The sequence below is a fragment of the Coregonus clupeaformis genome, chromosome 38 (assembly GCF_020615455.1).
Source record: "Coregonus clupeaformis isolate EN_2021a chromosome 38, ASM2061545v1, whole genome shotgun sequence".
NCBI classification, from domain to species: Eukaryota; Metazoa; Chordata; class Actinopteri; order Salmoniformes; family Salmonidae; genus Coregonus; species Coregonus clupeaformis.
The window spans coordinates 2,804,844-3,093,201 of record NC_059229.1 but is presented as its reverse complement, the minus strand read 5'-3'; the positions used below and the strand labels follow the sequence as shown (position 1 = coordinate 3,093,201).

The window sequence follows — 288,358 nt, the reverse complement described above, 5'->3', positions numbered from 1 at the left end:
AAATGTTCAGCCTAAAGAGAGGGGATTTTTGTGTGTGTGTGTGTGTGTGTTTAACAGTGATGATGTGTGTGTGTGTGTGTGTTTAACAGTGATGATGTGTGTGTGTGTGTGTTATCAGTGATGATGTGTGTGTGTGTGTGTGTGTGTGTCCTCAGAGCAAGAACTCGTGAGTTGGAAGAACTGAGAGACCTATGGCGTGGGTGTTGTCCTTGGCCACCTGCTGACAAGGCTGACAAGATAGGACTCTTTTGTCCATTGTTATAGGATAGGAACAGCATTGATTGAAAACAAACGCCCAACACAAAATGGGTCATGCACAAGATTTTAGTCAGACCAAGCTATAACATTATATATTTACTACGACAGTACATTCAACCAAAAGCTAATATAACAAAGGCATCAGAGATTATTTATAATCTGTCACAGAAACTGGAATCCATCTCCCCAGATCAGTCAATAAATGCTTCTGGTATTGACTTATATGCTGCCCCTGTCTTCATGTTGTTGCTGGACATATCTTTTTTAAAATGTGTGTAGGTCACCTAAATCATCAGAAAAATTGCCCCTCCTGAGAATTTTTTCAGGAGCCGCCACTGAGTACAAGTCAGTAAGAGAAGAAGTTGATGCTCACCCAATGCTTTCAGGTTGATAAAATCTCTACGTGTACCATAGATTACATAGCCTACCTTTCAACATAACTTTATTCATACCTTTGACAATGTTGTTTACATTTACATCTCAGTAACTTAGGAACAAGTTAAAGTAAAACCTACATGGATCCCATCCCTCCTGCGGTGGTGGCTGCTGTTTATTATTAATATCCTCCCTTGCTTCGTCCCAATGTTGGGGGTGAAAGTGATTTTAAAAAATACCGGCCCAATTTGTTATCACAGAGAAAGAGAAGTTCAGTCCACCAGGAATAGTTGTAAAATGCATCAGCTGGGTTTCTCTCCATCTCAGGAGGCATAGTTACCAGAGTTGACTGTATATGAGATGAGAGTATGGATACGTCCCATATACAGTTGAAGTCGGAAGTTTACATACACTTAAGTTGGAGTCATTAAAACTCGTTTTTCAACCACTCCACAAATTTCTTGTTAACAAACTATAGTTTTGGCAAGTTGGTTAGGACATCTACTTTGTGCATGACACAAGTCATTTTTTAAAACAATTGTTTACAGACAGATTATTTCACTTATAATTCACTGTATCACAATTCCAGTAGGTCAAAAGTTTACATACACTAAGTTGACTGTGCCTTTAAACAGCTTAGAAAATTCCATCAAATGATGTCATGGCTTTAGAAGCTTCTGATAGGCTAATTGGCATCATTTGAGTCAATTGGAGGTGTACTTGTGGATGTATTTCAAGGCCTACCTTCAAACCCAGTGCCTCTTTGCTTGACATCATGGAAAAATCAAAAGAAATCAGCCAAGACCTCAGAAGAAAACAATTGTAGACCTCCACAAGTCTGGTTCATTCTTGAGAGCAATTTCCAAACGCCTGAAGGTACCACGTTCATCTGTACAAACAATAGTACGCAAGTATAAACACCATGGCACCACGCAGCCGTCATACAGCTCAGGAAGGAGACGCGTTCTGTCTCCTAGAGATGAACGTACTTTAGTGCGAAAAGTGCAAATCAATCCCAGAATTACAGCAAAGGACCTTGTGAAGATGCTGGAGGAAACAGGTACAAAAGTATCTATATCCACAGTAAAACGAGTCCTATATCGACATAACCTGAAAGGCCGCTCAGCAAGGAAGAAGCCACTGCTCCAAAACCGCCATAAAAAAGCCAGACTACGGTTTGCAACTGCACATGGGGACAAAGATCATACTTTTTGGAGAAATGTCCTGTGGTCTGATGGAAGAAAAATAGAACTGTTTGCCCATAATGACCATCGTTATGTTTGGAGGAAAAGGGGAGGGGGGGGGGCAGCATCATGCTGTGGGGGTGCTTTGCTGCAGAAGGGACTGGTGCACTTCACAAAATAGATGGCATCATTAGGAAGGAAAATTACGTGGATATTTTGAAGCAACATCTCAAGACATGAGCCAGGAAGTTAAAGCTTGGTCGCAAATGGGTCTTCCAAATGGACAATGACCCCAAGCATACTTCCAAAGTTGTGGCAAAATGGCTTAAGGACAACAAAGTCATGGTATTGGAGTGGCCATCACAAAGCCCTGACCTCAATCCTATAGAAAATGTGTGGGCAGAACTGAAAAAGTGTGTGCGAGCCAGGAGGCCTAGAAACCTGACTCAGTTACACCAGCTCTGTCAGGAGCAATGGGCCAAATACTAATTGAGTGTATGTAAACTTCTGACCCACTGGGAATGTGATGAAAGAAATAAAAGCTGAAATAAATCATTCTCTCTACTATTATTCTGACATTTCACATTCTTCACATTCTTCAAATGAAGTGGTGATCCTAACTGACCCAAGACAGGGAATTTTTACTAGGATTAAATGTCAGGAATTGTGAAAAACTGAGTTTAAATGTATTTGGCTAAGGTGTATGTAAACTTTCGACTTCAACTGTATACAATTCCCTTTATTGTGCACTTCCTTCGATGAAAGTAGATGAATTCAATTCGGGGGAATATGGTGACACACACTTTATCTGCTTTATTAGGAGTGCTGAGCTATGCCCTTATAGACCTTATAAAAGCTTAGTGATGGAGGAGGTGTGTATCAGAAGAGTCCAGTATTGCTGGCTCTGCTTTCCCTCCAGTATCTGCCTGACAGGTCCTGTTCACTGTATAAGCTTGGCTGTGTCTCAAATGGCACTTTATCCCCTATATAGTGTATCATTGCGAAATACTTGGCATGTTCCATTTGCCTCTAATCTTACATCGATTTCAGATAAGTCTCTCTCAACCATTGACAAACAAGATCCAGAGACACAGGAAGTCTGATCTTGGTAGAGTAGGTTCCAAAATGCACGTGTTTCAGCCTAGCTCAGTGCTTTCTGTGGTGGTGGGGCAGCCAGTGTTCTGTCACTCATGGGGACACTACGTCACTGCAAAATCTACGGGTAGAGCTCGAAAATTCAAGCCCCTTGGGTGCTGCCATAGAGTTACATTAGAAGTGCCCATCCAATAAGGTTTGTTGTGGAAATTCATCACTATACTTTATTAACAATTAAAGTTCTTACAGAGTTTTTGTTGAATCAGTTTACTTTATTGAATTTCAATAAAAGGAAGCTGGTCTGCAGAGTAGCCTCTCCCGCCCTCTCTCCATCTTATATAGTGCCCTCCACACACAACTAGCTGTTAAAATCCCTCCCTCTTCAGTTTCCCGCTCTTTTATTGCTCCGCCCTCTCCGTTTGTCTATGGTGGTGGCTAAATTCGACTTTCATTCAGTTCAGAATCAATAGTAATACCATCAATCAATCCCTTATCTTGCAAAACCCTTATGTTTAGTTTAAACTCTGTTCAACCCCAGCTCTCCCGGGCTTGACCTGAAGACCGATTGTTGGACATGACAGGTCCCTAAATCCTTGAAACATACACAAACCCCCACACACACAGTGAAATTATCCAATTAAGTTCCTGGCCCAATAACAAAGAACTCTATGTTCGTGATTAACCCAGTTTTATCTCATTGTCCACTAGTCAAGGTCATTGGCCACAGATAATATGACGTCAAATCACGTTATATCTACCATAGCTTTGATTGGACTGATCATGTCAACACTAACAGCCAGTGTAACATAGAACATGGCGTATTGAATAGACAGCGGTACAAATCACCTCAAGATAAAAACATAATATTCAAAATCAGTTAGTTAGACTAAATATTAGCATTTCATATATTCGCAGTTAATAAAATTCAATCTGGATAATAACACAAAACAAATCATAAAGCTAGAGAAATATATCGACAGATATTACAACAACACGCAACAACCCAAACATGTCGGAAGATAAACGAGGAGAACCAATCTCCAAGAGGAAACGCGACTCGTCGACTGATACAGATGATTTGTGCTTTTCACCACTGGGTCTGGTAAGTGTGGAAAGCGACCTGTTGAAGTCGATAAATGACAAACTGGGCATACTAGAGTTGGTCAGTAAGGATGTAAAGGAGTTGAAAGCTAGTCTTGAAATGAGTGACGAAAACGCTGCGATAATGGAGAAAGAAACCAAAAAATTAAAAGTGACAGTCACTAAAATAGAAACGGATGTTAGGGAACTTAAAAAGGAGAACAACCTTCTAGACATCCATTACTAGACATCCAAACTAGATCGATGAGAGAAAATCTGGTACTTACAGGTATTCAGGAAAAAGAGGGAGAAGTAACTGAGAATATTGTGAAGGACTTCTTTCTTACAGCGCTGCAGATTCCACTCGAGGCTGTCAATAAAATCCAACTCGAATGTGTACACCGTTTCGGACAAAGAGGACAGAAATACGAGTGTCCAATCATTGCCAAATGTGCTTTTTTTTAAAGGATAAAGCAATGGTTAAAAGCCTAGGTAAAAGACTTGCTGGCACGAAAATAGGCATGAATGATCAGTTCCCGAGGGAGATTGCAGAAAGGCGCAAACTTCTGTATCCAATCTTCAAGGAAAATAGATTAAAAGGGAAACGTGTTGCACTCGTTGTCGATAAACTGTATATTGACAACCAAATGTTCCGAGACACAAAGATTACTCCATGGCTATTCTGAAAGTTCTAATAGAGGTGTCCAATAATGGAACATCCAATACTAGCCATGATAGGGATTGTAATATTAAAGAACATGTATAGTATTTTATAAAAGGATAAGACGATATAACAAGAAAAGACAACAAGCACAATAATACATCTTCAAATACAACTAATTAGAACATTGCATTTTTGGCAGGCACTTGTTGTTTTGGCGGATGGATGTTGTGGTTGGTCCTGTGTTCTCCCTGGCGTCCTTTCCCCCTTGCGGCAGGTGTGGGATTCAGGCGCACGCTCAACCCCTATCCTCCGTAATCAGCCATGTGGTGTGCATATTTGTGTTTGGAAAAGTCTGGCGTTAAGTGAGTGAGAGGGGAAAGGGTTGCATATCCCAGAACCAACGGGTGTCTATGAGCAGGGGTTGTGAGAGGAAGCTTTCAATTTTGTGTAGATGAGGGCTATACATTTTTAAATATAGTATACATCTAATCAATTTTTTTATTGTCCTATCATGATGGAACGATCCCCAAGCCTATATCCTGGACACCCACCTGAGCGACCCATACACTAAAGAGACGTTCCCATCTGTTTTATGGACCTGCTGTGAATTGCCTATGTGCAGCCTAAACAGAGAAATAAAAAAAAATTCTAGCAAAATGTATAGCGCATAGAATTAAAAAGGTATTGTCGGACATTATTCATTCTAATCAGACAGTTTTTTTTTACATGGGCGATACATTGGAGATAATATAAGGCAAGTACTGGAAACAATTTGAAAAATCTGGGAAACCAGGCTTGCTATTCATAGCAGACTTCGAAAAGGCATTTGATAAAGTACGACTGGGGTTTATATATAAATGCCTGGAGCTTTTCAATTTTGGACAATCTCTTATAAATTGGGTTAAAATCATGTACAGTAACCCTAGGTGTAAAATAGTAAATAATGGCTATTTCTCTGAAAGTTTCAAGCTGTCAAGAGGAGTGAAAGAAGGTTGTCCAATATCGGCATATCTATTTATTATGGCCATCGAGATTTTAGCTATTAAAATCAGATCCAACAATAATATCAAGGGATTAGAAATCCAGGGCTTAAAAACAAAGGTGTCATTGTACACTGATGATTAATGTTTTCTTTTAAATCCACAACTTTAATCCCTCCACAGCCACATTTTCTAAACTCTCTGGATTACAACCTAATTATGATAAATGTTACGTATTGAATCACAAAAAAATAAAAATTTTACATTACCATGTAGTTTACCAATAAAATGGTCTGATGGTGATGTGGATATACTCGGAATACATATCCCAAATGAAATAAATGATCTCACTCCAATACATTTTTATAGAAAGTTAGCAAAAATAGATAAGATCTTGCTACAATGGAAAGGTAAATACAGTGGGGAGAACAAGTATTTGATACACTGCCGATTTTGCAGGTTTTCCTACTTACAAAGCATGTAGAGGTCTGTAATTTTTAACATAGGTACACTTCAACTGTGAGAGATGGAATCTAAAACAAAAATCCAGAAAATCACATTGTATGATTTTAAAGTAATTAATTTGCATTTTATTGCATGACATAAGTATTTGATACATCAGAAAAGCAGAACTTAATATTTGGTACAGAAACCTTTGTTTGCAATTACAGAGATCATACGTTTCCTGTAGGCCTTGACCAGGTTTGCACACACTGCAGCAGGGATTTTGGCCCACTCCTCCATACAGACCTTCTCCAGATCCTTCAGGTTTCGGGGCTGTCGCTGGGCAATACGGACTTTCAGCTCCCTCCAAAGATGTTCTATTGGATTCAGGTCTGGAGACTGGCTAGGCCACTCCAGGACCTTGAGATGCTTCTTACGGAGCCACTCCTTAGTTGCCCTGGCTGTGTGTTTCGGGTCGTTGTCATGCTGGAAGACCCAGCCACGACCCATCTTCAATGCTCTTACTGAGGGAAGGAGGTTGTTGGCCAAGATCTCGTGATACATGGCCCCATCCATCCTCCCCTAAATACGGTGCAGTCGTCCTGTCCCCTTTGCAGAAAAGCATCACCAAATAATTATGTTTCCACCTCTATGCTTCACGGTTGGGATGGTGTTCTTGGGGTTGTACTCATCCTTCTTCTTCCTCCAAACACGGCGAGTGGAGTTTAGACCAAAAAGCTCTATTTTGGTCTTATCAGACCACATGACCTTCTCCCATTCCTCCTCTGGATCATCCAGATGGTCATTGGCAAACTTCAGACGGGCCTGGACATGCGCTGGCTTGAGCAGGGGGACCTTGCGTGCGCTGCAGGATTTTAATCCATGACGGCGTAGTGTGTTACTAATGGTTTTCTTTGAGACTGTGGTCCCAGCTCTCTTCAGGTCATTGACCAGGTCCTGCCGTGTAGTTCTGGGCTGATCGCTCACCTTCCTCATGATCATTGATGCCCCACAAGGTGAGATCTTGCGTGGAGCCCCAGACCGAGGGTGATTGACCGTCATCTTGAACTTCTTCCATTTTCTAATAATTGCGCCAACAGTTGTGCCTTCTCACCAAGCTGCTTGCCTATTGTCCTGTAGCCCACCCCAGCCTTGTGCAGGTCTACAATTTTATCCCCGATGTCCTCACACAGCTCTCTGGTCTTGGCCATTGTGGAGAGGTTGGAGTCTGTTTGATTGAGTGTGTGGACAGGTGTCTTTTATACAGGTAACGAGTTCAAATAGGTGCAGTTAATACAGGTAATGAGTGGAGAACAGGAGGGCTTCTTAAAGAAAAACTAACAGGTCTGTGAGAGACGGAATTCTTACTGGTTGGTAGGTGATCAAATACTTATGTCATGCAATAAAATGTAAATTAATTACTTAAAAATCAAACAATGTGATTTTCTGGATTACAGACCTCTACTTGCTTTGTAAGTAGGAAAACCTGCAAAATCGGCAGTGTATCAAATACTTGTTCTCCCCACTGTACCTGTCAATTTGTGGAAAAATAACGCTGATTAACTCGTTAGTATTATCCCAGTTTACCTATTTGCTTATGGTCTTGCCTACGCCTAGCGAACAGTTTTTTAAATGATATGAGAAAAAAAGATTCCATTTTATTTGGAATGGCAAGCCAGACAAAATTAAACGGGCTATTTACAGTGGGGAAAAAAAGTATTTAGTCAACCACCAATTGTGCAAGTTCTCCCACTTAAAAAGATGAGAGAGGCCTGTAATTTTCATCATAGGTACATGTCAACTATGACAGACCAAATGAGAATTTTTTTCTCCAGAAAATCACATTGTAGGATTTTTAATGAATTTATTTGCAAATTATGGTGGAAAATAGGTATTTGGTCGCCTACAAACAAGCAAGGTTTCTGGCTCTCACAGACCTGTAACTTCTTCTTTAAGAGGCTCCTCTGTCCTCCACTCGTTACCTGTATTAGTGGCACCGGTTTGAACTTGTTATCAGTATAAAAGACACCTGTCCACAACCTCAAACAGTCACACTCCAAACTCCACTATGGCCAAGACCAAAGAGCTGTCAAAGGACACCAGAAACAAAATTGTAGACCTGCACCAGGCTGGGAAGACTGAATCTACAATAGGTAAGCAGCTTGGTTTGAAGAAATCAACTGTGGGAGCAATTATTAGGAAATGGAAGACATACAAGACCACTGATAATCTCCCTCGATCTGGGGCTCCACGCAAGATCTCACCCCGTGGGGTCAAAATGATCACAAGAACGGTGAGCAAAAATCCCAGAACCACACGGGGGGACCTAGTGAATGACCTGCAGAGAGCTGGGACCAAAGTAACAAAGCCTACCATCAGTAACACTCTACGCAGCCAGGGACTCAAATCCTGCAGTGCCAGACGTGTCCCCCTGCTTAAGCTAGTACATGTCCAGGCCCGTCTGAAGTTTGCTAGAGTGCATTTGGATGATCCAGAAGAGGATTGGGAGAATGTCATATGGTCAGATGAAACCAAAATAGAACTTTTTGGTAAAAACTCAACTCATCGTGTTTGGAGGACAAAGAATGCTGAGTTGCATCCAAAGAACACCATACCTACTGTGAAGCATGGGGGTGGAAACATCATGCTTTGGGGCTGTTTTTCTGCAAAGGGACCAGGACGACTGATCCGTGTAAAGGAAAGAATGAATGGGGCCATGTATCGTGAGATTTTGATGAGATTTTGAGTGAAAACCTCCTTCCATCAGCAAGGGCATTGAAGATGAAACATGGCTGGGTCTTTCAGCATGACAATGATCCCAAACACATCGCCCGGGCAACAAAGGAGTGGCTTCGTAAGAAGCATTTCAAGGTCCTGGAGTGGCCTAGCCAGTCTCCAGATCTCAACCCCATAGAAAGTCTTTGGAGGGAGTTGAAAGTCCGTGTTGCCCAGCGACAGCCCCATAACATCACTGCTCTAGAGGAGATCTGCATGGAGGAATGAGCCAAAATACCAGCAACAGTGTGTGAAAACCTTGTGAAGACTTACAGAAAACGTTTGACCTGTGTCATTGCCAACAAAGGGTATATAACAAAGTATTGAGAAACTTTTGTTGTTGACCAAATACTTATTTTCCACCATAATTTGCAAATAAATTCATAAAAAATCCTACAATGTGACTTTCTGGATTTTTTTCTTCTCATTTTGTCTGTCATAGTTGACGTGTACCTATGATGAAAATTACAGGCCTCTCTCATCTTTTTAAGTGGGAGAACTTGCACAATTGGTGGTTCTCCAACTTGCACAATTGGTGGTAACCAGAACAGCGCCGGAAGAAGATGGCTGCCGTTTTACAGCCCTCTAACCAATTGTACTATTATGTGTGTTTTTCCGCGTTATTTGTAATTTATTTTGTACATAATGTTTCTGCCATCGTCTCTTATAACCAAAGAGAGCTTCTGGAGATCAGGACAGCGATTACTCACCTCGCGTTGGACGAAGACTTTTTCTTCAACGAGGCGTTCGCGAAGGATATTCTACAGACACCCAACAAGGCCCAGATCCCCGTCATTCGCGTGAGGAAGAGACAGAGATATCGTGGACGCAGATCCGGGTGCCTTGTAAGGATCCGACGGCGAACGAGTAAACTGCCTCTCCCATCAATCCTATTAGCCAACGTTCAAGCTTTTGAGAATAAAATGGACGATTTAAGATTACGGTTATCCTACCAACGGGACATTAAAAACTGTAATATCTTATGTTTCACGGAGTCGTGGCTGAACGACAACAATGATAACATTCAGCTAGCAGGCTATACGCTACATCGACAGGACAGAACGGCAGACTCTGGTAAGACAAGGGGCGGCGGTCTGTGTATATTTGTAAACAACAGCTGGTGCACAAAATCAAATACTAAGGAAGTCTCGAGGTTTTGCTCGCCTGAGGTAGAGTATCTTATGATAAGCTGTAGACCACACTATTTACCAAGAGAGTTTTCATCTATATTTTTCATAGCTGTCTATTTACCACCACAAACCAATGCTGGCATTAAGATTGCACTGAATGAGTTGTACAAGGCCATTAATCAACAGGAAAACGCTCATCCAGATGCAGCGCTCCTAGTAGCCGGGGACTTTAATGCAGGGAAACTTAAATCCGTTCTACCTCATTTCTACCAGCATGTTAAATGTGCAACCAGAGGGGAAAAAACTCTAGACCACCTTTACTCCACACACAGAGACGCATACAAAGCTCTCCCTCGCCCTCCATTTGGCAAATCTGACCATAACTCTATCCTCCTGATTCCTGCTTATAAGCAAAAACTGAAGCAGGAAGCACCAGTGATTCGGCTAATAAAAAAGTGGTCAGATGACGCAGATGCTAAGCTACAGGACTGTTTTGCTAGCACATACTGGAACATGTTCCGGGATTCTTCAGACAGCATTGAGGAGTACACCACATCAGTCACTGGCTTCATCAATAAGTGCATCGATGATGTCGTCCCCACAGTGACCGTACGTACATACCCCAACCAGAAGCCATGGATTACAGGAAACATCCGCACTGAGCTAAAGGGTAGAGCTGCCGCTTTCAAGGACGGGTCTCTAACCCGGACGCTTATAAGAAATCCCGCTATGACCTCCGACGAACCATCAAACAGGCAAAGAGTCAATACAGGTCTAAGATTGAATCATACTACACTGGCTCTGACGCTCGTCGGATGTGGCAGGGCTTGAAAACTATTACAGACTACAAAGGGAAGCACAGCCGCGAGCTGCCCAGTGACACAAGCCTACCAGACGAGCTAAACCACTTCTATGCTCGCTTCGAGGCAAGCAACACTGAAGCATGCATGAGAGCACCAGCTGTTCCGGACGACTATGTGATCACGCTCTCCGTAGCCGATGTGAGTAAGACTTTTAAGCAGGTCAACATTCACAAGGCCGCAGGGCCAGACGGATTACCAGGACGTGTACTCCGAGCATGTGCTGACCAACTGGCAAGTGTCTTCACTGACATTTTCAACATGTCCCTGACTGAGTCTGTAATACCAACATGTTTCAAGCAGACCACCATAGTCCCCGTGCCCAAGAACTCTAAGATAACCTGCCTAAATGACTACCGACCCGTAGCACTGACGTCTGTAGCCATGAAGTGCTTTGAAAGACTGGTCATGGCTCACATCAACAGCATAATCCCAGAAACACTAGACCCACTCCAATTTGCATACCGCCCCAACAGATCCACAGATGATGCAATCTCTATCGCACTCCACACTGCCCTTTCCCACCTGGACAAGAGGAACACCTACGTGAGAATGCTATTCATTGACTACAGCTCAGCATTCAACACCATAGTGCCCTCTAAGCTCATCACTAAGCTAAGGATCCTGGGACTAAACACCTCCCTCTGCAACTGGATCCTGGACTTCCTGACGGGCCGCCCCCCAGGTGGTAAGGGTAGGTAACAACACATCTGCCACACTGATCCTCAACACGGGGGCCCCCTCAGGGGTGCGTGCTCAGTCCCCCTCCTGTACTCTCTGTTCACCCATGACTGCATGGCCAGGCACGACTCCAACACCATCATTAAGTTTGCCGACGACACAACAGTGGTAGGCCTGATCACTGACAACGATGAGAAAGCCTATAGGGAGGAGTTCAGAGATCTGGCCGTGTGGTGCCAGGACAACAACCTCTCCCTCAACGTGACCAAGACAAAGGAGATGATTGTGGACTACAGGGAAAAAAAGAGGACTGAGCACGCCCCCATTCTCATCGACGGGGCTGTAGTGGAACAGGTTGAGAGCTTCAAGTTCCTTGGTGTCCACATCACCAACGAACTATCATGGTCCAAACACACCAAGACAGTCGTGAAGAGGGCACGACAAAGCCTATTCCCCCTCAGGAGACTAAAAAGATTTGGCATGGGTCCTCAGATCCTCAAAAAATTCTACAGCTGCACCATCGAGAGCATCCTGACTGGTTGCATCACCGCCTGGTATGGCAACTGCTTGGCCTCTGACCGCAAGGCACTACAGAGGGTAGTGCGTACGGCCCAGTACATCACTGGGGCAAAGCTCCCTGCCATCCAGGACCTCTATACCAGGCGGTGTCAGAGGAAGGCCCTCAAAATTGTCAAAGACTCCAGCCACCCTAGTCATAGACTGTTCTCTCTGCTACCGCACGGCAAGCGGTACCGGAGTGCCAAGTCTAGGTCCAAAAGACTTCTTAACAGCTTCTACCCCCAAGCCATAAGACTCCTGAACAGCTAATCATGGCTACCCGGACTATTTGCACTGCCCCCCCACCCCATCCTTTTTACGCTGCTGCTACTCTGTTAAGTATTTATGCATAGTCACTTTAACTCTACCCACATGTACATATTACCTCAACTACCTCAACTAGCCGGTGCCCCCGCACATTGACTATGCAACGGTACCCCCCTGTATATATAGCCTCCCTACTGTCACTTTATTTTACTGTATATATAGCCTCCCTACTGTCACTTTATTTTACTTCTGCTCTTTTTTTCTCAACACTTTTTTGTTGTTGTTTTATTCTTACTTTTTTGTTTAAAATAAATGCACTGTTGGTTAAGGGCTGTAAGTAAGCATTTCACTGTAATGTCTGCACCTGTTGTATTCGGCGCATGTGACCAATAAAATTTGATTTGATTTGATTTGATTTGACTAAATACATTTTTCCCCCACTGTATATAATTAATATGAATTCGGAGGACATATATTATCGGTAGGACTGGTGGAGTTATATCGCACATGCAGCTAATAAAAACATACAGAAATGTCTGCTCTACCGAAAATTACAACCAAATAATTGCAGCATTACCACAAAAAAAAAAAAGTATGTATTTGTCTGGCGGCCTTGCATTAAAGAACATAATTGGTTAAAGAAAATTGTGGTAAATAAAAAAGTATAACAGTTTCATTTAAGGACCAAAGTATTGACAGCCGTCCCATATTGATTGCAAAATAGTTGGGAAGAGATTTTTGACGTACCGATTCCATGGCATAGTGTTTATGAACTGATACGCAAAACGACGCAGGATTCAAAACTTCATTTTTTTTAAATTTAAATTATTATACAAAATTCTTGCTACCAATACAATGTTATTTATATGGGGGATACAATCTTCCCAGCTCTGCAGATTTTGCTGCGAAGAGACAGAATCATTAGATCATTTGTTTTGGTACTGTCCATTTGTAGCTTGTTTTTGGACACAGGTCCAGGAATGGCTAAAGGATTGCAATATTTACCTGGAGCTAATCCTGCTGATAGCACTACTGGGTGATCTGAAAAGTCATAGTCAATCGATCAATAATACTTTTAGCAAAAATATTTATTTTCAATTTACAATCTGTAGAAACAATGAGAATAGAAAGGTTCAGAACTTTTGTAAAACATCACAGTACAGTTGAAAAATATATGGCAAATAGAAATCCAATATGGATGGTGTTAAGCGATAGATGGGAGGTGTTGAATGGAGCTGAAGGATGGGACTAATAACAACAACTAATAACTCATGTAAAGCATACTGTGTCCATAATAAGTATATAGGTTATAGGTTGAGAGCTTTTGTGAAAGAGCACAGTTAGAAAAATATGGCATATAGAAGCAAGTGTAGTTGCAATGATAATGAGAACGGTGAGGAATCAGCCCAGAACTACATGGGAGGATCTTGTCAATGATCTCAAGGCAGCTGGGACCATAGTCACCAACAAAACAATTGGTAACACACTACGCCGTGAAGGACTGAAATCCTGCAGCGCCCGCAAGGTCCCCCTGCTCAAGAAAGCACATATACAGGGCAGTCTGAAGTTTGCCAATGAACATCTTGAATGATTCAGAGGAGAACTGGGTGAAAGTGTTGTGGTCAGATGAGACCAAAATCGAGCTCTTTGGCATCAACTCAACTCGCCGTGTTTGGAGGAGGAGGAATGCTGCCTATAACCCCAAGAACACCATCCCCACCGTCAAACATGGAAGTGGAAACATTATGCTTTGGGGGTGTTTTTCTGCTAAGGGGACAGGACAACTTCACCGCATCAAAGGGACGATGGACGGGACCATGTACTGTCAAATCTTGGATGAGAACCTCCTTCCCTCAGCCAGGGCATTGAAAATGGGTCGTGGATGGGTATTCCAGCATGACAATGACCCAAACGATGCTGAATGGGTGTAGAGAAAGAAGAGCTCTCCAGTTGGTACCAAAACATTCAAAGGCCATTTTCTCAAAAATGAGGTTACAAGTTTATCAACTTTCAAAGCAGAATTACTTTCCCATTGTTTCTCAAATGAAGTGTATGATATACAATTTTGTAGCTCTGTCTCTTCTTTTAACCATTGTAAAAAAACACAGACTCGGTACCAGCACTTCTTGTATATAGCCTCGTTATTGTTATTTTATTGTGTTACTATTTCCTTTTTTAATTTTGCAAATTTTTCTTACTGTTTCACTCTGCATTGTTGGGAAAGGGCTCGTAAGTAAGCGTTTCATGGTAAAGTCTACACCTGTTGTATTCGGCGCATGTGACAAATACAATTTGATTTGATATTTGATTTGTGAATAGATTATTTTACTTTATTGCATTCACAAAATATGACATACCCCTAGCTGCACAATGTTCTTCTTGGTTAGAGATAATGACATTTTATTGTCCAAAATACCATTTGCTTGGTTCTAATTTGGGCTCTGTGGTATGAACACACACTAATAAGTGCTGCGTCATCCTACAGTACTGTAGCTCCCAGCCCCTCTGCTGCACTGGCATTAAATATAGGCTAGTCTTGAGTGACTGCACACGTTTCTATGAGAGAATGTAGCGGTAAGGGAGGGACAGGGTGAAAAGAGACTGCACACTGCAATCTATGCTCCCATGTGATTTATTGGTGACAATGTTTTGACCACTCAGGTCTTCATCAGACCTCCATTGACAAAGAACAAACCGATATATAGGCTACATGTATATAGGCCTATATACACTAGGCCAAAAGTATATGGACACCCCTTCAAATTAGCGGATTTGGCTACTTCAGCCACACCCGTTGCTGACAGGTGTATAAAATCAATACAATGGTAAAACAAGCTCACAGAACGGGACCGCCGAGTGCTGAAGCGAATAGCATGTAAAAATGGTCTGGCCTTGGTTGCAACACTCACTACCGTGTTCCAAACTGCCTCTGGAAGCAACGTCAGCACAAGCACTGTTCGTTTGGAGCTTCATGAAATGGGTCCATACAAAAATGGTTTGTCGAGATTGGTGTGGAAGAACTTGACTGGCCTGCACAGCCCTGACCTCAACCCCATCGAACACCTTTGGGATGAATTGGAACACCAAATGCGAGCCAGGCCTAATCACCCAACACCAGTGCCCAACCTCACTAATGCTCTTCTGGCTGAATGGAAGTCCCCGCAGCAATGTTCCAACATCTAGTGGAAAGCCTTCCCAGAAGAGTGGAGGCCATTATAGCAAACAAGGGGAGACCAACTCCATATTAATGCCCGTGATTTTGGAATGAGATGTTCGACAAGCAAGTGTCCACATACTTTTGGCCATGTAGTGTATAGCAAATTCATCAGTCCCTTGTCTGTCACTCAGAAGACACTTTTTATTTTACAGTATCTACATTGACTAACTGGGGCCAACTCGCACATCAATGAGATGTGATGGCTGAGTTGAGCTGTGATTGGCTAAGGGGGATGGGATGGGGTAGCATAGGGGATGGGATGGGGTAGAGGGGGAAGAGGAGGGGAGGAGGGAGGTGTTTTCTTTCAGTTTCCCTGCTGACAGGAATTTAGAGAGAGAGGGAAAGAGCGAGCGAGAGAAAGAGAGAGAGGGAGGGAGAGCAATAGAGTGAAGTGGAGAGAGAATCAAAATACAGCAGCTAAGTAGCCCAGCCAGCTAGCAGCAGCAGCTCCACAGACTGAGAGAAACTGGTACTATAAAGAACAATCCTCCACCTCCTCCTCCAGCAGAGTGCTGTGCCACATTGGGCTGACCTTGCAGTTCACAGCCTCCCATACGGAACAGGAGCACTCTCTAAGGGGCAGGGAGCCTCAGAGCTTCACTAGGACTGGGACAGAAGGAGCAGTGGGAGGGAGAGCATGGACACTGCAAGGTCTATCCAGCATGAGATCACCTCTCTCAAAGGTACTCTTGTCTCTGTCTCCCTCTTTGTCAAGTGTGCTTTCAAGACCGCCTCATTTTCCCAACAATCCCTTGCAGAGGAGTACCTCATCTTGTGATTCTGTAGAGAAAGTTTGATCAAAGGAAATGTGCAGTCTAAATTGAGGAATTCTGTCTCTCTCTGCAATTGTTGAGAATCAAGGGAGAGAATGGCTTTTGTGTTCAAGCGTGACCGTCCACAGTTGGTGGTGGGGATAGTATTGGTGAGGCTGTAGTGGAGCTGCCCTCATGTTATGTGTTCGTGTGTGCATATGTGTGACGGCGTGAATGCACCGGAGCGGTGAGTGGCGGGAGCGTACCGCTGCTGCATGCGGCAGGCTGAGTGCATCTGCGCTACGCTGGGGTCTGCAGAGTGCTGCTGCATCGCCGCGGTAATGCCACGATCCGACCAACCGCGACCCTGCCCTTTGGCTGGAGATATCCCTGCCTGCAGTGGGAGAGGGTCCAGAGCAACACTGGACAGGAAACATAAAATCAGACACCATTAAATTGTAGAAAATGTGTGTTTCTTTTTATGTAGGGAAACAGGGTTCTTTTTAGCTTCTTCAGCTCAGTTGATTATGATTGAATCTACTATAGTGTGTCATGGAGCAGCTCATCCTATAGGTGTCAGCCACTGTTCCCCCCTCCCACCCGACTGCTACTTTATGATTATCTCACTGTCCCTGATCATCAACCACTTGCACTCTGGGATAGAAATAAGACTGTTACAAGACATGTTAAGAAATGCAAGACATGCCTTTTTGTAACACAGTGCTTTGTTTACCTGTGAAATATTATGTTTGCAATTAGTAGTGATTGAGTAATGATGGCATAATTATGGGATACTGACTGAATAAAATTTTTAATCTCATAATCTAAAAAGGCTGATAATGATAGTGTTTTCACTCGGCTCTCGACAGGCTCTCTAAAGACTCTATTAGGTTTGAATCAATCCAGCCCTGGTGTAACCTTGTGTGATTTGTTGCTAGACTAGGACAGCAATCGATTGGCTGTGCAATGCAAGAGCAAAAAAGGATCATGTTGAACATTCGGTGGGGGTTCCAGTAATACTAACTGAACAAGTTCAGAACACAGGGCTAATGCTATCACCTGGACCTGTTAGCTAGGCACAAGAAAGAAGTCTGGATTTAGACCTAATTATGCATTCACTCGGTTTAGGCTATAGTTTCAATGAAAATGCTGAGTGCAATTTGTAAATGGTATCCACCCCAGTCTTAAGGGTGCATTAGGGAGTTTGTGTCCCGGATTGAACCTTGCAGTGCCTCTTAATTTATTCAAAGACTTCTCCTCCCCTTACTACTCTAGACAGAACGTTGTGCCTATTGCCTACAGGCTCTTTGGCTGGTGATTATGTGTATTAGTGTCATGCTCGGTGTAATGCTACTACTCAGCCCATATCTCCACTCTCCATCTCTCCCTTAAAGGGGCAATCTGGGATTGGTATATCCATTTTTGGACTTTTAAATGAATGATTATATAGTCATTGATTCTTGAAGAATATAACGTAATATAAATGTTTCATAGGCTTAGTTCAACTGTCGTACCCCAGAATCCAAAGTATAAGCTGGTTTACTCCATTGTTTGTAAACAATGTAATTGTAAACAAACACTGTATAGCTTCAAGTCATTGTTTTGAAAACGATAATTTAATCTCATGGATGGTCCTTGCAATCATAGCTCTGTCTAAAGTGGGGGAAAAAAGTATTTAGTCAGCCACCAATTGTGCAAGTTCTCCCACTTAAAAAGATGAGAGAGGCCTGTAATTTTCATCATAGGTACACGTCAACTATGACAGACAAAATGAGAAAAAAAATATCCAGAAAATCACATTGTAGGATTTTTAATGTATTTATTTGCAAATTATGGTGGAAAATAAGTATTTGGTCAATAACAAAAGTTTCTCAATACTTTGTTATATACCCATTGTTGGCAATGACACAGGTCAAACGTTTTCTGTAAGTCTTCACAAGGTTTTCACACACTGTTGCTGGTATTTTGGCCCATTCCTCCATGCAGATCTCCTCTAGAGCAGTGATGTTTTGGGGCTGTCGCTGGGCAACACGGACTTTCAACTCCCTCCAAAGATTTTCTATGGGGTTGAGATCTGGAGACTGGCTAGGCTACTCCAGGACCTTGAAATGCTTCTTACGAAGCCACTCCTTCGTTGCCCGGGCGGTGTGTTTGGGATCATTGTCATGCTGAAAGACCCAGCCACGTTTCATCTTCAATGCCCTTGCTGATGGAAGGAGGTTTTCACTCAAAATCTCACGATACATGGCCCCATTAATTCTTTCCTTTACACGGATCAGTCGTCCTGGTCCCTTTGCAGAAAAACAGCCCCAAAGCATGATGTTTCCACCCCCATGCTTCACAGTAGGTATGGTGTTCTTTGGATGCAACAGCATTCTTTGTCCTCCAAACACGACGAGTTGCGTTTTTACCAAAAAGTTATATTTTGGTTTCATCTGACCATATGACATTCTCCCAATCCTCTTCTGGATCATCCAAATGCACTCTAGCAAACTTCAGACGGGCCTGGACATGTACTGGCTTAAGCAGGGGGACACGTCTGGCACTGCAGGATTTGAGTCCCTGGCGGCGTAGTGTGTTACTGATGGTAGGCTTTGTTACTTTGGTCCCAGCTCTCTGCAGGTCATTCACTAGGTCCCCCTGTGTGGTTCTGGGATTTTTGCTCACCGTTCTTGTGATCATTTTGACCCCACGGGGTGAGATTTTGCGTGGAGCCCCAGATCGAGGGAAATTATCAGTGGTCTTGTATGTCTTCCATTTCCTAATAATTGCTCCCACAGTTGATTTCTTCAAACCAAGCTGCTTACCTATTGCAGATGCAGTCTTCCCAGCCTGGTGCAGGTCTACAATTTTGTTTCTGGTGTCCTTTGACAGCTCTTTGGTCTTGGCCATAGTGGAGTTTGGAGTGTGACTGTTTGAGGTTGTGGACAGGTGTCTTTTATACTGATAACAAGTTCAAACAGGTGACATTAATACAGGTAACGAGTGGAGGACAGAGGAGCCTCTTAAAGAAGAAGTTACAGGTCTGTGAGAGCCAGAAATCTTGCTTGTTTGTAGGTGACCAAATACTTATTTTCCACCATAATTAGCAAATAAATTCATTAAAAATCCTACAATGTGATTTTCTGGATTTTTTCTTCTCAATTTGTCTGTCATAGTTGACGTGTACCTATGATGAAAATTACAGGCCTCTCTCATCTTTTTAAGTGGGAGAACTTTCACAATTGGTGGCTGACTAAATACTTTTTTCCCCCCACTGTACATACATTTATTTTAAAGGCACACGTAGCCTACATATCAATACATACACACAAACTATCTAGGTCAAATAGGGGAGAGGCATTGTGCCGTGAGGTGTTGCTTTATCTGTTTTTTTAAACCAGGTTTGCTGTTTATTTGAGCAATATGAGATGGAACGGAATTCCATGCAATAATGGCTCTATATAATACTGTACGCTTTCTTGAATTTGTTCTGGATTTGGGGACTGTGAAAAGACCCCTGGTGGCATGTCTGGTGGGGTAAGTGTGTGTGTCAGAGCTGTGTGTAAGTTGACTATGTAAACAATTTGGGATTTTCAACACATTAAAGTTTCTTATAAAAAGAAGAAGTGATGCACTCAGTCTCTCCTCAACTCTTAGCCAAGAGAGACCGGCATGCATAGTATTTATATCAGCCCTCTGATTACAATGAAGAGCAAGACGTGCCGCTCTGTTTTGGACCAGCTGCAGCGTAACCAGGTATTTCCTTGCAGCACTGGACCACACGACTGGACAATAATCAAGATTCGACTAAACTAGAGCCTGCAGAACTTGCTTTTTGGAGTGTGGTGTCAAAAAAGCAGAGCATCTCTTTATTACGGACAGACCTCTCCCCATCTTTACATTTACAGTTTAGTCATTTAGCAGACGCTCTTATCCAGAGCGACTTATAGTTAGTGAGTGCATACATTTTCATACTGGCCCAACGTTGGAAACGAACCCACAACCCTGGCGTTGCAAGCGCCATGCTCTACCAACTGAGCTACACGGGGCCTACAACATTGAATCTACAGTTGAAGTCAGAAGGTTACATACACTTAGGTTGGAGTCATTAAAACCCGTTTTTCAACCACTCCACACATTTCTTGTTAACAAACTATAGTTTTGGCAAGTCGGTTAGGACATCTACTTTGTGCATGACACAAGTCATTTTTCAAACAATTGTTTACAGATAGATTATTTCACTTATAATTCACTGTATCACAATTCCAATGGGTCAGAAGTTTACATACACCAAGTTGACTGTGCCTTCAAACAGCTTGGAAGAAATTCCAGAAAATGATGTCATGGCTTTAGAAGCTTCTGATAGGCTTGACATCATTTGAGTCAATTGGAGGTGTACCTGTGGCTGTACTTCAAGGCTTACCTTCAAATTCAGTGCCTCTTTGCTTGACATCATGGGAAAATCAAAATAAATCAGCCAAGACCTCAGAAAAACAATTGTAGACCTCCACAAGTCTGGTTCATCCTTGTGAGCAATTTCCATACGCCTGAAGGTACCACGTTCATCTGTACAAACAATAGTACGCAAGTATAAACACCATGGGACCACGCAGTCGTCATACTCAGGAAGGAGACGCGTTCTGTCTCCTAGAGATGAACGTACTTTGGTGCAAAAAGAGCAAATCAATCCAAGAACAACAGCAAAGGACCTTGTGAAGATGCTGGAGGAAACAGGTACAAAAGTATCTATATCCACAGTAAAAACGAGTCCTATATCGACATAACCTGAAAGGCCGCTCAGCAAGGAAGAAGCCACTGCTCCAAAACTGCCATAAAAAAAGCCAGACTACGGTTTGCAACTGCACATGGGGACAAAGATCGTACTTGTTGGAGAAATGTCCTCTGGTCTGATGAAACAAAAATAGAACTGTTTGGCAATAATGATCATCGTTATGTTTGGAGGAAAAAGGGGGATGCTTGCAAGCCGAAGAACACCATCCCAACCGTGAAGCACGGGGGTGGCAGCATCATGCTGTGGTACCCCACACTTTACATGTTTGACATTAGAGAAGCTTCCATTAAAGAGAAGCCTTTGAGTTCTATTAGATAGATAGCTCTGAATCCACGATATGGCAGAGGTTGAAAAGCCATAACACATACGTTTTTTCAACAACAGGTTATGGTCAATAATATCAAAGGCTGCACTGAAATCTAACAGTACAGCTCACACAATCTTCTTATTATCAATTTCTTTCAACCAATCATTAGTCATTTGTGTCAGTGCAGTACATGTTGAATGCCCTTCCCTATAAGCATGCTGAAAGTATGTTGTTACATTTGCTTGCAGAGAAATAGCATTTTATTTGGTCAATTTTTCCAACAGTTTGCTAAGAGCTGGCAGCAAGCTTATAGGTCTGCTGTTAGAACCAGTAAAGGCCGCTTACTTTGGCTTCCCTCCAGGCCTGAGGACTTTTCTCTAGGCTCAGATTAAAGATATGACAGATAGGAGTGGCTATTGAATCAGCTACCATCCTCAGTAGCTTTCCGTCTAAGTTGTCAATGCCAGGAGGTTTGTCATTATTGATCGATAACAAAAAAAAATCCACCTCTCCCACACTAACTTTACACAATTCTAACTTGCAATGCTTTTCTTTCATTATTAGTTTTTTATGCATGAATACAATGGCTCACTGTTCATTGTTGGTATTTCCTGCCTAAGTTTGCCCACTTTTCCAATGAAGTAATCATTAAAATAATTGGCAACCTCAAATGGTTTTGTGATGAATAAGCCATCTGATTCGATGAAAGTTGATGTTGAATTTGACTTTCTGCCCATAATTTCATTTAAAGTTCTTCAAAGCTTTATATCATTGATCTTGGCTTCATAATACAGTTTCTTCTTCTTTTTGTTTAGTTTAGTCACATAATTTCTCAATTTGCAGTAAGTCAACCAGTCAGATATGCAGCCAGACTTATTAGCCACTCCTTTTACCCCATCTCTTTCAACCAGACAGTTTTTCAATTCCTCATCAATCCATGGAGCCTTAACAGGTCTAACAGTCAGTTTCCTAACAGGTGCATGTTTATCAATAATTGTAAGAAGCAATTTCATCAATTCATCAAGTGCATCGTCTGGATGCTCCTTATTAATCACATCAGACAAACAAATATTTTTTACATCATCCACATATGAGTCACACTAAAATATTTTGTATGATCTCTTATACACTATTTTAGGCCCAGCTGTTGGAACTTTGTCTTTCCTGGATATAGACAATATATTGTGATCACTGCATCCAATGGGTACGGATACAACCTTAGAACAAAGTTCTACAGTATTAGTAAAAATGTGATCGATACATGTGGATGATCTTGTTTCTGTAGTGTTTGTAAACACCCTGGTAGGTTGATTAATAACCTGAACCAGATTACAGGCACTGGTTACAGTAAGAAGCTTCCTCTCGAGCGGACAGCTTGATGAAAACCAGTCAATATTCAAGTCCCCAAGAAAGTAGACCTCTCTGTTTACATCACATACACTATCAAGCATTTCACACATATTATTTAGATACTGACTGTTTGCACTTGGTGGCCTATAGCAACACCCCAAAAGAAAAGGCTTTAGATGTGGCAAGTGAACCTGCAATCACAACACTTCAATAACACTTGACATAAGATCTTCTCTATAGCATTACAAGGATATGGCTCTGAATATATACAGCAACATCTCCCCCATAAGCATTTCTGTCTCTTCTATAAATGTTATATTCTTGTATTGCTACTGCTGTATCATCAAATTAATTACAGTGGCTTGCGAAAGTATTCACCCCCCTTGGCATTTTTCCTATGTTGTTGCCTTACACATTTTTGGGGGTGTGTATCATTTGATTTACACAACATGCCTACGACTTTGAAGATGCAACATATTTTTTATTGTGAAACAAACAAGAAACAAGACAAAAAAACATAAAACTTGAGCGTGCATAACTATTCACCCCCCCAAAGTCAATACTTTGTAGAGCCACCTTTTGCAGCAATTACAGCTGCAAGTCTCTTGGGGTATGTCTCTATAAGCTTGGCACATCTAGCCACTGGGATTTTTGTCCATTCTTCAAGGCAAAACTGCTCCAGCTCCTTCAAGTTGGATGGGTTCCGCTGGTGTGTAGCAATCTTTCAATCATACCACAGATTCTCAATTGGATTGAGGTCTGGGCTTTGACTAGGCCATTCCAAGATATTTAAATGTTTCCCCTTAAACCACTCAAGTGTTGCTTTAGCAGTATGCTTAGGGTCATTATCCTGCTGGAAGGTGAACCTCCGTCCCAGTCTCAAATCTCTGGAAGACTGAAACAGTCAAGAATTTCCCTGTACTTAGCGCCATCCATCATTCCTTCAATTCTGACCAGTTTCCCAGTACCTGCCAATGAAAAACATCCCCACAGCATGATGCTGCCACCACCATGCCTCACTGTGGGGATGGTGTTCTCAGGGTGATGAGAGGTGTTGGGTTTGCGCCAGACATAGCGTTTTCCTTGATGGCCAAAAAGCTTAATTTTAGTCTCATCTGAACAGAGTACCTTCTTCCATTAGTTTGGGGAGTCTCCCACATGGCTTTTGGCAACCACCAAACGTGTTTGTTTATTTTTTTCTTTAAGCAATGGCTTTTTTCTGGCCACTTTTCCATAAAGCCCAGCTCTGTGGAGTGTACGGCTTAAAGTGGTCCTATGGACAGATACTCCAATCTCCGCTATGGAGCTTTGCAGCTCCTTCAGGGTTATCCTTGGTCTCTTTGTTGCCTCTCTGATTAATGCTCTTCTTGCCTGGTCCGTGTGTTTTGTTGGGCGGCCCTCTCTTGGCAGGTTTGTTGTGGTGCCATATTCTTTCCATTTTTAATAATGGATTTAATGGTACTCCGTCGGATGTTCAAAGTTTCTGATATTTTTTATAACCCAACCCTGATCTGTACTTCTCCACAACTTTGTCCCTGACCTGTTTGGAGAGCTCCGTGGTCTTCATGGTGCCGCTTGCTTGGTGGTGCCCCTTGCTTAGTGGTATTGCAGACTCTGGGGCCTTTCAGAACAGGTGTATATATACTGAGATCATGTGACAGATCATGTGACACTTAGATTGCACACAGGTGGGCTTTATTTAACTAATTATGTGACTTCTGAAGGTAATTGGTTGCACCAGATCTTATTCAGGGGCTTCATAGCAAATGGGGTGAATACATATGCACACACACCTTTTTTCCGTTATTTATTTTTTTGAAATATTTGAAACAAGTTATTTTTTTCGTTTCACTTCACCAATTTGGACTACTTTGTGTATGTCCATTACATGAAATCCAAATAGAAATCCATTTAAATTACAGGTTGTAATGCAACAAAACAGGAAAAATGTCAAGGGGGATGAATACTTTTGCAAGGCACTGTATCTAAGTGAATCTCAGAAATTGCTAATATATTAATGTTATCTGCATGTTACTGATTTCATGAACCTTATTTCTAAGGCTACATATATTAATATGGGCTATTTTCAGCCCTTTCCTGGGTAGCTTATCAGAGATAGACATAATACTGAAAAGAGCAAACAAAGCAAGAGAAAAATATATACATTCAGTAGTCCATTAATCAATTGGTATGTTTGTGTGTGTGCTGCGGGGTTGAAGCTACGAACCCATAGGCTTGGCTCTCTCATCCCTTCCAGGCATCTGGGAGGGAGGGTGGACAATGAACCTGTCATAGCGGATGTAAGCAATGTCCCCACGCGCTCTGGCAGCTTTCATGGCTGGGATAAGTTATTTCCTCTTCTGGCGCACAGCTTCAGGATAGTCCTCGTTGAGAAAGATGTACGTTCCTCGTCCTTGAACCTCAGAAACTTGACCACTATCGGCCTGGGCCTATCACCTTGGCCGGTGGTGGGTTTTCCAGTCCTGTGGGCGCGCTCCTCCTCAATCTTCCTGTGGTCCATCTTCAATTTCTCAGAGATAATTTCCCTCACTTTGTCCTCAGACTACATCCAGGTCTCATGTGGAGATTCTCATGTTGTTAGCCCTTGATTGTCCCTCTGATTAATCCGTCATTGTTATCATGGAGTCACACACAAAATGTATGTCCTCTCTCAATGACATACAGATTGCTGTAATCTTGCCGTTCTGCTGTTTCAACTCATCGAGCTGACCCTGGGAGAACTGCAAACTGTTCTTTAGGTACTGGACCTCTTTGGTCAGGTCGTCCATTCTTTTATTACTCGAATCCACCAGTATTTGGACAAAGCACTTTAAGCTATTTTCTTGTTGTTGTAACAACTGCTTGTAGAACTATTTTTGCTTGTTTAAAAGATCCTTCACGTGTGATAGTGAGACAGCACTGTCCTTGACAACGGTACTCCCACTGGCTTTGGTCTTTGTCATGGGAGCTAGCAATGTAGGTTACGCTGTTACTCCTCGCAGTTCCAGACAGGGCAGGTCACAGGGAAGATTGAAAACAACAAACAACAGGGATCTAGACAGCCACAAACCCGGGACAATCCACGGTCCCAGCCACAATGGCTAACCGCGTCGCGGGATGCATTCAAACCCTCAAGAAAACCCAGCTAGCTTGATATGCTGCTAGCTAGCAGCTAGGCTAGCTGCAACGCCAAATAGCTCCCCAGACCCGTCCTTGGTCAGTAGGATCACTGGACAGAGACTAGCAATCCCAGCAACTGATGCCAACTGTGTTTAAGGTCCTGTTGGTTCCATACTTGGTATAATAAACAATGAGATATGTTAGCAATAGCGATATTACTGTGCAATGTAGACATTATTTTATCCCGAGCTTGCAAAACAATTTGTATGTTGTGCCCATTGGTTATGAATGTTTCAACGTCTGTGTTGAGAAGTTTTGTTTTTACCATTTAATTGCTGGTTTCAATGAGCAGCAAAAGCAACACTACCCATGAGCCTTTTAGCGTTTTTGCAGCCACAGAAAGAGACCTAGGGTCTGTTGTAACACGTCCACCTGCAAATCCGAGGCCATGATTGTGCTTCCGTCGTGGGTGTGGTAGCGAAACAACCTTTATTTGAATGCAATTAATATATATTCATATGCATTACCATTTCTCCCGACAGTGGAAGCTGCATGAAAAAGAGGCATCATTCACCCGAAAGAGCAGCAGAGGCTGCCAAACTATCTCAAAAGTCTGATGAGGCGCACTGCATGGTTTCAGATGGCACTCTAACCCCGCTCTTCCAAAGAGAAAGTGCCATATTTCTTAGTTCGGTGTGGCAAAGGAGCAGTGTTTGAACTAGGGCTAAAGCCTGTCGCATGCTTCCCAGTCTAAACGCTTTGTGCATATATTATGATGAAATTCTGTGACGTTTTGGTAGCAGGAGTCTACGTCCTTTCGTCTGTAATTGGTCAACAGTACTACTCCTAGTAAGAGTGGGAACTATGGAAGGGATTCTTCAATTAAGTGTTTGTTGTCATTCAACGAGAGATGACTAGTTTTCATGATTATTTTTTCACTTGAGAAATACTGTGTCACGCCCTGGCTCTGGGGACACTGTTATGTTGAGCCAGGGTGTGTAGTTCTATGTTTGTATTTCTATGTTGGCCTGAGTGACTCCCAATCAGAGGCAACGAGTGTCAGCTGGTGCTGGTTGTCTCTGATTGGGAGCCATATTTAAACTGTGTCTTTCCCTTTGTGTTTGTGGGTTTTTGTTCCAGTGTGGTTTTGTGTTAGACCGTGGACATCACGTTATCGTTTATTGTTTTGTTAGTATTCACTATCGCTAAATAAAGAATATGTTTGCCTTCAACGCTGCGCCTTGGTCCTCTCCCTCCTTAGACGAACGTGACATACTGCACCAAATGTCTTAGTTAGATGTAAAATTGCATGACTAAGACCTCCTCGTCAAAAATATAAAAATGTATTACAGATTTCTTGATTTATTTTAGATTAATCCAGACTATTATGAGGAAGTGTGTACTGGCTATGTTGTTGCTACTGCGTCTCAAGAGGGACAAACAGTAATATTGCAGCTTTATTTTTGTTTTTCAAGTGAAGGTCTTTTAAGGGAGTATGCGAGGCACAGACGTTTGCGTCGCCTGGCCAAGTTCGGCTAGGAGTAAACCAAACCTAGTATGAGGGAGCCTTAAGAGGTCCACAGCACTTGAACCCGCTGAGAATGGATGTGTCCCAAATGGCCCTTTGGGTGCTGGTCAAAAGTAGTCCACTAAATAGAGAATAGGCTGCCATTTGGGACGTAGTCAATGTTTTCCCAAGAGGAGAAGAGACAAAAGTTTGCTCACCCTATTGAATGCTGCCCGTTGGAGTTACTTAATATATTTGACATTGATTGCTCAGTTGGTTCATTCAATAAGGAGAGTTCAATATATGGCTGCTGGCCTGAGGGTCAGCTTTTTAAGATGTTATGTAGCCTATGCAGTTTTTAAGATTTTAAACCTATATTACTCACCTAATATGTTTTGTATTGGGGAAGTGTTCACATTCGTCATAGTGGGGGTGGGCATCACAGAAACTGAGGGTGCGTCCCAATTGACACCCTATTTCCTATCTTGTGCACTACTTTTGACCAGAGCCCTATGGGGCCTGGTCAGAAGTAGTGCACTATATAGTAGTGCACAATATAGGGAATATGGTGCCATTTCGGACTCAATCTGGTCCGAAATGAGTGCCAATTAGAATGGCATCAGATTCCTCTCAGCTTTGCCCCTCTTGTACAGTACTCTCTCATGCCCAGCTCTGGGTCTTGACCTACATTCTCTGAGCTTAGTGCAGCTCTCTAATCAGCCTATGTAATAGGCTTTTTAAAACCAGAATTTGTATGTGGGGGCCTGCTTTGCCATATAAACTGTGGGAGGGGTACAGGAATTTAGGGTGAAGTTAACCCACTGTTCCCCGGGCGCCGATGACGTGGATGTCGATTAAGGCAGCCCCCCGCACCTCTCTGATTAAGAAGGGTTGGGTTAAATGCGGAAGACACATTTCAGTTGAATGCATTCAGTTGTACAACTGACTAGGTATCCCCCTTTCCCTTGCCCTTATTACAGGGTTGACAAATCGGTTGTTTACTAGATACATAGGCTGTCATTATGTCACTGCATGGACAGACCACAAACTATTGTGAAAGATGGTGAAATGCTGAACCAAGTGAATAAGGTCCAGATGAGGGAATGGGTACTTTAATAGGGTTTTTCCACAGCAGCAGTGGTGTCAGCACTGGTGCACCAAACACTGGTGCAAAGCCTGATCATGGAAATGCAGCATAGCATAACTGCTTATTATTTACCTATGTTTTTAAAAAGGTAACCTTTCTTCTGCCTCTATGATTGCTCTCTGAGGTGATGCCACGCTCCATTGACACTAAGCTAATCTGTTAGCCTGCAGAAATTCTTAACCTTTGACCTTTGTTGGGCCCTCCAGTGTCCAGTCTAGCCTCTAGCCCGTTTTTGAAGGGCTTTGTTTTGGGAAGAATGTTCATGCGTGTGTTTTTCAACATGTGAGTTCGTCAGGGGAGCGTCCCAAATGGCACCCTATTCCCTATAGTGCACTACTTTGGGGCCCTGGTAAAAAATAGTGCACTAGGGAGGAGTATCTAACAGAGAGATCAAAATATCTCAACAGGTGTCAGGGTCAGAGGGAGGAGAGGAAGCGGTCACGGGGTCAGGGCATTTGACCTGAAAGTTGACTCATAAAGAGTGCGTGTCAGGAAGACCACTCCCCAGTAGATTCAAGGATCACTCTCAAACTCTCAAAACGCTGACTATTATGTTTTGAAAAAAAGTGAGGCTCTCAAGCAAGTTCAGTTAATACACAGAGAGTGAGTGCTGGTTGATTTGATTCAGAAAACAGGTACATGATACTTAAACCTCAGTTTCAAGAGTTTTTCCTAGTGAGGAAAAACTCTAGGTTGTACTTAGCCTATGCATCCTCCTGAGTCGACCCTTTGTTGTTTCCCTGAGTGTAGGTGGGAGTAGTTATAATAGATAACCAGTGTAACAGTTTCCTCTCCAGAGGTCATGCCAATGGGTCACATGAGGTATGGGTCCCAAATGGCACCCTGTTCCCTTCATAGTGTACTACTTTAAACCAGAGCCCTCTAGGTCCTTATCAAAAGTAGTGCACTATGTAGGGAATAGGGTGCTATTTTGAATGCAGTTAGCTCAGAGAAAGGGAGGGCTTGTCAATGTTGATGATGAGCATTACATCATTGTTTTGAAGAGGGGTATTTGTGACATCTGTATCAGACGCTAGCTTTTACTGGAACTCAAAGAAAAAGCTGCTTTTCTGTTTCTGCAATATTTATAAATTGTTCCTTTAAAATGTAATTGTTTTACCCTGTTGTCACCGGTTTGGAACTCGATTTAGTTTGACTCTGGTATTATCAATACCGGTATGTCAATTTAAGAAGCTTTCGGACATGTAATAAGCAGTCCTACTAGTGGCTAATAAGGTTAATGTCAAGCCCTGAGAAGTATGACAATAAATCATACTTTAGCTCTTGCTTTGAGCCACAATCCTGTTGGCAACATCCAGCCAGTCATGGTCACGCTCTGCTTGAACAAGCCACTACCTCCAGTACAGCTTGCGCTCAAAAATGGCACCCTATTCCCTAGTGCACTACTTTTGACCAATGCCCATAGGGCTCTGGTCAAAAGTAGTGCACTATGTAGGGAACAGGGTACCATTTGGGATGCAGAACAGTATTTGATCAGCGGTTTCTATTTTCTACCTCACTGCACTTTTTGAATGGCAAGAGAGGCTGCTTTCCCAACATAAAAAGAGATGAGGACATGAGAGATCAATAGATTTGAGATGTCTCTGGTCTGACTGAGCCTGCATTTTCATAGACTGAATTGGATGACTCAACACTATACACGTCAGCTACTACAGCGACTGAAATGACTGCAACACTTAACAAAGAGCTGTAGTTAGTTTCAGAATGGGTGGCAAGGAATAAGTTAGTCCTAAATATTTCTAAAACTAAAAGCATGGCCAAGAGAGTGCAAAGCTGTCATCAAGGCAAAGGGTGGCTACTTTGAAGAATTAAAATAAAATATATTTTGATTTGTTTAACACTTTTTTGGTTACTACATGAGTCCATATGTGTTATTTCATAGTTTTGATGTCTTCACTATTATTCTACAATACTAGAAAATAGTAAAAATAAAGAAAAACCCTTGAATGAGTAGGTGTGTTCAAACATTTGACTGGTACTATATTTCTCTGTGCTATAATAGCTGAGGCTATGGTTGCTTCATGTTAATGAAATAATTAACTTATGCTCTTTCAGATAGGGTATAGCAATCAAAACGTCTGCCTTGCATGGACCTCTGTAGGATTACAGTGAGGGAAAAAAGTATTTGATCCCCTGCTGATTTTGTACGTTTGCCCACTGACAAAGAAATGATCAGTCTATAATTTTAATGGTAGGTTTATTTGAACAGTGAGAGACAGAATAACAGCAAAAAAATCCAGAAAAACGCATTTGTCAAAAATGTTATGAATTGATTTGCATTTTAATGAGGGAAATAAGTATTTGACCCTCTCTCAATCAGAAAGATTTCTGGCTCCCAGGTGTCTTTTATACAGGCAACGAGCTGAGATTAGGAGCACACTCTTAAAAGGAGTGCTCCTAATCTCAGTTTGTTACCTGTATAAAAGACACCTGTTCACAGAAGCAATCAATCAATCAGATTCCAAACTCTCCACCATGGCCAAGACCAAAGAGCTCTCCAAGGATGTCAGGGACAAGATTGTATACCTAAACAAGGCTGGAATGGGCTACAAGACCATCGCCAAGCAGCTTGGTGAGAAGGTGACAACAGTTGGTGCGACTATTCGCAAATGGAAGAAACACAAAAGAACTGTCAATCTCCCTCAGCCTGGGGCTCCATGCAAGATCTCACCTCGTGGAGTTGCAACGATCATGAGAACGGTGAGGAATCAGCACAGAACTACACGGGAGGATCTTGTCAATGATCTCAAGGCAGCTGGGACCATAGTCACCAAGAAAACAATTGGTAACACACTACGCCGTGAAGGACTGAAATCCTGCAGTACCCGCAAGGTCCCCCTGCTCAAGAAAGCACATATACATGCCCGTCTGAAGTTTGCCAATGAACATCTGAATGATTCAGAGGAGAACTGGGTGAAAGTGTTGTGGTCAGATGAGACCAAAATCGAGCTCTTTGGCATCAACTCAACTCGCCGTGTTTGGAGGAGGAGGAATGCTGCCTATGACCCCAAGAACACCATCCCCACCGTCAAACATGGAGGTGGAAACATTATGCTTTGGGGGTGTTTTTCTGCTAAGGGGACAGGACAACTTCACCGCATCAAAGGGATGATGGACGGGGCCATGTACCGTCAAATCTTGGGTGAGAACCTCCTTCCCTCAGCCAGGGCATTGAAAATGGGTCGTGCATGGGTATTCCAGCATGACAATGACCCAAAACACACGGCCAAGGCAACAAAGGAGTGGCTCAAGAAGAGGCACATTAAGGTCCTGGAGTGGCCTAGCCAGTCTCCAGACCTTAATCCCATAGAAAATCTGTGGAGGGAGCTGAAGGTTTGAGTTGCCAAACGTCAGCCTCGAAACCTTAATGACTTGGAGAAGATCTGCAAAGAGGAGTGGAACAAAATCCCTCCTGAGATGTGTGCAAACCTGGTGGCCAACTACAAGAAACGTCTGACCTCTGTGATTGCCAACAAGGGTCATGTTTTGCAGAGGGGTCAAATACTTATTTCCCTCATTAAAATGCAAATCAATTTATAACATTTTTGACATGCGTTTTTCTGGATTTTGTTGTTGTTATTCTGTCTCTCACTGTTCAAATAAACCTACCATTAAAATTATAGACTGATCATTTCTTTGTCAGTGGGCAAACGTACAAAATCAGCAAGGGATCAAATACATTTTTCCCTCACTGTATTTGGGAAAGTAAGCTAGCTTCATAAAGTAAGCAGGCTTCATGAAGACGCCCTCAAAGATGCCATCTGGTGGTTTCAACAAGCATTAACGCAATTAACGGCAACAATGGCTGACAGTAAAATACAATGACGTCATGCACTGTAACATGCTGTACCATACCGCAGCATCCTGCAAGCTGTTTTGCAGCATGACTCAACCTCCAAACTGTTCCCTTTCAATTGCTACCATGGTTATGCATATGCTTTTTATATTTCTTCTGTAAATAAACATTTCAATTTAGCCCTATCCATATAGGCCAATTTCCAAGAGTGTAAAGGGTTAAAAAAGTATAGTCCACAGATCTTAAGTGAATCTGTACAACTGGAACAGAATATAGTACAAATATGACCTTGGCATCCCGTAATCCGAACCATCAACTCATACATTTTAAGTTTGTTCACAGGCTGTATTTAACACCAAGGAAACATTTTACGATAAAATTGGCCCCAACTCCCAACTGTTCACTGTGTCCCCTAAATCAGGTAGGCACATTCCTTCATATGATGTGGGAGTACCCTGCAGTTAAATGCTTCTGGGACAAGTTACAAAATTCATTTAGAAGTGCATGGACGTAAATATTCAATGCTTTATATCTACTATGTTACTTAACAACAATAGCTCCTAGAATCACTCAATCAATCAGAGACAATCACTGCTGGAAGGCAGCACTGCTGTAAAAAACATGTTGGCTATTAGATGGCAATCACCTCACTCTCTCACAATTCTCCAGTGGAAACAGTTCCTATTAGAAGTTATAACATTAGAATTATCGACAGCGAGAATGAATGGTGCTAGTGGTGATTGGATGGAGACCTATTTGGGGGAATAGGATGGTGGGTTGTGGGTAGAGGGTCACTTTTAGTTTATTTTCCTTAACATAATACATGTATTATTACGTTTAACTCTGTAATATGATAAAAATGATCATTATTTAGCTACAAATAAATTGGGGCAGCCCATAGGTACATACAGTGCCTTCAGAAAGTATCCACATTTTGTTGTGTTACAGCCTGAATTTAAAATGGATTAAATAGAGATTTATTTTGTCACCATAATGTCAAAGTGGAATTATGTTTTTTGACATTTTTACAAATGAATTAAAAATAAAAAGCTGAACTGTCTTGAGTCAATAAGTATTCAACCCCTTTGTTATGGCAAGCCTAAATAAGTTCAGGAGTAAAATGTTGCTTAACAAGTCACATAATAAGTTGCATGCACTCTGTGTGCAATAATAATGTTTTTGAATAACAACCTCATCTCTGTACCCCATACAATTATCTGTAAGGTCCCTCAGTCGAGCAGTGAATTTCAAACACAGATTCAACCACAAAGACCAGGGAGGTTTTCTAATGCCTCGCAAAGAAGGGCACCTATTGGTAGATTGGTTAAAAAAAAAAAGCAGACATTGAATATCCCTTTGAGCATGGTGAAATTATTAAATTACACTGGATGGTGTCTCAATACACCCAGTCACTACAAAGATGCAGGCGTCCTTCCTAACTCAGTTGCCGGAGAGGAAGGAAACAGCTCAGGGATTTCACCATGAGGCCAATGGTGACTTTAAAACAGTTACAGCGTTTAATGGCTGTGAAAACTGAGGATGGATCAACAACATTGTAGTTACTCAACAATACTAACCTATTAGACAGAGTGAAAAGAAGGAAGCCTGTACAGAACAAAAAATATTCAAAAACATGCATCATATTTGCAACAAGGCAGTAAAGTAATACTGCTAAAAATGTGGCAAAGCAATTACATTTATTTCCTGAATACAAAGTGTAATGTTTAGGTCAAATCCAATACATCACATTACTGAGTATCATTCTCCATATTTTCACATAATGTTATGGGTTTGCTTGTAAAGGACTGCGGATTTTTCCGGAATGGAGCTAAGCACAGCTAAAATCCTAGATGAAAACCTGGTTCAGTCTGCTTTCCACTAGACACTTGGAGACTAATTCACCTTTCAGCAGGACAATAACCTAAAACACAAGGCCAAGTCTACACTGGAGATTCTTACGAAAAAGACAGTGAACGTTCCTAAGTGGCCGAGTTACAGTTTTGACTTAAATCTACTTGAAAATCTATGGCAAGACCTGAAAATGGTTGTATAGCAATGATCAACAACCAATTTGACAGAGCTTGAAGAATTTAGAAAATAATAATGTGCAAAGGTTGCACAATCCAGGTGTGAAAAGCTCTTAGATACTTACCCAGAAAGACTAACAACTGTAATCGCTGCCAAATGTGCTTCTACAAAGTATTGACTCAGGTGTGTGAATACTTATGTTAATGATATATTTCTGTATTTAATTCTCAGTAATTTAGCAAAAATGTCTAAAAGCATGTTTTTACTCTGTTATTATGGGGTATAATGTGTAGATCGGTGAGAAAAAAATCATTTTAAACCATTTTGAAATCAGGCTGTAACACAACTAAATGTGGAATAAGTCAAGGGGTATGAACACTTTCTGAAGGCACTGTGTGTGTGGACAATATTGTACTTTTACCCCCCCTCCCAATGAAAAAATAAAACTATAAAACTAAATGTAGTCACAAAAAAAGTACCTCGAAGTCTGGACAGAAGGTAAAAAGGAAGGTCTCTCCTGTTCCATAGAAGCTGTTGCTGACTTTAAAGGGTTCAGAGGCCAGGGCTCCAAACATCTGCAAAGACACAGAGAACGAAAGTCAAACTAAAATCAACCTTAAATACATTTTTCAAGTTATTGCAGATAAATAAATCATAAGGAATAAGGTTTTGAAGTCTCTGTCATATATCTAGGATATATAAGAAAGTTTAGGAAATATTTTTGGACATAGTTAACCCGTTATTTTTGTTGGCTGACCATTTATTTTTATGGATTACCTTCAGATGAGTCCCATAGAGAAAAACGGAGAACACCATCGTGTTCGTGAGAGTCTCATGTTTCCATAGAGTGGTCATATTAGTTTTTGTATGCCAAACTGTTCGGACGCTACAGACGTTTTTGTGAGAAGACCGATTTTCAGGATGTCTCATGGTCTGACAAACACCACTGTAGCTTGGCCAACATAGGCGGATGCGGTGGATTGAGACGCAGCCCATGCAAAAAAAAGAAGATATCTCCAGCTTAAACTGACAGATTTTTATGGAGATTATTTTATTATGCTACTTAGATTGACGCACAGGTGTTATTTTAAGCAGTTTGTTGAGGTGTAATTGATCATGGTGAACGGATATCAAGACCGTTGGGCAAATTCACATTCAATAATGAGACAAGCCGTTCCCACCATCAACAAGGTAATGTGGAGAATTCGCAACTGATGTCTGGCTGTTGAGGAGAAATGTATTTGTTTGTGTTTCTTCTGACTGGTGGGGGCAGGCTCTCCATGTCACGCAACTTGGGTCAAGATATTTTTCTTGCTTTGCTCTTACGAACAGGGCACATTTGAAAGGAGTGATTTCTGGGGTAGCGTTGTGTGGAGGTGGAGCAATTGAAGTTGAAAATTCCTGGTGTTTGTGACGCCCGCCGTTTGGTGTGACGCAGACCTGGTGGGGAGCGTGGTGAAACAGAAGAGTCATTGTCAGTAAGGTTTGGCTTCTTAGCCTTCGTAGCAATGGGTATCAATTGTACCGCAGAAATGGAACGAAAATCACAGAGAATAGATGTTGTGGTGGCAGTTGCAGAGAAGTTTCTGGTTAAATGAGATTTGACCTCAAAAGAGTTACAGGGTGCGTTGAGGGGTGGTGCCCCATCCTCCCAGGCCATTGGCATTATGCAGAAGTAGATAGGGTAAAAGTAGTGGAATGGGGTAGTGGGTTGTTAATGAATACAGGTGGCAGATGCAGAGAAGTACAGTACCTGGGTGTATGAGATGTTATTGCAGAAGAGTTAATGGGGTGGTGATTTTTATTGGTATGAAATAGTGATATATACTGTAGGTGTAGGGTTAGTTGGTGGTGCAATTTATTCCTTTTAGGAACAGGAATACTGAATAGAATTGTATGTAGGCAGGCCATGACTGGCCTCACACTTTAGTACAGTAGGTGGCGGTGTATGCACCTTTAAGTTGGATGCGATCTGCCAACCCAATCCCAAAGAAGAAGAACAAGGTCATGTGCACCACTTTTAATGACAGAGGCGAATGCATTTACTTCCAGTTACTCCTAGAGGAATGAGCACTGTGCGCATCAATGCATGCTAAGATGGCTTCTCAATTTTTACTTGCTTTCTTTTTCTATCACCCTGAAGAAGGCACAGTGATACCGAAACGTTGCTGGTTTCTTACCCAATAAATTACTGGGCGTTTATACATAGAGTACAACTCTCTTTATTTGTTTTTGTTGCTTACTTTCTATTAAAATGTATTGTACTGAGATCATTTCTTTTTTGGGGGATATGAATACCGAGTATGTCCACTTCACCGTCAGACCATTGTATTGGTAAACGACACGGTAATGTAAAAGTTGTATTTTTTTGTGATCCAAGATGTAATATAGTACACTTACAAAAAGTATCTAGATCCTCTATGAGGCTATGGAGGGATCCAAATTGTGGATTTAAAATAAAACATTAATCTTCAGTGTACAATGACACCTTTGTTTTTAAGCCCTGGATTTCTAGCCCCTTGATATTATTGTTGGATCTGATTTTAATAGTGAACATTTCGATGACCATAATAAATAGATGTGCCAAAAGTGGACAACCTTGGTTTTGTCCTCTTGACAGTTTAATACTTTCTGAGAAGTAGCCATAATTTACTCTTTTACACCTAGGGTTACTATACATACAGTGGGGGAAAAAAGTATTTAGTCAGCCACCAATTGTGCAAGTTCTCCCACTTAAAAAGATGAGAGAGGCCTGTAATTTTCATCATAGGTACACATCAACTATGACAGACATAATGAGAATTTTTTTCTCCAGAATATCACATTGTAGGATTTTTAATGAATTTATTTGCAAATGATGGTGGAAAATAAGTATTTGGTCAATAACAAAAGTTTCTCAATACTTTGTTATATACCCTTTGTTGGCAATGACACAGGTCAAACGTTTTCTGTAAGTCTTCACATCGTTTTCACACACTGTTGCTGGTATTTTGGCCCATTCCTCCATGCAGATGTCCTCTAGAGCAGTGATGTTTTGGGGCGGTCGCTGGGCAACACGGACCTTCAACTCTCTCCAAAGATTTTCTATGGGGTTGAGATCTGGAGACTGGCTAGGCCACTCCAGGACCTTGAAATGCTTCTTACGAAGCCACTCCTTCGTTGCCCGGGCGGTGTGTTTGGGATCATTGTCATGCTGAAAGACCCAGCCACGTTTCATCTTCAATGCCCTTGCTGATGGAAGGAGGTTTTCACTCAAAATCTCACGATACATGGCCCCATTCATTCTTTCCTTTACACGGATCAGTCGTCCTGGTCCTTTTGCAGAAAAACAGCCCCAAATCATGATGTTTCCACCCCCATGCTTCACAGTAAGTATGGTGTTATTTGGATGCAACTCAGCATTCTTTGTCCTCCAAACACGACGAGTTGAGTTTTTACCAAAAAGTTCTATTTTGGTTTCATCTGACCATATGACATTCTCCCAATCCTCTTCTGGATCATCCAAATGCACTCTAGCAAACTTCAGACGGGCCTGGACATGTACTGGCTTAAGCAGGGGAACACGTCTTTCACTGCAAGATTTGAGTCCCTGGCGGCTTGTGTGTTACTGATGGTAGGCTTTGTTACTTTGGTCCCAGCTCTCTGCAGGTCATTCACTAGGTCCCCCCATGTGGTTCTGGGGTTTTTGCTCACCGTTCTTGTGATCATTTTGACCCCACGGGGTGAGATCTTGCGTGGAGCCCCAGATCGAGGGAGATTATCAGTGGTCTTGTATGTCTTCCATTTCCTAATAATTGCTCCCACAGTTGATTTCTTCAAACCAAGCTGCTTACCTATTGCATATTCAGTCTTCCCAGCCTGGTGCAGGTCTACAATTTTGTTTCTGGTGTCCTTTGACAGCTCTTTGGTCTTGGCCATAGTGGAGTTTGGAGTGTGACTGTTTGAGGTTGTGGACAGGTGTCTTTTATACTGATAACAAGTTCAAACAGGTGCCATTAATACAGGTAACGAGTGGAGGACAGAGGAGCCTCTTAAAGAAGAAGTTACAGGTCTGTGAGAGCCAGAAATCTTGCTTGTTTGTAGGTGACCAAATACTTATTTTCCACCATAATTTGCAAATAAATTCATTAATAATCCTACAATGTGATTTTCTGGAAAAAAATGTCTCAATTTGTCTGTCATAGTTGACGTGTACCTATGATGAACATTACAGGCCTCTCTCATCTTTTTAAGTGGGAGAACTTGCACAATTGGTGGCTGACTAAATACTTCTTTTCCCCACTGTAACTTTAACCCATTGTATAAGAGATTCTCCTAAATTGAAATATTCCAGGCATTTATATATACATTCCAGTTGTACTTTATCAAAAGCCTTTTCAAAGTCAGCTATGAATACCAGGCCTGATTTCCCAGATTTGTCATAGTGCTCTATTGTTTCTAGAACTTGTGTTATATTATCTCCAATGTATCGTCCATGAAAAAATTCTGTCTGATTAGGATGAATAATATCCGACAATACCTTTTTAATTCTATGCACTCTGCATTTTGCTAGAATTTTTGCATCACAACGCTGAAGTGTAAGAGGCCTTGCTAGACTCTTAACCGTATACATGGATGAACGCTTCTCCCTCTCTGTCACGGATGCCATGGTTTCCCTTAGTTTGAAGATACAATCCGGAGAAAGGTGTTTTATACAACAGCCTTCTGTGTTCTCTTTTCGACTTCCTCCGCATATTCGCAATCAAACACCATTTCTCCATCTCCTTAGCTATCATACTCTGCTTCCACTGGGCATTCCACTGATTTTAAAACTAGCTCCACCTCTTCTGTTGATCGCCATTTCTTCACCATCACTGTCATCAAAAGACTCTACAATGTTTGGTTCAATGAAAATGTTTACCTAAATCAGGGATTTTCTCAATCGTCCTCCAGAAAGTGGAGAGCAGTAGCAACACTTTTGCAGTTCTTCATAATATATTTTTAAAAAGCCACGGTAGAAAGGATTATCTACACATACTGAGCAGCTCACATTATAGACAGAAGCATGCTACATGGCAGACCAATCCGAACTCATCTCTCTGTATGTCCAGCCCATTCATTATCTCAGCCAATCATGGCTAGGGGAAGGTTCCTGTCTTTTCCTGTGGCTAATCCAACAAGGCTCATATTTTAACAATTGTATTCATATTTACAGATGTCATACAAGTTTGATCTTAAAGCACATGAAAGTTCACATTCCAGAAGGCATTTCTGCCCCAAAACGCATTTTGATAAAAAAATTAAATAATGTTAACGTTCAAATGACTCTCCTGTGAAGTAGTGACGTGCAACATATGGCTAGTTTCCTGAAACGAGTCACAAATATCCGGGCTCGTGTCATGCACCCAGATATCAAGAAGGTCTATCTTTAACATCAAATAAAATGTTATTGGTTGCATACACAGGTTTAGCAGATGTTATTGCGGGTGTAGCTAAATGCTTGTGTTCCTAGCTCAAACAGTGCAGTAATATCTAACAATACACAACAATACACACCAATCTAAAAGTAAAAGAATGGAATTAAGAAATATAGAAATATTAGGAAGAGAAGTGTCGGAGTCCGGAGTGTACAGTGAGGGAAAAAAGTATTTGATCCCCTGCTGAGTTTGTATGTTTACCCACTGACAAAGAAATGATCAGTCTATAATTTTAATGGTAGGTTTATTTGAACAGTGAGAAACCGAATAACAACAAAAAAATCCAGAAAAACACATGTCAAAAATGTAATAAATTGATTTGCATTTTAATAAGGGAAATAAGTATTTGACCCCCTCTCAATCAGAAAGATTTCTGGCTCCCAGGTGTGTTTTATACAGGTAACGAGCTAAGATTAGGAGCACACTCTTAAAGGGAGTGCTCCTAATCTCAGCTTGTTAGCTGTATAAAAGACACCTGTCCACAGAAGCAATCAATCAATCAGATTCCAAACTCTCCACCATGGCCAAGACCAAAGAGCTCTCCAAGGATGTCAGGGACAAGATTGTAGACCTACACAAGGCTGGAATGGGCTAAAAGACCATCGCCAAGCAGCTTGGTGAGAAGGTGACAACAGCTGGTGCGATTATTTGCAAATGGAAGAAACACAAAAGAACTGTCAATCTCCCTCGGCCTGGGGCTCCATGCAAGATCTCACCTCGTGGAGTTGCAATGATCATGGGAACGGTGAGGAATCAGTCCAGAACTACACGGGAGGATCTTGTCAATGATCTCAAGGCAGCTGGGACCATAGTCACCAAGAAAACAATTGGTAACACACTACGCCGTGAAGGACTGAAATCCTGCAGCGCCCGCAAGGTCCCCCTGCTCAAGAAAGCACATATACATGTCCGTCTGAAGTTTGCCAATGAACATCTGAATGATTCAGAGGAGAACTGGGTGAAAGTGTTGTGGTCAGATGAGAACAAAATGGAGCTCTTTGGCATCAACTCAACTCGCTGTGTTTGGAGGAGGAGGAGGAATGCTGCCTATGACCCAAAGAACACCATCCCCACCACCAAATATGGAGGTGGAAACATTATGCTTTGGGGGTGTTTTTCTGCTAAGGGGACAGGACAACTTCACCGCATCAAAGGGACGATGGACGGGGCCATGTACTGTCAAATCTTGGGTGAGAACCTCCTTCCCTCAGCCAGGGCATTGAAGATGGGTCGTGGATGGTTATTCCAGAATGACAATGACCCAAAACACACAGCCAAGGCAACAAAGGAGTGGCTCAAGAAGAAGCACATTAAGGTCCTGGAGTGGCCTAGCCAGTCTCCAGACCTTAATCCCATAGAAAATCTGTGGAGGGAGCTGAAGGTTCGAGTTGCCAAACGTCAGCCTCGAAACCTTAATGACTTGGAGAAGATCTGCAAAGAGGAGCGGGACAAAATCCCTCCTGAGATGTGTGCAAACCTGGTGGCCAACTACCAGAAACGTCTGACCTCTGTGATTGTCAACAAGGGTTTTGCCACCAAGTACTAAGTCATGTTTTGCAGAGGGGCCAAATACTTATTTCCCTCATTAAAATGCAAATCAATTCATAACATTTTTGACATGCGTTTTTCTGGATTTCTTTGTTGTTATTCTGTCTCTCACTGTTCAAATAAACCTACTATTAAAATTATAGACTGATCATGTCTTTGTCATTGGGCAAACGTACAAAATCAGCAGGGGATCAAATACTTTTTTCCCTCACTGTATATATAAACTCAGCAAAAAAGAAACGTCCTCTCACTGTCAACTGCGTTTATTTTCAGCAAATCTAACGTGTAAATATTTGTATGAACATAACAAGATTCAACAACTGAGACATAAACTGAACAAGTTCCACAGACATGTGACTAACAGAAATTGAATAATGTGTCCCTGAACAAAGGGGGGGTCAAAATCAAAAGTAACAGTCATTATCTGGTGTGGCCACCAGCTGCATTAAGTACTGCAGTGCATCTCCTCCTCATGGACTACACCAGATTTGCCAGTTCTTGCTGTGAGATGTTACCCCACTCTTCCACCAAGGCACCTGCAAGTTCCAAGACATTTCTGGGGGGAATGGCCCTAGCCCTCACTCTCCGATCCAACAGGTCCCAGACGTGCTCAATGGGATTGAGATCTGTGCTCTTCGCTGGCCATGGCAGAACACTGACATTCCTGTCTTGCAGGAAATCACGCACAGTACGAGCAGTATGGCTGGTGGTATTGTCATGCTGGAGGGTCATGTCAGGATGAGCCTGCAGGAAGGGTACCACATGAGGGAGGAGGATGTCTTCCCTGTAACGCACAGCGTTGAAATTGCCTGCAATGACAACAAGCTCAGTTCGATGATGCTGTGACACACCGCCCCAGACCATGACGGACCCTCCACCTCCAAATTGATCCCACTCCAGAGTACAGGCCTCGGTGTAACGCTTACAGTGGGGAAAAAAAGTATTTAGTCAGCCACCAATTGTGCAAGTTCTCCCACTTAAAAAGATGAGAGAGGCCTGTAATTTTCATCATAGGTACACGTCAACTATGACAGACAAAATGAGAATTTTTTTTCCAGAAAATCACATTGTAGGATTTTTAATGAATTTATTTGCAAATTATGGTGGAAAATAAGTATTTGGTCAATAACAAAAGTTTCTCAATATTTTGTTATATACCCTTTGTTGGCAATGACACAGGTCAAACGTTTTCTGTAAGTCTTCACAAGGTTTTCACACACTGTTGCTGGTATTTTGGCCCATTCCTCCATGCAGATCTCCTCTAGAGCAGTGATGTTTTGGGGCTGTCGCTGGGCAACATGGACTTTCAACTCCCTCCAAAGATTTTCTATGGGGTTGAGATCTGGAGACTGGCTAGGCCACTCCAGGACCTTGAAATGCTTCTTACGAAGCCACTCCTTCGTTGCCCGGGCGGTGTGTTTGGGATCATTGTCATGCTGAAAGACCCAGCCACGTTTCATCTTCAATGCCCTTGCTGATGGAAGGAGGTTTTCACTCAAAATCTCATGATACATGGCCCCATTCATTCTTTCCTTTACACGGATCAGTCGTCCTGGTCCCTTTGCAGAAAAAACAGCCCCAAAGCATGATGTTTCCACCCCCATGCTTCACAGTAGGTATGGTGTTCTTTGGATGCAACTCAGCATTCTTTGTCCTCCAAACACGACGAGTTGAGTTTTTACCAAAAAGTTATATTTTTGTTTCATCTGACCATATGACATTCTCCCAATCCTCTTCTGGATCATCCAAATGCACTCTAGCAAACTTCAGATGGGCCTGGACATGTACTGGCTTAAGCAGGGGGACACGTCTGGCACTGCAGGATTTGAGTCCCTGGCGGCGTAGTGTGTTACTGATGGTAGGCTTTGTTCCTTTGGTCCCAGCTCTCTGCAGGTCATTCACTAGGTCCCCCCGTGTGGTTCTGGGATTTTTGCTCACCGTTCTTGTGATCATTTTGACCCCACGGGGTGAGATCTTGCGTGGAGCCCCAGATCGAGGGAGATTATCAGTGGTCTTGTATGTCTTCCATTTCCTAATAATTGCTCCCACAGTTGATTTCTTCAAACCAAGCTGCTTACCTATTGCAGATTCAGTCTTCCCAGCCTGGTGCAGGTCTACAATTTTGTTTCTGGTGTCCTTTGACAGCTCTTTGGTCTTGGCCATAGTGGAGTTTGGAGTGTGACTGTTTGAGGTTGTGGACAGGTGTCTTTTATACTGATAACAAGTTCAAACAGGTGCCATTAATACAGGTAACGAGTGGAGGACAGAGGAGCCTCTTAAAGAAAAAGTTACAGGTCTGTGAGAGCCAGAAATCTTGCTTGTTTGTAGGTGACCAAATACTTATTTTCCACCATAATTTGCAAATAAATTCATAAAAAATCCTACAATGTGATTTTCTGTATTTGTTTTTCTCAATTTGTCTGTCATAGTTGACGTGTACCTATGATGAAAATTACAGGCCTCTCTCATCTTTTTAAGTGGGAGAACTTGCACAATTGGTTGCTGACTAAATACTTTTTTCCCCCACTGTATTCCTTCAACGATAAACGCGAATCTGACCATCACCCCTGGTGAGACAAAACCGCGACTCATCAGTGAAGAGCACTTTTTGCCAGTCCTCTCTGGTCCAGCGACGGTGGGTTTGTGTCCATAGGTGACGTTGTTGCCGGTGATGTCTGGTGAGGACCTGCCTTACAACAGGCCTACAAGCCCTCAGTCCAGCCTCTCTCAGCCTATTGCGGACAGTCTGAGCACTGATGGAGAGATTGTGCGTTCCTGGTGTAACTCGGGCAGTTGTTGTTGCCATCCTGTACCTGTCCCGGAGGTGTGATGTTCGGATATACCGATCCTGTGAAGGTGTTGTTACATGTGGTCTGCCACTGCGAGGACGATCAGCTGTCCATCCTGTCTCCCTGTAGCGCTGTCTTAGGCGTCTCATAGTACAGACATTGCAATTTATTGCCCTGGCCACTTCTGCAGTCCTCATGCCTCCTTGCAGCATGCATAAGGCACATTCACGCAGATGACCAGGGACCCTGGGCATCTTTCTTTTGGTGTTTTTCAGAGTCAGTAGAAAGGCCTTTTTAGTGTCCTAAGTTTTCATAACTGTGACCTTAATTGCCTACCGTCTGTAAGCTGTTACTGTCTTAACGACCATTCCACAGGTGCATGTTCATTAATTCTTTATAGTTCATTGAACAAGCACGAGAAACAGTGTTTAAACACTTTACAATGAAGATCTGTGAAATTATTAGGATTTTTACGAATTATCTTTGTAAGACAGGGTCCTATATTCGTACTAAGCCCAAACTATATGGGATGGCGTATTGCTGTGGTAGCCATGCTGGTTAAGTGTGCCTTGAATTCTAAATAAATCACAGACAGTGTCACCAGCACAGCACCCCCACACCATAACACCTCCTCCTCCATTCTTTACGGTGGGAACTACACATGCGGAGATCATCCGTTCACCCACATCAAGTCTCACAAAGACATGACGGTTTGAACCAAAAATCTCAAATTTGGACTCCAGACCAAAGGACAAATTTCCACCGGTCTAATGTCCATTGCTCGTGTTTCTTGGTCCAAGCAGGTCTCTTCTTCTTATTGGTGTCCTTTAGTAGTGGTTTCTTTGCAGCAATTCGACCATGAAGGCCTGATTCACACAGTCGCCTCTGAACAGTTTATGTCGAGATGTGTCTGTTACTTGAACTCTGTGAATCATTTATTTGGGCTGCAATTTCTGAGGCTGGTAACTCTAATGAACTTATCCTCTGCAGCAGAGGTAACTCTGGATCTTCCTTTCCTGTGGCAGTCCTCATGAGAGCCAGTTTCATCATAACACTTGATGGTTTTTGCGACTGAACATGAAGAAACTTTCAAAGTTCTTGAAATGTTCCGTATTGACTGACCTTCATGTCGTAATATAATGATGGACTGTTGTTTCTCTTTGCTTATTTGAGCTGTTCTTGACATAATATGGACTTGGCCTTTTACCAAGTAGGGCTGTCTCTGTATACCTTGTCACAACACAACTGATTGGCTCAAACGCATTAAGGAAATACATTCCACAAATTAACTTTAAAAAAGGCACACCTGTTAATTGAAATGCATTCCAGGTGACTACCTCATGAAGCTGGTTGAGAGAATGCCAAGAGTGTTCAAAGCTTTCATCAAGGCAAAGGATGGCTATTTGAATAATCTCAAATATAAAATCTATTTTGATTTGTTTAACACTTTTTGGGTTACTACATGATTCAATATGTGTTATTTATACAGAAAAACTAACAGGTCTGTGAGAGCCGGAATTCTTACTGGTTGGTAGGTGATCAAATACTTATGTCATGCAATAAAATGCAAATTAATTACTTAAAAATCATACAATGTGATTTTCTGGATTTTTGTTTTAGATTCCGTCTCTCACAGTTGAAGTGTACCTATGATAAAAATTACAGACCTCTACATGCTTTGTAAGTAGGAAAACCTGCAAAATCGGCAGTGTATCAAATACTTGTTCTCCCCACTGTATATATATATACACTTAGTATATGCGGTATATGTGAGGGGATGTATAGACATTATGGACAGTTTGTAGATAGAATATATGGTATATCTGAAGAATATGTGGCTAGAATAGTATATGTACAGAAATAGTTTAATAGGATGGACTTGACTAGAATACGGTATACACATATGAAATGGGTAAAACAGTATGTAAACATTAAAGTGAATAATGTTCCATGTCTATGTACATAGGGCAGCAGCCCCTAAGGTGTAGGGATGAGTAACCGGGTGGTTACTCATCCCTACTCATCCCTTAGTGACAGTGACTAAGCTCAGGGCAGTGTAATGGGTGGAGGCTGGCTTGTGATGGTTATTTTATAGTCTGATGGTCTTGAGATAGAAGCTGTTTTTCAGTCTCTCGGTCCCAGCTTTGATGCACCTGTACTGACCTCGCCTTCTGGATGATAGCGGGGCGAACAGGCTGTGGCTTTGGTCACTAAGGTCCTTGATGATCTTATAGGCCTTCCTGTGACACCGGGTGCTGTAGATGTCCTGAAGGGCAGGCAGTGTGCTCCCGGTGATGCGTTGGACTGACCGCACCACCCTCTGGAGAGCCCTACGGTTGTGGACGGTGCAGTTGACGTACCAGGCGGTGATACAGCCTGACAGGACGCTCTCAATGTTGCATCTGTAAAAGTGTGTGAGGGTCTTAGGGGCCAAGCTGAATTTCTTCAGCCTCCTGAGGTTGAAGATGTCCTGTTACGCCTTCTTCACCACACTTTCTGTGTGAGTGGACCATTTCAGATTGTCATGATGTGTACGCTGAGGCACGGTCAATGTGGATGGGGGGTGCTCCCTCTGCTGTCTCCTAAAGTCCACGATCAGCTCCTTCGTTTTATTGACATTGAGGTAGATGTTATTTTCCTGGCACCACTCCGCCAGGGCCCTCACTTCCTCCCTGTAGGCTGTCTCGTCGTTGTTGGTAATCAGGCCTACCACTGTTGTGTCGTCTGCAAACTTGATGATTGAGTTGGAGGCGTGCATGGCCACGCAGTCATGGGTAAACAGGGAGTACAGTAGGGGGCTGAGCATGCACCATTGTGGGACCCCTGTGTTGAGGGTCAGCATAGTGGAGGTGTTGTTGCCTACCTTAATCACCTGGGAGCGGCCCGTCAGGAAGTCCAGGACCCAGTTACACAGGGCGGGTTTCAGACCCATGGCCCCAAGCTTAATGATGAGCTTGGAGGGTACTATGGTGTTGAAGGCTGAGCTGTAGCCAATGAACAGCATTCTTACATACAGTGCCTTGCAAAAGTATTCATCCCCCTTGGTGTTTTTCCTATTTTGTTGCATTACAACCTGTAATTTAAATTGATTTTTATTTGGATTTGATGTAATGGACATACACAAAATAGTCAAAATTGGTGAAGTGAAATGAAAAAAATTACTTGTTTAAAGAAATTCAAAACAATTAATAACGGAAAAGTGGTGTGCGTGCATATGTATTCACCCCCTTTGCTATGAAGCCCCTAAATAAGATCTGGTGCAACCAATTACCTTCAGAAGTCACATAATTAGTTAAATAAAGTCAACTTGTGTGCAATCAGTATCATATTATCTCAGTATATATATAAATATATACAGTGGGGGAAAAAAGTATTTAGTCAGCCACCAATTGTGCAAGTTCTCCCACTTAAAAAGATGAGAGAGGCCTGTAATTTTCATCATAGGTACACGTCAACTATGACAGACAAATTGAGGAAAAAAATTCCAGAAAATCCCATTGTAGGATTTTTTATGAATTTATTTGCAAATTATGGTGGAAAATAAGTATTTGGTCACCTACAAACAAGCAAGATTTCTGGCTCTCACAGACCTGTAACTTCTTCTTTCAGAGGCTCCTCTGTCCTCCACTCGTTACCTGTATTAATGGCACCTGTTTGAATGGCCAAGACCAAAGAGCTGTCAAAGGACACCAAAAACAAAATTGTAGACCTGCACCAGGCTGGGAAGACTGCATCTGCAATAGGTAAGCAGCTTGGTTTGAAGAAATCAACTGTGGGAGCAATTATTAGGAAATGGAAGACATACAAGACCACTGATAATCTCCTTCGATCTGGGGCTCCACGCAAGATCTCACCCCGTGGGGTCAAAATGATCACAAGAACGGTGAGCAAAAATCCCAGAACCACACGGGGGGACCTAGTGAATGACCTGCAGAGAGCTGGGACCAAAGTAACAAAGCCAACCATCAGTAACACACTACGCCGCCAGGGACTCAAATCCTGCAGTGCGAGACGTGTCCCCCTGCTTAAGCCAGTACATGTCCAGGCCCGTCTGAAGTGCATTTGGATGATCCAGAAGAGGATTGGGAGAATGTCATATGGTCAGATGAAACCAAAATATAACTTTTTGGTAAAAACTCAACTCGTCATGTTTGGAGGACAAAGAATGCTGAGTTGCATCCAAAGAACACCATACCTACTGTGAAGCATGGGGTTGGAAACATCATGCTTTGGGGCTGTTTTTCTGCAAAGGGACCAGGACGACTGATCCGTGTAAAGGAAAGAATGAATGGGGCCATGTATTGTGAGATTTTGAGTGAAACCCTCCTTCCATCAGCAAGGGTATTGAAGATGAAACGTGGCTGGGTCTTTCAGCATGACAATGATCCCAAACACACCGCCCGGGCAACGAAGGAGTGGCTTCGTAAGAAGCATTTCAAGGTCCTGGAGTGGCCTAGCCAGTCTCCAGATCTCAACCCCATAGAAAATCTTTGTAGGGGAGTTGAAAGTCTGTGTTGCCCAGCGACAGCCCCAAAACATCACTGCTCTAGAGGAGATCTGCATGGAGGAATGGGCCAAAATACCAGCAACAGTGTGTGAAAACCTTGTGAAGACTTACAGAAAACGTTTGACCTGTATCATTGCCAACAAAGGGTATATAACAAAGTATTGAGAAACTTTTGTTATTGACCAAATACTTATTTTCCACCATCATATGCCAATAAATTCATAAAAAATCCTACAATGTGATTTTCTGGATTTTTTTTTCTCATTTTGTCTGTCATAGTTGACGTGTACCTATGATGAAAATTACAGGCCTCTCTCATCTTTTTAAGTGTGTTATCCTCAAAGTGCGCGAAGAAGGTGTTTAGGTTGTCCGGAAGCAAGGTGTCCGTGTCTGCGACATGGCTGATTTTCCCTTTATAATCCGTGATTGTCTTGAGTCCCTGCCACATACGTTTCGTGTCTGAGCCGTTGAATTGCGACTCCACTTTGTCTCTGTACTGATGTTTTTCCTGATTGATTGCGTTACGGAGGGCATAACTGGACTGTTTGTATTCAATAATTTTCCCAGTCACCTTGCCGTGGTTAAATGTGGTGGTTCACACTTTCAGTTTTGTGCGAATGCTGCCGTCTATCCACGTTTTTGGTTTGGATAGGTTTTAATCATCACAGTGGGAACAACATCACCTATACACTTCCTGATGATCTCTGTCACCGTGTCAGTGTATACATCAATGTTATTCTCAGAGGCAACCCGGAACATGTCCCAGTTCGCGTGATCAAAACAGTCTTGAAGCATGGATTCCAATTGGTCAGACCAGCTTTGAGTTTCTGCCGAAAGGAAGGGAGGAGCAAAATGGAGTTGTGATCTGATTTGTCAAAGGGAGGTCGGGGGAGGGCCTTGTAGCCATCCCGGAAGGGAGAGTAATGTGTTAATAGAACTTTGGTAGCGTTTTCCTCAGATTTGCTTTATTAAAGTCCCCAGCTATAATACATGCAGCCTCACGATATGTAGTTTCCAGTTTGTACAAGGTCCAGTGTAGTTCCTTGAGAGCTGTCGTGGTATCGGCTTGAGGGGTAATATACACGGCTGTGACAATAACCAAATAAAATTCTCTAGGGAATTGATTGTGAGGTATTCTATGTCGGGTGAACAAAAAGACTTGAGTTCCTGTACGTTACCACAATCACACCATGAGTAGTTAATCATGAAACATACCCCGCCTTTCTTCCCGGAGAGTTCTTTATTCCTATCCGCATCATGTATTGAAACCCCATCTGGCTGTATGGACGGGGACAGTATATCTGGAGAGAGCCATGATTCCGTGAAACAGAGTATGTGACAGTCCCTGATGTCTCTCTGGAAGGAGATCCTCGCCCTGAGCTCGTCCACTTTCTTGTCCAGGGACTGAACATTAGCGAGTAATATACTCAGAAGCGGTGGATGGTGTGCACGCCTCCTGAGTCTGATTAAAAGTCCACACTGAATACCTCTACTACGCAGGCGATGTCTTGGTACGAACAAAGGCTCCAATTCAGGGAGAGATTTCTATTCCTGGTGGAAATGCTGGTGAGTTACCACCTCTCTGATATCCAAAAGTTATTGCCGGCTGTATGTAATAATGCAAAGAACATTCTGGACTATTAACTTGAGAAATTACAACAACAAAAAAAACAAATACTGCAAAGTTGCTTAGGAGCCTGAAACAAGGTGGACATGTCTATCAGCGCCATCTTGTCAAACTTTGTACGTTAATATGTAACAGCCCAAGCCCTCTACACGATTTGAAAACAGCAGAGGTATCCATATTTGTGGAATTTGAAATAATAGCACTGGACGAGCTTACCATTTTGGCTTCCCAATTGGGCTAACAGTAACAGAGCTAACTGTAGAATTCAACTTCATGGTCTTAAGATTATTACTGACAATACCCCTGGGAATATGGTTATCTGTAGCAGTATAATGATAACGCTGAAAAATAGTGGTAATGGGATGAATTACCCGAGCATGAGCGGTCCTCAATAGTTAACTTACAGTGATCCTCAACAATAGACCTGAACACACATCTTTTCTACAGAAGTGCTGTATGTACAGTGGGGAAAAAAAGTATTTAGTCGTCAACTATGACAGACAAATTGAGGAAAAAAAATCCAGAAAATCAAATTGTAGGATTTTTTATGAATTTATTTGCAAATTATGGTGGAAAATAAGTATTTGGTCACCTACAAACAAGCAAGATTTCTGGCTTTCACAGACCTGTAACTCTTCTTTAAGAGGCTCCTCTGTCCTCCACTCGTTACCTGTATTAATGGCACCTGTTTGAACTTGTTATCAGTATAAAAGACACCTGTCCACAACCTCAAACAGTCACACTCCAAACTCCACTATGGCCAAGACCAAAGAGCTGTCAAAGGACACCAGAAACAAAATTGTAGACCTGCACCAGGCTGGGAAGACTGAATATGCAATAGGTAAGCAGCTTGGTTTGAAGAAATCAACTGTGGGAGCAATTATTAGGAAATGGAAGACATACAAGACCACTGATAATCTCCCTCGATCTGGGGCTCCACGCAAGATCTCACCCCGTGGGGTCAAAATGATCACAAGAACGGTGAGCAAAAATCCCAGAATCACACTGGAGGACCTAGTGAATGACCTGCAGAGAGCTGGGACCAAAGTAACAAAGCCTACCATCAGTAACACACTACGCCGCCAGGGACTCAAATCCTGCAGTGCCAGACGTGTCCCCCTGCTTAAGCCAGTACATGTCCAGGCCCGTCTGAAGTTTGCTAGAGTGCATTTTGATGATCCAGAAGAGGATTGGGAGAATGTCATATGGTCAGATGAAACCAAAATATAACGTTTTGGTAAAAACTCAACTCGTCGTGTTTGGAGGACAAAGAATGCTGAGTTGCATCCAAAGAACACCATACCTACTGTGAAGCATGGGGGTGGAAATATCATGCTTTGGGGCTGTTTTTCTGCAAAGGGACCAGGACGACTGATCCGTGTAAAGGAAAGAATGAATGGGGCCATGTATCGTGAAATTTTGAGTGAAAACCTCCTTCCATCAGCAAGAGCATTGAAGATGAAACGTGGCTGGGTCTTTCAGCATGACAATGATCCCAAACACACCGCCCGGGCAACGAAGGAGTGGCTTCGTAAGAAGCATTTCAAGGTCCTGGAGTGGCCTAGCCAGTCTCCAGATCTCAACCTCATAGAAAATCTTTGGAGGGAGTTGAAAGTCCGTGTTGCCCAGTGACAGCCCCAAAACATCACTGCTCTAGAGGACATCTGCATGGAGGAATGGGCCAAAATACCAGCAACAGTGTGTGAAAACCTTGTGAAGACTTACAGAAAACGTTTGACCTGTGTCATTGCCAACAAAGGGTATATAACAAAGTATTGAGAAACTTTTGTTATTGACCAAATACTTATTTTCCACCATAATTTGCAAATAAATTCATTACAAATCCTACAATGTTATTTTCTGGATTTTTTTTCTCATTTTGTCTGTCATAGTTGACGTGTACCTATGTTGAAAATTACAGGCCTCTCTCATCTTTTTAAGTGGGAGAACTTGCACAATTGGTGGCTGACTAAATACTTTTTTTCCCCCCACTGTATATCTGGTTGAAATTCAAATTATTTCAAATACTAGCAACAATGTACACAAACAGCACAATGGAACCAATGAAATAGTCCTACAATTGCAAACGGCAAGTTAAATCAAGCGCAAGCTCAAGTTTATAGTATTCGACCTAGGTCTAACTGTATGTATACTGGTCTCTATCCACACCACTCACATGTCCGTCGCTGTCCTTGATCACCATGAGCACGGGTGTGTCCAGGCCCTGCATGGCCCGGTACAGGATCTTGATGCTCATGCTATATTTGTTGGTGCTGAAGGCCAGAGACCAGTGGTAGCCGATGGTCCTGGGAGGGAGGTTTTTGGCCAGCTACAAGAGAAGAAACACAGCAGAGAGAGAGAGAGCGAGAGAGATAGACTAACTTAGTAAGGAGCCAATTAAACAGAGACTAAAGCACAGATGATTCCAGAGAGACGCTGGTTAAAAGCATTGGAGGACAGGTTTAGTCCCCAGCTCTTACTGCCTGCGTGCGCTGGGTCTCTGTGGAGACATTGCTCCTGGGGCATGTTCAGTAGAACACTTAGTCTAGATCAGCCTCTTGACATACGGAACGCAGCAGATGGACGAGAATAACAAATCTCTCTACGTGTTCTATTTTAATTCACAGGATCCTGGATACAGATAAAAAAATAAATACAGGTGAATACAGATAGTACAGGTAGCTCCTCTGTGTTCTTCTGATCGAGAACAGCAATCAAGTCACCTTCTCTATCTGGTCCATCTGCAGGATATCACTGGGCTCGCTCAGGTTGGGCCTTAAGGTCTCTGGCCCCAGATCAGTCCTTATTGTTGGGCCATGCTTCGATTTGACCTCTTTGGTGGTGATCTGATAGGAGAAAAGCGGCCATCAGAGATGTGTTGTACGATAAAAGAGTCAGAAAGTGGGAAGAAAGCAGGCAGAACTAGAAGCAGGCATGGAGAAGTAATCAGGAGTGTGACTTAGAACTAATGGGACTATATGTAGCATCGTACATACAGTTGAAGTCGGAAGTTTACATACACTTAGGTTGGAGTCATTAAAACTCGTTTTTCAACCACTCCACAAATTTCTTGTTAACAAACTATAGTTTTGGAAAGTCGGTTAGGACATCTACTTTGTGCATGACACAAGTAATTATTCCAATAATTGTTTACAGACAGATTATTTCACTTATAATTCACTGTATCACAATTCCAGTGGGTCAGAAGTTTATATACACTAAGTTGACTGTGCCTTTAAACAGCTTGGAAAATTCCAGAAAATGATGTCATGGCTTTAGAAGCTTCTTTTAGGGTAATTGACATCATTTGAGTCCATTTGAGGTGTACCTGTGGATGTATTTCAAGGCCTACCTTCAAACTCAGTGCCTCTTTGCTTGACATCATGGGAAAATCAAAAGAAATCAGCCAAGACCTCAGAAAAACAATTGTAGACCTCCACAAGTCTGGTTCATCCTTGGGAGTAATTTCCAAATGCCTGAAGGTACTACGTTCATCTGTACAAACAATATTACGCAAGTATAAACACCATGGGACCACGCAGCCGTCATACCGCTCAGGAAGGAAACGCGTTCTGTCTCCTAGAGATGAACGTACTTTGGTGTGCGAAAAGTGCAAATCAATCCCAGAACAACAACAAAGGACCTTATGAAGATGCTGGAGGAAACAGGTACAAAAGTATCTATATCCACAGTATAACGAGTCCTATATCGACATAACCTGAAAGGCCGCTCAGCAAGGAAGAAGCCACTGCTCCAAAACCGCCATAAAAAAGCCAGACTACGGTTTGCAACTGCACATGGGGACAAAGATCGTACTTTTTGGAGAAATGTCATCTGGTCTGATGAAATAAAAATAGAACTGTTTGGCCATAATGACAATTGTTATGTTTGGAGGAAAAAGGGGGTTGCTTGCAAGCCGAAGAACACCATCCCAACCGTGAAGCACGGGGGTGGCAGCATCATGCTGTGGGGGTACTTTGCTGCTGGAGGGACTGGTGCACTTCACAAAATAGATGGCATCATGAGGAAGGAAAATTATGTGGATATATTGAAGCAACATCTCAAGACATCCGTCAGGAAGTTAAAGCTTGGTTGCAAATGGGTCTTCCAAATGGACAATGACCCCAAGCATACTTCCAAAGTTGTGGCAAAATGGCTTAAGGACAACAAAGTCAAGGTATTGGAGTGGCCATCACAAAGCCCTGACCTCAATCCTATAGAAAATATGTGGGCAGAACTGAAAAAGCATGTGCGAGCAAGGAGGCACAAACCTGACTCAGTTACACCAGCTCTGTCAGGAGGAATGGGCCAAAATTTACCCAATTTATTGTGGGAAGCTTTTGGAAGGCTACCCGAAACGTTTGACCCAAGTTAAACAATTTAAAGGCAATGCTACCAAATACTAATTGAGTGTATGTAAACTTCTGACCCACTGGGAATGTGATGAAATAAATAAAAGCTGAAATAAATCATTCTCTCTACTATTATTCTGACATTTCACATTCTTAAAATAAAGTGGTGATCCTAACTGACCTAAGACAGGGAGTGTGTTCTAGGATTAAATGTCAGGAATTGTGAATAACTGAGTTTAAATGTATTTGGCTAAGGTGTATGTAAACTTCCGACTTCAACTGTATCTACATCAGTAGCGTCAATTCAGAGGAGATGGACACACCAGGAGAAGCATGCCCAGTTTTAGTTTATGCAGTACTTGTTTTGGGCTTCCTCCATACATTCGTAATGTAAAGGATGGTATTATAGCTATACTGTCAGTCAGCAAACACAAGGAGAGATCAGAGGGGGAGAGAAATGTGGCACGAGAATAAAATAATATGCGGCTCTAGATCTACCTTTCACCAACACAGCACTCAAAAGTAAGAGGGCACGACAACACTTTTTCCCCTTCAGGAGACTGAAAAGATTTGGCAAAGGTCCCCAGATCCTCAAAAGGTTCTACAGCTGCATCATCGAGAGCATCCTGACTGGTTGCATCACTGCCTGGTATGGCAACTGCTCGGCATCTGACCGTAAGGCCATACAGAGGGTAGTGCTTACGGCCCAATACATCACTTCGGCCAAGCTTCCTGCCATCCAGGACCTATATACTAGGTGGGGTCAGAGGAAGGCCCAAACAATTGTCAAAGACTCCAGTCACCCAAGTCATTGACTGTTCTCTCTGCTACCGCACGGCAAGCAGTACCGGAGCGCCAAGTCTAGGTCCAAAAGGCTCCTTAACCGCTTCTAACCCCAAGCCATAAGACTGCTAAACAATTAATCAAATGGCTACCCGGACTATTTACATTAACACAGCTTCTACTCACTGTTTATTATCTATCCATAGTCGCTTTACCCCTACCTACATGTACAAATTACCTCGACTATCCTGTACACCCACACATTGACTCGGTACCGGTACCCCCTGTATATAGCCTCATTATTGTTATTTTATTGTGTTACTTTTTCTTTAATTTTTAACTTTTGTTTATTTAGTAAATATTTTCTTAACTCTATTTCTTGAACAGCATTGTTGGTTAACGCCTTGAATGTAAGCATTTAACGGGAAGGTCTACACGTTTTGTATTTGGCGCATATGAAAAACACAATTTGATTTGCTCTGATTTAGATGGCTGTAATGTACCATAACGTTGGATGCCAATCGCCGATAAACCCCACAGAAGAAGAAGAACAGGTGGGGTTGACAACGGTAGCTAGCTATAGCTAGTACACACCGGTAGAGTGTCCTTCACCCCCGCCTGTCGGGCACTGTTTAATTATGCCTAAATGTACAATAAAAAGTATTGTGCCTATAGCTTATTTAATGAAACCCTGGCTGGCTGTTGATGTTCTAGGTATGAGCTTTCCAACCCTGTTCCTGGAGAGCTGCCTTCCTGTAGGTTTTCTCAAGTACAAATATGGTTCAGCAGCTCAAATCAGCAGGATGGTGGGCATTGTTATTAGGAACTACCATGGATCGCTAAAATAATGATTATGATCACACTTCATCAATTAAAATATTATGGGGACAACTATACATTTGGCAGCCAAGCACGAGTTATCAGTGTAGCCTATTATTGTCTAGACATGACGTTGAAATATCTTCTCACCTGCAATAAAATCCTCCAGGCTTCTGTCATAAGAGTCACTTAAATTGGAATATCACTGATATATTATACTTCCTACACATCACATGCGTCCTCCGAAACATGACCCGCCAAGCCGTGCTGCTTCTTAACACACTGCTCGCTTAACCCGGAAGCCAGCCGCAACAATGTGTCGGAGGAAACACCTTGTCACTCGGGAGGCCCATCACCTTCTACATTCAAACAAAATATTACCTTTTATAGGCTAAGTTGATGAGCAAATGGGCAGCATCATGCTCATGTCAGTCCTCTAGAATGCACATTTATTCTTCCTAGTAGGACTCTGCAATAATGAGGTGGTGTGTAAGTGTGTGCGCATCCGTTTCAGCGTGTTTTGGGAGTCAAGCAAGAGTCGACTCCAACCACAGGAGTCGGAGTCGAGCAAGAGTAGACTCCTTTCGACTCCAACCTCAGGAGTCGGAGTCGACTCCAAACATCCTGGAGTTGTGCACCACTAGCAATTTGTGGCTTTCGCCTCTTACTGTCTAATATCAATATAATTATCCTAAACTCCTCATACAGGTGTTTGAGAATCTCCAGACGGTTTTGTGTCAATAGTTGTCAGTGGCAATCAGAGTAATCCTGTCAGTGAGGCTGCCTGTCACTCATATTGGTTAAAGGGTTGGTCTGGGCTCTGTCCCAGCTGTGTTAGCTGATGTGATTACTGCTTAATTGAATCAAACCCAGGTCTGCTGTAATTCAGGGGTAATTGCGTGCGTAATCCAACACATCCTCCGCAATCATCCACTCCTTCCTCTAATCCGTGACCCGATGGGATGTACAGTGCCTTCAGAAAGTATTCACACCCCTTGAATTTTTCTACATTTAGTCGTGTTACAGCCTGAATTTAAAATGGATTACATTTAGATTTTGTGTCACTGGCCTACACACAATACCCCATAATGTCAAAGTGGAATTATGTTTTTAGAATATTTTACAAATTAATAAAAAATGAAAATCTGAAATTTCTGGAGTCAATAAGCATTCAACCCCTTGGTTATGGCAAGCCTAAATAAGTTCAGGAGTAAAAATCTATGGATAGTAGACTATAATTTAGTCTGTCAAACAGGTAGGCCTACTGCTTATTTTTTGAATAGGAAGAAAAAGGCTCCAACACAAAGATCTCTTGTTGTTAGTAGCCGAAAGTCAAATTAAAAAGAAGACTGTTGAAATGAATTAGGCCTTCTCGAGTTAGTGTACTTTCAGCACCAGTGAGCTGTCTATCTCCACGGCTGCCGCTTCATAGTAGTGTACGTTATGTAAATTACTCGAATATGGCTTATTGTGAAGTCAATAAGCTTCATTATGGGCAACAAAACATATTGTTTTTATTAAAATCAATTACAGCTGTAGCAAGCTTACCTCCGGTCCTCCTTCTCATCTTCATTCTCTCCCTCTCAAACTGAGCAGGACATCAGTAGGCCTATTGCATTTTTTGGACAAATTAACTCACCTCCTGAAGTGCCACCGTACACAGCACAGTCAATGGTTAGGCAGTACAAAAGGGTTTACATCAGCAAGAGCAGGGTAGGCCGGGGCTCATGATTGGGAACGCCTATCCATTGCAGTGTGTAATGCAGTGTAGCCTAGTTTTACAGTATATACACCATCCCAGCAGTGCAAAAACTCAGGAAAGAAGTATATTTTCTTAGAAATATAACTTTGCCCTGTTCTTCTCCGAGCATGCTCTTCGTATAGCCTAGGCCTATAGCCTATAGTATAGGCTATGGATTATTTTATTGAGACCACACTAGGTGCACTTTATATTGCGCACCCAGCAGAAAATCAGGGATGAGGGGCATCATCGGGCACACATGAGATACTATAATAAGCAACTAATTCTCAAACCCTTAGTAATATGACATTTAATCGATTACAAATTACATTACCCTCCCCTGGACTAAATTTAAAAAATACTAAACCGTCCCCCTGACTGAAATTGAAAATGCATGACCCTCCCCCATTTTCCTTTGGGTAACTATTGTGTACATTTAGATCGCTCAAATTTGGCTGTGATAGGATAAAACTGAGAATCGATCAACAACATTGTAGTTACTCCACAATACTAACCTAAATGACGGAGTGAAAAGAAGGAAGCCTGTACAGAATACAAATATTACAAAACATGCATCCTGTTTGCAATAAGTAACTAAATGTGGCAAAAAATTACACTGAACAAAAATATAAACACAACATGCCAACAATTTCAAAGATTTGACTGAAATACAGTTCATATAAGGAAATCAGTCAATTGAAATAATTATTTAGGATATGAAGCTATGGATTTCACATGACTGGGAATACAGATATGCATCTGTTGGTAGAGGAGTGGATCAGAAAACCAGTCAGTATCTGCTGTGACCACAATTTGCCTCATGCAGCGCGACACATCTTCTTCGCATAGAATTGATCAGGCTGTTGATTGTGGCCTGTGGAATGTTGTCCCACTCCTCTTCAATGGCTGTGCGAAGTTGCTGGGTATTGGCGGGAACTGTAACACGCTGTCATACGCGTCGATCCAGAGCATCCCAAACATGCTCAATGGGTGACATGTCTAGTGAGTTTACAGGCCATACAAGAACTGGGACATTTTCAGCTTCCAGGAATTGTGTACAGATCCTTGCGACATGGGGCCGTGCATTATCATGCTGAAACATGAGGTGATGGTGGCGGCTGAATGGCACGACAATGGGCCTCAGGATCTCGTCACGGTATCTCTATGCATTCAAATTGCCATCGATAAAATGCAATTGTGTTTGTTGTCCGTAGCTTATGCCTGCCCATACCATAATCCCACTGCCACAATCAGGGGACTCTGTTCACAACGTTGACATCAGCCAACCACTCGCCCACATGACACCCTACACGCTGTCTGCCATCTGCCCGGTACAGTTGAAACCGGGATTCATCCGTGAAGAGCACACTTCTCCAGCAGGCCAATGGCCATCAAAGGTGAGCATTTGCCCACTGAAGTCGGTTACGACATTTACATTTACATTTACATTTACGTCATTTAGCAGACGCTCTTATCCAGAGCGACTGACAAATTGGTGCGTTCACCCTATAGCCAGTGGGATAACCACTTTACAATTTTGGGGGGTAGAAGGATTGCTTTATCCTATCCCAGGTATTCCTTAAAGAGGTGGGGTTTCAAATGTCTCCGGAAGGTGGTGAGTGACTCCGCTGTCCTGGCGTCGTGAGGGAGCTTGTTCCACCATTGGGGTGCCAGAGCAGCGAACAGTTTTGACTGGGCTGAGCGGGAACTATGCTTCCGCAGAGGAAGGGAGCCAGCAGGCCAGAGGTGGATGAACGCAATGCCCTCGTTTGGGTGTAGGGACTGATCAGAGCCCGAAGGTACAGAGGTGCCGTTCCCCTCACTGCTCCATAGGCAAGCACCATGGTCTTGTAGCGGATGCGAGCTTCAACTGGAAGCCAGTGGAGTGTGCGGAGGAGGGGGGTGACGTGAGAGAACTTGGGAAGGTTGAACACCAGACGGGCTGCGGCATTCTGGATGAGTTGTAGGGGTTTAATGGCACAGGCAGGGAGGCCAGCCAACAGCGAGTTGCAGTAGTCCAGACGGGAGATGACAAGTGCCTGGATTAGGACCTGTGCCGCTTCCTGTGTAAGGCAGGGTCGTACTCTCCGGATGTTGTAGAGCATGAACCTGCAGGAGCGGGTCACCGCCTTGATGTTGGCGGAGAACGACAGGGTGTTGTCCAGGGGCCGACGACAGGGTGTTGTACGACGCCGGCCCAACTGCAGTCAGGTCAAGACCCTGGTGAGGACGATGAGCATGCAGATGCGCTTCCCTGAGACGGTTTCTGACAGTTTGTCGAGAAATTCTTCAGTTGTGCAAACCCACAGTTTCATCAGCTTTCCGGGTGGCTGGTCTCAGACGATCCCGCAGGTGAAGAAGACGGATGTGGAGGTCCTGGGCTGGCGAGGTTACACGTGGTCTGCGGATGTGAGGCCAGTTGGACGTACTGCCCATTTCTCTAAAACAACGTTGGACTCGGCTTATGGTAGAGAAATGAGCATTCAATTATCTGGCAACAGCTCTGGTGGACATTCCTGCAGTCAGCATGCCAATTGCATGCTCTGTGGCATTGTGTTGTGTGACAGAACTGCACATTTTAGAGTGGCCTTTTATTGTCCCCAGCACAAGGTGCACCTGTGTAATGATTGTGCTGTTTAATCAGCTTTTTGATATGCCACACCTCTCAGGTGGATGGATTATCTTGGCAAAGGAGAAATGCTCGCTAACAGGGATGTAAACAAATTTGTGCACAAAACATGGGACCAACACTTTATATTTGCGTTTATATTTCTGTTTAGCATAACTTTATGTCCTGAATGCAAAGCGTTATGTTTGGGGAAAATCCAACACAACACATCACTGAGTACCACTCTTCACATTTTCAAGCATGGTGGTGGCTGCATCATGTTATGGGTATGCTTGCCAAAGGTGATTTTAACATGTATTGACTCAGCGGTGTGAGTACTTATATATATATATATATATATATATATATATATATATATATATATATATATATATATATATATATATATATATATCTGTATTTCATTTCAAATAAATTAACATAAAAATAACGTTTTCACTTTGTCATTAAGGGGTATTATGTGTAGATGGGTGAGAGAAAAAAAATCAATTTAATCTATTTAGAATTCAGCCTGTAACACAACAAAATGTGGAATAAGGGGTATGAATACTTTCTGAAGGCACTGTAATCGCATTCCTCACACTGTATTTCGTCAGGGAGTAAGGGTCAGTATGGTGAAGTTGCCCCTAGATGATGATCTTGGGTCAGTTTTGCATTTGCTGATACTAGACTTGTACAAAGGGGAAACATCACCCCGGCGCTCACAAGACAGCCTGTAATGGACTACCATGCCTCTCAGCAAACGTTAGCTTAAACCAACCAGAAGATGGCAATGTTACTAAAGCTACTGCAGACCGTTCTGGTTTGCTACCCAGCTCACCATGTGCTACCTACCCAGGCACTGCCGAGGCCTCTTTTTAAGACTATGGTTGTAAATTATTTTTTTGAGATTAAGGGTTATGAAGTGGATCGCCATTTCCTGTCCAGGTTCTCCATGGTACAGTCACTGCAATTTCCTCCTGAGGTTTATTTGTCTTGTTTTATCCTTCCTAACTTCAAAAAATAAATAATAGTTTGCACATTTTATGTGTGTCCTCCTGTCTCATGTCCTAGAAAACACTTTTCCCACTATAAACCTGGCATCATTTAATGTGTTAAAACTTACACAATAACACTTAACATTTGGGAGGTGGTGTTTTGTTCTTAGCTGTTTTATGCCCTTGGGCTGTGGTCGTAAAGACACAACTGCATATGGTTTTATTCTATTTCAATATTGTAATGTGTTCATTTTGGCTGTGTGTTCTTGTTTCTTGTCTTTTGCAGGTAAGTTGCTGTTCCAGTCCTGTTGTATGGCTGTGGGTGTGGCAGTGTCAACTTGGAGCCAGGTAATGAAAGGGCGCAGAGAGAGGGTAAAGTGCAGCAGTGTTTAAAAGGGTGAAATGTGCAGATCCATACAAAACGTATACACTGCTCCCAAAGTGTTTAATGAGAAAATTACGTTTCAGATCCACCGTACTACTATGACTGACCCTGTTAAACAACACATTTCACTGCACCTATCCGGTGTATGTGAAAATAAAACCTTAACATTTTTTTAATGGGTCTTTGTCAGGGCCAGAAGGGCAGAAGTGTTCCTTGAGCAAGATTACCACATCAACCTGTCTCTCTAATACAGAAATGAAGAACATATGTCATGTTTTTCCCACCAAAGGTTGGGAGGTGGGAATCTTTATGTGGTCTTGTCAGACTGAATGATTACGCCCATTTTATCAAGATCCTTACACGCACTGTATACTGTATGTCTATTGCCTACTGGTTGATATGTGCACACAGTTGGATTTCTCAAGACCCTGTAGCAATGCTGTGTCTTTCATCCTCTTTATCAGCATACTTTACGGCCGCGTCCCAAATGGCTAGGGAATATGGTGCCATTTAGGACGCAGCCTGCCATTATGGATCAACGTCACCTTCAAAAAATGACTGCCATGTTGTTTGAACGTCACCTCTAATAATAATGATTGGCGAGCCTTGATTGTACCATGATTGATCGGGGGGCTGTCTGTCACCATGTCATACACAAATACGACACGTTGAGTCATAACTCAATCAGATTTACCCTGCGTCTCAATGGTCCTGCCCACCAGGAATGGAAGCTAGCAGTCATTTCCATACTGTGATGTTACGCCTGAGTGAAGGGGCAGGATAACTCAAAGTCACTGCAGCCACTCACGGGCCATTCAAGTGGTCACTGGGTCAAATAGCTCTTGTTTCTGGATAAGTTTTAAACACTGTCTGACACCATAGGGCTCTGGTCAAAAGAAGTGCACTATGTGACAAAGTGACAATTTGACAACGTCTACTGCATATTTTAGATACCGCTTCTGCTCTTATGTAAGGCTGCTTTTCGCTTCTGCCTCCACTTATTTGCAGTAACTCACATTTGTTTTTCATTTTCGTTTTTTACTTTAGTCAGTTGTGAGTTATATAGCCTTAAATCCTGTGCCATTATCAGACCTGTTGCTCAAGCTGATTATTATAAACCCCCTCAGAGACTATTTTTTTGCCAAGATTTTAACAGAGAACAAAAAAGGGCAATCTACCAATGAGGCCCTTCCCACTCCCCTCCTATGTTCTGGAGGGCAGATCATTGAGGATATCCAGTATTTCTCTCATAGGGGTGTCAAGTCTAGGAGCATTCAGACCGCAAATGCAGCTCAGACCGTGGAGGGGGCGGGTTGTGGGTCCATGTGTTCTGGTAGGCGGGGATCAGACTGAATGTTTTTTTTTGAAAGCAGTGGGCTCTCACACTGTCAAAAGCTGTGTTTACAAGGAGGGAAAGGCTTAATATATGACCCTGTTAATGGCCCTCTATCCATGAATCCACATATCACATATTCATCGCTATGGTGAGGTGGGTTGTAAGTCACGGACTGTTGTCTTGGGACAGCAAAACTGTCACTTAGTTATTTATTTTGCATTTTCATCAGTCCTACTGAAAGACAAAAAGAAACACAAAGCTTATGATAACCTGAGTAGAGACGAGAAAATGTCTCTGAAGGACTTATGTGAATGAATGTCGCCGACAACTATCTAAAGGTGACTTCTATCACAAACTGAATTATAACCCTACCCTAGAATTCCAGCAAAATATCACATCCACAGTGCAAAGCTGTCACAGTGTGTGAAATTTCCTAAGATACCAACTTTGTATACAGTCGCTAAATTAAACGGTTAAACGCATCTGTGGCCAACAGATTTTGACAGCAATGCAAAGAAAATGACAGATAAATTCAAAATAAGAGACTACAAGGACGAAACCCTTGATGCTGCAATGATGAAAATATCCCAAAAACCAAGAGGAATTGCTAAAAACTAAGCCAAAGAAGAGTACACCAAACGTACACCAAGTGTTCGAAGAAAATAAAAGCAATCATGAAAAAGCACTAGCATATTCTGCAATCAGACAAAAAAATTGCACACTTCTTCAAGGAACCCCCACTGGTGGTGTATAATCATGGCCGCAATATTGGGGATAGCTTAGTGAGATCTGACCTTCCCCCCCGAGCCCACTCAGACACTCTTGACACCCATTCCAAATGGGAACTACAAATGTGGCTCATGCGCACAGTGCAATAGTACTACAAAAACATAATTTTTCAGACTCCCACATACAGGTAGAAAAATCCCTGTTAGGGGTATCATCTCATGAGAGAGAAAGAGAGTAATCTATCTCATCACTTGTACATGTGCGAAAGCCTACGTAGGACAAACGAAAAGACAATTAAAACAACGCATAGCTGAACACCGCAGCTCAATCAGGTGTAAGAACACTGGCTATCCAGTAGCAGCCCACTTTGTTGAAGCTAACCATCTCATCTCCTCCCTCAAATACACAGGCATTGAGCATGTTGCTCTACCAAGGAGAGGAGGTAACATCGAGATCCTACTACTACAGAGGGAGGTCTACTGGATATCCTATCGAAAAACATTGACCCCTGAATATTGACTTTGATCTCAGGCCCTTCTTACGAACAATTCTCAACAAGTCCGATAAATGAATGTATTCTTTCTACAACTTATCAGCGTACACCCAATATGTTTCCCCTGTTGATGATGCTTATTATGCATTATGGTTGAACCAAAAGATTACATATAACAAAAATGAAATGAAATTGGAAACAATTAAATATATATTAAATAAAATAAAATAATAATGTATGTTGATGCTAATATTATGTACAATATCTAATTATGTTGCCGTATGATAACAATAGCCTAATATATTCAACATGCTGTAAACTATTGTTTTTTAACAGTTTCACTCAATTCATTCTCATCAACCTAATAATCATGAACATACTATTGTCATTGGTTACACTAATTGCACTGTTTGTCTACAGAACCTGGTTCAAGCATCCATGACATTACACTAAAGAAGGCACATTGACGCTGAAACGTTGGTGGTTTACCCAATAAATTACTGGGAGTTTATAGACAGTATAGAGTGTGCGATTATCTTTATTTTTATAACTTATTCACCGTTATTTAGTACCTCTACACTAAATAATTTCTCTGGGTGTGCACCAGCTCATGCTTTTTTATCAGCATATTAATCTGTCGCAAGCACCATAGTCCCACCATGTTTCCCACCAAGACTTGGCAGTGGCTGCTCCAAAACATCCAGATACTGAGGGTGCATCCCAAATGACACCCTATCCCCTATGTAGTGCATTCCTTTTGACCAGGGCCCCCAGTGCACTCTGTAGGGATTAGGGTGCCATTTGGAACACAGACTAAGTGGAGCAGCCACTGTTGATAAAACGTAAGTCCTTTGTGTGTCCTTTGTGCTTTGTTTGTCGGACGGTGATGATGTCAGTCTTCTTTAATGTGCCGTGACTAGGCCCTGCAATCCCAGCTCTGAGATCAGAGAGAGGAGGTGGGTGTTGAAGGCCCCAGAGCAGTCATGGATAAAAGGCATCCCAAGTTGAACTCTGTGAACAAACAAAAGCTCAGTGGAAGCCAGTTGAACTTGACTACTGTACTCCGTCATTTGTTTATGCAAAGGGTTTCTTCAGTCTCATGAATGAACTGTTGTGTTTTCTCGCCCTGTTACAGTGACTTTGTTGGACTCTTGCCAAGGAGCAGTGTTATTATGATTGAATGTGTACTGCTACGGGGGCTTGCTTCAAGTGTGCTTCTATTGGTTGAACTCTTTTGGACTGGAGCAAGCCTATTGTCTCCCCAGCTCTATAGTGTGGTCTTTACACAGCAAACACTGCTAGTGTCACTGGGGAAAGACATCAACTTCAAAGCCAGCAAACCAGGAAGGCCAGAGGATTTTCTCAAATGTTTGTGTTTCTTGTTTGAAGAAGGCATATTCTTCTTGGTCAGTCTTTTATTTGGGTTTGGTTTTTGCAGACGTTGCAGAGAGAGAGAGACTTGAGGGGTGTAGAGCATGCTTACTGTACACAGTACCCTATGGCTCAGTCACTACCCTATGGCTCAGTCACTACCCTATGGCTCAGTCACTGGTCAGTAGTAAGACCACACATACATTTTCCTTGACAGCTGATTATGGAATGGATGGACCCACCATGGTGTTGATCTTTGCTGTCTCTAAACTAAAGCATTTTGTTCATTTCAATGCTGGCTTGTTAGTCACAATCTGGCATAGCTAATGTCGGGCCAACTTCAGTAACGAGGAAGCAACAGACAAAAGCGTTTAGGAAAATGTTCCCGACCACAGCTCAGGGTGGACACACATTGCAAAAGTAAATACTTTTTATTTTCATAACCATCATGAAACCAGACTGTATGTGCCAGATCCTGTTGGCACTGACTATATACCAAACCTCAGGCTTTTATGATATGATCTATCCCAATAAAAGTACATAGATGGTTATTAATATTTAGCCACGCTCACTTCCAGGAAGAGTAATTGTCCAGTGTCAATGTTTTCTGTTGCCAATAACAACCACACCTTTTCGTGCGGTTGTTACTGGCAACAGAAAACATTTACTTACTCATATTTCAGATGGTGATTATGATGAGTCATGTTGCCAGGGCAACAACAGGGGTTTATTGACCAATCACACCCTACTGAGGGTTTGATGCCGACTTGGAGTGAGCAGTGTCTGTTAGGAAGGAATTATACAGTATTTTCTGTTTCTCACACTCACTCTTCAGTTCCTCCCTCTCTCGTTGCTATGAATTCCTGTTGCTTTGTTTTGATTATCTTGTAAAACGCCTCTTTGCAATATCACACAGACTCATAACACAATCTAAAGCTACTTATCTCCTACTGGTTGGCAGCAGTGCTGGGCTACTCTGTTGTGCCCTGTGGGACTTCTTGGGGTTGCATAGGGAAGGTCTGGCTACAAGCCGCCATTTTCTGTCTGTCTGTCTGCCTGCCTAGTCAGCCATTTTGGCAAACAACTTACTGGTGCCGCTTCATCTTACTTTCAGCGATTAAGTTATGCTAGGAATGTTGATATTCGTTACCTATTCTTCCTGGAGACTCATTTAATCATTTTTTCAAATCTATGCCATGCAAGGTTTTTCTTTCTTATTATCTACCATTCCTTACCTGAGCTTCTCCCCTGAATAAGTATATTTCGTTAAACTGAGACATTATTTAACTTAATTGATAGTTAAACGCACTGATTCCAATCCTGACTCATTCATGGCAGGATAAACTCAGTGAATTGTCTTGGCAAACTGTTTGCTAAGTACTCTGCTCATTAATGTCTAAACAGGCAATATGATTAGACTACACATGATGATATCACCACACTCTCTTAGATGGGAAAGCTGAGCAAATGACATCACAATTACTGTTGTATTACAGAATTACTATAAAGGTCTCTAATCATAATTGGATGTTTAAATATAGCATAAGGACCATTGTGTCTGAGAATCCCAGAGTAGACATCCTGAGGATGATGAATTATTCTAGAATAATTGCCTTGGGGAAGATCCGTACTTTAGATCAGAGGGATTCCTTACTCGGTTTGACATAAGGCGTGCACATGCATGCTCCCTCTAAGTGTCCTAAAGAACAGAGGGAACTGGGTGTGAAACATACATCATATTTGCGCATGCTTTTTTCACGCATTCTTCATTTCCTGCAAAGTTTCTTATATCAAAATGATTATGCACTAATGCAAACTTGCAGCAGTCAGTTGACAAGTGAGCAATAGTCGTGCTGCCTTGTGTGGGTGTGTGCATGTGTGAGGGTTGTTTGGGCCATACGGCTTGGTGTGTGCTTGCGTGTGCTTGTATGTGTCATGTGTTTTTTGTAAGAACATCCCTCGTAGCAGTCTCCAAATGTCAACATGCTGAGTTTGGTTTAATGACTTGGACATAAATTGCTCTCTTTAAACTGAGTGTTGGAATGCTAGAAAAATACCAGAATTGACTTAGAGTGGAGTTAAGTAGTATTTAATTTTCCAGCAGTATTGGATGTGCTCTTTTGAGAGAGACACCTTTGTGTAGTCTCCATTTTCTTGGCCTCTGTCACCTGCTCCATGGCAATCCTTTAGCCTCCATTGAAGTTGTATTTGGTTTGAATGTCAAGCTTGTTCAATACAGCCAATTGGAACAAACTTTTATACAGTAGACTATGAATTAGTGTTAAAGTATATGTAGCTTTGTTAGTGACTGTATATCTGTATGTACAGTGGGGGGAAAAAGTATTTAGTCAGCCACCAATTGTGCAAGTTCTCCCACTTAAAAAGATGAGAGAGGTCTGTAATTTTCATCATAGGTACACGTCAACTATGACAGACAAAATGAGGAAAAAAAATCCAGAAAATCACATTGTAGGATTTTTTATGAATTTATTTGCAAATTATGGTGGAAAATAAGTATTTGGTCAATAACAAAAGTTTCTCAATACTTTGATATATACCCTTTGTTGGCAATGACACAGGTCAAACGTTTTCTGTAAGTCTTCACACTTTCACACACTGTTGCTGGTATTTTGGCCCATTCCTCCATGCAGATCTCCTCTAGAGCAGTGATGTTTTGGGGCTGTCGCTGGGCAACACGGACTTTCAACTCCCTCCAAAGATTTTCTATGGGGTTGAGATCTGGAGACTGGCTAGGCCACTCCAGGACCTTGAAATGCTTCTTACGAAGCCACTCCTTCGTTGCCCGGGCGGTGTGTTTGGGATCATTGTCATGCTGAAAGACCCAGCCACGTTTCATCTTCAATGCCCTTGCTGATGGAAGGAGATTTTCACTCAAAATCTCACGATACATGGCCCCATTCATTCTTTCCTTTACACGGATCAGTCGTCCTGGTCCCTTTGCAGAAAAACAGCCCCAAAGCATGATGTTTCCACCCCCCATGCTTCACAGTAGGTATGGTGTTCTTTGGATGCAACTCAGCATTCTTTGTCCTCCAAACACGACGAGTTGAGTTTTTACCAAAAAGTTATATTTTGGTTTCATCTGACCATATGACATTCTCCCAATCCTCTTCTGGATCATCCAAATGCACTCTAGCAAACTTCAGACGGGCCTGGACATGTACTGGCTTAAGCAGGGGGGACACGTCTGGCACTGCAGGATTTGAGTCCTGGCGGCATAGTGTGTTACTGATGGTAGGCTTTGTTACTTTGGTCCCAGCTCTCTGCAGGTCATTCACTAGGTCCCCCCCGTGTGGTTCTGGGAATTTTGCTCACCGTTCTTGTGATCATTTTGACCCCATGGGGTGAGATCTTGCGTGGAGCCCCAGATCGAGGGAGATTATCAGTGGTCTTGTATGTCTTCCATTTCCTAATAATTGCTCCCACAGTTGATTTCTTCAAACCAAGCTGCTTACCTATTGCAGATTCAGTCTTCCCAGCCTGGTGCAGGTCTACAATTTTGTTTCTGGTGTCCTTTGACAGCTCTTTGGTCTTGGCCATAGTGGAGTTTGGTGTGTGACTTTGAGGTTGTGGACAGGTGTCTTTTATACTGATAACAAGTTCAAACAGGTGCCATTAATACAGGTAACGAGTGGAGGACAGAGGAGCCTCTTAAAGAAGAAGTTACAGGTCTGTAAGAGCCAGAAATCGTGCTTGTTTGTAGGTGACCAAATACTTATTTTCCACCATAATTTGCAAATAAATTCATTAAAATTCCTACAATATGATTTTCTGGATTTTTTTCCCTCATTTTGTCTGTCATAGTTGACGTGTACCTATGATGAAAATTACAGGCCTCTCTCATCTTTTTAAGTGGGAGAACTTGCACAATTGGTGGCTGACTAAATAATTCCCCCCCCCCCACTGTATATACAGGTTGTGTGCGGGCTACAGTGGTGATATGAACCTAGTAGATATTTGACAGGGGTTGAGATTGATTCTGTTTGCTACATCTGGGCATCAGTTGGTATATGAATACAAAAGGCCTTTGTTGCTCTATTCCCTTTTAAATTGGATCCATGGGAGAGGCAATGGGTAGCAGATGGAGATTGATTATCTGGCTTGGTCTACAGTACGCTCTGACAGAGAAGCCTCCAGCATCAGTGTTGAGTTTGCTCAAACATTTTGGATGGGTTCACTTTCTTCTCGAGTTGAAAATTAAGTTGCATTTTCAGCTCGTCAGATTTAACTGCAATTCTACTGTATATTTTAAATCTTAATCCTTATCTGAAAAGGCATATCCATTTAAGACCATTCCAGAATGTTTTTATGATTCATCGTTTAAGTTTTGACTTTGCAAAACTATGACTTTTCATTGCTTCTGCTTCAATCTTTAAGGTTACGAAAGGCTTGCGAAGAAGTGGTTCTGTACATTTGATTGGTAGTTTGATTGGTATCAGATGCATTGGAGTCCTCCAGCCATGCAATAAATAGTAAAAAGCTGTTAGAGAAGGTGTAATGCTTCTCCTGCACTCTGGTGCCTAAGTCTGATATACCGCTCCCAGTGGATACAAGGGCCTGTTTCGTATTCACAGTGTTTAGTCCCAAATGGCATCCTATTCCATAGTACAATACTTTCGAATAATACAAAACATATCCTTGACTCTATCCAAGTTGAAGAGCGGGAAACAAACGATGCCAGTCAGCCTGCACAGCCGGCAGATCGAAACTACACCTACACTATACCGAAACTCCCACGGGGGGGCCAATATGGAAATGTATGCACTCACTAACTGTAAGTCGCTCTGGATAAGAGCGTCTGCTAAATGACTAAAATGTAAATGTCAAATTAAACTAATTTCACACATGATAAGAGTTAGCCTATAGAAAATATTAAATTGACAATAATCTGATGAGTGACAATAGCAGGCCTATCAGTTGTCAAATTGTACATGAAGAGATGGACGCATCTTGTAATTGACAGATGCAGGGAAAGGAGCATCACTTTATCAAATCCTCATTCAGCGTCACATGCAGGTAAAACATTTAGATGTATATATAGTATCAGAAAGAGTATATTCTGCAGTTTCGATGACACTTACCTTTGTCAAATAACTCTCAAAATTCAAGAGGTGCAGCTCTATTTCCAAATGTCACTTTTTCCAAGAATATCTGTGCTGTCCATGCATTTAGCACAAGACCACTCGCACGGCAGCGTTACTCTGGCTACTAAGCAAAAACTAGTAACATAATAAACTTTAAATTAAAATATGCTATTCTGTCATCAATGGATGAATGGGTGATAGAAACCAGATATAAAATGATAATGGTGCATGTGACTTCAATGAACTGAATGATGAGGAGGGAGAAGAGGATGATTGAATTTAGAACAATAGTGTAATGATGAAGAATTGTGTGCGTTAATGGCAGTGTAATGAAAGGCTGGAAGTGGTATATAATTTCCCCTCGGAGAGTCAAATCAGACACTGAGTACAACATACACTGTGTGTAGTTCACAATGGCACGCCGAACCAAATGAATGGACACACTGACAGCATTGCAAATGCTGCAGAATTTAAAAGAGTTGTACTCAGATGGAGGATCAGATATTGAGCTTGAAATCGACATTGCTGATCAAGTGTCTTCATCTCATTCTGACGTTGACTTCGAGCCTCGGCATCCGATGCCTGAGCCTCGCTGCAGAAAAAACTGAACAGAGCCAACTGATACGGAGAGACAGGAGTCTGGGAGGGATGGCACTGTTTGGGTAGAAAAGAGTGTCGAGTTTATGTGACATGCAGATGTTGCAGCACATAAGAGATTATACTGTTGCTCATGCGCACAGAAAAGGAAACAGTACGTGGGACATGTCTATGGATGAACTCAAAGCATTTATTGCACTCTTGTATGTCCGCGGGGCATATGGCAGAAAGAGCATGGATGCGGAGTCATTTAGGTCTGATAGGTATGGGGTGCACTTTTTCAGAGAGACCATGCCACGCAACAGCTTCACACCTGTGGCAGGTGCACACGAAACAAGGCCCATGAATCTTGTATGCAGTGCAACCGATTTGTTTGTGGGGCTTGCTCACACAAAGCCCCGACTCTGTGTGCTGATTGTGGGCCCGAAGCATAAAGAGAAGACGAGATTGATTCATGCTTAAAGGCACACATATAAGGGCACAATAGTGTCCGATACAATCAACAAATTACTGTTTTTATATGTTGTCATGAATATATTTCCACTAATATTTATTTATGCAATTGATTATTTACAATTGTTCATGCACTGGTGCTTTTGTTTGGGAATACGGCAAATCATTTTATCTGTGGACCTGGCTGGTTATATTATTATTATCTTTTTAATTTCAACTTTGTCAAAATAAGCTGTAACTGGACTTTATTAATTACCCTAACTCTATTACTAATCAAATCTACAAAAAAGTTGATCAAATGGATTACATTGTAATGTTTTTATTGTAAGGGAAACGAAAAGAGGCTATAGGCCTAAGTAGAATTATACAAAACATATCCTTGACTCTATCTATCCTTGACTCTATCTATTTTTATTGATATATTTCCATGAATATTTATTCATGCAATTAATCCTTTACAATAGTTTATGCTTATGTTTGCGCACCTTGCGGGTTGATATGCATCTGATGCATATGCTAAAGGCAATGCACAGCAACATTATCCAGTGGGTACTTATAGGCTGAAGGGCCTAGTGTTAACCAGTCCTTAACATATACAAGCATACCCATAACATGATGCAGCCACCACTACAGTGGTTCCTCATTTAAAAGTTTTGAGCTTATACCATGACCGTTTGGTGGCAGATTGTGGTAAACTGCGTAATTCTGTCATTGCACCACACTATCACAAGGGGGAGTTAGAATGCTGCTCTATCGGTTGTCTAAACTGTGGCACAAATTGACTATCTTTTTGAGGTGTGAATGTTTCAGTCCGCGAGTCTCTCTTCTCTGGCACTAGAGTCCTGCATCAGGCAACAACAAAAAAATAGCTGACGGGGGTCCCGGAGTTGAGAGAGAACTTGGGTAAATACAATGGCGCAATTACACTTGACATGTGGACTGACGATTTTCGAAAAATAGGCACAGTGGGATTTTGGATTCTCTCCCTCTAAAAACAGAAATAAATAATTATAAATAACAAACTGGCTTTATTTACCACAGTGTGACAGAGTGATAGCCCCTCTATATAAAGTGAGTTTCTGAAACACAGAGTCCTTCTTTGCTGATGTGAAGAAGAAACGGAATGAAAGAGAGTCCAGCGAGGATAGGGAGGGGGAAAAGGTTGCCCCTATTGTCAAGACCTGAGCTACTTCATTTATTTATTAAATGTACTAGTTTATTTAGGCAATTTAATACATTTGTTTAGGCATGGCCTATTTTGTAGGCTATTTCGCAGCATAAAGCTATATTTGTCAGCATACAGCTGAGTGAGTCATTCGTGGCTTTGGATAAAAAAAAACGAGTACCAACATTCTTTCTGATAGTCTTTAATAAAGATATATTTTGACCAAATAAAATAAAATAAAATAAAATGTTATTGGCCACATGCGCCGAATACAACAGGTGCAGACATTACAGTGAAATGCTTACTTACAGCCCTTAACCAACAGTGCATTTATTTTTAATAAAAAAGTAAAACAAAACAACAACAAAAAAGTGTAAAATAAAACAGTAGGGAGGCTATATATACAGGGGGGTACCGGTGCAGAGTCAATGTGCGGAGGCACCGGCTAGTTGAGGTAGTTGAAGTAATATGTACATGTGGGTAGAGTTAAAGTGACTATGCATAAATATTTAACAGAGTAGCAGCAGCGTAAAAAGATGGGGTTGGGGGGCAGTGCAAATAGTCCGGGTAGCCATGATTAGCTGTTCAGGAGTCTTATGGCTTGGGGGTAGAAGCTGTTGAGAAGTCTTTTGGACCTAGACTTGGCACTCCGGTACCGCTTGCCGTGCAGTAGCAGAGAGAACAGTCTATGACTAGGGTGGCTGGAGTCTTTGACAATTTTGAGGGCCTTCCTCTGACACTGCCTGGTATAGAGGTCCTGGATGGCAGGAAGCTTGGCCCCAGTGATGTACTGGGCCGTACGCACTACCCTCTGTAGTGCCTTGCGGTCGGAGGCCAAGCAGTTGCCATACCAGGCGGTGATGCATCCAGTCATGATGCTCTCGATGGTGTAGCTGTAGAATCTTTTGAGGATCTGAGGACCCATGCTAAATCTTTTCAGTCTCCGGAGGGGGAATAGGCTTTGTCGTGCCCTCTTCATGACTGTCTTGGTGTGTTTGGACCATGATAGTTCGTTGGTGATGTGGACACCAAGGAACTTGAAGCTCTCAACCTGTTCCACTACAGCCCCGTCGATGAGAATGGGGGCGTGCTCAGTCCTCTTTTTTTTCCTGTAGTCCATAATCATCTCCTTTGTCTTGGTCACGTTGAGGGAGAGGTTGTTATCCTGGCACCACATTTTTACATTTTTACATTTACATTTAGCAGACGCTCTTATCCAGAGCGACTTACAGTTAGTTAGTGCATACATATTTTTTTTTCATACCCCCTGTGGGAAACGAACCCACAACCCTGGCGTTGCAAACGCCATGCTCTATCAACTGAGCTACATCCCTGCCGGCCATTCCCTCCCCTACCCTGGACGACGCTGGGCCAATTGCGCGCCGCCGCATGGGTCTCCTCTTCGCGGCCGGCTACGACAGAGCCTGGATTCAAACCAGGATCTCTAGTGGCACAGCTAGCACTGCGATGCAGTGCCTTAGACCACTGCACCACACGGCCAGGTCTCTGACCTCCTCCCTATAGGCTGTCTCATCGTTGTCGGTGATCAGGCCTACCACTGTTGTGTCGTCGGCAAACTTAATGATGGTGTTGGAGTCGTGCCTGGCCATGCAGTCATGGGTGAACAGGGAGTAGAGGAGGGGACTGAGCACGCACCCCTGAGGGGCCCCCGTGTTGAGGATCAGTGTGGCAGATGTGTTGTTACCTACCCTTACCACCTGGGGGCGGCCCGTCAGGAAGTCCAGGATCCAGTTGCAGAGGGAGGTGTTTAGTCCCATGATCCTTAGCTTAGTGATGAGCTTTGAGGGCACTATGGTGCTGAATGCTGAGCTGTAGTCAATGAATAGCATTCTCACGTACAGTGGGGGAAAAAAGTATTTAGTCAGCCACCAATTGTACAAGTTCTCCCACTTAAAAAGATGAGAGAGGCCTGTAATTTTCATCATAGGTACACGTCAACTATGACAGACAAATTGAGAATTTTTTTTCCAGACAATCACATTGTAGGATTTTTAATGAATTTATTTGCAAATTATGGTGGAAAATAAGTATTTGGTCACCTACAAACAAGCAAGATTTCAGGCTCTCACAGACCTATAACTTCTTCTTTAAGAGGCTCCTCTGTCCTCCACTCATTACCTGTATTAATGGCCCCTGTTTGAACTTGTTATCAGTATAAAAGACACCTGTCACACTCCACTATGGCCAAGACCAAAGAGCTGTCAAAGGACACCAGAAACAAAATTGTAGACCTGCACCAGACTGGGAAGACTGAATCTGCAATAGGTAAGCAGCTTGGTTTGAAGAAATCAACTGTGGGAGCAATTATTAGGAAATGGAAGACATACAAGACCACTGATAATCTCCCTCGATCTGGGGCTCCACGCAAGATCTCACCCCGTGGGGTCAAAATGATCACAAGAACGGTGAGCAAAAATCCCAGAACCACACGGGGGGACCTAGTGAATGACCTGCAGAGAGCTGGGACCAAAGTAACAAAGCCTATCATCAGTAACACACTACTTGCCATGGACTCGAATCCTGCAGTGCCAAACGTGTCCCCCTGCTTAAGCCAGTACATGTCCTGGCCCGTCTGAAGTTTGCTAGAGTGCATTTGGATGATCCAGAAGAGGATTGGGAGAATTTAATATGGTCAGATGAAACCAAAATATAACTTTTTGGTAAAAACTCAACTCGTCGTGTTTGGAGGACAAAGAATGCTGAGTTGCATCCAAAGAACACCATATCTACTGTGAAGCATGGGGGTGGAAACATAATGCTTTGGGTTTGTTTTTCTGCAAAGGGACCAGGACGACTGATCCGTGTAAAGGAAAGAATGAATGGGGCCATGTATCGTGAGATTTTGAGTGAAAACCTCCTTCCATCAGCAAGGGCATTGAAGATTAAACGTGGCTGGGTCTTTCAGCATGACAATGATCCCAAACACACCGCCTGGGCAACGAAGGAGTGGCTTCGTAAGAAGCATTTCAAGGTCCTGGAGTGGCCTAGCCAGTCTCCAGATCTCAACCCCATAGAAAATCTTTGGAGGGAGTTGAAAGTCCGTGTTGCCCAGCGACAGCCCCAAAACATCATTGCTCTAGAGGAGATCTGCATGGAGGAATGGGCCAAAATACCAGCAACAGTGTGTGAAAAACTTGTGAAGACTTACAGAAAACGTTTGACCTGTGTCATTGCCAACAAAGGGTATATAACAAAGTATTGAGAAACTTTTGTTATTGACCAAATACTTATTTTCCACCATAATTTGCAAATAAATTCATAAAAAATCATACAATGTGATTTTCTGGATTTTTTTTTCTAATTTTGTCTGTCATAGTTGACGTGTACCTATGATGAAAATTACAGGCCTCTCTCATCTTTTTAAGTGGGAGAACTTGCACAATTGGTGGCTGACTAAATACTTTTTTCCCCCACTGTAGTGCACTACTTTTGACCAGAGCCCTATGGGCCCTGGTAAAAAGTAAAGCAAAATGTAGAGAAAAGGATGCCACTTTGGATGCATTCCTAGTCTCTCAAGCATGCATGCACAAACAAGTCCTACCATGGTGAAGATAAAGGCCCACCTTCACACAAGGAAGTAGCCTATTGCACAATGATAAAGAGAATGCATTGACAATTTTTATATGTAAACCCCGTGGAGTTAATTTGGAAATGCCGATACAATATCTCACGGATGATGATATACCTTGTCAACCGCAAGTGTCTATTAGGCAAAGATTGACTGCACTTTTCTGTGGGGCTCTGTGAGAACCACAGGCACTTGGAACACAGCTTGGATTTGAAAAAGTGTCTCAAAGTTGGCATAGTGCTGAGCTGTTGGGTAAATGAGGAGCAACCAGTTGGGTGAGAGAGGCAAAGGGCCTACTGAAGGAGATAATAGTACCTGACAGATAATCTGGGATTTCCAGAGTAGTTGTGCCAGGAACTACAGTACATGCCATCTACAGTCAACAGCCAGAACAGGCCTAGCCTAGGGGGGAAACCAGTCCCTGAGAATCAGCACAGACACACATAAAGAGCTAGGCGCCAGCCAGTGCCATTCCTAAAATGTCACTTCTCTTGTTAACTTCAGTTGAAAAACATGAAGACTAAGAGAAATGAACAAAAATTGTTTTGTTGATTATAGCCTACTCTGGGTCAGGAGTTTTTCCTGACCAGATCATGTGACCTGGACAGGAAAAAGTTCAGTTAGAACAGGTCACTTGGTCAGGAAAAACCCCATACCCAATATGCATGCAGTTGTGTTGTGTTCATCACTGATTGTCTAGTATAGCATCTGTCACGACTTCCGCCGAGGCTGCCTCCCCTCCTTGTTCGGGCAGGTTTCGGCGTTCGTCGTCACCGGCTTACTAGCTGCTGCCAATCCATTTATCATCACTCCACTTGTCTTGTCTAATTAATCACACACACCTGGTCCTTATCCCCAATTAGTCATTGTATAAGTGTTCCCTCTGCTTCCTTGTCTGTGTGGGTGATTGTTTGTAGTGAGCTGTGTGTAGCTCGGTTGAGCTACCCTTAACTTGTTGTTGCCAGGGTAGATATTTCCCCTGTGCCTGAGTTTTGTTGTCGCATGCTTGCGCAACTGTTTATCAACGGAATAAACTCTTTGGAATGCGTATTACTCTCATGCGGCTGACTCCTTCAATCACACGCATCACAGCATCCATGATTCGTATCATCAATTGGACAATCTATTTTGTTTCTATGTTTTTTTAAAGTGATTTAGTGGTTCTATTTCCGTTGCATTTTGAGATGCTACTCGTTGAGATAAACGTCAACTTCAACTCAGAACAAGTGTTATTTTTTAAACTTATTTTTAACATAACATTTGGTGAATGAGGATGGCTGAAAGTATTTCTACAATATCCCTACCTCTACCGGAGCAGTTCTTGCCTCACGAACCAACAATCCCATGGGACAGATGGATGTTGTCGTTTGAGACGTACATGCTAGCTACCGGACTGGATGTGGTTAGCCCTAAGAGGAAAAGAGCCATTCTTCTCCACGGTCTCCTCCAACTCCTAAAGAGCTCCTCTACTGCTCTTCCACCAATCACAAGTCTGTAGAGTGGGGTGGACCAAACCATCAGTAGTGTGATGTACCAGTAGCCTACATGTCAACTCACACTGCCCTCTACAGCACACTAGTGGGGACAGGACCCAAAGCACACACAACACAACACAACAAAGCTCCAAACAAGTATAAAGGTCCTAGGGTACATTATAATTACAAATGGCAGCCTATTACAGATATAGTCCACTTCTCAACCAGAGCCCTATGGGCCCTGGTCAAAAGTAGTGCACTAAATAGGGAATAGGGTATCATTTGGGAGGCAACCCTAATCAATGATTAGTGGTATTTTCACATTTCACATGCACAAGGAGAAAAGCATCTGGCCTAACCACGTTTGCTCAGCTATCCACATTCAAATGATTTATAGGTAGAAGTCCTTTCATAATTGATCTTGTAATTAAAATTATGTTTAGACGTTGTGTGTCACCAGCAGAGAGCTCTATTGTGTAATGGCGCCGTGCTATTTTGTTAGTTTTTTTGCATTGTTTGTAATTTATTTTGTACATAATTTAGTTGCCGGGGACTTTAATGCAGGGAAACTTAAATCCGTTTTACCTTATTTCTACCTGCATGTTAAATGTGCAACCAGAGGGAAAAAAACTATTGACCACCTTTACTCCACACACAGAGACGCGTACAAAGCTCTCTCAAAACCCTCCATTTGGCAAATCTGACCATAATTCTATGTCACGGTTCAGACAGACGACAAGAGGACCACAATTGCGTCACACCAGAAAGTTTATTAAAACTTAAGGGAAAAGGGAAGTAGGGAGTGAGTGAAGGCTCCAGGGGTATCCCGTCCAATGTGCTGGGTCTGTGCCCCCCCCCAGTGGCAGCGATGCGTCCGATGACGCCGGTGGTTGGTGGTCCAGAAGTCCGGGGTCGAAGAGTAGTCAGGAGTCGTAATGGCAGAAAGCAGGTCTGGTTTTCCTGGGGCAGAAGAGTATCCAAGAATCAGGCAGGTCCGGGGTCACAAAACAAGGGTGAGCCAGAAGCGCGAGCACACAGGTTCCGGGTGTGAGCTTTGCAGACGATCTGACAAAGGAGAGCTGAAAGACAGGACTTTAAATACTGGGAGAGGTTAGTGGGTAATGCAGCGCAGCTGGCAGAGTAATTAGAGCCGAGCAGAGCAGGGACAGGTGGAGCTAGTTAGGCTGAGTAGAGAGAGAGAGATGAGCAGAGTGGAAGATAGTGGAAACACATTAAGGTGGTAACCCGGTGGAGTGAGAGGGCTCATGACAGAACCCCCCCAAGGGACGGCCCCAGAAGTCCCAAGAGCAACACCACGCCGGGCGGAGGAGGGGAGCCGGAGGAGGGCTAGAACTCCTCCGAACGGTCCCGAGCGAACGCCCTCATCCTCGGAGGAAGCCGGAGGGCCGTGGTCGGGAGATGGGACAGGTCCCGAGACAGGATCAGGCACAGGACAGGAAGCCGAGCGGGCAGGACGGTTAGGGGATCCCTCTGGGGCGGCCCCTACGGATTGCAGGTTGATCAGGATGCCGTTGGTGGAAGGCGGTGATGAGAGTCCTATCCACAATCCGACTAGCTGGCACCCAGGTCCTTTCCTCAGGTCCATAGCCCTCCCAGTCAATGAGGTACTGGAGACCCCTACCCCTCCGTCTGGACCGAAGCAGGCGGCGGACGGTGTAAACCAGACCACCATCGACGAGCTGTGGAGGAGGAGGACAAGGCGCAGCAGGGACCAGCGGACTCTCATGAATGGGCTTAATCTTAGACACATGGAAAGTGGGGTGCACCCTCATGGAATTAGGCAGTTGGAGCCGGACAGCAGTTGGGCTAATCACTCTTATGATAGGGAATGGGCCAATGAACCGAGGTGCCAACTTCTGCGACTCCACCCTGAGTGGCAGGTTCCTTGACGACAACCACACCCCTTTGACCAACATGGTAGGTGGGAGCAGGGATTCTCCGACGGTTGGCCCCGGTAGTGTAGCTGGCAACGGATCTGAGAAGTGTGGCTCGGGCCTGTGACCAGGTGCGGCGACATCGACGGGCAAACGCAAGTGCAGATGGGCAAGTAACCTCCCCTTCCTGACTGGCAAATAGAGGAGGCTGGTATCCATAAACACATTGGAAAGGGGACATACCGATGGCAGAGCAGGTCAGAGAATTGTGTGCGTACTCCACCCATGTCAATTGCTGCGACCAGGAGTGGGGGTTGCGTGAGGTCATGCATCGCAGTGCCTTCTCGAGCTCCTGATTTGCCCGCTCTGACTGCCCATTGGATTGGGGATGGAATCCGGAAGTCAGACTGACTGTGGCTCCCAGCAGGTGACAGAACTCCTTCCAAAAAGCGGAGGAGAATTGTGGACCACGGTCAGAAACTACATCCTTTGGCAGTCCGTGGATCCGGAAGACGTGTTCCAGGACCACCTGGGCGGTCTCCTTGGCGGTTGGGAGCTTGGGGAGGGGGAATGAAGTGTGCCATCTTGCTGAATCGGTCAACTATGGTGAGAATGACGGTCTTGCCCCTTGAAGGGGGCAGCCCCGTGACAAAGTCAAGGGCGATGTGAGACCAGGGACGTCTGGGCACAGGCAGGGGCTGCAGCAATCCGGCTGGGAGCTGGCAGGACGACTTGTGTTGGTTGCAGATGGGGCAGGCTTGGACGAATTCCCGTACATCCTTTCTCAGAGCGGGCCACCAGAACCTCTGGGCGAGCAGGTTGTAAGTGCGGGTGGAGCCAGGGTGACAAGCTAGGCGGGAGTCATGTCCCCACTGAACGACCTGGGACCTTAGGTTTTCGGGGACAAAAGGCGGTCAGCTGGGCAAGTGCTGGGACCGGGCTGGTTACGGAGAGCTTCCAGCACCTGTTCCTCAACAGCCCAGGTCAGAGCTGCTACGATGCAGGGACTTGGCAGAATCGACACAGGATCCTTGGAGGGGTTGTCATCCTTCTGGAATTGACGGGAGAGGGCGTCTGGCTTGGTGTTGCGTGATCCAGGCCGGTATGACAGAGTGAAATTAAACCTGGTGAAGAACAGGGCCCAGCGGGACTGCCTGGAGTTCAACCGTTTGGCCGTGCGGATGTACTCCAAGTTCTTATGATCGGTCCAAACGAGAAATGGAATGGTGGACCCCTCCAGCCAGTGACGCCACTCCTCCAAGGCAAGCTTCACAGCCAGCAGCTCTCGGTTCCCTATGTCGTAATTGCACTCAGAGGGGACAACCGACGTGAGAAAAAGGCACAGGGATGGAGCTTCCTATCCTCCGCAGCCCACTGAGAAATCACAGCACCAACTCCCACATCCGAGGCGTCCACCTCCACAATGAATTGCCGGTCCACGTCAGGCATCTGGAGGATGGGAGCGGAGGTGAACCTTACCTTGAGGGTACTGAAGGCCTTGTCGGCTGCTGGGGTCCAGGTGAAGGGTTGCTTGGTGCTGGTTAGAGCAGTGAGAGGGGCAGCAACGGTACTGTAGTTCCGGATAAACTTTCTATAGAAGTTAGCAAACCCCAGAAACTGTTGCAGCTTCTTTCTGTTCTCCGGAACTGGCCATGAAGTGACTGCTGATACTTTGGCAGGATCCATTTGGATACTTCCCTCTGCCACTATGTACCCCAGGAAGGCCACTGTCTTGACGTGAAACTCACATTTCTCTGCCTTGGCGTAGAGGGAATTCTCCAGAAGACGATGAAGGACTTGCTGGACATGGCGGGTGTGTTCAGACAGGTTTCTGGAGTAGATTAAGATGTCATCCAGGTAAACGAAGACAAACTTGTTTAACATGTCCCGCAGTACATCATTCACTAGAGCCTGGAACACAGCAGGAGCATTGGTGAGGCCAAAAGGCATAACCAGATACTCGTAGTGGCCTGTTGGTGTATTGAATGCGGTCTTCCATTCATCTCCCTCCCGGATCCGCACTAGGTGGTAAGCGTTTCTGAGATCCAACTTGGTAAAAACAGTGGCTCCCTGGAGCAACTCAAAAGCAGAGGTGAGCAGAGGGAGAGGGTAACGGTTTTTCACTGTGATGTCGTTGAGTCCCCTGTAGTCGATGCAGGGGCGAAGAGATCCGTCCCTCTTCCCCACAAAGAAGAAGCCAGCACCAGCCGGGAGATGAAGATGAACGGATCAATCCTGTGGACAGAGAGTCATTGATGTAGTCCTCCATGGACCTTCTTTCAGGAGCAGACAACGAATAAAGACGGCCCCTTGGAGGGGCTGTTCCAGGGAGGAGGTCGATGGCACAGTCGTACGGTCGGTGAGGGGGCAGAGATGTGGCTCTTGCTTTGTTAAACACTTCTCTGAGACCATGGTAGCATTCTGGGACATGGGAGAGGTCAGGAGCGGAGTTAGTAGGTACTGGCCGAGGGGGTAGTGCGGCAGCAAGCAGGCAGGTTCGGTGGCAGTCCTCTCCCCACTCCCTGATCACCCCGGTCACCCAGTCGAGCTGAGGGTTGTGCCGGCGGAGCCATGGGTAACCCAGGATGAGGGGTTGGCCTGGAGAGGGGAGCAGGTGAAACTGGATAGTTTCTTGATGGTTTCCGGACAGACCCATCAAGACCGGGGCCGTGACATGAGTGACCGATCCGAGTAAGTGTCCGTCCAGTGCCCGGGCAGGAATAGGAGGTGTCAAACGGAGGTTCTCCAGTCCCAGTTGGCGTGCCAGCTTGATGTCCATTATGTTGGCTTCGGCGCCCGAATCCACCAGAGCAGCCAGGGTGTGAGTTGAGTCAGAGAGGCGGAGGTGAACTTGCAGCAAGGGTTTGCGGTCGGAGGACTGGATGGTCATTGAGCTCAGCCGGACTCCCCCTATGCCCGGTGAGCTTCGGCTTTTAAAGGGCAGGTTACCACACGATGTCCATCACCTCCACAATAGAGGCAGAGGTTTGAGGTGAAGCGGCGCTGGCGCTCTGCAGGAGTGAGAGGGGCTCGCCCAATCTCCATAGGCTCAGACTGATCAAGCTGACTTGGGTGAGTGGCAGTAGCTGACAGGAGCCCAGTCGGATCTCTCCGAATGCCGGTAGTTGGTGGACCTTGGCGCCCCCTCTCACGGCACGACGGGTCTGTATCCTTCTGTCGATCCGGACAGTCAGTGCGATGGCTTCATCAAGAGTGGAAGGCAGTTCATGGGAGACCAACTCGTCCTTGATATAGTCAGCCAAGCTATGGAAGAACGCGTCCACCAACGATGGTGTGTTCCAAGAACTTCGTCTTGCCAGGGTTCGGAAGTCGATGGAATGGTCTGCGACTGTACGTCTGCCTTGTCGAATACTGAACAGTTCACGAGACGCCTCTGCGGTTGGTGAATCCAGGTCAAACACCTTCAGCATCTCCTCAGCAAACAGGTCGAAGGTTGCACATGCGGGGGGTTTGACGTTCGAACTCTGCTGTTCCCCAGAGTCGAGCTCGGCCCGTCAGGTGAGTGATGGCATACCCGACCCTAGCCCCCTCCGTGGCGAAGGTCCTTGGCTGCAAGGAGAACTGAAGTCGGCAGCTAGTCAGGAATGGCCGGACCTGGGTAGAATCGCCGTTGAACCGCTCGGGGTTTCCAATCTTGGGTTCCGGGGCCGCGGCTGCAATGACCGGGGCAGGTAACTCGGAGGCAGGGCTGGTGGGCAGACTGGCTGGGGTAAGGTTGGCGAGGAGTTGGATGATCCTGGCGAGTTGTTGTTGCTGCTGCTGGGACTGCTGCTGGTGCTGCTGGAACTGCTGATGCTGTTGGTGGCCGACCTGAAGCAGAGAGGTGATGTCACGGTTCAGACAGACGACAAGAGGACCACAATTGCGTCACACCAGAAAGTTTATTAAAACTTAAGGGAAAAGGGAAGTAGGGAGTGAGTGAAGGCTCCAGGGGTATCCCGTCCAATGTGCTGGGTCTGTGCCCCCCCCCAGTGGCAGCGATCGTCCGATGACGCCGGTGGTTGGTGGTCCAGAAGTCCGGGGGTCGAAGAGTAGTCAGGAGTCGTAATGGCAGAAAGCAGGTCTGGTTTTCCTGGGGCAGAAGAGTATCCAAGAATCAGGCAGGTCCGGGGTCACAAAACAAGGGTGAGCCAGAAGCGCGAGCACACAGGTTCCGGGTGTGAGCTTTGCAGACGATCTGACAAAGGAGAGCTGAAAGACAGGACTTTAAATACTGGGAGAGGTTAGTGGGTAATGCAGCGCAGCTGGCAGAGTAATTAGAGCCGAGCAGAGCAGGGACAGGTGGAGCTAGTTAGGCTGAGTAGAGAGAGAGAGATGAGCAGAGTGGAAGATAGTGGAAACACATTAAGGTGGTAACCCGGTGGAGTGAGAGGGCTCATGACATTCTATCCTTCTGATTCCTGCTTACAAGCTAAAACTAAAGCAGGAAGTACCAGTGACTCGGTCAATAAAAAAGTGGTTAGATGACGCAGATACTACCTGTTTAAGGAATGCCTGGAATAGTATAAAGTAATCCTTCTACCCCCCCCCCCCCCATAAAAATTATATATATATATATAAATAAAATAAAAATATGAAAATATATATAATTTTTAAAAAGTGGTTGTCCCACTGGCTATCATAAGTTGAATGCACCAATTTGTAAGTCGCTCTACACCACATCAGTCACTGGCTTCATCAATAAGTGCATCGATGACGTCATCCCCACAGTGGCTGTACGTACATACCCCAACCAGAAGCCATGGATTACAGGCAACATCCGCACTGAGCTAAAGGGTAGAGCTGCCGCTTTCAAGGAACGGGACTCTAACCTGGAAGCTTATAAGAAATCCTGCTATGCCCTCCGACAAACCATCAAACACGCAAAGCGTCAACACAGGACTAAGATCGAATCGTACTACACCGGCTCCGACACTCGTCGGATGTGGCAGGGCACAGCCGCGAGCTGCCCAGTGACACGAGCCTACCAGACGAGCTAAATGCTCGCTTCGAGACAAGTAACACTGAAACATGCGTGAGAGCATCAGCTGTTCCGGACGACTGTGTGATCACGCTCTCCGTAGCCGATGTGAGTAAGACCTTTAAACAGGTCAATATTCACAAGGCCGCAGGGCCAGACGGATTACCCACTCCAATTTGCATACCGCCCCAACAGATCCATAGATGATCCAATCTCTATTGCACTCCACACTGCCCATTCACACCAGGACAAAAGGAACACTTATGTGAGAATGCTATTCATTGACTACAGCTCAGCATTCAACACCTTAGTGCCCTCAAAGCTCATCAGTAAGCTAAGGACCCTGGGACTAAACACCTCCCTCTGCAACTGGATCCTGGACTTCCTGACGGGCCGCCCCCAGGTGGTAAGGGTAGGTAACAACACATCTGCCACGCTGATCCTGAAAACAGGGGCCCCTCAGGGGTGCATGCTCAGTCCCCTCCTGTACTCCCTGTTCACTCATTACAGCATGGCCAAGCACGACTCCAAAACCATCATTAAGTTTGCCGACGACACAACAGAGGTAGGCCTGATCACCGACAACGACTAGACAGCTTATAGGGAGAAGGTCAGAGACCTGGCCATGTGGTGCCAGGACAACAACCTCTCCCTCAACGTGATCAAGACAAAGGAGATGATTGTGGACTACAGGAAAAAGAAGAGGACTGAGCATGCCCCCATTCTCATCGACGGGGCTGTAGTGGAGCAGGTTGAGAGCTTCAACTTCCTTGGTGTCCACATCACCAACAAACTAACATGGTCCAAGCACACCAAGACAGTCGTGAGGAGGGCACGGCAAAACCTATTCCCCCTAAGGAGACTGAAAATATTTGGCATGGGTCCTCAGATTCTCAAAAGGTTCTACAGCTGTACCATCGAGATCATCCTGACTGGTTGCATCACTGCCTGGTATGGCAACTGCTCAGCCTCCGACCGCAAGGCACTACAGAGGGTAGTGCGTATGGCCAAGTGCATCACTGTGGCCAAGCTTCCTGCCATCCAGGACCTCTATACCAGGCGGTGTCAGAGGAAGGACTTAAAAATTGTCAAAGACTCCAGGCACCCTAGTCATAGACTGTTCTCTCTGCTACCGCACGGCAAGCGATACCGGAGCGCCAAGTCTAAGTCCAAGAGGCTTCTAAACAGCTTCTACCCCCAAGCCATAAGACTTGAACGTCTAATCAAATTGCTACCCAGACTATTTCAATTCACTGTTGTATTCGGCGCATGTGAAAAATACAATTTGATTTGATTTTGATTGATTTGATTTGAGGTCTTGGACTACATCCCAAATGATACCATATTACCTACACAGTGCACAATTATCGCCCATTCATCCATTTGTCATTCATTCAGTGAGGAGAGAGACGCATTAGCGCCTGGCTGGGTACCATCGTCCTAGCCAGGCGCTAATTCTGTGATTTACCCTTCTGCGCCTGACTCCGTTCAAATCACCCGCCACACCTACAGCTCATTGTCTTGGCGGGTTAAGTTGGAAATAGATGTGAAAAAAACAGGTAAAAAGGCTCAAAATACTTTTCAGTTTGTGATTTCATAATTGTGACATAGAGCAGTGTAAAATACAAATATTTAGGAAAAGTCAGGGAAGGAGCTTTTTGGGGGGCAGATTTTTTTTATTTACACAATCAAACGTCAGTGGCCATTGGCCTAAGGCGGTTCTAGTGTTAAGGAGTTTTTCAGAATAAAAAAGAAACGTAATCTTAGAGGAAAAAACCTGCTTTCCACCAGACACTGGGAGATGAATTCACCTTTCAGCAGGACAATAACCTAAAACACAAGGCCAAATATACACTGGAGATGCTTACCAAGAAGACAGTGAATGTTCCTGAGAAGCCGAGTTACAGTTTTGACTTAAATTTACTTGAAAATCTATGGCAAGACCTGAAAATTGTTGTCTAGCAATGATCAACAACCCATTTGACAGAGCTTGAAGAATTTTGAAAATAATAATGGCATAAATGTTGCAAAATACATGTGTGGAAAGCTCTTAGAGACTTACCCAGAAAGACTCACAGTTGTAATCGCTGCTAAAGGTGCTTCTAGGGCTGTGAATACTTAACCCTCCCGTTGTCCTTGGGTCAAAATGACCTGCCACTGTGCAGAATGTCTCACTGTCTCCTTCTCACAAATGATCCAAAAAATATAAAAATAAAATACAAGTTGGTTCAACACAGTGGCAGGTCATTTTGACCCAAGGACAATGGGAGGGTTAAGTAAATTAGATATTTCTTTATTTAATTTTCAATAAAAAAATAACTATTCTAAAAACATGTTTTCACTTTGTCATTATTGGGTATTGTGTATAGATGTATGAGAGAAAAATTTTTTTGAATTCAGGCTGTAACACAACAAAATGTGGAATAAGTCAAGAGGTATGAATACTTTCTGAAGGCACTGGGATAAGGCCTGGCATCAATCCCATGGATATGGGTCACAGTGTGGTACGACAGTGGGCCATGTAACTGTGGTCAATATATCCTGCTAACTGTCAAGCCATCCGCGCTGTAGAATTTGCATGCGCGCATGCACTGCACATTATGGTATCATGCGGAATATGCTTGACAGGGAGAGAAGCTCCGATCTCTGAACCTCTTTTAAACAGATTTTGTGTCGCCAGTAAATTATGTGATGATGTGATATTTATATACCGAGTAACTTCATTCAAAAAGTGAGGCAAATTGTATTGACTTTATTCACACTTTTTTTGTTTCGGTTCAGTAATAACAAGCATCATACACGGAAGCACATGCCTGCCAGGCGGTAGTTTGGTTAGACCCTCTAAAGTGATTGAGATTCCACATAGATATACTGATCAAAAATATAAGTGCAACTTGCAACAATTTCAACGATTTTACTGAGTTACAGTTCATATAAGGAAATCAGTCAATTGAAATAAATGTATTAGGCCCTAATCTACGGATTTCACATGACTGGGTAGGGGCGCACCCACTGGGGAGCCAGGCCCAGCCAATCAGAATGAGTTTTTCCTTTCAAAAGGGCTTTATTACAGACAGAAATACTCCTCAGTTTCATCAGCTGTCTGGGTGGCTGGTCTCAGATGATCCCGCAGGTGAAGAAGCCGGATGTGGAGGTCCTGGGCTGGCGTAGTGACACATGGTCTGCGGTTGTGAAGCCAGTTGGACGTACTGCCAAATTCTCTAAAACGACGTTAGAGGCGGCTTATGGTAGAGAAATGATCATTGAATTATCTGGCAACAGCTCTGGTGGATATCCCTGCAGTCAGCATGCCAATTGCACGTTCCCTCAAAACTTGAGACATCTGTGGCATTGTGTTGTTTGACAAAACTGCACATTTTAGAGTGGCCTTTTATTGTTCCCAGTACAAGATGCACCTGTGTAATGATCATGCTGTTTAATCAGCTTCTTGACATGCCACACCTGTCAGTTGGATGGATTATCTTGGCAAAGGAGAAATGCTCACTAACAGGGATGTAAACAAATGTGTGCTTAACATTTAAGAGAAATATGCTTTTTGTGCATATGGACAATTTCTGGGATCTTTTACTTATGAAACATGGGACCAACACTTTACATGTTGCGTGTATATTTTAGTTCAGTATATGATTGCATTTGGATGTCATGAAATATGTCAGAAATACAGTCTTGCAGCAAAGAAACATCTAAGCATTTTATTAAAGGCACAGATCTTATTCTGATTAATAAAGCCATGATTGGATTTTTATAATGGTTATAACCAATTGTCAAATATGATAATGTATAATATTTGAACTGTTATGATTTGAATTGAAGAGCTAATTCAAATAGATTGCCAATAAAAAAAAGTATTTAGTCAGCCACCAATTGTGCAAGTTCTCCCACTTAAAAAGATGAGAGAGGCCTGTAATTTTCATCATAGGTACACGTCAACTATGACAGACAAAATGAGAAAATAAATCCAGAAAATCACATTGTAGGATTTTTAATGAATTTATTTGCAAATTATGGTGGAAAATAAGTATTTGGTCAATAACAAAGTTTCTCAATACTTTGTTATATACCCTTTGTTGGCAATGACACAGGTCAAACGTTTTCTGTAAGTCTTCACAAGGTTTTCACACAATGTTGCTGGTATTTTGGCCCATTCCTCCATGCAGATCTCCTCTAGAGCAGTGATGTTTTGGGGCTGTCGCTGGGCAACACGGACTTTCAACTCCCCTCCAAAGATTTTCTATGGGGTTGAGATCTGGAGACTGGCTAGGCCACTCCAGGACCTTGAAATGCTTCTTACGAAGCCACTCCTTCGATGCCCGGGCGGTGTGTTTGGGATCATTGTCATGCTGAAAGACCCAGCCACGTTTCATCTTCAATGCCCTTGCTGATGGAAGGAGGTTTTCACTCAAAATCTCACGATACATGGCCCCATTCATTCTTTCCTTTACACGGATCAGTCGTCCTGGTCCCTTTGCAGAAAAAACAGCCCCAAAGCATGATGTTTCCACCCCCATGCTTCACAGTAGGTATGGTGTTCTTTGGATGCAACTCAGCATTCTTTGTCCTCCAAACACGACTAGTTGAGTTTTTACCAAAAAGTTATATTTTGGTTTCATCTGACCATATGACATTCTCCCAATCCTCTTCTGGATCATCAAAATGCACTCTAGCAAACTTCAGATGGGCCTGGACATGTACTGGCTTAAGCAGGGGGACACGTCTGGCACTGCAGGATTTGAGTCCCTGGCGGCGTAGTGTGTTACTGATGGTAGGCTTTGTTACTTTGGTCCCAGCTCTCTGCAGGTCATTCACTAGGTCCCCCTGTGTGGTTCTGGGATTTTTGTTCACCGTTCTTGTGATCATTTTGACCCCATGGGGTGAGATCTTGCGTGGAGCCCCAGATCGAGGGAGATTATCATTGGTCTTGTATGTCTTCCATTTCCTAATAATTGCTCCCACAGTTGATTTCTTCAAACCAAGCTGCTTACCTATTGCAGATTCAGTCTTCCCAGCCTGGTGCAGGTCTACAATTTTGTTTCTGGTGTCCTTTGACAGCTCTTTGGTCTTGGCCATAGTGGAGTTTGGAGTGTGACTGTTTGAGGTTGTGGACAGGTGTCTTTTATACTGATAACAAGTTCAAACAGGTGCCATTAGTACAGGTAACGAGTGGAGGACAGAGGAGCCTCTTAAAGAAGAAGTTACAGGTCTGTGAGAGCCAGAAATCTTGCTTGTTTGTAGGTGACCAAATACTTATTTTCCACCATAATTTGCAAATAAATTCATTGCAAATCCTACAATGTGATTTTCTGGATTTTTTTCCCTCAATTTGTCTGTCATAGTTGACGTGTAGCTATGATGAAAATTACAGGCCTCTCTCATCTTTTTAAGTGGGAGAACTTGCACAATTGGTAGCTGACTAAATACTTTTTTTCCCCCACTGTACTGCCAAATTCTCTAAAATGACGTTGGAGGCGGCTTATGATAGAGAATGAACATTGAATTCTCTGGCAACAGGTCCTCTAGTCAGCATGCCAATTACGCACTCCCTCCACTGGAGACATCTGTGGCATTGTGTTGTGTGACAAAACTGCACATTTTAGTGTGGGCTTATATTGTCCCCAGCACAAGGTGCAGCTGTGTAATGATCATGCTGTTTAATCAGCTTCTTGATATGCCACACCTGTCAGGTGAATGGATTATCTTGGCAAAGGAGAAACACTCACTAACAGGGATGTAAACAAATGTGTGCACACAATTTGAGAGAAATAAGCTTTTTGTGTGTATGGAACATATCTGGGATCTTTTATTTCAGCTCACGAAACATGGGACCAACACTTTACAGGTTGTGTTTATATTTTTGTTCAGTGTAGATAGGGGTAAAAGTGAATAGGCAATCAGGATAGATAATAAACAGAGTAGCAGCAGCAGCGTATGTGACGAGTGTGTGTGTGTGTGTGTATGTGTGTGTTTGTGTGTGTGTGTGTGTGTGTGTTGGAGTGTCAGTGTAGTATGTGTGAGTGTGTGGGTAGAGTCCAGAGTGGGTTTCTACCACCTTTCTTTTTCTTAACGTAGCTATAGAGAAACATTGCTGCTTTGTCAGCATTTTGCATTTTTACTCTGGGGCAACAAATGATGCATCCTCATTCAAATGAGCTTGTTTGAATGAACAAATAAAAGCATGCAACATTTCATTTTCCTTAAAAAGCTTTGAACTATTAGGGCAGGAGGGCATTCAATTGGTCCACCTCCAAATATTCACCTGTTGCCAACAACAGTATTGTTTTCTTCACAAGATGTGTCAATAAGCATTAGGCTGTGGTTTATTTCAGTCCTATTGTGATTCATTAGACCATGTTTGGGCTGCTGAACGCTCTCCTCTCCAAACGTGTTTCCTCTGCATTGTTTAGCTTTTCCTTCAGCGGGGGTATCCACAGTGCCAGCTTTACTTATGACTCACCAGTGTATGGGACTCGTACTCATACAACGTCTGAGTGCCTTTTAGATCATAATGAGTAATATTACATAAACAAGGGGATACCTGATCCTAGATCAGCACTCCAACTCTGAGGCGCTTTTTGAATACGGGCTCTGAATTGGTTCAGAATTCGTGAATTTTTTTAGGATGTAGGCCTATTTCAAATGTTATATAGATCTATATGAACTGTGACTACATGTGGTTACTGTTTGAGTGATGGCACACTGGGTGAGAGTGTAGATCTTTGCCACCATAAGGTCTCTGTGACCTTTCCTCAATGGGTAACTTATGGAAACTTACAGAGGTATGTTATGTGACCTTTCCTTGATGCTGTTGGTCCATTTCTGGTTAAGTTTTGGTTACGTTATTTTTTTGTTCATCTTCCTTGTGGCACTCACGGTAAGTCGTCATATACTTCACATAACCGCCTAGCAATGGCGACCTCAAGGAATTCACATGCATTTTGTGTGTATCACTTTCAGAGTAGCAGCACGGGTTAGTCAGTGGACTTCATCCGACTTCATCCGTACTCCTACCTGAGTACGACTGCCAAGTGCCCCTCATCCCCGCTGACATGGCTATTCTGACTACTGTTGCAACAGGACTGAAAGGGTGTGCCCAGGCATTGCTCGGGGGATCCATTAGGCCTTTGTGTGCCATCATACAGTACAATGGCCCCTATGACCAGGATTTGCACTCCCTGCTGTTTCCTCGACAGCTGCGACATGGTGACATATAAACTAGGCCTACATTTTAGCGAAAGTATTAGTGGACCGCAAAGAAGAAAGTCATAGCTCTTCGTCTATTCTCAGATGCTTTTTCAAAGCGCATTGGTCTAGTGCCTGCTGTAGGGCTATGCAGTATGTTCTACCATTTTGATGAAAAGTGATCAAATTCAGTACACCTGACCAATGCATGCTTACTGAAGCTGTGTGCAAGTCCAGGTCTAGGCTGAATAGGGTGTCATGTCTCTCTGTCTCCATCCCGTCCTGAGAGAGGAAAACCTTGGCAGACGATGGTTCGTTGATCGTTCTTACAGCTCTCCTGCATGCCATTCTGGCAGTAGCCAGGCATCATGAACACGATGAAGAGATCCACTGCGATAGGTTGTAAGTCTCCTTTGTTTACAATCAGTGCGTGAAATCCTCCCTCTGGCCAGCAGCGCTGTCCCTGGTGGTTGTTCATTAACAACAGGAATGTGCGTCACTGGGCTACGTGGGCCCGAAATAGCACCCTATTCCCTAAGTAGTGCACTGTTTTTGACCAGCTTTTGACAGGGCTCTGGTCAAAAGTAGTGCCCTATGTAGGTGCCATTTGGGATGCAGCCACTATGACATAGTCCTGGGATTGGTGTGTTGTGCGAGACAATGCAGGGTTGAAGGTGTAGTCCCCTGTAGCTCAGTTGGTAGAGCATGGCGCTTGCAACGCCAGGGTTGCGGGTTCGTTTCCCACAGGGGGCTAGTATGAAAATGTACGCACTCACTTAACTGTAAGTGGCTCTGGATAAGAGCGTCTGCTAAATGACTAAAATGTAGGTACTGTGGTATGTATAGTAAAAATGGATAAACTGAAAATATCGACACCAATCAGCATTTTGCTGATATTGCGATAAGTAGCCTATACTAGAGAAATGTGAATATTGAAATGAAATAAGTTTGCTAATATGGGTTAATGGGACGTTAATGGGACCATTGATTGCTACAACCATCAAACTAGTAGTAGTTTAAATTCTGAAAATAAAATGGATGGTGCACATGAATGTTATAAACTTATCATTCTATTTATCATTATCGCATCAATTCAGGCAATTTATCACAAGATGGATTTTTTTCCATATTGCCCAGCTCTAGTCAGTCCAAAGAAGTGCAGTATGTAGGGAATAGGGTGCCATTTGGAACACTGACTTAGTCCATTTAATTTGTTATCGCAAGCATGTGTCACATTCTTAGGCCCCATTCCGACCGGTTTAACGAGCAACTCTCAGACACTCTCCAGCTCTCACACATACCCTGCAACCACAAAGTGCACTGCACATGTGCACATGCATAGACAAATACATGTTCAAGTTGACATGTAATATTCAATTGCATGTCCTGGCTGCTGACTCAAATGCTCAAATGGGGAAAGTCAGGGTCTTCTTGTTCAGTACAGCAGTTTATACAAGGTTTGTACTTTGTAAGCAGTTTGATTTCACTAGTTGTACTATTTCATCAAGTTAGTGTGCAGCAAAGCTACAGAACTAGAATGAGTTATATTCACTCTATTTCTACGAGCACAGCACAGTTAGTACAGCACAGTTAGCACAGCACAGTTAGCACAGCACAGTTTCCTAATGTTACATCACTAGTAGTCTAAGGGTTTTAATCATATTTTACCTTATAGAGAGACTACGATAATGGCTGACAAAAACATTCTAAAAACGGCAGTTAGGCTAGTAATGAGAAACTAACCACTAATTGCAATCAGGGTGTTTTATACACAAGATAAATAAGTTAAAGATTAAGGAGTTTTAAAGAGGTAGCAGTTTTTCTAGGAATGCAGTGTTGAAAATTCATAAGAGAGTGCTGGAGCAAAGACCCAATAAGAATTCCTCCTTCTTAAAGTGGTCTGAAAGTCATACTGTTCTCCTATTGGACTCACATGTACACACGCAGACACATGCTCCATGTATGTGCAATATGTTTGATCAGTTTTGTGAAACACTTACTGGAGTTTGGACAGTATATGTTTTTATCTCTCTAGCTCTTTAAACAGTAGTTCCCCCCCCCTCGTGTCTTTGGATGTTCAAATGTGAGTGTGAATAAGCTTCAGAAATATAAGTGACAACAGGAGTAACATGGTGTAACACCCCATATGCCCCAATGATAGGGGTTTGACTTGGGTATTACTTACAGGGGTGGGAGTGTAAAGTAAAGCTAAACCTAAATGTCACTGAGTGCAAGAGATATGCTCTGGATTGTCTGTAGAAGTTTGCACTAGGATGAGAGAATGTCTGGCTGTTGCAGGCTGTACAGGACAGGGTGTCTCCTATGTGTACTTTTGTTCATGCGTTGGAGCCCAGCTCACTCTGCCTCGTTCTCTGCTTCCAGCAGCCTAAGGGGGACTACTAGAGCTCTGGTTGGGGTGTCCCCTTTAGGCACACAGTGAACAAACACATGTGCTATGGTGCTGCAGAGGTGTGTCACTCCTGGCTCTCTTGCTAGCTAGCTCGCCTGCTTAGCTTCCTTCCTTTTCTCCCTGCATTCTGCGTGTGCGCACACCCCCTTCGCTTCTCCCCCTTTCTTCTCTACTCACCCCAGCCAGACAAGGTAGGAGGGGTTGTGGGATTGCTTTTTGCACCACACTGACTCAGGCACTTCGCTAGATCAGTGCCTACTTACTTCCAAGGAAAACTGATTCAGAAGGAACATTGCCTGTGTTTTGTGGGACTATTTGGTGTGTTCTGGAAATATATAGATTTACAACACAACAGAAGAAAGAAGGAAATACACAAGGACAGCAGCAAGACTGGAAGACCCCCCCCATTTTGTTTGCTCTGCATATAGATTTTTTACATTTAGTTAGGCACTAAAAGAAAACCCCAAAAGTGAAAATGGTGGCTGGCATGGTAATGCCTCTGGTGGATCTGAGGACCATTTATGAGCTCCTCTTTCGGGGTGGAGTCATGGTGGCCAAGAAGGACAAGCGTCCCCAGTGCATGCACCCAGAGATCCAGGGGGTGGCCAACCTGAAAGTGATCAGAGCCATGGGGTCCCTTAAGTCCAAAGGCTTTGTGCGGGAGACCTTTGCATGGAAGCATTCCTACTGGTACCTCACCAACGAGGGCATTGTGTACCTGCGCGACTACCTGCGTCTGCCACCTGAGATCATGCCCTCCTCCCTGCAGCGCATGCGTCGCACCGCATCAACCGTTGACGTGATGCGCCGGTCCGCCCATGGAGGGGTCCAGACTGTGAAGAGCCCCACCTCCTATGTCCCCAAACCTAGGGTCAGACAGGAGAGCCAGGAGGGCATGATGGACCGCCAGGGCTACCGCCACAAGAGGGTACCCCATGGCGAGGAGGAGGCCTCAGGTGAGCGGCCCGCCATGAGGTTCAGGGGCTCCTACCAGGGCTGCGGAGCCGGAGAGGAGCCTGGAGCTGAAACCCAGACCTTCTTCAGAAGAGGCCAAGGTTTCCACAGAGAGGAACAGCGTGTGCCTGACGAGAGGAGAGGCTTTGCTCCACGTGGCCCCGCTTATCTTCCCCCGGAGGCTAGGGTCGTCAGATCCCCTGCCCCAGCTAGAGATGTGAAACCATTTGTGCCTGTGGTCCCAGTCCCTACTTCTATTGAGCCAGCCTTCATCCCTACAGTGAAACTAGCCCCAGCCCCAGAAGTGGAGGAAGTGGTAAAGGAGGTGGCAGTTGAGGCCCCCATGCCTGTTGAAGAGGCCGAGCCAGAAGAGGAGGAGGTAATCCCAGATGTGTGGGAACAGGAGGAGCCAAAGCCAGCTGTGGAGGAGATAAAGGAAGCGACTGAAGAGGCCCCAGCAAAGCCTGAGGTGGTTGAAGTGGTTGAGGCCATTAAGGAGGAGGTCCTTGAGACCGCCGCAACTGTTGAAGAGTTGGAAGAAGAGCTCAAACCATCCGCTGAAGCTGAAGTGTCTGATGAAGAGTCTGATGAAGCGTCTGCCGAAGAGGTGGAAGATGTTGTTGAGAAGTTGACTGCCACTGAGGTGGTGGTTGTTGAGGAAGCTGCTGCCACGGAGGCGGCGCTTGTCAAGGATGTCCCTGAAGTTCCTGCAGAAGAATATGATGCTGATATTAAAATACTTGAAGAGCCCAAAGAAGTTGTGGATGAACCATCCACTCATGAGAAGCCTGAGGCCTTTTCGTATGAGGCTTCTTCTGACTCTGAGGCCTCTGAGCCTGGACCTATCACAGCTGCAGTTGCCGTTGAAGCCGAGAGTGAACCAGTTACAATCACAGAAACCATTGAAGCTGAGAGTGAACAAGTTACAACCACAGAAGCCATAAAGGAGGTTGAGGCCTCCATCACATTGCCCAAAGATGAGTCCCCTGAGCCAGACCTTCCCACCCCTCCACCCCCAGTCACAGAGGACTTTACAGACCTCACAGAGTACCATCAGCAGACGGTGGTGGAGCACATCACTCAAGAAATACCAGCAATGGCAACCTTCAAATCTGAGATGCCACTGGAGGTGACTTCCCAGGTAGTCACCTCCACAGTAACCTCCACAGTGTATTCCACAGTGGTGGAGAAAGAGACCCAAATCTCCCAGTCTGAGGCCTTCATGCAACCCCCCTCCATTAGAATGGCAGGCATCGTCTCACAGCTTGGACTTGAGCAAGAGGCCAGCGCTCTCTTTGGGGCTGAGTGTACTGCCCCTGTCATTCCCTTGGAGTGTCCCATCGCCCCCTTGGAGTGCCCTATCGCTGCTCTAAAGAGTTCCCTACCCCAGGGTGACTGGGCCTTCCTCACAGAGGAACCTGAGGAGGAGGAGGAGGAGGAGGAGGAGGAGGAGGAGGAGGAGGAGGAGGAGGTGAAGATCTGACCTGAATCCCTAGAAGGTTTGAGCTCTTTCAAGTTAACTTCCCCTCCCTTCTTCGACTACAGTATTTCTGCATCAGCGACATCACAGGCGTGTCTATGGGTACTGTTTGTTTGTGAATGTGTGGGAGGTTGATCAGTGGTTAATTGGATCCAATAACAATGCAAGTAATGTTATTGTCATTTTCCATATGGAAAAACAATAACCACACTCTCTCAATTATGTGTCACTTGCAGGATGGATATAATATTATAAGGATATAATATTCTGACATTGTTAAGTTGTGGCTTGCTTGCTTTTCACATAACTAAATGTAGTCCTTCTTGTAATATGAAACTTAATTTACAGAAAACATACATCTTAAATGTTTTATTGCTGTTGCATGATTTGAATCGTCTTTTGTTTTCAGTGTCTAACAATTCAATGTTATTCACTGTGTGAAATGGTGTGCCATTGTACAGAGGACTGCCAAAATTCTGGAGAAACACACATTCAAGGATAAAACCACACACAACAACACAACATTCACTCCTAGTTGAAAAGACCCACTGAAAACACCACTGACTATGACACTATTATCAGACTAATTGGTCAAAACCACACATTCTAAGAAGTGTTTGCAAAGAGCTCAGTGTCCCTGCATTAGATAATGAGCCAGTGTGGCTTTAGTGCTGTTTTTGTTGCTAGTTGTGTTCAAATAAGGACTGGAGCAGTGTGCTGCCTCTCTCTCCTGCTCTTTGGCCTGGCTAATGATGCTGTAAGCCTTCTCTGATTTATGTATGCTGCAAATATTTACAAAGGCATCATTTCTCCCTGTTGTTATCCTTCCTTTCCTGCCAATGTAGAGAGCTTTGGAGGGAAGGCTTGAAAGAAAAAGCTATGAAGTGCCTTATGTAAATGTGTGCAATGTGGCTGGATAGCCTAGCTCACACCTCTGTGCTGCTATGGCAGACTTTTCGTATCAGGGTGGTTAGATATACCATTAGCGATTGCTCTCTTTGCTTGCCTAACACCTTGTCAAGTCAGTTTATTTGATAATGTGACACCCATGTTCATCTCAACTCGTAAAGCGCACCTCCCATTCGCCATTCGATGCATAGGCTATAGTATGGAGGGAGATACCTGTCAAAAGGTTGAACGTACATACCGTTAGGATCGTAAGACAATCCATACGTAAATTGTTATGATCGTAAGAACAGATGCATGAAACATGAAACGTACACGTGACATTTCATCTGTGAACATACAAACACCATGTTACGATTACGGACCAACATTTTAGGCTTGAACAAATCTTGTGTTGCAATTCTGACGTACAATAATACCTTTCAGGTATCACCAACAAAAAAAACATACACCAATCGGCCTGTCATGAGTGCTACGCTAACAAGCATAACATAGTATTTTAAAAAACGGTCAGGGAAACCGGAAAGAGGTATCCTGCATGTTTTCATGTTAAAAGTCTCCATTCTCTATTACTCCTCAGTTGAGTTTACTTCGCATTTAGGTAGCTAATGTAATGGATTTATTTGCCAGCGCAAGTCTAGATAGCACTAGCTGTATTATGCCTACAACAGTTAAGTTTCAGTCCGCTAGGTGTATCTCTACAGCATGGGCATATCTCTGGGTGACGTGGACATCCCCATGCATCAAAATATAACTAATTCAATATTGCACCATCCCATTCTCTGGGCTCTGTCTGCAATTATAACCAGTAGTATCTACGAGGAATAATGAAACATAGAATAATATAGATGTTTGGTGAATTGATGAGTTATGTATGACCAATGAAGTCTTTGCCAATCAAAATAGTTGTTTATATAATATTTTCATATTTATTTAATCACTCAAAATCTTGCCAAAGCATATTCTGTAGGAGGGGTTAATATGTTTGGACAAACCTACTCATTCAATGGTTTTTCTTTATTTTTACTATTTTCTACATTGTAGAATAATAGTTAAGACATCAAAACTATTGTCAGGGGTGCTGAAGGTGGGTGTGGTGCAGGAATCAAGCGCAGGACGCAGAAGCTAAGTCCAAAAGACTTTAGTGAATTATTCACGTAGTACACGAGCACAATAAGCCCGGAGGCGAAATAAAGGCGCACACAGGCGTCAAACAAAAGGCGCACTAACATGTGCGAAAACCTCTCCAAACAACGGAGGGAAGTACGTAGCTCAGAACACCAAACAGAAGAGCAATCACACACAACACCATACACACACAACGAGAACTAAATAGGACACTAATGAGGACTAACTAGACACAGGTGTACAACATCAAGACAAAACCAAACGAACATGAAACATAGATCGGTGGCAGCTAGTACTCCGGGGACGACGACCGCCGAAACCTGCCCGAACAAGGAGGAGGCGCAGCCTCGGCCGAAACCGTGACAGTACCCCCCCCTTGACGCGCGGCTCCAGCCGTGCGCCGACCCCGGCCTCGGGGACGACCAGGAGGGCGCGGAGCAGGGCGCGCGGGATGGTCCTGGTGGAACTCCGACAGGAGAGATGGGTCTAGGATGTCCCTCCGCGGCACCCAGCACCGCTCCTCCGGGCCGTACCCCTCCCACTCCACGAGATACTGGAGACCCCCCATCCGGCGTCTTGAGTCCAAGATGGACCGAACGGTGTACGCCGGAGCCCCCTCGATGTCCAGTGGTGGCGGAGGAGTCTTTCCTATCTCACCTTCCTGGAGTGGACCAGCTACCACCGACCTGAGAAGAGACACATGGAACGAGGGGTTAATATTCTTATATTCAACAGGCAGATGTAACCTATAACCCACCTCGTTCAATCTTCTCAGGACTTTAAAAGGCCCCACAAACCGCCGACCCAGCTTCCGGCAGGGCAGGCGGAGGGGTAGGTTTCTGGTAGAGAGCCAGACTCGATCTCCGGGTGCGTACACCGGCCCCTCACTGCGGTGGAGATCGGCGCTCGCCTTGTGACGACGGATGGCCCGCTGCAGGTGGACGTGTGCAGCGTTCCACGTCTCCTCCGAGCGCCTCATCCAATCATCCACCGCAGGGGCCTCGATCTGGCTCTGCTGCCAAGGTGCCAGAACCGGCTGTTAACCTAACACACATTGGAAGGGGGTTAGGTTGGTGGAGGAGCGGCGGAGAGAGTTCTGGGCCATCTCGGCCCAGGGAATGTACCGAGCCCACTCCTCAGGCCGGTCCTGGCAATACGACCTCAGAAACCTACCCACATCCTGGTTGACTCGTTCTACCTGCCCGTTACTCTCCGGGTGGTACCCTGAGGTAAGGCTCACCGAGACCCCCAAACGCTCCATGAACGCTCTCCATACTCGGGAGGTGAACTGGGGGCCTCGATCAGACACTATATCCTCGGGTACCCCGTAATGCCGGAAGACGTGGGTAAATAGTGCCTCTGCGGTTTGTAGGGCAGTAGGAAGACCCGACATAGGGAGAAGATGACAGGCCTTAGAGAACCGGTCCACAACGACCAGGATGGTGGTATTCCCCTGAGAGAGGGGAAGGTCTGTCACAAAATCCACCGAGAGGTGGGACCATGGTCGTTGTGGAACGGGCAGGGGTTGTAACTTACCCCTGGGCAGGTGTCTGGGCGCCTTACACTGGGCGCACACCGAGCAGGAGGACACATAAACCCTCACATCCCTGGCTAACGTGGGCCACCAGTATTTAGTGCTAAGACAATGCACTGTCCGGCCAATACCCGGATGTCCAGAGGAGGGTGACGTGTGAGCCCAGTAAATGAGTCGATCCCGAATCTCGAGCGAACGTACTTCCGACCCACAGGACACTGTGGAGGGCTGGGGTCGGTGCACGCAACGCCGCTCGATTTCAGCATCGACCTCCCACACCACCGGTGCCACAAGACAAGACTCCGGTAGTATGGGAGTAGGCTCAACGGACCTCTCCTCCGTGTCATACCGCCGGGACAGCGCATCTGCCTTACCATTCTGGGACCCAGGGATGTACGTGATTTTAAATACGAACCTGGCGAGAAACATACTCCATCGAGCCTGGCGAGGGTTCAGTCTCCTCGCTGCCCGGATGTACTCCAGGTTCCGATGGTCAGTCAAAATGAGGAAAGGGTGTTGAGCCCCCTCAAGCCAATGCCTCCACACCTTAAGGGCCTGAACTACAGCTAACAGCTCCCTGTCCCCGACGTCATAATTTCGCTCCGCCGGGCTGAGCTTTTTAGAGTAAAGAGCACAGGGGCGGAGTTTAGGTGGCGTGCCGGACCGTTGAGAGAGTACAGCCCCTATACCGGCCTCAGACGCGTCCACCTCGACCTGAAAGGGTATGCGCGGGGTCCGGATGCGCCAGCACCGGAGCCGACGTAAACAGGTCCTTCAGTCTCCTAAAGGCCCTGTCCGCATCAGCTGACCACTGCAGGCGCACCGGACCACCTTTCAGAAGGGACGTGATGGGAGCTGCCACCTGTCCAAAACCCCGGATAAACCTCCGGTAGTAATTCGCAAAGCCCAAGAACTGCTGCACCTCTTTGACAGTGGTTGGGGTTTGCCAATCTACGCACAGCTGACACACGATCCACCTCCATTCTCACCCCTGACGCGGACAACCGATAACCCAAAAAGGAGACCGACTCCTGGAAAAACAGACATTTCTCTGCCTTGACATATAGGTCGTGCTCCAACAGCCTCCCTCAATACACGACGCACCAGGGCTATATGCTCGGCTCGGGTAGACGAGTACACTAGAATGTCATCAATGTACACGACCACCCCTTGCCCCTGCATATCCCGGAAAATCTCATCTACGAAGGATTGGAAGACTGATGGAGCATTCATCAACCCATATGGCATGACGAGATACTCGAAATGACCTGACGTGGTACTAAACGCTGTTTTCCATTCGTCGCCCTCCCTAATGCGCACCAAGTGCTCCTCTGTAGCTGTAGCTCATCTGGTAGAGCACGGCGCTTGTAACGCCAAGGTAGTGGGTTCGATCCCCGGGACCACCCATACACAAAAATGTATGCACGCATGACTGTAAGTCGCTTTGGATAAAAGCGTCTGCTAAATGGCATATTATTATTATAAGTTATACGCGCTCCTGTGATCCAGTTTTGTGAAAAACCGCGCTCCATGCAATGACTCCGTCATGGTCGCAATCAGAGGGAGTGGATAACTGTATTTCACAGTAATCTGATTGAGACCACGGTAATCGATGCACGGGCGCAACCCTCCATCTTTTTTCTTCACAAAAAAGAAGCTCGAGGAGGCGGGAGAAGTGGAGGGCCGCATGTATCCCTGTCTCAAAGATTCGGCTATGTAAGTTTCCATAGCTTTTCTCTCCTCTTGAGACAAAGGATACACGTGGCTCCGTGGGAGCGCTGCTCCTGCCTGGAGATCAATCGCACAATCCCCCTGTCTATGAGGAGGCAACTGCATCGCCCTAGCTTTACTAAACACGAGAGCTAAATCCCCATATTCAGGCGGAATGTGCAGTGCGGGCACTTGGTTTGGACTTTCCACCGAAGTCGCCCCTACGGAAACACCCAGACATCGCCCCTCACACTGAGCAGACCACCCATTGAGAGCCCTCTGTTGCCACGAAATAGCAGGGTTATGGGTGCTTAACCAGGGAATTCCCAGCACCACCGGGTACGCAGGAGAGTCGATCAGATACAACTGTATAGTTTCCTCATGACCCCCCTGCGCACACATCCTAAGTGGCGCTGTGACTTCCCTAATCAACCCCGACCCCAACGGGCGGCTATCTAAAGCATGAACGGGAAAAGGCTTTTCAACAGGCAGGAGAGGGATCCCTAAATCTAAACAAAACTTCCGATCAACAAAATTCCCAGCTGCGCCTGAATCTACTAGCGCCTTATGCTGGGAATGAGGTGCAACCTGTGGAAAACAAACAGGTATACAAAAGTGCGCAACAGAGAGCTCTGGGTAAGTGGGGCGTCTACTCACCTGGGAAGGCTCCCCAGTGCGTGGCCTGTTGTCTCCTCCCTCGGGGACCCCTCCCCAGCACCTGGCCGCAGTGTGCCCTCCACGACCGCACTTGGTGCAGGGGACAGGCCCCCTCGGGCTCCTCCTCCTCCTTTCTCTAGCGCCGGCACCCCCGAGCTCCATAGGGATCGGCTCGGAGGTAAAGGCGCACACAGGCGTCAAACAAAAGGCGCACTAACATGTGTGAAAACCTCTCCAAACAACGGAGGGAAGTACGTAGCTCAGAACACCAAACAGAAGAGCAATCACACACAACACCATACACACACAACGAGAACTAAATAGGACACTAATGAGGACTAACTAGACACAGGTGTACAACATCAAGACAAAACCAAACGGACATGAAACATAGATCGGTGGCAGCTAGTACTCCGGGGACGACGACCGCCGAAACCTGCCCGAACAAGGAGGAGGAGCAGCCTTGGCCGAAACCGTGACAACTATGACATAACACATATGGAATCATGTAGTAACCAAAAAAGTGTTAAACAAATCAAAATATTTTATATTTTATATTTTTCAAATAGCCACCCTTTGCCTTAATGACAGTTTTGCACACTCTTGGCATTCTCTCAACCAGCTTCACCTGGAATGCTTTTCCAACAGTCTTGAAGGAGTTCCCACATAAGCTGAGCACTTGTTGGCTGCTTTTCCTTCACCCTGCGGTTCGACTCATCCCAAACCATCTCAATTGGGATGAGGTCAGGGGATTGTGGAGGCCAGGTCATCTGATGCAGCACTCCATCACTCTCCTTCTTGGTAAAATAGCCCTTACACAGCCTGGAGGTGTGTTGAGTCATTGTCCTGTTGAAAAACAAATGATAGTCCCACTAAGCCCAAACCAGATGGGATGGCGTATCGCTGCAGAATGCTGTGGTAGCCATGCTGGTTAAATGTGCCTTGAATTCTAAATAAACCACAGACAGTGTCACCAGCAAAGCACCCCCACACCATAACACCTCCTCCTCCATGCTTTACAGTGGGAACTGCATATGCGGAGATCATCCATTCATCCACACCGCATTACATTTTAGTCATTTAGCAGACGCTCTTATCCAGAGCGACTTACAGGAGCAATTAGGGTTAAGTGCCTTGCTCAAGGGCACATCGACAGATTTTTCACCTAGTCAGCTCGGGGATTAGAACCAGCGACCTTTCGGTTACTGGCACAACGCTCTTAACCATTAAGCTACCTGCTGCCCCTAAGCCACGGCAGTTAAGCTACCCGCATCTCACAAAGCCACGGCAGTTGGAACCAAAAATCTCAAATTTGGACTCCAGACCAAAGGACACATTTCCACCGGTCTAATGTCCATTGCTCGTGTTTCTTGGCCCAAACAAGTCTCTTCTTGTTATTGGTATCCTTTAGTAGTGGTTTCTTTGCAGCAATTCGACCATGAAGGCCTGATTCACACAGTCTCCTCTGAACAGTTGATGTTGAGATGTGTCTGTTACTTGAACTCTGTGAAGCATGTATTTGGGCTGCAAATTCTGAGGCTGGTAACTCTAATGAACTTATCCTCTGCAGCAGAGGTAACTCTGGGTCTTCCATTCCTGTGTCGGTCATCATGAGAGCCAGTTTCATCATAGCGCTTGATGTTTTTTCAAATCAAATCAAATCAAATTTTATTGGCCACATGCGCTGAATACAACAGGTGCAGACATTACAGTGAAATGCTTACTTACAGCCCTTAACCAACAGTGCATTTATTTTTAACAAAAAAAGTTAAAATAAAACAACAACAAAAAAAGTGTTGAGAAAAAAAGAGCAGAAGTAAAATAAAATAACAGTAGGGAGGCTATATACAGGGGGGTACCGGTGCAGAGTCAATGTGTGGGGGCACCGGCTAGTTGAGGTAGTTGAAGTAATATGTACATGTAGGTAGAGTTAAAGTGACTATGCATAAATAATTAACAGAGTAGCAGCAGCGTAAAAGGATGGGGTGGGGGGGCAGTGCAAATAGTCCGGGTAGCCATGATTAGCTCTTCAGGAGTCTTATGGCTTGGGGGTAGAAGCTGTTGAGAAGTCTTTTGGACCTAGACTTGGCACTCCGGTACCGCTTGCCGTGCGGTAGCAGAGAGAACAGTCTATGACTAGGGTGGCTGGAGTCTTTGACAATTTTGAGGGCCTTCCTCTGACACCGCCTGGTATAGAGGTCCTGGATGGCAGGAAGCTTGGCCCCAGTGATGTACTGGGCCGTACGCACTACCCTCTGTAGTGCCTTGCGGTCGGAGGCCAAGCAGTTGCCATACCAGGCGGTGATGCAACCAGTCAGGATGCTCTCGATGGTGCAGCTGTAGAATTTTTGAGGATCTGAGGACCCATGCCAAATCTATGGTTCCTCAGATCCTCAAAAGATTATTTGCGACTGCGCTTGAAGAAACTTTCAAAGTTCTTGAAATGTTCTGTATTGACTTACCTCCATGTCCTAAAGTAATGATGGACTGTCATTTCTCTTTGCTCATGTGAACTTTTCTTGCCATAATATGGACTTGGTCTTTTACCAAATAGGGTTTTCTTCTGTATACATTTACATTTTAGTCATTTAGCAGACGCTCTTATCCAGAGCGACTTACAGTTAGTGAGTGCATACATATTTTTTTTTCTCATACTGGCCCCCGTGGGAATCGAACCCACAACCCTGGCGTTGCAAACGCCATGCTCTACCAACTGAGCTACATCCCTGCCGGCCATTCCCTCCCCTACCCTGGACGACGCTGGGCCAATTGTGCGCCGCCCCATGGTCTCCCGGTCGCGGCCGGCTACGCATTTAGAAGGAAAGGTCCAATGTGTTTCTATGGCCTTATTTTGGGACTAAGCTTCCGCCTGCCTTCCCGCCTTGTGACGACTCCCATTGTTAGGGTGGACACATAAGCATCTCGTCACTATATACCGGCCGAAACATAAGCTTCACGTCACTATATACAGATCTCTGATAGTATTTTCTGTTGGTTAAGTCATTTTACTGTTTAGAAAAAATGCAACCGTTTGTTGACCAGTTAACGAGGGTCAGTTAGTCGGCATAAAAAATTACCGAAATTTGCATCCCTACAACACATGCACACACACACAACACGTCCACACACACTCACACCCAGCGTCCACTTGCTGTAAAACTTGCTGGACTTGCTGCTGCCATCTGCTGGGTTGAGAGAGCTCTCCATCTGTGTGCAGTATGGATAAACTTCAAGTTCAAGTTCTTAACAGGCCTGATACCCACATGGTAGTCATAGACACTGGAATACATGGATATTACATTGGGCTTGTAAGTAAGCATTTCACGGTAGGGTCTACAGCTGTTGTATTTGGCACATGTGATGAATAACATTTGATAACAATTAGAAAAATTTGATTTTTGAATAAAACATTCAAGTTCAAATACAAGTGAAAAACATGACAATATGTGCATTTATATTTAGGGATACTCAAATAGTTGTTTATTAAGTGGGAATTGCAATATTAAAGCTGATGTGGGAACTGTAAGGTATGACTGACTGTTTGTATCTTTCAGTCATGGCCTGTGGATCCTTCAGTCACTGGGGTAATTTGAAGATGCACACAATATTTTAGTTTAAAGATCCAATAGAGCTCGCCAGCTTGTAGTCCAAAAAACTGGAAATGAGTTACTTCTGGTTCGTTCAGCCATTCCTATGGGGAAAATGAATGGGAAAAGTATAGGGTTTTAGTATAAATGTTGAAAATAAGGTCTGAGGTTAACATAGGCTTAGGAGATCTTAAATGTTTTGTTCTATGAGATAATATCAGTCAGTTAACTGTTAACGTGACCTTAATGAATTATGAAGCCTTTTATGTGATTTTTAAAAAAATTACATAAATGCTTCAAAATTCACAAAAAGTGCTGTTAGCTAATGGAGATTATCTCATAAAACAAAACGTGTACGATTCACCTTAGCCTGTCTTTACCACAGACCTTATTTTCCATACATTTTCCCATAGGCATTGTCCAACAAACCATGGCAGAGTTAATTTACATTTACATTTACGTCATTTAGCAGACGCTCTTATCCAGAGCGACTTACAAATTGGTGCATTCACCCTATAGCCAGTGGGATAACCACTTGACAATTATTATTATTATTATTATTATTATTTTTTTTTTGGGGGGGGGGTTTCAAATGTCTCCGGAAGGTGGTGAGTGACTCCGCTGTCCTGGCGTCGTGAGGGAGCTTGTTCCACCATTGGGGTGCCAGAGCAGCGAACAGTTTTGACTGGGCTGAGCGGGAACTATGCTTCCGCAGAGGAAGGGGAGCCAGCAGGCCAGAGGTGGATGAACGCAATGCCCTCGTTTTGGGTGTAGGGGGTACGTAGGTGCCGTTCCCCTCACAGCTCCATAGGCAAGCACCATGGTCTTGTAACAGATGCGAGCTTCAACTGGAAGCCAGTGGAGTGTGCGGAGGAGCGGGGGTGACGTGAGAGAACTTGGGAAGGTTGAACACCAGACGGGCTGCGGCATTCTGGATGAGTTGTAGGGGTTTAATGGCACAGGCAGGGAGCCCAGCCAACAGCGAGTTGCAGTAATCCAGACGGGAGATGACAAGTGCCTGGATTAGGACCTGTGCCGCTTCCTGTGTAAGGCAGGGTCGTACTCTCCGAATGTTGTAGAGCATGAACCTACAGGATCGGGTCACCGCCTTGATGTTAGCGGAGAACGACAGGGTGTTGTCCAGGGTCACGCCAAGGCTCTTCGCACTCTGGGAGGAGGACACAACGGAGTTGTCAACCGTGATGGCGAGATCATGGAATGGGCAGTCCTTCCCCGGGAGGAAGAGCAGCTCCGTCTTGCCAAGGTTCAGCTTGAGGTGGTGATCCGTCATCCATACTGATATGTCTGCCAGACATGCAGAGATGCGATTCGCCACCTGGTTATCAGAAGGGGGAAAGGAGAAGATTAGTTGTGTATCGTCAGCGTAGCAATGATAGGAGAGGCCATGTGAGGATATGACAGAGCCAAGTGACTTGGTGTATAGCGAGAATAGGAGAGGGCCTAGAACTGAGCCCTGGGGGACACCAGTGGTGAGAGCACGTGGTGCGGAGACAGCTTCTCGCCACGCCACTTGGTAGGAGCGACCGGTCAGGTAGGACGCAATCCAAGAGTGAGCCGCGCCGGAGATGCCCAGCTCGGAGAGGGTGGAGAGGAGGATCTGATGGTTCACAGTATCAAAGGCAGCAGACAGGTCTAGAAGGACAAGAGCAGAGGAGAGAGCCTTTTTTAATGCCTACAAAAAGATGCCATTGCTATTGCTCTCTATGCAGCTGTTTTTATCTCAATATCAAATCACTTACTGTGATTGTTTTCAATTAAAATGGTAATATATTAACATATAGCTTCTTAGCAAAGAGCAATTTCTCAAGCAAGAATTTTGCTAAGACTGTCTGGGAGTGGTCTGAGTGGGGAGGGGAAAACTGAAAACTAGCTGTTATTGGCAGAGAGGTTTGGAACTCTTTCTTATTGGTCTATTAACTAATTTGATGTCACCAGGCAAGCCAAAACTCCATCCCACCAAAACAGGCTGAAATTTCAAGCTGTCTTTTCAAACAGAATTATCATCATTCTCACAGTTTTATTCCAACCTCATAGTGTGGAAATATACACAAAACACAGTTTTTGAATGCACTGGGCTTTTAAATAAATCTCTAATCTCAACTGAGATCTGCTCTGCAAGCGAAAAATGATTTTTCATAATTAGCAAAAGCAAGATTCACAAAATGAGGAAACAGGACAATATGAGCATTTTTTTCATAGAAAATAAACAATAGGCTAATTTGTCTTTGAGTTATTAGATGTTTGTTTCTTACAACCACAGTTCCTTCTCACCACCAGTCACCATTTTAACCTCCATCAAAACACATGAAACCACATGGCCTTTTTCAGACCCCCCTCAGATGAGAACATGTGACAGTTGCCACCTTAAATCTGGCCTTTACTCCCTGTTTCAGCTCAGGCTGTTGCTGCTGGAAATATTAAAATAGAGTAAATGCATACAGAGACTAGATTCTAGTAGCTAGTGGTAGTGGCTACATTTTTTCTATTATGCGGTATTGTGAATAGGGTAAAAAAAAAAAATGAAATTATGGAGGGTGATAATGGTAGATCCTTCATGGAAGATCTGATTCAACAGGGCCAAGGTAGGACATTTTAACTACTGGTACAGTACAGTGTTCTTACCAAGAGGTGGCAGCATTAGATTTGCATTGATAAAGCTGGGATCTAATGCTGCCAGTGTATCAGATAACAGCAGTGACATTCCATCTCTATGTGATAAACCTGTGACATATGGTTCACATTGATAATGATTATGTGGTAAACTAGTGGTCACTGGTGGAAGTTCTGCTTTATGGTCAATAAATTGTTAGCCAACAATCCATAGCCTACATTCAATCTATTTGGATTTGCTGATTTATCTTGACAATAAGACTGTGAAGCAGAGTTGTAGCTCAAACTTTATAGTCAAGACCAATAGTTGTAGGGCAGGCTCCCTCCAACTCACACAGTCAGGTCCTGCCTGGGATCAGGTTCCCCAGAGCTAGGCTAAATCCAGGGGGTGTGAGCCGGGTGAACTCCTCTGAGTGGCTGCTCCCCGACCCCTCTCTTCCAATGGGAGTCAGCGGCTCTACAGTGTTATGGGACAGTGTACTGTACAATGTACAGTGTTCTTGTATGACAAACACTTGCAGTACATTGTCATTTGCTTTTGTTGACATATGAATATTGTCACAGAGTTGTATTGTACAAGAGATCCATTGTGCTGGTGATAATTTATGAAGTACTGTATTTCGACGTGGGTTCATAATCATAGCATTGCTCGAGATTCCCACCTCCAACAGAGAGACCTTTGTTGGGGTAGCTGGCTGGCAAAAATTGTGTTTTCCATGCTTTGTTTCCCCAACCTTTAAGAAAATAAATGGCCAACGTCCCAGATCAACCGCCACACTAGGGATGCTGTGTTTCCACTGCGGAAAGCCACTCAAATTAAATAAAACTTGTGGCTCACTTGTTTTTATTTTTTATTTTTATTGTTTCCCGCTATTCTTTTCCTTTTTGGGGCAAATGCAGCACATCCCTCTGGTTTTGATCAGCATACACTGACTTGGGGTCATAAAGTGCTACATTGCAGCAGGTGTTAGGCAGTATTCTGTCTAAAAGACGGGCCACAGTGAATTGAGATGAATCTATGGTGTCTGTGTGTTGGTCGATCTGACGGTAGGTTGGAAAATTATTTTGTAGAGTATGTTGAATGAAGGATGCTGATTGGTAGTGAAGCACTGGTAGCTCTTTTGAGAGGGATAAACTTTTACTCTAGGAATGTGTTATCCCGTTCCCCTGGTGATGCATGATGCTATCTTTGGCCTTTGCCCTCCCAACTGTAAGAAGTAGTGATGATTTAGGTGATTAAAGGTAGCTGAAATATTTTGTTTAGTTGGTTAAGCAATTGTATGTTTTAGAAAGATGTCAAGTTCAATAAGGTATTGATATAGTCTAGGAAGTGACATATAAGCAGGTAGTCTATGTCAATATAAGCTAAAGTAACTATAACATGATATGATTTATGAGATTACTTTCTCACTTACTTTCATTGTTCTATTTGTGCTATAAATACAAAGTATAAGCGATAATAGTTGAGGCCTGTTGTGCCATATTTCTTGCTAATCACTCTGGTCCATGCTGTTTAAATGTAATAATAAACAATAATTTATTAAACTTCTACTGCGCTTTTCATAACAGAAATAAATCTCAAAGCGCTTCAAAAGCTAGCTAGGTCAACCAATATAGTCTTTGAGTGCATGCATCCTCCAAAGATGGAGAAGGTCAGTACATGGCTTGATCAGATGAAGGTGGTCAGGGAGATGGTGGATGGAAAGGGAGTCTGGTGATGATCTTGTAGAGGGCTACTCTGGGAACCAGCCTAAGTGATGGAGCCACTGGAGTTATCGTCTTTCACAATGTGTGGCACCCGCTTGGGTGATGCCTCAGCAGCTCTAGGCGCCAGAAAGCTCACCACACACAGTTCAGAGTAATAGCTAGTCAGTCGTCCTCACAACAAGCCCTCTGCCTGTGCACTGCATCTCCTCTCAAGCTTAAGGTGACTCCTCAATTAATGTTTTCGAAAGATGAGGCACCAGCAGCAAAAAAGTTGGGTACAGTTTCCAGCTAGCTAGAGTAAATGTATTAAAGATGGGGGCAGACTCCACCCATATGGAGGAGTGGTGATGTGACATCAGAAAGCTAGACAGCTCTTTTGCTCTGTCAGATTCTAACCCTGTCATCATGACCGTATTGCCTATTCAGTGTCCACTTTTAACTGTAATGCATAAGCCTACTCCATATCCCCTTGACAATTGTTTTTACCAGCAGGGGTAAAATAGGCAGCCCTCAAAATAGCGTAAAAGGGACACCCCTCATAATAGAGCTATCAGACAGATATGAGAGAAACCACCTCTCTGTCTCTTCAGACCAGAGCTGTGTTCAAATACCCATACTAACATACTGTATACTACATATTTAATGAGTATATACTACATACTATATACTATTAGTTCATTTTAATATATTGTAAACGAACGGTATCCTTTCAGGCATACTAACGCTTCGCCTGTCTACCGGAAGTTAATGCTGTTGCTATGCAGCTTCTTGCTAGCCTGTTAGCATAACAAATTACTAGCTAGACATCTTACGACTTCATTAACAATGTCCATTAAGAACGCACAATGACTATACCACTTAGCTAAGCTAAGAATGACGTGTATAATCAAATCAATAGGTTGCATTCGTAAATTCACTCTGGCTATCTACTCCGATATCAGAGCACTCTCATCTGAGTGTGCCGGGGTGCAGAATAAGTGACGAATTTCCGAATGCTCAACACCCGTTGAATATGGCCGGTGTCAGTAAACATCAGCAAAAAAGCGTAATACATGATTTGCCAGCAGCACAGTTACAGTCACCAATGCTCTGGATAACCTGAAATCAGCCTAACCAGCTCTGATAGGGCGAGTAAAATGGTCAGAGTGAGGTGTTCTCTTATTTGATCGGCTATGAAAAGCCAACTGAGATTTATTCCTGATTATTATTTGACCATGCTTGTCACTTATGAACATTTGTGAACATCTTGGCATGGTTCTGTTATAATCTCCACCCGGCACAGCCAGAAGAGGACTGGCCACCCCTCATAGCCTGGTTCCTCTCTAGGTTTCTTCCTAGGTTTTGCCTTTCTAGGGAGTTTTTCCTAGCCACCGTGCTTCTACACCTGCATTACTAGCTGTTTGGGGTTTTAGGCTGGGTTTCTGTACAGCACTTCGAGATATTAGCTGATGTAAGAAGGGCTATATAAAATAAAATTGATTGATTGATTGATTGATTGATTGATTTGTGTCTGCAAGTAGCTAGCAAGCTAGCCAACGTTAGCCATTTAGCTTGGGTGCTTGACTGTCGTTGTGAGGTCAGAACGCTCGGATCAACCCTACTCCTTGTCCAGAGTGCCCAGTGTGCGGTCTGAACGCTCAGAGAGTGAAACGCTCTGAATTTACGAATGGACAATCTGACAACGCTCTTAATTTACGAACGCCCAGCGTGCACTCTAGCACTCCAGATTTAATTTACGAACAAACAGTTGGGTAGTTAGTTAGATAGCATATAATATACTGGCAAGTTCAACGTATTAGGAGCCAACTAACTTTAGGTAGCTAGCTAACATACGGTACATAATGCTGTAATGATATGCTATGCGGTTCATAAGGGTAGCGTAGCAAACAAACTGTCAGCCAATATAACATGTAACGTAACTTATTTAAAAGTAATTTCTTTATTAAATTGCTCAACATTTTCTTAACATTTGTCATAATTAGTTAAAGCAATGAATTTGTATCTGCTCGTCGGATTTCGGCTGCATATTTTTCGCCATTGTCTTCAAATCTGAAAACGTTGTGAAGCCACGCCAATTTTCTGAAGAATTGCATTATGGGCCCTAAAAGCACAGAAATAGTGTCCACTGCTTGTATACTTTGTATTTTGGCAAATGTACATTTTAGTCATTTAGCAGACGCTCTTATCCAGAGCGACTTACAGTTATTTTTCATACTGGCACCCCGTGGGAATCGAACCCACAACCCTGGCGTTGCAAACACCACGCTCTACCAACTGAGCTACATCCCTGCCGGCCATTCCCTCCCCTACCCTGGGCCAATTGTGCTCCGCCCCATGGGTCTCCCGGTCACGTCCGGCTATGACAGAGCCTGGATTTGAACCAGGATCTCTAGTGGCACAGCTAGCACTGCGATGCAGTGCCTCAGACCACTGCACCACTCGGGAGTGACATCCGGGAACTTTTTGCATACTAACTATATTCATACTATGACCAATAAACATACTACATACTCAATTTACATCACAAATAGTACGGTTAGAGCGGTTAGTATGAGTATTCGAATACAGCTTTAGTCCCTTCTTTGCCATCCTGAAGATCTTCTTCTCTTAGAATAAATATCCCTCTTACAATCTTCTATAGATGAAGATCATACCTGGTAGGTTGATAGAAGTGTGTCTGTGTGTTGCTTCGTTCCTGTGGCAGCGGCTACTTGGCAACTGACCGGAAGGCTTACTAATTCGGTTAGAGCATACTGTATGTAGTTCAGCTTGTAGTCTACATACCACTGTAGATTCTCTACCATATATAAATTGTCATTGACTGTGCCATAGGACATACTGTAGGCGACTTCGAGTCTGTCTCAATGTCTATTTTGGTCTCTTCTTTATGGGCCGGTGCGTTTGGCATGGTCCTTCTTCCTCTATGGGAGCAGTGCCATTGGTCATGGTGTTGGGTTACCATGTGGCATTTGAGTTGTAAGTGAAACTCTCTGCCCCATCTAAAGGTCACCACACTGCGTTTTGCTTACAGAAAGCACTGGAAGCAACACTCGCGCCTGTTTTGGCCACAGGACAAAGCTTTTTGGTGCGTGTCTGTATGTTTCATGTGTGTTTTGTGGCTTTGGGAAGTGTGACGAGTCATGGTATGTTTAGTGATGGAGGATACACACTGATGTCAAGGACTTATGCATTGTGGGGCTCTGCAAATACAGCATCATCACATGATCTGAACTTTCAATGTGTGCAAACGTAAAGGAGCATCAACTAAATCCCAAAATGGAGGAAAAGTTATACTTATTGCATATCAGAGAGAGACTGCTGTTTGACATCCATGAAAACTGGATCCGTGTTTAAGTAACATTCCCACTCTAGGCGTTCCTTATCTCTACAATACACTACATGACAAAATATATGTGGACACCTGCTCATCGAACATCTCTTTCCAAAATCATGGGCATTAATATGGAGTTGGTCCCTCTTTTGCTGCTATAAACAGCATCCACTCTTCTGGGAAGACTTTCCACTAGATGTTGGAACATTGCTGCGGGGACATGCTTCCATTCAGCCACAAGAGCGTTAGTGAGGTTGAGCACTGATGTGGGCGATTAGGTCAGGGCTCTGCAGACCAGTCAAATTCTTCCACACCGATCTTGACAAACCATCTCTGTATGGACCTCGCTTTGTTCATGGGGGCATTGTCATGCTGAAACAGGAAAGGGCCTTCCCCAAACTGTTGCCACAAAGTTGGAAGCACAGAATTGTCTAGAATGTCATTGTGTGCTGTAACATTAAGATTTCCCTTCACTGGAACTAAGGGGCCTAGCCTGAACCATGAAAAACAGCCCCAGACCATTATTCCTTAACAGTTGGCACTATGCATTCGGGCAGGTAGTGTTCTCCTGGCATCCGCCAAACCCAGATTCGTCTTTTGGACTGCCAGATGGTGAAGCGTGATTTATCACTCCAGAGAACGTGTTTCCACTGCTCCAGAGTCCAATGGCGGCGAGCTTTACACCACTCCCGCCGACGCTTGGCATTGCGCATGGTGATCTTAGGCTTGTGTGCGGCTGCTTGGCCATGGAAACCCATTTCATGAAGCTCCCGACAAACAGTTATTGTGCTGACGTTGCTTCCAGAGGCAGTTTGGAACTCGGTAGGGAATGTTGCAACCGAGGATAGACGATTTTGCGCGCTTCAGCACTCGGCGGTCCCGTTCTGTGAGCTTGTGTGGCTTACTACTTCACGGCTGAGCTGTTGTTACTCCCAGACGTTTCCACTTCACAATAACAGCACGTACAGTTGACCGGGGCATCCTATGACGGTGCCACGTTGAAAGTCACTGAGCTCTTCAGTAAGGCCATTCTACTGCCAATGTTTGTCTATGAAGATTGCGTGTGCTCGATTTTATACACCTGTCAGCAACATGTCTCGCTGAAATAGCCGAATCCACTCAATTGAAGAGGTGTCCACATACTTTTGTATGTATAGTGTATTTCATCTACAGGTGATTTTGCAAGTTATTTTAATGACAGGGTGTGTCCAGAGAAGAATGGGGTGGGTGTTCAGATTTACAGGCAGAAGGTTTAAACAGACTTTCGGTATTTGGAGGTTGGAAGGGTTTTATTGGTTTATTGGTCAAACAATACCCAGTTCTACAGGTGTTCTGGAAGGCCTATGGGCATGAGTATGGAGTTTGGACATCAGGAAACAATGAGCATTTCGAGAAACGCAGTCAAGTTACATGAGGCGGTGGCCAAAAAAGCTTCTAGGAAAATGAAATGGGAAGCTTGGTGAATAGGAACGTAAATATTTGTAGAACATTTTGTAGAAAATGTGTAGAAAATGTTTATGACTCATGGGGAGGGTGGGAAATAATGAGTAGCTTACTACTAGAGGTTTGTGAGGAAAAACCTGTATTGAATGTATATGAGCGTTTCCTTATCAGGGCTGGCCTAAGTGTGTGCGTTACAAAAAAAGGTCTCATGTATTATTAACTGCTGCTAGATAGGCTGTGGTGAGCCTGCCAATGACTGGAAATGAAGCTTTTCCGTATGGAGCAAACCAGCTGGTGTATCAACAGCAAACAGAAGATGAGGAAACTACACTAACTATATTAGGAGTTTTTACTTTGTTTCCTGAAAGCTAAAGTGAGTAGACTTAAATGAACCAGGCTAAATGAAGAAGAGAAGAATGCAGGAATGAGAAGCGGAGAGAGAGAGAGAGAGATTGTGAAGGAAGGAATGGCGTGAGGGAAAGAGCGAGAGAGAGAGGGAGCTCACTTTTGCCAGCAGTCTGAATCAGACAAAAAAAAGGTGGGAGGGGTGCTCTCTCGTAAATTGGCTACCTCTTTGGTTTAAAGTCTGTAACGGCGGCACCACACCCCTCACTGGCCACCCCTTCCTACACTCCCCCATCACATTTTACCCACTTGGCTCTGGAGACTTTGATTCCCCACTCTGTCCCAGGCCTGATGCCGGCAAGCGCCCCTGGAAACGTATTCCCAACCCTGGTGGTTGTAGGACATATTGTCAATTTGATCGCTGTTTGGCAGTGGAGGCAACATAGGAGGCAGTTAAGAGAAGGTAAGACCAGCTGGGAAACAATCTTGTTATGAGGCTTACTGTCTTTCAGGAAAGGTGATGCTACTGTACGTCTTTGGGACACATGAGGAGAGATCAGAAGTTTGCTGCTGTGTGAACGGGTCGGGTCTCTAGTCTTCACCATTCGTCTTAAATGGTTTGCTCTCTCTTCCCTCCGTGCTTTTGTGTTGCACACTGCTCACTCTTTTTTTGCCCTCTCCAGCTAGATTTCCTGATGTGTTGAGAAGGTGGGGTTAACCCTGTAAATGCTGGTTCGAATATGACGTAGGAGCTGTGGTGTTCACATACACGTGTTTAGCAGATGTTATTGCGGGTGTAGCGAAATGCTTGTGCTTCTAGCCCCGACAGTGCAGTAATATCTAACAAATAATATCTAACAATTTCACAACATATAGCCAATACACACAAATCTCAGTAAGGAATGGAATTTAAGAATATATACATATATGGACAAGCAATGACAGAGCGGCATGAACTAAATACAGTATATACATATGAGATGAGTAGTGCAAGATATGTAAACATTATTAAAGTGACTAGTGTTCCATTTCTTAAAGTGGCCAGTGATTTCAATAGGCAGCAGCAGCCTCTAATGTGCTAGTGATGGCTATTTAACAGTCTGATGTCCTTGAGATAGAAGCTGTTTTTCATTCTCTCGATCCCAGCTTTGATGCACCTGTACTTCGCCTTCTGGATAATAGCGGGGTGAACAGGCAGTGGCTCGGGTGGTTGATGTCCTTGATGATCTTTTTGGCCTTCCTGTGACCTTAGGTGCTGTAGGTGTCCTGGTAGTTTGCCCCCCGGTAATACGTTTGGCAAACCACACCACCCTCTGGATAGTCCTGCGGTTGTGGGTGGTGCAGTTGCCGTACCAGGCAGTGATACAGCCCGACAGGATGCTCTCAATTGTTCATGTGTAAAAGTTTGTGAGGGTTTTAGGTGCCAATACAAATTTCTTCAGCCTCCTGAGGTTGAAGAGGCTCTGTTGCGCCTTCTTCACCACACTGTCTGCGTCGGTATAACATTTCAGTTTGTCAGTGATGTGTATGTCAAGGAACTTGAAGCTTTCCACCTTCTCCACTGTGGTCCCGTCGATGTGGATAGGGGGGTGCACCCTCTGCTGTTTCCTGAAGTCCACGATCATCTCCTTTGTTTTGTTGATGTTGAGTGAGAGGTTATTTTCCTGGCACCACACTCCCAGAGCCCTCACCTCCTCCCTGTAGGCTGTCTCATCATTGTTGGTAATCAAGCCTACTACTGTTGTGTCGTCTGCAAACTTGATGATTGAGTTGGAGGCATGCTTGGCCACGCAGTCATGGGTGAACAGGGAGTACAGGAGTGGGCTAAGCACGTGTTGAGGATCAGCGAAGTGGAGATGTTGTTTTCTACCTTCACCACCTGGGGGCGGCCCGTCAGGAAGACCAGGACCCAGTTGCACAGGGCGGGGTTCAGGCCCAGGGCCTCGAGCTTAATGATGAGCTTGGAGGGTCCTATGGTGTTGAATGCTGAGCTACAGTGAGGGAAAAAAGTATTTGATCCCCTGCTGATTTTGTACGTTTGCCCACTGACAAAGACATGATCAGTCTATACATTTAATGGTAGGTTTATTTGAACAGTGAGAGACAGAATAACAAAACAAAAATCCAGAAAGACGCATGTCAAAAATGTTATAAATTGATTTGCATTTTAATGAGGGAAATAAGTATTTGACCCCTCTGCAAAACATGACTTAGTACTTGGTGGCAAAACCCTTGTTGGCAATCACAGAGGTCAGACGTTTCTTGTAGTTGCCCACCAGGTTTGCACACATCTCAGGAGGGATTTTGTTCCACTCCGATTTGCAGATCTTCTCCAAGTCATTAAGGTTTCGAGGCTGACGTTTGGCAACTCAAACCTTCAGCTCCCTCCACAGATTTTCTATGGGATTAAGGTCTAGAGACTGGCTAGGCCACTCCAGGACCTTAATGTGCTTCTTCTTGAGCCACTCCTTTGTTGCCTTGGCCATGTGTTTTGGGTCATTGTCATGCTGGAATACCCATCCGCGACCCATTTTTAATGCCCTGGCTGAGGGAAGGAGGTTCTCACCCAAGATTTGACGGTACATGGCCCTGTCCATCGTCTCTTTGATGCGGTGAAGTTGTCCTGTCCCCTTAGCAGAAAAACACCCCCAAAGCATAATGTTTCCACCTCCATGTTTGACGGTGGGGATGGTGTTCTTGGGGTCATAGGCAGCATTCCTCCTCCTCCAAACATGGCGAGTTGAGTTGATGCCAAAGAGCTCGATTTTGGTCTCATCTGACCACAACACTTTCACCCAGTTCTCCTCTGAATCATTCAGATGTTCATTGACAAACTTCAGACGGCCTGTATATGTGCTTTCTTGAGCAGGGGGACCTTGCGGGTGCTGCAGGATTTCAGTCCTTCACGGCGTAGTGTGTTACCAATTGTTTTCTTGGTGACTATGGTCCCAGCTGCCTTGAGATCATTGACAAGATGCTCCCGTGTAGTTCTGGGCTGATTCCTCACCATTCTCATGATCATTGCAACTCCACGAGGTGAGATCTTGCATGGAGCCCCAGGCCGAGGGAGATTGACAGTTATTTTGTGTTTCTTCTATTTGCGAATAATCGCACCAACTGTTGTCACCTTCTCACCAAGCTGCTTGGCAAAGGTCTTGTAGCCCATTCCAGCCTTGTGTAGGTTTACAATCTTGTCCCTGACATCCTTGGAGAGCTCTTTGGTCTTGGCCATGGTGGAGAGTTTGGAATCTGATTGATTGATTGCTTCTGTGGACGGGTGTCTTTTATACAGGTAACACGCTGAGATTAGGAGCATTCCCTTTAAGAGTGTGCTCCTAATCTCAGCTCGTTACCTGTATAAAAGACACCTGGGAGCCAGAAATCATTCTGATTGAGAGGGGGTCAAATACTTATTTCCCTCATTAAAATGCAAATCAATTTATAACATTTTTGACATGCATTTTCTGGATTTGTTTGTTGTTATTCTGTCTCTCACTGTTCAAATAAACCTACCATTACAATTATAGACTGATCATTTCTTTGTCAGTGGGCAAACGTACAAAATCAGCAGGGGATCAAATACTTTTTTCCCACACTGTATAATCAATTAACATAATTCTTACATGGGTATTTCTCTTGTCCAGATGGGATAGGGCAGTGTGCAATGTGATGGTGATTGCATTGTCTGTGGATCTATTGGGGCGGTAAGCAAATTGAAGTGGGTCTAGGGTGACAGGTAAGGTAGAGGTGATATGATCCTTGACTAGTCTCTCAAAGTACTTCATGATGACAGAGGTGAGTGCTACGGGGCGATAGTCATTTAGTTCCGTTACCTTTGCTTTCTTGGGTACAGGAACAGTGCCACGTTGAAAGTCACTGAGCTCTTCAGTAAGGCCAGCCTACTGCCATTGTTTATTTATGGAGATTACATGGCTGTGTGCTCGATTTGATACACCTTTCAGCAATGGGTGTGGCTGAAATAGCAGAATCCACTAATTTAAAGGGGTGTCCACATACTTTTGTATATATAGTGTATCAGGAGTCTATATAAAGGCATCACCATGCGGTAAATTGGTTAATAGACCAATAACAAAGAGAGTTCCAAACCTCTCTGCTAATAACAGTTAGTTTTCCGCTTTCCCCTCCCCACAGACCACTACCAGACAGGTCTAGCAAAACTCTTGCTTGAGAAATAGCTATTTTTGCCAATTGTAGCCCATTCCACTCACAGCCCCTGTCATCCTATATACAGGTTGAAAATGGCAGCTTATATCATGGATAAGCACCTAAATTGGTGCAATATATAATTGAACGTTTTTGGATCGCGTAAACAACAACAGTAATTGTGTTATGGTGGGAACACAGGGCTGTGTTCCAAACAAAAAACTACAAGTGTGCTTGCTTCAGTTCCTCAATGGCAAAGCTAGGAGAGAAACAAAAGCACCTTGTGGTTAATGGCTCTTTCTTTGAGTCATAAAATTACTTTGAAACTGTGCACAGTTTGGAGAGATGTATGGCCACTTGGAGACCCCAGTTAGACCTCTCACTCAAACCCTTGTAATCATTTTTTCTTATCTTGCACCTACTCCCAAATTTTAATGAATGTTATTATTATGTTAGTGAATGAATCCAGAGTATTTTCAGATTTCGTTATTGACAAATGCTGTGAAAAGTACAGTAAATGTAAAATGCACATAAAATCAACAGTGTAATGTTTGGATTCAACTGTTGTGTTCTCACCTTTTGTCTGATAATTTCCCCATAATCTCCAAAGTGTTCTCTTTCAATTGCTACCATGGTCATACATATGCTTTTTATAGTTATTCTGTTAGAAACATTTCAATTTGTCCCTAGCCATATACAGTGCATTTGGAAAGTATTCAGACCCCTTGACTTTTTCCACATATTGTTACGTTACAGCCTTATTCTAAAATTGATGAAATTGTGTTTTTTACACACAATACCCCATAATGACAAAGCAAAAACAGGTTGTTAGACATTTTTGCAAGTTTATACATTTAAAAAATGCAAAATATAACATTTACATAAGTATTCAGACCCTTTACTCAGAACTTTGTTGAAACACATTTGGCAGAGATTACAGCCTCGAGTCTTCTTGGGTATAAAGCTACAAGCTTGGTACACCTGTATTTGGGGAGTTTGTCAGGCTGGATGGGGAGCGTCGCTGCACAGCTATTTTCAGGTCTCTCCAGAGATGTTCGATCAGGCTGGGCCACACAAGGACATTCAGAGACTTGTCCAGAAGCCACTCCTGCGTTGTGTTGGCTGTGTGCTTAGGGTCGTTCTCCTGTTGGAAGGTGAACCTTCGCCCCAGTCTGAGGTCCTGAGCGCTCTGGAGCAGGTTTTCATCAAGGTTCTCTCTGTACTTTGCTCCGTTCATCTTTCCCTCGATCCTGACTAGTCTCCCAGTCCCTGCCAATGAAAAACATCCCCACAGCATGATGCTGCCACCACCATGCTTCACCATAGGGATGGTGCCAGGTTTACTCCAGACGTGACGCTTGGCATTCAGGCCAAAGAGTTCAATCTTGATTTCATCAGACCAGAGAATCTTGTTTCTCATGGTTAGGTGCCTTTTGGCAAACTCCAAGCAGGCTGTCATGTGCCTTTTACTGAAGAGTGGCTTCCGTCTGGCCACTCTACCATAAAGGCCTGATTGGTGGAGTGCTGCAGAGATGGTTGTGCTTCTGGAAGGTTCTTCCATCTCCACAGAGGAACTCTGGAGCTCTTTCAGACTGATCAAGGCCTTTATCCCCCGATTGCTCAGTTTGGCCGGGCGGCCAGCTCTAGGAAGAGTCTTGCTTGTTCCAAACTTCTTTCATTTAAGAAGGAGGCCACTGTGTTCTTGGGGAACTTCAATGCTGCAGAAATGTTTTGGTACCCTTCCCCAGATCTGTGCCTCGACACAATCCTGTCTCGGAGATCTACGGACAATTCCTTCGACCTCATGGCTTGGTTTTTGCTCTGACATGCACTGTCAACTGTGGGACCTTATAAGACAGGTGTGTGCCTTTCCAAATCATGTCCAATCAATTGAATTTACCACAGGTGGACTCCAATCAAGTTGTAGAAACATCTCAAGGATGATCAATGGAAACTGGATGCACCTGAGCTTAATTTCGAGTCTAATAGCAAAGGGTCTGAATACAAATGTTTTGGTTCACTTTGTCATTATGGGGTATTGTGTGTAGATTGTTGAGGACATTTCTTTCTTTAATCAATTTCCACGAGTGTAAGGGGTTAATGGAAATCTATTACAGTAAGGTACTTAATTGTTACCCAGAAATGATTTAATATTGATATAAAAGCAACTGCATTGGACCTTAAGACAGATATTATCATTTTGATTCATGTGAAGATCTTTTTTTTTTTGTGATAGTGGAGCAGTTGTGAGTTTTAGTGGGTAGTGGGTTAGAGAACTCTGTGATAATATAATAACGTTTAATCTATAACATGGTAAATGTTATAGATTAGTGGCGCAGTGGTCTAAGGCACTGCATCGCAGTGCTAACTGTGTCACTAGAGATCCTGGTTCGAATCCAGGCTCTGTCGCAGCCGGCCGCGACCGGGAGACTCATGGGCGGCGCACAATTGGCCCAGCGTCGTCCAGGGTAGGGGAGGGAATGGCCGGCAGGGATGTAGCTCAGTTGATAGAGCATGGTGTTTGCAACGCCAGGGTTGTGGGTTCGATTCCCACAGGGGGCCAGTATAAAAAAAATAAAATAAAAATATGTAAGTCGCTCTGGATAAGAGCGTCTGCTAAATGACTAAAAAAAAAAAAAAAAAAAAAAAAAAATCAGAATTATCTTGTGTAGTATAGACTTGCATACAAGGTGAACACAAAAAAATGGTGGAAAATCCTCCTTAGATTTTTTCCCCCTTCTTGGCTTTCTCCTTCTAAACATAACCGAGTTGCAACAAGTCTCCTATTGTTTATGAGCCTGTTCAATAGGCTTTCACAGTGCTCCTACAGTTGAAGTCGAAGGTTTACATACACCTTAGCCAAATACATTTATGCTCCGTTTTTGACAATTCCTGACATTTAATCCTAGTAAAAATTCCCTGTCTTAGGTCAGTTAGGATCACCACTTTATTTTAAGAATGTGAAATGTCAGAATAATAGTATAGAGAATTATTTATTTAAGCTTTTATTTATTTCATCACATTCCCAGTGGGTCAGATGTTGACATACACTCATTTAGTATTTGGTAGAATTGCCTTTAAATTGTTTAACTTGGGTCAAATGTTTTGGGTAGCCTTCCACAAGCTTCCCACAATAAGTTGGGTAAATTTTGGCCCATCCCTCCTGACAGAGCTGGTGTAACTGAGTCAGGTTTGTAGGCCTCTTTGCTCGCACATACTCTTTCAGTTCTGCCCACATATTTTCAATAGGATTGAGGTCAGGGCTTTGTGATGGCCACTCCAATACCTTGACATTGTTGTCCTTAAGCCATTTTGCCACAACTTTGGAAGTATGCTTGGGGTCATTGTCCATTTGGAAAACCCATTTGTGACCAAGCTTTAACTTCCTGACTGATGTTTTGAGATGTTGATTCAATATATCCACATAATTTTCCTTCGTCATGATGCCATCTATTTTGTGAAGTGCACCAGTCCCTCCTGAAGCAAAACACCCCCACAGCATGATGCTGCCACCCCTGTGCTTCACGGTTGGGATGGTGTTCTTCGGCGATCAAGCATCCCCCTTTTTCCTCCAAACATAACGATGGTCATTATGGCCAAACAGTTCTATTTTTGTTTCATCAGACCAGAGGACATTTCTCCAAAAAGTACGATCTTTGTCCCCATGTGCAGTTGCAAACCGTAGTCTGGCTTTTTTTATGGCGGTTTTGGAGCAGTGGCTTCTTCCTTGCTGAGTGGCCTTTCAGGTTATGTACTGTGGATATAGATACTTTTGTACCTGTTTTCTCCAGCATCTTCACAAGGTCCTTTGCTGTTGTTCTGGGATTGATTTGCACTTTTCGCACCAAAATACGTTAATCTCTAGGAGACAGAACGCGTCTCCTTCCTGAGCGGTATGATGGCTGCGTGGTCCCATGGTGTTTATACTTGCATACTATTGTTTGTACAGATGAACGTGTTCAGGCGTTTGGAAATTTCTCCCATGGATGAACCAGACTTGTGGAGGTCTACAATTTTCTTTCTGAGGTCTTGGCTTGATTTTCCCATGATGTCAAGCAAAGAGGCACTGAGTTTGAAGGAAGGCATTGAAATACATCCACAGGTACACCTCGAATTGACTCAAATTATGTCAATTATCTTATCAGAAGCTTCTAAAGCCATGACATCATTTTCTGGAATTTTCCAAGCTTTTTAAAGGCACAGTCAACTTAGTGTATGTAAACTTCTGACCCACTGGAATTGTGATACAGTGAATTATAAGTGAAAAAATCTGTCTGTAAACAATTGTTGGAAAAATTGCTTGTGTCTTGCTCAAAGTAGATGTCCTAACCGACTTGCCAAAACTATAGTTTGTTAACAAGAAATTTGTGGAGTGGTTGAAAAACAAGTTTTAATGACTCCAACCTAAGTGTATGTAAACTTCCAACTTCAACTGTATATGGAATGTTCACAATGTTAATAGTTATACATGGGCTATACTCAGGCCTTCTGGTTTCTGGAGAATAGATCACACACTATTCTACTCTGTTAACCTCATAAAGGTTAGCTAGCTTCCGCTCTATAGATGTGGCTCTTACTCTGACACACCTCTTTGTTTCAAATGTAATTTCCTGTTGACACAGCGTGTTACAGTGAACCTGTCAGGCTGTCCTCTGCAGACAGTGGGACAGCCACATTCCGAGGCAAATTACAGGATGCCTGAGTGAAAGGCTGCAGGTGTGAAGAGAGAGAGAGGGGGGATTATATTATTTTACCTTTTAGCCTTTCTCACTCACCCATATGACCCCCTACTTTAAATCAATGAGTCTGATGGACAGGACAATGATAAAGTAAAGCTGTAATGCATCCAGCTAGCCATAATAGGATGACACCTTGGTTAAAATCGCAGCCAGTCTGAGTAGCTCCTTATCTGATATGCATGCTTTTTTTAAAATAGATTATCGAGTCGAATTAGTTGTTTTCCTGAACGTTGGCCAGATACCGTACCGTACCATGGTCGGTAATGACTCTTGGTTCTTAGCGGCTCTCTGTCCAGACTGATGAAAGGTCTATCCATATCTCTCCCAGTGTTCTCGCTGATAGACTGCAGACTGGGTCAGTCTCACAGGAAGTCACCAGAGGAACCGCCTATTTAGATAAGGGGATTTCTAAAGCTTTCTACTGTATTTATTCTTTATTTATCCAGGGAAGTCACATTGACATTGATATCCCTTTTTCAAGTGAGCCCTACTTGTTTTGTTAAGTAATATCCTTACTGCATGAACCAAATATTTATTTAAGATGACACATATGCTACTGTATTTGATTGAATCCACCACTAGACATACTAACCGATAATGTTGGTTTGACTGTGAAATGGCAAACATTGATTAGCAAAACTAGGCAGTGGGTTATCTCTACCTCTGCGTGTTAATATTCAGCTGCTTTGCATTTGACCTGGTCTCCTTTCAGCACTGCAGATGTTGCACTACAAACAATACATAAGGAAGGGCAGAAGTCTATCACGCTTGTGGTTTCATGGCCAATGTTACCTTATGTTAGTGCACTGTTTTCACTGTTGTCATAGCGTATTGGACTTCTTTTAGCAGAGTATTGGATGGCTTTTATGTTTGATTAACATATATTACACATTCAAAGAAAATACTTATATAGGTCACATGTTGGATGACGAGGTGAGGTACAACCATGGCCTGGCAGAGAGCACTTGTATAAGGCAGTACTTTGATTGACAAGGAGATCTTTGACCTAGTTCAGTTATAGGGGAGGTTTCCCCCCCGAACAGTTTAAATAAAGAACTGACTGCCACACACACACGCGGAGGTTGGGCGATGATGGTTTACTTTACCCTGTGCACATGGTGTGACGTGTGTGTATCCTAGATACCGCCATAACATACTGGAAGTTCCCCTTGACGTCTCCTCAGGGTCCCATACTGGCTCAGTGGATTTGAAGGCATGTGTGCTATTCATTGGATGCATCCCAAATGGCACCCTATTCACTTCATAGTGCACTACTTTTGAGCAGAGCCCTATTGGCCCTGGTCAAAAGTAGTGTACTATATAGGGAATAGGATGCCATTTGGTGTGCACATCAATAATCAAAGAACCATTAGCACAGCGCAAGGTTTTAATGTCTCTGTGTGTATTTGTATAGCTTTTACGCTACGTTGCCCAGGCCAGAAATTAAAAACAAATTAAGAGCTTTGGCATGTGCTTTAAGTTGATGTTGGCAATGGCTTCTCCTAATAGCAATAGCGGGTAATAAAGCAATCCGTTCATGCAGCCAAAACAGTTTCTGTCTCATAGACTGTCTATGTTATGTCTGAGTTTCATTGAGAAGTGAGGAGAAACACTTCCTGTTGTGTTCTAGTATTTAACGACACGTTTAACCTTGAGATTACTGTCCACATATTTTTATGATTGCTCTCTGAAGTCTTAAGACATCAGCAGATAGTAATGTGCTTTTATATGTTGCAGTTCTTGATTGTATCTTTATCTAATCCAATTCATGACACACGCTGGCAATATTTAATGCTATTAGAGGACACTGGGTCAATAAGAATACACACAATTCTACCAAAACACAGTACTCCACCAATTCACCACACTCCAATTCCAATTCTAATATGCCCTCCAGAGTTTCATATGTCTACATATTTATTCCTCTCCAGTATCTTGGCATGTCCTCGACCTCTTTCATTTGACGCATGTCTTCGTCGATGGGACTGTTTCATGTCCAAGTGACTGAAACCTCTTCTCTGAGCACTGTACAATTATGTTTCGTAGGATGAAGATCCAGCCGCGCGTCCACCACGGCCCTTTCCGAACAAAACTGTCTCTCTCTTTTCAGGGAAATTACATCAAGCACCTCTGCTAAACGCTGGACTTACATCTTCCAACAACTTACATCTTCCAAAAAAGTTTAGAAAGATGTAAAGGGAGTATGCCAAATAAATTGATTAATACATTTGTAGTCAGCATTGACAATGAATGTCTACATTAGGGATTAGGATTTCTTTGACATGTGAAACGTATTATGTCATAGCCCTAAACATAGTTTGTAGTTTCTATTAAAGTTAGTGTGCTATAAAATTGTATTCAATCTCTTAATCCTATTAGACATCCATACCTAGCACAATCAGATACAGTTGAAGTCAGAAGTTTACATACACCTTAGCCAAATACATTTAAACTCAGTTTTTCACAATTCCTGACATTTAATCCTAGTAACGATTCCCTGTCTTAGGTTAGTTAGGATCACCACTTTATTTTAAGAATGTGAAATGTCAGAATAATAGTAGAGAGAATGATTTATTTAAGCTTTTATTTATTTCCTCACATTCCCAGTGGGTCAGAAGTTTACATACACTCAATTAGTATTTGGTAGCATTGCCTTTAAATTGTTTAACTTGGGTCAAACGTTTTGGGTAGCCTTCCACAAGCTTCCCACAATAAGTTTGGTGAATTTTGGCCCCTTCCTCCTGACAGTACTGAGTCAGGTTTGTAGGCCTCTTTGCTCGCACACGCTTTTTCAGTTCTGCCCACACATTTTCTATAGGATTGAGGTCATGGCTTTGTTGTCCTTAAGCCATTTTGCTACAACTTTGGAAGTATGCTTGGGGTCATTGTCTATTTGGAAGACCCATTTGCGACCAAGCTTTAACTTCCTGACTGATATCTTGAGATGTTGCTTCAATACATCCACATAATTTTCCTTCCTCATGATGCCATCTATTTTGTGAAGTGAACCAGTCCCTCCTGCAGCAAAGCACCCCCACAGCATGATGCTGCCACCCCCGTGCTTCACGGTTGGGATGGTGTTCTTCGGCTTGCAAACCCCCCTTTTTCCTCCAAACATAACGATGGTCATTATGGCCAAACAGTTCTATTTTTGTTTCATCAGACCAGAGGACATTTCTCCAAAAAGTACAGTCTTTATCCCCATGTGCAGTTGCAAACCGTAGTCTGGCTTTTTACATTTACATTTACATTTTAGTCATTTAGCAGACGCTCTTATCCAGAGCGACTTACAATTAGTGAGTGCATACATTTTTATTTTTTTATTTTTCATACTGGCCCCCCGTGGGAATCAAACCCACAACCCTGGCGTTGCAAACGCCATGTTCTACCAACTGAGCTACATCCCTGCCGGCCATTCCCTCCCCTAACCTGGACGACGCTGGGCCAATTGTGCGCCGCCCCATGGGTCTCCCGATCGCGGCCGGCTACGACAGAGCCTGGATTCAAACCAGGATCTCTAGTGGCACAGCTAGCACTGCGATGCAGTGCCTTAGACCACTGCGCCACTCGGGCGGTTTTGGAGCAGTGGCTTGTTCCTTGCTGAGCGGCCTCTCAAGTTATGTTGATACATGACTCGTTTTACTGTAGATATAGATACTTTTGTACCTGTTTTCTCCAGCATCTTCACAAGGTTCTTTGCAGTTGTTCTGGGATTGATTTGCACTTTTCGCACCAAAGTACGTTCTTCTCTAGGAGACAGAACGCGTCCTTCCTGAGCGGTATGACGGCTGCATGGTCCCATGGTGTTTATACTTGCGTACTATTGTTTGTACAGATGAACGTGGTAACTTCAGGCATTTGGAAATTGCTCCCAAGGATAAACCAGACTTGTGGAGGTCTACAATGTTTTTTCTGAGGTCTTGGCTGATTTCTTTTGATTTTTCCATGATGTCAAGCAAAGAGGCACTGAGCTTGAAGGTAGGCCCTGAAATACATCCACAGGTACACCTCCAATTGACTCAAATGATGTCAATTAGCCTATCAGAAGCTTCTAAAGCCATGACATCATTTTCTGCAATTTTCCAAGCTGTTTAAAGGCACAGTCAACTTAGTGTATGTACATTTCTGACCCACTGGAATTGTTATACAGTGAATTATAAGTGAAATAATCTGTCTGTAAACAATTGTTGGAAAAATGACTTGTGTCATGCACAAAGTAGATGTCCTAACCGACTTGCCAAAACTATAGTTTGTTAATAAGAAATTTGTGGAATGGTTGAAAAACAAGTTTTAATGACTCCAACCTAAGTGTATGTTAACTTCCGACTTCAACTGTAAGTTCAAGGGAGGTGACCTGAAAGGGTAGATTCTTATCAATCTTCCAACATCCTTTACTTCCTTCTCTCTATGCGTAAATGGTTTAGTGTTATTATTTTCATAATTGAATGCAGCCGAAAACATTATTCATGGCTCAAAATGTGTTTATTTTTCTCGAACTGAAATGTGCAATTTGTTATCACCCTTTCCTTTCTTTTTCATGTTCTCTGTTAGTTCATTTATTAGTTAAAAAAGCTATTAAATAGTTTTATGACATGGATGATGAAACTATAAAAGGGAAAAAGAGCCAAAAAACCTACATGTATTGAAAATGTAGTGCAACCATCATCTAATCCTGGCTGATTTAGCTGCTGAGTCTAAAACCAACCACCAACTCACAATGCAGCTGTAGGCCTATGTACACTACCGGTCAAAAGTTTTAGAACACCTACTCATTCAAGGGTTTTTCTTTATTTTGTACTATTTTCTATATTGTAGAATAATAAAAACTATGAAATAACACATATGGAATCATGTATACCAAAAAAGTGTTAAACAAATTCTTCAAATAGCCACCCTTTGCCTTGATGACAGCTTTGCACACTCTTGGCATTCTCTCAACCAGCTTCACCTGGAATGCTTTTCCAATAGTCTTGGAGGAGTTCCCACATATGCTGAGCACTTGTCTGCTAAATGACTAAAAATGTTTAAAAAAATGTAAATGTTGGGGGATTGTGGAGGCAAGGTCATCTGATGCAGCACTCCATCACTCTCCTTCTTCGTAAAATAGCCCTTACACAGCCTGGAGGTGTGTTGTGTCATTGTCCTGTTGAAAAACAAATGATAGTCCCACATTCAACATCATAGCGCTTCATGGTTTTTGCGACTGCACTTGAAAAACCTTTCAAAGTTCTTCAAATTTTCCGTGTTGACTGACCTGCATGTCTTAAAGTAATGATGGGCTGTCGTTTCTCTTTGCTTATTTGAGTTGTTCTTGCCATAATATGGACTTGGTCTTTTACCAAATAGCGCTATCTTCTGATTACCCCCACTACCATGTCACAAATCAACTGATTGGCTCAAACGCATTAAGAAGGAAAGAAATTCCACAAATTAACTTTTAAGAAGTCACATGAATTCCAGGTGACTACCTCATGAAGCTGGTTGAGAGAATACCAAGAGTGTGAAAAGCTGTCATCAAGGCAAAGGGTGGCTATTTGAAGAATCTCAAATATATAATATATTTTGATTTGTTTAACACTTTTTTGGTTACTACATGATTCCATATGTGTTATTTCATAGGTTTGATGCCTTCAGTATTATTCTACATTGTAAAAAATAGAAAAATAAAGAAAAACCCTTGAATGAGTAGGTGTTCTAAAACTTTTGACCGGTACTGTATGTACACCCAATGCGTCATTTAGGGAATATTACATTGAATGCATTGAGGCACTAATTAAGCATAAGCAAGTTTGGAAAAATTTACTGAATCCTAATGCATTTTATCCTTATCATCCATTTAAAATGGTTTTGAATGATTTACCGGTGTTTGGGAATGGCTTCTTCTCACAGGAAATGTACCCCTTTGTTCATCTTATTTTTAACAACATTAAAAGACACTTTGGAGAATAAAAACGTACGACTGTTTTCCTTTGAATAACCAACCAGGCAAGGCAGAAATGGATACATCTCACCTTTTATTAACTGTCAAAAAATGTCAACATGAGATGAAAATCTGGTGGAGAGTAATATTGTACATGAAAGACACTCCTGCCAGTGGAAGCTACCGATATGTAGAGGTATAATATTATATGTGACCAGTAATGAACACTGAATTGACTCTGATCATTTTAAGAATATGAAAGAGAAAACAATTTTGTGTGGTAACTGTCGATCACTTGAGGATTCCGTGCCATGGCAATGAAAACCAGTTGGTTATGTTCAAATAATTTATGACTAACAGATGGAATAGCCTATAATGCATGGGTAAAGGATATCATTAGAACTCCCAACAACTCCTCAGAACTCTGAATAGAAACTTCAGTGTCATTCTCAATCTATCTCAGAAGTGGAAGCCTGTCTAATAATATATAATTAGATAATATAAGTGAAAAAGGTGCTGTGTGGCTCAACTGGTAGAGCTTGGCCCTTGCAATGCCAGGGTTGTGGGTTCGATTCCCACGGGGGACCAGAATGAAAAGGTACAAAGATGAATGCACTCATTACTGGATAAATGACTCAAATGTAAACATTGATATAGTAAATAAAAAAAGTGCCAAAGGGCAGTTTAAAATGTGAGACCTTTAACACATCTCACCTGTAACACCTTTGTTATGTGCGTCTCTTATAACCAAAAAGAGCTTCTGGATATCAGGACAGCGATTACTCACCTCGTATTGGACGAAGATTTTTTCTGCAACGAGGCGGCCGCGAAGGATATCCTACAGACACCCGACAAGGCCCAAATCCCCGTCATTCGCGTGAGGAAGAGACTGAGATATCGTGGACGTAGGTCGGGGTGCCTTGTAAGGATCCGAAGGCGAGCGAGTAAACTGCTTCTTCCATCAACCCTATTAGCCAATCTTCAATCATTGGATAACAAATTGGATGACCTAAGATTACGGTTATCCTACCAACGGGACATTAGAAACTGTAATATCTTATGTTTCACAGAGTCGTGGCTGAACGACGACATGGATAACATACAGCTAGCGGGCTACACGCTACATCGGCAGGATAGAACGGCTGACTCCGGTAAGACAAGGGGTGGCGGTCTGTGTATATTTGTAAACAACAGCTGGTGCACAAAATCAAATACTAAGGAAGTCTCGAGGTTTTGCTCGCCTGAGGTAGAGTATCTTATGATAAGCTGTAGACCACACTATTTACCAAGAGAGTTTTCATCTATATTTTTCATAGCTGTCTATTTACCACCACAAACCAATGCTGGCATTAAGATTGCATTGAATGAGCTGTACAAGGCCATAAATCAACAGGAAAACGCTCATCCAGATGCAGCGCTCCTAGTGGCCGGGGACATTAATGCAGGGAAACTTAAATCCGTTCTACCTAATTTCTACCAGCATGTTAAATGTGCAACCAGAGGAAAAAAAACTCTAGACCACCTTTACTCCACACACAGAGACGCATACAAAGCTCTCCCTCACCCTCCATTTGGCAAATCTGACCATAACTCTATCCTCCTGATTCCTGCTTATAAGCAAAAACTAAAGCAGGAAGCACCAGTGACTCGGTTAATAAAAAAGTGGTCAGATGACACAGATGCTAAGCTACAGGACTGTTTTGCTAGCACAGACTGGAACATGTTCCGGGATTCTTCAGATAGCATTGAGGAGTACACCACATCAGTCACTGGCTTCATCAATAAGTGCATCGATGATGTTGTCCCCACAGTGACCGTACTTACATACCCCAACCAGAAGCCATGGATTACAGGAAACATCCGCACTGAGCTAAAGGGTAGAGCTGCCGCTTTCAAGGAGCGGGACTCTAAATCGGACACTTATATGAAATCCCGCTATGCCCTCCGACGAACCATCAAACAGGCAAAGAGTCAAGGACTAAGATTGAATCATACTACACTGGCTCTGACGCTCGTCGGATGTGGCAGGGCTTGAAAACTATTACAGACTACAAAGGGAAGCACAGCCGCGAGCTGCCCAGTGACACAAGACTTCCAGACGAGCTAAACCACTTCTATGCTTGCTTCGAGGCAAGCAACACTGAAGCATGCATGAGAGCACCAGCTGTTCCGGATGACTATGTGATCACGCTCTCCGTAGCTGATGTGAGTAAGACTTTTAAGCAGGTCAACATTCACAAGGCCGCAGGGCCAGACGGATTACCAGGACGTGTACTCCGAGCATGTGCTGACCAACTGGCAAGTGTCTTCACTGATATTTTCAACATGTCCCTGACTGAGTCTGTAATACCAACATGTTTCAAGCAGACCACCATAGTCCCCGTGCCCAAGGACTCTAAGATAACCTGCCTAAATGACTACCGACCCATAGCACTGACGTCTGTAGCCATGAAGTGCTTCGAAAGGCTGTTCATGGCTCACATCAACAGCATTATCCCAGAAACCCTAGACTCACTCCAATTTGCATACCGCACCAACAGATCCACAGATGATGCAATCTCTATTGCAATCCACACTGCCCTTTCCCACCTGGACAAGAGGAACACCTACGTGAGAATGCTATTCATTGACTACAGCTCAGCATTCAACACCATAGTGCCCTCCAAGCTCATCACTAAGCTAAGGATCCTGGGACTAAACACCTCCCTCTGCAACTGGATCCTGGACTTCCTGACAGGCCGCCCCCAAGTGGTAAGGGTAGGTAACAACACATCTGCCACACTGATCCTCAACACGGGTGAACCTCAGGGGTGCGTGCTCAGTCCCCTCCTGTACTCCCTGTTCACCCATGACTGCATTGCCAGGCACGACTCCAACACCATCATTAAGTTTGCCGACGACACAACAGTGGTAGGCCTGATCACCGACAACGATGAGACAGCCTATAGGGAGGAGGTCAGAGACCTGGCCGTGTGGTGCCAGGACAACAACCTCTCCCTCAACGTGACCAAGACAAAGGAGATGATTGTGGACTACAGGAAAATAAAGAGGACTGAGCACGCCCCCATTCTCATCGAAGGGGCTGTAGTGGAACAGGTTGAGAGCTTCAAGTTCCTTGGTGTCCACATCACCAACGAACTATCATGGTCCAAACACACCAAGACAGTCATGAAGAGGGCACGACAAAGCCTATTCCCCCTCAGAAGACTGAAAAGATTTGGCATGGGTCCTCAGATCCTCAAAAAATTCTACAGCTGCACCATCGAGAGCATCCTGACTGGTTGCATCACCACCTGGTATGGCAACTGCTTGGCCTCCGACCGCAAGGCACTACAGAGGGTAGTGCGTACGGCCCAGTACATCACTGGGGCCAAGCTTCCTGCCATCCAGGACCTCTATACCAGGCGGTGTCAGAGGAAAGCCCTCAAAATTGTCAAAGACTCCAGCCACCCTAGTCATAGACTGTTCTCTCTGCTACCGCACGGCAAGCGGTACCGGAGTGCCAAGTCTAGGTCCAAAATACATCTCAACAGCTTCTACTCCCAAGCCATAAGACTCCTGAACAGCTAATCATGGCTACCCGGACTATTTGCACTGCCCCCCCCACCCCATCCTTTTACGCTGCTGCTACTCTGTTAATTATTTATGCATAGTCACTTTAACTCTACCCACATGTACATATTACCTCAACTACCTCAACTAGCCGGTGCCCCCGCACATTGACTCTGCACCGGTACCCCCCTGTATATATAGCCTCCCTACTGTTATTTTATTTTACTTCTGCTCTTTTTTTCTCAACACTTTTTTTGTTGTTGTTTTATTTTTACTTTTTTGTTAAAAATAAATGCACTGTTGGTTAAGGGTTGTAAGTAAGCATTTCACTGTAATGTCTGCACCTGTTGTATTCGGCGCGTGTGGCCAATAAAATTTGATTTGATTTGATTTGGTGACTAGTGCTGTTGACACATTCCAAGGTGCATTATGTAGCCTAATGGTTGGAAGAAACACAGTACACATTAGGCCTTCACCCTCTAGCAAAAAAACGAGACATCACCTGTTGTGCTGAAACAGTCCAGACAGACTGCTATATTGGGGATGTCCTTTAGAATTGCATTTCAATAAGAACGCAATGTCCCGCTGCTGCGGGGCATGTAGAATGCAGCTACGGAAGACTGCGCTCGCCAGGCAATTTCCCTGAACAAAATAATGTGTGAGCTGGGCTTGAGAACGTGAAGATTGGACTCCTTGAAACTTGATACGACAGCCACTTGTTTTTTGATAGTCTGTTAGAGATAGAGAAGAAAGGGAACTTTTGTTTCGAGTGCCGTGCCCTCTCGACAAAGAGGAGTTCGAGCGGAACAACTTTGTGCATTGGGGACTCTGTTTGGGTATGGCAGACGCTACAGATATTCCCGCCGCTTATATGTCTTCCTGGTATGGCGGCTCCGAACAGGAAATTATTTATGGACGTGCAAATTACATCCATGAAATGAGCTGCGGAAAGGTGGGGTCCCATTTGTACAACAGAATGTGTTGCGCAGGTAAGCACTGCAGTGTCCAACACTCCGTCCATATAACACTGCTGGACTGGAGAGGTTGAGTTCTCGCAGGGAGGCAGGCGTTGGTGTGGGCAGATAACATTAACGTATTCCATGCCAGCACTAGTAAACAAGACTGTAAAGAACTGTTGGTTCATGGTAGCAAAACTGTAAAATGAGACATCTCAGAATAACCTTTTATAAGTAACTTGTAAGTGATCTCTGCAGTAATATTAAAATACAAGTGATATAGAGTGTACTGTTATCACTGTGGTGTTAGCATACTATGGTTAAGAATGTGTGCTATATTATTTTGAGAACAACAAAAAAAACTGTCAACCTCTTATCAAGACCTACTGTGTGTGTGTGGTTTATTGTATGTGACTTTCACTAGTGTGTCTGAAATAGTAGGTTGATTATTTGATTTCCATCCAAGTAGACCAACGCATAACAGTACTGTAATTGTAGCCAAACACGGCGTGATGGATGTAGTGGATCCTGTGGAAATACTGGGCAGCCCTAGCTGACAGAACTGCTCCACTTCCCAGAAATTCTTCAGGATGTCAATGAACATTTCTAATCAACAGTGGCATATTTCTGTAGTGCCTTGTTTTCAAGAGAAGAGGGAGACAACGACTAACTTATGCCTGGGATACATTTGGCCCAATCTTCAGTGTTCAAATATACTGTACCTCTTCCAAACCAATGTACAGGTATTTGAGATCTGTTCCTTGCAGTATTATTTGAGAAGGTAGTGATTGCATTTTGAAAGTGTGCAGTTTTTACACTTGTTTATGATTAAACATTAAGAGATGCAATATGCATCCCATCTGATTTATGTATACAGCATACAACCATGGTATATGTGTGTGGGCTAATCAATGTCATATGTGGCTTTTTTGAGTCACAGGATTGTGTGGTAATTTTGGATGCAACAACACATGCATAATATATGACATGAGATTATAATTTGGGCCTCTGGAAAAACCAGGGGCACATACACTGCCTTTAGAAAGTATACACACCCCTTGACTTTTTCCACATTTTGTTGTGTTACAGCCTACATTTAAAATTGATTAAATATAGATTTTTTTTGTCACCATAATGTCAAAGTGGAATTATGTTTTTCGAAATTGTTACAAATTAATAAAAAATGAAAAGCTGAAATGTCTTGAGTCAATAAGTATTCAACCCCTTTGTTATGGCAAGCCTAAATAACTTACTAAGATTTTTCAGAATAAATAACTTCCCGCGGCTATGGACCATTGGTGACTTTAAAACAGTTACAGAGTTTAATGGCTGTGATGAAAACTGAGGATGGACCTAATTGACAGAGTGAAAAGAAGGAAGCCTGTACAGAACAAAAAATATTCCAAAACATGGAATAAACTAAAGTAAAACTGCCAAGATATGTGGCAAAGAAATATACTTTATGTCCTGAATACAAACTATTATGTTTGGGGCAAATCCAACACAATACATCACTGAGTACCACTCTTCATATTTTCAAGCATGGTGGTGGCAGCATCATGCTGTGGGGATGTTTTTCATCGGCAAGGACTGGGAAACTGGTCAGAATTGAAGGAATGATGGATGGCGCTAAATACAGGGAAATTCTTGAGGGAAACCTGTTTCAGTCTTCCAGAGATTTGAGACTTGGACGGAGGTTCACCTTCCAGCAGGACAAGGACCCTAAGCATACTGCTAAAGCAACACTCGAGTGGTTTAGTCAAAGCCCAGACCTCAATCCAATTGAGAATCTGTGGTATGACTTAAAGATTGCTGTACACCAGTGGAACCCATCCAACTTGAAGGAGCTGGAGCAGTTTTGCCTTGAAGAATGGGCAAAAATCCCAGTGGCTAGATGTGCCAAGCTTATAGAGACATACCCCAAGAGACTTGCAGCTGTAATTGCTGCAAAAGGTGGCTCTACAAAGTATTGACTTTGGGGCGGGTGAATATTTATGTACGCTCAAGTTTTCTGTTTTTTTGTCTTATTTCTTGTTTGTTTCACAATAACAAATATTTTGCATCTTCAAAGTGGTAGGCATGTTGTGTAAATCAAATGATACAAACCCCCCACAAATCCATTTTAATTCCAGGTTGTAAGGGAACAAAATAGGAAAAATGCCAAGGGGGGTGAATACTTTCACAAGCCACAGTATTTGTCAATGATTGACAGTGGTTGTTGTTAATTGACTTAGTGCCTCCAAGCACAGATTTCTCTATCAGTTCTGCATAAGGTTACATTTCCTCTTTGAATTATCATATATATGGCCTTTTCATGCTCTCTAAGTTTACCTGCCTTGCCGAGATACAGGGCCTGGCAGAAGAGCAGTGTCATCCCCCACTGCTCAAGCCCAAACAAGCCCTAAGCAGGCATCCAAAGTATTCTTTCTGCTCTTCTTCATGATCATATGTGAATGTCCGCTTTGAAAGTGAAAGATGTATGATCTCGAGGGTTAAAGGTGTAAGAGGTATTTGGGTGCTATGTAACACACCTGTGGAGACCTTTGAAGGGACTTGTGCTATGACCTTGACCCCCCCCCCCACATTTTTTTATGGACATATGGAATGTTTTTTTATCAAGTGAGACACACTCACAGCACCAAATCAGTCTTGTTTTGTTGTCCTCCATTAAGTTCAGACACAATGGATTCCCTGTTTTTTTACAGGGAATCCAAGCCAAATTATTTTGGCCTCTGTCTCTCTCTCTTCTTCATCCTTTCATAGACCAGGCTCTGCAACACCAAACAAAGCTCTTCTAAATGTACTAGATGTGAAATCATTTTGGAAAAACATATCAAAACAATAACCACTCCAGTCAAACATGGAAACTGATCAGCACTTTGTATCTGTCTACAACTGATTAATTAGCTCCTGTCTATGGCTGCGTCACATGGCTCCCTATTCCCTGAGCTCTAGTCAAAAGCACTATATAGGGAATAGGGTGCTATTTGGGACAGTGTACTGGCAGTGTACAGTACACTGTATGGAAACACTTATTGGTGGAGGTTTCCCTCTAATTGAGTGCTGATGGAAACAAATGGTTCGTAATAAAGGGTTCCCTTGTGATTGTGCCATGTGGTGGAATGGCTGATGACTCATTTCTATTGCCTTGTACCATACCCCCTCGTCTGGTCTGGTCTGCTATAATACAGGCCTTTCATTCAGTGTGGGCTGGCTGTGGTGGTTTTAGTTGCATGTACATTCTTCCTCTCTCTGTCACCACACACTTGGAATCACTGGCCAGAACAGGTGGAGCCCTAAGAGGCTACAGCAGATTCTAGTGGACCTTTACTGTATGGTTGTATGGCTAAACTTTTCCAACATGAGAAAGAGGAGGGGATGTCCACTCAACTAGGTTTATGTATTTACATTTTTTTTGGGACTGTTTACTGTTTTACTTCTCCTGTTTGCAAACTTGGAAAATGAAATGCCCTTTTGGCTGTCCTGTGAAAGTTTGTCATTGGAATAGGATTGAAGCAGAAGACACTGTGTTGCAGGTGAAGCACACCAGTATCTGCATCCATATAGTCTACTGAAACTATCAAAGGGATACTTCGGGATTTTGGCAATGAGTCCCTTTATCTACCCCAGAGTCAGATGAACTCGTCTTTGTGTCTAATATTAAGAAAGTTAGAGGTAGTTTTGCGAGTGTTAGCACAATGACTGGAAGTCTATGGGTATCTGCTAGTATATCAGATACCCATAGACTTCCAGTCATTGCACTAACACTAGTTAGCACTTGCGCTAGTTAGCAACTTCCTTCAAACTGCACACAGACACATAAAATTGATATCCACGAGTTCATCTGACTCTGGGGAAGTAGATCATCCCGAAGTATCCCTTTAAAGTGGAACTGACAGCATTTTAGCATATAAACCCCCAGGAAGAATGACACTTTTAAAAAAAAAGTGAGCACTTAGATATGGTAATTTTCACGTTTTCATAAATTAATAGAATGTTTGGGAATGATGTACAGTATAGTAAGGCATTTGTGAAAATTCTATAGTAATATAGAGTGGGAAAGTGGCCATGCGTTTGGATAATTAATAGACACTGCAGCAAATAAAACCTAAATAAACATCTTTCTTGTCCAAGACCGGAGTCTATGCAGACCGGTGCTCCATAGCCAATCAGAGCTGCATTAGGCCTATATGCAAATAAGCCATTTGCCACATGGGCATTCCATCATTCGCTTTGAACTGGACTGTGTGTTTACAGGCAGTAGCTACAGTGCGACTTTAGATCGTTAGAACTCATTCGCCAAAAGCCACAAAATACACCTGAATGGATTTCTGCAAATATTTAAATACCACGGGAGTCCTCTTACATTTGGGAACTTCACAGTCCTATTATAATATAATATGCCATTTAGCAGACGCTTTTATCCAAAGCGACTTACAATCATGCGTGCATACATTTTTACGTTGATCAAACAACCATGAAAAGGTAGGCTATCTTTTCCTCGGTTGCCTATGCACATCAACAACAACAAGATCAATAACTAATGCTAGCACGAGATGAGCTCAAATCTAACGAGGGAACATTAGAATAACGAACATGGAGAGTTACAAAACAAGAGAAGCGTCTGGAAATGAAAACAGAACCAATACTGCCTGATGACTGAGATTGGTGAGGGCTATATGAAGGTAGAGTAATCAGGGTGGTGATGAAGTCCAGGTGTGCTTAACGATGGGCAGCAGGTGTGTGCAATGATGGTTGCCATGTGTGCGCAATGTGGGTTGCCAGGACCAGTGGTTAGTAGACCGGCGACGGCGAGCGCCGGAGGGAGCAGGAGTAGGGCAGGGCAGGCAGAATGGGAGGTTCCTGGTGGAAGGCCAGACGCGATCACCAGGATGGAACATGTGAGCCTCACTGCGGTGGCGGTCCGCCTGATCCTTCTGATGGAGGACAGTGCGCTGGAGCCTCACGTAGGCAACAATCCACACCTCCTCTGCGCGCCGGACCGCTCGTCAACTGCAGGGGCCTCGGTCTGGCACAGGTCATTTTCTATTAAGGTATCTTTACTTTTATTGGGTACTTTTTCCACCACTGGCCTGCAGGCAGGCATTTTGCAAGAGCAAGAGAGGGAAAAAGGGGAGAGAAGGCTTGTGCAGTAATAGCATCACAGACTTGATCGGAAACACACCCACTTGACTACATGCTCTTGCTGCGCTCTTCATGAAGCAGTGTTTTGAGCAATAAGGAGAAGCAGAAGTCTTAGAGACTAGGCAGACTAACCTTACAAACTGCATCGGTTACTGTTATTTCTCTGCGTTAACTGCACCTAACTGACAGTGGGATGTCAATGGAGCCAGTGTAGAGAACCTACTCCAATGACTTCACTGAGGGATACTACTACCAGGGGATGCTCAAGGCCACCGATGGAAGGAAAGGTAGAGTTATTATGGTGTCCTATGGTTTTCACTAGTCTAGTTGGAATTTTCAATGTTCTCAAAAATAGTCTGATAGAAAGACCTTTGCTTGGTTTCATCTGTCTAACTTTTATTTAGCTTTTATTTGATTGAGTAACTGATGTATTTTCCATAGTTATGATTTCCTCTATAAAGTATGACTCAATATTTAGCTTCCTCTTGTTAGTTTGAATTTGCAAGCGATTACCTACATTTACATTTACATTTACGTCATTTAGCAGACGCTCTTATCCAGAGCAACTTACAAATTGGTGCATTCACCTTCTTTTTGTGGGGGGGGGTAGAAGGATTACTTTATCCTATCCCAGGTATTCCTTAAAGAGGTGGTGTTTCAAATGTCTCCGGAAGGTGGTGAGTGACTCCGCTGTTCTGGCGTCGTGAGGGAGCTTGTTCCACCATTGGGGTGCCAGAGCAGCGAACAGTTTTGACTGGGCTGAGCGGGAACTATGCTTCCGCAGAGGAAGGGGAGCCAGCAGGCCAGAGGTGGATGAACGCAATGCCCTCGTTTGGGTGTAGGGACTGATCAGAGCCTGAAGGTACAGAGGTGCCGATCCCCTCACAGCTCCATAGGCAAGCACCATGGTCTTGTAACAGATGTGAGCTTCAACTGGAAGCCAGTGGAGTTTGCGGAGGAGCGGGGTGACGTGAGAGAACTTGGGAAGGTTGAACACCAGACGGGCTGCGGCATTCTGGATGAGTTGTAGGGGTTTAATGGCACAGGCAGGGAGCCCAGCCAACAGCGAGTTGCAGTAATCCAGACGGGAGATGACAAGTGCCTGGATTAGGACCTGTGCCGCTTCCTGTGTAAGGCAGGGTCGTACTCTCCGAATGTTGTAGAGCATGAACCTGCAGGATCGGGTCACCGCCTTGATGTTAGCGGAGAACGACAGGGTGTTGTCCAGGGTCACGCCAAGGCTCTTCGCACTCTGGGAGGAGGACACAACGGAGTTGTCAACCGTGATGGCGAGATCATGGAACGGGCAGTCCTTCCCGGGAGGAAGAGCAGCTCCGTCTTGCCAGGGTTCAGCTTGAGGTGGTGATCCGTCATCCATACTGATATGTCTGCCAGACATGCAGAGATGCGATTCGCCACCTGGTTATCAGAAGGGGGAAAGGAGAAGATTAGTTGTGTATCGTCAGCGTAGCAATGTTAGGAGAGGCCATGTGAGGATATGACAGAGCCAAGTGACTTGGTGTATAGGGAGAATAGGAGAGGGCCTGGGAACTGAGCCCTGGGGGACACCAGTGGTGAGAGCACGTGGTGCGGAGACAGCTTCTCGCCACGCCACTTGGTAGGAGCGACCGGTCAGGTAGGACGCAATCCAGGAGTGAGCCGCGCCGGAGATGCCCAGCTCGGAGAGGGTGGAGAGGAGGATCTGATGGTTCACAGTATCAAAGGCAGCAGACAGGTCTAGAAGGACAAGAGCAGAGGAGAGAGAGTTAGCTTTAGCAGTGCGGAGAGCCTCCGTGACACAGAGAAGAGCAGTCTCAGTTGAATGACCAGTCCTGAAACCTGACTGGTTTGGATCAAGAAGTCATTCTGAGAGAGATAGCAAGAGAGTTGGCTAAAGACGGCACGCTCAATAGTTTTGGAAAGAAAAGAAAGAAGGGATACTGGTCTGTAGTTGTTGACATCAGTGGGATCGAGTGTTGGTTTTTTGAGAAGGGGTGCAACTCTCGCTCTCTTGAAGACGGAAGGGACATAGCCAGCGGTCAAGGATGAGTTTATCAGCGAGGTGAGGTAGGGGAGAAGGTCACCGGAGATGGTATGGAGAAGAGAGGAGGGGATGGGGTCAAGCGGGCAGGTTGTTGGGCGGCCTGCAGTCACAAGTCGCAGGATTTTATCTGGAGAGAGAGGGGAGAAAGAAGTCAAAGCATAGGGTAGGGCAGTGTGAGCAGGACCAGCAGTGTCATTAGACATAACAAACGAGGATTGGATGTCGTCAACCTTCTTTTCAAAGTGGTTGACGAAGTCATCCACAGAGAGAGGAGGAGGGGGGAATTCAGCAGGGAGGAGAATGTGGCAAAGAGCTTCCTAGGGTTAGAGGCAGATGCTTGGAATTTAGAGTGGTAGAAAGTGGCCTTAGCAGCAGAAACAGATGAAGAAAATGTAGAGAGGAGGGAGTGAAAAGATGCCAGGTCGGCAGGGAGTTTAGTTTTCTTCCATTTCCGCTCCGCTGCCCGGAGCTCTGTTCTGTGAGCTCGCAATGAGTCATCAAGCCACGGAGCTGGAGGGGAGGACCGAGCCGGCCGGGAGGATAGGGGACACAGAGAGTCAAAGGATGCAGAAAGGGAGGAGAGGAGGGTTGAAGAGGCAGAATCAGGAGATTGGAGGGAGAAGGGTTGAGCAGAGGGAAGAGATGATAGGATGGAAGAGGAGAGAGTAGTGGGAGAGAGAGAGCGAAGGTTGCGGCGGCGCATTACCATCTGTGTAGGGGCAGAGTGAGTAGTGTTGGAGGAGAGCGAGAGAGAAAAGGATACAAAGTAGTGGTCGGAGACATGGAGGGGAGTTGCAGTGAGATTAGTAGAAGAGCAGCATCTAGTAAAGATGAGGTCAAGCGTATTGCCTGCCTTGTGAGTAGGGGGGACGGTGAGAGGGTGAGGTCAAAAGAGGAGAGGAGTGGAAAGAAGGAGGCAGAGAGAAATGAGTCAAATGTAGACGTAGGGAGGTTGGAAATCCCCCAAAACTGTGAGGGGTGAGCCATCCTCAGGAAAGGAACTTATCAAGGCGTCAAGCTCATTGATGAACTCTCCAAGGGAACATGGAGGGCGATAGATGACAAGGATATTAAGCTTAAATGGGCTAGTGACTGTGACAGCATGGAATTCAAATGAGGAGATAGACAGATGGGTTAGGGGAAAAAATTGAGAATGTCCACTTGGGAGAGATGAGGATTCCTGTGCCACCACCCCTCTGACCAGATGCTCTCGGGGTATGCGAGAACACATGGTCAGACGAGGAGAGAGCAGTAGGAGTAGCAGTGTTTTCAGTGGTAATGCATGTTTCCGTCAGCGCCAGGAAGTCGAGGGACTGGAGGTTAGCATAGGCTGGGATGAAGTCAGCCTTGTTGGCAGCAGAACGGCAGTTCCAGAGGCTGCCTGAGACCTGGAACTCCAGGTGTGGGGTGCGTGCAGGGACCACCAGGTTAGAGAGGCAGCAGCCACGCGGTGTGAGGCGTTTGTGTAGCCTGTGCGGAGAGGAGAGAACAGGGATAGGCAGAGGCATAGTTGACAGGCTGTGGCAAATGGCTACAATAATGCAGAGGAGATCGGAATGAAATGAACTAAACATCTGGGAAAGGAGAGAGTAGGGCCTCCCTCACCAAAACTTCCACCTCAGAAACTATAATTGTTTCACTGAACCACCCGAATAAAAACTCTCCCAACTTCCACTTTAGAAATTAGAATTGTTGTGAACTACAGCGGTTCAATGTTTCAAGGAATAGACTCAACTTACTTTATTCAGCTAGCTAACTATGACGCCATAGCTAACTAGCATGCTAGCATCCAATAACACACAGTTTAGCACCAATACTTGGTTACAACAAACTACCAATAGTGTGTTAACACACTAAACAGATAATTCGTGTCCGTGTCTAGTTCCTTTCATAACGCAGCAATAATTAAACGTTGGCTAGCTAGCACAAATATATTGTATTTAGCTGCTACAGTACAGTTAGCTGGTCGTGTTGGCTAGCTAGCAATGGCTACTGTGTTGACTTTGTTTGAAAAACGTCTAGCTAGCTAGCTTCGTGCTACACCCGGCACCGCCGAATACAATGCTAACCTACAATAACTACCCACAACAGCCCACGATGCCTAACTATGACGCCATAGCTAACTAGCATGCTAGCATCCAATAACACACAGTTTAGCACCAATACTTGGTTACAACAAACTACCAATAGTGTGTTAACACACTAAACAGATAATTCGTGTCCGTGTCTAGTTCCTTTCATAACGCAGCAATAATTAAACGTTGGCTAGCTAGCACAAATATATTGTATTTAGCTGCTACAGTACAGTTAGCTGGTCGTGTTGGCTAGCTAGCAATGGCTACTGTGTTGACTATGTTTGAAAAACGTCTAGCTAGCTAGCTTCGTGCTACACCCGGCACTGCCGAATACAATGCTAACCTACAATAACTACCCACAACAGCCCACAATGCCTAACTATGACGCCATAGCTAACTAGCATGCTAGCATACAATAACACACAGTTTAGCACCAATACTTGGTTACAACAAACTACCAATAGTGTGTTAACACACTAAACAGATAATTCGTGTCCGTGTCTAGTTCCTTTCATAACGCAGCAATAATTAAACGTTGGCTAGCTAGCACAAATATTTTGTATTTAGCTGCTACAGTACAGTTAGCTGGTCGTGTTGGCTAGCTAGCAATGGCTACTGTGTTGACTTTGTTTAAAAAACGGCTAGCTAGCTAGCTCGTGCTACACCGGCACCGCCCGAATACAATGCTAACCTACAATAACTACCCACAACAGCCCACGATGCCTACCTACAATACCTAACTACAATCTAAATACATAATTAAGCCTTACTCGACAAAGCCCAAGCTATGTATAAAGCCAAACTTACCCGACGCCAGCTGACTGGGTGGCAGACAAGAAGACATTTGTCATCTGCAATCAGTAGGTGTAATTAAGTACAGTAGCTACTAACTACCTAACGTTAATGCTTCAGATAATGAGGTTAGAAAAACAGCTGAATGGTAGGTAGCTAGCTGGCTTAATTACAGGTACTCTTAAGCGTGAAATAACATTGGAAACAACTATCCACCTTTGCTAAACGTTACCAGTAGCTACCCGCTAGCTAGCTAGCCTCGTGCTTCGCCGGGCTCCGCCGTATACAATACTTACCTACAATAATTACCTACAAAAACCTACAATAACTACCTAAATAAACTACCTACAATACCTAACTACAACTACCTACCTACAATCTAAATACATGGTTTAAGCTTTACTCAACACCATATAAGAAGCCAAGCTTACCTCCTGCTAGAGAAAACACAACCTCTCCCGACCACTCCAAACGCTCCAAACGTAGCTAGTGACACAGCAAAGGGTCACACCTACGATAACTGTCGGTGGATATGACCGTTTATGTCTATGTAATTATGAACAACTTGGCCAAGTTAGTTTGTTTCATGTAATTCAAATATACAAACCAGACATGGTCCATTACTGTCACAGCACTGCCATGCTATGGCTAGCAAAGGGCCACACCCCTTCATGCTTCACTGGTTTTGTCCAGCCTTATTGGCTCAAGTTTACTTTAGCTCAGGGATGGGCAACTGAAGGCCCTCGGATAAAAAAAAATTGGAGGGGGGATGGGACTCAGTCGGGGTCTCAACTTACTGTTGAGAGTTAGAATAGTAGACTACACAAGGTGCAACCAGCCGGCGGCCCCCATTAATTCTGTTAGTCAGTCTCCCTAAGATATCATATTAAAAATTGCAAACATTTCTCTCGACCCCATTGCAAAATGAGTAGAATTGCATGAAATTAGTTATAAAATGGCAAAATCCTCTCTAAGCCCCATGTCAAAATGTGTAGAATTGCAGCAAACTTTCTTTAAAACTGCAACATTTGCACTACACCCCATGGCAAAATGTGTATAACTTCATGAAATTAACTTTGAAACGTTAAATGTTTTTATCTCCGCTGTCAAGAGGGGGGCCACTAAGATGTTTTGCTCGCAATGTGGGGTATGGATGTGGGTATGCTGACCCGCGTGCAACTGCGTCCCCTCATGATGAGTTCAGATTTTTTGTGGCCCCCACCCCATCAAAGTTGCCCATCCCTGCTTTTGCAGATTACTTTAGGACAGCCAATTAAAACATAAGGTTGTGGACCATAACTAAATACATGTTTGCTGAGAGAATAGACCAGTAAAAAACAGTCTTTCTGTCTTTGAGAGCCCTATATATATATATTACTGTGGGAGTAGACTATGAAGGTTTTTGTAGGAGACCGGATACCTTGAGAGAAGCTGCTTTTAGTTTTTTTGCGCCCTTTATGTGGAACAATTTACAGAGCTCTCTGAAATTAGATGTTCTGGTCCCCTTAGGTCAGTTCAGAGTAATGATCGGAGACCTCTATGTTGATAAATATGTCTGTTTTTCTTAATATGTTTTGTCATTTTGTATATTGTATGTGTTTGATGTATTTATGCAGGGCTCATCAGTAAAAGACACCCTAGTCTCAGTATGACTTCCATGTCAAAATAAAGAAAAACATTCCAATTCACCTCAACCTCTGTCTCAGTATCTCAGACTATGAAAGGCTAGCCCTTAATTCTAACCCTTATCTCAGTATCTCAGACTATGAAAGGCTAACCCTTAACTCTAGCCCTTGTCTCAGTATCTCAGACTATGAAAGGCTAACCCTTAACTCTAATCCTTGTCTCAGTATCACAGCCGATGAAAGGCTAACCCTTAACTCTAATCCTTGTCTCAGTATCACAGCCTATGAAAGGCTAACCCTTAACTCTAATCCTTGTCTCAGTATCACAGCCTATGAAAGGCTAACCCTTAACTCTAATCCTTGTCTCAGTATCACAGCCTATGAAAGGCTAACCCTTAACTCTAATCCTTGTCTCAGTATCTCAGACTATGAAAGGCTAACCCTTAACTCTAATCCTTGTCTCAGTATCACAGCCGATGAAAGGCTAACCCTTAACTCTAATCCTTGTCTCAGTATCTCAGCCTATGAAAGGCTAACCCTTAACTCTAATCATTGTCTCAGTATCTCAGACTATGAAAGGCTAACCCTTAACTCTAACCCTTGTCTCAGTATCTCAGACTATGAAAGGCTAACCCTTAACTCTAATCCTTGTCTCAGTATCTCAGACTATGAAAGGCTAACCCTTAACTCTAATCCTTGTCTCAGTATCTCAGCCGATGAAAGGCTAACCCTTAACTCTAACCCTTGTCTCAGTATCTCAGACTATGAAAGGCTATAGCCATGGCTTGGAGTAAAGTGTTCCAGACTGTATAGCTTAACAACCAAAAAAAACACAATCAGGATAAATGGATTTAAGTTCCCATTATGATGTTTTGAACTGGAAGTCTTTGGGGTTTGAATGTTAAGTGTTTGTCTCAGGTACCCCTTGACTTTTGCTTCTGTAGATCATAGTCAGTGACACAGCAGGGGGACTGTTAGGCTCTGTCGCAAATGGCACCCTATTCCCTATATAGTGCACTATACAGTCCTATGGGGTCCTGGTCAAAAGTAGTGCACTATAGGGAATAGAGTGCCATTTGGGATGCTTCCTTACTGTTGAAAACATATCTGAGGGGGATTTGACTCAGCTGCCTACCATGAGGTTGCTGCATTGGCACGACAGGAAAGGTTGTGTGTGGCACCACACATTGCCACTTCTGCGTTGGTACAGTTTTTCAGACACCATGCGTGTGTGAGTCACAGGCAGTACCAGTAAAGGGATTTGGCACATCCTCTCCTCTGTTGCCCTGCCCCATTACTCCCCTGACATTGTTCTGTTCTTTCTCATTGTCGCACGAGATCTGCTTTGATCTAAGAGCTTCTCCTGAGGATGAAATCAAACTCTATTTCTCAAGTCACAGACGGCTTATTAATTAATCACAGCTTCAACTCCCATGCTAGGCTTTGCTTTGATACAGATTAACTGTACTCAATTCTCACTCTCTTAAACCGTCTCTATATTTCAAGCTTTGATAATACAGTAGCCGGCTATATGTTGTTATCTTAATGCTTCGTTAAACTACTGTACAGAATGAGACTGAATAGGGAAGTGAGAATTGGGTTGCCTTGGTGTTGGTCTTGCCAGGCTTGGATCAGGTTCCTGGTTGTTAGACTGTGTGGAAAACATTGCACAACTCACACCTGCTGCTGGTAGATGTGGAGTGTGATAGCAGGACAGTTTTCACTGTTCCCCATAATCAGACATGCGTTGACAGACCTCTAGACTTAGTAGTCACACGGTGGAATCAAAAACAGACCTGAGAACAGTATTACAAGGTGGAACATGTTCATTTATGCTGATTGCTCTTCCCCAGTTGAGCAACAAATGGTAACACTGTAAGGTACTCCCCCTCACTCCTCATACATTACATGACCAAAAGTATGTGGAAACCTGCTCGTCAAACATATAATTTCAGAATTATAGGCATTAAAATGGAGTTGGTCCCCCCTTTGCTGCTATAACTGTAGCTCAGTTGGCCTCCTGTAGCTCAGTTGGTAGAGCATGGTGCTTGCAACGCCAGGGTTTTGGGTTCGATTCCCACGGGGGGCCAGTATGAAAAATTTATGCACTCACTAAAACTGTAAGTCGCTCTGGATAAGAGCGTCTGCTAAATGACTAAAATGTAAATGTAAATAACATCCTCCACTCTTCTGGGAAGGCTTTCCACTAGATGTTGGAACGTTGCTATGGGGACTTGCTTCCATTCAGCCACAAGCGCATTAGTGAGATCGGGCAGTGATGTTGGGCGATTAGGCCTGGCTCGCAATCGGTGTTCCAATTAATCCCAATGGTGTCGAAGGGGTTGAGGTCAGGGCTCTGTGCATACCAGTCAAGTTCTTCTACACCGATCTCGACAAACCATTTCTGTATGGACCTCGCTTTGTGCACGGGGGCATTGTCATGCTGAAACAGAAAAGGGCCTTCCCCAAACTGTTGCCACAAAGTTGGAAGCACAGAATCGTCTAGAATGTCATTGTATGCTGTAGAGTTAAGATTTCCCTTCACTGAAAGGGGCCTAGCCCGAACCATGAAAAACAGCCCCAGACCATTATTCCTCCTCCACCAAACTTTACAGTTGGCACTATGCATTGGGGTAGGTAGCGTTCTCCTGGCATCCGCCAAACCCAGATTCGTCCATCGGACTGCCAGATGATGAAGCGTGATTCATCACTCCAGATAACACGTTTCCATTGCTCCAGAGTCCAATGGCGGCAAGCTTTACACTACTCCAGCCGACGCTTAGCATTGCGCATGGTGATCTTAGGCTTGCGCTTCAGCACTCGGCGGCCCGTTCTGTGAGCTTGTGTGGCCTACCACTTCGCGGCTGAGCCGTTGTTGCTCCTAAACGTTTCCACTTTACAATAACAGCACTTACAGTTGGACAGAAATTTGATGAACTGACTTGTTGGAATGGTGGCGTCCTATGACGGTGCCACGTTGAAAGTCACTGAGCTCTTCAGTAAGGCCATTCTACTGCCAATGTTTGTCTAAGGAGATTGCATGGCCGTGTGCTAAATATTATACACCTGTCAGCAACAGGTGTGGCTGAAATAGCCAAATCCACTAATTTGAAGGGGTATCCACAAACTTTTGTATATACAGTGTGTGTGTTGCCAAGGCACTGTCAGATTAAAAAAAAATAATAATAACATTATTACCCTCTCTGATCCAGCACTTGGGACAAATGTTTTATGGACTGTATGAACTATTTACACGTTTGTGATCCCCATAGACATTACCTCAAACACCCCAGAATTCTATATCTATATAACTCTTGGTCTCTTAGTTGAAGTTGAGTGTCTGCATGCTGTTGATATTGACCATCACTTTCTCTCTATCCCATAGATGAACGGGACCGGGTACAGAAAAAGACCTTCACAAAATGGGTCAACAAACACTTGATGAAGGTAAGATGAGGGCATATACCTTGAGCTCATCCCTCAGCTCCTCTGAACCACTCAATGTGATCATCTCATCCGTGTATTTTATAGGGGTCCACAATTCACCTAGTTTTACAGAAAAGCAGCTGCAAGGAAGTTATAACATTGCAGTACACATACTGTACATATCTATGTGATTCACAGGACAATGTACCAGTTTAGAGTCTCATTGAGGAAACAACTCAGAATTAAGCCATTATCTGTGCTCTATGGATCTGATCTGGATAGATACATTAGATGGTCAACTGGAATTGGTTATACTGATAAAACATTAGAGAAGGTTTATTCATTACATGGTAAAGATAGTGGGTGCATCCCAAACAGCACCCTATTCCCTATATAGTGGAATAGGGCCCTGGTCAAAAGTAGTGCACTATGTAGGAAATAGGGTGCCACTTGAGGGCACGTGGTGCAAATATTCTTGATGATGCATGCTCTCTGCCTCTTGGCAAACTGTTGACCAAAAGCTTTTAAAAAGGCTTCAATTGATCATATGAGCAGTAAATAGGTTTTTTATTTCATTACTGCAATTATAGCATGTTTCTTGGGTCATCTTGGTTCACTCAACCCAGAACAGACAGTACCATAATGATATAACGATGCCAATGGCCTAATTGCTGCAGCCATTTCTCTGTGGTACTGCCTGTTGTTGAAGTTCAAGTGTCAATGGTAAGAAAAGGAAAACACAGGCCTGTGGTGTTGCCTTAGTAGTATGAATCATCTGATATTACTCAACGGAAGCTTGGTTTGCATAAAAAGGACTTGGAAAACCACTGTACTTTTACTGGCAAATATGGATTTGCACCGTATAGTTCCATTGTGACTCACATAGTCTCCCAAATATGATTAGGACTACTTGTGCTGAAAACATATATTTTTATACCAGTTTTGATTTCATTCTCAGCACAATGGCAGTACACACATGCTATTTCTGTGCTTTGTGTGAGAGTAAGTCACAAGCATCTGGTCTCGCTTTAGTTTTATAAAGGAGAGCGAGGAGGGCTGGAGTTTTGGGCAATGGTCATGTTCCACAGACACCTGGCCCACAGACAGTCTGGCTTTCTGGGGCTCTAATGTAAGATTTGCAGTGTTGGGTAGTAATTTAACTACATTTGGCAGTAGCTTGGTGGTAGTTGAACTAAATTCAAATCAAGGTAGTGTTTTCAGTAGCTGATTACTTTTTTTTCCCCATGTAGCGGGGTAGCCTATGGAGCGATTTCAGTGCCAACAGAAATTGTATTTGAATTCCATAATTATACATTTTGTATTAGGATATTGAAATGAAATTGAATCTTTTTGAATTTGTAATGCACAAATTGAATAATTTAATTCATAAATTGAACTTGTATTTCATGATTTGAAACTGAATTGAGTGAATATTGCATTACGTTTTAATATTTAATTTCAAATTATTTGAATATTCAAATGCAATATTTATACAGTATATTCAATTTCAATATGGTAGATCACAATTGATCACAATTGCCACAGTAAAGGGAAACGTTGATAGTGTTAACTAACAGGAAAAACTCTAGAAGTTGAGTGAAGTTCAATCTCATGTTTTTCTCTGTGGGCTGATATTTATTCTGCGCTCGATGCAGCAGTCCCGGGGAGCTGCTTGGCAGTCTTGGGCTAATGCGCTTGCAGTTTAGAGGGAACATTGGTTCTAACCCAGGTGTCCTGTATACCGGTCTGCCAGACAATGCAACTTTTCAGGTCTCAGACAAGTTTCTCATCACACGAGCATGGTTACCGAACCACCTGTGTTACACTTCACCCCCCTTTGACCTCCTCCTTGAAGAGACCCATCCAAGTCACAGGACCAATGCCTAGGCTTTAGCTCAACAGGCTAACACAGTCTTAAACCTGTCAGACACATGTTAACCTTATAATGACTACCCTTCCCAGAGACTAATACGTCTAACACACGTGTGTTTTCGAGGCAGAAGTCCTGAGTTTGAGTCTCAATATGAGCTGAATCAGGGTGAAGCAGTACTTGCTAAGCAGGCAGCGTGACATCCTTTACAATGGTGCCACTGGACTCCGATCTACAGTTGCGCTGGTTCAACAATTGCCTGAATTGATGCGATAACAATAAATATGACGATAAGTTAATAACATTCATGTGCACCACTGTTTTATTTATTATCCTTTAAACTACTACTACTAGTTTGATGGCTGTAGCCATCAATTGTCCCATTAACAATCAGCCATATTAGAAAACTGATTTCATTTCAAACTAAACATTTCTCTAGTATAGGCTACTTATCGTAATGAAGATATCAGCAAAATGCCTGCGATAAGTGAACAATATGGTCTGTGTCAATAATCTTCCCAGCTCTACTAACACATTCTTGTGACAGGAATCAGATATCTACTTCGAACCCAGTCAGTCACAAGAGCAATATTAAATAGAGAGTGGAATGGCTAACCTTAGAAGGGCTATGACAAGGCTATTTGTGACACTCCATTCTAACGTGGCCTGTGATCATCGTAGTGGGGAACAGAATGCACAACCATATTCCAGAGCGTCTTAGCTTTCAGGAATGGGGTCATAATAGCTTATAGCCAAAACGGTTCAAATGCTAAAGCCAAATTCATAAGAAGAAAATAAATTAAACATGCCACATTGGCTTCAGAAACCGCCATAAGCTTCTCTTGACAAAAGTGATTCTATCTGTTCTCATCTACCGTTTTGTCTGGCTGGCAAAGTATCAGGATGTTGTCTCTGGTTTTGAATCTGAATTTAGAGAACTGAATTTGAAAACTGATTCTGGATGCATCTGAGAAGTTGAATATATGAAACTTTGATAAACTTGAAATTATAGTTTGTAAACTTGATACACAGACAATGTATGCAATATCTACCATATTGAAACTGAATATATAAATATTGAACTTGAATATTCAATTCAATTCAATTAGAAAATTGAATGCAAAATTCACTCAATTCAGTTTCAAATCATGAAATACAAGTTAAGTTTATGAATTCAATGATTAAATGTGTGCATTACAAATTCAAAAATATTATATTCAAATTCAATATCCTAGTAGAAATTTAAAATTGTGGAATTCAAATACAATTTCTGTTGGCACTGAAATCGCTCCATTCCTAGCTAACTACTGGAACTACACACAACTTTTTTAGCAAAAATAAGAAAAAGCTGACATATGGAATTGTTTAAAGATGGTCATACTATGGATCATTTAGCTATTTGATTTAGAATTATAGGAAGAAAAAAAAAGAATATATATTTGATAAAATATTGAATTTGACATTTACTACTGAAGCCCAGAGAAACACACTAAATAACACATTCATAAATGGCAAAAAAAAAGACAGTCAAAAAATAAATCATAAGAAACAAGGTTTTTAAGTGTTTGTCCTACATTTATGAGATATAAGAAAGCTCAGGAAATATATAGTATTTTTTGTACACATATTTAACCCCTTTTTTGGGTAGGCACAAATCTACCTTCATACTTCCATTCATTTTTTTAAACCGGTACCGGTTACCTTCAGACAAGTCACGTGACACTTGTGGGGGTCGTAGAGCAAAGCGGAGAACACCATCGTGTTCCATCTCCTCTTTCCACATTGGGGTCATATTAGTTTGTAGGTCAAACATTCGGACGCTACAGACGTTTTCATGAGAAGACCGATTTTCATGATATCTCATGGTCTGACAAACACCGCTCTAGCTCTGCCACTTTTCACCGCAGATGTTGAAGTGCGACATCGGCGGATGCGGTGGATTAAGATGGATCCAATGCAAAAAGATATCTCTAGCTTAAACTAATGGATTTTGTTTGGGCTTTTTTTATTATGTTACTTAGATTGAGGCACCGGTGCGTCAATAAACTCTATGGGGTTAAGTAAACTATATTTTTCATAGAGGTAGCTTTAGTGTAGCTTAACTTCTTCCAGTGTGAAGTAATTGGTATATTTTCAGAGTAGCTTCCCTAACACTGGCCATTTGGGACCTAGCCCTGGAGTGGCCAGACTGAGAGAGAGAGCACCAGGGTGGAGGTGATGACCAAGAAAGTCGTGAAGAGGGCACGACAATGCCTTTTCCCCCTCAGGAGACTGAAAAGATTTGGCATGAGTCCCCAGATCCTCAAAAAGTTATACAGCTGCACCATCGAGGGCATCCAGACTGGTTGTCACACTGCCTGGTATGGTAACTGCTCGGCATCCAACCGTAAGGCGCTACAGAGGGTAATGCGTACAGCCCAGTACATCACTGGGGCCAAACTTCCTGCCATCCAGGACCTACAGTACCAGTCAAAAGTTTGGACACACCAACTCATTCAAGGGTTTTTCTTTATTTTTACTATTTTCTGCATTGTAGAATGATAGTGAAGACATCAAAACTATGAAATAACACATATGGAATCATGTAGTAACCAAAAAAGTGTGTGACTCAGGTTTTGTCTTGAGTTGGTACTCCATTGTAAAGGAAATCCCTCACATGTGGATCTAGTGGGCATGTGTGGGTCAGGGCTTTGTATTTGTATTTATTATGGATCCCCATTAGCTGCTGCCAAGGCAGCAGCTACTCTTCCTGGGGTCCAGCAAAATCCAGTGGGACATTTCACTGCTCCTATGGTCTTTTTCACTATGGAGAAGTATAGATGTACTGTTTGTTCAGTACATTAATTTAAATCTGACAAAGCATTCAGCAATGCAAGACAGTGATGTTTATTTTACCCAAACAGTCTCACAGTCTTTTTTACAAACTGTCAGTCAAATAAATGTCCACCTTTTTGTTTTTCTGTCCTTTCTCTTGCTTCACCCCTCACAAAAAGGCATAGGGGTGTATGTACTTATCATGCTCGTTCTTCTTTCCTCTCTGCCATTCCTCATCCTGTCTTTCCATCCTTCCATCAGCATTGGAGAGCAGAGGTAGGTGCAGACAGTCTGTGAGCAGGCCTGTGCAGAGTGCTGAGTGGACACGCATTCATTTCTGCATGGGTTTCTTTTGCTGCTCCTCTCCTCAGGCGTTCTAGCCGGGCACCTACATTTCTAACCTCTGTCCTGTCTGAGTCTCTTTGTCATGCCCTGACTCTGGGGAATCTTATTTATTGAGTCAGGGTGTGATTTTCTATGTTGTGATTGTCCATGTTGTATATTCTAGTTTGTCTAGATCTATGTTGGCCGGTGTGGTTCCCAATCAGAGGCAGCTGTCGCTCGTTGTCTCTGATTGGGGACCATACTTAGGCAGCCTATTGGCACTAGTGGGTTGTGGGATCTTGTTCCGTGTTAGGTATGTTGTTTGTGTACCTTGGACTTCACGTTTCGTTTCTTGTTTTGTCGTTGTGTTTATAAGTCTAATGAACATGTATGCATATCACGCTGCGCCTTGGTCTGACCCGTTCATGAACGAACGTGACAGAAGATCCCACCAAACAAGGACCAAGCAGCGTGCCCAGGAAGAGCGAATTGCCATGTCACAGATGGGCAAATTGTGGTCATGGGAGGAGATATTCGCGGGGAAAGGGCCATGGGCGAAGGTAGATGCCCAGGCAGGAGAGGAGCAACGGCAACACAGAGGACGCCGGTCGAGGAGGAAGCCCGAGAGACAGCACCAATAATTATTTTTGGGGGGGCTAAAAGGGTGGTTGGCGGAGCCTAGCGTTAGAGCAGAGCCATCTCCCCGTACTCCTGTGCTAGCACCACGCACGTGCCGTGCGAAGATGGGCATCCAGCCAGGATGGGGTGTGCCGGCTCAACGCTCCTGGTCTCCAGTACGCCTCCTCGGTCCCGCATATCCTACGCCGGTTTACGTACTGTATCGCCAGTACGCGTACACAGCCCAGTGCGTCCTGTGCCACCGCCCGCACGTGTAGTGCGAAAGTGGGTAGCCAGCCAGGACGGGTTGTGCCAGCTCTCCCAGCTCCAGACCTCCAGTCCGCCTTCGCAGTCCGGTCTGGCCCGTTCCTGCTCCTTGCACCAAGCCAGTGGTGCGCGTCGCCAGCCCGGCCCGGCCTGTTCCTGCCCCTCGCAGCAAGCCAGTGGTGCGTGTCGCCAGTCCGGCCTGGCCTGTTCCTGCTCCTCGCACCAAGCCAGTGGTGCATGTTCCTAGTCCGGTTCGGCCCGTGCCTGCTCCTCGCACCAGACCAGCGGTGAGTGTGTCCAGTCCGGCACGGCCCATGCCCGTTCCACCGGTGCCTGGTCCGGCACCAGTCAGCAGCTCCAGTCCGGAGCCAGAGCAGTCCGCTCCACCAGTGCCTGATCCAGCTCCGGTAAGCTGCTCCAGTCCGGAGCCAGAGCAGTCCGCTCCACCGGTGCCTGGTCCAGCTCCGGTCAGCGGCTCCAGTCCAGACCCAGACGTCAGCCCCTTTCCAGGTTCGGGGTCTCCCACACCAGGGTCCAGACAGGGCTTGGAGTATAGTGGGAGGAAGGAGAGGGGAAGCAACGCGCCGAGGTCCAGAACAGACCAGGGGCGCAACAGGGAGGCGGAGAATAGGTGGTGGAACCGCCCAGAGCCGGATCCGCCTCCGAGGCGGAATGCCCACTCGGCCCCTACCCTGTTAAGTAAAGGTTGTGCGGTCGGAGTCCGCACCTTTGGGGGGGGGGAGGGGGTACTGTCACGCCCTGACACTGGGGACTCTTATTTGTTGAGTCAGGGTGTGATTTTCTATGTTGTGATTGTCTATGTTGTATATTCTAGTTTGTCTAGATCTATGTTGGCCGGTGTGGTTCCCAATCAGAGGCAGCTGTCGCTCGTTGTCTCTGATTGGGGACCATACTTAGGCAGCCTATTGGCACTAGTGGGTTGTGGGATCTTGTTCCGTGTTAGGTATGTTGTTTGTGTACCTTGGACTTCACGTTTCGTTTCTTGTTTTGTCGTTGTGTTTATAAGTCTAATAAACATGTATGCATATCACGCTGCGCCTTGGTCTGACCCGTTCATGAACGAACGTGACACTCTTTCCATCCTCTCTTAATGTTCTAAGGTAATCGCTGCTTCAGCCTCTCTGCAGAGAAAAGTGTCCGATCAGAGCATGTCCCATCAAACCAATCTGTAAATTGCTTAGGCTATTTAATTTGGAGCCATATGAAATATATCCTATTATCAAATTAACTCTCAAGAGACATTGAAACGTTTGACGTTGAACAAAGTCACTGTAATTGCTACTGCAGGAGGCATGGGACAGTCATATATCACTCATTGTGTGACCCTTTTTATAAATTGCTTTGCTATTGTTTTATATCAAATTGGGATAAGAGGATCGACTTTGTGTACAAGTAGTTTTACAAATCTGTAATTCAAAATTATTGAAGTAAACCATTCAGGTCACTCATCTAAGCAATGCATCTTAAGATTCTCAGACAAACACTTTGTTGTTTGGTTTTTTGGTTTGATGATTTTGCTGTGTGTGAGTAGTGAAGTATGAATACAATCAAGAGATACTGACAGAGATACTATTGCATTAGAGGTTTCTTTAGTTTCAAATACAATGGTGACTCCAGTCTGTCAAAATAGTGATTGCAAGGGTGATTTAGCCAGAAGGATTGTTAGAAATAGCAAAAGGCTTGTTATTATCAAAAATTGACCCCAAATCCCAGATTATATTGTCAAGAACAGTGTTGTTCCTTCACAAACATAGCTTTTCTAAGCACTGGTCTTGTTAGATCATGAGTATTTACAGTACATAAATATAATTCATTCCTCACAGCTGATCAGTTTATAGAAAACAGAGAAAACACCTTAACTTCAAGTGCATTGAGTCATAATGAATCCATTGTGTATCTCTGTGAATCATCTCTCTTGACCTCTCCCCTCCCCAGGCCCAGCGGCATATCACTGACCTGTACGAGGACCTCCGAGATGGACACAACCTCATCTCCCTGCTGGAAGTGCTCTCTGGAGAGACACTGGTGAGTCCCTATGACCTTTGCCCTCTGACTGGAAGGAGAAGGACCTCTGGTTCTGCTACAACCTATCCAACCTTCCTTCCCGACCTCTCCTTTCCTTCTGTCCCTTTTCCCATCCTAATTTTCAGTCCATTATACTATCATCATTTATCAGTCATGATGATGTATATAAAAACATTATGATGCATTAAATATTTTATAATCTTTCCTATACTTGAAGTCACATGTAATACACAACCTGGGCTGATAGGTTTTGTTTTTACCACCTTCTTGCATGTGTTGAAACCTGCGGAGATACAGTATGTGGTCCACGAACAATACACTACATGCTTAAGAATGTCTCACGATTTGACTTAACCTATCCATAGCACTGATTTGAAGCTGTTTTTGGAAATAATGCACTTTCTAAGTAATATCTTGTAGCATTAATTTAACACTAATTTCATAATTTGCTTCTCTTTCTCTCTCTCGCTCTCTCTCTCTCTCTCTCTCTCTCTCTCTCTCTCTCTCTCTCTCTCTCTCTCTCTCTCTTTCGCTCTCTCTCTCTATTTCTCTCTCTTTGCACTTGTTTGACCCCTATTTTTCCTTTTCTAATTCCTGTCTTGCCCTGACCTTTGCCCCCTTTGCCTATGCCTCTTCTCGTGCGATGCTCTTGCTGTGATAGCCGAGGGAGCGTGACGTTGTCAGGAACTCGCGGTTGGTGAGTGGGCCTGGACTGTGTAGTGCCTCCTCAGGCGTGGCATGTGTCACTCCCCCAGGTGGCTGCTGGGTTGTGCATGTTGATGTCACCTCCTTGTCTTGTCGTCTCTGTGTCCGCAACGTCGTCCTCCTCTTCCATTGGTCGAAGAGCTTCTAGAGACTAGGGCCCAAATGGCGTCCTATTCCCTACATACAGTGCATTTGGAAAGTATTCAGAGCCCTTTACCTTTTCCACATTGTGTTATGTTAGAGCCTTATTCTAAAAAGGAATACATTGTTTTTTCCCCCCTCATCAATCTACACACAATACCCCATAATGACAAAGCAAAAACAGGTTTTTAGACATTTTTGCAAAAATAATACTCAGTACTTTGTTGAAGCACCTTTGGCAGCGATTACAGCCTTGAGTCTTCTTGGATATGATGCTACAAGCTTGGCACACCTGTATTTGGGGAGTTTCTCTCATTCTTCTCTGCAGATCCTCTCAAGCTCTGTCATGTTGGATGGGGAGAGTTGCTGCACAGTTATTTTCATGTTCGATGTTCAGGCTCTGGCTTAGCCACTCAAGGACATTCAGAGACTTGTCCCGAAGCCACTCCTGCATTGTCTTGGCTGTGTGCTTAGGGTCGTTGTCCTGTTGGAAGGTGACATTTTGCCCCAGTCTAAGGTCCTGAGCACTCCAGAGCAGGTTTTCATCAAAGATCCCTCGATCCTGGCTTGTCTCCCAGTCCCTGCCGCTGAAAAACATCCCCACAGCATGATGCTGCCACCACCATGCTTCACCTAAGGGATGGTGCCAGGTTTCCTACAGAAGTGACGCTTGGCATTCAGGCAAAATAGTTCAATCTTGGTTTCATCAGACCAGAGAATCTTGTTTCTTGTGGTCTAAGAGTCCTTTATGTGTATTTTGGCAAACTCCAAGCAGGCTCTCATGTGCCTTTTACTAAGGAGTGTCTTCCATCTGGACACTCTACCATAAAGGCCTGATTGGTGGAGTGCTGCAGAGATGGTTGTCCTTCTGGAAGGTTCTTCCATCTCCACAGAGGAACTCTGGAGCTCTGTTAGAGTGACCATCGGCCTTCTCCCCCAATTGTTCAGTTTGGCTGGGGGGCCAGCTCTAGGAAGAGTTGGTGGTTCCAAACTACTTCCATTTAAGAACGATGGAGGCCATTGTGTTCTTGGGGACCTTCAAATCTGCAGAAATGTTTTGGTACCCTTCCCCAGATCTGTGCCTCGACACAACCTTGTCTCAGAGCTCTAAGGACAATTCTAAAACAGTTTTTGCTCTGACATGCACTGTCAACTGTGGGACCTTGTATAGACAGGTGTGTGCCTTTCCAAATCATGTCCAATCAATTAAATTTACCACAGGCGGACTCCAATCAAGTTGTAGAAACATCTCAAGGATGATCAATGGAAAAAGGATGCACCTGAGCTCAATTTTGAGTATCATAGCAAAGGGTCTGAATACTTATGTAAATAAGGTATTTTTGTTTCTCATTTGTGTTAAATTTGTAAAAATTTGTAAAAACCTATTTTCGCTTTGTCATTATGGGGTATTGTGTGTAGATTGATGAGGAACATTTTTTATTTAATTCCTTTTAGAATAGGCTGTTATGTAACAAAATGTGGAAAAAGTCAAGGGGTCTGAATACTTTCCAAATGCAGTGCAATGCACTATATTTAACCAGAGCCTTATGGCCCTTGTTTAAAGTAGTACACTATGTAGGGAATAGGGTTGCATTTGGGATGTAGCATAGAAACCCAACTCTGCAAGAATAAACCCAACCCATCTCTGCAAGAACCTTGAGCTGAGGGTCATTGAGTAGGGAATGAAGATGTAAAATTATCCTTTTTGTGTTGGATTTGGGGATATTGTGTGGTAAATGACTGGTAGTCCCTAGTCATTGTGCTGTGATAAGCTATGTGTCACGATCGTCTTGAAAAGTAGCGGGCCAAGGCGCAGCGTGAGATGCGTACATATTTATTTTATTGTACACCACAGCGAACACAACACCAAACGAAACGTGAAGTCCTTCGACACAAACACAAATCAAAAGGAACAAGAAACCACAAACACAAAGTGAAAGACAGACAGTTAAATATGGCTCCCAATCAGAGACAACCAGCTGACACTCGTTGCCTCTGATTGGGAGTCACTCAAGCCAACCTAGAAATACAAACATAGAATATAACACCCTGGCTCAACATACGAGAGTCCCCAGAGCCAGGGCGTGACAGTACCCCCCCCCCAAAGGCGCGGACTCCGGTCGCGCCAACCAAACACAACAGGGGAGGGACCGGGTGGGCACTCCGCCTCGGCGGTGGATCCGGCTCCGGGCATGACTCCCACTCCCTCTCTAACCCCCCAAAGCGCCCCTGATCCGGTCTGGCCCTGCTGGCCGGAGCTGGACTGAACACTGGTGGAGTAGGAACGGATCGGACCGGGCTGACGATGCGCACCCCTGGCTTGGTGCGTGGAGTAGCAACTGGCCGGACCGGGCTGACGATACGTACCCCTGACTTGGTGCGTGGAGCAGGAATGGACCGGACCGGGCTGACGAAGCGCACCCCTGGCTTGGTGCGTGGAGTAGCCACTGGCCGGACCGGGCTGACGATACGCACCCCTGGCTTGGTGCGGGGAACAAGCGCGGGCCGTGCTGGACTGACGACGCACACCACTGGCCTGATGTGGAGAGCAGGAGCGGGCCGGACAGGGCTGACGAAACGCACCACAGACTTGGTGCGGGGAGCAGGAATGGGCCGGACTGGGCTGGCGACGCGCACCACAGACTTGGTGCGGAGAGCAGGAACAGGCCGGACAGGGCTGACGAAACGCACCACAGACTTGGTGCGGGGAGCAGGAATGGGCCGGACTGGGCTGGCGACACGCACCACAGACTTGGTGCGGAGAGCAGGAACGGGCCGAACAGGGCTGACGAAACGCACCACAGACTTGGTGCGGGGAGCAGGAACAGGCCGGACAGGGCTGACGAAACGCACCACAGACTTGGTGCGGGGAGCAGGAACAGGCCGGGCCGGGCTGGCGACGCGCACCATAGGCTTGGTGCGGGGAGCAGGAACAGGCCGGGCCGGGCTGACGACACGCACCACAGGCTCGATGCGAGGAACAGGAACAGGCCGGACCGTACTGGGGACACACATCACTGGCCCTACGCAGGGATCAGGAACGGGCCGGACCGGACTGGTAATACACCCCAGTACCTCTCGCCGTGCCTCCACACTTTCCCTCTCCTCTGTGACCAGTGGCCCCCTTAACCTGGCGGCCTTCTCTGCCAACCCTCTGCACCACTCTATCCCGTACTCCTGCTGCCCCGTCGTCCACGGCGTGAGCCCCCCCCTAAAAATTTTCTGGGCTTGTCTCTCCCCCGTGGACCAGGCCTCCATGGTTCTCGTCCAGTTCTCTCTCCACTTCTCGTAATTCCAGCCTTTCTCCTCATCACGCTGCTTGACCCAGTCGTGGTGGTTTCTTCTGTCACGATCGTCTTGAAAAGTAGCGGGCCAAGGCGCAGCGTGAGATGCGTACATATTTATTTTATTGTACACCACAGCGAACACAACACCAAACGAAACGTGAAGTCCTTCGACACAAACACAAATCAAAAGGAACAAGAAACCACAAACACAAAGTGAAAGACAGACAGTTAAATATGGCTCCCAATCAGAGACAACCAGCTGACACTCGTTGCCTCTGATTGGGAGTCACTCAAGCCAACCTAGAAATACAAACATAGAATATAACACCCTGGCTCAACATACGAGAGTCCACAGAGCCAGGGCGTGACACTATGTGGGTGTAGTAGGTCCCTTTGTTACTTATTTAAGTAATAATGCCCAAGAAGGGTGTTGTTAGGCCCGAGACGAAGTCAATATATCCTCCAAACACCAGCTTCGAGGAAATTATCACTTTTATACAACGGGATACCAATATATTCAAATAATGATTGATATATTTTCATTAAAAACGTTATTTAGATTAATTTATCCATACTATTTCATCCTTCCACTAGATATAGTCCCGACACAAATCTAGGGTTGCTACCCAAGCCAGCTGGTTGTTCGTTCTATCGGTTCAGTTGCCAGAGACGCGACCCAGTCGTTCAGTCTTTTTGTTCTGTATCTATGTCGTTTGTTCTACATTTAAATTTACATTTACGTCATTTAGCAGACGCTCTTATCCAGAGCGACTTACAAATAGGTGCATTCACCTTATAGCCACCTTATAGCCTTTTTTTGGGGGGGGGTAGAAGGATTACTTTATCCTATCCCAGGTATTCCTTAAAGAGGTGGGGTTTCAAATGTCTTCTAAATGTTCCATTGCTATACTGGCTGGCAACGTTCTTATCCCTTGCTTGCTAGCTAGCCAACTACGGCTAACTTACAGTCACGTCAAAAAGTGCAGCCAGAACAACAGCAAAGTAGTTTCATTTGCATAAGCTGTTTTCTAGTGACATTTATTTGGATACATCCATAACAATGAGCTAATGAGGTGTGATTTCACCTGGCATAGAAAATGTGCTCTCTCGTCAGGACACTGTTGTTCAGAGGAGCTAGCCAACAATTCAGCTAACACAATCACTTCAAACGGAAGCTGGAAAGACTGCAAACTAGCTGCACTTCGTTTAGTTTGACCTTTTTTCAACTTACATTTCTTTGTATATATCCATAAAAATGATGCCAGCTGATTAATGATTTAGACTGGATGAGAACGCTGCCTGCCTGTCTGCCTTGACCCTACTCCCGACACGTTCATTACTATGCGACAGCTGAAGATCGAATTTGAATATTGAAACAATGTTGCAAATTTCTGAGAGACATACAGCAAGGTTTATACAAATCTCCGCTGTTGAAAACTAAATGTTAGTCTACAAGAAATGTGAGATAATGTCTAGATGCTTTTTATAGTGGAGATCAAGTTTATAAATTGCCTGGCTGGGCTGATGAGACAGTGAATTGCGCAGTCAGATGGAACAGAGTAAATAGGCAATTTAAGATTTAGCCGGTGGTAACTTGTGGAATAGACACCGTCTGGAATGCGTTTTTCACCAATCAGCATTCAGGATTAGACCCACCCATTGTATAAAAAAAAATTATGAATAAAGCTGGGATTTTTCCTTCACTTTCAGCCCTAGATCATTTCATGTTCAGTCTGCTAGTTCCATCTGTGCCCTCCCTCCAAGTCATAGCATATTAGTCTGAGTTCTGAGAAAGAGATACAGGCATCCGTTCATTTGACCCAAATTACTGTAAACAGAAGCCAGAGTGATACTGCAAGCCAATAAGAGATCGACCTGCATGCTAGTTGAGCTTGTGGTTCACTGAGAGCTTGTGACTTGCTGCACCGATGCATGAAATGGTGGACCAGATATGCAGGTCTCCTGCACACTTGACCATTATCTAGAGATTGAGAAGCATAAAGTCTCTAAGCACTGCTGCTTGGCTTCATGTACAGTGGGGAGAACAAGTATTTGATACACTGCCGATTTTGCAGGTTTTCCTACTTACAAAGCATGTAGAGGTCTGTAATTTTTATCATAGGTACACTTCAACTGTGAGAGACGGAATCTAAAACAAAAATCCAGAAAATCACATTGTATGATTTTAAAGTAATTAATTTGCATTTTATTGCATATGTAATGTTTAGATCGATGCATTGAACATGGATGTAGTTAGTTTCTTAGAGCAAGCAATGGAAGTGATTGATGATTGGAAGAATCCAGTAGCTAGTGGTCCAGGTTTAACATTCTCACCTTCACCCATTATCCTTAGAATGTTCATGCCTCTGGATCTCATTCCAATGCTTTTCAATAGGGCCATGCAAAATGAATGGGGTGACTGGACAGTCATGAGATACTGTGTTCAGCTCTGACCACAACTCAACCAAATTTGGAGTCAAATCTCAAATTCAATGTCCATCACAGGAAGTTGGTGGTACCTTAATTGGGAAGAACGGGCTTGTGGTGATGACTGGAGCGGAGTAGGTGGAATGGTATCAAATACATCAAACACATGGTTTCCAGGTGTTTGATGCCATTCCATTTGCTCCGTTCCAGCCATTATTATGAGCTGTTCTCCCCTCAGCAGCCTCCTGTGATGTCCATTCAATGTGGTTGATTATATAGGACCATGACTGCTGCTTGTAATCCAATAAAATGTGTTCTCAATCTGAAATACTTTGCCTGCAGTCATGGGGCCTGCTCTTCCCTGTCATATTGTTACTGTATGTGTGTTTTCCTCTCCCTCTAAAGTTCAATCTCTTCTCACATCTCACAGCCCAGGGAGAAGGGGCGTATGCGCTTCCACAAACTGCAGAATGTTCAGATCGCACTGGACTTCCTCAAACATAGACAGGTACAGTGTGATGATTCATTGAGTCTAAAAAACACTAGGAACACCTTCCTAACACTGAGTTGCACCCCATTTTGCCCCCAGAACAGCCTCTGTTCTTCAGGGCATGGACTCTACAAGGTGTCGACAGTGTTCCTTCTTTAACCTGTGTCCTTCCCTTCATCGACACTGATTGAAGTGGATTTAACAGGTGACATAGCTTTGACCTGAATTGACCTGGTCAGTCTATGTCATGGAAAGAGTAGGTATTCCTAATGTTTTGTACATTCAGTGTGTCTATGTTTTTTAAGTAACATATTTTTCTCAGTTTGAACTGACACTCATGTACACTAATGCAATCTAACAGTCCCAATACCTTATAATTCATTAGATAACCATTTAGATATAACTGAATCTAGAGGGCCAATTTTCTTTAAGATGGTTGTACATACTTGTGTCCCCTTTGTGACAGGTCAAACTGGTCAACATCAGGAATGATGACATCGCCGATGGAAACCCCAAGCTGACCCTGGGCCTGATATGGACCATCATCCTTCACTTCCAGGTATGTCATGCTACACTCATAGCATAACAACAACCAATATGTTTATTATCATTCAAATGATAAGCCTAGGCCAGGGTGATGGGATCCAGGTACAACATCCTATAACCTGTTTGGTATATTTCACCTGGAAGGATAATTTTCTATCGTTGCCTGTAGCAGTAGGGAAAGCTATAGTAGTACAGTAGGACTTGTCTGGGCCAACTAATTAATTCCAAGCCCACCGCTTCTGTTGACAGAGCAGATATGAGTCCAATTCAATTATTCCAAATCGGCCTCTTTTAGTATTTGGCACCCACTGTCTATACACAACTCTACTACTCATGATTCCCATATGTCTGAGGGATTTCAGACTGAACATTAAGAAAAACATATTGAAACACTAATTTGAAGACCATGTGAGGTTTCCATCCTCAATATAACTCAGTGAATGATGGAACTTATTTCTCCCCAAAATGGAAGAAGCCAGGAGCGTTTAGTTATTCGTTTAGCAGTTGAGCATATTTAGAAATATGGAAAAAGAAGGGCACAAGGAGATTTTTTGATGCTATAATGGGCATACTGGTTATACTGAGATTAACGTAATGTGGGATTCCGTCCACTCCAGGGTGACTCAGTGTTTCCCGTGGACAGGCAGGAAAGTGAGGTGGGTGTGGCAGGTCATTGCTCTAAACATTTCAACGAGTCCCACCATTGGCCATACTTATTTTTTGATGAGAGGACCCCATAGGGCTCTGATCAAAAGTAATGCACCCTATAGGGAACAGGGGGCTATTTGAGATGCAGACTCTATGTTCTTTTAGCCCTTTGAGTCCTCTCATCAAAACATGATGCCTTGATGAAGTGGAAGGAAGCAGGAAGCTCTCTAGATTCTCATAAAGGCGAACTGAGAGGGCGGAGGGCCTCTTTCCATGTGGTGTGTGTGAGTCACATCGTGAGTACATACATAGCAGTGGGGATCCCACACTACAGAGAAGATGGGATGGTAAGTCCTAAATATTTCCTCTCTCCACCCTTACCTTAAATAAAAGCCTGAAAGTAACATTAGAACCCCTGACAGTGTGCCACATTGAAAATGTCACATTGGTCATAAAGCTATCTTTCTTGTTCCAATAAGGCTCTATAAAGTATCTTGTTATGACTAAAAACAACCACTGCTCCATGGATCATCTAGTTTTTCTTTGGTTATTGTTTTATGTTTTGGTGGTTGATAGGGGTTTGAGTTATGCATAGTATTCTAGCAAGGCAATACATTAATTATTTAAGAATCTATTGAGCACAGTATGCAATGCACACATAGTATTGAGGGTTGAGCATCAGCAACAAAACACTAAGGTAAACACAGCTCCATCATTTAACTTAAGCTACCTGAGTTGTTGAAGCTTCCTGTAGATGCAGTAGTTGTTCCCTCTCTCACCAGAGGGAAATAGACTGCTGAGAGATTCACAAGGCTGTGCCTGTGACTCATAGTCACCACTCACCTTTTGAAATTCTGTGCCCTATGGATGTTTTTACTTTCACAAGTTGGATTCTGCACCAGGGAACATCAAGCTGTTTGAGAGGGTTTCACAGCAGCAAGCTGCAATGGATTTCATGTGCTTTTTACATCTGACAGTTGGTTATTGAGGTTGAAAATGTGTCATCTTAAGCCTGGATCAAGTCAAGTTGCTTTGAACTTTAAAACCATGCATAATGATTATACCAAAGCATGCGTAGTTCTCTTCCAGTATGTGCCCTTTGTCCACAGTCCCCTTTCTTCCAGCCTTTTTGCCAACCCACCACACCTTGAACCATCTATGACAGTGTTATTCAGTCCTGGGGACCTACAAGGTGTGCAGGTTTTTGTTTAAGCCCAGTACTAACACACCTGATTCAAATAATTAACTAATCATCAAACTAGTTGAATCAGATGTGTTAGTACTACTGGGATTGAACAAAAGCCTGCATACCTTATAGATCCTCAGGACCATGATTAAAGTATACTCTATAGCCTGCCTTACCAATACCCCCCAGATATCAGACATCCAGGTGAATGGCCAGTCAGACGACATGACGGCCAAGGAGAAGCTGCTGCTGTGGTCCCAGCGCATGGTGGAGGGATACCACGGGATGCGCTGCGACAACTTCACCACCAGCTGGAGGGACGGCAAGCTCTTCAACACAATCATACACAAACACAGGTGAGATGCAGCCTTGAACAAGTAATAATAAGGTGATCTGACTGGGGCTTGAGGAAATCATGGGGGTCATGGATTTTCTTTTTAAGCTATGCCTAATCATTTCGTGATTACATGTGCTTGCCTTGGACCTGCTATTATTTAAACTACCAGTCAAAAGTTTGGACACACCTACTCATTGAAGGGAATTTTTTACATTGTAGAAAAAAAGTGAAGACATTAAAACTATGAAATAACACATATAGAATCATGCAGTAACCAAAAAAGTATTAAACTAATCAAAATACTGTATATTGTATATTTGAGATTCTTCAAATAGCCACCCTTTGCCTTGATGACAGCTTTGCACATTCTTGGCATTCTCTCAACCAGCTTCATGAGGTAGTCACCTGGATTGAATTTCAATTAACAGTTGTGCCTTCTTAAAAGTTAATTTGTGGAATTTCTTTCCTTCTTAATGCGTTTAAGCCAATCAGTTGTGTTGTGACAAGGTAGGGGGGGGCGTATACAGAAGATAGCCCTATTTGGTAAAAGACCAAGTCATATTATGGCAAGAACAGCTCAAATAAGACACATCTCAACATCAACTGTTCAGTGGGGACTGTGTGAATCAGGCCTTCATGGTCGAATTGCTGCAAAGAAACCACTACTAAAGGACACCAATAATAAGAAGAGACCTGCTTGGGCCAAGAAACACGAGCAATAGACATTAGGCTGGTGGAAATGTGTCCTTTGGTCTGGAGTCCAAATTGGAGATTTTTGGATCCAAACGCCGTGTCTTTGTGAGACGCGGTGTGGGTGAACGGATGTGTAGTTCCCACCATAAAGCATGGAGGAGGCGGTGTTAGGGGTGCTTTGCTGGTGACACTGTCTGCGATTTATTTAGAATTCAAGGCACACTTAACCAGCATGGCTACCACAGCATTTTGCAGCGATATGCCATCCCATCTGGTTGTCGCTTAGTGGGACTATCATTTGTTTTTCAATAGGACAATGACCCAACACACCTCCAGGCTGTGTAAGGGCTATTTTACCAAGAAGGAGAGTGATGGAGTGCTGCATCAGATGACCTGGCCTCCACAATCCCCCGACCTCAACCCAATTGAGATGGTTTGGGATGAGTCAGACGGCAGAGTGAAGGAAAAGCATCCAACAAGTGCTCAGCATATGTGGGAACTCCTTCAAGACTGTTGGAAAAGCATTCCAGGTGATGCTGGTTGAGAGAATGCCAAGAGTGTGCAAAGCTGTCATCAAGGCAAAGGGTGGTTATTTGAAGAATCTCAAATAATATATATTTTGATTTGTTTAACACTTTTTTGGTTACTTCATGATTCCGTATGTGTTGTTTCATAGTTCTGATGTCTTCTACAATGTAGAAAATAGTAAAAATAAAGAAAAACCCTTGAATGAGTAGGTGTGTCCAAACTTTGACTTGTACTGTACATCCTTGGGCCATAGTGAACCCCTGTGCTCCACATGCATGTTAAATGTTTTATTTATTACTGTTCATACAAAGAGAGGAATGTGAAATTCATATTTACTGTCGCACTGCATAAAGGCTGACTTGTACAGGTAGTGATGTAGGGGTGTAGAAATCCCCATCAACTGAGGAGGGGTCACTATTTATAGTTGGATGGAAATTATCCAACCATTATGTAGAAATTATGTTGAACTACATTTATCAATCTGACTCCAATATTTTGTGAAGAAATGCAAAAGGCCCTCTGCGTCTCTAAAGGATCTAGTCAAGGTAGTGAGCCTTGCCTCACCACTTAGTATGACTATAATGAACATGTCTAACTTACACCGTTATGCAGTTATTAAGAGACTAGACACAAATAGGTCATCCTGCGACCAATGTTCTGGCATTAATTTATTGAGGCAAGCAGATCAAGGTTGTCAAGGTGGTACCCAAGCATATGCTTTGTGTATAGTGTTTATAACAACTACCAATAGACCTACTAAATTATAAGCGTATAGTCTATCAGATAATTACTCTGTAAAACGAGGAATGCATTTACTCAATTCAACTATTATAATTTATTAGTCACAAAATAATTAACACTCAAACAATTACAGTGTACATGAAATACATTATACAGTGAGGGAATAAAATATTTGATCCCCTGCTGATTTTGTACGTTTGCCCACTGACAAAGACGTGATCAGTCTATAATTTTAATGGTAGGTTTGTTTGAACAGTGAGAGACAGAATAACAATAACAAAATCCAGAAAAACGCATGTCAAAAATGTTATAAATTGATTTGCATTTTAATTAGGGAAATAAGTATTTGACCCCTCTGCAAAACCTGACTTAGTACTTGGTGGCAAAACCCTTGTTGGCAATCATAGAGGTCAGACGTTTCTTGTAGTTGGCCACCAGGTTTGCACACATCTCAGGAGGGATTTTGTTCCACTCCTCTTTGCAGATCTTCTCCAAGTCATTAAGGTTTCGAGGCTGACGTTTGGCAACTCGAACCTTCAGCTCCCTCCACAGATTTTCTATGGGATTAAGGTCTGGAGACTGGCTAGGCCACTCCAGGACCTTAATGTGCTTCTTCTTGTTGCCTTGGCCATGTGTTTTGGGTCATTGTCATGCTGGAATACCCATCCACAACCCATTTTCAATGCCCTGGCTGAGGGAAGGAGGTTCTCACCCAAGATTTGACGGTACATGGCCCCGTCCATCGTCCCTTTGATGCGGTGAAGTTGTCCTGTCCCCTTAGCAGAAAAACACCCCCAAAGCATAATGTTTCCACATCCATGTTTGACGGTGGGGATGGTGTTCCTGGGGTCATAGGCAGCATTCCTCCTCCTCCAAACACGGCAAGTTGAGCTGATGCCAAAGAGCTCCATTTTGGTCTCATCTGACCACAACACTTTCACCCAGTTCTCCTCTGAATCATTCAGATGTTCATTAGCAAACTTCAGACGGCCCTGTATATGTGCTTTCTTGAGCAGGGGGACCTTGCGGGTGCTGCAGGATTTCAGTCCTTCACGGCGTAGTGTGTTACCAATTGTTTTCTTGGTGACTATGGTCCCAGCTGCCTTGAGATCATTGACAAGATCCTCCTGTGTAGTTCTGGGCTGATTCCTCACCGTTCTAATGATCATTGCAACTCCACGAGGTATGGAGCCCCAGGCCGAGGGAGATTGACAGTTATTTTGTGTTCCATTTGCGAATAATCGCACCAACTGTTGTCACCTTCTCACCAAGCTGCTTGGCGATGGTCTTGTAGCCCATTCCAGCCTTGTGTAGGTCTACAATCTTGTCCCTGACATCCTTGGAGAGCTCTTTGGTCTTGGCCATGGTGGAGAGTTTGGAATCTGATTGATTGATTGCTTCTGTGGATAGGTGTCTTTTATACAGGTAACAAACTGAGATTAGGAACACTCCTTTTAAGAGTGTGCTCCTAATCTCAGCTCGTTACCTGTATAAAAGACACCTGGGAGCCAGAAATCTTTCTGATTGAGAGGGGGTCAAATACTTATTTCCCTCATTAAAATGCAAATCAATTTATAACATTTTTGACATGCGTTTTTCTGGATTTTTTTGTTGTTATTCTGTCTCTCACTGTTCAAATAAACCTACCATTAAAATTATAGACTGATCATTTCTTTGTCAGTGGGCAAACGTACAAAATCAGCAGAGGATCAAATACTTATTTCCCTCACTGTACATTACAGAATAACTTAGAGTCAATTACTATCGCTAAGACCTAAGGTGGTTAATTAAGCATAATTAACCTTTCTTTGCACTTTGCTAGAAAAATAATAGACAGGAACAACACTCCCAGATCCTAATCGAATCAACTAAATCTAAATAATAGGAGCACACCCCTGTGTCACTCCTCTTTGAACTATCCTCTGTCTATTACAGTTTCCCTGTAACAATAAATCCCTAGCACTTACAGTACAATAAAACATGTACAAATTCGTAGTTCTTCATGAAATCTTGAAACAATCCAAACATGACAATGTAATTCACAGGAACATTAATTTAGTAGATTTCACGTTTTCATCTGTCTTCACACCTCCAACGGTGTCCGTGCTCCCAGGGTTCTGTGGGAATGTCCCTCCCCAGAGAAAGCCACAGATAAGGTGTGTTTGACCCCTGTGATAGCCCACAAATGGTCAACCATCCAAACAATGGCATAAATCATGATGGAGTCATCACACTTGGCCTGAGTGCCTGCAAGTCGCAAGTATCACCTTCTCTCATTCTTCCGCTACAGTTATGCAATCAGTTGGAAGTACTTCTCATTATTTGATTTGGAAGCAGTTTCATTGCTGAAAACATTTGATCATGCATGCCCAGGTATGCAATCCAGCACATAGCAATAATAAATAATAATAATAATAATAATATATTTAATTTGTAGAGCGCTTCTCTTTACAGCAATAATCTCAAAGATGCTCTTAAAACAACAACACCCAACATTTCAGTTAAGCCTATTGACAGTTCTGGGTGAAAGATCTTCCACGGTCATCCACAGAGGCAGGTGCAAGTCCAACAGGTCACATAGCAGTAACATTCAATCAACAATGAAAAATGTGGCTAAAAAATACGCATAACAACTACCATAAGGGGTCAGGATAGATTTTGACAAGAGACGTTTCATGTTTGCACATACTGTACAAACACACACCCTGTATGCTCACACACCCAGGAGAAAGGCACAGGAGGTGGCGAGGCGAGGCAGCTTGGAGGTATTATTTAGTTGCATGAAAAGAGAGAAGATTGTGACTGAGGTCCCATGAATTTGAAAATAAGATGCCCACAGGGGCTGTGCTTTTAAGTCTCAGCAAGTAGCAGCACAGCTCAGGTACGCCCAGGTGTCTCAGGTGTGTCTGCCATACAAACTCCACACAGACCAAGAGCAAGACAGAAACAGACTGCAGAACGACAAATCAACAAAGCAGTCTGGGCTCACATACAACTCATTGAATGAGAGAAATGCATGAGAAAGTCATCTCTCAATTCTATGACCGTCAACGCTCAAGGCTTGCACATTCTCTAGCTATGGAAAGGGGATGCTACGTCAAAGGCAATGCAGATACATGAGCCACTGAACTGAAAAGGGACTGGAAAGCTCAAATGATAGTTGTGTTTTGGGGGAGTGTCTGCCGCTACAGTATTCTCATATCTGGAGGGTGAGAATGCAACATGAACCTTGTAAAATCTGAAAAACATCAGTCACAGTCTCATACATGGATGGATTTGTAAGACTGAAAGGAAAAACTGCAAGAGGAGAGTTTGGACACTGTTTGGACGCCGTTGCAGTTGAGGACACCCACACACACCGTCACCATGATGCACAGTCTGAAGAAGAAGTTCCGCTCCTCCAAGAGACGGTTGAACAGCACCTCCAGCAGCACCCAGGGCTCTGTCAGTGATCTGGAGGACCGGGTTGTCATGCTGTGTGAGGACATCCCAGCTGAGACCAGCACCTTTGTCTCGAGTCGGGGGTTCCAGAGCCCGGGGGAGTCCTCCTCCAGCCGAGGTTCGCAGAGCGGGGAGCAGGAGGCAGGGTCTGGGTCAGGGTCAGGGTCAGACCCACGCATAGTGCACCTGAGCAGGGACAGACACTCCTACAGACAGGTCATCTACTCTGATATGGAGCACTACCCCAGGGGCCATGGAGACTATTATGTGCAGAGAGTTGTGCAAGGGTACGCAGGGTTTATGTCATTGTTTCATTAAGGCTGTGGTTGGGATTAATTTTGATAGCCGTTTCCTTTTTTTTGCTACTTCTAGACATTAGATATTTTCTAATAGGGAATATAATAAGTTTTGCATTTTATGCCTATGGTTTACAAAGCCCCTGTATTTTGTTTAACCATGCCAGGCTAAATCCATTGGCAAATATGAGATGCCCTGTGCTCATCCAAGCAGTCAAATCTTGTATCTGCACGCTATTTGACTGCAATTACCTTTATTGGCAGTGTACATGAAACAACTTGTACATGGAATTTCTAACTAACTGGTTGGTAGAAGGAGCTCTTGTTTTTGCCTGCCCCTGTCTGTATTCACATTCCTCTGAGAGAGGCATGTCGATCAGGATCTAATGTAGGCAGTCCATCATGATTAAACTGCCTACAGCAGGGTTCCCCAACTGGCGGTTATTTTATGGGGAATTTTCATTGTTAGACATAAAATACTGTAAAAACACCAGGAAATCATCTCCAAGTGATTTTCATTTTGTAAATCTTTTCCCATGTATTCATACGCATAACAGAGAGATGTGATCATATACAGAATTACAGTGGCTTGCGAAAGTATTCACCCCCTTGGCATTTTTCCTATTTTGTTCCCTTACAACCTGGAATTAAAATGGATTTTTTGGGGGGGTTTGTATCATTTGATTTACACATTCCTACCACTTTGAAGATGCAAAATATTTTTGGTTGTCAAACAAACAACAAATAAGACAAACAAATACAGAACTTGAGCATACATAACTATTCACCCCCCACCTTTACAGCTGCAAGTTTCTTGGAATAGGTCTCCATAAGCTTGGCACATTTAGCCACTGGGATTCTTGCCCATTCTTCAAGGCAAAACTGCTCCAGCTCCTTCAAGTTGAATGGGTTCCGCTGGTGTACAGCAGTCTTTAAGTCATACCAGATTCTCAATTGGATTGAGGTCTGGGCTTTGACTAGGCCATTCCAAGACATTTCAATGTTTCCCCTTAAACCACTCAAGTGTTGCTTTAGCAGTATGCTTAGGGTCATTGTCCTGCTGGAAGGTGAACCTCCGTCCTAGTCTCCAATCTCTGGACGACTGAAACAGGTTTCCCTCAAGAATTTCCCTGTATTTAGCGCCATCCATCATTCCTTCAATTTTGACCAGTTTCCCAGTCCCTGCCAATGAAAAACATCCCCAAAGCATGATGCTCTCACCACCATGCTTCACTCGGGGAGATGAGAGGTGTTGGGTTTGTGCCAGACATAGTGTTTTCCTTGATGGCCAAAAAGCTCAATTTTAGTCTCATCTGACCAGAGTACCTCCTTCCATATGTTTGGGGAGTCTCCCACATGCCTTTTGACGAACACCAAACGTGTATGCTTATTTTTTTCTTTAAGCAATGGCTTTTTCTGGCCACTCTTCCATAAAGCCCAGCTCTGTGGAGTGTACGGCTTAAAGTGGTCCTATGGACAGATACTCCAATCTCCGCTGTGGAGCTTTGCAGCTCCTTCAGGGTTATCTTTGGTCTCTTTGTTGCCTCTCTGATTAATGCCCTCCTTGCCTGTTCCGTGAGTTTTGGTGGGCAGCCCTCTCTTTGCAGGTTTGTTGTGGTGCCATATTCTTTCCATTTTTTCATAATGGATTTAATGGTGCTCCGTGGGATGTTCAACGTTTCGGATTTCTTTTTATAACTCAACCCTGATCTGTACTTTTCCACAACTTTGTCCCTGACCTGTTTGGAGAGCTACTTGGTCTTCATGGACCGCTTGCTTGGTGGTGCCCCTTGCTTAGTGGTGTTGCAGACTCTGGGGCCTTTCAGAACAGGTGTATATATACTGAGATCATGTGACATATCATGTGACACTTAGATTGCACACAGGTGGACTTTATTTAACTAATTATGTGACTTCTGAAGGTAATTGGTTGCACCAGATCTTATTTATGGGCTTCATAGCGAAGGGGGTGAATACATATGCACGCACCACTTTTCCGTTATTTATTTTTTTGAATATTTTAAAACAAGTTATTTTTTACATTTCACTTCACCAATTTGGACAATTTTGTGTATGTCCATTACATGAAATCCATTTTTTTTTTTTTATTACAGGTTGTAATGCAATAAAATAGGAAAAACGCCAAGGGGGATGAATAGTTTTGCAAAGTACTGAATGTAGGCCATAACAATATTATCTGTATGCTTATGTTTTGTTTTATCAATATGTTTTTAGGAAATAACCTCTATTTAATGGTTTGACCTGAATGTTTTGAGGTTGCAAAGATGAATATAATACATACAGTGGGGAGAACAAGTATTTGATACACTGCCGATTTTGCAGGTTTTCCTACTTACAAAGCATGTAGAGGTCTGTAATTTTTATCATAGGTACACTTAAACTGTGAGAGACGGAATCTAAAATCCAGAACATCACATTGTATGATTTTTAAGTAATTAATTTGCATTTTATTGCATGACATAAGTATTTGATACATCAGACAAGCAGAACTTAATATTTGGTAGAGAAACCTTTGTTTGCAATTACAGAGATCATACGTTTCCTGTAGGTCTTGACCAGGTTTGCACACACTGCAGCAAGGGATTTTGGCCCACTCCTCCATACAGACCTTCTCCAGATCCTTCAGGTTTCGGGGCTGTCGCTGGGCAATACAGACTTTCAGCTCCCTCCAAAGATTTTCTATTGGGTTCAGGTCTGGAGACTGGCTAGACCGGCTAGACCACTCCAGGACATTGAGATGCTTCTTACGGAGCCACTCCTTAGTTGCCCTGGCTGTATGTTTCGGGTCGTTGTCATGCTGGAAGACCCAGCCACGACCCATCTTCAATGCTCTTACTGAGGGAAGGAGGTTGTTGGCCAAGATCTTGCGATACATGCCCCCTCCATCCTCCCCTCAATACGGTGCAGTTGTCCTGTCCCCTTTGCAGAAAAGCATCCCCAAAGAATGATGTTTCCACCTCCATTCTTCACGGTTGGGATCGTGTTCTTGGGGTTGTACTCATCCTTCTTCTTCCTCCAAACACGGCGAGTGGAGTTTAGACCAAAAAGCTCTGTGTTTTTCTCATCAGACCACATGTCCTTCTCCCATTCCTCCTCTGGATCATCCAGATGGTCATTGGCAAACTTCAGACGGGCCTGGACATGCACTGGCTTGAGCAGGGGGACCTTGCGTGCGCTGCAGGATTTTAATCCATGACGGCGTAGTGTGTTACTAATGGTTTTCTTTGAGACTGTGGTCCCAGCTCTCTTCAGGTCATTGACCAGGTCCTGCCGTGTAGTTCTGGGCTGATCCCTCACCTTCCTCATGATCATTGATGCCCCACGAGGTGAGATCTTGCATGGAGCCCCAGACCGAGGGTGATTGACCGTCATCTTGAACTTCTTCCATTTTCTAATAATTGCGCCAACAGTTGTTGCCTTCTCACCAAGCTGCTTGCCTATTGTCCTGTAGCCCATCCCAGCCTTGTGCAGGTCTACAATTTTATCCCTGATGTCCTTACAAAGCTCTCTGGTCTTGGCCATTGTGGAGAGGTTGGAGTCTGTTTGATTGAGTGTGTGGACAGGTGTCTTTTATACAGGTAACGAGTTCAAACAGGTGCAGTTAATACAGGTAATGAGTGGAGAACAGGCAGGCTTCTTAAAGAAAAACTAACAGGTTTGTGAGAGCCAGAATTCTTACTGGTTGGTAGGTGATCAAATACTTATGTCATGCAATAAAATGTAAATGAATTACTTAAAAATCATACAATGTGATTTTCTGGATTTTTGTTTTAGATTCCGTCTCTCACAGTTGAAGTGTACCAATGATAAAAAATTATAGACCTCTACATGCTTTGTAAGTAGGAAAACCTGCAAAAATGGCAGTGTATCAAATACTTGTTCTCCCCACTGTACATTTGCACTATATCCTATAAGAAAATACGGTGTCTGAGATGCAATTTTATAGTTTTAACAGCCTTCTCTATGTTTTGTCCCCAGGCCTAGTCTGATTGACATGAGTAAGGTGTACCGACAGACCCATGTAGAAAACCTGGAGCAGGCCTTCAGTGTGGCAGAGAGAGACCTGGGTGTCACTCGGCTGCTCGACCCAGAAGGTAAGGGGACTCACTTGTATTGTATTCTCAATTACTCTCAATACTATTAGCGGCATATTTGTATGAATTCTTGCATTTAGCTTTTTCTAAAATCAGTTTTTAACTGATGTTCATTGTCTCCCCTCTATTAAGATGTGGATTTACCACACCCAGATGAGAAGTCCATCATCACATACGTGTCCTCCCTGTATGATGTCATGCCCCGGGTACCTGACGTCCAGGATGGGGTGAAAGCCAATGTAAGTGTCGTCTTCTTGGAACCATATAGGTCATCACCACTAGGGGGCTTCCTCCTGGTCTCACCTTTGAGATCACATAATATAATAATAATAATAATAATAATAATATGCCATTTAGCAGACGCTTTTATCCAAAGCGACTTACAGTCATGTGCGCATATATTTTTTCGTATGGGTGGTCCCGGGGATCGAACCCACTACCCTGGCGTTACAAGCGCCATGCTCTACCAATTGAGCTACAGAGGATGTCTTTGACACTATGAGGTGAATTTTCCCTTAGGTACTGGTATAGGATCAGCTTCCCTTCCCCCAATCCTAACATTAACCATTAGAGGGGGAAATGCAAAACTGACCCAAGATCAGCATCTACAGGAAACTTCACCCTACACCATGTTTAACCAGTGGAGTGATGTTTAATGCAGTGATATGGCGACTACCGTAATTGATTTAGTTTCATTCAACCTTTCTCTAATGAACCCTCTCCTGTCTCCTGTGTGTCCCCCAGGAGCTGGAGCTGCGCTGGCAGGAGTACTATGAGCTGGTGACCCTGCTGCTGCAGTGGATCAGACACCACATCATCGTGTTTGAGGAGAGGAAGTTCCCTACCAGCTATGAGGAGATTGAGGTAAGTCTCTTCACCTATTGGGGAAATCTCTTGATACATGTAAGTGAATATTCTGTCTGTTTCAGATTTTTTATAATCATCTTAGAGACTTGATGTATGACAAAGGCTATGTTCAGTTGAAACAGTGAATGAATTTAGCATGATTTTTTCCTATTGGTGCCAGTGGGGAAGCAGTTATGGAAGTGGTCTGCAATGAGAAAATAAGTCACTGGTAAAGGGTACTAGCCTTCATAATAACTTATGACTGTTTGTCTCTGATTTCTGAAAATTGTCTGAGGGATGTGATGAAACAAGAGCTATGTATGTTTAATTGTCATGTTGAATTAATTCAGCAATATTTTAAATCCACAGGTGCTTTGGCGCCAGTTTCTGATGTTCAAGGAGACAGAGCTGCCTGCAAAGGAAGCAGACAAGAATCGATCCAAACACATCTACAAGTCTTTTGAGGTTAGCAAATAAACCACTAAAAAGAGAAGAAGGTGCAAGCCAAAATGCCCAGAGTGAATGTTTGGACACATATAAAGAATAGTTCAATCAACTAACTGCATCAAGTAAATGCTGGCCCTTTTTTGAAAATGTTCCTGCCTGTGCCTGTCATTGTCTGTCCTTGCAGGGTGCAGTTCAGGCGGGTCATGTCAAGGTGCCCCCTGGGTACCAGCCTATCGATGTGGAGAAGGAGTGGGGTCATCTCCATGTAGCCATACTGGAGAGAGAGCGTCTTCTAAGGACAGAATTTGAGAGGTGAGACAGCCATTATATGTACGTACAAAACTGTGGTATGAGGGTCAATGGGGTTTGAGATTATACCTTCATCTTAGAGATGATGCTGAAATCCGTTACAGGCGTTTTTGTTAGATGCAGTTCTGAGGAGAAATTTTTGATTTAGGGACTCTGTCACGTGGTGTTTCTGTTGTGTTTCAGTTGTTAAAGCAAACTCAATGTTTATTAGAAGTAATAAATTAAACAGGACATAAAACATTGTAAAAAGAGCATTCACACCCAAAGGCTTCTGTAACTATGTGGCTACTGTAACTATGTGGATTATAACCAGTTTGGTGGATGTGAGCAGACATTGTGAGATGAAGATAGCTGGACAACCACATGATGACTCACTGAAAGATCCAGACACTGCTGTTGCCATGGCAAAGATTTCAAAACCTTTCAATAATGTGATTATTTGCGTCATAATTAAGTTATTATAGGACAGTCCTTACCAAATCACAAGAAAACAGGGTGTATGTTGTTTTTGTTAAGGGTTGGTCCCTCATCACAAGACTTCCAGTCTTAAAGTAAACAGTCAGGGCAGCAGTCAGGGAAGCTACTGTGGGCTGTGAGTCACAGCACAGCTAACCATCATAGCAACTGGGGAGGACTAGCTGTCAGAGAATCCATCATGGCCTTTGCCAGTCAGATCTACGGTTTAGAGTATTTACTTCGCAAGAAGAAGGAGAAGAAGGAGTGAGTGTTTTACCCTGCCTGCATAATGTTTCTGAGAAGATTGTGGAATGTTTGCTCTAATTTGTAGAATGTTTTTTTTTCTCCAGATATTTGTATTGATGCTCTTGAAATGTATTGAAATGCATGTCCATTGGATTTAAATTTAGACCAACATTATTATTTATTTAATCTTTATTTAACCAGGTTGTCCCATTGAGGTCAAAATGCTTATTTCACAAAATCTGCGCAAAGGGCCCGTGTTGTCTTTGAGTAAAGTATTGCCAGTCATGATTTACAGTACCATCATTAAGTTATTTAGTTACCTCATTAGACGATACCCCAGCCTCAGAGCTGATTTATGAGAGACTGGAGAACATGTCTCAACTGATGTGTTTGACCTTTGAACCTCAGGCTGGAGCGGCTGCAGAGGATTGTCAGTAAGGTCCAGATGGAGTCTGGGGTGTGTGAGGAGCAGCTCAACCAGGTTGAGGGCTTGCTACAGATGGTGAGTCTCACACCCTGCCGGGGCAGACAGTCACTAGCCAATATAGACTGTTTAATGTACAATCTGTGGCCCTACAGATTTGTCACCACAAACCCATGCTAGACTGAGTCTAGTTAATGATACAGTGAATGAATACCCCACAGTTATGTGAGATTGGATGTGTTCAGATGTTCAAAAGCATTCTCAGGCTCATGGACTAATGCTATATTCAAGATGGAACACATGGTGTTATAGAGTTTATACTGTATCTATGTTCTAGGATGTCCGTTTGCTGAGCTCAGGAAAGCCTGCTATGCACACAGCAGAGGTAGAGACAGACCTGGACAAGGCTGAGGACATGATCCGGTACCTCTTCAACGACGTGCAGCTGCTGAAGGACGGACGCCATCTACAAGCTGAACAGATGTACCGCAGGTCAGAACAACCACTGAGTAAAACCATTTTAGCGCCACGTCAAAATAAAATCACATCCGCCGAATACAACTGGTGTAGACTTTACCGTGAAATGCTTGCTTACGAGCCCTTCCCAACGATGCAGAGTTTAAAAAATAAATAAAATAGTAACACAAGTGGAATAAAATAAAAGACAGGGATATATACAGGAAGTACCAGTACCAGATCAATGTGCAGAGGTACGAGGTATTTGAGGTAGATATGTACATGAAGGCAGGGTAAAGTGACTAGGCATCAGAATAGATAATAATAATAATAGCAGCAGCAACTCATAACTGTAAAAGTGTGTGTGTTGGTAATGTGTATGTACAGTGGGGGAAAAAAATATTTAGTCAGCCACCAATTGTGCAATTTCTCCCACTTAAAAAGATGAGAGAGGCCTGTAATTTTCATCATAGGTACACGTCAACTATGACAGACAAATTGAGAAGAAAAAAATCCCGAAAATCACGTTGTAGGATTTTTTATGAATTTATTTGCAAATTATGGTGGAAAATAAGTATTTGGTCACCTACAAACAAGCAAGATTTCTGGCTCTCACAGACCTGTAACTTCTTCTTTAAGAGGCTCCTCTGTCCTCCACTCGTTACCTGTATTAATGGCACCTGTTTGAACTTGTTATCAGTATAAAAGACACCTGTCCACAACCTCAAACAGTCACACTCCAAACTCCACTATGGCCAAGACCAAAGAGCTGTCAAAGGACACCAGAAACAAAATTGTAGACCTGCACCAGGCTGGGAAGACTGAATCTGCAATAGGTAAGCAGCTTGGTTTGAAGAAATCAACTGTGGGAGCAATTATTAGGAAATGGAAGACATACAAGACCACTGATAATCTCCCTCGATCTGGGGCTCCACGCAAGATCTCACCCCGTGGGGTCAAAATGATCACAAGAACGGTGAGCAAAAAACCCCAGAACCACACGGGGGACCTAGTGAATGACCTGCAGAGAGCTGGGACCAAAGTAACAAAGCCTACCATCAGTAACACACTAAGCCGCCAGGGACTCAAATCCTGCAGTACCAGACGTGTCCCCCTGCTTAAGCCAGTACATGTCCAGGCCCGTCTGAAGTTTGCTAGAGTGCATTTGGATGATCCAGAAGAGGATTGGGAGAATGTCATATGGTCAGATGAAACCAAAATAGAACTTTTTGGTAAAAACTCAACTCGTCGTGTTTGGAGGACAAAGAATGCTGATTTGCATCCAAAGAACACCATACCTACTGTGAAGCATGGAGGTGGAAACATCATGCTTTGGGGCTGTTTTTCTGCAAAGGGACCAGGACAACTGATCCGTGTAAAGGAAAGAATGAATGGGGCCATGTATAGTGAGATTTTGAGTGAAAACCTCCTTCCATCAGCAAGGGCATTGAAGATGAAACGTGGCTGGGTCTTTCAGCATGACAATGATCCCAAACACACCGCCCGGGCAACGAAGGAGTGGCTTCGTAAGAAGCATTTCAAGGTCCTGGAGTGGCCTAGCCAGTCTCCAGATCTCAACCCCATAGAAAATCTTTGGAGGGAGTTGAAAGTCCGTGTTGCCCAGCGACAGCCCCAAAACATCACTGCTCTAGAGGAGATCTGCATGGAGGAATGGGCCAAAATACCAGCAACAGTGTGTGAAAACCTTGTGAAGACTTACAGAAAACGTTTGACCTGTGTCATTGCCAACACAGGGTATATAACAAAGTATTGAGAAACTTTGGTTATTGACCAAATACTTATTTTCCACCATAATTTGCAAATAAATTCATTAAAAATCCTACAATGTGATTTTCTGGATTTTTTTTCCTCATTTTGTCTGTCATAGTTGACGTGTACCTATGATGAAAATTACAGGCCTCTCTCATCTTTTTAAGTGGGAGAACTTGCACAATTGGTGGCTGACTAAATACTTTTTTTCCCCACTGTAAATCCAATTGATTGAAATACCTGTTTTGTTGTCATTGAGCGATTCGTCATTGTTCCTCCTGTTTAACCTCCAGAGTGTACCGTCTCCACGAGCGGCTGGTGAACCAGCGCAGTGAGTACAACCTGAGCCTGAAGTCCGGAGTGACTACCACCCAGATACCCATGTCCCAGATGCAGACCTTTCAGCAGGTACCCATGAGGGTGTGTCCCGAGCGTGATGAGGTGACCCTGCGCTACATCCAGGACCTGCTGGCTTGGGTGGAGGAGAACCAGAGGTGGGTGGACCAGGGGGAATGGGGCTCGGACCTGCCCACCGTGGAGTCCAAACTGGGCTGTCACCGCGGCCTGCACCAGTCAGTGGAGGAGTTCCATGCTAAGATCAACAGGGCAAAAGCAGACGAGGTACAGTGGGAAAAACTGTTGAAAGTTAGACTGATTCAGTCATACCATCATTGATCCTCTTATGGTTAATGGCAAAATGTAGTCTGACTGCTTCTTTTTTTAGCCATGCTTCTTCTCTAATCTTTTGTGTCCTTTTCTATTCCCCTTCAGAGTCAGCTCTCCCCTATCAGCAAAGGTGCCTACATAGACTACTTATCCAAGCTGGAGTTGCATTATGGCAAGCTTCTGGTAAGTTCTGTACTCAGAACTACAACTTTTCAACAATCTGCTATTTATCTAATGCGTCTTCTCCAATCTCCAATCTCATTGTTATTCTTTTCTCCTCAGAGTTCTTCCAAAGCTCGCCTGTGCAGCCTGGACGGGCTTCATGCCTTTGTCACTGCAGCCACCAAGGAGTTGATGTGGCTGAATGAGAAGGAGGAGGAGGAGGTTAACTATGACTGGAGCGAACGCAACACCAACATGAATGCCAAGAAAGACAACTACTCGGTATGGCTGTTCTCATCCTCACCCAACCTGGAAAGTTCAACATTAGCTAAATAGAGTTAGGCATAATACGGATCTTGTAGGGTAAAAGTAAAAGGTACTGCACTGTACAGAACAGTAGTACTCCCATCTTTAATTAGCTTTTGATCAGATTACATTTAATTATTATCTTGACAATGAAATGTAATTTATTATGATTAGGGATGCACTTGCATATCTAGTAATATCCCCCTTAATGCCATAACACTGACTGTTTTCTTTGGTTTGTTTCAGTGGTTGATGAAAGAGCTGGAGCACAGGGAGAAGAGGGTCAACAGTGTCCAGGTCCAAGGAGAGAAACTGTTGAAGGAGGGACACCCTGCCAAGAAGACTGTAGAGGTGAGAACACAATCACTAGAGTTTATAAGTTGTTGTAATTTCCTGAATAGTATACGAACACACACATTACAGCAGGGGTCGGTAACAGGCGGCCCATAGGCCAAAACCGTCCCGCAAGTGATTTCATTTGGCACCGTAAAGTTTTTAGGATTTTCATTTTTGGTCAAAAAAGACTAAAATCACCAGGAATTCAGCTTAAAAAATTATAATTTAGAAAAGATGTTCCCATGAATAAAAATAAAGATTTGTGATTGTGTCTCAATGTAATCAAGGTATGAAATAATCATGTTATTTTCAAATACAATCTCTTTTTGGGCTTACTTGTGGTGAATTTGCAGTGTTCAAATTGTATCATTATGTTCCGTGCCCCCTAACTATCCGCTCGCACAAAAATCATCCCGCTGCTAAATCTAGTTGCCTACCCCTGCATTACAGTATATATTTAACATGGATTTGTCTTTTACTTTGTATTTTATGTCTAAGAGCAAAGGATATGAGAATAGCTGTTTTTTTAAAGCTATTTTTTAAAAAGGCCAATGGTTGTGTCTCACACCCATTTCTCTCTCTCCCCACCAAAGGCCTTCACTGCAGCCTTGCAGACCCAGTGGAGCTGGATCCTGCAGCTTTGCTGTTGCATTGAGTCCCACCTGAAAGAGAACACCTCCTACTTCCAAGTATGTCCAATGAACATAAAAAACGCTTCTTAAAATACATTGTCCTATCTCTAAAACGGTTTGCGCTCCTCTTTTTCTACCCTTGTAGTTTTTCTCTGACGTGAAAGAGGCAGAGGAGAAGATGAACAAGATGCAGGAGACAATGAAGAAGAAATACACGTGCGACCGTAACGTCACTGTCACACGACTCGAGGACTTGTTACAGGACGCAGTTGTAGGTTGACTTATTCTACTTTCTTGAAGAAGTGAAGAGAAAATTCAGCAACTCTGCTTCAGTGACATTACTAAAGCAACAGCACCTGTCATTGTCTGTTTTGTTAAATAACCCTGTGGTGGTTCATATTTAGGATGAGAAGGAGCAACTGAAAGAGTTTAAGACCCACTTGAATGGTCTGAACCGGAGGGCCAAGACCATTGTCCAGCTGAAGCCACGTAACCCTGCTACACCAGTCAAGGGCAAAGTGCCTGTCCAGGCCGTCTGCGACTTCAAACAGATGGAGGTGAGAAGATATTAATGTTCATGTGACCAGCTTTCCAGTGGAGGAGCAAACACTCTTAGGCTACTACTTAGTATAAGCGCATGCGATCAGAATCTGTGGAAATTGAGTGTTTATTCAAAACATAGATTAGTGACACTTAAAAGTAGATCTGTTGATTTTATTTCTCTATTTATCTTATTAGTCATGCTCGAAGGCCTGTCATTAGAACTTGTCAGATATAGTACAACATGGGTGATCATTTTGTGCCTCTTTCCAGATCACAGTCCACAGAGGGGATGAGTGTGCACTGATAGACAACTCTCAGCCATACAAGTGGAAAGTGCAGAACCCCAAAGGCAGCGAGGCCACTGTGCCTTCCATCTGTTTCCTGGTTCCACCCACCAATAAGGTCGCAGTGAGCTGCGTCTCAGGGTGAGGCAAGCAATCATCTCCTGGCCTTAAAACAACATGCATAAAACCTTTGATTTAGCCTTACCATGAAACAAAATGGCCAAAACCTTTGATTTAGCCTTACCATTAACTACATTAGCCTGGTCCCAGATCTGTTTGGGCTCTTGCCCACTCCATTGTTGTTTGGCATGACAATTCCTTAAGGAGTTGGCAAGAGAGCAGATACAGACTGGCTACCAGGCTAAAATAACATGGATAAAACTTCTGATTCAGCCCTTTGATTTAACCTTTGTCAGACCTTTGATGCCTCGTTAAGACGTTTGACCCCAGCACCTGTATGGTTCACTAACCTCAAATCTCCCCCACAGTCTGGACGCAAGTCACCAGAACCTGCTGGTCCTGTGGCAGATGCTGCACGTGGACATGAAGAGCCTCATGTCCTGGCAGTACCTGATGAGAGACATCCACCTCATCAGCTTATGGAACATCACCACGGTGAGCTCATAGTTTCACACATCGTGTGTCTCAAATGGCACCCTATTCTCTATGTAGAGCACTACGGGCCCTGGTCAAAGGTAGTGCACTACATAGGGATTAGGGTGCCATTTGAGACATACAAACAGACCTTTTTGGAGATAGTAGATCAGTGAATAAAGGACATGTTTTTAGTCATTAGATGGTGTCTCTTGGTTGTAGAATTGAATAGCTATACAATTCCAAAGGTCCTGGAATGGGGCGGATTTCCGGATGGAATTCAGGCAAAGAGAATATAACACTCTTCCAAACCACGCTCACCCCTCCCTATCTTTCTTCCCCATCACTACAGTTTAAGACCCTGAGGGTGGAGGAGTACAGGCTAGCTTTGAGGAACCTGGAGCTCCACTACCAAGACTTTCTAAGAGACAGCCAGGACTCCCAGCTCTTTGGGGCAGATGACCGCATGCAGGTGGAGAGTGGCTACAAAAAGGCCAGCCAGCACTACGAAGGACTGCTGCACTCTGTGGAGAAAGGTGAGTGTCAGACATCCGGGCAGGGAGAGGGCCTGTATAGTATGAGAAGAAGCGTCCAAAGTTATTTTTGATGCACTTCGTTATGCACACTTTGTTGCACACTTTGTTGCACACTTTGTTGCACACCTTATGAGTTGTCGTTGCATTTTCCGTTCATGAGCATCATGATTTCAATATTTGTTGTTGGAAATGTTGAAATTCATCACAGCCATTTGTCTACAAATAGTGGTTAACTGACACACTCAGTGTAGATCTTGGCTTGCATTTTGACTCCCGAAAGTGATCTTGACTCAGAAAAGGTTGGTGACATCTGGTCTATGTCATGGAAAGAGCAGGTGTCCTTAATGTTTTACACACTCAGTGTATAGTTCGTTATATACTGAGAAAATAACAATAATTGTGTGGGCATAAATAATTAATTCATGATCGAAATAACCAAGATCAAAATCTGACTTTGTGCTATTGTACCATTACCGTGGTTGCATCTCAAATGGCACTCTGTTCCCTACATAGTGCACTACTTTTGACCAGAGCCCTATGAACCCTGGTCCAAAGTAGTGCCCTATATAAGGAATAGGGTGCCATTTGTGATGCAGTCCATGTAAGCAGATAATTGTAAGCCAATATATGCTCTTTGTATCATTCAATATTAATCAGCGAAAGAGCACTATTTTATGATCTGGGATTCTGAGCTGTAAATTCATCTTCTTATACATTCTGTTCAGGTGAGGAAGAAGAATCTGAGTGCCGGAGCTACCTGACCAAGGTCAAGGACCTGCGTCTGAAGCTGGAGGGCTGTGAGACTCGCATCGTCACACGTCTCCGACAGCCCGTGGACAAGAACCCGCTCATGGCTTGCACCCAGAGGACCACTGAGCAGAAGGTACTGCAGTGACGTCACCCCTCTGTGACATTGTTTTGTTGTGTTTATTAGGATCTCCATTAGCTGTTGCACATACAGCAGCTAGTCTTCCTGGGGTCGACACAAAACACAAAATACAGTTCCTTCAGAAAGTGTTCATATCCCTTGACTTATTCCACATTTTGTTGTGTTACAGTCTGAATTCAAAATAGATTAAATATATGTTTTTCTCACACATCTACACAATACCCCATATTGACAAGGTGAAAACATGTTTTCATACATTTTTGCAAATTTCTTGAAAATGAAATATATAAATATCTCATTTACGTAAGTATTCACACCCCTGAGTCAATACTTTGTAGAAGCACCTTTGGCGGTGATTACAGCTGTGAGTCTTTTTGCGTAAGTCTCTAAGAGCTTTGCACACCTGGATTGTACAATATTTGCACATTAGTTGTTGATCATTGCTAGACAACCATTTTCAAGTCTTGCCATAGATTTTCAAGCCGATTTAAGTCAAAACTGTAACTAGGCCACTCAGGGACATTCAATGTCGTCTTGGTAAGCAATTCCAGTGTAGATTTGGCCTTGTGTTTTAGGATATTATCCTGCTGAAAAGTGAATTTGTCTGTTGGAAACCAGACTGAATCAGGTTTTCCTCTAGGATTTTGCCTGTGTTTATAGCTGTATTCTGTTTCTTTTTATCCTAAAAAACTCCCTAGTCCTGGCTGATGACAAGCATACCCATAACATAATGCAGCCACCACCATGCTTGAAAATATGAAGAGTGGTGCTCAGTGATGTGTTGTGTTGGATTTGCCTCAAACATAGCACTTTATATTCAGGACAAAAAGTTCATTTCTTTGCCACATTTTTTGCAGTATTACTAAAGTGCCTTGTTGCAAACAGGATGCATATATGCATATATTCTGGACAAGCTTCTTTCTTTTCACTCTTGTCAATTATGTTAGTATTGTGGAGTAAATACAATGTTGATCCATCCTCAGTTTTCTGATATCACAACCATTACATTCTGTAACTGTTTTAAAATCACCATTGGCCTCATGGTGAAATCCCTGAACAGTTTCCTCTCCGGCAACTGAGTTAGGAAGGACACCTGTATCTTTGTAGTGACTGGGTGTGCTGATACGCCATCCAAAGTGTAATTAATAACTTCACCATGCTCAAAGGGATATTCAGCGTCTGTGTTTGTTTAGTTTTTTTACACATCTACCAATCAGTGCCCTTCTTTGCGAGGCATTGAAAAACCTTGTTCGTCTTTGTGGTCGAATCTGTGCTTGAAAGTCACTACTCGATTGAGAGACATTACAGATAATTGTATGTGTGGGGTACAGAGATGGGGTAGTACTTCAAAAATCATGTTAACCACTATTATTGAACTCGGAATGAGTCCATGCAATTTATTATGCAATTTGTTAAGCAAATTTAACTCCTGAACTTATTTAGGCTTGCCAATTACAAAGGGGTTGAATACTTATTGACTCAAGACATTTCAGCTTAAAAAATGGTATTCATTTAAAAAATGTAATACAAACAAAATTCCACTTTGACATTATGAGTTTTAGGGCATTTCACTATGGGTCTAACGGCAATGGAGGAAGAGACATTTGCTGGTTTGGCTGTTTCTCAACCAAGACTCAAACAAATCAGTATCTACTGAAAGAGTAAGTACACCCCCTGGAAAGTTGTCTCTTTTTTTTTTACATATTTGGACAGATGGATATGTAATCTTCACTTCAACACTATTGACAGATAAAGGTGACTTAATTTAACAAATTACACTGAAATATTGTACTTTGCAATCATTTATTCATCAGAAATCAACAGAAATGCAATTCCATAGTGCAGACAAAAAATCTCCAATAGCTGGTGTTGCCCCCTTTGGCTGAAATAACTTAATGTAGCTGTCTATCAGTCTCTTACATTGACTGGGAGGAATTTTTGCCCAATCTTCTTTACAGTACTGCTTCAACTGTGTCATGTTCGAGGGCCTTCTTGCATTCAAGTCCCCCCACAGCATTTCGACAGGATTGAGATCTGGGCTTTGACTCGGCCATTCCATAACCCTCCATTTCTTCTTTTTGAGCCATTCTGTTGTAGCTTTGCTTGTGTGTTTTGGATCATTGTCCTGTTGCAAGAGCCATCTTCGGTTCAGCTTCAGCTTTTTGACAGATGGCCTCACGTTCTCCTCAAGAATTCTCTGGTACAATATGGAATTCATGGTTGACTCAATGATGGCAAGTTGTCCCTGAGGCAGCAAAGCAGCCCCAAACCATAATACCACCGCCTCCATGCTTTACAGTTAGTATGAGGTTCTTCTGTTCAAAGGCAGTGTTTCGTGTTCGCCAAACATGACATCTGGCATTGCGGCCAAACAACTCCACCTTTGACTCATCTGTCCAGAGCACATTGTTCCAGTAGTTTTGGTCTTTACCCAGGTGTTGTCTGGCAAACGTCAGTCATATCTTGATATTATTCAATGAGAGCAGAGGCTACTTCCTTCCTGACCTCCCATGTAGGCCAAGTTTGTGCAGTCTCTTTCTGACAGTTGACTCATGCACTTTGACATAGATTGGGGCAAGAGGGCCTGTAAATCCCTTGATGTTACCCTGTGGTTCTTAGAAACTTATATGAGCATCTTTCGGTCAGCTCTTGGGCTGAATTTAGTGGGACTGCCTGTCCTAGGTAGATTGCCAGTGGTCTGGAATTTTCTCCATTTATAGATGATCCGTAGGACAGTGGAATTATGTACTTCGAATTGCTTGGAAATTGATTTGTAACCCCTCCCAGACTCATGGGCATCAATAATCTTTCTTCTGAGGGCCTCAGGAAGGTATTTTGATCTTGGCATGATGTGTTACCACACACCCATATGGTTAAGACCTAACCAGACCAAGTTTCTAATCTTTATGGAAGGCTGGATCCTCGCAAGTTACTCTCTAATGATTTTCTAATCATTTGCACCTGTTTTGGTGCACCTGATTCAAATGTTTGCCATTTTATGTCATGGTAAAGGTAGGGGTGTACTAACATTGTTTGCGTAAGGAAATTGCATTTTTGTTTATTTTATTTGCATAACATTTTCAAAGTAAAAACATGTTTTGTGTGATTTGTTAAATTGGGTTACTTTTATCAATGAATGTGCTTGGAATTTCGCTCAAATATCCATGTGTCCAAATATGTAAAATAAAAAAATAAAAAATATGTCACACCCTGGCTCTGGGGACTCTATATTTTGAGCCAGGGTGTGTAGTTTCTATGTGTTTGTGTTTCTATGTCGTGTTCTAGTATTGTATTTCTATGTTGGCCAGTGTGGTTCTCAATCAGAGGCAACGAGTGTCAGCTGTGGCTGGTTGTCTCTGATTGGGAACCATATTTAAACAGTCTGTTTTCCATTCGTGTTTGTGGGATCTTGTTTCCGTTTGGTTTGTTCCTTGTTGGTTATGTTAAACCGTAGGACTGCACGTTTCGTTTTGTTGTTTTGTTGTTCTTATTATCACTGAAGATAATAAAGATTAAATATGTTCGTTCATCACGCTGCGCCTTGGTCTACTCCATACGACGATCGTGACAGAAGATCCCACCACTCCAGGACCAAGCAGCATGTCCAGGAGCAGGCAGACTGGATATGGGAGGAAGCGCCGGGAAAGGAGCTGGAGAGGTTGGCGATGGCCCAGGTGGGCAAAGTATGGTCCTGGGAGGACATGCTCGGGGGGAAAAGGGCCATGGGCTAGGATTAAGGCCCTGGCGAGAGAGGAGCAACGGCGTCAACAGTGGCAAAACATTTTTAGGGGGGGGGGCACACGGCATGGGCGGCTGGGCAGCAGGAGGCTGCCACAGGGCGATTTGGGAGATTTGGAGAGGAGGCCACCGGGTTTGGGGGGCCAGAAGGCAGGTTGGCGGAGCCTGGATGGAGAGCAGAGCCAACTCCCCGTACTCAGGCATGGCAGCATGGGACTGGGCAGGTTCCGCGGTATGCGGAGCTGCGTACTGTGCCACGAGTGGTCCGGCATAGACCGGTACGTCCTGTGCGAGCACCCAGCACGTGTCGTGCGAAGGTGGGCATGCAGCCAGGAAGGAGTGTGCCGGCTCAGCGCTCGTGGTCTCCAGTGCCTCTCCTCAGTCCCGGATATCCTGCGCCAGTGTCACGTGCTGTTATGCCAGTACGGGTACACAGCCCTGTACGTCCTGTGCGGATGCCTCACACAGAGTGTGTGAAGGTAGGCATTCAGCCAGGACGGGTTGTGGCAGCTCTTCACTCCAGGTTTCCTATCCGTCTCCACAGCCCGGCCTGTTCCTGCTCCTCGCACCAAGCCTCCGGTGCGCATCGCCAGCCCAGCCCGGCCTGTTCCTGCCCCTCGCACCAAGCCTACGGTGCGCATCGCCAGCCCAGCCCGGCCTGTTCCTGCCCCTCGCACCAAGCCTACGGTGCGCATCGCCAGCCCGGCCCGGCCTGTTCCTGCCACTCGCACCAAGCCTACGGTGCGCGTCTCCAGCCCGGCCCGGCCTGTTCCTGCCACTCGCACCAAGCCTACGGTGCGCATCTCCAGCCCGGCCCGGCCTGTTCCTGCTACTCGCACCAAGCCTACGGTGCGCGTCGCCAGCCCGGCCCGGCCTGTTCCTGCTACTCGCACCAAGCCTACGGTGCGCGTCGCCAGCCCGGCCCGGCCTGTTCCTGCCACTCGCACCAAGCCAGGGGTGCGAGTCGTCAGCCTGGTAAGGCCCGTTCCTGCTCCACGCACCAAGCCAGGGGTGCGTATCGTCAGCCCGGTCCGGCCCGTTGCTGCTCCACGCACCAAGCCAGGGGTGCGATCGTCAGCCCGGTCCGTCCGTTCCTGCTCCACGCACCAAGCCAGGGGTGCGTATCGTCAGCCCGGTCCGGCCCGTTGCTGCTCCACGCACCAAGCCAGGGGTGCGCATCGTCAGCCCGGTCCGGTCCGTTCCTGCTCCACGCACCAAGCCAGGGGTGCGCGTCGTCAGTCCGGCACAACCCGTGCCTGGGTCACCGGTGCCTGATCAGGTACCGGTCAGCGGCTCCACAACGGAGCTTAAGCAATCCGCTCCATCGATGTCCAGTCCAGCTCCAGCCAGCGGGGCCAGACCGGACCAGGGGCGCTACGGGGGGATTATTGAAGGGTGGCGGTCAAGCCCGGAGCCGGAACCGCCTCCGAGGAGGAATGCCCACCCAGCCCTCCCCTGTTTGGGTTTTGTTGAGGCGCGGTCGCAGTCCGCGCCTTTGGGGGGGGGGGTACTGTCACACCCTGGCTCTGGGGACTCTATATTTTGAGCCAGGGTGTGTAGTTTCTATGTGTTTGTGTTTCTATGTCGTGTTCTAGTATTGTATTTCTATGTTGGCCAGTGTGGTTCTCAATCAGAGGCAACGAGTGTCAGCTGTGGCTGGTTGTCTCTGATTGGGAACCATATTTAAACAGTCTGTTTTCCATTCGTGTTTGTGGGATCTTGTTTCTGTTTGGTTTGTTCCTTGTTGGTTATGTTAAACCGTAGGACTGCACGTTTCGTTTTGTTGTTCTTATTATCACTGAAGATAATAAAGATTAAATATGTTCGTTCATCACGCTGCGCCTTGGTCTACTCCATACGACGATCGTGACAAAATACCACTTTCCAGGGGGTGTACTTACTTACTTTTTCACAACTGTATGTAATTTAGACTCAGGGGTCACCAGGCCACTGCAATGGTTACCGTAAATCACACATCCAATCCCAAAATAAACAGACTGAAGTTAATGGTAGATCTGTAATGAATTGTCAGCCCAAAATAGATAACATGCTTATTTGAAACAGAGCCAGGCCACATTCAGCAAGGGGTTATTGTTTAGGAAACTATTTAAAGTTCCCTTGTGTCAAGTAAATTAAGTTAGACAGTAGAAGGGCAAACTAACGTTTTTAGATCAGACATGCTGTTTAGTATGTTCCGTCTGCTCGTTTCTCATCGTAAGAAGTTTCAGAAGACCTTTGTATTCCTATTTCACTTCACGGTATGCTGCTGTTTGGCTTGTTAGCAACTCCATGAAAAAAAGACTGCAGGTGGAATGTCTAGTTATGGTTCATTATTCCCTTTTCTCCTCATAGAAAGTCCAGTCAGAGTTGGAGGGCTTGAAGAAAGACCTGACCGTTGTGGCTGAGAAGACAGAGGAGGTGCTGACATCCCCTCAGCAGTCCAGCTCTGCCCCAGTACTGTGCTCTGAGCTGGACATTACGCTGAAGAAGATGGAGCACATCTACAGCCTGTCCTCCGTGTACCTGGACAAGTGAGTCCCTCGCTGACTCTGATTGTTACGACATGCATATCAAAACCATACGACCAATAAGTAACATCTTCAATCTAAATAGTATATCTGAATCATAATACACACACAGCTAACACTATACACCACTCCTTGTTTAGACTGAAGACCATCGACATAGTCATCCGCAGCACAAAGGGAGCAGAGGACACTCTCAAAAAGTACGAAGCCCGTTTACGTGATGTCAACAAGATGCCAACAGACGAAAAAGAGGTGGAGAACTACTGCACCCAGCTAAAGGTACAGTATCTCTGTTAGAATTCACTGTATTCTATCCGTTGGTGGGTAGACAATGCTTTCATATGGACTGGTTATCAGACAGTGACTTAATGATTTCTATGCATTTGTAGCGATGTTTCTTGCTCTCTCTCTCCCTCTCTCTCTATATCTCTCTTTCTCTCTTTCTACTCTCCCTCTTGCTCTTTTTCTCTAACTCTCTATCACTCGCTCTCGCTTGCTCTCCCTCTCTCTTTTTATCTCTCTCTCTTTCTCTCCCTCTCTCTCTCTCTGGTAGAGAATGCGTGGCGAGGCCGAGGATGACCAGAAGACGTTTGACACTCTCCAGGAGGAACTGCAGAAGGCGATGGCCATAAACGAGCGGATGACGCAGGTACACAGCGAGCACGACGCCGAGCTGGAGCACTACCGGCAAGTAGTGGCCGTGCTGGAGGAGCGCTGGCAGGCCGCGTTCGCCCAGATAGACCTGCGCCAATGCGAGCTGGACTTGGTGGGGAGGCAGATGAGCTCCTACCGCGAGAGCTATGACTGGCTCATCAGATGGCTCAGTGATGCCAAGCAGAGGCAGGAGAAAATCCAGGCCGTGCCCATCGGTGACAGCAAGGCCCTCAAGCAGCAATTGGCACAAGAGAAGGTACTATACAACTAATAATAAGAATAATTGAATGGATTTACAGTGGGGGAAAAAAGTATTTAGTCAGCCACCAATTGTGCAAGTTCTCCCACTTAAAAAGATGAGAGAGTCTGTAATTTTCATCATAGGTACACGTCAACTATGACAGACAAATTGAGAAGAAAAAAATCCAGAAAATCACATTGTAGGATTTTTAATGAATTTATTTGCAAATTATGGTGGAAAATAAGTATTTGGTCACCTACAAACAAGCAAGATTTCTGGCTCTCACAGACCTGTAACTTCTTCTTTAAGAGGCTCCTCTGTCCTCCACTCGTTACCTGTATTAATGGCACCTGTTTGAACTTGTTATCAGTATAAAAGACACCTGTCCACAACCTCAAACAGTCACACTCCAAACTCCACTATGGCCAAGACCAAAGAGTTGTCAAAGGACACCAGAAACAAAATTGTAGACCTGCACCAGGCTGGGAAGACTGAATCTGCAATAGGTAAGCAGCTTGGTTTGAAGAAATCAACTGTGGGAGCAATTATTAGGAAATGGAAGACATACAAGACCACTGATAATCTCCCTCGATCTGGGGCTCCATGCAAGATCTCACCCCGTGGGGTCAAAATGATCACAAGAACGGTGAGCAAAAATCCCAGAACCACACGTGGGGACCTAGTGAATGACCTGCAGAGAGCTGGGACCAAAGTAACAAAGCCTACCATCAGTAACACACTACGCCGCCAGGGACTCAAATCCTGCAGTGCCAGACGTGTCCCCCTGCTTAAGCCAGTACATGTCCAGGCCCGTCTGAAGTTTGCTAGAGTGCATTTGGATGATCCAGAAGAGGATTGAAACCAAAATATAACTTTTTGGTAAAAACTCAACTCGTCGTGTTTGGAGGACAAAGAATGCTGAGTTGCATCCAAAGAACACCATACCTACTGTGAAGCATGGAGGTGGAAACATCATGCTTTGGGGCTGTTTTTCTGCAAAGGGACCAGGACGACTGATCCGTGTAAAGGAAAGAATGAATGGGGCCATGTATCGTGAGATTTTGAGTGAAAACCTCCTTCCATCAGCAAGGGCATTGAAGATGAAACGTGGCTGGGTCTTTCAGCATGACAATGATCCCAAACACAGCGCCCGGGCAAGGAAGTAGTGGCTTCGTAAGAAGCATTTCAAGGTCCTGGAGTGGCCTAGCCAGTCTCCAGATCTCAACCCCATAGAAAATCTTTGGAGGGAGTTGAAAGTCCGTGTTGCCCAGCGACAGCCCCAAAACATCACTGCTCTAGAGGAGATCTGCATGGAGGAATGGGCCAAAATACCAGCAACAGTGTGTGAAAACCTTGTGAAGACTTACAGAAAACGTTTGACCTGTGTCATTGCCAACAAAGGGTATATAACAAAGTATTGAGAAACTTTTGTTATTGACCAAATACTTATTTTCCACCATAATTTGCAAATAAATTCATTAAAAATCCTACAATGTGATTTTCTGGAATTTTTTCCCTCATTTTGTCTGTCATAGTTGACGTGTACCTATGATGAAAATTACAGGCCTCTCTCATCTTTTTAAGTGGGAGAACTTGCACAATTGGTGGCTGACTAAATAAAAAATTTCCCCACTGTATATAGTGCTTTTCTACCTAGGTGCTCAAAGCATTTGACATAGTAACAGGGAAAACACCTAATCCACCACCGATGTGAGGCACCCAGGACTAGGTATCAGGAGGCTTCCATTACAAATAGGGGAGATGAAGCTTCTTAGCTTGATGATGGAGTGTAATGTTACAGTTTTGTCAGTGTTACAATCTTTTATCATTGCAGAAACTCCTAGAAGAGATCGAGAAGAACAAAGACAAGGTTGAGGAGTGTCAAAAACATGCAAGGGCATATATTGATGCGGTCAAGGTGCGTATGCAGATCGAATGTCACTTAAAACAAGATGATGCATATGGAGATTTATTACATTGATAATATTTTATATTATGTCCATGTGTTTTCCCCAGGACTATGAGCTTCAGGTAGTGACGTACAAAGCTCTGATTGAGCCCCTGGCTTCGCCCTTAAAGAAAACCAAAATGGAGTGTGCATCTGACAATATCATCCAAGAGGTAGGTCATATAGACATGATGGGGAATGTATTTAATACTATTTTACAGCTGCAGTAGCTTTAAAGTTGTTTACAATTACAGTGAGCTCCAAAAGTATTGGTACAGTGATACATTTTTAGAAATTATACAATGACTATGAGATACAGGTGCAGACTGACAGCTTTAAAATTAGGGTATTTTCATCCATATCGGGTGAACCGTTTAGAAATGACAGCACTTTCTGTACATAGTCCCCCCATTTTAGGGAACCAACGGTATTGGGACAAATTATATGTGCATTAAAGTAATCCAAAATGTAGTATTTGGCCCCATATTCCTAGCATGCAATGATTACATCAAGCTTGTGACACTACAAATTGTTGGATGCATTCGCTGTTTGTTTTGGTTGTGTTTCGGATGTAAATAATGTATTGTGTCATTTTGGAGTCACTTTTATTGTAAATAAGAAAAATAATGTTTCTAAACACTTCTACATTAATGTGGATGCTACCATGATTATGGATAATCCTGAATGAATCGTGAATAATGATGAGTGAGAAAGTTACAGAGGCATAAATATCATACACCCCAAAAATGCTAACTTCCCCTGTTATTGTTATGGTGAGAGGCTAGCAAGTCTTGGGGGTATGATATTTGTGCGTCTGTAACTTTCTCACTCATCATTATTCACGATTCATTGTCTTTCAGTATGTGACTCTGAGAACCCGATTCATTGTCTTTCAGTATGTGACTCTGAGAACCCGCTACAGTGAATTGATGACTCTGACCAGCCAGTACATCAAGTTTATTACGGAGACACAGCGCCGGCTTGAGGACGAGGAGGTAATTGAGGGACACATTGAAGACAGGCAGCAGCTCCCTGCTCAGCCACTAACCATAACAACAATATCCTGGTCCAAGATCTGTTTGTGCTATCATTTCAACACTTTTCCATGCCAAACATTTTGTTTGGCATGTCAAGGAGTGGTATGATGGCACAAACAGACTTGCATACCCAGGCTATAACAACATTGACTATAAACACTCTTTATGGAAAATCATATATATCCTTGTCAGTATACAGTGCCTTGCAAAAGTATTCATCCCCCTTGGCGTTTTTCCTATTTTGTTGCATTACAACCTGTAATTTAAATTTATTTTTATTTGGATTTCGTGTAATGGACATACACAAAATTGTCCAAATTGGTGAAGTGAAATGAAAAAAATAACTTGTTTCAAATCATTCTAAAAAATGAATAACGGAAAAGTGGTGCGTGCATATGTATTCACCCCCTTTGCTATGAAGCCCCTAAATAAGATCTGTTGCAACCAATTACCTTCAGAAGTCACATAATTATTTAAATAAAATCCACCTGTGTGCAATCTAAGTGTCACATGATCTGTCACATGATTTCAGTATATATACACCTGTTCTGAAAGGCCCCAGAGTCTGCAACATCACTAAACAAGCGGCACCACCAAGCAAGTGGCACTATGAAGACCAAGTAGCTCTCCAAACAGGTCAGGGACAAAGTTGTGGAGAAGTACAGATCAGGATTGGATAATAAAAAAAATCTGAAACTTTGAACATCCCACAGAGCACCATTTAAATCCATTATTTAAAAAAAGGAAAGAATATGGCACCACAACAAACCTGCCAAGAGAGGGCCGCCCACCAAAACTCACGGACCAGGCAAGGAGGGCATTAATCAGAGAGGCAACAAAGAGACTAAAGATAACCCTGAAGGAGCTGCAAATCTCCACAGCGGAGATTGGAGTATCTGTCCATAGGACCACTTTAAGCCGTACACTCCACAGAGCTGGGCTTTACAGAAGAGTGGCCAGAAAAAAGCCATTGCTTAAAGAAAAAAATAAGCAAACACATTTGGTGTTCGCCAAAAGGCATGTGGGAGACTCCCCAAACATATGGAAGAAGGTACTCTGGTCAGATGAGAATAAAATTGAGCTTTTTGGCCATCAAGGAAAATGCTATGTCTGGCGCAAACCCAACACCTCTCATCACCACGAGAACACCATCCCCACAGTGAAGCATGGTGGTGGCAGCATCATGCTGTGGGGATGTTTTTCATCGGCAGGAACTGGAAACTGGTCAGAATTGAAGGAATGATGGATGGCGCTAAATACAGGGAAATTCTTGAAGGAAACCTGTTTCAGTCTTCCAGAGATTTGAGACTGTGTCGGAGGTTCACCTTCCAGCAGGACAATGACCCTAAGCATGCTGTTAAAGCAACACTCAAGTGGTTTAAGGGGAAACATTTAAATGTCTTGGAATGGACTAATCAAAGCCCATACCTCAATCTAGTTGAGAATCTGTGGTATGACTTAAAGATTGCTGTACACCAGCGGAACCCATCCAACTTGAAGGAGCTGGAGCAGTTTTGCCTTGAAGAATGGGCAAAAATCCCAGTGGCTAGATGTGCCAAACTTATAGAGACATACCCCAAGAGACCTGCAGCTGTAAGTTTTTTGTTTTTTTTGGTCTTATTTCTTGTTTGTTTCACAAGGAAAAATATTTTGCATCTTCAAAGTGGTAGGCATGTTGTGTAAATCAAATGATACAAACCCCCCAAAAATCTATTTTAATTCCAGGTTGTAAGGCAACAAAATAGGAAAAATGCTAAGGGGGTTGAATACTTTCGCAAGCCACTGTATATGAAACGGTTTCAGAATGTTGGCATTTCTAAAACAGTCTGGGACTTTTTTAAAGGATCAACATATTTTTTGCTGTTGGGGTCTATGAGGAAATTAATTACATTAATACAGTAATTTAAATGCTGGTGCCGCATCACCTCCCATTTCCCAACAGTATCTGTCTCTCATTCCCCATATACTGTGGTGCATGGATGTATAATCAGTCTCTAAATTACACTTGCAAGTTACTTTTGCTACAGTTTCCCCTCAAGTCTATAGCAAACATAAGGTTCCCATTGAAACCCAGTCTTTTTCTTCTGCAATTTAATTTGTTATTTCACCCTTCAAACAAAATATTTCTGCACACTCCTTTTCCTCTGATATGGTGATTAGGACGCTGCAGTCTGACTAACGACCACTTCAGAATTATCCTATCAAATGACCAGTTTTGTTTTCCCCTTTCTTTTCTAACCTTGCCAGTGCTTTGTCATGATGAATATTAATCATGTTTAGGCACTTAAAATGTGAATAATCCACAAAGCACCAGGTATTTGAATAAATCCCCTCTCAACATATCACTCCACTTACATCATTAGTCTTCTACAGTAAGTCCCTGTTATCATTAGGCATCTATGTTTCATTCACACCAGTGAACCAACATGACATGAACATTCAACGATACTTCCCAAATATACATCCCCATGTTTGGACCTTGTCTAAGTGTAAAATGTCCCTCTTATAATTGAAAGAATATATCTTACACAATATCTTGCATAAAAGTAGGATTAGATTCTGCACGTATTTATTTATTTATTTTGTCTCATAGGGTAAACGACTGTAATCGGAATTGGCTTGCTTACATACAGTAGCTTTGACATTTTACGAACTTCTGTACATGGCTGTATAGGTGCTCAGAAGTTTGCCTAAAAATAGAAAAGTACTGATCAACTCAACTCTATGGGTAATACACTTTGCATGGTCTTTGCACATTATTATTTCTCTGCTTCTGTCCTTTCAAGTTTATTTCCAATTTTAAAACATGGTGGATTGAATTTGTAGAAGGTAAAAGATAATACAATCTTAGTCCAAGGTAAAGTTGAAGAGTAGTAGCCAAGTTAGTACATTGAAAAGTGTTCTTTGATTCTTATTTGATCTTAGTAAAGAAAGATGAAATGGTTACTTCAAAAGACATCAAGGAAAAATACCCCCACTGCATTATGTCATTCAAGATCCCAATAGTGTTGTGTTGCAATGTTAAGTCGAATTATGTGTGCCATACATTAAGTAAATGTGAAAATACATTAGGTTATTTTCTCGAAGCAATTAACAAACATTTATCTCCCTAGATAACACATATTTATTCATTTGAAATAACTTTTTGTTATTTCACATCTACAGTGGGGTCCGTATTGACAACAATGATAAAGATTAGCAAAAATGACTGTATAAAATACATTTCTATATTGTATGCTCAAAAACATTGGAACTTTTCTAGCATGCATTCGGAAAGTATTCAGACCCCTTCACTTTTTCCACATTTTGTTAAGTTACAGCCTTATTCTAAAATTGATTAAATTGTTTGTTTTCCTCATCAATTTACACACAATACCCCATAATGACAAAGTTTAAACAGGCTTTCAGAAATGTTTGCGAATGTATACAAATAAAAATATATCACATTTACATAAGTATTCAGACCCTTTACTCAGTACTTTGTTGAAGCACCTTTGGCAGCGATTACAGCCTTGAGTCTTATTGGTTATGATGCTACAAGCTTGGCACACCTGTATTTGGGGAGTTTATCCCATTCTTCTCTGCAGATCCTCTCAAGCTCTGTCAGGTTGGATGGGGAGCGTCGCTGCACAGCTATTTTTAGGTCTCTTCAGAGATGTCCGATTGGGTTCAATTCCGGGCTCTGGCTGGGCCACTCAAGGACATTCAAAGACTTGTCCCGAAGCCACTCCTGCATTGTCTTGGCTGTGTGCTTAGGGTTGTTGTCCTGTTGGAAGGTGAACCTTTTCCCTAGTCTGAGGTCCTGAGCGCTCTGGAGCAGGTTTTCATCAAGGATCTCTCTGTACTTTGCTCTGTTCATCTTTCCCTTGATCCTGACTAGTCTCCCAGTCCCTGCCACTGAAAAACTTCCCCACGGCATGATGCTGCCACCACCATGCTTCACCGTAGGGATGAAATTGGCCAGGTGATAAGCTGTGCCTGGTTTCCTCCAAACGTGAAGGTTGGCATTCAGGCCAAAGAGTTCAATCTTGGTTTCATCACACCAGAGAATCTTGTTTCTCATGGTCTAAGAGTCATTTAGGTGTGTTATGACTTCCGCCGAGGCTGCCTTGCCTCCTTGTTCGGGCAGGTTTCGGCGTTCGGCGTCACCGCCTTACTAGCTACTGCCGATCCATTTATCATCATTCCATTTGTCTTCAATCACACACACCTGGTCCTTATTCCCTCATTAGTCATTGTATAAGTGTTCCCTCTGCTTCCTTGTCTGTGTGGGTGATTGTTATTTGTGGAGGTTAGTGAAGCTCGTTGGAGCTCGTCTATTTTGTGTCGACGGGAGATTTCCCGAGTGCCTTGTATTTTCCAGTGCATTTCTGCGTAAACCTGTATTTTTGCGGATTAAAGCCTTTGTTTCTGTGATTTACCCTCCTGCGCCTGACTCCTTCCACACCACCTCATCACAAGGTGCCTTTTGTCAAACTCCAAGCAGGCTGTCATGTGCCTTTTACTGAGGAGTGGCTTCCATCTGTCCACTCTACCATAAAGGCCTGATTGGGGAGTGCTGCAGAGATGGTTGTCCTTCTGGAAGGTTCTCCCATCTCCACAGAGGAACTCTGGAGCTCTGTCAGAGTGCCTATCGGGTTCTTGGTCACCTCCCTGACCAAGGCCCTTCTCCCCTGTTTGCTCAGTTTGGCCAGGCGGCCAGCCTTAGGAAGAGTCTTGGTGGTTCCAAACTTCTTCCATTTAAGAATGATGGCCACTGTGTTTTGGTACCCTTCCCCAGATCTGTGCCTCGACACAATCCTGTCTCGGAGCTCTACGGACAATTCCTTTGACCTAATGACTTGGTTTTTGTTCTGACATGCACTGTCAACTGTGGGACCGTATATAGACAGGTGTGTTCCTTTCCAAATCATGTCCATTCAATTGAATGTACTACAGGTGGACTCCAATCAAGTTGTAGAAACATCTCAAGGATGATCAATGGAAACAGGATGCACCTGTGCTCAATTTCGAGTCTTATAGCAAAGGGTCTGAACATGTATGTAAATATGGTATTTCTGTTTTTTTTATTTGTAATAGATTCGCAAACATTTCTAAAAACCTGTTTTCGCTTTGTCATTATGGGGTATTGTGTGTAGATTTATAGTTTTTTCATTTATTTAATCAACTTTAGAATAAGGCTGTAACGTAACAATGTTGAAAATGTCAACAGGTATGAATACTTTCCCAATGCACTGTAACTATCAGTTTTTTAATTATTTATTTTATTCAGTCATTTTTGCTCATGTTTATCAAGGTTGTCAATCATTTTGGACCCAACTGTATGTGTACCTACATGTACTTTTTTAAAAAACTTTTTTGAGTACTTCAAACAACTCAAACATTTATATTCTAACACTGTAATACATTGTTTTCCCCTTTTCTGTTTGCTTCCACTAATACAGACAGCTACTGAAATACTAAAGAAGGAGGAGAGAAAAAAGTTGTCTGAGATGCAGGCTGAATTAGACAAACAAAGGCAGTTAGCTGAGGCACACGCCAAAGCTATCGCTAAAGCGGAACAAGAAGCCCAAGAGCTCAAGTTGAAAATGAAAGAAGAGGTCAGCAGGAGGGAGGTTGTGAAAGTAGATTCTGAGAAACAGAAGCACAACATACAGCAGGAGCTGCACGAACTCAAGAACCTGTCAGAGCAGGAGATCCAAACAAAGAGCCAGCAGGTTGAGGAGGCACTGTATAGTCGTACCAAGATGGAGGAGGAGATCCATATCATCAGAATCCAATTAGAGACTACCATAAAGCAGAAGGCCACAGCTGAGGCCCAACTTCAGCAGCTCAGGGACATAGCTGCCAATGCTGAGAGACTGAGGAAAGTTACTCAGGAGGAGGCAGAGAAGCTTCGCAAGCAGGTGAATGAAGAGACTCAGAAAAAGCGCAATGCAGAGGAGGAGCTGAAACGCAAAACAGAGGCAGAACAAGAAGCTGCCAAGCAAAAGCAGAAGGCCCTGGATGAGTTGCAGAAGTTCAAGATGCAAGCTGAAGAGGTGGAGAGACGCATGAAACAGGCAGAAGAGGAGAAGCAGAGGCAGGTTATGGTTGCAGAGGAGGTGGCACAGAAGAGTGCCGCCACCGAGCTGCAAACCAAACGCATGTCCTTTAACGAGAAGGCTGTAAAGCTCGAGGCATCTCTGAAACAAGAACAGGGCACTGTTATTCAGTTGCAGGAAGAGGCACAGTGTCTCAAGAAGCAACAAGAGGAAGCCAACAAAGCCAGGGAGGAAGCAGAGAAGGAGCTTGAGAAGTGGAGGCAGAAAGCCAATGAGGCACTCCGTTTGAGGCTCCAGGCTGAGGAAGAAGCCCACAAGAAGAGCCAGGCTCAGGAGGAAGCAGAGAAACAGAAAGAGGAAGCTGAGCAAGAGGCAAAGAAAAGGGCTAAGGCTGAAAAGGCTGCACTTAAGCAAAAGGAAATGGCAGAGAAGGAGCTGGATAAACAGAGGAAATTGGCAGAGGGAACAGCCCAGCAGAAACTCTCTGCAGAGCAAGAGTTAATTCGCCTAAGGGCTGACTTTGACCATGGTAAGCAACAGAGGTCTTTATTGGATGAAGAGCTCCAGCGCCTGAAAAAAGAGGTGAATGCTGCAGTAAAACAAAGGAAGCAGCTAGAAGATGAACTGGCCAAAGTGAGAAGTGAAATGGAAGTTCTTCTTCAGATGAAGTTGAAAGCTGAGAAGGAGACCATGTCTACAACAGAGAAAAGCAGAAATCTCCTTGAGTCTGAGGCATTGAAAATGAGGCAACTAGCTGAAGAGGCGACTAAGCTGAGATCAATCGCTGAAGAGGCAAAGAAGCAGAGGCAGGCAGCGGAGGATGAGGCGGCTCGGCAAAGAGGAGAGGCTGAGAATATACTCAAGGAAAAACTGGCAGCCATTAATGAAGCAACTGGCCTGAAAACTGAAGCTGAGATTGCCCTGAAGGATAAAGAGGCAGAGAATGAGAGACTTAGGAGAAAAGCCGAAGATGAGGCTTATCAGAGAAAGGTCTTAGAAGACCAAGCAAAACAGCACAAGCAAGACATTGATGAAAAGATCTTCCAGCTTAAGAAGACTTCTGATTCTGAATTGGAGAGGCAGAAGAAGATTGTAGAGGAAACTCTTAAGCAGAGGAGGGTGGTCGAGGAGGAGATTCGCATCCTAAAACTAAACTTTGAGAAGGCATCAACAGGCAAGTTGGATCTTGAGTTGGAGTTGAACAAGCTTAAAGGCATTGCAGATGAGACTAATAGGAACAGAATCAAGGCTGAAGAAGAAGCAGAGAAACTCAGAAAGCTTGCTTTAGAGGAGGAGAACAAAAGGAAGCAAGCTGAAGAGAAAGTTAAAAAGATCACTGCTGCAGAGGAAGAGGCAGCGCGACAATGCCATGCAGCTCAGAAAGAAGTTGAGCGCCTCAAAAAGATTGCTGCTGATGCTAACAAGCAGAAGGACAATGCTGACAAAGAAACAGAGAAACAGATTATTCTTGCCAAAGAGGCTGCACAGAAATGTAGTAATGCAGAAAAGCGAGCACGGGACGTTCTGGTCAAGCAGAAAGAGGAGAATCTTTCCCAGGGCAAGCTCAAAGAGGAGTTTGACAAGGCTAAGAAACTTGCACAAGAAGCTGAGAAGGCCAGGGAGAAAGCTGAGAAGGAGGCTGCTTTACTCCGTCAAAAAGCAGAGGATGCTGAGAAACAGAAGAAAGCAGCTGAAGCTGAGGCTGCCAAACAGGCCAAGGCTCAGGGGGATGCTGAGAGACTGAAGAAGGAAGCAGAGCAGGAGGCTGCAAAGCGAGCAGAAGCTGAGGCTTCTGCTCTGAAACAGAAGCAGCAGGCAGACGCAGAGATGGCCAAGCACAAAAAGCTAGCTCAACAAACATTGAAGCAGAAGACACAAGTTGAGCAGGAGCTAGCAAAGGTGAAACTGCGACTGGATGAGACCGATAAGCAGAAATCTGTTTTGGATGAGGAGCTTCAGCGCCAGAAGGATGAAGTTAGCAATGCTGTCAAGCAGAAAGCTCAAGTGGAGGATGAGCTATTTAAGGTCAAGGTCCAGATGGAGGAGCTGGTCAAACTTAAGCTTAGAATTGAGAATGAGAATCAGCGTCTGATGAGTAAAGACAAAGATAATGCTCAGAAATTCCTGGAAGAGGAAGCTGAGAACATGAAGAAGCTAGCAGAGGATGCTGCCAGGCTAAGCTTAGAAGCTCAAGAGGCAGCCCAAGAGAGACAGATTGCAGAGTCCGAGCTTGCCGAACAGAGGGTTCTTGCTGACAAAATGCTGAAGGAGAAAATGCAAGCTATCCAAGAAGCAACTAAACTGAAAGCTGAGGCAGAGAAGCTCCAGAAACAAAAGGACAAGGCTCAGGAGCAGGCCCAAAAACTGCTGGAGGACAAGCAGCAAATGCAGCAGCGTCTTGATGAGGAGACCGAGGGCTTCCAAAAATCTCTAGAGGCTGAGCGCAAGAGGCAGCTTGAAGCAACTGCAGAGGCAGAGAAATTGAAGCTCAGGGTGACACAGCTCAGTGATGCTCAGTCCAAAGCAGAGGAGGAGGCCATGAAATTCAAGAAACAAGCTGATGAGATCAGAGTTCGTCTCCAAGAGAAAGAGCAACACGTTTCAGAAAAAGTCATTGTAGAGAAACTGGAGGGGCAGAGATTACAGAGCTTCAAAGAGTCTGATGACTTGTGCAAAACCATAGCTGACCTTGAGAAAGAAAAGGAGAAATTACAAAAAGAGGCTGCAGATCTACAGAATAAGTCTAAAGAGGTATTGTGCAATGTGAAATAATCTTGTGAAATAATAAGTGCAAATCTCTTTGCAAATAACCATAACCTTCTCAAAAACACTAACACATAAAGGAGGTCCACATTTACCATTCATGTGAATTGCAGAGACTGTCATCAATACTAAGTGTTCAGCAATTACTCATGAACCAAATTTTGCCGCATTTTGTAAACACAATTATATTTTCTAGCATATGCTTATAATTGCTTTTCAAATGAAACCGATTTCGAATACATTTCAGAAATTACATGTCGTATACACTACCAGTCAAAAGTTTGGACACACCTACTCATTCAAGGGTTTTTCTTTATTTTTAAAATGTTTTACATTGTAGAATAATGGTGAAGACATCAACATTATGAAATAACACATATGGAATCATGTAGTAACCAAAAAAGTTTTAAACAAATTAAAATATATGTTATATTTGAGATTCTTCAAATAGCCACCCCTTTGCCTTGATGACAGCTTTGCACAAGTTTGGCATTCTCTCAACCAGCTTCATGAGGTAGTCACCTGGAATGCATTTCAATTAACAGGTGTGTCTTCTTAAAAGATCATTTGTTGAATTTCTTTCCTTCTTAATGTGTTTGAGCCAATCTGTATATCCCCCCTGACAAGGTAGGGGTGGGTATACAGAAGAGAGCCCTATTTGGTAAAATACCAAGTCCATATTATGGCAAGAACAGCTCAAATAAGCAAAGAGAAACAACAGTCCGTCATTATTTTAAGACATGAAGGTCAGTCAATACGAAACATTTCAAGAACTTTGAAAGTTTCTTCAAGTGCAGTCGCAAAAACCATCAAGCGCTATGATGAAACTGGCACTCATGAGGACCGCAACAGGAATGGAAGACCCAGAGTTACCTCTGCTGCAGAGGATAAGTTCATTAGCGTTAACTGCACCTCAGATTGCAGGCCAAATAAATGCTTCACAGAGTTCAAGTCACAGACACATCTCAACATCAACTGTTACGAGGGGACTGTGTGAATCAGGCCTTCATGGTCGAATTGCTGCAAAGAAACCACTACCAAAGGACACCAATAATAAGAAGAGGCCTGCTTGGGCCAAGAAACATGAGCAATGGACATTAGACCGGTGGAAATTTGTCCTTTGGTCTGGAGTCCAAATTGGAGATTATTGGTTCCAACCACCATGTCTTTGTGAGACACAGTGTGGGTGAACGGATTATCTCCACATGTGTATTTCCCACCGTAAAGCATGGAGGAGGAGGTGTTATGGTGTGGGGGTGCTTTACTGGTGACACTGTCTGTGATTTATTTAGAATTCAAGGCACACTTAACCAGCATGGCTACCACAGCATTCTGCAGAGATACGCCATCCCATCTGGTTTGGGCTTAGTGGGACTATCATTTGTTTTTCAATAGGACAATGACCCAACACACCTCCAGGCTGTGTAAGGACTATTTTACCAAGAAGGAGAGTGATGGAATGCTGCATCAGATTACCTGGCCTCCACAATCCCCCGACCTCAACCCGATTTGAGATGGTTTGGGATGAGTCGGACGGCAGAGTGAAGGAAAAGCAGCCAACAAGTGCTCAGCATATGTGGGAACTCCTTCAAGATTGTTGGAAAAGCATTCCAGGTGATGCTGGTTGAGAGAATGCCAAGAGTGTGCAAAGCTGTCATCAAGGCAAAGAGTGGCTATTTGAAGAATCTCAAATCTCAAATATATTTTGATTTGTTTAACACTTTTTTGTTTACTACATGATTCCATATGTGTTATTTCATAGTTTTGATGTCTTCACTATTATTCTACAATGTAGAAAATAATTTTAAAAAAAGAAAAAAACCTGAATTAGTAGGTGTGTCCAAACTTTTGACTGGTACTGTATAACATATCATTTTTATATATGAATATATTGATTATATTATTCAGCAGTTAAGTATAATCAGTGTAATATAATGTTAAGACCATGTGCAAAATGTTTGTTTGGAGTTGTATTAATTTTTTCTTTATTTTTTTTCCAAATTAGATGGCCAATGCCCAACAAAAACAAATTAAACAGGAAAAGACCGTTCTTGAGCAGACTTTCCTGACAGAAAAACAAATGTTGCTGAAAAAAGAAAAGCTCATTGAGAAAGAGAGAAATAAACTTGAGAAACAGTTTGAGGATGAGGTTAAGAAGGCCAAAGCCCTCAAAGATGAGCAGGATCATCAAAGGGAGCAGATGGAACAGGAGAAGAAAAAACTCCAGGCTATCATGGATGCCGCTGTGAAAAAGCAGAAGGATGCTGAGGAGGAGATGTGCAACAAGCAGAAAGAGATGCAGGATCTTGAAAAGAAAAGGCTTGAACAAGAGAAATTGCTGGGTGAGGAGAATAAAAAGCTTCGCGAGAAGCTGCAGCAACTTTCTACACCTAAAAAATTAGCAACACCCCACACTAAAGAAACGGAGATTCAAACTGATGAGGTCCCTGAAGATCAGCTAATTGCAATGACAATGGTGGGAACTACAAATAAAGTATTCAATGGTTCTGCAGTAGTAGACGGTGCGAAGAAAAACAAAGAATCACCATTTGCTTTTGATGGGATTAGGGAGAAGGTTCCTGCCAGCAGGCTCTATGACATTGGTATACTGAACAAAAAGGACTTTGACATGCTGAAAACAGGGAAAACCACTGTGCAAGACCTGAGCGAGACAGAGAAAGTGAAAACATGTCTCAAAGGCAAGAATAGTGTTGGCGGAGTCTTGACCCCGGCCAAGCAAAAAATGAGTGTGTATCAGGCCATGAAAGAGAATCAACTTTCTCCTGGCGCTGCCACAATGCTTCTTGAAGCTCAGGCAGCATCTGGGTACATCATTGATCCAGTGAAAAACAGAATGCTCTCTGTGGATGAAGCTGTAAAGGGGGAATTAATAGGTCCAGAACTCCATAACAAAATGCTTTCTGCAGAAAAAGCAGCTACTGGTTACAAAGATCCTTATACTGGAGACAAAATCTCACTCTTTGAGGCAATGAAAAAGGGGCTGATTGAAAAAGACCAGGCCGTTAGACTTCTGGATGCTCAGATTGCAACTGGTGGAATAATTGACCCTGTCAATAGTCACCGTGTACCACTCCAGACAGCCTATAAGCAGGGCCAATTGGATGCTGAGATGAACAGAACTTTATCAAACCCTTCTGATGACTCAAAGTTATTCATTGACCCAAGCACTCAGGAGAGCCTCACTTATCAGCAACTATTGGAGAGGTGCACCCCAGATGCAGAGACAGGCCTACTTGTGTTACCAATCACAGAGAACGCTGCACAAAGTGACAAGACCTATACAACTGAAGAGACTAAAGATGTATTCACTAAAGCAAATATCTCTGTTCCATTTGGAAGATTCCAAGGCAAGACTGTGACCACTTGGGAAATCATTAACTCAGAGTATTTTACTGAGCCACAGAGGAAGGATCTGATTAGTCAGTACAAGACCAGAAAAATCACAGTGGAAAAATGTATCAAACGTGTCATTAGTGTCGTGGAAGGCAAAGAGAAGAAGAATGAAATTGTGTTTGACGGTCTGAGGACTCCTGTCACTGCAGCTGAACTTCTAGAATCTAAGATCATTAATAAAGACTTGTTCAACAAATTGTATAATGGCAAAACAACTGTCAAAGAAATCTCTGAGATGGAGCGTGTTAAGAAAGCTTTAAGAGGAACTCATAGCATTGCTGGAGTGATCGTTGAGTCAACAAAGGAAAAAATACCATTCTATCAGGCTGTAAAGAAACAGATGCTCTCTCCCGAGACTGCATTGACTCTTCTTGAGGCTCAAGCTGGGACTGGATTTGTAATTGATCCTGTCAAAAATCAGAAGCTCACTGTGGATGAGGCTGTTAAATCAGGTCTTGTTGGCCCAGAGATGCATGAAAAACTTCTGTCTGCAGAGAGAGCTGTTAACGGGTACAAAGATCCCTACACTGGAAATAATGTATCCCTATTTCAGGCAATGTTGAAAGACCTTATTAAGAATGACCAGGGTATCCGTCTGCTAGAGGCTCAGCTTGCAACTGGAGGTATAATTGATCCAGTCAAAAGTTATCGCATCCCACATGATGTTGCCTGCAAACGTGGATATTTTGACGATAAAATGTACAAGACCTTGAGCAACAACACTGATGAAACTAAAGTATTCTTTGATCCTAACATGTGGGAAAATGCATCGTATGTACAACTCATGAACAAATGTGTCACTGACAAAGAGACTGGTTTTCCATTTCTTCCACTCTCAGAGAAAGCAATTCAAAAGTCAAAAGAGGAGCATTACAAGTCAGAAGAGGATCATCAATACACTGAGGTCCAGATCAAAGATGCCCTGAATCAGGCAACTATGGAGCTGCAGTATGGACCTTTCAAAGGAAGGAAAGTCACTATTTGGGAGATCATAAACTCTGAATATATTACAGAGGAACAAAGAATCGAGTTGATTCGACAGTACAGAACTAGAACAGTGACTATTGAAAGAATTATTACAATCCTTGTCACAATGGTTGATAAAAAGGAGACCAAGAAACAGGAAAAAGAACAGGCCAGCTTTGAAGGGCTTAGATCAACTGTCACTGCCAGCTCATTGTTTGAATCCAAAATAATTGATAAAGCTACATATGATCAACTCCAACAGGGCAAAAAGAAACCCAAAGAAATCAGTGACATGGACATAGTCAGGAAGTACTTGCAAGGAACAGATGGACAGATTGCAGGCATCTATATGGGTGACTCAAAGGAAAAGGTTAGCATTTATCAAGCAATGAAGAAGAATATATTGAGACAAACTACAGGTATTGCATTGCTCGAGGTACAAGCAGCAACTGGTTTCATTATCGATCCTGTCAAAAACCAGAGGTACACTGTGGATGATGCTGTGAAAGCAGGAGTTGTTGGTCCTGAGGTTCATGAGAAACTTCTTTCAGCTGAGAAAGCAGTGACTGGTTACAGAGATCCATACACAGGCAACCAGATTTCACTCTTCCAAGCCATGAAGAAGGAGCTTGTGCTACGAGAACATGCCATTCCCCTGTTGGAAGCTCAAGTGGCCACAGGAGGAATTATTGACCCAGTCAGCAGCCACCGTGTTCCAAATGATGTGGCCTTCCAACGTGGCTATTTCAATAAGCAGATGGCTAAGACCTTTACTGACCCCTCAGGGGATATCAAAGCCTTCGTTGATCCTAACACTAATGAAAGTTACACCTATAAACAACTGCAAGAGAAATGCATAAGAGATCCAGATACCGGTCTGTGCTTCCTGACACTATCAAAGGCTGAAGCTCAAACTCCAGTGGAAAAGTCCTACGTATACACAGAAGAACAGGCACAGACAGACTTGACTAACACTCAAGTGGATATCCCTCTTGGGACCTATGCAGGGAAGGTAATGACCCTATGGGATGTCATTGGGTCAAACCTGCTCCCTGAGGAGGAAAAGCTAAGGCTCCTGGAACAGTATCGCCGTGGGCAAATCACAAAGGACAGAATGATCATCATCGTCATTGAAATCATTGAACAAAGGGAGATACTGAAAGTAGAGCAGAGCATGTCCTGTGATGTAATCAGACGAAGAGTCACTATTGAGGAGCTCTACAGTTCTCGCATTATCGACCTTCAAACATACAATCTGTTGAAGCAAGAGAAGAAAACTATCCGTGAGGTTATGGAAATACCATCTGTAAAGCAGTATCTTTTTGGCACTGGCAGTATTGCTGGAATCCTCTCAGACTCCCCCTCTAAGGTCAGTATTTACCAGGCCATTAAGAGAGGTCTCATTAAGCCTGATTTTGGTATCAGTCTCCTGGAGGCACAAGCAGCAACAGGATTCATCATTGACCCTGTCAAAGATGAATTGCTAACAGTTGACGAGGCTGTGCGCAAAGGGATAGTCGGCCCTGAAATCCACAACAAACTTCTTTCTGCCGAGAGGGCAGTCACTGGCTACAAGGATCCTTACAGTGGAAAAGTAATCTCTCTCTTCCAAGCGATGAAAAAATGCCTTGTTCCTGAGGACTATGCCCTAAGGCTCCTTGAAGCCCAGGCTTCCACTGGAGGCCTTATGGATCCAGAATACTACTTCCACCTTCCCACAGATGTTGCCATGCAACGCGGGTACATCAATAAGGAAACATATGACAGGATCACTGATCCAAACAGTGATGTACAAGGTTATGTTGATCCAACCACAGAGGAGAGACAGACCTATGCCCAGCTGCTGAAGAGATGCAAAGTTGATAAAGAGAGTGGTCTGCAATTACTTTCACTGGCAGACAGAAGGCTGCTTTTCAAGGGTCTCAGAAAGCAAATCACCTTGGATGAGCTGCTTCGTTCGCAGATTATTGACCAAAAGACATACAATGATCTCATTGAAGGCCTTATCTCAGTAGAAGAGGTCAGCAGAGAAGTGAAGAAGTACCTTGAGGGCACAAGCTGCATTGCCGGAGTATATGTAGAATCCAGCAAAGACCGCCTGTCCATCTACCAAGCAATGAAAAAGAACATGATAAGACCCGGGACAGCCTTTGAACTTCTTGAGGCTCAAGCAGCAACAGGATATATAATTGACCCAATAAAAAACCTGAAGCTCAATGTCGGTGAAGCTGTTAAAATGGGAGTCGTTGGTCCAGAGTTCAAAGACAAGCTCATCTCTGCTGAGCGTGCCGTTACAGGCTACAGGGATCCGTACTCTGGCAAGACCATCTCTCTATTTCAGGCCATGAAAAAGGGTCTCATTCTGAAAGACCATGGCATTCGTCTATTGGAAGCCCAAATTGCCACTGGTGGGATCATTGATCCAGAAGAGAGTCACCGCTTGCCAGTCGAGATGGCCTACACACGTGGTCTGTTTGATGAGGAGATGAATGGCATTCTTACAGACCCATCTGATGACACTAAAGGCTTCTTTGACCCTAACACTGAGGAGAATCTCACTTACCTGCAGCTGATGGAGCGATGCCTGATTGACCCGGAAACTGGACTTGCACTTTTGCTGTTAAAAGAAAAGAAACGTGAGAGGAAGACATCCTCCAAATCATCTGTGCGTAAACGTAGAGTAGTCATTGTTGACCCAGAGACAGGCAAAGAGATGTCTGTGTATGAGGCATATCGTAAAGGACTTATTGATCACCAGACCTACATGGAGCTTGCAGATCAGGAGTGTGAGTGGGAGGAGATTACTATCTCCTCATCTGATGGTGTTGTGAAGTCCATGATCATTGATAGAAGGTCTGGCCGACAGTATGATATTGATGATGCCACCACAAAGGGCCTCATTGACCAGTCTGCTCTGGATCAGTACCGTGCTGGCACTCTGTCCATCACAGAGTTTGCAGACATGCTGTCCGGAAACATAAGTGGCACGAGATCTAGGTCATCCTCCTTTGGGTCCACATCATCTCACTCCAATAGCCCAGCCCCCTCTATCAAACTCCCAGCAACAATATGGAATGACCCAACAGAAGAAACTGGCCCTGTGGCTGGAATACTGGATACTGACACATTGGAGAAGGTGTCAGTCACAGAAGCCATGCACAGAAGTCTTGTGGACAATATCACAGGTCAAAGATTGCTGGAGGCTCAGGCTTCCACTGGTGGCATCATTGATCCAAACACTGGAGAGAAGTTCTCAGTTGCAGATGCAATGAACATGGGACTTGTGGATAAGATCATGGTTGACCGAATCAACCTGGCACAGAAGGCCTTCAATGGATTTGAGGATCCCAGAACCAAAACAAAAATGTCTGCTGCACAAGCATTAAAAAAGGGGTGGTTGTACTACGAGGCGGGTCAGAGATTCCTGGAAGTACAATATCTAACTGGTGGTTTGATTGAACCAGAGGTCACTGGCAGAGTTCCACTGGATGTTGCTATCAACAAGGGCACCCTAGATGCACGTACTGCACAGAAGCTACGAGATGTCAGTGGATACTCCAAATACCTCACCTGCCCCAAGACAAAGCTTAAGATCTCATACAAGGATGCCATGGATAGAAGCATGATTGAGGAGGGTTCTGGTCTGCGTCTGTTGGAAGCCTCTTCTCAGTCAAGTAAAGGTCTTTACAGTCCTTACAGTGTTAGCGGTTCTGGGTCAGCATCCGGTTCCCGACCCGACTCAAGAACTGGCTCCAGGTCAGGCTCCAGACGAGGGAGCTTTGATGCCACAGGCTCTAGTTTCTCCACTAATTTATCTTCCTCATCCTTCAGCTCCACAAGCTATGGGCGCAGATATGATGCAGGATCACACAGCGGACTTAGCATGGATGAGCTAGCACAGGCCCTGACATCATTAGCAACGGGCAGGAACTGCAGTTCTGAACAGAGAAAATTCACCATAATACAGACCAATTACTCGCCAGTTGCCTAATTCTTATTAGAAAAATAGACTACCTTTATTCTGCTCAGCATGTAGTTATTATGGGGCTTTTCAGCAATATATTATAATTATTTTTGCTGGCTTTAAGTTAATTTTGTCAATATTTTATTCAGTTGTACATTTTCAAAGTACATTTTCAGTTGCTCTGTTTTGTATTGTGTCTGAGAAGTCTTTTTTTATTTTTATTTACTTTAACTGCAAAGTTGCATTGTTTATATGCTTACGTAAATAAAATAAATAAATAAATTGGTCATTTAGCAGACGCTCTTATCCAGAGCGACTTACAGGAGCAATTAGGGTTAAGTGCCTTGCTCAAGGGCACATCGACAGATTTTTCACCTAGTCGGCTTGGGGATTAGAACCAGCGACCTTTCGGTTACTGGTACAACGCTCTTAACCACTAAGCTACAGAAGAGCTGTCTGTATTTAAACTATATTTTTATTTTTAGCAACTACAATGAAATTCATAATAAAGTTTTCAGTTTTAGACATATTGACATTTTTCTATTTTTAAGTCAGCTTGTTATTAATTTTCATTATTCTTCATAGTTACATTTTCTGACTTTTGAGTTAAAATTATATTTTGATTTAAAATAAATTATTCTGTTAAATTCCATTTATCAATTTTTATGGCAAACCAAATTAGATGTAAAAGCTGTTAAACTGACGTCTGTACATGTGTATATTTGGTAGGAGAAGGTAATTTAAAATATGTAGAAATAGAGAGGAAATCTTCCAATCTGCAGAGCAGAATAAGGAGTCACAGAACAATGAATTCTTATAACACTGGAAGAAATGCTTCAAGAAAACCAAGCTTCAAGATCTTTTCTCATCTCAACTACATTGCCGCTAATACTGTGCCAATGTCTGGATTCTACCTATCCCCTGCTTGTGATATACAATGGACTACCAATCAGTTAAAACTATGCAGTCTTTATACAGTCAAGTATCTGTATGGAGAGAGCATTCCAAAGATGGCAATCCCAACATAATAAAACATGGACAAACACACTTGAAGTAAAAGATGCCCTAAATCACCATGAAACACCATTGGACACCACTGGTCTCATCTAAAGCTGAAATAACTTCTCAGCAGAACCATTGCTTCTCTAGACTGTTTTGAAAAGTAAGTGATTAAATATTTGATTTGATTTGAAATTTTTTGCCAGACACGAATCTTAAATAAATTCTGTATCTTCAAGTCATTTTTTCTTCATTTTGTTTTGTCTGTATTTTACTCCCTTAGCTATCTCCGCTCCTACTATTTCCTGAGACCCTTGAGTCAAAACGAAGAACTTACCTGAAGTAAACGGCAACGTTCACACTCAAGACTACACCGAGATACATTTACATAATTCATTTTAGCCTTTTTATTTTTCAGCCATTTATTAACAAATAACTCTGAAAAGGCAGATGTTGATGTTTATTAAGCAAAACATAATGAATCACTGTACTGCCTGTACCTTTGACCCTACACCTGCTTACTAATATATCAGATCTCAAACAGTAACAGCCCTAACCACCACCACACAAACCACAATTGCTGTATTCAAATGTTGTTGTTAGTGCCTGCATATTCAATGCATGAAAGGGTTGCATAGACTACAAGGTGTGAATAATACTGTAAATTGAGTGTTTCACAACTGGAAAAATATGGTTATTATCAGGTATTTCCCAAGTTGACAGTCATACAGTATTCATAACCCATCAATACCCTTTTATTTCAATAGAATAAACTAAGAACATTTGTACAAGGCTAAGATTTAAATAAATGTTTATCACAAAAACAATTATAAGTTTTGAAATGTATAAGACAAAAATCTTTACTGACTGTATTCTATGTATTTGAAAAATGTCTTTAAGCTTTGTCACTTGTTGCCTCCTGAACCAGTGTTCATTTTCCCAACACAATTGCTTGTTTTGTTCTTCCTTAGAAGTACTTTCCTTTGTAAATCATCATGTTCTATCGCAATATCCATTATATTTTCATTTGAGATATTTTATTTTTGCTTTGCATGTTGTACTAACTTGGTTGAATAGGTGCAATACAAATAGAAGCCTTTAAAATGGTTTGAAGGATGTACTTTAAAGTTGGGTTATCAGGCTAAATGGTATATTGAAAGGGTGACATTGTATTTTAATGTTAACACATTACAGAATGTGAATAAACTTACGAGGTATCAATACGAAATGCAATGCCTTTTGAGTATTAATTTTTTTCCTAATGCAAATATTTTCGAGATGCACTATGCATAAATTGCGCATCCATTTCCTGGTTGTTAAAATTCATAATGGTTCGCCTAATTTCAGTTTATTTGACAAAACAAGCAGGTATAGAGTAGAAAACATTGTACCATCTAAACCGCTGCGAAATATATTTTCCATAACCAACAATATTGTATTTTCAGCTGTTTGAAGCTGGTGTACAAAACCGAAAGTAAAAGATGCAAAAAAGAAACTTTTGAACAGGAAGCATAGAAATATCACACGCTGAACAGATCTACCGCTTCTTATAATTGCTTTCAATGAGAATGACAGATCTATAACTTACATTTCTATGTGAATTTTGTCAGCTCGCCCAATAAGTTACATTGCAGCTTTAATTCAGTGGAATTCAACACAAGAATAAGGGCTTTATGGATGAAGGTGTAATAGGAGATACAGTATTTTAAGGTTTGAATCCATTTCTCTTACACAGTTGTCACCTCCAGTAATGTATTGTACTCATAAAACACTATACATGCTAGTAACTCAGTTACCCTTGCTCTTAATAGCTTTCCAATTCTTCTGAAATTTTTATGGTTACAGACAATAATACAATACAAAGTTGTGGAACTCTTCTCTCTTTACATCAGCACAAGTGAAATTGAGCCACATAGTTCACATCTTATCTAATCCTTTTGTCAGTTACTGATGTTACTGTTCACAGCATAAAATGAGGTGTTAGAAAAGGGGAAATTATTCTGTGTCATTGGCTAGATTTCCATCCAATTGGCGACAGATTCTCATGTGAATATTCAAAAATCCGTATTAAGAGAATATGTGCATTTCCCACCAGTTGTGTTCCCACCAAACTGACTTGTTGCAGATAAGAATCAGTGCATGGTGACATAGTGCACACAAAATTTACTTTTTCGCTGAAGTTTTCATGTACCGAATAAATATCTAAAGTTCAATCTATTTTCATTGCATTTTTGACTCTAGTTTTGTTTTTTTTAAACGTTGCGTTAAATAGCAAATTTGCCTACTCTGGTCTTGGCAACAGCTCGCAGATACCGTGTGAGTAGGCTGTATGGGTAGGCTAGTCTACATTATGAGATTATTATGAATAAGAGCGAGAATATGTTAATTTGTCAAACGGCAGTCAAGCATCGATCATCATGTCACCAGAATAAGACCATCAATATTTATTGGAAAGGAGCATCAAACTCATCACTGTGCACTTTTACCGACACAAAAAGATCGCACCATGTCAAATGAACAAATGATCTATAAAATTGTACGTGATTTTTTTTTTACAGTATGACTTTACTCGCATAAAAACTTTGGATGGAAACATGGTTAGAGTTAGAATTTAGTCTTGCTACAAGTCATTATTTTAGGAAGTGTATGCTCATGTGTGTTAGCACTGCATATATTTTCTGTTTGTATTTTTGACTTTATGTTTTGTTTACCCCATATGTAACTCTGTGTTGTTGTTTTTATCGCACTGCTTTGCTTTATCTTGGCCAGGTCGCAGTTGTAAATGAGAACTTGTTCTCAACTGGCTTACCTGGTTAAATAAAGGTGAAAAAAAAAATATATATATATATATATATATATCATTTTTTTCTTATTATGATTTAAAGACAGAGAAACAGAATCTCTAGCAGAGAAACACAAACACACTGGATGATACACCGACATCAGGTCACGGACTGGATCATGAATACTGGCACAGTGGATACATTTGGGTTGCCCAATATCAATTGGACTGGTCCCAGTCCATCCCTGTAGTATGCTAATCAAGTTGAAAGCACAAAATATTGTCTCAGACGGTTATCATGCTTATGATTACAAAAGCTTTTCTTGCAGATTTTGTGTCAACACTGTTTTGTACAGGGCATCATGCATCAGCCACATGGATTTACTGATTTTAGAAATTAATCTTAATCTTAACTATATTTAAATATTTAATATTTGCTTTTCACAATTTCTTGTTTATAGGGAGCTATAGGTATCATCTTTGCCCATCGGGAAATACATATCACAGTTATTATTTTTTGTATTGAAATGTCAACTATTCATGTAGTTGTACATCTTACCTAAAATCATAAGACTCAACATTACCCAAAAGTTTTTTTCCTCAGGACACTCATCAACTGCTTGAGGTCTAGCAATGCAGCTTATATTGAGAAAAAGGGCTATAGTGAAATGCCTTTTGGCAATTGTCCTATTGGTTTGTTGCTGTATGATACTCAGTCGAACCACACGAATCTGTTACCAGACACTGTGCCTGCAGGCACGGTATAACCCAGACTCTCTGAGTGGTTTGATAAGCACTTCAACTCTTCTATGCATCTGTTGAGAGTAATGTCAACCTGGCAGCTGAGACCTTCAAGTGGTGGAAGGTCAGTGGCTGTTGTCTATTAAATATACATTTGAATCAAATGAAAATCAATATACACTTATACACACTAATATATACTAATATAGTTATTGAGTACCTAAACTATACTTACAACTCTGAGAAATACAGTAGGCCTACAGTAGATGCTCAAAATATGTATGGCACGATTCACATGAGAAAGATGTCAGGTGCATGACAACACACCACTTCTGTACCCAGAGAGTGCCATGAATCTAGGTAATGACATCAGTCTGTTACTGATTCCCTTCAAAATGAAAGACTTAGAGTGGCTCTTAAGTGTTTTCACACACAGGTCTATCACCTCGTAAGTGAACACTAGTTTCCACCTCTCCCTCCCACACACCCATGTGGGATGGAACTCTCTCTCCATTGTACCAGGCAATCAATCACAGCCTTTATCACTTGCAACTGCTGTTAAAACATTCCACAAGTGATTATGTATAACCATTCTCAGTTTAGCTTGTACTTGGATTGAAAAGACTCTGATTCTGAAATGTCTGAATTATCTTCTCATAAAATGAGAGAAGACATAAGAGAAACCAGTATTTCAGGGATGTCTAAATGGTGCAGAGTCAGAAACATGATAGAACTTGTCAGAAATAAGTAAAAAAAGATCTGTGTCAGACACCCAATGACAGAATTGTAAAATGTACGGTGGAACTGATCTGGTAAAGACAGCAAGTTTGACTTGGCTCCCCACCCATCTCTCTGACATGCATGACAGCCCCCACAAAATGCCTGGCTTGTTGTGTCATTGGGTGTTGGTTGTTATGGTCTGTTTCAGCTAACTGTTGTCTAGAGCGCATGTGTCAAGAGCAGAGTAGGCACATTTGCTATTTAATGCAACAGTTTTTGTGACAGAGCTATCGGTTGAAAATGTGATGAAAACACATTGAACTTTAGATTTGTATTTGGTACATGAAAACTTAAGTGAAAAAGTACATTTTGTGTGCACTACATCATCACACACTTATTTTTATGCGCAACAAGTCAATTTGGTGGAAACACACCACTGGTGTAAAATGCGCATATTCCCTTTATACAGGTTTTTGAATATTTGCATAAGAATCTGTTGCCAATTGGATGGAAACCTAGCTATAGAAGCATTGCAGATTGCGCAATAGAAATGTAAAGGTCATTTCCGATTGAGTGAATGCAGTCTATGCTAACATGAGAACATTGCCTTTACATTTCAATCACGCTGTAGAGCAATATGGATTCAATAGTGCCCTTTTGTGTCAACTAGCTCTCCCACATTTTTGCTTAAAGGTGCTACACATATGATTTAATTTTTTTTATTTATGCATTGTAATTTTAGAAAATGTCCATAATATATCTGGCGCTAATAGTGGAATGATAGTTGTTTCACAGTATTAGTGTTGTGATTGGCTGTGATATTCACCAATTGATTCCTCAAGCTAGCATCTGTTGTCAAAATGTTCTGACTTTGTGGCTGGGTTATCTAGTGGAAAACGCTCTGTCATTTCCTGGTTGCTAAAATGTGTTATTGAAAAGATATTTCACATCGATTTAGATGGTACAATGATTTTCTACACTATTCAGTGCTTGTTTTCTCACTGAAATTGAACGAACAGTGTAGAATTTCTGCAACCAGGAAATGACAGAGCGATTTCCACTAGATAAAACAGCTAGAGTTGGACTGTAGCGTTTGGAAGTTAGCCATAATCTTTCACTGTACTTGGATCTAAAGAGTCTTTAATAGTTGTGCAATAACCACTATAATTTTCAGAGGCAACTTTTTCCTCCCTTCTTTAATATTACGCAATTTCCCTTTCACTGCTGAGGTTTATGATGTCAGAGAGTAATACAACTTGGACTCGGACTCGGAGCATAATTATAGATAATTATGGTTATCTTGTCAAAGTCTGTGCACAAGTGGAGCTGATGTGTCAGTGTAAAACATGTGTCTATTTGACTTTTCTGAGTGTTCCTACCCTCAGATCAGAGAGACTGCCTTGCTAAAGTGTGATCTCTCAGCTCTGTGATTTTCATTAGAATTAATCTGTGTCTGAGAAGTGGGAAGCTCTTCCAGTGAAACCTTTACTCTTTGTTCTCCTGTGGTCTGTCACCTCCTCCCCCAAAACTTCCTAGTCCACACCCAACTTTTAAAGAACATCCAGCATTCCAACATTCCAGCTAAGTGATAAGTGATAAGATTTTGGCAGATTCACTGTGTGAACATCCACCTTGAGGTTATTGGGAAAGTTATTTGGAAGCCTATGAGCAGTACAGTAAATGTATCATCGACAGCAACAAGGCATGGACCTCACTCACCACCTCATGGGTGTTTCCGCTGCCTGGTTTCTGCTTTATGTTGATTGGCCTGCATCAGCAAATAATCCCCATCATCCTTGAGTGGGGTCACATTGATTTATTTAGCTAGTGACTTTTTATGGAATAGCCCCCCAAAATATCCCCCAAAAATGTCCCCCACCCCCCCCAACAACCTCAACCTTTATTTAAGCTTCAATAAACTCTGTTGAAATGTTCATTGAAGATTTAAGGTGAATAAATGTTTAGTTTAGTCTTCTACTACATTCGGAAAGTATTCAGACCCCTTCACTTTTTCCACATTTTGTTACGTTACAGCCTTACTCTACAATTGAATAAATATATACAAATTACACACAATACCCAATACTGACTAAGTGAAAACCGGTTTTAAGAAATGTTTGCAAATGTATTAGAAATAAAAACTGAAATACCTTATTTACATAAGTATTCAGACCCTTTGCCATGAGACTCGAAATTGAGCTCAGGTGCATCCTGTTTCCATTGATCATCCTTGAGATGTTTCTACAACTTAATTGGAGTCCACATGTGGTAAATCCAATTGATTAGACATGATTTGAAAAGGCACAACTGTCTATATAAGGTCCCATAGTTGACAGTGCATGTCAGAGCAAAAACAAAGCCATGTGGTCAAAATGAATTGTCTGTAGAGCTCCGAGACAGGATTGTGTCGAGACACAGATCTGGGGAAGGGTACCAAAACATTTCTGCAGCATTGAAGGTCCCCAAGACCACAGTGGCCTCCATCATTCTTAAATGGAAGACGTTTGGAACCACCAAAACTCTTCCTAGAGCTTGCCGCCCGGCCAAACTGAGCAATCGGGGGAGAAGGGCCTTGGTCAGGGAGGTAACAAAGAACCCAACGATCACGCTGTCAGAACTCCATAGTTCCTCTGTGGAGATGGGTGAACCTTCCAGAAGGAAAACCATCTCTGCAGCACTCCGCCAATCAGGCCTTTATGGTAGAGTGGCCAGACTGAAGCCACTCCTCAATAAAAGGCACATGACAGCCCGCTTAGAGTTTGCCAAAAGGCACCTAAGGACTCTCAGACCATGAGATGAAACCAAGATTGAACACTTTGGTCTGAATGCCAAGCTTCACGTCTGGAGGAAACCTGGCACCATCCCTATGGTGAATTAGGGTGGTGGCAGCATCATGCTGTGGGGATGTTTTTCAGCGGCAGGGACTGGGAGACTAGTCAGTGTCAAGGGAAAGATGAACGGAGCAAAGTACAGAGAAATCCTTGATGAAAACCTGCTCCAGAGCGCTCAGGATCTCAGACTGGGGCAATGTTTCACCTTCCAACAGGACAACGACCCTAAGCACACAGCCAAGACAATGCAGGAGTGGCTTTGGGACAAGTCTCTGAATGTCCTTGAGCCAGAGCCCGGACTTGAACCCGATAGAACATATCTGGAGAGACCTGAAAATAGCTATGCAGCAATGCTCTCCATCCAATCTGACAGAGGTTGACAGGATCTTCAGAGAAGAATGGGAGAAACTCCCAAATAAACAGGTGTGCCAAGCTTGTAGCATCATACCTAATAAGACTCAAGGCTATAATCGCTGCCAAAGGTGCTTCAACAAAGTACTGAGTAAAGGGTCTGAATACTTACGTAAATGTGATATCTCAGTTTTTTATACACTTGCCAACATTTCTAAAAACCTGATTTTGCTTTGTCATTATGGGCTATTGTGTGTAGATTGATGAGGGCAAAAAACTATTGACTCCATTTTAGAATAAGGCTGTAACGTAACAAAATGTGGAAAAAGCCAAGGGGTCTGAATACTTTCCGAATGCACATACATTACCATCCTCCAAATTAACTGGTTTAAATATTTATTTTTATGTTTTGCACAAACCCATTGCTGTTTTGCATAAGCACATTTCTAGCTAGTAGTATCAAGCCCGACATCCTGTGATTGTCATCACTCAGTCATTTAGCATCATTACATTTAATGTGTCTTTACAATGAGTAGTCTTTTACCACCAGTTTTTTTTTGCACACATGTAACAGACAGACATTTCTAAAAGGAGTGTCTCTCTTTAGTGATGCAATTGATTTTGACTGTGAAAGTCCATGTCACGAAACCCCCTGATCTGGTATGCTCAGTTATGCACATTTCGGTGTTTGCCGAGCCTCAGGGAGGCTCTCTCTCTCACAAAGACAATGCTTTACTCTTGCTTAGGGGTTGGGGCATTTCCGGTCACTACATGATCAGCAAACATAAGAACCCTTCACTTACAGTTTACTTACAGTATGTACACTGTCAAGATGTACATGCCTTTCAAATTAATAACAGAAAGGGCTTAAAGGGGGACATTTGTGTGTTTGAGTTGGTTTAGCTAACTTGTAGAAGTATGTATGCATTTGTAAACTTTGTTCACATGCAAAGCTCTTGAAAAGCAAATTACAGCAACTCACAATAAATAAGGTGTGAATACATTTCACAATAAATTAGGCGACATTGTGGTTCAATCAATCCCAAAAAATCGCAACTGATTGTTAGGTAATGCACAATGGGAGGAATCTGAGGAAATGCAGAGGAATTCCTGGCATCTGGGCTCAGCAACAGGACTCTGGGCTGAGCTACTGAAGGCAGTAGGAGTTTTTCCATTGTAATGGGTGTGGCTTGTCATGGTGGACCTGTATATGAATAAGAGGAGTGTGGCTCCGATCCTGAGGAGTTAGCAGCAAACAGTAATCCTCACGTCTGTCTCTACTCTTCTGCCTGACACACAGTGGAGCCTCGCATATCCAGGAGGCCTAGTAAGTACAACTCTCATGAATCTACTGTTTTTTGCAGGCTGTCATCTATGCTGTAGTATTAGTGGGTTCGTGTGGTTTCAGGGAAAATAAGTCTAAATAGGCACATCTAATCAGTGGTGGAAAAAGTACTCAATTGTCATACTTGATTAAAGTAAAGATACCTTAATAGAAAATGACTCAAGTAAAAGTGAAAGTCGCCCAGTAAAATACTACTTGAGTAAAAGTCTAAAAGTATTTGGTTTTAAATATACTTAAGTATCAAAAGTAAAAGTAAAAGTATAAACCATTTCAAATTCCTTATATTAGGCAAACCAAACGGCACCATTTTATTTAGTTATTGACGGATAGCCAGGGGCACACTCCAACACTCAGACATCATTTACAAACCAAGCGTTTGTGTTTAGTGAGTCCACCAGATCAGAGGCAGTAGGGATGACCAGGGATGTTCTCTTGATAAGTGTGTGAATTGGACAATTTTCCTGTCAAAATGTAATGAGTACTTTTGGGTGTCAGGGAAAATGTATGGAGTAAAAAGTACATTATTTTCTTTAGGAATGTACTGAATTAAAAGTTTTAAAAAACTACTTAAGTATTACTTTAAAGTATTTTTACTTAAGTACTTTACACCACTGCATCTCATAGACTATGGTTGTAGTGGGGTAATATTTGATATGTATGCATATTATATATACCTCACATGCGCTCCGCAATAAGACTACGCAATTAGCCTATTCAAATGTTTATCTCACTCCATAAAGATAGTTAAAATTTGCAAGCAAGCATTAGGCAATGAGTTGACTAGCAAGAATTGATCTGAGAATTGTCTATATCAAAGGCAGATATTTAATTACATTGTAAAATTAATGAATTCACATACAAGGCATAACACTTAAGTTACAAGGCAATTCTGACATTAACAAAGCATAGTTCTAGGCATATAGATCCTAAGGTTAACTTACAAGACAAAGCATGAACATAGATATGTCTACTAGGTTATAGGATTTGAATTGATCATACAACTTTACTCCATGGACTGGATATAGGATAAGGGAGAGAGAACAAAGGCTTTTAATTCTATTTTTAACATCTGAAGGTGTAACCTTCTCAACCCAAAACCAACAACCATTGACCAATGAAACAACACCAAGTTTACAGTAACCTGACCACCAAGGTCCAATCTCCACATGTTGTCACAGCATTTCGAATCCAGGCTCTGTCGCAGCCGGCCGCGACCGGGAGACTCATGGGCGGCGCACAATTGGCCCAGCGTCGTCCAGGGTAGGGGAGGGAATGGCCGGCAGGGATGTAGCTCAGTTGATAGAGCATGGCGTTTGCAACGCCAGGGTTGTGGGTTCGATTCGCACAGGGGGCCAGTATAACAAAATATGTATTCACTAACTGTAAGTCGCTCTGGATAAGAGCGTCTGCTAAATGACTAAAATTTAAATTTAAATTTAAAGGCTTGTGAGGGGAATTTGACCAATGTAAATAAGTTAGAATTCCTGAGAGGACCATAAAACCCTTTGCATAGAGTAATTTAGAGTTCACCCTGTACAGATACAAGTTACCACAGAGATCATACATCCATTAGATAACATCAGAGTTATCCTCAGTGAAAAAGTTTCAGATATATACCAAACATGGATACTATGGCATTATTCTGTCACATATTCAATAGTCAGTCCTCTGGATACTGTAGAGAGAGTTACATTTTTGCCCCTCAGAGGGGGAAGGGCTGACTAGTCCTTGGGCGTTGTCCTTTGTGCTTTCCTTGTGTTCCTGGACCATTTGCCATGCAGCTCCAGGTGTCAGAAAGCACATAAATTAGCGCTGAGCCTACATGGTTTGAATTCCTTTTTAATTAAGAGGTCATCGTTTTTTAATTTGCTAAAGGAACAGGCAGCACTGCAGATCCTGCACTGCAAGTCAACTTCCTTGAAATAAAGGGGAAGAGCAAACATTCACAGACACACATCACCTTTGACCACTCTATAACGATATATGCAAAGTGTGCTCAGCTATCTCAGGGCCTGGGGAGGCATTCAAGGTGTGGATCAGGACTTCTTGGTATGGAACACAATAGATGGATTGGAGCCAAGGGGATTGTCACCCATAAAATGTCCTATTGGTTCAGACTCTTGAGGTTATTACAGCATTGAGTTCTGTGAACGGATTGCTTTAAAAGAAGTGTAGCCTACAATCTGTACAATGTGTCAATGTTTAAATCCCATTCGGTTTACCAAGGACAATAAAGTTTAATAGCAAAAGTGAAAATCTTTTTACAATCTTTATTGACAAAAAAACATACATGTATTATTGCAAAAAGAGAAGCTTACCTAAAACTAGAACCACGAAGTGTGTAATTTGGTGATAAATGGAAATGTCCTGTAATGGAATGTTTTTGTTGGATTTATAGAGTGGGTCATGTTTATTCGGTCACAGAAAATGAAAAAGAGCATTTGTTTTTGAAAAAGTCCAGGAAGTCCTCCCCTGTTTCAGTCCCCTTTCTTCTGTTTTGTGCTTAATGAACACAACCTAGGCCATTGTTTAACTGTCAAAACATTAAGAACAATGGTGGGGGGGTTTAGTGTTGGTTTTACATGATGGAAGCCTTAATTTAGTTTACAGGGACTTGTCACTTTTGCAGCAGAGCACTGATTGCTTTCAAAACGTCATCCTCACCGTCCTGATATCTAAATGTGCAGTTGTTTGCCAAACAATAAACAAATTGTGCACAACATCGGGGGAAATTAGATCACACAGGAAATTCCTAAAACATAAACATGAATGAGCAAGTAAAGTGATACCGAAACTTTCTGTGCAAACATTTTAATTACACCTACTCAGGGACCCATTCTTTGTGACATTATTACACGTCTAGACTAGTACTGTACACGTGACCAACCAAAACCTAGGACATTAACAATCTTATGCTTCCTTCCGTGTGCTACTAGGATGATTTCAAAACAGGACAGTGAAGGAAATGACATAGCAATGCTTTGGATTTCCAACCTACATGCACATAGCATTTTACCCCGAGTGGCGCAGCAGTCTAAGGCACTGCATTTCAGGCTGTATCACAACTGGCCGTGATTGGGAGTCCCATAGGGCGGTGCACAATTGGCCCAGTGCCGTACAGGTTTGGCCGGTGTAGGCCGTCATTGTAAATAAGATTTTGTTCTTAACTGACTTGCCTAGTTAAATAAAAATAAATAAAAATAACCAAATTCCCTCATTGGAATTAACCCGCACCTTGAGCGTCACAAATAGAAATGATGTGTATTACAGAAACTCAAAATATGCTAAGCATTGTGTTGATGGAGCATGGCTTGAAAGAAAACATTACAGTTTTATTATGTATTACTTATTTGGCTTCATGGCATGATAAGCTCATGCATTAAAATGGTTTTGAACATCCAATAGTGTATGGTATATTCAATTGTTTGCATAAAGAGCGATAACCAATTTAAACAATTGCTGCAATGAATAGCCCATTCAATAAAATGTAACCTCCCTTTGGTAGCTGCTGACAGATAAGAGTGTGTTGTGGTTTCCGTCAGACTAGTCCCAGCAGGCAAAGCTAGTTGAAATGATGTCATTACAACTCGTCGAAATCAGGTTGGAATGATGTTATTGCAACCAGTTTTTCCCGCTGAGGTCTTGCAGATACTGCGGCTATTGAAAGACATGTTCAGATAGGTGGTCCTCATTGTTACTTATCAGATGACAGATATAGTTGCCTGACTGGTCTGGTGGTAATGCCACAGCCCCTGGCACACTATTTTCAGGTCTCTCCAGAGATGTTCCATCGGGTTCAGTCCCTGCCGCTGAAAAACATCCCCACAGCATGATGCTGCCACCACCTTGCTTCACCGTAGGGATGGTGCTAGGTTTCCTCCAAACGTAAAGCTTGGCATTCAGGCCAAAGAGTTGAATCTTGGTTTCATCAGACCAGAGAATCTTGTTTCTCATGGTCTAAGAGTCTTTAGGTGCCTTTTGGCAAACTCCAATGAGGAGTGGCTTCCGTCTGGCCACTCTACCATAAAGGCCTGATTGGTGGAGTGCTGCAGAGATGGTTGTCCTTCTGGAAGGTTCTCCCATCTCCACAGAGGAACTCTGGAGCTCTGTCAGAGTGCCTATCGGGTTCTTGGTCACCTCCCTGACCAAGGTCCTTCTCCCCTGTTTGCTCAGTTTGGCCGGGCGGCCAGCTCTAGGAAGAGTCTTGGTGGTTCCAAACTTCTTCCATTTAAGAATGATGGAGGCCACTGTGGTCTTGGAGACCTTCAATGCTACAGAAATGTTTTGGTACCCTTCCCCAGATCTGTGCCTCGACGCAATCCTGTCTCGGAGCTCTACGGACAATTCCTTCGACATGGCTTGGTTTTTGTTCTGACATGCACTGTCAACTGTGGGACCTTATATATAATTTATTCAGCCTCTTGAGGTTGAAGAGGCACTGTTGTGCCTTCTTCACCACACTGTCTGTGTGGGTGGACCATTTCAGATTGTCAGTGAAGACAGCCAAGAACGCTGCTGCCAACCTTTAACCCAGTAACAATAATGTCACTGACCCATAGAACAAAGGGAAAAGCGTGTTTTTTTGTCTAAGGGAGGAGTGTGTTTTATTGTCTATGCATGTTTTACCTCATGACATATAAAAAGCATGAGCTGGCGCACACCCAGATCATATTATTTAGTGTAGAGGTGCTGACTAACAGGGAATAAACTGTAAGCCATTAAAACTAAGAGTTGCACACTCAATATGTATAACCTCCCAGGAATTTCTTGGGTAAAAAACCACCAACGTTTCAGCATCACCGTGCCTTTTTCAGGGTAATGTCATGAATGCTTGAACCAGGTTCTGTAGACAAACAGTGCAATTAGTGCAACCAATGAAAATAGTGAGGGGTGTGTCGTAATTGCTAGATTGATCAGAATGAATTGAGTGAAACTGTTAAAAGACAATAGCCCACAACATATTGAATATATTATGCCATTGTTATCATTAGCATCAACATACATTGTTTCATTTAATTTCACCTATATATTTAAATATTTCCAATTTCATTAAATGTTTTTGTTAAATGTAATCTTTTGGTTCAACCATAATGCATAATAATCATCATCAACAGGGGGAACATATTGGGTGTACGCTGATAAGCTGTAGAAAGAATACATTCATTTACAAGACCTGTTCACAGAAAATATAATTGGTCATATGCAGGGCTGAGATCTAAGTCAATATTCAGACCACTAGGGGTCAATGTTTTTAAATAGGATATCCAGTAGACCTCCCTCTGTAGTAGTAGGATCTCGATGTTACCTCCTCTCCTTGGTAGAGCAACATGCTCAATGCCTGTGTATTTGAGGGAGGAGATGAGATGGTTAGCTTCAACAAAGTGGGCTGCTACTGGATAGTCAGTGTTCTTACACCTGATTGAGCTGCGGTGTTCAGCTATGCGTTGCTTTAATTGTCTTTTCGTTTGTCCTACTTAGGCTTTCGCAGATGTACAAGTGATGAGATAGATTACTCTCTTTCTCTCTCATGAGATGATACCCCTAACAGGGATTTTTCTACCTGTATGTGGGTGTCTGAAGAAGGATGTTTTTGTAGTACTATTGCACGGTGCGCATGAGCCACATTTGTAGTTCCCATTTGGAATGGGTGTCAAGAGTGTCTGAGTGGGCTCAGGGGTCAGGTCAGATCTCACTAAGCTATTACCTCATGACATGACACTCAATGTGAGAGTAAAGTAGAGCCTCTGAATAACATGAACAACTTTTGGTCTTACATGTTAGTAACCTGGAATCTAGAAAGCCAAGCATACAAATACATCTATGATTGCATGGAACGGCATGGGTCATGTTGTGTTCTGCTGCACTATCCAAGTCTACCACTAGAGACATACAGGTATTTTATTCTACGTATTCTGACCAAAGCATGTGAGAGGAGTTGAGCAGTTGGAAACCCCGCTCACCGCTCCAGTGTGCTTTCCTACCGCTCTGCTAAAAACCGCTTCGCATTCACAGGAAAAAAAACTGTCGCTCCGAATTCGCACCATTCATTAAAATCACAATTTAACCAACACCTATCTTAATTTTGTGACTACCTGGACCTACCAATTGGTTTTTAAGTATTGAAACCAAACCATATCGATTTGAATGAAAAGTATTTTAATAAACATGAAAAGGTGAATGTACGAAGCGAACGTAATTTCAAATAGGCTACATGTCATATTAAACAGCATATAAACACTCTAAATAGGTCAGGAGCCATACAGAGAGCCTAAGAAGGAACGAAAATGAATTTTTTAGGCTACATTATTTCAATTATTTCAAGGCATTTGCGAGTGAGACACAATAGGCTGGTAGGGACATAAAGCCCTCAGCATTTAAACAACATTTAGTTGTATTAATTCATAATATTCTATAAATTGTGCATATAGGCTGTGACTTACTTAGAATGAAATACAAATTAAACGAAAAACGACTTATTGGTGCCTTTGAATTCATTTTTAGAATTCATTTTTAGAATTCATTTTTAGAATTCATTTTTAGAATTCATTTTTAGAAACACGAGTTTGGCCAGTCTGTGGCTATAGGCTCATGCGATGGTGCCTGGAGAGATGGCCAACAGCGGAGAATATCCTCTTCACACTTACAGAGCCACCCTTTTGGCCACTCTTGCCAGGCTGGGCAGAGATGCAGAGTTTATATATATATATATATATATATATATATATATATATATATATATATATATATAGGCAGGCCTAAAGGTTTTGAGGCAAAATAACCCAATCAAAACAGAAAGCTCCTTGAATGTGGGAATATGCCAGGCCTATTAGGGAAAAATCTATTATGGCCTATTGTATAGATAATAGAATGAAAATGAACAATACATTTAAGAGATCTGATTTTTTGTTTAAATACTTTGCTACAATGACACACTTAGTTATCTACCCACCTCGTTCCTTTCTTTTAGCATGTGTACGTAGCATGCTTTTGGGATACGTGTCTTTTATGATTCTTTAGTTGTGCACACTACATCACCACTTGCTCTTGGTCCTCATCTTTGTAAGTCACCTTGATTTAGCACCTGTGTGTTTTATCAGTTTCTTTATGAAAATATTTAGCGAACTCCATGACAGTACCTAAAGCAAGGGGCTATAGCAGCACACAAGTAGACTACAAATGCATGCCCTGAGCTCGTGAAGTGAGCGCTACTGGAGCGAAATTGCCATGCTCCAGTCAAATTGGGCATGCACCGGTCGTCGCTTCGCTCCAGTTCCACTCCGCTCACGTACTCTGATTCTGACACAGAACGGAAGTACAAGGAAAACAGGATTTTAGATACGGAGAAGAGTATGCAAGTGCTGAGGATGTATGCTGTGATGGAGTGCTAAGCTTGCCGAGTAAACTTACCCTTAATTATACCCATTGTGTCCTCATTTTACAGAGCCTACTACACGACAGTTCACCTGCTGCCTAATCATGCAAGACACAGCTAGCTAATATTCATAGATAATGATGCGTAGTCTAATGCATTCCTGAAAATAGCATGGAGACCACGTTTTGAATGTTAGAAATGTTTATCCACACCCTGCATGAAAAACACCCTCTCTACTCCCACAGGTTGTAGTGATGTTGTCCGGCACACAATCTAGCTACCTCTCTAGAGATAAATATACCTCTGGCTGTATGTCAAGGGTGTGTCCAAAATGGAACCCCATCCTTCAAACTCAACTTTAGACCTCGAAGCCAGTTCCACTGCATTTTTTCATTGTTCCCCTCTAATCAGACTGATTTAGACCTGGGACACCAGGTGTGTGCAATTCATTATCAGGTAGAACAGAAAACCAGCAGGCTCCGGACCTAGTAAAGTAAGAGTTGAATACCCCTGCCCTATAAAGTGCACAAAAAATGTAGTGCACTACATAGGGAATAGGGTGCCATTTGGGACGAAGCCCAAATAACTTTGCTTCTATATTTATTACTTACTTACAACTTAGAACATGATGTTGAGATCCTGTAACCCCATTATGTCTTCCAAACAATAAGACAGTAATGTCAAGGTTTTGATCAGATAGATGGTAAATACTGGTAACTAACACTGTTCCGTACACATTTTGCGTAACCGCGGCATTTAAACGAGGCTGCAATGAAAACTAATAGGACTGTAGCGACTGTTTTGGCATCAAAATCCAGGGTGTAAACTACGTTTTTATTCATGCGTTGATTGACATGGTAATAGTATTTGAGAAAATATGAAAAAACGGACCCCTCTGACGCGGTAAGTTACCTTGTGACGTGTCACGACGAAATTTTGAGGGCCTTCCTCTGACACCGCCTGGTATAGAGGTCCTGGATGGCAGGAAGCTTGGCCCCAGTGATGTACTGTGCTGTACGCACTACCCTCTGTAGTGCCTTGCGGTCGGAGGCCAAGCAGTTGCCATACCAGGCGGTGATGCAACCAGTCAGGATGCTCTCGATGGTGCAGCTGTAGAATTTTTTGAGGATCTAAGGACCCATGCCGAATCTTTTCAGTCTCCTGAGGGGGAATAGGCTTTGTCGTGCCCTCTTCACGACTGTCTTGGTGTGTTTGGACCATGATAGTTCGTTGGTGATGTGGACACCAAGGAACTTGAAGCTCTCAACCTGTTCCACTACAGCCCCGTCGATGAGAAGGGGGGCGTGCTCAGTCCTCTTTTTTTTCCTGTAGTCCACAATCATCTCCTTTGTCTTGGTCACGTTGAGGGAGAGGTTGTTATACTGGCACCACACGGCCAGGTCTCTGACCTCCTCCCTATAGGCTGTCTCATCGTTGTCGGTGATCAGGCCTACCACTGTTGTGTCGTTGGCAAACTTAATGATGGTGTTGGAGTCGTGCCTGGCCATGCAGTCATGGGTGAACAGGGAGTACAGGAGGGGACTGAGCACACACCCCTGAGGGGCCCCCGTGCTGAGGATCAGTGTGGCAGATGTGTTGTTACCTACCCTTACCACCTGGGGGCGGCCCGTCAGGAAGTCCAGGATCCAGTTGCAGAGGGAGGTGTTTAGTCCCAGGATCCATTTAAGTGCTCTTAGGTTTTATAGTTCCCCCGTATTTCCATTTTAAGTCTACACCTTTCCAACAGTTGTCTTAGAATGCTTAAGCAAATAAAGACATTTCACAATGTTACACTGACTGTAGTTGTGGTCCATTTCATTTCTAGTTATTGCAGGAAATTAACTAAAATCATATTACATCTTAAAATCCACAATCAACCAGACAAAAATATAGTCTTCACTTCATTAATGAAATTCATTTAAATTTTACTGATTTAAAATTGCATTTATTTATACCTGCAAACAACTGCAACATCAGGCATATGAGCCCAGTCAAGATGTTTTAGAAAGTTAATGCCAAGAAACTGATATGAAATAATACAGCATAAGCAAACAAATAAACGGAAGCCATTCTTCAGAGTAAATCATTGATAAAACATGACCTATTACTAAAGATTTCTAAGTGAAAATGTACCTTTGCAACCTGATATTGTAAAAGAAAAGGAAAACCTTCTCTTGCCAGTATCACTTTGTTTAAGATTATGTATCGGCCGTTTGGCCTTATCATCAAATTATCCCCATTAACCTGTAACAAGCAAACTCAAATGTAAAGTGCTTTTCCTATTTAAAACAATGATTCTTTATGTCGTTACACAGATTTGAAAGTCAAGATGGAGTCGATCACTAAAGACATGGAAGGGAATGAAAATGACCATGCACAAGGCACCGGTGCAGTAGCTGGAGTCTTCCTGGAGAAGACTAAGCAGAAGATAACAATATATCAGGCCATGAAGAAACGTCTACTGAAGCCTGGCACAGCGTTGGCCCTGTTGGAGGCCCAGGCTGCCACTGAGGGAATCATAGACCTTATCAATAACCGGAAACTTCCAGTAGAAGAAGCTGTCAAGGAAGGAATAATTGGACCTGAGTTGAGAGAAAAACTCCTTGTTGCAGAGAGAGCCATTGATGGTTACATAGATCCTTATACAAATGAAAAAATATCTGTATTCCAAGCCATACAAAAGGACGTTATTCCAAAAGATTATGGATCCCGGTTGCTTGAGGCACAGATATCCACAAAAGGCCTATTTGACCCTGTTGAAAAGAAATATGTTTCAGTGTACTTAGCGATTGAGAAGGGACACTATGAAAAAGGCTTACTCTCTGACCAGATTGAAGCGCTCAAAGTGTTCTATGATCCAAACTCACAAGAAAATCTCAACTACCCACATCTGATAGAGAAATGCATGGTGGATCCTGACACTGGCTTACTGCTGCTCCCAGTTTGCATCACCTTCAAAGGCCTGCGCAGGGGGGTTTCCTCCACTGAACTCCTGGTGTCAAACATAATTGACAAAGAGACCTATGACGACTTGCAGAAAGGCAAAACAACCACTCAGGATGTGATGCTCATGGAGACTGTGAAAGAGTACCTGGAAGGTAAAGGGGGTATCTCTGGTGTAGCTATGCTCTCATCCAATCAGATAATGAGCATCTATCAAGCCATGAAGCAAGGCATTCTTATGCCTGGAACAGCACTAGTTCTTCTTGAGGCACAGGCTGCCACTGGATTCATGATTGACCCTGTTCAAAACAAGAAATTCAGCGTGGACGAAGCTATTAAAAACAAAGTTGTGGGCCCTGATTACCATGCTAAACTGCTCTCGGCTGAGCGGGCAGTCACGGGATACAAAGACCCTTACACAAGTGAAACAATATCCCTGTTTCAGGCACTGTCAAAGGACCTAATCGTGAAGGAGCATGGGATTCGCTTACTGGAAGCTCAAATCGCCACAGGAGGAATAATTGATCCCATCAACAGTCACAGACTTCCTGTGGACGTAGCCTACAAGCGAGGTTTCTTTGATGAAGCCATGAATACAATACTTGCAGACTCAGGAGACGACACCAAAGGATTCTTTGATCCAAACACAAAGGAAAATTTGACGTACCTTCAGCTGATGGGACGATGTGTCATCGACCCAGCCACTGGACTCTGCCTGCTTCCTCTTATGGAACAGTCAGGTGGTCAGAATCATAATTTCATCGACTATCAAACCAAACTTAACTTAAAAGAAGTGAGAGTGAGGGTGACTTGTGGGAAGTACATGGGAATGATTGTATCCCTTTGGGAATTGGTGATGTCAGAGTACTTCAACGAACATCAGAGGCAAGACATCATTCGGCAATACACGCAGGGACACCTTCCAATGAAGATGATCATCAGAAAAATTATGGAGGTTATAGAGCAATCAGTGAAAACAACCAACGTTGTCTTCGAAGGAATCCGGGAGACTGTCACAGCAAAGCAGCTGGTAGAGGCAGATATCATTAGCGAGAATGTCCTGGAGGAACTCAACAAGGGGAAGAAGACCGTGAAGGAGGTCACAGAGGATGAAACTGTTAAAATGTACTTACAAGGGAAAGACAGCATTGCAGGTGTTTTGCTTCCTGATTCTCAGATCATGACAATCTACCAGGCCAGACGAAAGGGAAAGCTGATGCCAGGAACTGCACTGATTTTACTGGAAGCTCAAGCAGCAACAGGCTTCATCATTGACCCTATTGCCAATAGAAAGTTTTCAGTGGATGAGGCAGTGAAGGCAAACATAGTGGGGCCTGACCTTCATGGAAAGCTGCGTTCAGCAGAGAAAGCAGTGACTGGTTACAAAGATCCATACACTGGCAAAACCATCTCTCTGTTCCAAGCCATGCAGAAAGACCTCATCTTACAAGACCACGGAATTCGTCTGCTGGAGGCACAGATTGCCACTGGAGGAATCATTGACCCTCTTAACAGCCATCGTATTCCTGTCCATGTAGCCTACAAGAGGGGATATTTCAATGAGGAAATGAATCAGATTCTTGATGATCCAAGTGATGACACAAAGGGCTTCTTTGACCCCAACACTCATGAAAACCTCACATACCTGAAGCTCATGGCCAGGTGTGTCACTGATCCAAGCACAGGCCTTTGTCTTCTGCCCCTCAAAGGCAAAAGCAACAGAGTCAACATACAAGATCACATAAAGGAGACTTTCCAAGCTACAAATGTCACTGTTAAGTATGGCAGGTTCAGCTGCAAGCATGTAACACTCTGGGATCTCATCAACTCTGAATATCTGTGTGAGGACAAAAGGCAGGAGTTATTAAAACTGTACAAGTCAAAGATGATCACAATCAAGGAAATCATTGTAATTATCCTGGAAATCATTGAAAGCAAGGAGATAAAGTGGCAAGCTGGTCTGAACTTTGAGGGTCTGAGGGGGAATGTTTCTGTTGTGGACCTTTTGAGGTTGGAAATTGTGGACGAAAAGACATACAAAAGTCTGATTGAAGGGAAACTGACCAACAAGGATATAATGAAGATAGACACTGTTAGAACCTATCTGAGAGGAAACAGCTGTGTAGCCGGGGTGATACTCCAACCCTCCAGTCAAAAACTGAGCATCTATGAGGCCAAGAAAAAGGGCGTCCTGACTCCTGGTACTGCGCTCTCTCTTCTGGAAGCACAAGCTGCCACAGGCTTTATCATTGACCCTCTTCATAACCAGAAACTGACTGTGGACCAGGCTCTGAAAGAGAAGGTAATTGGCCCAGAACTGTTCGAAAAGCTCTTATCAGCAGAGAAGGCAGTAACTGGCTACACAGACCCCTACACTGATAAAAAAATCTCACTCTTCCAAGCCATGAAAAAAGATCTGATCCTACAGCAGCATGGCATTCGTTTACTTGAAGCCCAGATTGCAACAGGTGGCATCATTGACCCATTGAAGTGTCTTCATTTGCCCCTTGAAGTTGCTTACAGAGAGGGATACTTTGATGCAGAGCTTAATCAAATCCTGACAGATCCCAGTGATGACACCAAGGGATTTTTTGACCCAAGGACACAAGCAAACTTGACCTACATGGAAATGATGGAGCAGTGCATAAAGGACCCAGAGACGGGTCTGCTTCTTCTGCCACTGATGGACAAAACTAAAACACAGGATAAAACTGAGAAAATGTACTCAGACGCTGAGATAAAGCAGGAGTTTGAAAAGACAACTGTTAGCATTTCAGTAGGGCGTTATTCAGGAAAGACAGTCTCTCTTTGGTATTTGATTCACTCTGGATACTTTACTGATGATCAGAGACTCCAGTTCCTTGATAAATACAGAACAAAGAAGGTAACCATACAAGTAATAATCACTTTGGTCATTTCCACCATTACAAAACTGGAGAAGAATGAAACTCTGAAAACAACAATAGGTTTGAGAAAGCCAGTCTCTGCAAAACAACTATTGAAATCAAGCATAATTGATGCCAGTACCTTCAAGAGTTTGGAGGAAGGAAATGTAACTCTTGAACAAGTGACCCAACTGGAATCTGTGAAGCAATATCTAAGGGGTACAGGAAGTATTGCTGGAGTCCGGATTCTTCCATCCAAAAAAGTAATGAGCATTTATGAGGCAAGGACGCAAGGTCTCCTAACACCTGGTACTGCACTGATACTGCTTGAGGCTCAGGCTGCAACAGGGTTTGTCATCGATCCAATCAAGAACAAATATCTATCTGTTGATGAGGCCGCAAGAGAACGACTAATTGGACTAGAAATACATGAAAAACTACTCTCAGCTGAACGAGCAGTCACTGGATATGTAGATCCATACACAGATACCACAATATCTTTATTTGAAGCCATGAAAAAAGATCTGATCGAGAAAGGCCATGGGATACATCTGATGGAAGCACAAATTGCAACAGGGGGAATAATTGACCCAGTCAACAGCTACAGGATACCTGCTCATGTCGCCATGAAAAAAGGCTACCTTGATGAAGAAACAAGTGAAGCAATGTCTAATCCAAATGATGACACGAAAGGATTCTTAGACCCCATAACCAAGGAAAACCTAACATACTTTCAGCTAAGAGAGAGGTGTGAAAAGGATTCTCAGACAGGACTTTTACTCCTACCAATACATGAAGAAAGTGGATATGACTTTCACACCGATGAACAAACAGAACAGGAATTCAAAGACAAAACTGTGGTCATCAATGCAGGTAAATTTGAAGACAAAGAAGTGTCACTGTGGGATGTGTTAATCTCTGAATACATTCCAAAACTAAAGAGAGAGCAGCTCTTGAAACAATACAAGACAAGATCATCGACAATGAAAGAGATAATAGAAATAGTCATCATAATAATACAGGAAGTGACATCAAAACAAATCAAGTTCAAAGGACTGAGGAAGCAGGTTTCAGCAAGTGAGCTTTATGAGTCAAAAATAATCTCAAAGGAACTGTTTACTCAGATTATCCATGGAGAAGTTACTGAAGAGACTGTTGGCAAATTGGAATGTATTCAAAAGTACCTTGGGGCAACAAATTGCATTGCAGGAGTAAGAATTGAATCCACCAAAAAGATCATGAGCATCTATGAGGCCAAAACCAAAGGTTTTCTGACTCCTGGAACCTCTCTGGTTCTGCTGGAGGCTCAGGCTGCCACTGGATTTGTCATTGACCCAGTGAAGAACAAGAAGCTCTCTGTAGAAGAGTCAGCCGCTCAAGGTTTAGTTGGGAATGAGTGGAAGAACAAACTTCTTTCAGCAGAGAGGGCAGTCACTGGATACAAAGATCCCTACACAGGAAACACTATTTCCTTGTTCCAGGCCTTGAAAAAGGATCTAATTGTCAAGGACCATGGAATTCGCCTTCTTGAGGCACAGATTGCAACTGGTGGAATCATCGATCCAGTGTACAGTCATAGAGTGCCAGTAGAGGTAGCGTACCAGAGAGGATACTTTGATGAGGAAATGAACCAGATCCTCGATGACCCTGACGATGACACCAAGGGCTTTTTTGACCCCAACACACAAGAGAACCTCACCTACCTGCAGCTTGTGGAGAGGTGTGTGAGAGACCCAGATACTGGCCTTAGCTTACTCGTAATCGTCAAGAAAGGAGAGTTCTACTTCTTCATTGATGAGCAAACTAAGACCATTCTAAAGGCTATGACAACAACTAAGGCCGGAGGCAAATTCCAAGGACAGAAAGTGTCTCTATGGGATCTCCTCTTCTCAAAATACATCACCGAGGAGAGAAGGAGAGAGCTTGTGCAGCAGTTTAAATCTGGAGCAATCACTATTGAACGCTTCATGGAGAATATACTAACAATTATTCAACAAAAGACTACCACCACAACAACCACAACATCTTCAATGACAACGTGTACACCACCACCTGAGACAACGTCAGAGAAAACAACCATTACCACAACAACCACAGAGACAAGCTTCCATGGTATCAGGAAGAATGTCACCGCTAGCGAGTTGCTTGTCTCAAAAATCATTGACAAGAAACTCTATGAAGACCTCAATACAGGAAAAGTCACAGTGAACCAAGTGAGTGAAATGGACTCAGTACGCAAGTACTTGGAGGGAACTAATAGCATTGCAGGTGTATATGTTCAGTCCACCAAACAGACCATGAGCATCTATGAGGCCAAATCCAAAGGTCTTCTGACTCCTGGAACCTCTCTGGTTCTGCTGGAGGCTCAGGCTGCCACTGGATTTGTCATTGACCCAGTGAAGAACAAGAAGCTCTCTGTAGAAGAGTCAGCCGCTCAAGGTTTAGTTGGGAATGAGTGGAAGAACAAACTGCTTTCAGCAGAGAGGGCAGTCACTGGATACAAAGATCCCTACACAGGAAACACTATTTCCTTGTTCCAGGCCTTGAAAAAGGATCTAATTGTCAAGGACCATGGAATTCGCCTTCTTGAAGCACAGATTGCAACTGGTGGAATCATTGATCCAGTGTACAGTCATAGAGTGCCAGTAGAGGTGGCGTACCAGAGAGGATACTTTGATGAGGAAATGAACCAGATCCTCGATGACCCTGACGATGACACCAAGGGCTTTTTTGACCCCAACACACAAGAGAACCTCACCTACCTGCAGCTTGTGGAGAGGTGTGTGAGAGACCCAGATACTGGCCTTAGCTTACTCGTAATCGTCAAGAAAGGAGAGTTCTACTTCTTCATTGATGAGCAAACCAAGACCATTCTAAAGGCTATGACAACAACTAAGGCCGGAGGCAAATTCCAAGGACAGAAAGTGTCTCTATGGGATCTCCTCTACTCAAAATACATCACCGAGGAGAGAAGGAGAGAGCTTGTGCAGCAGTTTAAATCTGGAGCAATCACTATTGAACGCTTCATGGAGATTATACTAACAATTATTCAACAAAAGACTACCACCACAACAACCACAACATCTTCAATGACAACATGTACACCACCACCTGAGACAAAGTCAGAGAAAACAACCATTACCACAACAACCACAGAGACAAGCTTCCATGGTATCAGGAAGAATGTCACCGCTGGCGAGCTGCTTGACTCAAAAATCATTGACAAGAAACTCTATGAAGACCTCAATACAGGAAAAGTCACAGTGAACCAAGTGAGTGAAATGGACTCAGTACGCAAGTACTTGGAGGGAACTAATAGCATTGCAGGTGTATATGTTCAGTCCACCAAACAGACCATGAGCATCTATGAGGCCAAATCCAAAGGTCTTCTGACTCCTGGAACCTCTCTGGTTCTGCTGGAGGCTCAGGCTGCCACTGGATTTGTCATTGACCCAGTGAAGAACAAGAAGCTCTCTGTAGAAGAGTCAGCCGCTCAAGGTTTAGTTGGGAATGAGTGGAAGAACAAACTGCTTTCAGCAGAGAGGGCAGTCACTGGATACAAAGATCCCTACACAGGAAACACTATTTCCTTGTTCCAGGCCTTGAAAAAAGGATCTAATTGTCAAGGACCATGGAATTCGCCTTCTTGAGGCACAGATTGCAACTGGTGGAATCATTGATCCAGTGTACAGTCATAGAGTGCCAGTAGAGGTGGCGTACCAGAGAGGATACTTTGATGAGGAAATGAACCAGATCCTCGATGACCCTGACGATGACACCAAGGGCTTTTTGACCCCAACACACAAGAGAACCTCACCTACCTGCAGCTTGTGGAGAGGTGTGTGAGAGACCCAGATACTGGCCTTAGCTTACTCGTAATCGTCAAGAAAGGAGAGTTCTACTTCTTCATTGATGAGCAAACCAAGACCATTCTAAAGGCTATGACAACAACTAAGGCCGGAGGCAAATTCCAAGGACAGAAAGTGTCTCTATGGGATCTCCTCTACTCAAAATACATCACCGAGGAGAGAAGGAGAGAGCTTGTGCAGCAGTTTAAATCTGGAGCAATCACTATTGAACGCTTCATGGAGATTATACTAACAATTATTCAACAAAAGACTACCACCACAACAACCACAACATCTTCAATGACAACATGTACACCACCACCTGAGACAAAGTCAGAGAAAACAACCATTACCACAACAACCACAGAGACAAGCTTCCATGGTATCAGGAAGAATGTCACCGCTGGCGAAAGCTGCTTGACTCAAAAATCATTGACAAGAAACTCTATGAAGACCTCAATACAGGAAAAGTCACAGTGAACCAAGTGAGTGAAATGGACTCAGTACGCAAGTACTTGGAGGGAACTAATAGCATTGCAGGTGTATATGTTCAGTCCACCAAACAGACCATGAGCATCTATGAGGCCAAATCCAAAGGTCTTCTGACTCCTGGAACCTCTCTGGTTCTGCTGGAGGCTCAGGCTGCCACTGGATTTGTCATTGACCCAGTGAAGAACAAGAAGCTCTCTGTAGAAGAGTCAGCCGCTCAAGGTTTAGTTGGGAATGAGTGGAAGAACAAACTGCTTTCAGCAGAGAGGGCAGTCACTGGATACAAAGATCCCTACACAGGAAACACTATTTCCTTGTTCCAGGCCTTGAAAAAGGATCTAATTGTCAAGGACCATGGAATTCGCCTTCTTGAAGCACAGATTGCAACTGGTGGAATCATCGATCCAGTGTACAGTCATAGAGTGCCAGTAGAGGTGGCGTACCAGAGAGGATACTTTGATGAGGAAATGAACCAGATCCTCGATGACCCTGACGATGACACCAAGGGCTTTTTTGACCCCAACACACAAGAGAACCTCACCTACCTGCAGCTTGTGGAGAGGTGTGTGAGAGACCCAGATACTGGCCTTAGCTTACTCGTAATCGTCAAGAAAGGAGAGTTCTACTTCTTCATTGATGAGCAAACCAAGACCATTCTAAAGGCTATGACAACAACTAAGGCCGGAGGCAAATTCCAAGGACAGAAAGTGTCTCTATGGGATCTCCTCTACTCAAAATACATCACCGAGGAGAGAAGGAGAGAGCTTGTGCAGCAGTTTAAATCTGGAGCAATCACTATTGAACGCTTCATGGAGATTATACTAACAATTATTCAACAAAAGACTACCACCACAACAACCACAACATCTTCAATGACAACATGTACACCACCACCTGAGACAACGTCAGAGAAAACAACCATTACCACAACAACCACAGAGACAATTTTCCATGGTATCAGGAAGAATGTCACCGCTAGCGAGCTGCTTGTCTCAAAAATCATTGACAAGAAACTCTATGAAGACCTCAATACAGGAAAAGTCACAGTGAACCAAGTGAGTGAAATGGACTCAGTACGCAAGTACTTGGAGGGAACTAATAGCATTGCAGGTGTATATGTTCAGTCCACCAAACAGACCATGAGCATCTATGAGGCCAAATCCAAAGGTCTTCTGACTCCTGGAACCTCTCTGGTTCTGCTGGAGGCTCAGGCTGCCACTGGATTTGTCATTGACCCAGTGAAGAACAAGAAGCTCTCTGTAGAAGAGTCAGCCGCTCAAGGTTTAGTTGGGAATGAGTGGAAGAACAAACTGCTTTCAGCAGAGAGGGCAGTCACTGGATACAAAGATCCCTACACAGGAAACACTATTTCCTTGTTCCAGGCCTTGAAAAAGGATCTAATTGTCAAGGACCATGGAATTCGCCTTCTTGAGGCACAGATTGCAACTGGTGGAATCGTCGATCCAGTGTACAGTCATAGAGTGCCAGTAGAGGTGGCGTACCAGAGAGGATACTTTGATGAGGAAATGAACCAGATCCTCGATGACCCTGACGATGACACCAAGGGCTTTTTTGACCCCAACACACAAGAGAACCTCACCTACCTGCAGCTTGTGGAGAGGTGTGTGAGAGACCCAGATACTGGCCTTAGCTTACTCGTAATCGTCAAGAAAGGAGAGTTCTACTTCTTCATTGATGAGCAAACCAAGACCATTCTAAAGGCTATGACAACAACTAAGGCCGGAGGCAAATTCCAAGGACAGAAAGTGTCTCTATGGGATCTCCTCTACTCAAAATACATCACCGAGGAGAGAAGGAGAGAGCTTGTGCAGCAGTTTAAATCTGGAGCAATCACTATTGAACGCTTCATGGAGATTATACTAACAATTATTCAACAAAAGACTACCACCACAACAACCACAACATCTTCAATGACAACATGTACACCACCACCTGAGACAAAGTCAGAGAAAACAACCATTACCACAACAACCACAGAGACAAGCTTCCATGGTATCAGGAAGAATGTCACCGCTAGCTGAGCTGCTTGTCTCAAAAAATCATTGACAAGAAACTCTATGAAGACCTCAATACAGGAAAAGTCACAGTGAACCAAGTGAGTGAAATGGACTCAGTACGCAAGTACTTGGAGGGAACTAATAGCATTGCAGGTGTATATGTTCAGTCCACCAAACAGACCATGAGCATCTATGAGGCCAAATCCAAAGGTCTTCTGACTCCTGGAACCTCTCTGGTTCTGCTGGAGGCTCAGGCTGCCACTGGATTTGTCATTGACCCAGTGAAGAACAAGAAGCTCTCTGTAGAAGAGTCAGCCGCTCAAGGTTTAGTTGGGAATGAGTGGAAGAACAAACTGCTTTCAGCAGAGAGGGCAGTCACTGGATACAAAGATCCCTACACAGGAAACACTATTTCCTTGTTCCAGGCCTTGAAAAAGGATCTAATTGTCAAGGACCATGGAATTCGCCTTCTTGAGGCACAGATTGCAACTGGTGGAATCGTCGATCCAGTGTACAGTCATAGAGTGCCAGTAGAGGTGGCGTACCAGAGAGGATACTTTGATGAGGAAATGAACCAGATCCTCGATGACCCTGGACGATGACACCAAGGGCTTTTTTGACCCCAACACACAAGAGAACCTCACCTACCTGCAGCTTGTGGAGAGGTGTGTGAGAGACCCAGATACTGGCCTTAGCTTACTCGTAATCGTCAAGAAAGGAGAGTTCTACTTCTTCATTGATGAGCAAACCAAGACCATTCTAAAGGCTATGACAACAACTAAGGCCGGAGGCAAATTCCAAGGACAGAAAGTGTCTCTATGGGACCTCCTCTACTCAAAATACATCACAGAGGAGAGAAGGAGAGAGCTTGTGCAGCAGTTTAAATCTGGAGCAATCACTATTGAACGCTTCATGGAGATTATACTAACAATTATTCAACAAAAGACTACCACCACAACAACCACAACATCTTCAATGACAACATGTACACCACCACCTGAGACAAAGTCAGAGAAAACAACCATTACCACAACAACCACAGAGACAACTTCCATGGTATCAGGAAGAATGTCACCGCTTAGCGAGCTGCTTGTCTCAAAATCATTGACAAGAAACTCTATGAAGACCTCAATACAGGAAAAGTCACAGTGAACCAAGTGAGTGAAATGGACTCAGTACGCAAGTACTTGGAGGGAACTAATAGCATTGCAGGTGTATATGTTCAGTCCACCAAACAGACCATGAGCATCTATGAGGCCAAATCCAAAGGTCTTCTGACTCCTGGAACCTCTCTGGTTCTGCTGGAGGCTCAGGCTGCCACTGGATTTGTCATTGACCCAGTGAAGAACAAGAAGCTCTCTGTAGAAGAGTCAGCCGCTCAAGGTTTAGTTGGGAATGAGTGGAAGAACAAACTGCTTTCAGCAGAGAGGGCAGTCACTGGATACAAAGATCCCTACACAGGAAACACTATTTCCTTGTTCCAGGCCTTGAAAAAGGATCTAATTGTCAAGGACCATGGAATTCGCCTTCTTGAGGCACAGATTGCAACTGGTGGAATCATCGATCCAGTGTACAGTCATAGAGTGCCAGTAGAGGTGGCGTACCAGAGAGGATACTTTGATGAGGAAATGAACCAGATCCTCGATGACCCTGACGATGACACCAAGGGCTTTTTTGACCCCAACACACAAGAGAACCTCACCTACCTGCAGCTTGTGGAGAGGTGTGTGGAGAGACCCAGATACTGGCCTTAGCTTACTCGTAATCGTCAAGAAAGGAGAGTTCTACTTCTTCATTGATGAGCAAACCAAGACCATTCTAAAGGCTATGACAACAACTAAGGCCGGAGGCAAATTCCAAGGACAGAAAGTGTCTCTATGGGATCTCCTCTACTCAAAATACATCACCGAGGAGAGAAGGAGAGAGCTTGTGCAGCAGTTTAAATCTGGAGCAATCACTATTGAACGCTTCATGGAGAATATACTAACAATTATTCAACAAAAGACTACCACCACAACAACCACAACATCTTCAATGACAACATGTACACCACCACCTGAGACAACGTCAGAGAAAACAACCATTACCACAACAACCACAGAGACAATTTTCCATGGTATCAGGAAGAATGTCACCGCTGGCGAGCTGCTTGTCTCAAAAATCATTGACAAGAAACTCTATGAAGACCTCAATACAGGAAAAGTCACAGTGAACCAAGTGAGTGAAATGGACTCAGTACGCAAGTACTTGGAGGGAACTAATAGCATTGCAGGTGTATATGTTCAGTCCACCAAACAGACCATGAGCATCTATGAGGCCAAATCCAAAGGTCTTCTGACTCCTGGAACCTCTCTGGTTCTGCTGGAGGCTCAGGCTGCCACTGGATTTGTCATTGACCCAGTGAAGAACAAGAAGCTCTCTGTAGAAGAGTCAGCCGCTCAAGGTTTAGTTGGGAATGAGTGGAAGAACAAACTGCTTTCAGCAGAGAGGGCAGTCACTGGATACAAAGATCCCTACACAGGAAACACTATTTCCTTGTTCCAGGCCTTGAAAAAGGATCTAATTGTCAAGGACCATGGAATTCGCCTTCTTGAGGCACAGATTGCAACTGGTGGAATCATTGATCCAGTGTACAGTCATAGAGTGCCAGTAGAGGTGGCGTACCAGAGAGGATACTTTGATGAGGAAATGAACCAGATCCTCGATGACCCTGACGATGACACCAAGGGCTTTTTTGACCCCAACACACAAGAGAACCTCACCTACCTGCAGCTTTTGGAGAGGTGTGTGAGAGACCCAGATACTGGCCTTAGCTTACTGTCCCTGAATAAATGAGCTGATAATGATTTTTTCCAGAATCCTACAATTGTCTTGTAAGATGTGCAGATATAATTCAAAAGTATTTTCATTTAATTTTACATTACATTTTATAAAATGTAATTCCTTTCATTGTTGATGGTACCCAATTATTCTGAATTGAATATATTAAAAGCGATTTCGGAAGTGAATTTTGTTATTGTGAAGTAATCCACAATTATACTTCATCTGAGATATTGTGTACATGCAATAAATGCCAATGCTAATGTTAGCAAAAAGGTAAAAAACAGTTATGTTTATTGATATCAATGTGGCACACATAAGATTACATTTTGCTTAACTCTGTGCCCTTAAACAGGAATGATGAGAATGGTAAAGTAAAGATAAGAGAAGTCGAGTGTGCATAAAATGTTTAATAAATTAATGAGATTCATAATCACAATTTAATCTGACCTGATTCCAGCAGATTTATCCTCTTGTCTGTCAGACCTCTGTCTTTTTTCTTGAAAATAAACAAACCCATAAGCAAAGAAAAGTCATCCACTGAAGTAGCAATATATTTACCCCGCCTAACAAACATACTGGTATATTCATTTCCAGAGTGAGTCTATGCCTCCCTCTTGTGGATAACTTGGCACTACTAGAACTATGAGAAACACTTGTGATACATTCACATACATGATTATGATTATATACATTCTTTGAGTTTTTTACAGATTAGCCCAAGTTTTCATCACTAATCTGTATCACCACATAGTTCATTCAGATCACAAATAAGTACACAAGGTTATTAACATTTTCTTAATAGTAATACGGAATATGAGATGTATTTAGCAAGGTATATGAAATCCCATTTTATTCAACATCATCAGCTTAGAGCATTCAAGTCATATAAAGACGTATAAAATCATAAACACAGTTTCAAAAAGATGTCAAAGAAAGACCCCAATTGTGGTTTGAGTGGTCATGGTAGAAAATAAAAAACACTTATTCACTAGTATCCATGTTTTAAAGAAGCTAGGCATATTCACTTGTACTATAAAGTTATGCATTTAAACAGTTTTTTCATATTGGTTTGAATACAATGTCCTTTGGCAGGCATTCTTAGAACAAATGACTGGACCAATAGATGACTCTAATTTGTTACACAGCTATTGGATTTCTTCTTGGCCACGATACAGTTTCTTCAGACCTCTTGGGAGGTAACGGCAGGACGACAGTTTAAGTAATTGAGTGCTGTAGACGGGCCTATAACTAACTTGCAAAACAAAGAAAATACAAAATGTTATGTTGAGGTAAATCACATTGCATGTGCTGCAGTGATGTACTGGTAAATACATTTAGGTGGGTAAACGCTGATTGCTCTTTGCGGTGAGTAAAGTAATGCTCCCTATACATGGTTTCAATGCATTTTTCCACAAAAGGTGGGTGAACACTCGCACAAAATAAAAAAGGTGCGTACACAGCGTTTACACTCCACTACACCACTGATGTACTACCCCTACTTCTGGCATTTTCTATCTAGGTAGACAAATTCAAACACTTTTCCAAGGGTTTTATTTCACAAAAGCTTGCATTTGTTCTGATAATAATCCTTATCAGAAATGTATTGCGCAAATAATAGAAAAACAAAGTAAAAGTTAACTAAACAAAGAGTAATGTATTACATGTATTGGCTATTGCATTTCATTGTGAGTTTTATGTTGAAATGAAGACAAATGTGTTGCCTACTGGAGGGCAGGTGTCGTGACCTTGGTCCCACTAAGATTGAGCATACGCAGGTGGTCTGCTTCGGTTCCCTGACCTAGATAGCCCGTGGCAATCTCCATGTCATCTTCAGAGAAGAGTTGGTTGGGAAGGTCTAGCTCCTGCAAGGTCCCACTCCATTTCTGGGTCAGTAGGTGAATTCCCTTCTTGGACAATGATACTGTGACATTGCTGCTGAAGTACAGTCCCAGTACAGACACTTAAGCACTAATAAAAAAAGACAGCAGAGAGTATAGCAGCATATGAGTTTACAGCGTAGACGTGAATCAATGTAATCATTGATAACTAACTAAGAGGGTAGCAACAGACTTGGCCAAATCGTGCATTTTATTGTTTGTGCAAAGGCCATCCATAGCATCAACAATGGATGGGTATGTATGGATACTGTATACTGTACCTTCACATGGTAGAGCAGAGAGCCCGGCTGCTGTGATCCTGGAACAACCTCTCAGGTCCAGCACACACAGTTTAGGGGAATCGTAGACAATCTTTGTCAAGTCTTGGTCAGTCATGAAGGAAACAGCTGTGGTGTTCATACACACCTCCTCCAGTAAAGGGAAGCCAGATGTGGAACTCGACCCGTTACGAGCCATTTTAGGCATAGTAATGACATTCAGCATCCGGAAAGTCTGAACCACAAGAGAAAATAAATCAAGATCTGCAATGTGTTTGTTCCCTCACACAACAAATAGGATGCATGTTTAGGAATATGTATATTCTGTACAAGCTTCCTTCTTTTCACTCTGTCATTTAGGTTAGTATTGTGGAGTAACTACATTGTTGATCCATACTCAGTTTTTTCCTTTCACAGCCATTAAACTCTGTAACTGTTTTAAAGTCACCATTGGCCTCATGGTGAAATCCATGAGCGGTTTCCTTCCTCTCCGGCAACGGAGTAAGGAAGGACGCCTGTATCTTTGTATTGACTGGGTGTATTGATACACCATTCAAAGTGTAATTAATAACTTCACCATGCTCAAAGGGATATTCAACGTCTGCTTCTTCATTTTTACCCATCTACCAATAGGTGCCCTTCATCGCGAAACATTGGAAAACCTCCCTGGTCTTTGTGGTTGAATCGGTGTTTGATATTCACTGCTTGACTGAGGGACCTTACAAATAATTGTATGCGTGGGGTACAGAAATTAGGTATTCATAAAAAAATCATTATAAACACAATTATTGCACACAGAGTGAGTCAAGACAACTTATGATGTGACTTTTTAATATAATGTGACTTGTTAAGAGAGGTTGAAGCGCCTCTTCAACCTCAGGAGGCTGAAAATATTCGGTTTGGCCCCTTTGACCCTCACAAACATTTACAGACCATTGAGAGCCTCCTGTCGGGCAACTGCAACACTAGCAACCGCAGGGCTCTCCAGAGGGTGGTGCGGTCTGCCCAACGCATCACCGGGGACATACTGCCTGCCCTCCAGGACACCAACAGCACCTGATGTCACAGGAAAGCCAAAAGGATCATTAAGGACATCACCCACCCGAGCCACGGCCTGTTCACCCTGCTATCATCCAGAAGGCGAGGTCAGTACAGGTGCATCACAGCTGGGACCGAGAGACTGAAAAACAGCTTCTATCTCAAGGCCATCAGACTGTTAAATAGACATCAATAGCCGGCCTCCACCCATTACCCTGCCCTGAACATAGTCACTGTCACTAGCCGGCTACCACCCGGTTACTCAACCCTGCACCATAGAGGCTGCTGCCCTATGTAAATAGACATGGAATCACTGGTCACTTTAATAATGGAACACTGGTCACCTTAATAATGTTTACGTACTGTTTTACTAATTTCATATGTATGCAGTGCATTCGGAAAGTATTCAGACCCCTTGATTTTTCCACATTTTGTTACGTTACAGCCTTATTCTAAAATGGATTAAATTGTTTTTTTTCCACCTCATCAATCTACACAAAATACCCCATAATGACAAAGCCAAAACAGGTTTTTAGACATTTTTGCAAATGTATTAAAAATAAAAACTGAAATATCACATTTACATAAGTATTCAGACCCTTTACTCAGTACTTTGTTGAAGCACCTTTGGTAGCGATTACAGCCTCGAGTCTTCTTGGGTAAGACCCTACAAACTTGGCACACCTGTATTTGGGGAGTTTCTCCCATTCCTCTCTGCAGATCCTCTCAAGCTCTGTCAGGTTGGATGGGGAGCGTTGCTGCACAGCTATTTTCAGGTCTCTCCAGAGATATTAGATCGGGTTCAAGTCCAGGCTCTGGCTGTGCCACTCAAGGACATTCAGAGACTTGTCCCGAAGCCACTCCTTCGTTGTCTTGGCTGTGTGCTTAGGGTTGTTGTCCTGTTGGAAGGTGAAGTCTGAGGTCCTGAGAACTGTGGAGAACTCTGGAGCAGGTTTTCATCAAGGATCTCTCTATACTTTCCTCCGTTTATCTTTCCCTCGATCCTGACTAGTCTCCCAGTCCCGGCCGCTGAAAAACATCCCCACAGCATGATGCTGCCACCACAATGCCTCACCATAGGGATGGTGCCAGGTTTCCTCCAGACGTGACGCTTGGCATTCAGGCCAAAGAGTTCAATCTTGGTTTCCTCAGACCAGAGAATCTTGTTTCTCATGGTCTGAGAGTCTTTAAGTGCCTTTTGGCAAACTCCAAGCAGGCTGTCATGTGCATTTTAATGAAGAGTGGCTTCCGTCTGGCCACTCCACCATAAAGGCCTGATTGGTGGAGTGCTGCAGAGAGGGTTGTCTTTCTGGAAGATTCTTCCATCTCCACAGAGGAACTCTAGAGCTCTGTCAGTGTGACCATCGGGTTCTTGGTCACCTCCCTGACCAAGGCTCTTCTATAATAACAATTGCTCAGTTTTGGTAGTTCCAAACTTCTTCCATTTAAGAATGATGGAGGCCACTGTGTTCTTGGGGATCTTCAGTGATGCAGATATTTTTTCGTACCCTTCCGCAGATCTGTGCCTCGACACAATCCTGTCTCGGAACTCTACGTTCAATTCCTTTGACCTCATGGCTTGGTATTTGCTCTGACATGCATTTCCAACTGTGGGACCTTATATAGACAGGTGTGTGCCTTTCTTAATCATGTCCAATCAATATAATTTACCACAGGCGCTCCAATCAAGTCGTAGAAACATCTCAATGATGATCAATAGAAACAGGTTGCACCTAAGCTCAACTTAGAGTCTCATAGCAAAAGGTCTGAATACTTATGTATATCAGGTATTTCTGTTTTTTATTTTTAATACATTTGCAAAAATGTCTAACAACATGTTTTCACTTTGTCATTATGGGGTATTGTTTGTACATTGCTGAGGAAAAATATTTATTGAATTCATTTGAGAATAAGGCTGTAATGTAACAAAATGTGGAAAAAGTCAAGGGGTTGGAATACTTTCCGAAGGCACTGTATTTACACTACCAGTCAAAGGTTTGGACACACCTACTCATTCAAGGGTTTTTCTTTATTTTTACTATATTTTACATTGTAGAATAATAGTGAAGACATCAAAACTATGAAATAACACATGTGGAATCATGTAGTAACCCAAAAAGTGTTTAACAAATAAATATATATTTTATATTTGAGATTCTTCAAATAGCCACCCTTTGCCTTGATGACAGCTTTGCACACTCTTGGCATTCTCTCAACTAGCTTCACCTGGAATGCTTTTTCAACAGTCTTGAAGGAGTTCCCACATATGCTGAGCACTTGTTGCCTGCTTTTCCTTCACTCCGCGGTCCAACTCATCCCAAACCATCTCAATTGCGTTGAGGTCAGGGGATTGTGGAGGCCAGGTCATCTGATGCAGCACTCCATCACTCTCCTTATTGGTAAAATAGCCCTTACACAACCTGGAGGTGTGTTGGGTCTTTGTCCTGTTGAAAAACAAATGATAGTGTCACTAAGCCCAAACCAGATGGGATGGCGTTTCGCTGCAGAATACTGTGGTAGCCATGATGGTTAAGTGTGCCTTGAATTCTAATTAAATGACTGACAGTGTCACCAGCAAAGCACCCCCACACCATAACACCTCCTCCTCCATGCTTTACGGTGGGAAATACACATGCAGAGATCATCCGTTCACCCACACCGCGTCTCACAAAGACACGGTGGTTGGAACCAAAAATCGAATTTGTATTCCAGACCATAGGACAAATTTCCACCTGTCTAATGTCCATTGCTCATATTTCTTGGTCCAAGCAAGTCTCTTCTTAATATTGGTGTCCTTTAGTAGTGGTTTCTTTGCAGCAATTCGACCATGAAGGCCTGATTCACACAGTCTCCTCTGAACAGTTGATGTTGAGATGTGTCTGTTACTTGAACTCTGTGAAGCATTTATTTGGACTGCAATTTCTGAAGCTGGTGACTCTAATGAACTTATCCTTTGCAGCAGAGGGAACTCTGTGTCTTCCATTCCTGTGGCGGTCCTCATGAGAGCCAGTTTCATCATAGCGCTTGATGGGTTTTGTTACTGCATTTGAAGAAACTTTCAAAGTTCTTGAAATGTTCCGTATTGACTGACCTTCATGTCTTAAAGTAATGATGGACTGTCGTTTCTCTTTGCTTATTTGAGCTGTTCTTGCCATAATATGGACTTGGTCTTTTACAGTGCCTTGCAAAAGTATTCATCCCCCTTAGCGTTTTTCCTATTTTGTTGCATTACAACCTGTAATTTAAATGGATTTTTATTTGGATTTCATGTAATGGACATACATACACACACTCCACAGAGCTGGGCTTTACGGAAGAGTGGCCAGAAAAAAGCCATTGCTTAAAGAAAAAAATAAGTAAACATGTTTGGTGTTAGCGAAAAGCCATGTGGGAGACTCCCCAAACATATGGAAGAAGGTACTCTGGTCAGATGAGATTAAAATTGAGCTTTTTGGCCATCAAGGAAAACGCTATGTCTGGCTCAAACCCAACACCTCTCATCACCCCGAGAACACCATCTGGTTTAAGGGGAGACATTTAAATGTCTTGGAATGGCCTAGTCAAAGCCCAGACCTCAATCCAATTGAGAATCTGTGGTATGACTTAAAGATTGCTGTACACCAGTGGAAGCCATCCAACTTGAAGGAGCTGGAGCAGTTTTGCCTTGAAGAATGGGCAAAAATCCCAGTAGCTAGATGTGCCAAGCTTATAGAGACATACCCCAAGAGACTTGCAGCTGTAATTGCTGCAAAAGGTGTCTCTACAATGTATTGACTTTGGGGGGGTGAATAGTTATGCACGTTCAGGTTTTCATTTTTTTTTCTTAATTCTTGTTTGCTTCACCCAAAAAAATATTTTGCATCTTCAAAGTGGTAGATATGTTGTGTAAATCAAATGATACAAACCCCCCAAAAATCTGTTTTAATCCCAGGTTGTAAGGCAACAAAATAGGAAAAATGCCAAGAGGGGTGAATACTTTCGCAAGCCACTGTACCAAATAGGGCTATCTTCTGTATACCCCCACCCTACCTTGTCACAACACAACTGATTGGCTCAAAAGCATTAAGATAGAAAGACATTCCACAAATTAACTTTTAAGGAGGCACACCTGTTAATTGAAATGCATTCCAGGTGACTACCTTATGAAGCTGGTTGAGAGAATGCCAAGAGTATGCAAAGCTGGGTGGCTATTTGAATATAAAATATAGTTTGAGTTGTTTAAGTTGTTTTTTGGTTACTACATGATTCCATATGTGTTATTTTATAGTGTTGATGTCTTCACTGTTATTCTACAATGTAGAAAATAGTAAACATAAAGAAAAACCCTTGAATGAGTAGGTGTGTCCAAACTTTTGACTGGTGCTATATATTTATATTTTTTGTTGTTGCCTGTTTTGCGTGTTAGTTTGGCATTAATACGTGTCACATATCAGTTTGCAAACAGTGTAAAAAATAATAGTTTTGAGTTATTTAAGCCGTATACAAACATGGTCTCTTTTTTGCTTTCTTGAGTAAGGCAGCGCCAAAATGCAGGTGTTTCAGCCTAGCTCAGTGCTTTCTGTGGTGGTCGGGCAGCCAGAGGAAAATACGGAGTGTAGGGGTTGGTAATGTTCTCTAGTTGCGATCTGTCACTCATGGGGACACTATGTCACCACAAAATCTACGGGGAGAGCTCGAAAATTCAAGCCCCTTGTGTGCTGCCATAGAGCTGCATTAGAAATGCCCATCCAATAAGTCTCAAGGTCATTGGCCACAGATAAAATGAAGTCAAATCACATTATTTCTACCGTAGCTTTGATTGGACTGATCACGTCAACATCATACTATCAATCAATGGAAACTCAGAACTGGGAAATCTCAGACTTCAGTGAGTTCAAGACAATTGGGAACTCTGAAAAAAACTAGCTTAGACTGGGAAAATACTTTTTGAACGGTCATCCAACTCAGAATTCCAAGTTGGGAACTCGGGCCTCTTTCTAGAGCTCCGACCTGAAGATCACTGACGTCATGATTCAACCTTGTTTTTTTCAGAGTTCCCAGTTGTCTTGAAAGCACCATAAATCCAGAGAATGCCAGACTTTGATGACAAAGTTTGATGACAAAATTTGCCCACAAGGACCATCGTGCCACCTTCCTGTTCAAGTGAGCACAGTACAACAAGGTGTCCAAAAATGTATTGTATGCTGCTGTATAAATGATGTAATATGCCACGGAGATATGTACACTGTAGCTAAGAAAGTAACACTAAGTGTATGTTGTGTAGTTAGCTGTTAGTAGCCCATGTGCCTCACCCTAATAATTTGGTCCCTTTCCCCCTCATAACTTAGCCTACTGTTCTGACTTGGTGGTGCACATGTAGCCTGTAGACTGTTTTAGAGAAATGTAATCATTGAATATTGTAATAGCTTTCATTGTCTGCTTATATGCCCCCTTTATTTAACCTACGGTTCTGACTTGGTGTACAAGAGAATACTGTAAGAACAGCCCATGTTCTGAATTATGTTGCTGTACATTTCAAAAGTGCTGAACAAATAGTTATATTGACTACGTCCGTCCTAGCTCGCTCATTAATGTCTTAATCGAAATTACGGATTTCCTCTTATCTGCTCTTCGTCCGCTTATGCCATAGTTTGTACATCTCAATTCTCAGTAGAAACTACATATCAGCTGTTTTTTAAAAGGAAAGTAAATGAGGCTGAATGAACTGTTTTGCTGCCAGACAAGGCTGCGCTGATAGCCAGGTGTAGCAGTGGTAAGGATTCACTCCATGGTGCTGAAAAGAATGCTCTGCTGTTGGAACAGCTTTATGAAGGCCCTAACAGTTTGTCGGCACCGTTTGTCACCGTTATTTACATTTACATTTTAGTCATTTAGCAGACGCTCTTATCCAGAGCGATTTACAGTTATTGAGTGCATACATTTTCATACTGTGCAATTAATGTATTGTTTAGTGTTGTGTTGTGTTGTGTAGTGGCTTTGCTGGCATGCATACATTAATTTTGTTGTGTTTGCCCTACCAAGATTTACATGTTAAAATCGCCACTGCATAATACCCATAAAACCTAGCAGTCAGACAAGGAAATGGTTCCAATACATTTTCCACCATTCATTTTTCCCATAGGGGATTTTAGAAACACTTAAAATAAGGGCTGTGTTTCATGTATCATGGCGTGACGTTTTGATAACCTTGTACTGGGAATAGCAAATGAGGACACGTGCCGGCATCTACGAAGAGAGAGAGGCTTAACATTAGTAACTGCCATTGAAATGTGCCACACTGCCGAAGTCACTAACATGAGAATGAGAGCGATGGAAATCGAAACCCCACGCACTGACGCTTATACTGTTCACGGTGTTGACAGGCAAACATTCAGACAAAACCAATCGAGGCAGAGTAATTTACCACGAACAGCGAACACAGACAGCCCCACAGCATGCAAATACTGTGGAAATGCACACCCAATAGGTAAAGAGCACTGCCCTGCCTACGGCAAACCATGCAGAGCTTGTGGAACTAATAATCACTTTACAAAAGTGTCTCAAGAGCAAAAGAAGAGTGAGTGAGGGCAAGATTCACCTTGTTGATGATGTCACTCAGTCTTTAGAGCAGTGAAATTGACATTTACATGCATGAATCCATTGGGGCTGTACACTCAAGAGGGAAGAAATGGTTTGTGACACTACAATTACACAACAAGCTGCAACAATGTCAACTCTATTCCGGTGCTACGCGCAACGTAATGAGCTACAAAGACAAAATCAATCTGGTACCTGACACACATCTCTTGCCCAGCGATACTAGACTAAAGCTGTACGCAGGAGAGCTAATGAGCTCTATGGGCATCTTTGAGACTGAATGTGTTATTCGGGGACACAAACACAAGCTGGAGTTTGAGATCTTGAAAACCAGTCAACATCCTCTCCTCTCCTCTCAGGCTCTACATGCGAATGCCTGGGACTGATGCAGTTCACCATACCAAATGACCTGCACATCGTGGAGCTTGTCCAGCATGGACCCCTGTCCAAAGAACAACTACTCAGCAGATATGATGATGTATTCAATGGGCCCGTTGAATCAGTACCTGGGGTGCTACACATTGAATTGGATAAGAGCGTCACTCCAGTCCAACTGACTGGATCAGCAATATGGTAATAGTGAAAAAGCAAGAGAAGCTGAGAGTCTGCATTGACCCAAAGCATCTGAACCAAGCACTGAAACGCTCCCACTACATCATGCAAACACTGGAGGATGTCCTCTACAAGCTTCCCAAGGCCAGGATTTTCACCTTGGTGGACGCCCGAGATGCATTCCTGCAATGCAAGCTGGACGAAGAAAGCAGCTCCATGACTACCTTCTGGAACCCCTGGGGTCAGAAATGCTCCCATTTGGTGTCTTTGTGGTGCCTGAGGTATACCAACGCAAGCAGCACGAGTTGCTAGCTAAGGCTCAAGGGAATTCCACCCATTGCTGATGATGTCCTGATTGTAGGCTGTGGTGATACAGACGAAGAAGCAGCATGAGACCAAGATGTGAAGCTTCTGGCACTGATGGAGCGCCGATCAGTTACGCTGCGCCTTGGCCTGAAGAAGCTGCAGTTCAAGGTGAAAGACGTCCACTTCCATGGCCACATTGTCTCAGCCAAAGGTCTGAAGCCGGACCCAGACAAAGTCAGAGCGATCCTCAACATGCCAAACCCGTCTGATACAAAAGGAATGCAGCGTCTCATCAGCTTTGCAAGCCATCTTAGAAAGTATATCAGCAGTCTATGAGCCTCTGTGCCGGCTGCTAGACAAAGACACACCATGGCACTGGCTACCCAAACACAAGGCCGTGGTCCAGGAGATGAAATCTCTGGCTTCATCCATGCCAGTGTTGATCTACTATGACGTTGCAAAGACTGTCACAATCCAGAGCGACTCCAGACAAAGTGGACTTGGATGCTGCCTTATGCAGGAAGGCCAGCCCATTGCGTTTGCCTTGAAAGCACTCACCCCCACCGAACAAAACGAATTGAGAAAGAGTGTTTCAGCATCGTCTTCTCCTGCCAGCGCTTCCATCACTACTTATATGGTTGAGAGCTAGTCACCGCTGAAACTGACCACAAACCACTCATTGCCATATTCAGTAAACCTCTCCTCAACGTGCCCAAGACATGCTCCTGACTCTGCAAATATACAGCCTGAAGGTCGTCTACAAGCCGGGACCAGAGATGTACATCAGCGACACACTGAGCAGGGCAACAGCACAATGTACAGGCAGAGGCACTGCCTATCAGCGGCATGCCATCTGTTTGTTACAGCAGGAACAACAAGATGTTCAACAGATGAATCAAGCAGACTACTCGAATGCCACAGATCACCACCTAGTCCAGATCAGGCAACACGCTGACAAGGACGAACACCTACAGTCACTGAAGTCCATGGTTCTCACAGGTTGGCCGTACCTGAAAGAGGAGACACATTTCACAGTGAAAGAATACAGGACCTTTCGAGATGTGATCAGCATGCAAAATAGCATCTTGTTCAGAGGACAGAAGGTCATGATCCCCAAATCACTACGTCCAGAGATGCTTACCCGCATGCATACACTAAAGTCACATTGGAGGTGATGAATGCTACCGCCAGGCACGCAAAACATTACACTGGCCAAACATGCAAGCAGAAATTAAAGACTTTGTCAGCAGCTGTACCACATGCAACGAGTACGCTCATGAACAGCAAAAGGAAACCATGATGTCAGACGAACTGCCCACAAGGGCCTGGCAAATCGTCAGGATGGACTTATTCAGCCACAGACAAAAGGACTATCTTCTCATCGTTGATCACTACTCTGACTTTTGGGAAATTGAACTGCTCCCTGACTTGTCTGCAGAGACGGTCATAAAGCGCTGCAAGGCGCAGTTCACAAGGAAAGGCCAGCTTGACAAAGTCATCACGGACAATGGCTCACAATTCACTGCACAGTTCAAGCGTTTCACCTCAGAATGGGAGTTTGACCACGTGACCTCCTCTCCAAGGCACCCAAAGGCAAATGGCAAGGCAGAGTCAGCTGTCCAAATTGCCAAAAATCTGTTACGCAAGGTCTTGAGTGACAGCAACGACCCCTGGAAAGCCATCTTACAGTGGTGGAACACACCCACCGAAAATATGGACAGCAGCCCAACGCAACGCCTTCTGTCCAGAAGTCTGAAAACTACCATCCCCGTGGTCAACAAGCTACCTGAGCCCTGCATCATGGTTGGCGTCACAGACAAACTGCGCCACAGAAAGCAGCTCCCTAAGTGCTTCTACGACCGGACTGCTCGAGACCTACCAGAGCTGGAGGTGGGTGAAACTATACGGATGAAACCGCTGCCGGAAGACCACACAGGACTTTGGAGGCTCTTTCATGTGCCTACAGAGAGTTGCACCACGTTCTTACCTGGTGGATATTGGTGACTACCTCCATTGTCGCAATCGGATGGATCTGCGTGTAGCAGAGCAGACAACAAACCAGAACACGCCATACACTCACCTAGATGAGCTGGATCACAGTCCAGGCCGAAGGGCAATGGGCGTAGAATTGAGACATGAGCCAACTGAGGGTGAGGCTTCTACCCCACCAAGCTCTTCAGCTTGTGGCCCTAATTCTATCGCTATCAGAGCCCACACTTCCTCACGGGTGGGTCGGCTGTGTAAGCCACCGGACAGGTTTACTCTGTAAGCAAGGGACTGTGTTAACCTGTCCTCTGTTATATATATATAAAAAAGAGGAAGATGCATTTTGATTTGTTATGAATTGACTGTTAAGAAATTAATTTTGTGCTTATATGTTTGCACTTGATATTGAAAAGGATGATGTTACAGAGTCTAGTTGACAGGTAATCGACTAGCTGGGCTATTCCCCTGAACCCGTATGTAGGGACTTGTACAATACTTGAACATGGCTATTGAACTTGACATTTGTGTCTGTCTTTATTCTTTAATCTAACATATCAGAGAGAAATATGAGCTCCTGAGTGGCGCAGTGGTCTAAGGCACTGCATCGCAGTGCTAACTGTGCCACTAGAGATCCTGGTTCGAATCCAGGCTCTGTCGCAGCCGGCCGCGACCGGGAGACTCATGGGCGGCGCACAATTGGCCCAGTGTCGTCCAGGGTAGGGGAGGGAATGGCCGGCAGGGATGTAGCTCAGTTGATAGAGCATGGCGTTTGCAACGCCAGGGTTGTGGGTTCGATTCCCATGGGGGGCCAGTATAAAAAAAAAAATGTATTCACAAACTGTAAGTCGCTCTGGATAAGAGCGTCTGCTAAAATGACTAAAATGTCTAAAATGTAGAAACAAGTGTCAAGCTAGATACAGTAGCTATCTAGCTAACGTTAGCTTGTTGTTTATCTAACTAACGTAGCTAACTAGTTGCGTTTTACAGCCAGACTGTCAGTTTTACAAGTAGCTAGCTAGATAACTAACTAAACTACAATGATCATAAACCATTTATCTAGCTACCTGTGGTAGCTATATCTGTCAGATCTTAAGGAAGAAGGATTGTGGCATGTCTCAGAAGCTCTTGAGCAGCATATCAAAAAAAACCTGCCACCCTGTTGTCAGTTATCCACAGACAGATCCCTGAGGAAGGATGCGACTAACTAACCCTTTCATTGGCCACATTTTGGAGATTACCAAATGCAATAACGTTTTGTATGAACAACTCATTTTAATTTTTCAATTGTTAGATTACAAAACAATAACTTTTTCATAGCATGTTTGGCACGTTGGTCTTCACCTTTCTTTTCTTTTTTTCCCCTTCTGTGGTAACTTCAACATCAAGACAGCACATAGAGCTTATGATTCAAAAGGTCTAAAATCAGTGCAAGTCTCATGTCCAGGGTGAATACATTTCTATTCATGTATATCAGACATCACACAGGCGTGTCAACTAAAATGTATATCCTAGTCAAGATTGAAGAATGGGTCAAATGGACAAAGTGAATATAAAGTCAGTGCTTTTGCCCATAGTACTTTGTATGAATTTGAGTGGTTACATACAAAACATGTTGACAGAATGGCTGTGAAAGAGACTGTTTCTGTGCTCCCAGGTAAGGCCCTTGCTTCCAGTAGCACTGAAGGCCCCAGTATTCAGGCAGGCAGCTTGAAGATGATGTGTGTCACCATCCAGGCCCATGTCACGGCATGCAGTGGCCTGATAGGGAGATGCCAATAATTGTTTTATGTACCTTTCATCACCAAAGTCGTGTTAGCGTTTCCTGCACATGTTGCTGAACAATTCAACCTATTTGTAAGTCATTGATAAATGAATAATCACTTATATTCAGTTCATAAGCATTGGGCTAATACCTTTAGGGTCCTGTTGTGAAACAACTGATGTGCAAGGTATTGGGCAACAGCTTTATTCCAGGGCCCATATTCACAAAGCATCTTCAGAGTAGGAATAGTGATCTAGGATCAGCTCTCCCTTGTCAATGTAATGATATTCATTGTGATCTAAAAGGCAAACCTGATCCTAAATCAGTACTCCTGGTACTCTGAGATGCTTTGTGAATATGGGCCCTGGTTGGACTGTTGACTGCTTTCTGTGATCAAACTACCTGAAATGCAACAAGAACATGAATAAGAATTAGCCTAGTCAGTCAGTAACTTAACTAACTAATGAAACACTCATATATATGTGCACAAGCCTAATCAGCCTATTATATCAAAACAGCCTATTTGCAGTGAAATCAGGAGGGGCATTTAGCTATATTGCCAACTTTTTCAGTCTCCAATGCATCAACAAACAGGCAGGGGAACGAAGTAGTTTGACAAAAAGTGTTCAGTCGTCAGTACCTAGTCTAAAATATAGCTAGTTATTTTCTAGAAACCAACTACAGTCAACTTAGCTAGCTAAGGTGAACTCAGCTCAGACTGAATTAACGTTACCTAGCTTTCCCCCAGAAGTTTCAATCTAGCGAACTAGTTAATGGCATTTTCTGAACTTAATCAATCAGATGGATAGCTAGTAAATATTTATTTTCCCTGACATCTAAAGCAACCTGATACAGCTGGCCAGTTGATAATAAAGTAGGATGAATGATTCAGCTAGCTAGCGGCAATGCCAATGGCTAGCCAGGAGTTCAGCTGAAATGTAGTTGAAGTGGAAACGTTTAGGAGCAACAACGCCTCAGCCACGAAATGGTAGGCCACACAAGCTCACAGAACGGGACCACCAAGTGCTGAAGCGTGTAAACATTTTCTGTCGTCGGTTGCAACACTCACTACCGAGTTCCAAACTGCATCTGGAAGCAACGTCAGCACAATAACTGTTCGTCTGGAGATTCATGAAATGGGTTTCTATGGCCGAGCAGCCGCACACAAGCCTAAGATCACCATGCGCAATACCAAGCGTCAGCTGGAGTGGTGTAAAGCTCGCTGCCATTGGACACTGTAGCAGTGGAAACGCGTTCTCTGGAGTGATGAATCACCTTCACCATCTGGCAGTCCGATGGACGAATCTGGGTTTGGCGGATGCCAAGAGAACGCTACCTGCCCAAATGCATATTGCCAACTGTAAAGTTTGGTGGAGGAGGAATAATGGTCTGGGGCTGTTTTTCATGGTTCAGGCTAGGGAAATCTTAATGCTACAGCAAACAATGACATTCTAGACAATTCTGTGGTTCCAACTTTGTGGCAACAGTTTGGGGAAGGCCCTTTCCTGTTTCAGCATGACAATGCCCCCATGAACAAAGCGAGGTCCATACAGAAATGGTTTGTCGAGATCGGTGTGGAAGAACTTGACTGGTCTGCACAGCCCTGACGTCAAACCCATCAAACACCTTTGGGATGAATTGAAACGCCGACTGCGAGCCAGACCTAATCGCCGAACATCAGTGTCCGACTTCACTAATGCTCTTGTGGCTGAAGGGAAGCAAGTCCCCACAGCAATGTTCCAACATATAGTGGAAAGCCTTCCCAGAAGAGTGGAGGCTGTTATAGCAGCAAAGGGGGGACCAACTCCATATTAATGCCCATGATTTTGGAATGAGATGTTCGACGATCAGGTGTCCACATACTTTTGGTCATGTAGTGTATATTAAACGTTTGCCCTAACCAGTTGGCATGCATGCTAAAAGTCCCATTTGCCAGTCAAAAATGTTAAGCTCAACAGTTGCAGTTGCTTAAAAGATGGGATAGAATGGACACTGCTAAGATTCGAAATAGCTGTGTTGAAAACATCCTCACTCATTTCTTCCATGTTTACTGCTTCGCGCGTGTCCACACGGATGAAATTAGTGTAATGGAGGGATTTGGCCAAGTTTCCTTTTGCAAGGGATGAGACTTTGCTTCCTTCCTTCCTTCCGTCCGTCCTTCCTTCCTTCCTTCCTTCCTTCACACAACGGAAATCACACAATTGTTAATGTCATTCCCCCCAGAAGTTAAACAGGAAGTGACAACTTTCACGAGAATTTTACTTCTGGGTAGCCGAGATGACCTATAGCATTATATAACAAATACTATTGTTTTGTCCTTGGTTTTACAGTATTATTATTGAATAGACACCTGTTGTTGCATGAAGACTATAGGCTAAAAGACAGTAGCCTATTCAGGCAGTGGCATCCATCTTCCTAGCCATCTTCTGGTCACAGGTGGCCACTGTGTCAGGGGAAGTGAGATCAGTACCATATCTGCTGCTCACGTTTGTTTTGGCTTTTGTTTGCTGTACGTCCAATGTCACCTTCTTGCCCTTCATGTTCTGCTACCCCCTTCAATACATCCGCACATTCTTCGTTGGCCAGGGGCTCAGTGTCCTGTTCCCCTGTGTTGTGGCTTTGGGGCAGGGTGTGGGGAAATTGGAGTGCAAAAAGGAGGTGGCACGGTACAGCCGCACTACCTGGAAGAAAACGTCCCTGCCCAGGACATCTTTTGGTTCCTGTTTGTAATGCTGACAATCTCAGCCCTCTGCTTCGTGGCTTTGACGTGTAGAGAAATAACAGAGCCAGCATCACAGGAAGACACCCCAGAGCCTGAGACAGCGACAACAAAGGATAATGGGGAGGAGAACCACCCGCTCCAGAACCAGTGTCTGAGGATTAAGTGGAGTTGGAGAAAGCAGCCCCGGTCCAAACCTTCTGGACGCCACGCAACATCTACCTGCTGGTGCTACTAGGTGTGTCCAACTCCCTGACCAACGGAGTCCTGCTGTCTGTCCAGAGCTTCTCCTGTCTGCCACACGGCACCATGACCTATCACCTCTCTGTGGTCCTCGGCAACATTGCAAACCCACTGGCCTGCTTTGTGGCCATGTTTGTCCTCTGCAGGTGAGTGAATGTGACTGAGTTACACTGCATACTTACTGTGTTGCACCCTCATGTATAGTAATTGATTGATATTGATAGAAATATTCAGTGATGTATAAATATTTTATAATGTAAATATGGACAGACTGTAGGCCTAGATATGATTTGGAATAATCGTACATGGTTTATTTATGTTGAATCAGGTGATCTTTCTGGTTGTGTTTTTTTTATCTGTTGCAGGTTGTCTGTGGGTCTTGGTTTCATGTCTATAGCAGGTGGGGTCTTTGTAGCCTACCTCGTGGCTCTTGCAGCTATCAGCCAATGACCTCCTCTCTTGGGGAGCCCTACTGGTGTATCCTTGGTGGTAAGTCATTTCAACCATAATCTATTAACTACTAGGCCTATCACCTTGTTTGCTACAACCTATTGATTGAGGCTACTACTGATAATGAAAGAGCTTTTGTTTGTCTTGAAGTGCACTCACTTTTTGGGTTGCCATGATGTGTAGTGTGTGCACTTGTAATGAGGGGATTTAAGATCACTATAGATTAGGTGTGATCCAGACCTGAGTTCAAATACATTTGCATTTAAGTATTTGTAATTTAAATACTTATATTCTGTGTATTTGAGTATTTTCAAAAAATGTGGAGCCGAATCAGCTACTTCTATTTGAAGTATTTCCTATATATAGCCTACTATTTTCAAATACTTGTTTCCAAATATATAATTTCCAATAATCCTAAGGACCAAACAGACCTGGCATCAAATGCATGGGAGTATTTGAAAATGTGTATTTGAAAATACACTTGCCTGAGTATTTTCAAATATGTGCCAATACTTTCCAAGTGTATTTCCAAATACATTCCAATATTCAACTACTCATATTTTCAATGAAAAAATATCGAAATACTTATATCGAAATGTATGTGAAAGTAACTGAAATAATTAAAATAGTATTTGAACCCAGGTCTGGTGAGATCAACACAATGTGTAGCATATTTAGAGTATCTGTAACCCGGATGACAGTTGTATGTTTCTGCACAGGTGGTGTCCTGGATCATCTTCATGGGTCTGTTCTCCTACCTGAAAGTAGTGATCGGGACTCTGCTCCACGAGGCCGGCCACGCTGCCTTGTTATGGTGCGGTGTCTTCATCAAGGCTGGCTCACTCATAGGGGCCCTCTCCATGTTCCCCCTGGTCAGCCTCTACCACATGTTTGCCAGGTCTCAGGACTGCGTGGACAACTGCAGTTAGGCACCAGGAACTACAGCTAGCTGGGTGATCACATCAGGGATGGTAGATGGAACACCCTTTCCAGGCCAGGTAGAAGAAGGGCTGTTGTTGGGTTGATGGGTGGTTCTGTGATGGGAGCCAGAGAATGATTTTTAGTCCTGGACTAGGCTTAATCTTCGACTGGGAACCCGGCCCTATGAAACTCAATAATCACGTTTCCATCTACAGTTTTTATGCGAGTAAAGTCATACCATATAAGAACAAAACACGACAAATGACAATTTTCTAAATTCCAACGGATAATTTGTTCGTTCGACATGGTTGGAGCTTTTTGTGCTGGTAAAATGTATTATGCAAGAAATGGCGGTGGAATTGCCTCTATACGCAAATGTTGATATACTGTAATAACCATCATATCAAAGTAAAGTTAGGAGTCACGCGTTAATATGGCAAGTGTCTTCACTAATTAAATTTTCAACCTCTCCCTGACCGAGTCTGTCATACCCACATGTTTCAAGTGGACCACCACTATGGTGGATATCCTGCAACAATTGGCTGTTGAGACTGTTCTGTTAATTTGTTTACATTATTGAAATTCACTAAGAATGCGAAGCTAACCTGCCTAAATGACTACGTTGGTAGCCATGAAGTGCTTTGAAAGGCTGGTCATGGCTCACATCAACACCATCATCCCTAGAAACTCTAGACCCACTCCAATTCACATACCGCCCCACAGATGATGCAATCTCAATCGCACTCCACATTGCCCTTTCCCACATAGACAAAAGGAACACCTATGTGAGAATGCTGTTCATTGACTACAGCTCAGCGTTCAACATCATAGTGCCCACAAAGCTCATCACTAAGCTAAGGACCCTGGGACTAAACACCTCCCCTGCAACTGGATCCTGGACTTCCTGACGAGCCACCCCCAGGTGATAAGGGTAGGCAACAACACATCTGTCACGCTGATCCTCAACATGGGGGCGCCTCAGGGGTGCGTGCTTAGTCCCCTCCTGTACTCCCTGTTCACCCACGACTGCGTGGCCAAGCATGATTCCAACACCATCATTAAGTTTGCTGACGACACAACAGTGGGAGACAGCCTATAGGGAGGAGGTCAGAGACCTGGTAGTGTGGTGCCAGGACAACAACCTCTCCCTCAATGTGAGAAAGACAAAGGGGATGATCGTGGACTACAGGAAAAGGAGGGCTGAACAGGCCCCCATTAACATAGACATGTCGAAAGTTTCAAGTTCCTTGGTGACCACATCACCAACAAACTATCATGGTCCAAACACACCAAGACAGTCGTGAAGAGGGCACAACAACACCTTTCCCCCTTCAGGAGACTGAAAAGATTTGGCAAGGGTCCCCATCAACCTCAAAAAGTTCTAAGCTGCACCATCGAGAGCATCCTGACTGGTTACATCACCGCCTGGTATGGCAACTGCTCGGCATCCGACCGCAAGGCGCTACACAGGGTAGTGCGTAAGGCCCAATACATCACTGGGGCCAAGCTTCCTGCCATGCAGGACCTATATACTAGGCGATGTCAGAGGAAGGCCAAAAAAATTGTCAAACACTCCAGTCACCCAAGTCATAGACTGTTCTCTCTGCTACCGCATGGCAAGCGGTACCGGAGCACTGAGTCTAGGTCCAAAAGGCTCCTTAACAGCCTCTACCCCCAAGCTATAAGACTGCTGAACAATTAATCAAATGGCCACCCGGACTATATACATTGAGTGGCGCACCCCCCCCCTTTGTTTTTACAGTGCTGCTACTCACTGTTTATTATCTGTGCATAGTCACTTTACCCGTAACCTACATGTACAGTGAAGGAAAAAAGTATTTGATCCCCTGCTGATTTTGTACGTTTGCCCACTGACAAAGACATGATCAGTCTATAATTTTAATGGTAGGTTTATTTGAACAGTGAGAGAAAGAATAACATCAAAAAAATCCAGAATAACTCGTGTAAAAAATGTTATAAATTGATTTGCATTTTAATGAGGGAAATAAGTATTTGACCCCTCTGCAAAACATGACTTAGTACTTGGTGGCAAAACCCTTGTTGGCAATCACAGAGGTCAGACGTTTCTTGTAGTTGGCCACCAGGTTTGCACACATCTCAGGAGGGATTTTGTCCCACTCCTCTTAGCAGATCTTCTCCAAGTCATTAAGGGTTCGAGCCTGACGTTTGGCAACTCAAACCTTCAGCTCCCTCCACAGATTTTCTATGGGATTAAGGTCTGGAGACTGGCTAAGCCACTCCAGGACCTTGATGTACTTCTTCTTGAGCCACTCCTTTGTTGCCTTGGCCATGTGTTTTGGGTCATTGTCATGCTGGAATACCCATCCACGGCCCATTTTCAATGCCCTGGCTGAGGGAAGGAGGTTCTCACCCAAGATTTGACAGTACATGGCCCCGTCCATTGTCCCTTTGATGCGGTGAAGTTGTCCTGTCCCCTTAGCAGAAAAACACCCCCAAAGCATAATGTTTCCACCTCCATGTTTGACTGTGGGGATGGTGTTCTTGGGTTATAGGCAGCATTCCTCCTCCTCCAAACACGGCGAGTTGAGTTGATGCCAAAGAGCTCGATTTTGGTCTCATCTGACCATAACACTTTCACCCAGTTCTCCTCTGAATCATTCAGATGTTCATTGGCAAACTTCAGACGGGCCTGTATATGTGCTTTCTTGTGCTTTCTTGAGCAGGGGACCTTGCGGGCGCTGCAGGATTTCAGTCCTTCACGGCGTAGTGGGTTACCAATTGTTTTCTTGGTGACTATGGTCCCAGCTGCCTTGAGATCATTGACAAGATCCTCCTGTGTAGTTCTGGGCTGATTCCTCACTGTTCTCATGATCATTGCTCCATGAGGTGAGATCTTGCATGGAGCCCTAGGCCAAGGGAGATTGACAGTTATTTTGTGTTTCTTCTATTTGCGAATAATCACACCAACTGTTGTCACCTTCTCACCAAGCTGCTTGGCGATGGTCTTGTAGCCCATTCCAGCCTTGTGTAGGTCTACAATCTTGACCCTGACATCCTTGGAGAGCTCTTTGGTCTTGGCCATGGTGGAGAGTTTGGAATCTGATTGATTGATTGCTTCTGTTGGCAGGTGTCTTTTATACAGGTAACAAGCTGAGATTAGGAGCACTCCCTTTAAGAGTGTGCTCCTAATCTCAGTTTGTTACCTATATAAAAGACACCTGGGAGCAAGAAATCTTTCTGATTGAGAGGGGGTCAAATACTTATTACCCTCATAAAAATGCAAAAATCAATTTATAACATTTTTGACATGCGTTTTTCTGGATTTTTTTGTTATTGTTCTGTCTCTCACTGTTCAAATAAACCTACCATTAAAATTATAGACTGATCATTTCTTTGTCAGTGGGCAAACTTACAAAATCAGCAGGGGATCAAATACTTTTTTCCCTCACTGTACAAACTACCTCGACTAACCTGTAACCCCGCACATTGACTCGGTACCGGTACCCCCTGTATGTAGCCTCATTATTGTCATGTAATTTTATTGTGTTATTCATTTTTTTATACTCTAGTTTATTTAGTAAATATTTTATTAACTCTATTTCTTGAACTGCGTTGTTGGTTAATGACTTGTAAGTAAGCATTTCATGGTAAGGTCTACCTACACCTGTTGTATTCGGAGCATGTGACAAATAAAATTTGATTTGATTTGATTTTTGGTTCTCCCACTACGACTCGGCTACAGATTACATAAATTATGATTCACTTCATAGGGTGGTGAAAGTGCACGGTGACCTTGATGCTCCTTTCCAATAAATATTGATGGTCTTATTCTGGTCCCATGATGATCGATGCTTGACTGCCGTTTGACAAATTAACATATTCTCGCTCTTATCCAGCCCCGCACAGCCTACCCGCACTGTGAGTTGTTGGCTAGAGTGCACATGCCAAGACCAGGGTGTTACAGGAGGGGGTCGCAGTTCCGGAGCAACCCACTAGGTGTCCTCCTCCGACAACCTTAGGCACCCCCTCACTCACAGTCTGGACTAATCATGATCCTATTGGTGTCACCTGTGTCTACCTGTTCACCTGTGTATTTATGCCCTCACTTCCCTGTGTTCCCTTGCTCAGTTTTCTCTGCTAGTTTCTCAATGCCAAACAGTACGAATCAGTGTCTGATCGCGAGACATATGTACAGGTACTTGAGAAGTGTTCTCCCTGTTTCATTGTTGTTTCAGTCGTAGTTATTATTTAGTATTTGGAGACCAATTTGCGCCTCCTTTATTTTATCGTGACAGTCCATTATTTTGTATCCTGGCTATGGGACCACCAGTAAAGATCCTTCTTTCACCATCTCTGCCTACTGCCGACTGTCTATCCTGCACCACACCTGGGTCACACCTCACACCAACCCTTACAGAAAACTGAGTCAATATGGACCCACCGGAGGCAGCACAGTATCGTAGCGCATTGGCAACGCAGGGAGCTATGCTGAACCAGCACGACCGCAGCATGCAGTAGATCACCGAGAATCTACGCCAGCTGACGATCGCCGTGCAGAGTCGGGTGGATGTCCATCCAGCCCTGGCAGCCGGCGGAGCGGAAGCCGCGGCAGTGGTGTCTCCAGTCTCATTTGCGACATCGCGGGAACCCCGCCTATCACCTCCGGAGAGGTACGACGGACATCCAGAGGGCTGCAGGGAATTCCTCACCCAGTGTTCCCTGTCATTCAGCCTACAACCCTCCTCCTTCCCGATGGAGCAGGGCCGGGTGGCCTACATTATCACTCTGTTGACGGGTCGGGCCCTTTCCTGGGATACCGCGGAGTGAGAGAGCCAAACTCCGGCGTATTCCGACTCCTACCAATTGACCCGGGAGCTATGCAAGGTGTTTGACACCTCTCAGGTGGTGTCGGGGCACGAGGCCGGGAGGCGGCTCACGGCCTGACGGCAGGGTGAACGTTCAGTGGCGGACCACTCCGTGGAGTTCCGGACCCGGGCTTGAGAGGCAGGATGGGAGGAGGCCACCCTGGTCGTCCTTTACGCGCAGGGGCTATCAGAGGTTATGAGTTATGAACGACGAACTCTCCTTCAGGGAGCTGCCTGCGTGACTGGACGGCCTCGTCAACCTTTCGGTGCGGGTAGGCAATCGGCGTTGTGAGAGGGCGCACAAGAGAGGGATGATGCAAGGCGCGCCTCCGCGTCCCCCTATCAGCCCGGAGACTTTCCGCCGATTCAGGGAGGAGACGCCTCAGGAGGAGGCTAAGCAGCTGGGTGCGGCGCACTTGTCCGGGATGGAGAAGTAGAGGCGTCTGCGCCAGGGACGTTGCCTGTACTGCGGCCAAGCAGGTCACCACTGCGACTCATGCCCGGAGAAGCCGGGAAACGGGAGGGCTCGCTAATATCGGGAGGGGTGCTAGCGAGCCGGAACCGAAACCCCAACTTCAGAGACTCCCGGACTTTTCTCCCCGTCAGGGTTCAGTGGGCCCGCGCTGCGCATTGGGCGCATGTACTGGTGGATTCGGAGGCCGCGGGAAACCTGATGGACGCGGGGCTGGCCCAAGGCTGGAGCGTTCCGTTACTTTCCCTCTCCGAGGCGGTTCCGGTCAAGGGCCTGGACGGCCGGCCGTTGGGGTCGGGCTTCATCACCCGGCGCACTTTCCCCGTGCGTGTCCGGGTGGCAGGGGGGCTATGGGAGGATATCCAGTTTTTCATTGTGGACTCTCCGGAGTGTGCCCTCATCCTCAGACACCCCTGGCTGGTCGCCCACAAACCCCAGATAGACTGGTCCACGGGGCGGCTCATCCTGGAGGGAGCTTCTCCCCAGTCCTGTTCCGGTCTCCACCGACCACTCATCAGCCCAAACCACCGTCCCAGACCACCTACCAGTCCTCACCTCTTCCCCAGGTCCCGCACTCCGAACCGCCTACCGCCCTAGCAGCGGTTGCCACCGGGAGGATGGCGGCTACACACTCCGTCACCGGCCCATACCTGGCAGGAATATTGGGATCTTGGGTAGGTGTTTAGTAAGAGGCGTGCCAAGGGCCTACCTCCTCACATGCCATACAACTGCGCTATCGATCTCCTGCCGGACACCATGCCCACACGAGGGCAATTGTTTTCCTTGTCCTGGCCGGAGACGCTGGCCATGAGGGAGTATATCGACGAAGCACTCGTCGAGGGTCACATCCATCCTTCTACCTCACCCGCGGGCGCTGGCTTCTTCTTCGTGGGGAAAAAGGATGGTGGGCAGTGGCCGTGCATTGATTACCGGGTGCTCAACGACATCACGGTTAAGAACCACTACCCACTCCCTCTGATGACGATGGCATTCGAGTCGTTGCAGGGAGCCTGGGTCTTCACCAAGCTGGATTTACGATCCGTCCCTGCCGTTCATTGTGGAGGTGGATGCTTCAGACGTTGCGGTGGGAGCAAACCTGTCCCCGCGGTTCCTCATGGATGGTAAGACTTACCGTCGGCTGTCCCCGGCGGAGCGGAATTACGACGTGGTGAACCGTGAGCTGCTAGCGGTCAAGCTCGCCCTGGGGGAGTGGAGGCATTGGCTAGAGGGGGCCACCCATCCATTCTTCATATGGACTGACCATAAGAACTTAGCCTACATTCAGGGGGCCAAGAGGCTCAACTCGCGCCAGGCCAGGTGGGCGTTGTTATTCATCAGGTTCCGGTTCACAATCTCATACTGTCCGGGGTTGAAGAACACCAAGCCTGATGCGCTCTCCCGGCAGTTCGACACTGTGGACCTGGTGGAGAGGGACGACCCCATTGTCCCCAATGCCCTGATTGCTGCCCCAGTTTCATGGGAAATCGATAGGCTGGTCAGAGCAGCGCTACGGCGGGTGCCCGATCCGGGCGGGGGTCCATCGGGGAGGATGCTTCAGTGGGCGCACGCGTCCGACCTCACTCGCCATCCGGGGTGTGCCAGGACATTGGAGTTTCTGCATAGGAGGCTCTGGTGGCCATCAGCTGAGGGGGATACGCGCGCCTTCGTGGCTGCTGGATTGTAAACTGTCATGGTCAAAACATATTGATACAACAGTAGATAAGATGGGGAGAAGTCTGTCCATAATAAAGCGCTGCTCTACCTTCTTAACAGCACTATCAACAAGGCAGGTCCTACAGGCCCTAGTTTTGTTTCACCTGGACTACTGTTCAGTCGTTTGATCAGGTTGGTTGGATGTCCTTTGGGTGGTGGACCATTCTTGACACACACAGGAAACTGTTGAGGGTGGAAAAACCCATGCAGGGTTGCAGTTCTTGACACAAACCAGTGTGCCTGGCACCTACTAACATACCCCATTCAAATGTAGTTATATATTTTGTCTTGCCAATGCACCCTCTGAATGGTACACATACACAATCCATGTCTCAATTGCCTCCAGGCTTAAAAATCCTTCTTTAACCTGTCTCTCCTTAATCTACACTGATTGAAAAGGATTAACAAGTGACATCAATCTCCCGAGTGGCGCAGTGGTCTAAGGCACTGCATTGCAGTGCTAGCTGTGCCACTAGAGATCCTGGTTCGAATCCAGGCTCTGTCGTAGCCGGCCGCGACCGGGAGACCCATGGGGCGGCGCACAATTGGTCCAGGGTAGGGGAGGGAATGGCCGGCAGGGATGTAGCTCAGTTGGTAGAGCATGGCGTTTGCAACGCCAGGGTTGTGGGTTCGATTCCCACGGGGGGCTAGTGTGAAGAAAAAAATAAATAATAATGTATGCACTCACTAACTGTAAGTCGCTCTGGATAAGAGCATCTGCTAAATGACGTAAATGTAAACATCAATAAGGGATCATAGCATTCACCTGGTCAGTCTGTCATGGAAATGATTTGTATACTTGGTGTATGTCTCTCTCATGTCCGTATCATCATGCCAGAGAGACTATTTTCTAAGGTTATTTAGTGTTGTCCTGATAATTATGAACAATTACCTGTTTTATTTCCCTTCAGATTATTTGTCCATACGCAATGTGTTTCTTTCTGCTAATGCCTTCATCTACTGTTGCGTATCATCATCCATGTAATTTGGTGTTGAATCCTTTTTTATGAAATGTTTTTGAATTCTTAACTAGGCCCTGGTTAAGAATTCAATGCGGAATGTAAGACTTAATTCAGTTCAAGGAAATGTTATCTTGTTATGTAAAACATTTTGGAAATGTTGAAGCCTGCGTCTTTTTAGGTCAAACACCGTCTGATAATGGAAATGTGACATAACTTAGCCGACTAAACGCATCATTACCGAGAACTTCCACTTTGGATGGAATAAAGGAAAATATTTTTTTTCCTCCTACGTGTTAGTACCTCCTACATTGACTGACATATTGGAAAATGTGCTGCTCAATGAACTTTATATACTTTATGTTGACAATATGGAAATAGTATCGGTCCAACAATGTTTCTACTCATGTTATATGTCGTCACTGTCTGACGAATACCTCATCTCCAAAACAGAAACTTTTCAGGAAATTGAAAAAATAACCATATTTGCCCATTGATATGGTGATTCAAAATCAATTGACGTCAAATGTTTGAGATGTTTGGAAAACCAATAAAAGATAGTAGTGTTAAAATCTATATTTTTACTTATTGTTCCTCAGAATGTCATGTTGAATCACCACTTATAATGCAAGTCACCTACTCTGAGATTGAATCATCGAGGTTAATCCTTTTCTCTATGAAACTTGCAATAAATAGCTACTTGTTTCGTAAGCTTTGACCATATGGCATGGTAGTTACTACTTGGCTCAGATGACAGGAAGGGTGGAGGTAGCAGGTTTTCTGTTGCCTCTTGAGACTCATTATTACTCCTCATCACAGGAGTTTCCTTCTATGATCTAAAGTTGCATTGTCATTTCTTAGACATTGGTGAACAAAGCCCTAATGCAAAGCACAGGTCTCATCCTGTTGTCCTCTTCAAAGGGGGTGACACTCTAGATCCAAACTGTTACAGACCTATATCCATCCTGCCCTGCCTTTCGAAAGTTTTTGAAAACCAAATTAACAAACAGACACCGACCATTTCGAATCCCACCGTACCTTCTCCGCTATGCAATCCGGTTTCCGAGCTGGTCATGGGTGCACCTCAGCCACGCTCAAGGTCCTAAACAATATTATAACCGCGATCGATAATAGACAGTACTGTGCAGCCGTCTTCATCGACCTGGCCAAGGCTTTCGACTCTGTCAACCACCGCATTCTTATTGGCAGACTAAATAGCCTTGGTTTCTCAAATGACTGCCTCGCCTGGTTCACCAACTACTTCTCAGATAGAGTTCAATGTGTCAAATCGGAGGGCCTGTTGTCTGGACCTATGGCAATCTCTATGGGGGTGCCACAGGGTTCAATTATTGGGCCGACTCTTTTCTCCGTGTATATCAATGATGTCGCTCTTGCTGCTGGTGACTCTCAGATCAGTGGTCCTCTGTAGCTCAGCTGGTAGAGCACGGCGCTTGTAACGCCAAGGTAGTGGGTTCGATCCCCGGGACCACCCATACACAAAAAAAAAATGTATGCACGCATGACTGTAAGTCGCTTTGGATAAAAGCGTCTGCTAAATGGCATATTATATTATTATTATTATTATATTATTATTATTATTATTATTATACGACACCATTTTGTAAACATCTGGCCCTTCATTGGACACTGTGTTAACAAACCTCCAAACAAGCTTCAATGCCATACAACAATCCTTCAGTAGCCTCCAACTGCTCTTAAACACTAGTAAAACTAAATGCATGCTCTTCATTCGAACGCTGCTGGCACCCACCCACCCGACTAGAATCACTACTCTCGACGGGTCTGACCTAGTGTATGTGGACAACTACAAATACCTAGGTGTCTGGTTAGACTGTAAACTCTCCTTCCAGACTCACATTAAGAATCTCCAATCCAAAGTTAAATCTAGAATCGGCTTCCTATTTCGCAACAAAGCCTCCTTCACTCATGCTGCCAAACATGCCCTCGTAAAACTGACAATCCTACCGATCCTTGACTTCGGCGATGTCATTTACAAAATAGCCCCCAACACTCTACTCAGCAAATTGGATGTAGTCTATCACAGTGCCATCCGTTTTGTCACCAAAGCCCCATATACTACCCACCACTGTGACCTGTACGATCTTGTTGACTGGTCCTCACTACATATTCGTCGCCAAACCCACTGGCTCCAGGCCATCTATAAATCACTGCTAGGCAAATCCCTGCCTTATCTTAGCTCATTGGTCACCATAGCAACACCCACCCGTAGTATGCGCTCCAGCAGGTATATCTCACTGGTCATCCCCAAAGCCAACACCTCCTTTGGCCGCCATTCCTTCCAGTTCTCTGCTGCCAATGACTGGAACGAATTTCTAAAATCTCTGAAGCTGGAGACTCTTATCTCCCTCACTAACTTTAAGCATCAGTTGTCAGAGCACCTTACCGATCACAGCACCTGTACACAGCCCATCTGAAATTAGCCCATCCAACTACCTCATCCCCATATTGTTATTTATTTTGCTCATTTGCACCCCAGTATCTCTATTTGCACACCATCTCTTGCACATCTATCATTCCAGTGTTAATACTAATTGTAATTATTTTGCACTATAGCCTATTTATTGCCTTACCTCCATAACTTGCTACATTTGCACACACTGTATATATATTTTCTGTTGTATTTTTGACTTTATGTTTTGTTTTACCCCATATGTAACTCTGTGTTGTTTTTATCGCACTGCTTTGCTTTATCTTGGCCAGGTCGCAGTTGTAAATGAGAACTTGTTCTCAACTGGCTTAGCTGGTTAAATAAAGGTTAAATAAATAAATAAAATAAATACCTGTTGTTGCTATACATTCTCAGGAAATGATACAGAAGAGTTGTTATCGAGATATCATACGAATTAGTATTTGAATGTGCAAGTTAAGCAGGATGGTCTTTTGGCCTTAATGATATTTCTTTGAGTCATTCATTATGTATTATGTTTATCTATGATTTTTTTTCTAATCTGTTGTTACTACATTCAGGACAGTTTTGCCTAGTCCTTAGTGTAGTTTGCTCAATATTCCAGTAGATGTCGCAATATAGATAAAGTAAAAGCACTGCCTGGCTTGCTTTATTGCTTTGGTATATTTTTCACCTGTGTTTATGAACTACATTTCAAGATCCATCACCAATTGAACTTCCTCTGCAAGCAGTTTGTGAACGAAATAGAAAGTGAAATGAGTGAAGTAATTAAGTATTACCTCAACAAAAGTTAAAGATCAAACCATTTAAAAACTAATTTGAGCTGTGGAGAAATGGATGGAATTTGTTTATGTGTATATGGAAAAACAAAACAACATTTCCATTTTCCAGCTTAGCTAGTTCTCTTTAGCGCCTTAGGGAGAATGTTTAGATACAAGAATGTGTTGACTGAGCTATAACAAGTTGAAACGAAACAATGAAATTGTTGGTGTTGGTGGCGTGATTCTTGTAAACAATTACTTGTGATCAAATCAAATCAAAATGTATTTGTATTTGTCACATGCGCCAAACAGTTGTAGACGTTACAGTGAAATGCTTACTTACAAGCCCTTAACCAACAACGCAGTTTTAAGAAAAATAAGCGTTAAGTAAAAAATAGATAAGTAAAAATTAAATAAAATACAATATGCCATTTAGCAGACGCTTTTATCCAAAGCGACTTACAGTCATGCGTGCATTCATTGTTGTGTATGGGTGGTCCCGGGGATCGAACCCACTACCCTGGCGTTACAAGCGCCGTGCTCTACCAGCTGAGCTACAGAGGACTACATGTAATATGTACATGTAGGTAGAGGTAAAGTGACTATGCATAGATAATAAACAGAGAGTAGCAGCAGCGTAAAAGGAGAGGATGGGGGAGGGGGCAATGCAAATAGTCCGGGTAGCCATTTGATTAGCTGTTCAGGAGTCTTATGGCTTGGGGGTAGAAGCTGTTAAGAAGCCTTTTGGATCTAGACTTGGCGCTCTGGTACCGCCTGCCATGCGGTAGCAGAGAGAACAGTCTATGACTAGGGTGGCTGGAGTCTTTGTATGTAAACTTTTTAGGGACTTCCTCTGACACCGCCTGGTATAGAGGTCCTGGATGGCAGGAAGCTTGGCCCCAGTGATGTACAGGGCCGTACGCACTACCCTCTGTAGTGCCTTGCGGTCGGAGGCTGAGCAGTTGCCATACCAGGCGGTGATGCAACCAGTCAAGAAGCTCTCGATTGTGCAGCTGTATAACTTTTTGAGGATCTGAGGATCCATGCCAAATCTTTTCAGTCTCCTGAGGGGGAATAGGCTTTGTCGTGCCCTCTTCACGACTGTCTTGGTGTGTTTGGACCATGATAGTTTGTTGGTGATGTGGACACCAAGGAACTTGAAGTACTCAACCTGCTCCACTACAGCCCCGTCGATGAGAATGGGGGCATGCTCGGTCCTCCTTTTCCTGTAGTCCACAATCATCTCCTTTGTCTTGATCGCGTTGAGGGAGAGGGTGTTAACCTGGCACCACACGGCGAGGTCGCTGACCTCCTCCCTATAGGCTGTCTCATCGTTGTCGGTGAGCAGGCCTACCACTGTTAATGATGGTGTTGGAGTTGTGCTTGGCCATGCAGTCATGGATGAACAGGGAGAACAGGAAGGGACTGAGCACGCACCCCTGAGGGGCCCCCGTGTTGAGGATCAGCATGGCAGATGTGTTGTTACCTACCCTTACCACCTGGGGGCGGCCCGTCAGGAAGTCCCAGATCCAGTTGCAAAGGGAGGTGTTTAGTCCCAGGGTCCTTAGCTTAGTAATGAGCTTTGAGGGCACTATGGTGTTGAACGCTGAGCTGTAGTCAATGAATAGCATTCTCACGTAGGTGTTCCTTTTCTCCAGGTGGGAAAGGGCAATGTGGAGTGCAACAGAGATCTGTTGGAGCGATATGCAAATTACAGTGGGTCTAGGGTTTCTGGGATAATGGTGTTGATGTGAGCCATGACCAGCATTTCAAAGCACTTCATGTCTACAGATGTGAGTGCTACGGGTCAGTAGTCATTTAGGCAGGTTACCTTAGTGTTCTTGGGCACAGGGACCATGGTGGTCTGCTTGAAACATGTTGGTATTACAGACTCAGTCAGGGACAGGTTGAAAATGTCAGTGAAGACACTTGCCAGTTGGTCAGCGCATGCTCAGAGTACACGTCCTGGTAATCCATCTGGCCCTGTGGCCTTGTGAATGTTGACCTGTTTAAAGGTCTTACTCACATCGACTACGGAGAGCACGATCACACAGTCATCCGGAACAGTTGATGCTCTCATACATGCTTCAGTGTTGCTTGCCTCGAAGCGAGCATAGAAATATTTTAGCTCGTCTGGTAGGCTCGTGTCACTGGGCAACTCGCGGCTGTGCTTCCCTTTGTAGTCCATAATAGTTTGCAAGCCACGCCACATCCGACGAGCATTGTAGCCGGTGTACTACGATTCAATCTTAGTCCTGTATTGACGCTTTGCCTGTTTATGGTTCATCGGAGGGCATCGGCCGAGTTAGAGTCTCGCTCCTTGAAAGCGGCAGCTCTACCCTTTAGCTCAGTGCGGATGTTGCCTGTAATCCATGGCTTCTGGTTGGGGTATGTATATATGGTCACTGTGGGGACGACGTCATCGATGCACTTATTGATGAAGCCAGTGATGTCCTCAAATGTGCATATTCAGGGAACAACTATGGATGAAATATCAGCTCAGCTGTTGAACGAACATGTGCCTTGGTTGGTTGTCAAAAGCACACCCATCAAGGAATGGGGCTATTAGCCCCAGGTTCCCTCAGAGGAATCCCTCACTGCAAGACTCATGCATAGGACTTTGGCTTCTCTGCTCTGCTGAACCTCTGACTCAACTCCTTGCTGTCTACCCAACATCTGAGTGTATGTGCACAGATGCATGCTATTCTCTTCTTACTGTTAACTTAAAAAAAATAAGTGCACAATCTATGTTATTATGGTTTACTTTGTGCACAATGCAAAGGCGTGAAATATAATTCAAAGAGATGGAAAATATTTAGAAATACATACAGCTGAAGTCGGAAGTTTACATACAATTAGGTTGGAGTCATTAAAACTCGTTTTTCAACCACTCCACAAATTTCTTGTTAACAAACTATAGTGTTGGCAAGTCGGTTAGGACATCTACTTTGTGCATGACACAAGTCATTTTTCCAACAATTTTTTACAGACAGATTATTTCACTTATAATTCACTGTATCACAATCCCAGTGGGTCAGAAGTTTACACTTCTTACGAAGCCACTCCTTCGTTGCCCGGGCGGTGTGTTTGGGATCATTGTCATGCTGAAAGACCCAGCTAAGTTCACTGTGCCTTTAAACAGCTTGGAAAATTCCAGAAATGGCTTTAGAAGCTTCTGATAGGCTAAATGACATCATTTGAGTCAATTGGAGGTGTACCTGTGGATGTATTTCAAGGCCTACCTTCAAACTCAGTGCCTCTTTGAAAAAAAATTTAGACCTCCACAAGTCTGGTTCATCCTTGGGAGCAATTTCCAAACGCCTGAAGGTACCACGTTCATCTGTACAAACAATAGTACGCAAGTATAAACACCATGGGACCACGCAGCCGTCATACCGCTCAGGAAGGAGACGCGTTCTGTCTCCGAGAGATGAACGTACTGCGAAAAGTGCAAATCAATCCCAGAACAACTGCAAAGGACCTTGTGAAGATGCTGGAGGAAACAGGTACAAAAGTATCTATATCCACAGTAAAACGAGTCCTATATTGACATAACCTAAAAGGCCGCTCAGCAAGGAAGAAGCTACAGCTCGAAAACCGCCATAAAAAAGCCAGACTACGGTTTGCAACTGCACATGGGGACAAAGATCGTACTTTTTGGAGAAATGTCCTCTGGTCTGATGAAACAAAAATAGAACTGTTTGGCCATAACGACCATCGTTATGTTTGGAGGAAAAAGGGGGGGCTTGCAAGCCGAAGAACACCATCCCAACCGTGAAGCACGGGGGTGGCAGCATCATGCTGTGGGGGTGCTTTGCTGCAGGAGGGACTGGTGCACTTCACAAAATAGATGGCATCATGAGGAAGGAAAATTATGTGGATATATTGAAGCAACATCTCAAGACATCAGTCAGGAAGTTAAAGCTTGGTCGCAAATGGGTCTTCCAAATGGACAATGTATACTTCCAAAGTTGTGGCAAAATGGCTTAAGAACAACAAAGTCAAGGTATTGGAGTGGCCATCACAAAGCCCTGACCTCAATCCTATAGAACATTTGTGGGCAGAACCTGACTCAGTTACAACAGTTCTGTCAAGAGGAATGGGCCAAAATTCACCCAACTTATTGTGGGAAGCTTGTGGAGGCTACCCGAAACGTTTGACCCGAAACGTCCTCTGTAGCTCAGCTGGTAGAGCGCGGCGCTTGTAACGCCAAGGTAGTGGGTTCGATCCCCGGGACCACCCATACACAAAAAATGTATGCACGCATGACTGTAAGTCGCTTTGGATAAAAGCGTCTGCTAAATGGCATATTGTTATTGTTATTGTTGTTAACCAATTTAAAGGCAATGCTACCAAATACTAATTGAGTGTATGTAAACTTCTGACCCACTGGGAATGTGATAAATCATTCTCTCTACTATTATTCTGACATTTCACATTCTTTAAAATAAAGTGGTGATCCTAACTGACTTAAGACAGGGAATCTTTACTAGGATTAAATGTCAGGAATTGTGAAAAACTGAGTTTAAATGTATTTGGCTAAGGTGTATGTAAACTTCCGACTTCAACTGTATTGTTATTTATGATTATGATTATTATATACAGTGGGGGAAAAAAGTATTTAGTCAGCCACCAATTGTGCAAGTTCTCCCACTTAAAAAGATGAGAGAGGCCTGTAATTTTCATCATAGGTACACGTCAACTATGACAGACAAAATTAGGAAAAAAAATCCAGAAAATCACATTGTAGGATTTTTAATGAATTTATTTGCAAATTATGGTGGAAAATAAATATTTGGTCAATAACAAAAGTTTCTCAATACTTTGTTATATACCCTTTGTTGGCAATGACACAGGTCAAACGTTTTCTGTAAGTCTTCACAAGGTTTTCACACACTGTTGCTGGTATTCTGGCCCATTCCTCCATGCAGATCTCCTCTAGAGCAGTGATGTTTTGGGGCTGTCGCTGGGCAACACGGACTTTCAACTCCCTCCAAAGATTTTCTATGGGGTTGAGATCTGGAGACTGGCTAGGCCACTCCAGGACCTTGAAATGCTTCTTTACGAAGCCACTCCTTCGTTGCCCGGGCGGTGTGTTTGGGATCATTGTCATGCTGAAAGACCCAGCCACGTTTCATCTTCAATGCCCTTGCTGATGGAAGGAGGTTTTCACTCCAAATCTCACGATACATGGCCCCATTCATTCTTTCCTTTACACGGATCAGTCGTCCTGGTCCCTTTGCAGAAAAACAGCCCCAAAGCATGATGTTTCCACCCCCATGCTTCACAGTAGGTATGGTGTTCTTTGGATGCAACTCAGCATTCTTTGTCCTCCAAACATGACGAGTTGAGTTTTTACCAAAAAGTTATATTTTGGTTTCATCTGACCATATGACATTCTCCCAATCCTCTTCTGGATCATCCAAATGCACTCTAGCAAACTTCAGACGGGCCTGGACATGTACTGGCTTAAGCAGGGGGATACGTCTCGCACTGCAGGATTTGAGTCCCTGGCGGCGTAGTGTGTTACTGATGGTAGGCTTTGTTACTTTGGTCCCAGCTCTCTGCAGGTCATTCACTAGGTCCCCCTGTGTGGTTCTGGGATTTTTGCTCACCGTTCTTGTGATAATTTTGACCCCACAGGGTGAGATTCTGCGTGGAGCCCCAGATCGAGGGAGATTATCAGTGGTCTTGTATGTCTTCCATTTCCTAATAATTGCTCCCACAGTTGATTTCTTCAAACCAAGCTGCTTAACTATTGCAGATTCAGTCTTCCCAGCCTGGTGCAGGTCTACAATTTTGTTTCTGGTGTCCTTTGACAGCTCTTTGGTCTTGGCCATAGTGGAGTTTGGAGTGTGACTGTTTGAGGTTGTGGACAGGTGTCTTTCATACTGATAACAAGTTCAAACAGGTGCCATTAATACAGGTAACGAGAGGAGGACAGAGGAGCCTCTTAAAGAAGAAGTTACAGGTCTGTGAGAGCCAGAAATCTTGCTTGTTTGTAGGTGACCAAATACTTATTTTCCACCATAATTTGCAAATAAATTCATTAAAAATCCTACAATGTGATTTTCTGGATTTTCTTTTCTCATTTTGTCTGTCATAGTTGACATGTACCTATGATGAAAATTACAGGCATCTCTCATCTTTTTAAGTGGGAGACCTTGCACAATTGGTGGCTGACTAAATACTTTTTTCCCCCATTGTAATTGTCTGCATCACTTCCAATCCCCCATATGTTTTTTTTCTCGCAAATATATATATATATATATATATATATATATATATATATATATATATATATATATATATATATATATATATATATACACATATATATACATATCCTTTAAAAAATATATTTTCCTTTATTACTTTCCAACCCCACCACCCCTCCCCTAATTGGAGTAAACTAGTGAACAACAACGCTTAGGCCTCTACTTCCAGTTTATACATACTATATACACTACCGTTCAAAAGTTTGGGGTCACTTAGAAATGTCCTTGTTTTCGAAAGAAAAACAATTATTTTGTCCATTAAAATAACATCAAATTGATCAGAAATACAGTGTAGACATTGTTAATGTTGTAAATGGCTATTGTAGCTGGAAACTGCTGATTTTTTATGGAACATCTACATAGCCGTACAGAGGCCCATTATCAGCAACCATCAGTCCTGTGTTCCAATGTTTGCTAATCCATGTTTATCATTTTAAAAGTCTAATTGATCATTAGAAAACCCTTTTGCAATTATGTTAGCACAGCTGAAAATTGTTGTGCTGATTAAAGAAGCAATACAACTGGCCTTCTTGAGACTAGTTGAGTATCTGGAGCATCAGCAATTGTGGGTTCGATTACAGGCTGAAAATGGCCAGAAACAAAGAACTTTCTTCTGAAACGCGTCAGTCCATTCTTGTTCTGAGAAATGAAGGCTATTCCACGCGAGAAATTGCCAAGAAACTGAAGATCTCGTACAATGCTGTGTACTACTCTCTTCACAAAACAGCGCAAACTGGCTCTAGCCAGAATAGAAAGAGGAGTGGGAGGCCCCGGTGCACAACTGAGCAAGAGGTCAAATACATTAGAGTGTCTAGTTTGAGAAACAGACGCCTCACAGGTCTCAACTGGCAGCTTCATTAAATAGTACCCGCAAAACACCAGTCTCAACGTCAACAGTGAAGAGGCGACTCCGGGACCTTCTAGGCAGAGTTGCAAAGAAAAAGCCATATCTCAGACTGGCCAATAAAAAGAAAAGATTAAGATGGGCAAAAGAACACAGACACTGGACAGAGGAAGATTGGAAAAAAAAGTGTTATGAACAGACGTGTTCGGATCACAAAGAAGAACATTTGTGAGATGCAGACCAAATGAAAAGATGCTGGAGGAGTGCTTGATGCCATCTCTCATGCATGGTGGAGGCAATGTGATGGTCTGGGGGTGCTTTGGTGGTGGTAAAGTGGGAGATTTGTACAGGGTAAAAGGGATCTTGAAGAAGGAAGGCTATCACTCCATTTTGCAACGCCATGCCATACCCTGTGGACGGCGCTTGATTGGAGCCAATTTCCTGATACAACAGGACAATGCACAGCTCCAAACTATGCAAGAGCTATTTAGAGAAGAAGCAGTCAGCTGGTATTCTGTCTATAATGGAGTGGCCAACACAGTCACCGGATCTCAACCCTATTGAGCTGTTGTGGGAGCAGCTTGACCGTATGGTGCCCATCAAGCCAATCCAACTTGTGTGAGATGCTTCAGGAAGCATGGGGTGAAATTTCTTCAGATTACCTAAAAAAATTGACAACTAGAATGCAAAAGTTCTGCAAGGCATTAATTGCTTCAAATTGAGGATTATTTGACAAAAGCAATGTTTGAAGGACACAATAATTATTTCAATTAAAAATCATTATTTCTAACCTTGTCAATGACTACATTTCCTATGCATTTTGCTATATTTCCTATTCAAACTCATTTCATATATGTTTTCATGGAAAACAAGGACATTTCTAAGTGACCCCAAACTTTTGAACGGTAGTGTACATTTTATGGACACAGTCAATTTTACAATAGTTCTATTTTGTTTGTTTTTACTCCTGAACTTCCTCTACCCTCAACCTCTCCGATCATTTTCATGATGTCCATCTGGTTTGCTTATACAGTGGGGAGAACAAGTAATTGATACACTGCCGATTTTGCAGGTTTTCCTACTTACAAAGCATGTAGAGGTCTGAAATTTGTATCATAGGTACACTTCAACTGTGAGAGATGGAATCTAAAACAAAAATCCAGAAAATCACATTGTATGATTTTTAAGTAATTAAGTTGCATTTTATTGCATGACATAAGTATTTGATCACCTACCAACCAGTAAGATTGGCTCTCACTAACCTGTTAGTTTTTGTTTAAGAAGCCCTCCTGTTCTCCACTCATTACCTGTATTAACTGCACCTGTTTGAACTCGTTACCTGTATAAAACACACCTGTCCACACACTCAATCAAACAGACTCCAACCTCTCCACAATGGCCAAGACCAGAGAGCTGTGTAAGGACATCAGGGATACAATTGTAGACCTGCACAAGGCTAGGATGGGCTACAGGACAATAGGCAAGCAGCTTGGTGAGAAGGTAACAACTGTTGCCGCAATTATTAGAAAATGGAAGAAGTTCAAGATGACGGTCAATCACCCTCGGTCTGGGGCTCCATGCAAGATCTCACCTCGTGGGGCATCAATGATCATGAGGAAGGTGAGGGATCAGCCCAGAACTACATGGCAGGACCTGGTCAATGACCTGAAGAGAGCTGGGACCACAGTCTCAAAGAAAACCATTAGTAACACACTACGCCGTCATGGATTAAAATCCTGCAGCACACGCAAGGTCCCCCTGCTCAAGCCAGCGCATGTCCAGGCCCGTCTGACGTTTGCCAATGACCATCTGGATGATCCAGAGGAGGAATGGGAGAAGGTCATGTGGTCTGATGAGAAAAAAATAGAGCTTTTTGGTCTAAACTCCACTCGCCGTGTTTGGAGGAAGAAGAAGGATGAGTACATCCCCAAGAACACCATCCCAACCGTGAAGCATGGAGGTGGAAACATCATTCTTTGGGGATGCTTTTCTGCAAATGGGACAGGACGACTGCAACGTATTGAGGGGAGGATGGATGGGGCCATGTATCGCGAGATCTTGGCCAACAACCTCCTTCCCTCAGTAAGAGCATTGAAGATGGGTCGTGGCTGGGTCTTCCAGCATGACAACGACCCTAAACACACAGCCAGGGCAACTAAGGAGTGGCTCCGTAAGAAGCATCTCAAGGTCCTGGAGTGGCCTAGCCAGTCTCCAGACCTGAACCCAATAGAAAATCTTTGGAGGGAGCTGAAAGTCCATATTGCCCAGCGACAGCCCCGAAACCTGAAGGATCTGGAGAAGGTCTGTATGGAGGAGTGGGCCAAAATCCCTGCTGCAGTGTGTGCAAACCTGGTCAAGATCTACAGGAAGCGTATGATCTCTGTAATTGCAAACAAAGGTTTCTGTACCAAATATTAAGTTATGCTTTTCTGATGTATGTCATGCAATAAAATGGAAATTAATTACTTAAAAATCATACAATGTGATTTTCTGGATTTTTGTATTATTTTCTGGAATTTTGAATTGTAGTAACATACAGGAACTCGAGTCCTTTTTTCACTCGACCTAGGATATCTCACAATCAAATGCCGACTGTATTATCTCCCAAGATAATTTTATTCGGTTATAGTCACAGCCGTGTATATCCCCCCCCTCAAGCCGATACCACGACGGACCTCAAAGAACTTAACTGGACTTGATACAAACTGGAAACCACATATCTTGAGGCTAAATTTATTGTAGGATTTTAACAAAGCAAATTTGAGGACTAGGCTGCCGAAGTTCTATCAACATATCGACTGTTGTACTCGCGCTGTCAAAATCCTCGACCATTGCTATTCGAACTTCCAGGATGGTTATAAGGCCCTCCCCCGCCCTCCAATCGGCAAATCTGACCACGACTCCATTTTGCTCCTCCCTTCCTATAGGCAGAAACTCAAACAGGAAATACCCGTGCTAAGGACTATTCAACACTGGTCTGACCAATCGGAATCCACGCTTCAAGATTGTTTTGATCACGCGGATTGGGATATGTTCCGGGTAGCTTCCGAAAATAATTTAGACGTATACACTGAGTTTATCAGGAAGTGTATAGGTGATGTTGTGCCCACTGTGACTATTAAAACCTACCCTAACCAGAAACCGTGGATAGATGACAGCATTCACGCAAATCTGAAAGCGCGAACCACCGCATTCAACCATGGCAAGGTGACTGGGAATATGGCAGAATACAAACAGTGTAGCTACTCACTCCGCAAGGCAAATCAACTGGCAAAACATCAGTATAGAGACAAAGTGGAGCCGCAATTCAACGGCTCAAACACAAGACGTATGTGGCAGGGTCTACAGACAATCACGGACTACAAAAGGAAAACCAGCCACGTCGCCGACACCGACGTCTCGCTTCCAGACAAGCTAAACATCTTCTTCGCCCGCTTTGAGGATAACACAGTGCCACTGACGAGGCCCACTACCAAACACTGTGGCCTCTCCTTCTCCGTGGCCAACGTGATTAAGACATTTAAGCATGTTAACCCCCGCAGGGCTGCCAGCCCAGACGGCATCCCTAGCCGTGTCCTCAGAGCATGCGCAGACCAGCTGGCTGGTGTGTTTATGGACATATTCAATCTCTCCCTTTCCCAGTCTGCTGTTCCCACATGCTTCAAGATGGCCACCATTGTTCCTGTACCCAAGAAAGCAAAGGTAACTGAACTAAATGACTATCGCCCTGTAGCACTCTTCTCTGTCATCATGAAGTGCTTTGAGAGACTAGTCAAGGATCATATCACCTCTACCTTACCTTCCATCCTAGACCCACTTCAATTTGCTTAC

At 43.6% G+C, this 288,358-nt stretch overlaps 3 protein-coding genes, 1 long non-coding RNA gene and 1 pseudogene across 4 annotated transcripts; 4 read left to right on the top strand and 1 right to left on the bottom strand.

Moving 5' to 3' along the window:
• Positions 1-32,584: 32,584 nt before the first annotated feature.
• LOC121553893 (oxidation resistance protein 1-like) lies at positions 32,585-77,920 on the bottom strand. Its single transcript, XM_045211667.1, has 5 exons — positions 77,876-77,920; positions 53,021-53,143; positions 52,474-52,626; positions 34,850-34,945; positions 32,585-32,602 (listed from the first exon to the last, which is right to left on the bottom strand). The coding sequence occupies exons 1-5, from the start codon at positions 77,918-77,920 to the stop codon at positions 32,585-32,587; spliced, it is 435 nt and encodes a 144-aa protein (XP_045067602.1).
• Positions 77,921-95,266: 17,346 nt separating this feature from the next.
• Positions 95,267-97,171, top strand: LOC121553894 (DNA translocase FtsK 1-like; the record flags this gene model as incomplete). The annotated part of the gene is made up of 1 exon (XM_041867275.1): positions 95,267-97,171. A coding segment is annotated over exon 1 (1,905 nt), but the record flags the coding sequence as incomplete, so codon positions are not given.
• A 19,462-nt stretch (positions 97,172-116,633) lies between these two features.
• On the top strand, positions 116,634-248,029 carry LOC121553928 (plectin-like). The gene is given in 42 exon segments (XM_045211666.1): positions 116,634-116,655; positions 150,590-150,651; positions 155,576-155,590; positions 158,480-158,569; positions 165,560-165,637; positions 166,086-166,178; positions 168,189-168,355; positions 178,035-178,150; positions 178,283-178,389; positions 178,895-179,014; positions 179,366-179,461; positions 179,628-179,755; positions 180,863-180,956; positions 181,216-181,370; positions 183,398-183,725; positions 183,876-183,953; positions 184,053-184,214; positions 184,485-184,589; positions 185,168-185,263; positions 185,352-185,477; positions 185,611-185,763; positions 186,020-186,174; positions 186,522-186,648; positions 186,980-187,163; positions 187,889-188,046; positions 194,143-194,321; positions 194,459-194,597; positions 194,872-195,228; positions 197,048-197,131; positions 197,230-197,334; positions 198,058-198,156; positions 203,643-206,993; positions 209,011-215,367; positions 232,736-232,799; positions 234,806-241,923; positions 241,925-242,102; positions 242,105-242,577; positions 242,580-244,694; positions 244,697-245,266; positions 245,268-245,680; positions 245,716-246,403; positions 246,405-248,029. Coding segments are annotated over 41 exon segments (26,331 nt in total). The 5' UTR covers positions 116,634-116,655; positions 150,590-150,645; the 3' UTR covers positions 247,509-248,029.
• On the top strand, positions 215,730-217,576 carry LOC121553930. Its single transcript, XR_005997595.2, has 2 exons — positions 215,730-216,511; positions 216,632-217,576. It is a non-coding gene; the product is annotated as an uncharacterized LOC121553930 (long non-coding RNA).
• Positions 248,030-259,341: 11,312 nt separating the features above from the next.
• LOC121553895 lies at positions 259,342-266,212 on the top strand (annotated as a pseudogene).
• Positions 266,213-288,358: the final 22,146 nt, after the last annotated feature.

Coding starts and splice junctions, on each gene's coding strand:
- LOC121553893 (XM_045211667.1), bottom strand. CDS start 77,920: ATGGATGCTGTGATGCGTGTGATTGAAGGAGTCAGCCGCATGAGA. Junction 53,144..77,875: donor AAGGAGTCAGCCGCATGAGA/GTAATACGCATT, acceptor TTCTCCTATCAG/ATCACCACCAAAGAGGTCAA. Junction 34,946..52,473: donor TCAAGGACAGCGACGGACAT/GTGAGTGGTGTG, acceptor GTGTCTTTGCAG/ATGTTTGGAGCCCTGGCCTC.